Source organism: Micromys minutus, assembly GCF_963924665.1.
Source record: "Micromys minutus genome assembly, chromosome: 28".
Lineage (NCBI taxonomy): Eukaryota > Metazoa > Chordata > Mammalia > Rodentia > Muridae > Micromys > Micromys minutus.
This window is the reverse complement of record NC_137963.1, coordinates 23,387,146-23,675,503: the sequence shown is the minus strand read 5'-3', so window position 1 is coordinate 23,675,503 and position 288,358 is coordinate 23,387,146. Positions and strand designations below refer to the sequence as shown.

The 288,358-nt window shown below is 42.0% G+C and overlaps 5 protein-coding genes across 5 annotated transcripts; 3 read left to right on the top strand and 2 right to left on the bottom strand.

The window, feature by feature from the left end:
- Positions 1-1,963: 1,963 nt before the first annotated feature.
- OR13C9 (olfactory receptor family 13 subfamily C member 9) lies at positions 1,964-2,915 on the bottom strand (the record flags this gene model as incomplete). The annotated part of the gene is given in 2 exon segments (XM_080940186.1): positions 1,964-2,077; positions 2,079-2,915. Coding segments are annotated over 2 exon segments (951 nt in total).
- A 26,980-nt stretch (positions 2,916-29,895) lies between these two features.
- Positions 29,896-30,834, top strand: OR13D1 (olfactory receptor family 13 subfamily D member 1; the record flags this gene model as incomplete). The annotated part of the gene is made up of 1 exon (XM_080940187.1): positions 29,896-30,834. The coding sequence occupies one exon, from the start codon at positions 29,896-29,898 to the stop codon at positions 30,832-30,834; it is 939 nt and encodes a 312-aa protein (XP_080796313.1).
- Positions 30,835-50,116: 19,282 nt separating this feature from the next.
- LOC308438715 (protein NipSnap homolog 3A-like) lies at positions 50,117-62,808 on the top strand (the record flags this gene model as incomplete). The annotated part of the gene is made up of 6 exons (XM_080940178.1): positions 50,117-50,185; positions 55,161-55,371; positions 57,262-57,420; positions 60,654-60,803; positions 62,558-62,644; positions 62,732-62,808. The coding sequence occupies exons 1-6, from the start codon at positions 50,126-50,128 to the stop codon at positions 62,806-62,808; spliced, it is 744 nt and encodes a 247-aa protein (XP_080796304.1). The 5' UTR covers positions 50,117-50,125.
- A 10,940-nt stretch (positions 62,809-73,748) lies between these two features.
- Positions 73,749-83,721, top strand: LOC308438772 (protein NipSnap homolog 3B). The gene is made up of 6 exons (XM_080940262.1): positions 73,749-73,849; positions 76,915-77,125; positions 78,514-78,672; positions 81,867-82,016; positions 83,080-83,166; positions 83,253-83,721. Exons 1-6 carry the CDS (start codon positions 73,790-73,792, stop codon positions 83,327-83,329), a joined length of 744 nt encoding a protein of 247 aa, XP_080796388.1. The 5' UTR covers positions 73,749-73,789; the 3' UTR covers positions 83,330-83,721.
- A 9,219-nt stretch (positions 83,722-92,940) lies between these two features.
- On the bottom strand, positions 92,941-214,026 carry ABCA1 (ATP binding cassette subfamily A member 1). Its single transcript, XM_080940239.1, has 50 exons — positions 213,916-214,026; positions 198,656-198,821; positions 188,147-188,240; positions 184,652-184,793; positions 183,501-183,619; positions 164,972-165,093; positions 162,909-163,085; positions 152,324-152,416; positions 149,223-149,463; positions 146,945-147,084; positions 146,500-146,616; positions 142,843-143,040; positions 141,958-142,163; positions 141,274-141,450; positions 140,627-140,849; positions 138,739-138,960; positions 137,325-137,529; positions 136,163-136,276; positions 134,621-134,792; positions 133,510-133,641; positions 131,996-132,138; positions 131,715-131,852; positions 131,021-131,241; positions 129,737-129,809; positions 128,457-128,659; positions 126,727-126,775; positions 126,429-126,542; positions 125,295-125,443; positions 123,641-123,765; positions 122,467-122,565; positions 118,886-119,075; positions 117,960-118,054; positions 116,871-116,903; positions 115,796-115,901; positions 114,584-114,658; positions 113,936-114,105; positions 112,649-112,826; positions 108,830-108,945; positions 108,576-108,720; positions 106,971-107,094; positions 105,577-105,706; positions 105,223-105,343; positions 104,426-104,488; positions 103,607-103,713; positions 101,009-101,150; positions 100,560-100,694; positions 99,438-99,541; positions 98,827-98,919; positions 97,389-97,632; positions 92,941-96,231 (listed from the first exon to the last, which is right to left on the bottom strand). The coding sequence occupies exons 2-50, from the start codon at positions 198,719-198,721 to the stop codon at positions 96,091-96,093; spliced, it is 6,786 nt and encodes a 2,261-aa protein (XP_080796365.1). The 5' UTR covers positions 198,722-198,821; positions 213,916-214,026; the 3' UTR covers positions 92,941-96,090.
- Positions 214,027-288,358: the final 74,332 nt, after the last annotated feature.

Here is a 288,358-nt window from a genome sequence, read left to right as displayed (position 1 = left end):
ACAAAGAATACACACACACACACACACATACACACACACACACACACACACACACACACAAAATTTATCTTACTGGCTCAGATAAGAATATTTATATATTTCATTGGATGGAGAGTCACACTGGTTCCCATTTCTAAGAGACTCTTCTCAGCTCTGAGGAAACTGTAGTGCTTCCTCAAATGTTAAAAGACTGTCCAAGGTTAGTAATACAGTCTGTTTATTAATATGCTGTATTCTAAGATGTCTACTTCACAAAAGAACAGACATAAAATGCAGTCACTGATAATTGGATTCTAGCCCCCAGAAAGCTCTGAATACCCAAGAAACAACTCACAGACAATATGAAGCTCAAAAAGAAGGAAGGTCAAAAAGTGGAAGCCTCAGGCCTTCTTAGAAAAAAAAAAGTGTATAGCACCCTCTCAGAATGTGGTACACCTAGACCTTAAATGATTAATAATTAAAGAGCTAATAATGCAGTCTTGTGGCAATCCTTGGTATTTAAAATCATTATGTATAATCTTTACACATCAAGAAAACTCTATTTCCATGTTACATTTTGTTTTATATGTACTTTATGTTCATTGTAGCTAGTGAGTTTTTAATGTATACTATCAAATCTTTAAAAAAATCAATACTGACAAAAATATTTATATAGTTTTATGCAAAATGCTTTTTAAAATCTGTACATTTAATTCTGTTTTGTTTTAAATAAAGTTGTTTAATTAAAAAAAGATGTCTACTTGAGTGATTACATTATATTTTGATGGATCAGTAAATTCAAAAGATGCTGAGCTCAAACATTCTTTAAGAAGAACACAAGATAAATTTAGAATATTTGGGTGTACATATTCATTTAGTGTTCTAAAGTATATTTTTAATTTTAGAGGAAGGACTGTGAAGCACTAAATACCTATATTTAATTACTTCTAGATTCCATTATAATTATTCATAGATTAAATCTGCCAGCAAAGGCAGAGATCACCCAAGTCTCAACCTCAAAGCCTAATCCAACAGATTATATATAATAATGAGACCTCGTTCCCACACATCAGTTCATGATGTTCTACCCTTGACAATTCTTCAAATCATGCTGTTTCACCACTGGCAATCTTTGATACCCAGGCATTAAACCAACCACCACACGGCTTAAATCCAGGCACCCCATGATTATCTGCCTATAGGCATAATATGAGGCCACACCATGTATGTGGAGGTCAGGGGAGCAATAGTCTCTATTTCCACCTTTATGTTGGATGAAAATTGCAATCAGGTTGGTAAATTCGAATCTGTTGGGTCATCTCTTGGCCTTAGTAAGATAATGTTAAACCTGTATTTTAGTTTTGTACATTTGTTATGCTAAAGCTAACATATAGAGTGAAAAGAAGTTTTCTTAAAAATATATATTTGGTTGTATAGACTGTACCCATAAACCCTATTATCTGTTTCTTTTATGCTCTCAAGTCTCAGCATTCTTAGAGCACCACAGGAAAAAATTAAATACTTTGAAAAGATATAGAATTTGGTGACTTTTAGAAATGTGAAATTTATAAAATGTAACAGAAAAGTCTCCTGGGAAAAAACTTCTATAAACTACTTTCAGATTTTTCTGTTTTGCCTTTTTCCCATCATAGACTTATTTATATTGAAGAATTTGAAGAACATTTACTTGTAAAATAATATTTTTAAAAATACCACATTTGCCCAACTTTAACATCAAACAAAACACTCGAAACTATGAAGATGCTAACCAAATTGTCAAAATGTGGTTATGTCTAGTTGTTATGTAGGTTTGTTTTTCCCTTATTCTTTCTAGAACTTTTAACATTCTTTATAAGCATAAAGTAGTTTTGAAATACTGTATCTCATTAGTAAAGTGTGAAAATAATGCATAAAATGGCAAAGAAGAAAGGAACTAAAATCTCATCTAAGTTTGAGTTTCAATCATATCGAACACACTGAGCACTCATTTGCCTAAGAGTCTTTCCTTCAGATTTTTTATGGCCTCTTTTACATCTTTGTTTCTGAGGCTGTAGATCAAAGGATTCATCAAGGGAGTCATCACCCCATAGAACATGGGGTGATAGTTTGTCTGTAGCATCCAAGTCATCTGCATTGCGCTTGTCTTTAGACTTGGGTTTCATATACATAAAAAGGATGGTCCCATAGAAGATTATCACCACCGTCAAGTGAGCTGAGCAGGTAGAGAAGGCCTTGCTTCTCCCTTCCACGGAGCGAATGTTGAGAATACTGGAGAAGATTAATGAGTACGAGATGACAATGAGGAGCAGTGGCATTAGAGTGAACAACGCTGTGGCGACAAGCATGATGAATTCATTGCCTGAGATGTCAGTACAAGCCATCTTCATGACAGCCAGAATTTCACAGAGAAAATGATTGATGACGTTTCCACAGAAAGGCAGCCGCATCAGAAATGCAGTTTGCACTGCAGAATTGGCAACTCCGGAAAACCAGGACCCAGTTGCCATGGTCACATAGGAACTCTTGCTCATGATGAGAGGGTACCTCAAAGGGTTGCAGATAGCCACATAGCGGTCAAAGGCCATCATGCCCAGGAGCACACACTCTGTTGTTCCCATGGCCAAACCAAGAAACATCTGCACTGCACAGCCAAGGAAGGAAATGGTTTTTCTTTCTGAGAGAAATCTTACCAGGGTGAAGGGAATAGAAGAGGTGGTGAAGCAGATGTCCAAGAAAGACAGATTCCCCAGGAAAAAGTACATTGGGGTATGAAGGTGAGAGTCAAAAATGCTGATTATAATAAGGGTGCCATTGCCGACTAGGATAACTGCATACATCATTAAGATGAGCATAAAAAAGAGATGCTCAAGGCTTGGGTAACCAGAAAGCCCCTTCAGATAAAATTCCTCCAAATCAGTTCGGTTTTCCCATTCCATTGTATTGTTTCTCTTTACCTGTAAGAATTTTTTTAAAACTTAAGTAGCTTATTCAGTACTATAGGAGGTTTAAGTTTGTAAATGCAAAAGTATAAAAATGTGCATTAAACTTAATGAAATAAGGAAAGAAATGAAAAATAAGAGAGGGTAAAGGAGGGGGAAAGACAAAGAAATAAAAAAGTATAAGAAATGTAGGGATAAGAGATAAATTACATTGCTCATAAATTCTAAGCTAAGAGCTCTGTGACTTGTTTTAAATAGATTGTCATGTAAATAACACAACATTAACATTTTAAAGACGTTGGAGAGAAAGTGGTACATGTCAAATTCTAGGTTCAAACTCAAGCCTCTCATTCTGAGGCTCTTGCTTAACTGAGATATCTTTTCTGTGAGCATAGAAGTAATAGAAAATGTGTTATATCACAGACATGTTTTATTATTTTAAAAAGCAGATTGGCCTCCACCAGAACTCAACAGTAGCCCATAAGTACAAAAATATCAAAAGATGCATATGATTCTGGAGAGACAAAGCCAGAAATGAACATAACCACACAGAGCGTATTTACTCAAAAACCAGATTCAATGGTTTTTGAGCCTAACAGCAGGAAGTCTTCATGTCAAAATGTAACTGTCTCAGTGGGAGGCACTTCAGAATAGAAAACAGAGTCATTCTTTTCATTTTTAAATACATGAATGCAGTTCAGCATTGTGCAGAAAATTGAAGTTTAATTTCTTAATGTTCAATTAAGAAATTTAAAGCACGCATAGATGCACATAATTACCACCATAGCTAAGTCATAGGTCCATCATCTGTCCCTTCTGTGTTTGCCCACGTTTAATCACCTCTTCAGCCTGTTCTAAAACCTGCTAAACATGGAGATCTTTTTCTGTCCCTTAGGTTTCAGCTTTTCAGAATCTCATAAAATAAAATCATGTTGAGCTTCTTATATTTACTAAAGTTATCTAAGATTTCTTCAAGCTGTAAATGCCGAGTAGCATTTTATTGCATCAAGATACTAAAATTATCTACCCAGCTATCCTTGGAAGGGCATTTGAATTATCTCGATTTGGGGACAACTGCCAGAAATATTTGAACTTTGATATTTGTGTGACACTAAACTTCCAGGTTTCTAGGGTTAAGATCCTGTGGTGGAATAATAGTACATTCAAAGTACAGACTACAGTTTGCACTAAATTGACAGTGCAGACTTCAGAATGACTGTATTGTGTGCGCATTCCTAGCAACAGCAGTGCTTTGGTTTCCATCAACATTCAGTATTGCTAGCAGTGTCTTCTAATTCAGTTCAATAGGTATATAGAGACATCTCATGAAGTATTTTATTTATAATAATATCCACAATGAACACTTTCCTTATCCTTTTTTGCCCTGTACATATAATTTATATATGCAGATATTGTAAAAAGTTTGTATCTTTTTCCTATTCCATTTTTTACTGTTGAGTTTTCATTGTTCTTAACATACACTCACACACACATACACACACACACTCCACTGACATTTTTGTATATGAATAGGGAATCCATTGGCAGTACTCCAACTAATTCATGAAACAATTTCTGGAAACAAAAGGTACATAACAGATTGTTTCTCCTAGTCACAAAACTTGACACAAGGTTAAGGACCGAACTGAATCTTTAGAACCTACTTCTACCACGTTTTAACTACTTCGAATGACTTCTGGACATAATTGGGGTAATTTTTTTCTATTTTGTCCTTAGCTCAAATGACATCTTCCTTTCTACTTTGAGCCTCTTTTATAAGCTAAAAGTACCTGATTCTTTTCTGTCTGGATCCCAGATGCTTTTTAAGCTATGTTACAAGCAAAGTCTCATTCCCTCACATGTGATATTTGAAAGGTAATCTCACTGTGAGACTCAATCTTCTAACCACTGCCACCAGTTTGTTATAAAGTTAAATCAATTTTGTCTACATAAAAAATGCATTCAAATGTTATTTGGCAGTCTCTGAGCTCTGTGACTTTGGAAATTTTTCTTTACTTAGTTTTGATATCTTCATCTAAACATGGGAATTTTGACAGCCTTATTACCGGATTCTTGAGAAGATAAAATAATACACATTAGAAGCTTACAGCATATGGTGAGAATTATTTTGTTTTCTCTCATCTACAGTCAACTTTAATATCCTTTTGAATTATATTGCATTTTCTAGTATTTCCCTACTATAAAAGTATCTTCAAAGTTTATTAATCAGATGTCTTGTTCCCTCTTAATGAATTAAACCTATATAACATCTGTGAGTTGGGATGAATACATAGTCTAAAGGCCACTTAGTTTACAGTGAATAGTGTTATACCATTATTATAAAATTTTACACCATTTTCAAATAAGAAGCTCACACACTGACATTTTTAATGGAATCTACTTCAGTTTATTCATCTATAATCCAACTTAGGATGTGTCCAGAAATATCGCATCTCCATTTAACACAATTCCTTCAACACTCATGTAAACATCAGTTAAAATTTTTCTTGTTAATGAGTCAGGAAAACCTCTCTGGTTCTCTTCCTGCCCTTCCACATACACCACCAAATTCAAAGATGTATTGAGGAACGAAATGAGGCACCCTAAGTTGCTTTCTCAGGTAGGTAATCCAAACTAGGGACCAAGGCAAAATGTTCTCCATTCACGGTTGACACAACCACTTGTTTCAAATCTAAACCAAACAAAACTGAATTGCTACAGTGAAGTGATCACTATAAATATTGACCTTTAATACAAATATCCCACTTTACATTGGATCAAGAAAACAAATCCAATAACAAGAATTTCATTGGAACAAAAGGAGAGGGATCATTTAGATGCATAGACACTTAGAATAAAGTAAGAACCTAGTAAGTGTAGTTTGATCAATAGAATTTCTATTCCAGTTAGAAATTATAGTGCTAAATATCTATTTGATTTCAATGTTCAGTGTTCAATGTTCAAACAACAGGTTTTGAGAGATAATTTCTTTTTGCAGTTTTAACTACATTCAAGAAAGTTCTCCTGAAGTTTATCATTATTATTGTTCCTACTTAATAGACACACTTTCTGGTAAGAAATGCCCTTCCTTACAGCATAGGGTTTATTTCAACTCAGTTCATTAAGGCTCCCTCTTTTGTTAATTGGCAGGTTCTGAGGAAGGGTCAACATACCTCCAAGCTTGCAACAAGTAGCAAACTATCTTCCCATGATCATCTGCATCCAGTCTATTCTGGAATGTTTCCCCTGAGTCTGATATTCTCCTAAAGAAGCGTTACTACTGGGAAAGCTTTGATGTAACAAGACAATTTACCTGGAAAACACTGGCATGGATAATTTACAAAAAGACATTTCAGAAATACTTCAAACATTTCCAGGACTGAAAATATGCTTTGAAAGGAAATATGGTTTGCTGTTGTTACTTCAAGCTCAAATGGTGCACATTTTAATATTGGACAGCTCAGTTTGAGGACACAGCACATTTCACCCTGCTCACTGTAAGGCCCAGAAAAGTCTCCAAAGAATCTTCGTTTGACTCAGTAAAGTAATTTAAATTCTTCTTACTCTTGGGAAATGGCATAGCTTTTTTTCTTAAGCAAAAATTTTAAATTGCTTCAGGGTAAAGATGCACAAAAGTTTTGAAACTTCAAGAGCAATACCCTAAAGACTTTATTAGACTAAACCAATTATCTATACCTTTAACAACCAATCAAAAGATTTCAAGACCTAGTTTACCTCAACCTCTACTATAAGATACCAATTTCAACTATATTCTAATGACTTTACCAGGTCTTTGCTTGGCCTATGCAGCCTTATTAGTAAATAGAAAGAATTGAGTGGCTCTTGCTCTTTTGTCCTTTTGTTCTCTTCCCCTCTTTCCCCCTCTGTCTCTTCTCTTCCCATTCCCTTCCTGCCCCCTCTCCACTTGCTCATAGCCAGGCTCCACTCTTCCCCCTTTCTCCATCTCTACACACCCTCAGCTCCCTCCCTATGCTTGAAATAAACTCTATTCTATACTTAAAAAAATTTAAGTTGACTAATTCTTGGTTATTTGCAACAATAATATTGCATAGCTTTCCTGATATTATTGCAAAGTGTTATTTACATGTTACATTCACTTAATTTATAACTGTTGAATTAGTAACAGGAAAAAATTCATTTCACTGTATGACTAATCTAAAGACTACCTCTTCAACCTGGGATTTCTAGGCTATTGTAAATGTTGGTTGTATTTTGAAACTGGCAATAAATTTAGAAAATATTAATTTGTCAGAGATACTAAAAGATTAGTCTTTTTACTGATTTTACAAAAAAAAATTGTAATTCATCCTGTTTAATACTATCAGAATATCTCAAGAGTTCATCTGAGCAGGTGTCCATCACAGAGATTAGTGGGTCTCAAAGCTTCATCCCTTTGCACTCCCAGGAACAGCTACCTGTCTATGTGGTCCAGAAACTGCACACTTCCACCACCCAGTCACCACTGCTACAGTGTTTTCCTTCTACTGGAGCTGCTTCATCCAAAATAATGAGCATAATCTGATAACCTGAGTGCTGCAGAGAAAACCAGGCAAAACAGACATAACCAAAGTTTTGCAGAATGAAAGAAAAAGCATAGCTCTGAGGAGGAAATAAATCAAAACTGAGAATTCCTGACTCTCAGTGAAGATTACTGGCCATCTTTGATTACGAGAAATTAATTCTCAGGCACTATTCCAGCCAATGCATAGCTAAGCTTGCTTCTAAAAACCACAGTGTTAAAATGTTATGACCTGTTTTAAAAATAGAATTGGAAACAAAAACCTGTGGGGCAGGAGAAATGGCTTGGCTCGTAGTTAAGAACTGTTGCTGCTCTTTCAGAGTTCTGTTCCCAACACCCATGACAGCTGACTCACAACCCCATCTCCAGGGGTCTGTTCCCTTCAGCTGACCTCCACAGGCACCTGCGACACATGCACACAGGTAAATTCATAAGCAAATAATTAAATTAAACTAAATGGGTCTAAGAAAAAAAGTCTTTGTCAATCATTTCTCTTTCCTTATTTCTACCCAGACGCTCTTAAATAAATTCTCTGGAGCCATCACATTAGAGCAGTTCAAAAGTCATGAAATTGTCTCTATTTTCTCCAATTATCGCACATAAAACACAAGGGCTAATCATGTAAAACTGAATTATTCATCCATATGTGCCCCCCAAGTTTTATTTTAAAGTATATCTTACTATCTCTCATAAATAAGGTGTGGGAAATTCCTAGTGTATATATACTACAAACAAATGTCAATGTGTAATTGTTATAAACTCAATGGCATCACACAACCATTTAAAATAAGTTTTTAAACCATTGAAATGGCTCAGTGAAGTAATGTGCTACATACACACACAAGCCAAATAAACAGAAATAATTGTTTTTGCAGATTTAATATTTTTTATTTAGGAATCTGCCTCATTTTTCTCTTCTTTGATTTATGCTTTTGTTTTATTTGTATAAATTTATAGTTATATAAAAATTAGAAATTTCAGGAATGATGCTGTGGTTAATTTTTTAATACCTTTTTTGCAGAAGTTCTCTTAGTTTGTAAACAAAATGATTAATATTGTTTTCACTTTTTTTACTTATTTAATTAATTATAGAAACATAAATCTTAGAATATAAATGAAAATTCTTCAAAAGTACTACAATTTTAAATATGTATACTATGATGAATTTATACAAACCATTGAAACAGATAAGTATTAAAAAATACTGCTTCTACATGGGCTAGACCTAGGTCCTCCATATATATGTAATAAATGTGCAGTTTGGTCTTCATGTGGTTCCCGCAAAAACTAGAGCAGGAGATTGTCCCTGACTCTGCTGCCTGCCTATAGATCCTGTTCCTCTACCTGGGCTGCCCCAGCGAGAGACAAGAGCCTAGTCCTGCAGTGACTTGATATGCCAGGGTGGGTTGGTACCCAGAGGCCTCCCCCTTCTCAGAGAGCCCAGGTGGGGGTTGGGGGGAGACTTAGAGGAGAGAGAAGGTTGCGATCAGGTTGGAAAGTGAATAAGTAAATAAATTAATTGGAAACAAAAGGAAAACAATACTGCTAAAAGGATAATATGTAAATAATCCATAACACCAGATCTACAGGAAACGATTTGTTCTGCACCATCCATAGTCCAAAACTTTTTCTTTTGTTTACCAAGACCAGTAATGAGCCTTTGTCTTAGAAGGAAAAGCATGGATGCACGAAAACTTTTCTTTTTTTTTTTTTTATACGTTTATTTTTTTTAACTTTATTTTAAATAAACAATAATAAAAGAAAAAAATTTAAACATTTTTGCATAAATGTATACAAATACATTTCTGTCAGTGTTTGGCTTTTTTTTTTTTTTTTTTTTTTTTTTTTTTTTTTTTTAAGGTTTGATACTCTGCATTAAGGTCTTACTAGTTACAATGAGCAAAAAGTACATGTAAAACAGGGTGTAACCCAGAATTAGGCAAAGTTTTCTTGGTGTGTAAGGATTGAGCATGACTTTTTTTGTTTTGTTTTGTCTTGTTTTGTTTTGTTTTGTTTTTTTCTTGAACTTCACATAGTCTGTGAGTTGTTTCTGAAGCAGTCCGAGCCTCTGGGGTTAGCATCCCACAATCAGTGACTGCATATTATGTCTGTTCTTTTGTGACTGGGTTATCTCACTCAGGATGATATTCTCTAGATGCAGCCAGTTTGTTAAGAATTTGTTTAAGTCATTGTTTCTGATGGCTGAGTAGTACTCAATTGTGTAAATGTACCACGATTTTTGTATTCATGCATCTACTGAAGGACATCTGGGTTCTTTCCAGCTTCTGGCTACTATAAATAGAGCTGCTATGAACATTGTGGTGCATGTATCTTTGTTGTATACTGGAGTGTCTCTGGGGTATATGCCCAGAAGTGGAATAGCTGGATCTTCAGGTAGTACTATGTCCAATTTTCTGAGGAATTGCCAGACTGATTTCCAGAGTGGTTGTATCAGTTTACAACCCCACAAACAGTGGAGAAGTGTTCCTCTTTCTCCGAAACCTCGCCAGCATCTGCTGTCATCTGAGTTTTGGATCTTGGCCAATCTGACTGGTGTGAGGTGGAATCTCAGGGTTGTTTTGATTTGCATCTCCCTGATGGCTAAGGATGTTGAGCACTTCCTTAGATGTTTCTCACCCATTCGATATTCCTCAATTGAGAACGTTTTGTTTAGCTCTGTACCCCATTTTTTAATAAGGTTGTTTGATTGTCTGGTGTCTAGCTTTTTGAGTTCTTTGTATACCTTGGATATTAGGCCTCTATCTGATGTAGAGTTGGTAAAGATCTTTTCCCATTCTGTTGGCTGCTGTTTTGTTTTCTTGTCAATATCCTTAGCCTTACAGAAACTTTGCAATCTCATTAAGTCCCATTTGTCAATCTTTGACCTTAGAGCTTGAGCCATTGGTGTTTTGTTTAGAAAATTTTCTCCTGTGCCTATGTGTTCTAAGGTTTTCCCTACTTTCTCTTCTAATAGTTTCAGTGTATCTGTTTTAATGTGGAGATCTTTGATCCACTTACACTTGAGCTTTGTACAAGGAGATAAGAAAGGGTCTATTTTCATTCTTTTGCATGCTGAGTGCCAGTTGGACCAGTGCCATTTATTGAATAGGCTGTCCTTTTGCCATTGAATGTTTACTGCTCCTTTGTCAAAAATCAGGTTACCATATACATGAGGGCTCATTTCTGGATCTTCTATTCTATTCCATTGATCGATGTGCCTATCGATGTACCAGTACCATGCAGTTTTCAGGACAATTGCCTTGTAATATAGCTTGAGGTCGGGGATAGTGATTCCTGCAGATGTTTTCTTGTTGTTGAGGATGGATTTCACTACTATAGGTCTTTTGTTATTTCAGATGAAATTACACATTGATCTTTACAACTCAATGAAGAACTGGGTTGGAATTTTGATAGGGATTGCATTGAATCTGTAGATTGCTTTTGGTAAGATTGCCATTTTTAAAATGTTGATCCTTCCAATCCATGAGCATCGGAGATCTTTCCATTTTCTGAGATCTTCTTCAATTTCCTTCTTTAGAGGTTTGAAGTTCTTGTCATACAGGTCCTTCATTGCTTTGTTAGAGTCATACCAAGGTATTTCATAGTTTTTGTGACTATTGTGAAGGGTATCTTTTCCCTAATTTCTTTCTCCACATGTTTGTCCTTTGAGTATAGGAATGCTACTGATTTGTTTGAGTTAATATTGTATCCAGCCATTTTGCTGAACTTGTTTATCAGCTGTAGGAGGCCTCTGGTGGAAGTTGTGGGATCACTTAAGTACACTATCATGTCATCTGCAAAAAGTGATGTTTTTACCTCCTCCTTTCCGATTTGTATCTGCTTGATCTCCTTTTGCTGTCTAATTGCTCCAGCCAGGACTTCCAGTACTATGTTGAATAGGTAGGGGTAGAGTGGGCAGCATTGTTGAGTCCCTGATTTTAGTGGTATTGCTTCAAGTTTCCCACCATTAAGTTTGATGTTGGCTGTTGGTTTGTTGTATATTACTTTTATTATGTTTAGGTATTGACCTTGGATTCCTGTTCTTTCCAGGACTTTTAACATGAGGGGGTGTTGAATTTTGTCAAATGCTTTCTCAGCATCTAGTGAGATGACCATGTGATTTTGTTCTTTGAGTTTGTTTATATGGTGGATTACATGGATGGATTTCCTTATATTAAACCATCCCTTCATCCCCGAAATGAAGCCTACTTGGTCATGGTGAATGATCATTTTGATGTGTTCTTGGATTCGGTTTGCAAGGATTTTGTTGTGTATTTTTGCATCAATGTTCATAAGTGAGATTGGTCTGAAGTTCTCTTTTCTTGTAGGGTCTTCATGTGGTTTAAGAGCGAGGGTTATTGTAGCCTCAAAAAATGAGTTAGGTAGTATTCCATCTAATTCTATCTTGTGAAATAGTTTGGAGAGTATTGGTGTTATGTCCGCAATAAATGTCTGATAAAATTCTGCACTGAACCCGACTAGACCTGGGCTTTTTTTGGTTGGGAGGCTTTTGATGACTTCTTCTATTCCTTTACGTTTTATGGGATTATTTAGATGGTTTACTTAGTTCTGGTTTAACTTTAGGATCTTTTATCTGTCTAGGAATTCATCCATTTCCTCCAGATTTTCTAACTTTGTGGAGTATAGGTTTTTGTAGTAGGATCTGATGATTTCTTGAATTTCCTCAGTTTCAGTTGTTATGTCTCCACTTTCCTTTCTGATTTTGTTAATTTGTATACTCTCTCTTTGCCCTCAGTTAGTCTGGCTAGGGATTTATCAATCTTGTTGATTTTCTCAAAGAACCAACTCTTGCTTTTGTTGATTTTTTCAATGGTTCTTTTTGTTTCTATTTGGTCTATTTCTGCCCTAAGTTTGATTATTTCTTGCTGTCTACTCTTCTTGGGTGTATCTGCTTCCTTTTGTTCTAGGGCTTTTAGCTTTGCTTTCAAGTTGCTGATGAATGCTCTCTCCAGTTTCTTTTTTGAAGCACTTAGGGCTATGATTTTTCCTCTCAGTACTGCTTTTATTGCATCCAATAGGTTTGGGTATGTTGTGTTTTTGTTTTCATTGAATTCTAGAAAATCCTTAATTTCTTTCTTTATTTCTTCTTTGACCCTCCTATCTTTTAACATAGTGTTGCCTAGTTTCCATGTGTATGTGGGCTTTTTGTTGTCTTTGTTGTTGTTAAAGACCAGCCGTAGACCATGGTGATCTGAGAGAATGCATGGGAGTATTTCAATCTTCTTTTATCAATTGAGGCTCATTCTGTGTCCAATTATGTGGTCAATTTTCGAGAATGTGCCATGGGGTACTTTGAAGAAGGTGTATTTTTCTACTTTATGATAATATGTTCTGCATATATCTATTAATTCTAGTTGGTTCAAAGTCTCCACTAGTTTTGCAGTGTTCTTGTTCAGTTTCTGTTTCCATGATCTGTCCATTGGAGAGAGTGGGGTATTAAAGTCTCCCACTATTATTGTGTGGGGTGAAATGAATTTTCTGAGCTTTAGTAGGGTTTCTTTTATGAATGTGGGTGTTTTTTTATTTGGAGCATATATGTTAAGGATTGAGAGTTCCTCCTGACAGATTTCCCCGGTAATGAGTAAAAAGTGTCCTTCCTTATCTTTTTTGATAACTTTTGGTTGGAAATTTACTTTGTTCCATATTAGAATAGCCACTCCAGCTTGCTTCTTGGACTGTTTGCTTGGAAGTTTTTTTCCTACCCTTTTACTCTGAGATAGTGTCTGTCTTTGTCTCTGAGATGTGTTTCCTGTATGCAGCAAAATGCTGGATTTTGTTTATGTATCCAGTCTGATAGCCTATGTCTCTTTATTGGAGAGTTGTGTCCATTTATGTTATTAGATGTCAAGGAATAGTTGTTTCTGTTTCCTGCTATTATTGCTTTTGTAGGTTGAGTTGTGTCTGTGTCTTTTTCTTCTTTTGGTTTTCTTGTTTAGGAGTTTTCTTGTTTTTACTAGGATGTAGTTCCCCTCATTGTATTGGGTTTCCCACTTATAATTCGTTGTAGTGCTGGGTTTGTGGTCAGACATTGTGTAAGTTTAGATTTGTCTTGAAAAATCTTCATCTCTCCTTCTATGGTGATTGATAGTTTTGCTGGGTATAGCAGCTTGGGCTGGCACTTGTGCTCTCTTAGGGTGTGCATGATGTCTGTCCAGGCTCTTCTAGCTTTCATAGCCTCTGTTGAGAAATTGGGTGTGATTCTGATTGGTCTGCCTTTATATGTTACCTAACCTTTTTCCCTTACTGCTTTTAGTATTCTTTCTTTGCTTTGGGCACTTGGTGTTTTGACTATTATGTGTTGGGAGGTATTTCTTTTCTGGTCCAACCTATTTGGAGTTCTGAAGGCTCCTTTTATGCTCGTGGTCATCTCATTCTTAAGGGTGGGTAAGTTTTCTTCTACAATTTTGTTGAAGATATTTACTGTGTCTCTTAGTTGATATTCTTCTCCTTCTTCTATTCCTATTATCCTTAGGTTTGGTCTTCTCATTGTGTCCTGTATTTCCTGGACATTTTGGGTTAGGAACTTTTTTGGTTTTTGCATCTTCTCTGGCTGTTTTGTCTATGTTTACAATGTTGTCTTCTGCCCCCGAGATTCTCTCTTCCATCTCTTGTAGTCTATTGGAAATGCTTGCTTCTGTGACTCCTGATTTCTTTTTAAGGTGTTCTACCTCTAGGGTTATGTCTTTTAGTGTTTTCTTTATTATGTCAATTTCTGTTTTAAATTCCCTCTTCCATTCCTTCATCTCTTTGGTTCTGTTTTTCTCTAGTTCTTTGAGTTCTTTGAGGGTTTTTCTTGTTTCCTCTTTAAAAGCTTCTGATTCGTTTTGCTTTTCCTCCCGTTCTTTTTAAGTATCTCTATCAGCGTCTTGAGGTATGATTTCAGGTCTGTGTCTTCTTTTTCTGGAGTGTTTGGCATTCCAATATTTGCTGTTATGGGAGAGCTGGGTTCTGGTGTTGCCAGGTTGTCTTGGTTTCCTTGGGATATATTCTTTCGCTTTCCTCTTGCCATCTTGTTGTCAGTAATATGTTCTTTCCTTTCCCTTGTATCTGGTCTGTTTTCCTGGATCTCCACTGGTCCAGGTGGCATCTGGGTTGAGCCTTGTTCTGCGCTCCAAATTCGCAGGGTGGAAACAGAGGTTCCAATGCTGTGTTCCTGGTCCCTGGATCAGGCAGGGCGGGGGTGCGCTTTTCGTGCTCACTCCACAGAGATCTCTCTGCTCCCTGGCTGCCCAGATCTCCTATTCACCAGTCTTTAAAACTTTAGGAACTGCTGGTCCTGGTGTCAGATGGGCCGAGCCCTATTCTGTGTCCCCAAAATTTACTTTTCTTAATTAAATCATTTAAAAGGGAAAGATCCGCTTTTAATCTGTGTCTTCTGAAGTGGGGAAATATATCTTTAATTCAGATCTTTTAAGATGGAAAGATTCATTCATGGATCCACTGGAAGAGCATCCAATACCATTAACCACTGAGCCATCTCTCCAGTTCCGATAGTATGATATTTTTAAAGGAAGTATTGTTCACGTTTCCTCAGAGAATTATACACAGCACAGTTACACTCCTCACAGCACCTTCACATCTACGTTCCTCTACAGAAGAGGGGTTTAAGCACAACTGTCACCACTGCATGAAACAGAAAAACAAAGATTTCATTTGGGGCTTGTTCTTTGCAACAAAAGAGTCTTTACCCTCAAGTTTTATGGTCCTGAGAAGGAGGATTTCACAGAATACCATCTCCATCATCTGGTGGGCAGAGAAGGGAGAAAGCTTTTAGTCTTCCACCCTAGAAGATATTTCTAGGAATGAAAAATATTAAACAAATAGAGAGAAAAATGTATGATTTAGGGGGAGCCGGCTCGGTTGTTACCTTGCTTTCTATAAAAGTATGATAGTCTTTGTTCTTATCCCTAGTGTTAGGGGAAGGATGAGGAGAGTGGGGGGCATATGGCCCATGGAGGTGTGGTGAGGCCTGGGGGCAAAGGAGATGCCTCTGAGGGGCCCATGTTGGGAATCCCTTCCCCCTGAGGGACCAGTCACACAATGGTATAGTACAGAATAGAGTTTATTCAGGTCATGGGAGAGTTAAGAGGGTGGTAGAGGCAGAGGGAGGCAGAGAGAGAGAGAGAGAGAGAGAGAGAGAGAGAGAGAGAGAGAGGAATAGAGGAGTAGAGGCTGGCCATGAGCACAAGGATGGAGAGGGGGGAAGGGAAGGGGAATAGGAGGGGTAGGGTTGGGAGAGTAAGATAGCCAGAAGGCAAAAGAGAGAGGAGGGGGCAAGCAGCCCCTTTTATAGTATCAGATCACTGGGTTGGAGCATACCTGGCTATTGCCAGGTAATTGAGGGGTGGGGTTTACAGAATCCCAACATCTAGAATTCATAAAAGCTGTGCGGTGATGTAGCATGCTTGCAATCCCAGTACTGTGAAAAATAAGTAGATATTTGAGGCTCTGTCCAATCTAACCAAATTAGTGAATTTTAGACTCAGTGAAGAGACCCTCTCTCAAAAATAAATAAATAAATAAATAAAAATAAGATTCAGACCAAGAGAGGAGGACACCTTACATCAACTTTTGACTTCGACATCCCTACACATGCATGCACCTGCACATATGCATGCATGCATACACAAACACATATATGCACATATGCATGCATACAGGCACAAACATGCACACACACATATGCACATGCATCCACACAGTCCGATTAGGAAGAAACAAACTAATAAATATTAAGAGCAGAGGAAATTTTCTGACACTCTACATTTCACAAACACAATATATTGTGTAATATATTCTGAGGATAATTTATTCCTCACCAAAAGTAAATCTTGTCTAAAAGAAGTTTTTAACAAAATTGAAACTTTGTGTAATCCTACACCAGTGTAGAAGTAAGAAACTGTGTTCATGATAATAGGATATCTCAGAGGGTACAGATATCCACTAGTGCTCAAATGCCATCACACTTTCAAAGAAACACAAGTGGCTCTTAGCAAAGAAGAGAAACACTCACATTTCCCATCTAAATTAGAAAGGGGGGGTTCTTTTGTGCTAGAATCTTCTAAGAAACTAGAAAAAAGGTGTCAGTGTAGTAAATGCCTATAACTAAGTTATTGGGGTGGAGGAGTACATGGGAATATACAATCAAGTTGTATACATTGAAGGAAGTCCTATACATTGGCTTTATGCTCACCAGATACAAGCATAGAATCAAGATAAGGTAAATGGCTTCAGGCTCTGGGTGTCCAGAAAACCCCAGCAGGTCATAGTCTATCACAGATGGCTTTTCCTATGTGATGGCTTATATTGTCAACTTAATGGAATTCAGAATCACCTAGGAGACATATCTCAATTCCTATGAGTAGTTTCTAGGTTAACTAAAGAGGTAGGCCCACCCTACATGTAGGCAGCTTCACTCCATGAGCTACTACTGTATTGGGCTAAACAAAAACAAAAATTGAGCTGAAAATGAGTATTTGTCTTTCTGCTTCCCAACTCCACAGTGCGAAGAGCTGCCTCACTCCCTTGTCACTATGCCTTCCCCACTGTGATGGACTGAACCTTCTCACTATGAGCGAAATAAGCTCATTGATCTTGCTAGGTGTTCTGTTATGGCGAGAAAGAACATAGTTGAAACACTGTGTTAACATTTTCTTTCTGTAGCAGAAATTCTTCGGTGGTTATCATGCACATGTGTGGCAGTGTCTGTAAGAATCAGTTGTACTCTTAAGTGGCTTCCCTTAAGCCACTTTAAAAAGTCTATAGTTGTATACATAAATAACATGATACTATGTTCCAGCACTCTAAGTTAAGATTAGCTAGACTTCCTGATCTCAAAAAGGCTACTTTACCTGTTAAATATATGCCCTTGTTGGAGAATTGATTTACAATAGATGCTACTGGGTTAGAATTATGTATCTCATTTGCATTATGAATCTGAAATTATTTTACTGCAATGTTGTTATAATATTTCAAGCAAACAATATAGAATGAACATAAAGTATGTAAAATAATTTTGGCTAATAGGTATTTAATCATTTCAAGCATCATATGTATCATAGCCTAATTTCTCTCCTAAGCTAATATGCTATTCTTGACAAATATCACCAGTCTTCAGCTGCTAAAACAGAAAGTAACATGCATAAATTCTACAACAGTGGGAACTTAACCATGGTTTCAAAAGACTTCTATAAAGAATGAATAGAAAATGTACACTTTAAAATAAAAAGTGTGTTTGCTTCCAATATGGAGAGAAATGAACACAAATGCAGTTTTTTAAAAATATCAACTATACTACTAGTAGCATTTATAAAAGAAAAAAAGAATATTTTAGGTAGGAAATTTCTTTGCCTTTTTTTTAGTACAATTTAGGAAGTGTCTACTGTCCTTTCTGACACAGATAATGGATGAGAGAAACTAATGCCCAAGTAACTAAGAACAAGCAAACCACAAATATAGTTGTGAATCACAAAGTGTCAGCAACTGGACATTTGTATCAATTAAAAAATACATATCATCTTCCCTTGCACAGATGCCAGCAAGATTCCTTTGCTATGAGGTTGCTGGTCATTCTCAATAAATATTCTGAAATACCCATGAGAAGGCAAAATAAGTCACTCAAATTTCTTAAATGTAGCAGTTTGCAACAGCCAATTGTTGCAAATTATTTGCACTGAATACAAGGCATTTTGGTTAAGACACTAGAAGAAGATATTCTACTTTCTTAAGATATTGATTACTTCACAGATTTCATCTCTATAATTTCGTTGCGATAAGTAAAAGAAATACTCTTCTCAGTTCTCATAAAAATCAAATAGCTGTCTTTGCTGCCAGAGAAAAACAATTATCAATGACAAAATAAATATGACTTCCAGTTATTGTGAAGGCTGTGGTGTCTTTTTTAACTCCATCAATTTCTTGTAAGGAAATCTTTGTAAAAAAACAGCCAATAGATCACTAAATGAAATGCTTGTAGTACGTTGAGATTGGTGTAATCTCCAGAGTAATTTTAAGTTTACAATGTAAATTGAATACAATTTAGAATTATCTAATAATTGTAGGATAAATGCCCCAGAAGCAATTAAAACAAAATTTCTAATACAATTTAGGTATATAACTCACAAAACAGCCCAGACTTACACTCTAGGAAGAGCAAGTGTCAACAATATAGGCGTGGAAATAAAAACTATTTCCGATGGAGACCTATAGTAGAAATCTATGACTCTGTTCAAAATGATACTCTTAGTGTATTCTCTTAATGTATTAATTAAAAATCACATTTGCTGTGATGTTTAATCATGGAGTACTAGAGCCCACAAGCATCATTCTGGTCTCTTTTGGCCCCCTTCAAACCATAGAACCATGTGCACAAATAGTCAAGTCTGTTCATGCATGCCTGTGCTCTGCCTCAGCTAAAATGTCCTTCAGTTTTTGTTGGGTGCTTCCTAGAAGATATTAAAGAAATGTTTGCCTCCAAATTGGAATGACCGAAACCATGACACATACAAGTCCCATATGATGGCAACATGAGTTTAACAGGGTTTTCTTATAGACACTGCCTGTTATACTCAGCCAACTTCACCAAAGATGCTGACGCCTAACCTAAAATGCCTACCGTAAGTCTAAGCAGGAATCTGGACTTAGAGTGCCACCTACTATCACAATGTCAGTGGCTGCACAACATATGACAGCCAAAAACCATATGTATATGCCATCATCCCATTCTTAGGGGTTCTGCTGATCTCAGCAAACACTGACTGTTTGAGGAATGACTCTATTTTGCTGAAGCCTAACATCGAAATCATGTAAGCGGTAGCTTGCTGACAATGGGAGTCCTCTGGCTGGGCCCCAGAAGAGAGCAGTCACACACATACTAGCCCATCAGAAGTATCGTATAACACAACCATTCCTATGCCTGGGTAAACTAGGCTTTGCTTTTAGACAAAAAAAGCCAATTCTGACTTGAAGTAATTATTACAACATTTGTTGTGACAATCTGGTGAAGCAAGTATAAACTCTTAAAAAATCATTTTTTGAGATTGTAATATAATTACAACATTGTGCCCTTTTTTTCTTTCTTTTTTCCCCCAGATATTTCCTTTACTTACGTTTTAAGTGTTATCCCCTTTCCCTGTTTCCCCTCTGGAATCCCCCTATCCCATCCCCTCCCACTACCTCTATGAGAGTGTCCTCACCCACCCACACCCTCCCATCTTTCAATTCTTTAACATACATGTGATATAGCAATCTTCCAACTTGGAGACAAGCACATCAGTAGCTACACCATTCAAAACAGAAAAATAACAACTTGAGAGCAGAGCCCATTTTTCTCAGTGGACAGTATTTTTAAGTGTCTTTGAGCAGGAGAGGCAAAATAAGAAACCAAGGCATAAATGAAAGGTGGTATTATTTGTTTCAACAAATCGAGCTTGAAAAGCAGGCTTCAGCTCAGTTGTTAACTTCATGTGAGGACAGATAAGGTCTGTTATATCATGATATAAATGTTCAGTGGACAAAAGAATTAAGTAAGTTGGTGTGATCACTCTAGAAGCTACTTTTCACAATAAATGAGAGATAACAAACAAGAAGAATTTTATAAGTGGTTCTGTAAAAGAAAGACATACAAAGTAAAATGAAATAAATATGAAAGTAAGTTAATACAATATATTCGTCTAATTTATTTCAGACAAATTCAAAGTTATGAGTACTATCTAGAAATGTGAAATAAGTAGATTTAACTGAGTATATATGATATGTGCCTCAGTTGTTTTCCTATTGCTGTGCTAAGACAACTATAGAAGAAAGTGTTTGTTGAGGGCTTATGGTTTCAGAGGGTTAGAGTCCATAACCATCTTGGCCAAAAGCATCATGCAGGCGTGGTTCTGGAGCAGTATCAGAGAGCTTACATCCTGATCCACAAGCACAAAGCAGGGAGAGGAAACCCAGTGGCTCACAAACCACACAGCCTGCCCACAATGGCACATCTCCAGTACACCCCTCCCTCCTATATCTTACCAAACAGTTCCACAAATTGGGGACTGAGTATTCAAACAAATGAGCCTATGGGGACACTTCTTATTCAAGCTATCACATTGTGTTTTTGAGAAACTAGCAACCCTAATGTCATATTTGCTAAACCATAGCCCTAACCAAGACTCTCATGGCTTTCATTCCAAAGCTAAATTTGTCCCACCTAGCTTTAATAACAGTTCTTGCCACTTCTATAACTGGAAGGGGTCTAGGTCACTGGGTAGTACTACTTACAATAATAAAGCCAAACAGTACTTCTTCAGAAACTCCAAATGAGGAAGAGAAAATATTCACTCTCCAGTACACTTGGGCTGCTATGACAAAACACCGAGGAGGACATAAAAGGCAGAAATTACTTTGTCTAGATTCTGGAGGCTGGAAGGACCAACCTGAAAGGATTAGTAGATTCAACATCTAATAAAGATCCACTTCCTCACTGCTGCCTCACATGGAAGAAAAGGTGAGAGCTCTTCCTGGGATCTCTCTTATAAAGACACCAATCCCATTCAGAAGGGCTCCATCCACATGATCCAACCACTTCCTAAATCCCCTGCCTTGCATTTTCAATAAAAAGGGGAGAGGGGATGTTGTGCAACAATAGATCTCTCCTACACGTCCAGGTAAAAGCTGTTTACCTACAAAACAATCTTACTACATGTTCAAATACCATTGAAGATGTGAAAGCTCAATTTCTTGGATTTGTCACATTAAAAAAAAAAAAAAAAAAAAAAAAAAAAAAAAAAAAAGACCTGCCTCTTTCAGCCATCACTCTATAGTTAGGATTTCAAAGCACAAATTTTGAGTCTCTCTAACCATCACATAAATACCACCTACAGTTATCATTTTGCAATTATAATTTTCTACTTGAAAATGGCCAGAATAAAAAAACAGTTAAGATGACTTTGGCTCATGATCGAGTACAAGCCTTCAATGTTTCAAGCCCTAATCTACCAGCTCATCTTCTCTCTGGTTTCATTACCTGAGGCAACAATTTCTCCAGAAACTATTCCTGTTTCTCCCAAAGACCTCAAGATTTATTTTAGCCCCCTGTCAGGGGCTACATTGTACTGTGAAAATGGCAGATCAGTGCCTGAGGATTAAGTGTTTGTGACCAATTTTGCCAGTGTCAGCTGTCTGTACAATAGAGCTTACCCTGGCTTCTCTTTTTTTGTCACTCTACCTCAGGCTTAACTCGCACAAGTCAATCCGTGGTTTTTCCTTGAGAGAAGTACACATATTGCTCAGATTTCATAACTCCTAGGTCCTGCTCCCTCTCTTAAATAAATGTCATTCAAATACCATTTTTCTATCCTTCTACCAAAAGACTGGTGTTCCTGTCCATTTCGATCCTTTTAAAGATAAGCTAACAATATAGTTAAGTGCAAGGCACTTAACCTGCTTCAAGCCTCTTTCATTCCCTAAAATTATTTACTATATTAAAATGCAGCTACCTTTAATCCTAATTATTAGTTTTATGATAAACCTAGAAAATTCTGTTTTATCACCTTGAAATCAGATGTGGACTTCTTATACTCTCATTAAATAGAGATAACACTTGTCTGCTCAGGCTAAAACTTACCAACATGGTCTCTACAGTCACATACTACAGCTACACCATCAGCATGCCTGTCCATCCTGTTGTCTTATCTCCCAAAGTCTCATCAACATTCATTTTTCTGCCTAGAGCCTGTTTCTCCAACAGGCAGATTTGGTATGAATTAAAGAGAAAACAAGTAAGTGTGAAACCCATGGTATAATGATCAGAACAGACACATGAAACTGGTATCAGGTCAGTAATGTAGCTTCATTGATATCATGCCTAATGGCAAGAGTTCTATCCCCAAACCTCATGGGTTTAAAGGGATAGAACAAACTATTACAATCTGTTCAGGTGTTCCGTGGCATTTGCGAGGGCACAAATTCCTACAAAATAAATCAATAAAGATAAGAAATCTGGGACCAGACACCAGGGAAGTGAAAGTTTCCAGGGTCCAATGGGGATAAAGTACCCAAAATTGTGCAGCAAAGGGGAGATAGAGCCTGTTGAGACCACCTCCAGTAGATAGGCATGGCCCCCAGTCGACGTAATGAGATACCCACCCATTTCAAAATTTTTAACCCAGAAATGTTCAGGGACCAAAAAATGGCCAAGAGAATGATGGAAGGGCCATCTGGGGACCACCCCACCTGGGGATCCATCCTATCTACAGACACTAAATTTAGACACCGTTGCTGTTACCAAGAGGAGCTTGCTGACAGGAACGTGGTGTGCCTGTTCTTTGGGAGGTTCTGTCAGCAACTGACCATTGCAGATGTGGATACTTGGAACCAACCATCAGACTGAGATTGGGGACCGTGGTAGGGGTGCTGGTGGAAGGACTGGAGGAACAGAGGAGGATTGAAACCTCATAGGAAGAACAATGTCCACTAGCCAGACCACGTAGTGCTCCCAGGGACTAGACCACCAACCAAGGAGTGTACAGGTCAGGATCCATGGCTCCGGATACTTAGGTAGCAGAGGATGGTCTTGTCTGACATCAATGGGAGGGGAGGTCCTTGGTCATGTTTAGGTTTGGGACCCTCAGCGTAGAGGGATACTGTAGTGGTGGGGTGGGAGGGGGTGGTTGGGTGAGGGAGCACCCTCATTAAAACAAAGAGGACAGGCGAGAGGGTAGATATGGGATGAGAAGTTTGTGGAGAAGTAACAGGAAGTAGGATATCAGTTAAAATGTAAACAAATGAAATGGTTAATTAAAACAAGAAAAAGAAATCTGGGACCACATAATTAAAATCTAAGTAAAATATTTCTAAAGATACCCTGTATCTTTAGGGAAAAAAAAGAGAAACTGGGAACTGGGTTGATCATCAGTAACCAATTATTTAATCAAGTACTCTTACACAATAAATCCTCTGTAAAAATCAAAGGGATGGGTTTCAGAGAACTTGTAAGTGGGTAAACACATGGAGCATGGCTCACACAAAGTTCACCAAAGTCCCAAGGTGCCTCCCTCACACCCTTCCTCTACACTTCTGTCTCAAATTTCTGGATTACACCTTTTTTATGAATAAGTAAGTTTAAGAAAACTAACTTTCAGTGTCTGTAAGGCATTGATTCTAAAACACCAAGCTGATACCACAATCTGTTTGGATCACTTATGTAGAAATTGCATATAACCTATAAACATCCTCACATAAACATAAAATTACTCCTAAGTTACTTGTATGCTTAACACAGTGTAGATGCTATAGATGTTGTCACACTATATTGCTTAGGGAACAGTGACAAGACAGAAGTCTGTACACATTTAGGACCTATGCAATCTTTTAAATTAAAATTTATTTATTTTATGTATATGAGTATTTTGCCTGCATGTATGTAGATGCACCCTCCGCATGCCTCGTGCTCATAGGGCACAGAAGGCACTGTCTTTCCAGAAGCTGGAATTGTGGGTGGTTAGGAGCCACCATGGGCACTCTTACCCACTGAACCACCTCTACAGTCCAGGACCTATTTGGTTATAAAATGTCCCCAAGGTCTCCTGTGTTGACCTCCTAGTATCTAGCTGATAGGGTTACTGAGATGTGTTTGGCCAATGAGAGTGCTACCCTCATCAATATATTAGTGAGTTCTTAGCTGAATGGCCTATTTTTAAAACAAAGCCTAATTTGGAAACAATATGTCACCATGGCATGCCTTTGAGAAGTCTCTGAATCTCTCGTTCCTTCTCTCTGTGTGTCTCTTTCTGTGTGTGTCTCTCTCTGCCTGCTTCTGTGTCTCTGTCTCTCTGTGTCTGTCTGTCTGCCAATCTTCCTGCTTGCCTGTCTGTCTGTCTGTCTGTCCGTCTCAGCTACCATAAAGTGAGTATCTGTGTTCTGCTATTTGCTTCAGACCATGATGTTCAGCCTCACCTCAGGCCAGAAGTAATTGGGCCCAGAGCAAACCTTCGAAACAATGATCCCTAATATATTTTTCCACTTTTAAATTGATTTTCACCTTTATTTTGTCATACAATGGGAAGCCATTTACTATATCAAGTATGCACAGAAAAAAAAATCTATCAAAATATCAGCAGCTTCATCAGAAATTATAGAACACTTTTATATCTACCTTTGTCCTTTCCTGGATGTTGCAATATTTGTCAATAACATATATTATCTCTATAGTAAAGGAAAACATTAAAAGAAAAAAATGCTATTTACTGAGTTAGATAAATTAGGTCTTGGAGACATTGTCCTTAATATTCTAAAAATTGTTATCTGTGAGAAGATTTCAATGTTTAACTTTAAATTACTTGTGGGATTATAGGATCTCTTAGAAGAAAACAAAGTTGTTTTTAAATTGGCTGCTAGAGGCACCGTTAGGTCCCCTGGAAATACTTAGTGCCCAGAGGTTAAAGAGTGGAGAGGTGGCAGGTTGACATATTTGGCCCAGTCCCCGACACATGCATACATACACACATACACACACATACCACACCACACCATACCTTGCTGCCATCTGGGCTCTAGGTTACTCGTGTCAGGATTCTACCACCTAATCATAGCTCAGAGACATTGCTCTAGTTCCAGCTGTATGACTAGGAACAGTCACGGGTTTTCACACTTGTTTTTGTGCCTCGGTGTGCAGCCACACGCTAGTATTTCAGGTGTAAAGAGCATCTTAGTGATACACTAGAGAAAGTGAACGTAGGACAAAATGTATATGCTCATTTCTATGGTGTCTTCCTTGAGTGAAGGTTGTAGTAGAATTATGTAATCTATTAGATGTAGATAACATGAGAACCCAACATTAATACTTACATGAGGTAGATTAGAATGGAGGTGTAAACAGTTATTTTCAGAAAGTAAAGATCATAAAAGAAATCAGAATCCTGAATAATTTATTTTATTTAAAATGTTTGTTAATTAAATTAAAAAATTCCTGAAGAAAATATGTCGTTACTTGTGAATATAATTTTAAATTGGTTTCTGCTTACATTAGAATACAAAAGGAAAAAAGCCTAGGAATTAAACATATTATATGCTGTTCACGCTCTTTGGCCAAGATCTTTCAGCTGGAATGTAAATCTTTATGATAATCCAATGGTTTAGGCACTATTATCCTATCTTTGTGTTGCTTGGGTTAAGTGCTATGCAGGGTTTGAAGATTTAGCAGCATCTCTGAATAAAGTCTCCCGTCTCCAAAATAACTCTTCTAGAGCGACACAGTACTCTGTACAAAATACCTTATCAACAAAAAAACGGGAGATATGAATACTATCCCATGTTAGTGAGGTTACTATGGATACCACAGAAGAAGGCTGGCTCAGCTGCACCCTAGCAGTAATTGGAGGAACTGCTTGTTCTAATCAATCCTACAAGTAGGCCCCTGCACAGAGGAAGAGTCTATAAGGTAAGACAATCAATCTCTGTCTGTATTCTCAGCAATGAAAGAATGTACTCTGTATCCATTTGTCTAGACTGGTAGTGAGAAATTTAGAAAAGAAGAAAGAAGAAAGGAAAGGAAGGAAGGAAGAAAGAAAGAAAGAAAGAAAGAAAGAAAGAAAGAAAGAAAGAAAGAAAGAACAAAGAAAGAAACAAAGAAAGAAAGAAAGGAAGGAAGGAAGGAAGGAAGGAAGGAAGGAAGGAAGAAACAAAGAAAGAAAGAAGAAAGAAGGAAGAAAGAAAAAAAGAAAGAAAGAAGAAAGAAAGAAAAAAAGAAAGAAAGAAAGAAAGAAAGAAGAAAGAAACAAAGAAACAAAGAAAGGAAGGAAGGAAGAAACAAAGAAAGAAAGGAAGAAAATCTTCCTCTCCTATGCTTTTTGCATTACCTCCTCATGGACCTCCTGGGAATTCATCTGTTTAGACAAACATCTTTCATGTCAAGAACAAAGACACTCTCAACAACTGGCAAAACTTTAATAAAGAAGAATACAAAATGTCCCTGTTAGTGCAGAGTATGTTCTGAAGAAACCTTCCAGGGTGAATGAGTGCTAAACTGCTCAAATGATTCCTTAGGCTGCATCAGTCAGGATCTACCTAAACAATAACCCTTTACAAAGGATGCACTGGTCTTTTCTGTTGGTCAAAGGGGGAAGGGACATGGGGAGCCCTGCACATGCTTCATGACCCACATTTTGTTTCTTCCTTTGCTGATACACAATAATAAGCACCAATCTCAGACCAAGCCAATGGACACACATCAATACAGTGTGAAGGAGCAAGAACCAAAGTGTTATCTACCACAGAAAGAGCAAACACTGCCATGGGTGTCCCCCCTCCCCCCACTCCTTCCTACCCACAAGACTCTCCTCCTTTTCTCCTGTGTTTGACACTGCTGGATGGTTACAGTTTGACAAAACTCATCTTTAACATCTCAATGACTTTCTTCCTAGATCTAAATTACCAAAAGTTTACATCAAGAAAGGATTCTGTGGGCCATCACTCTTTGATATCTAGTTAGATAGCTGATAGAAATCTGTTGGGGTTTTCTTTAACCTATTTGTTTCACATATTATAATAAATTTTCAGGCATTAATTTAGAATTCTGTAAATTAATTAAAAATGAATGACATAATTTTTAACATATGGTTTAATGTCCCCTCTATTTGTTATCTACAAATTGAGTTTATTAGAATTTTATTGTCTTTGATATGACAGATTTAGGTAAAGGTCTGTTTTAGTTTAATAAACTATAAATGTTTTCATATGAATATACGGTATTAGCATATAGATTGCTTTTTAAAAGCATAAATACCTACCATAAACATGCTGAACCCTGTGTCTATTTTAAAGCAAAAAAATAAAAGAACACCAGCAATAGAACTTATTGTGAATGCTAGTGTGTATGGCACAGTTTCTGGTTTCAGACTTTCTCCTTTTAAGAGAGGTAGGAATGAACCCGGTTATTGCATGAGCTAAAGCCCACCTTGAAGTTGCACACTATAGCATATCCATTGTCTTTCCTTACATTTTACTTCTATCAGTGCTTTTGGAGCAACTGATGAAGGTCACCAGAGAGAAAAACCACTCGTGGAAGAGAAGTTCCTGGGTTCCATCGCAGTATAATGACATTGCAGAAATGGGAAGATGGTGGTGAGGAATCAAGACAGGCTTTGTGTGTACTGGGTGGTTTTTAAGGTGTGTGTGTGTTTACTGATTTCCATTTCTCTGCTTCATCCTCTATCTGCAAAAAGAGCCTACCTTGCCTGGATTCATTTTTAAACAGGGAAATGATGCCACGGTCCCTTCACTGCTATGTCATCCACAGCCCCACTGCCATTCTACATGGTTTCTGCCCACACGCTTTCTTTAAACTGTAAGTACTCATTCTTTAGTCTCCCTTTCGTTTTCTCTTTCTCCAGCGTCAGAAATTCAGCCTTAACCTGTTCCCTTGTGATAGTCAGCCCTTGTAGCCAGTGTAGCTAGACAGCAAAGTAAAGTGCAAGTATTTTCTGATGTGCTAAGATACAGTTGCCACCATTTCTGTTTTACCTTTGCCAGAACTACTGCCCAGTGATATTCTCTATGCGAAAAGAACTGAGTTAGAAAGGAAATGGAGAGAAAACATTTTCCCTGTTCTGTTCCACATAAGCAGATGAGAGTGCTCTGGCCTACAACCATCCGAGCAGTAAGCCCTTAAAGCTCTCTAGATACGAAGGAGCCAAGGAAATGTGTGATATGGGATAAGGATATAGTCAGAAGAGGAAAAAATTTCATTTTAGCACAACCTCAAAAACAGAAGCTATGATGGGGATGACAAGCCACAGTGTACAGTCCTTTATATAAGTAGTCTATCATCATGTTTAGACACCTTAAACAGTGAATATAGGGAAAATGAAGCAAGGTTGGGTCTTTAAGGTTGTAGGTCTTCAATTTTAAGAGGAAAAAGTAGAACAGAAAGATAAGCCAAGTGGAAATGAAAGAAAATGGGAGGACTAAACCACTTAAGTGTGTGTTGATTGGCAGATGAAAACCAAGGCTAGAAGAGTCCAGGCATGTGGTTAGTAGAAGCAAGTCAGAAGGAAAGGGTAATCATATCATTGTCCTTGATGATATTACTACCAATAACTATGAAATGATTACAGGAGGAGGCTATGATGTAGGTGTCGGAGTTTTCATCCTTGTCACGCGACTAAAAGTAAAGTAAGTAATGCTTGCTGTCAAGTTTGACACAGAAAGAAGAAACTTGCTCCTGATGGTCTGTTCTCTCAAGTGTTGTTGGAGTCTGTGAGACATGTGTCTACAGCCTGACTTAATGAGTTAAGCATTCAATCAGCTTGTGACAGTATGATTGGGTTACAAAAAAGGGTTCGGAAATCAGCCATCAGTATTGTCATTTAACAAAGGCTTCACAGCCCAAGCAAAACTACTGTAGAATATCTTGGAAAGCTACTTAAAGCACCAAATATAAAAACTGAAATTAAAATATATATCATCTGGTAAAACAAAATGTAAGTCTGAGAGACAAATGGAAGAGAAAGAATAGAGAGTTTAGGGAAACCAGGAAGTTGTAAAAAGAAGAAATGTAGTTCTTGGTGGTTTCAGTTAAGGAGAGTAGATTCCAGGCTGAACAAAACAGCTTATAGTAGTATCCAAGTATCCCCAGTGCTTGGAAGTTCCTGAGAACCAAATCCATGGTTCCCAGACACTTTAGCATTTAGATGCCCCATGAAAAATTCTCCTGTTATAACTTTAATCTCCTTACTCTAAAATAAGAAAAAAATTTTGAGACAGGGTCTCATTATATAACCCTGCCTGGTCTGGAAATTGCTTTGTAGTCCAGACTAGCTTCAAACTTACAGAGTCTTATGTTTCTGTCTATGCTTCAGCCTTGGCCAAGCAAGTGCTGAGATTAAATGTGTGCACCACCACATTCAGACCATGTGAAAATTTTCATTAAATCAACTTTTCAGCATATTGTAAATAAATATAATTTATTAAATATAAACATAAATTGTTGTTTTAGTATGTAATTTATTATATTATATATTCATCTAATAGTGACATATTGAACTACCTACTATATCCTCTAGTAGATTCCATCTAATTTAATTCACAAAACATTATTGCTCCATTTACTGCTCTAACACTAGCCTAGTAATAAAAAATACCTATATGCGCACGCTTGAAAGACGTTTGACCTGAGGTCATCTTCAATTAGAGACCTGCCATTTTCTAACACAATTCCAGTTCTCTGCTGCCGTTTGATGCTAAGCAATATATCCTGTCTCTGCATGTCTTTCATAATTAGTAAACATAACCCTGTCATTGCTGATTTTAGGAACTTTCCTAAGAACCAAAGATGATACTAGATGTGAAAGTTATTCTTTGACTCTCTATCAAGAAGCTAAGTTTCCATGAGTCACAGCCTTGCATGAAATCTGTGGGTAAGTTGAGCAGGTGAAGATGGGAAATTACTCTGCGGTGATGGAATTCTTCCTCATGGGACTTTCCCAGTATCCAGAACTCCAGCTTTTCCTATTTGTGCTCTGCCTCATCATGTACTTGATAGTTCTCCTAGGAAACAGTCTTCTAATTTTCATTAGTATCCTGGATTCTCGACTCCATACCCCCATGTACTTTTTCCTTGGGAATCTCTCTTTTTTGGACATCTGTTACACATCCTCATCCATTCCTCAGATGCTTATCATGTTTATGGCAGAGAAAAAATCCATCTCCTTCCTTGGTTGTGCTCTGCAAATGGTTATCTCCCTTGGTTTGGGCTCTACAGAGTGTGTCCTCCTGGCTGTCATGGCCTATGATAGGTATGTAGCCATTTGCAATCCTTTGAGGTATGCTGTAATCATGAACAAGGTATTATATGTTCACATGGCTATGTGGTCCTGGGCCATAGGCTTTCTTAACTCTATAGTGCAAACAGTCTGCACAATGGTGTTACCTTTCTGTGGTAGTCATGTCATTGAACACCTTACCTGTGAGATCCTGGCTCTTCTAAAACTTGTATGCTCAGATATCACCATGAATGTGCTTATCATGACAGTGGCCAGTATTGTATTGTTGATAATTCCTCTGCTGTTAATTTTTGTGTCCTATATTTTTATCCTTTCTTCCATCCTGAGAATTAATTCTGCTGAAGGGAGAAAAAAAGCCTTTTCTACCTGTTCAGCCCACCTAACTGTGGTCATCTTATTCTATGGTTCAGCCCTTTTTATGTATATGAAGCCCAAGTCGAAGTATACCAAAGCATCTGACGAAATCATTGTACTGTCTTATGGAGTTGTGACTCCAATGTTGAATCCCATCATCTACAGCTTGAGGAATAAGGAGGTAAAAGAAGCCGTGAAGAAAATTTTGAGCAAACATTTGTATTTTCAGAAAATCTGAAAGGCCTTGGGGCCTGTGAAACTCAGCCTGGGTTCAACGAACATGCTGGAAGACCAAGGAAGAAGCCAGCATTCTCTTCGAGACACACTGTGTAAACCTTCTGAGTAGTGCAGTGTCCGCAGACTTCCTGGCCATGTACAGTTCTTCTCATCTGTCCCTTAGGGTAAACTTCCGTCAAGTCAATCTTTCTCATTCCTTCTGTCTCCCTTCTCAGCTCTACTTCTTTTTTCCTCCTGTGTATCCTCCTCTTCTCTCCAACATTTTTTTCTTGTGTCTCCATTCATCAACTGGCTTTTTTTCTTTCTAATCTCTTTTTCATTCATTTTTAATTCAGCACCCATCAATTCCTAGAATCCCCTCTAAGAGTAAAGGAAAGCATCCTTTCTGTTTACCATGGGATAGCTCTAGCCTGGAGTCTGTGCAGTGCCTGGGAAAGCTAACCTCACCTCCTAGAAATTTCAGTAAGCAGTGAGCACACACTTAGCTGATTAAGTGACACTCTCTAACCTGGCAACCTACATTCTAAGTCAGCAAGGTCAGGTGAGCCACATTCAGTCCCCAATGCTGCTGCAGTTTGAGGAAAGCAGCAGTCTCTCTAGGCTTGGTGAAGAAGAACGATCTGAGGCCCAGTCTTTGCCAGAATCCAGAAAAGGTTCAGAGAAAGGCAAGTGGGAAGTTCAAGGAGAAGAGAGCATGCCTGCTGCTGCCGTGTTAACATCTTGTTCTAGCTGTGGCTAAAGCAAAATTTGCAAATATTCTTTTGGTTATAATTCAATAAGCAACCTTTCTACAATGCTCCCCCAACCTTCAGCTGAGTTCTTGCTGCTTAAAATTATATATCCCTAACTAAATATTTCCTTGCCAATTCCCTATTCCTATGTTTCCCCATTCTAATTTTTGAGGAAAAGGTTGAAAGATTTAACTGAGTTCCAAGTATCCAGGGGCCATGTTTTTACCATATGCATTTATCCATTCTGTGTGCATGTACATGCCACGGTGCAAGTGCAGAGGTCAGGTGAAAACTTGTATGAGTCAGTTCTCTCTATCTAGCTTTTAGGGATCAAACACAGGTTCTCAGGCTTGATAGAAAGAACATTTACCTGCTGATCCATCTCACCATACCTCCTTTCTTTTAATAACTAAAGTATAATCTCCTGATCTCCATTCACACATGCACACAAATAGTCTACTCACCTCCCAATATCTGCTGAGGGCTGTTCATTTTTGGCCACATCACCATCTTCCATATGAGTGTGCATTTTAAAATATTAAAATCCAGGCTACAAATACCTTGAGTTATGTGTTGTGTTTAATAATTACATCTAGCTATACACTTATAATTTGTGCTCAATACAAAGCCAAACAAGGAAATCCATAGTCTGCCCTTGTTATGAATATTGGAGTTGCCATCATAACACTGATAAAGCTAGCATTGACATGGCTCCTTCTAACCAAAGAAAGAACCATGATTAGAATCAACCCAAAGCACTTTTAACATCCCTACTTGAGTCTCTCTAAAACACTACATCACAGCAATACTGATAAAACACCACTGTGGTTTAGTTCCCAGCTGCCTGGAAACATCTTTTCCAACATTTCTTATTGCCCAATCATCCCACAGTATTCAACTTCTCCCCTGCTCCTTTCTTAGCCAGGATAATCTTTTCATGCAAAATAAGCTCTCTTGCTGAGGCAAGGAATTTAGAGAAAGATGGATTTTAAAGAAGTTGAGAAATTTGGGCCAGGAATGGGAGAAGAACTGTTAAATCTCTCAAGTTCAGCGTTTTTCTTTTCTCCTAAGAGATAGGGAGATGGTTCTGTGAGTAAGAGCACTTGCTGCAGAAACATAAGGGCCTGAGTTCAGGGGCCAGCACCACTTTAAAAGGATGGTCAACGTCTCACAGAAGCCTTTAACCCCAGTGCTATGGAAGCAGTGAGAAGAGAATTACTGGAGCTTGCTAATGTCCAGTCTCAATCTAGGTTCCACAAGATACCCAGTGAGTAAGATGGAGAGAGATGGAGCAAGACACCCGATGTTGCTCTATGGCCTCCATGTGTGCACAGGGGAATGCATTCACACACAGGTATACATGTACCACATATGCACATGCCTCACTCACATGCACAAGGAATTCTTGCACTCCAATAGTATTTGTCAAGGCAAATCTTAACTTTAAGGTCACCCTATACTACCTGACACAAAATAAGAAAAGCAAAAAGGAAAAGACTATTATCCACAGAGGGAGGAAATCGCTCGGGAAATGAGCCTTTGCATATGCTTGTGGAGAATAATCCTGAATGTGATACTGCCTTTCCCTGGGCTGCATGAAAGGAGAAAGTGAACTGAAAATGGGCATTCATCTTTCAGACTGCCTTAAGATCCCATGGCCAGGACTTCCATACCACGAACTATGAACCAAAATAAACTCTCTTAAAACAAAAATAAAGTGTATGCTGAACGAATGGATGAACTAATGTATGGTTGGCTTTCTTGTACGGAAGGAAAACAGAGTTTCTGCCCTGGCCTGAGCAATCTTTATGGTTGTTTAAGGCATGCAACGACTGCAGAAATATCTTGAATTAAAATGACATTCCCTTAGTTGTATATCTGATTTTCTTCTTTCTGGACATCGGAGAGTCTAACTGATAGACACAGTCTGCCCATCCCAGCCACACACAGCTGTAATTGCTGAACTAGTTTATTGAACCTGTAACTTGACAATAGCCAACATAAAAGATTAATATATAGAACAGTGACTTCTGGATGTACCACCAGCCCTGAGACCTACACTAATGGCTTCTCAAATACATGTCCAAAACAGAACCTTAAATTACCTATATTCAATGGACTTTCCTTTGAGGTTTTCCTATCTCAGGAAGTGAAACATCCACATCCAGCCCACCAGGAAATTCTATCTCTTCTACGTTCAAACACCACCTGTGTGTGAGGACTTTCTTTGTCTAGGCTATGTAATGGCATCCCACATCAAATCCTGGATCCTACCTATGTCCTCTTACACCCCATACTCTGAACACAGACAACATGTTCTATTTCAAATAGTGCATAGTGACGCTATAGAACACACAGAATTAAGTGATTGTGTTTTAAAAATCAGAACTATAAAAATTTATGCAACATATTCTGACATATAGCCTCCCAGATCCTCCCCACCTTCTTACCTATCCAATTACACATCAACTACACACACACACACACACACACACACACACACACAGACACACAATCAGAAACCAAATCATACAAATAAGGATATAGTAAGATTAAAAATATTCAAACAATACTAGACCAAAAAAAGCTTAAAGAAAAAGTTGAGTTTGTTTTGTGCTGGCCACATGCTGCTCTGTCCTTATGTGTTGCTTGTGAAGAAAAGCAAAGCTTGATTTTTCTTTGGAAATACTTGTCAATTGGAGATACCATCCTGATTTGGTTTGGGGTGGGAGCTCATGTTCACTTTCTGGAAATTTCTAATTGAAAGAAAAGCTAAAAATGTTTAACTAATGAATCACATGATGATGAACTATTTATGATATAATATAATATCTAGAGCTTCCTTTAAAATACATCCAAAACATGACTTGCACTTAAAGGAGGAACACAAAATAGACTCATTATAAATAAGTACATATAAATAAGTATAGTAAATAAATAAGTAAATATAGTAAAACTCTAAATAAATATAGTAAAAGCATGAAAGGCAAAAGCTGAATATATGATGTCAGCATTAGTTTTTCTCTATTCCTTTTTATTTGAAAGCTTTAGAATATACATGGCTTTAATGGATAAATATACAAAATTTGTGAAGTCAATGGTTCTTGGATAAATTTATCTGTGATTGAGTCAGTCAGAAATCTAATCATTATTTACTTTCTTTTCCTAGTATTGAAAATGGAGGGGTTTTTTCATACAATATATTTTGATTGCAGTTTTCCCTTTTCTACTCTTCCTCACTTCCTCTTCCATCCAGATCCACACCTTTTCTGTCTCCCCTTAGAAAACGAACAGGCATCTATGCAATAAAAATAAAAGAAAATAAAAACAAATTAGAATAGGACAAAATAACCAAAAAAGAAAAAGAGCCAAAGAAAAGGCACAAGACATGCATGTAGAAGCCAAGCCACACTTGTTCACATTCACAGGCATTCCATAGCAACACAAAACCAGAAGCCATGATATATATGCCAGTAAGACCTGTAAAGTCAAACAAACAAACAAACAAAGGCCTGACAAAGAACTTCCAAAGATGCCGTTGAGTTTGCTTTGTGTTGGCCAATATGAAGTTTTCATTTGCAAGTGGCTGTCAACTGGATACTGTTTCTGGGTTAGGGATCCTTTCAGCTCTAGAATCTGGTGCAGATCCCAGCAGGCACTGCACTCTGTGCTGCCATAGTGTGGGTTCATATGTGCTGATAGGTTAAGGAAGGCCTTGAGTCCTTGTTGTCCTCCATCCCTTCAAGCTATCACACTGTCTCTTCCATGGAGTTTCCTGAACCCTGAGGGGAGGGATTTGATGGAACAAATGCTTTTAAAGCTAAATGTCCAAGATCTCTTACTCTCTGAATATTGTCTGGCTGTGAGTTTGTTTCCATTTCCATAGGATGCAAAAGAGTGGGATTAGAATGGAAGGATCAAACAGGGAAGAAGGAGAAGAAAGGAGCTAGGGAGGGAAAGACAGCTGAAACTAAGGGCCATTTGAGAAGTTGCATAGAAACCTTACAGTTGAAGCTTCCTAAATATATATGTATATATATGGACACAATCTACATTAAATCACCAAGTAACAGGGGAGACAGAGCTGTACATCCCTTGACACCAAAAAGCAGCTTCCAGTACTGGGAATGGGGTACATTTAATCAAGTTCTTGAGCAAAGGAGTCCACGGGAACACCTAAACAGCAATGGTAAGAGTCCCATTGCAGAAAACAACACATACACAACTTTCTGAACACAGAGCACGTGAGCTGAAGTCTATATAGAGCCTCCACTCCTACTCACTAGTGTTCACTGTACAGGAAGTTACAGTGTACACTACCAAAGGAGAAAGGTGAACAGCGACTGCTACAAACCTTCACTCCACAATAGTGACATGCCTGCAAGATACCTTGGTGCAGTACAGGCTCAAGGTTTCTGGAAATAACCAACCAATAACTAACTTGAGTTAAGGTCTACTCCATGAGATAGAACCTGTATCCAGTGTTGTCTGGCCACCCAAGAACCTGAGACTAGATACACCCATGGACCTAGGGAAAAATTAAAAACCAAATACTTGCTAAAGAAACATAGCAGAGACTCCTAATAATATTAAGCTATACTCATAAACTGGTGTCTTGATCAGCTGTCAGCTGAGAAGCTTCATCCTAGAGCAAGTTACAAATGTTCTTAAACTTAACTTAGAAAGAAATCCAACTACTTTTCAACAGTCAAAACTTTTTAATTAGGCTATTTACATCCCTCGAAAGAGAAAAATCTTAAAATAAATTTAATAGTCCCTGTGAAAACTTTATTGAAAAGTCTCTCAGCTTAGAAAAAATTCTATTATTTTTAAAAGCAAAACTTCTTAATAGGTACTTATGACTCTTGCAAGTGAGAAATTAAAAATAAAGTTTAATGGTCCCTATGAAACTTAATTTACTATGTACAGCTTAGACAGTTTCAGTTGTTATTCCCAAGGGATGGGTACAAGAAAAAGAAAGCAAAAAAATATCAGGTTTATCAGAATCAAGTTGGCATAATGAATGTTTTCAATATTCTTTCAAATAGTTTTGGCTACTTCTAATGGAACTATTTTTTTCCCAGGCATGTCAGACTGTGAACTTTAGCAAAGGAAAGATGGTTTGTCTTACAGTTTTCAGTCAAAAACTAATACAATTAAAGCCAGGAAGTTCTTCAAAGCACCTATATATCTGCATGACAATTGCCTAATTATTGTATCTGCATGACAATTGCCTATTTATTGTGTAACACTGCTATTCTTAAAACAATGGAGTTTCATAATCAGACACATTTTTCTAGAACCTTTCCATATTGGAACAATAAAAAAATTCAGTTAAAGATTAATTCAATTGATTTATAAATTAGCAGAGTTGGTTATTTCCTGAGTCTTCCCACACCAGATGCGGGATGAAATAAATGTCAGTTACTGTTAGTTTAAGACAACATAACTAATTAGCAGTGATTCAGACCATTATAACTGTTCATCTGCAGACCTCATACCAATATATTTATAACATTATGAAATTTTACTTTATATAGTGAAACAGCTGTCCCTTCTCGGTTTAAATTTTATGTTTCTAAACAAAAGCTTTGAAATTTAAGGCATTCTGAAAGAGCAAAAAAATCCACCTCAGAAATGGTAACAAATAAAAAAATTACTTTAAGTCAGACAAGGTGATGAAAATAACTTTATATTAAAATAAATGTATGCTCAAAAAAGCAGAAAATGTCAGCAAGACTGTGAAGTCATAGGAAATGTTATGTTGGGGCCTACTTAGTGGATTAAATAGGCTCAAGTTCTTTGTCCATATTTAGTTGCTTACAGACTTCTGTTGCAGCTGCCTTATGAAATATTCTACTTTGTCCCTACATGTAATCATGGTTTATTACCTCTTATTTTACAGTTCCTTGAGAGCATTATGTAGTGAAACTCAGTGTTTATTTCTCAGTATATGTATTGGACCATAAGATTCCTTTATCTCACAATTTTTGATAGCAAATATCTTATCATTAAGTTCATGAATATTTATGCTTTCTCCATCAAGATATCTGTAACCTAAGAATTATTTAAAAATATATTTGTAAGACTCCATGGTTAAACTACATTTTGGGGTTTTTCTTTTTAATATGGGTTTGAAGATTGTGACATTATGACTCTACAAAATGATCTAAATTTTGTTAATTTGTTGACATTAAAAAACTTGCTTTCTGTAAAAGACTTACAGGAATAAGGTTGTAAGATGGAAGCTGGGTGGAGGACACCAGAAGAGCAAGGCTCTGAGTCAACTAAGCAAAGCAGACATTGTTGGAAGTTATGCCCAACCCCCATCTGCTAAGGGTTAGCTGAACTTGCAGCTTGCTAGCCTTGACTTTGGGGAAACAACATGCTTTTCTTTGTAATACTAAAGCCCAGTCACAAGCCTGCTCCACACCGGTTCCAGTTACTGCTTTTGGCTACCTCAGGAGATATACTTCACCCCAGGCGGTGAGGCCTCCACCCAGGAGCTAGGGAATTTGCTTACTGCCTTTGTAACTGCTTGGTAAGTATATATCTGTAGTTGGAGCCAGTTGGAGTTGGAGTTTGGAGTAAAGCATTTCTGGTAACAGGAATAATTGAGTTGTGTTCTTTATTTCAAACCCTCAGGCCTTTGCCCGATTCGGAGTAGCTGTTTGTGACATAAGCTCACTAAGACTGAAGCACCAAGCACAGGGCCTATATGGTTATACCCCAGGTCCTCTGTGTATGTATTAGAGCAATAAGCTTAGGATTTTTATGGAAATCCTGACCATGAGAATGAATGGGTCTCTGACTCTTGTGCCTTTTCTTGAGATCCTTTTCCTCATGTTGAATTGTCAGACCCCAATCTGATATGATAGTTTTGCTTTATTTTATTATATCTTATTTTGTCAGATTTGGGTATTATCTCTTGGAAGCCTGTTCTTTTCTAATGAGGGACAGAAAGGGAGTAGATCTAGAGGGAAGGGGAGATTGAAAAGAACTGGGAGTAGATGGTGAGAAATTCATAATCAGTATATATTGCATGAGAAAAAAATATTTTCAATTAAAAAGAACAGCATGCCTTTTTATTGTGACTCAAATAAATAATAATAATTTTGAAGGCTAGCTTCCTTTCCTAAAACTCAGAGACAGGTATTATAAACACCTTAGACTACAGAAAGCAGAAGTGGCCTGGGAGGTTTGTTAGTTCATGTTGGGATTCTGTAAACCTCACCCCTGTTACATAGCAACATCCAGGTATACCCCACCCCTCAATTACCCAGCAGTAGCTAGGTATGCTCCACCCCAGTGACCTGACACTATAAAAGGAGCTGCTTGACCCCTCCTCTCTCTCTTGCTCTTGTGCTCTTGCAGCCTTGCTCTCCTACCCTTACCCCTCCTCTTCCCTTCCCCCCCTCCCTCCACGTGCTCATAGCCGGCCTCTACTTCTCTACTCTCTCTCTCTCTCTCTCTCTCTCTCTCTCTCTCTCTCTCTCTCTCTCTCTCTCTCTCTCTCTCTCTCTTCCTCTACCACCCTGTTAACTCTCCCATGACCTGAATAAACTCTATTCTGTACTATACCATTGTGTGGCTGGTCCCTCAGTGGGAAGGGATTCATCTTTTCCTTACAGTTCATACATTAAGTGAAACAGTATTTAACCAAACATGACACTACAAACCAGCTAAAGGAAAATATACATAAATGCTCCAAGCACGGGAAAAAAAGTGTCCATTAAATAAGGTAAAGAGGACACAAAACATAAAAGACTAAGAATTTAACTTAAAAACATTTATGTGGCAAAACAAGACAGTTCAAAATATGACCCAAGTGGTAGTTATCACTTATGCATATAGTCCAAGATGAATCCAGGTTGCCTTTTCCCTATTTCTACACTAGAGATTGAGCAAATCCCCTCCCCACTTCAAACAGAACAGCATGACATGAATGATTCCACTAAGAGTGATGTGAGGAGCTTCCTGTCAAGTTCCTCTCCAAAGCATAACATATAACCTAAATGGATAGGAATATTGGAGATCAGAGGGGAAAGAATAAACCGCAACACAGGCACACACAGGTTACAGAAAATGATGAGAATTAACTAGCCTGCTCTAAATTTTCTCTTGTGTCCCCTTTGGTGAGATTTCTTTGAGACTCTTGTTTACTGCTTTGTTGTTATTATTTTAATTAGTAACATTTAAACATCAGCGTAACAAAAAAAGTCAATATGAGTAAGAATGACGTAACAAAAAAAGTCAATATGAGTAAGAATGACGGAACAAAAAAAGTCAATATGAGTAAGAATGACGTAACAAAAAAAGAACAAAAGAACAACAACAACAACAACAATAAAAACTTATTCACGACATTAAGTACCAAGTAGGCAAACAGAATGATGATACCCTGCATGAGGTAGTAGTAGTGACATTCCTGAGAGCAGGAGAAAGAAGGAGGAGTTACTGGTTAGGAATATGAGTTAGGCGCTGTTGAACTGTTTCTAAATATAAGGCTGTTAAACTCTTTTTAATTAGATGGAAAGCTACATGAATGTGAGGATTAGCCTACAGTAATAATAGAGAAGCTTCTAGCACCATGGGTTGGCAGATAAGCTTCTTCCTAAATGCAGATGCGGAGACAACTGATTCCAACAGAAAAGGGTATGGATGGTACTGGAATGTAGTCTCCAACGTTAGATAAATAAGGAAATACACACACACACACACACACACACACACACACACACACATATACAATCATCAGATGCCCCAAAGCACACACATTGCTATTAAGCACAAGAGTCTCATCTGTCTTTGCCAAGGGGCATGCCGTCCCTCCCTCTTTTTGTACAACACAGGAATCTCGTTTTTTTTTAAATGATGAGTTGTCTTTATAGGTTAAGAAAATAGTTTGGAAAGTGAAGCTTACTTCTCTCCAGGCCTGCGTCCCCTTCCATGACACCCAAAAAAATTTAACAATGTCTCCCATTTCCCAATATTTTAAGGTTGACACGTATTTACTTGTAATGAGGCTGATTACAAACACACAGGAGGTGGGTGGGAATGATGAAATTAAATCCAGCATTCCCACAGTGCTGAGTAGGAAAAGACAGGTGCTTTTAAAAGAACACTGACAGCCCCCGACCTGAATCCTTACAGCAAGAGCTGTTTAGGGTACCAGCTTCATAGCGGAATTTGCAGGTGTGCCTTGAATTTTGTTTATTATTTAACAATAATTTGCATAGTTAAATGCCCTTCATAGGCAACATTTATACACCTGATATAAATAAAGCATTTCCTACAGTTGTGTGATAATAAAGTCATGATATTGTTTTGAACAAACCCCTGATTTTAATGTACCTGTCACTTTAGTATCAATGTTATTCATTCTTTTGAATCTTTCGTGTTTTAACTGACTTTCACTTAGACTGTTGAAACTATATGTGTCATGTTAGCATATGAAAATTATACTGTTTATAATTAATATTCAAAGAAAGTTTGTTTGCTGCCAGATAGTGCACATTAATCTGACATGTTTCACATGCTTACTAACTGGCTCCGTCGGTATTACTCAAGGTCAGTATGATTTTAGTCTAGTCTCCATTTTACTATGTTAGGACTGTCACAGCTATAGAACAAACACAGCGGTGTCCACCCAAGGATCTTGGCAGTTCTTAATAATTGTCATAATATATATAAAAACACTCATCACATACAGAAAGAGCCAATTCTTCATTAACAGGTAGTAGAGTCTGTCAAATGGGCACCACCCCCCCCCCACTGAAAAGGGCTTTTTCCCTCACAAATATATATCTGATTACAATTGCCCCTCCCCCCATTCCTTTCAGCTCTTTCCCACCTCTGCTCTGGTCTGGATCCCACCCCCTTTGCCTCTCATTAGAAAAGAAAGAGCTTCCTAAGGAATGATGATTAGCTAAAACAAAATGTAGTACGATAAAATAAAAACTAACACATCAGAATTAGACAAAGGAAACAGAGAAAAGAGCCCAAGAGAAAGCACAAGAAAGAGACCCATTTGTTTGTACACGTGGGAATAGCAGAAAAACACTAAACTGGAAGACATATACACAAAGGACCTATGGAATTAAAAGAGAGAAGAAATACATATTATATAATTATATATTATATATAATTGTATATTTTATATTTTTAAATTATATAAATATAAATTTTATATTTATAAATTATATAAATATATATAATAAAAAAGAATAAGATAATTTTTTAAAAGGAAGAGCCCTGACACTACACTGAGACAACCTCCAAAGACTTTTTTGAGTTCATTTTCTATTGGCCACCTAGTGCTGGGCAGGCAGCCTATCCTTAAGAGCAGTTTGCTTCCTCCAGTAAGACACCCATGGAGGAAACTAACTTTTCCTTTGCAAATGGTTATCAATTGGATATTGCTTCTTGGCTAAGGATGGAGAAGCGTGTCCACTTCTCCTATCAGCTCTAGGACCCCAGCAGATGCAGCATTACCTCGGCCTCCGTCAGTGCCTATGTGTGTCAGTCCTGTTGGTTTAAAGGACCTTGTTTTCTTGATCTCCATCCCTCTGGCTCTTACACTATTTCTGCCTTTTATTCCATAGGGAAACCCTGATCTCTGAGATAAAGGGATTTTGATGGAGTCACTTTAAGGCTCAGTGTTCCAAGATCTCTCACTCTCTGCATTACATCTGGCTTGAGGTCTCTGAATCTGTTCCCATCTCTGTCTTTAGGTTTAGGTGTTTTCCTCTATGAATTTATTGAAAATAGTTCTCTGTGCCTTTCACCTGGGCTTCTTCTCCTTCCTCCATTCCTATTACTTTACATTTGCCTTTTTCATGGTGTCTAAGGTTTTCTAGGGATTTGGAGACATATTGTCCTGGCTGTGATTGTGTTTTTATGCTTGCGTCTAGGCATATGGGTTTGGGAAGAGTGTCTAGGTCTTGTCTTTGGTAGATATTTTGTTCCTGAGTTTCTGTTGTCCTCTCTGGTCCTGAGGACACTGTGGTGCCTGTGGGTTGCCTGGTAGGAAATGCTTCTGGTAGGTGTGGCCACTGGAAGTTCCAGGTTTGGGGAGCTGACACTTAGGAATGGGAATGGGAAGGGGAGAAGGGAATGCCGGAGCTGGAGAGAAGAAGGCTCGGCTGTTGAGAGCACTGACTGCTCTTCCAGAGGACCTGAGTTCAATCTCAGAAACCACAAAGGTGGACACATTTTGCAGAAGCAATATCCAATTGATAACCACTTGCATAACCACATCCCTGAGTTCAATCCATATAACGAAATGATAACCTTCTATAATGTGATCTAATGCTTTCTTATGGCATGCAGATAAAACACTCATATACATAATACAAATCTTAAAAAACAAACAAGGGGATGCTACCGGGATCCCCAGGGTGAAGAAAATCATGGCGTTCCACTATGATCTCCTTGGTGCCCTGAAATGAGTAGAGAGTAAGGGTCACAGCAGACGTCTGTTGCAGAGCGGGGGGGGGGGGGGGGGGGTGAGAATGGGAGGAAATGAAGACCTGATGCTCTAGGCCACAGAGAAAGCCTGCTGACTCTAGGGACTGGGAGAAAGTCCTGAGACCGGAAGAAAGGTGGGAGGGACATCCACAGGAGAGGGAGGCTGCAGCAGGGGGCCTGCTACGGACCTGAGGGAGCATTTGTAGGAGAAAATGGAGAGGTGAAAATCTACAGGAATCCCTGCTGGTGTTGGAGGCTGGAAGAACTGGATGAGCATGGGGTGGGGAGTGGGGAAGTGGGGGCGGAGGGGAAGGGGAGGATGAAGGGTTGGACTGGCAATTCCACACGATTCATTGGGGACTGGAGGGGGCAGAGGGTGTCAGAGAGGAAGAAAAGGCTGCGATAGATATTCTGCTACAGAACTTGGAGTGTGTTCCATGGGGGAGCTGGATTTGGAGGAGAGAACGGAGAGATGCACATCCGCGGATAGCTTACCTGCTTCCCTAACCTGACTCTGTCCAGCTCCTTTTAATATGGAGTCCAAATACAATGGTCAATAGGAAAGAATGGTAGAAACAGCAGAAGACCCCTTTAGAAATTCTGCTAAGGAGATGTCTTTTCTGTCATACCGTAAGTTGCTCATGCTCAAAGTAGCCGCCGGTTAAGATGAGCCCTTTAGGTTCTCCCCCTGTAACCCAGGCACCCCAACTATGACGGCTCACCTCAGGAAGACTCAGGGAGGGGCTGCTAGAGAATGTGCACACAAAAGGGGGGCGGTCAGTCTGTCCTCAGCGAAGGCCTGGCCAAGGGAATCCTGTGTCCTCCAGCGCCATTGGTCTGTCTTGGAGAGATACCTTGTCATGCTTCAGAAAGGAAGTTTTCATCCAAAGAGTTCTGATTTCCCCATAAATTCTTGGCCCAGTCTCACAAGGCACAGAAGGGCATTTGAACTTAGATCATGCAGAACGTTTGTAAGTATTCTAGGCAGAGTCCTAAAACATCTGACAAGGAGGTCGACAATATGGCCCTCTTGTTTGAACATAGCTGAAAATTCATGAGCAAATATTCCAGTTTTCAATACAATACCGACAATAAAATATAACAAATTGTAAAATAAATGCTTTAAAGTCAAGTGGAAGGATTCAAGTAAAATTAAAATAAGTTAAAAAGTCAATTTGTCAGGTAGGAGGTATCTGGAATCCCGGAGCACTGAACAGTGGATATACACAGATGTCAACTAATAACAGAACAACAAAAAAAATCTATGTTAAATAATAAAAACATCCAGAAATATTTTCTATGGAACATTTCTCTTGAATGACAGAGAAGTAATTTAACAAGTATCAAACCCATCTTCCTACATAAAGCCTAAGGGCAGCCAGCTCCTTTAGGATATCTACAAATGATGTTATGTACACCAATTTGTTTTATTAATACAATTATTAAATGAGCTATTGCTATTGTTAAATAGTTAAATATTGTTAAATTGCTCACATTTTTCTGCTACTTTCTGTAATAAAAATAGCAGCAAATAGTCTGGTACAGAAATGCCAAGATACATTAATAAGCTCATGAAATATGCAGTGATTTTATTTTAATCCCCCTTAGAGCATTTTAAATTCTTTATTCCACCCTAAAGCAATGTTCAACATAATGCACTCAGTATCTTAACAAGTATTCAGTGGCATAATTAAGGCTCTTTATAATAAGGTGGCATGAAACTTTTCATTTTTAATTCTTGTTTTTATTAATATTTTAATTCTTAATATTGTTGATAATAGCAGTAATAATGCAACCCATAAATGCTATAATTCACCTTTTCTCTACTATGTAATTCATCACCAAACACACACACGCAAAACAAATCCAAGGCAAAAGTACCCTGAAAGCTTAATCATTCAAAATACCTGTAGTTTATAGTAAACGAACTCAACATCACACCTCTTTTAGTCTCTCTGTCTCTGTCTCTCTCTGTCTGTCTGTCTGTCTGTCTGTCTGTCTGTCTCTCTCTCTCTCTCTCTCTCTCACACACACACACACACACACACACACACACACACACAAACTACAAAAGTTTATGTCACCATCTAGTGGCTTCATGAAATAACACACAGATACACAAAAGTGCTTACCCAGGGAAGTAACTGCAGAACACACTTGTCCAGAGGTATAGATCCAGAAGACATGCATCTAACACATAACTGTCCTCTTACCCAGAGAAGGTAGCATCGGATCAACCTTGCCTGCTTCTTTCTGCACAGTTTCATGAGTTTGAGAAAAATCAAACAAGAATAACATTAAATTGATTTTTAGACAGCCTCAATTTCTAACACCCTGTAACTGGTACCTATTTGTTATATGAGGTATTTACATCAGACCACAAAAAAATAAATAAATAAAAATAAAAAGATAATAGTCAGAAAACCCTCATATGCTGTATGAAGAGTATAAATTTATAAAACATTTTGGTACAGTGTAGTAAAGATGTTTAGGCATATAACGTACTAGCCAGCAACTCCACTCCCAGGTAAGAACTCTTGAGCAGTGGTTTGTTTTCGCTGGGACACAGCCTAAAGGGGTATATTGATGGTAATCAAAGGGCCAGTAAGATGGATTGGTAAAGGGTTTACTAAATAATATTAAACATTTCCTTTTTGTCACAACAGGAGGCAATAAACAGCATAAGGACTTGTGACACTCTAGACAATAAGTTCATAAATAGTACGTTCTCATTGCATTTGTTACGGACTTGGTAAAATTATCCATATCCTCATCGCCACTCAAAATGCTCTTAATCCACCAGCAAATTTTGTTATTTTGAAGCATTGGTTTTCTTTATTTCCATCACTTAAGTTCAATTCTTTCCTCGTCTTCAATTTCTTTATCATTTACTTGCTTTGCAACTCTGCATGTTACACCTTTAGAAACAAGGATTCTTGTCATACTAAGAACAATTAGAAATGCCTTAGAGAAAGGCCCTGGTGGAGCTATTACCAATCAGCTGTCAGGAATCATCTCAGCTCTGCCCAGAATCATGGGTAGACAGTAAAGGGAGCTGGTCTTTGGTTCTTTTATTTCTCCCTCTGGCAGCAGCTGGCAGTAACAAGGGCAAATGGTGACCTGCATGTGCCAATCCTCATGGAAGCTTTCAGAATCAGGATGCTGCGCCCTGCAAGTGTTACAGTACTGCAGCCTGAGTAGACCTAGAAAATGCAATTCCTAACCAGTTGGCTGTTGCTAAACTACAGTTCACTAACAGTAAGAGTTAGAAATTTGACAGATGTGAAGAGGTGGGTTCCCCTTATATGTACCAGGGCAAAGACATTTACAAAGAAACTCAAGCATCTTTGTCCATAATCATTGCACTGACAAAAATAATGCATCTTCCTGCATTACTGCACTTGTACTGGATGGTGGACAACAGAGGTGTGAGTGTGAGTGGATCTGGCACCTGTAAGAGGTCTGAAAACCTAAGTAAAGTCTAAGTGGGACTCACATGACAACAAAGTCCTACTTAGCTTAAAGAGCAATAGAGATTGGAAAAATAAAAGCAACATGTTGTTGAGAGTTACATACAACATTAGACTTTAAAGGAAATCAAAGTAATAACAAAATTAAAAGTTGGGGTGTGTGAGGTCAGAACTTGACAGAAAGGAGCAGGTGTTGTGCACACATCAGTGTCCTCGTTCTTAACCCTGGTGACCAGAGTGCAGCCACTCAAGGAATGACTCAGAGAGAAAAGATGCTGAATCCATAACCTAAACTAAGATAAAACTTTAAAAATCTGGGTAGGAAAAAATAGAAAAGACTCATTCCAGGAAAAGGAGAGAAAAGGGAACTTTTGAAATACCATACTATTCAAAATTGAAAATGTTCATGAGTAAGCTAAAAGATAAAAGAAAGGCACAATTCTAACCCGACTATAAACAATAAAGACTTCAGTTGTTTTGAGAATGCCACACGTGAATACAGTATTGACATAAGTTCCACCTCCATCTCTTACCCCTTAACTGCTTCCCTGTCCCTCCCTGCTGCTCTCTACTCCCTCTCAAGCTCATAACCTTTCCTTCTGTGATCACTGTTCCATATATACATGGACACACACACACAAAACCTACTCAGTCCATTTACTAGTTGCTCGAATGTACATGAGTTTAGAGCTGACCAGTAATGAAAAGAGATTGATGAAGACTGATTCTCCCTCTAGAAGCCACTGATTGCTAACAACTCTTGATACACTATGGGACATTATGAGATTTCCCCATCCACGGTGACATGCCAGCTGCTGTTACTATGTAGGTCTTGTCTTATATTGTTATTTCATGGGTACAGTAAGAAGAGGAAAAAGAAAGAGAGAGGACCAAGAGAATCCCACTGCTGAGCAACAGAAGCTCTTGAGACAAGAAAAGAAAGAAAAAGTCTAAGACACACAATGCTTTGGAAGTTAGGGTTTCCAGGAGCAAGGGATGAAATTCAGCAATTAGAGCATTTGCCTACCATTTAACCTCCAAGATGACAATTTGATTAACGAATACTATATTGAGAGACCTATGGGTAAAGAAGAAGAGGTGAAGGCCTATCCACATGGAATATCAATCATGAGGTTTCAGATAACAAAGAAGAGAAAAACATTAAAGGTTCTAGGGGAAAATAAAGCAAAACAAAACAAGCTCCACAGGAGTTAAGCAGAACACACGGGTCTGTCTTCCTGAGCTTGTCAATATAATAGTTTATCTCAGAAACAAATTAGTCCCTAACACAAAATTTTTAGTCTACACAAACTAAATTAAGGGAGATGATAAAAGATATTTTTTAAAGATATATGTCTGGAACATTTAAATTCCACACTCCATTTCCTTAAAGTAGAAGCTTGACAAAAACAAGCAAAAGCAGAAAAACTCTGTCTTGGAAAGTGTGTTCAGTGCAAAGTGAGTGTGATTTCCCTGGATGATGATGAAGAAAGCTTCCAGAACCACCTGCCATCTTGGTGAGTGCTTAGTCAACACGAGAGGAAAGGAACTAGGGTGTAGGTTCCAAGAGCATAACTTTTAAGAATGAAGCTGACAGAAGGACTACTTACTGGGTTTATACCTGTGGAATCTGGGGACTCTGGTCAGGAGTAATGTAACTGGTATAAATCAATGCAAAAAGGGAAAGATGGTCACTCTACCCAGATTAAGGCAAGGCTGAAACTAGTAGATGATCTCTCACATAAAAGGAGTCCCAGTGAAATGGAAGAGCAGGACTGGTGTGGTGTGCCACAGGCTCAGAAACCTGGGCTGATTCTCTTTCATCCCATCACGTTCAGTCTCTGCCTTCTAGCCCGACTAGGTCCTCAAGCCATTGCAGCCACTGGCTGTCAATCAGACTGGGGAAGAAATAAAAGAAACACGCTCACTTTCCTTCTTCCTTTAGATCACTTACATTACTGACAGTTCCGAGGGGTGACGACTATCTGTGACCACAGAGGGCTATGTTTTCTAGTACAGATGTTTTTTAAGGGCAAAAGAATGAATGGACACACACACCCTCTGTTATCTCCCTCCAGCACGTTTAATTCTTTGTGTTCTACTATATTGTTTTCATCCATATTGTTGACTAATTCCCTCAGAAAGAAAACATACGCGATCCAAGACCCAGTGAAGAAGATGCCAACATTCAAGTATGCTCAAGTCCCTTCCACAGCGTTTGCATATTACACTCAACTTCTTGTATCTTTAATTCATCTCTAGATATCTCATGTCATGCAAACACTTGTGATGCGCCGTTGTCTCGGTAATGAAAGAGGAAACGCTTGTACAATACAGAGCAGACCCTTTGCCCCCCCCACCATTTTCTTTTCTCTGGTTAAATCCACAGATGCTGGCCTCAGCCACATGGAATTGACTGTATTTTTCTCTTTGGTCATTTTTTTTCTACAAATCGTAAGCTCCAATAGGGAAAGAACTATACCTTTTATCCACCTCTAAGTGACAGATTTTAATCAAGTAGAGTACATAAGTGATGTTTCATTTACATTTACTGGTTTAAGAAATAACATCTTCAGAAAAGAAAGGCTAAATTCTTTCTGGATTACTAATTAAGAAAAAAATACTCTCACCTAATTCAAACCCCTTCCACAAGGAATCCCAATAAAACCATATCCGATAACCCAATAGTTCTTCCCAGTCTCCAAAGATATAAGGAATGTCGTTTCAATGTATGCAGTATTAGCAAGAAGTCATTAATTATAATGTAGTTTAATGCAGTAATTATTTTAAACGCTAAAGATAGATGCTTGAAGGCAAGTACTAGGAAGTGAGCTAAAGTCTCATCTTTCTAGTAAATGGACATTATTTGTAAATAGAAAACTACAAAACACCAGAGTGTACCTAACAGGGTATACATAACCATTGGAGGACAAAACAGCTTTAACATGTTAGATGACACCCTTCTGGGCACCACATGTCCAGCAAGGAGGACTTAAGAAGTCAGCCTTTTAAGTAGCATAGAGGAATTTACTTTTGATCTGTCCATATATGATTATAAAGGTCTCATTTCAGGCCTGTGATCCCACACTGTTCTTGGCACCAGGAACATAAAATTAACATATCTCTATTCTGAGCCGATCTCTATTCCCAAGCTATGCTGGGGGTCAACAGGGACGCAGAGTACTCCGTGATGAAGGTGAAGGCTCCTGGGCAGTATCACAAAATTACCTCCAAGCCGAGATTTTAAAGCACCCACATATATCCATGCCTCACCCAACATTTTGGAATGTTAGTGACCTGCAGGGGTGGGGGAGGGGGCACAGGGAAGCCTAAAGTGGTAACCCAAAATGTGGAACTGCACCAAGCTCAGGGTTCTACTCATTGCAACATCACCTCTGACGTCAGGGCAAGAACCTTATAGAACAAAAGGCAAGAAAGGGATCAGAGCCTACTCCACAGACCTCTGCTACCTGGAGAAGGGCAGAGCCGCTCTGTGGAGCCCCGCCCAGTCCACCACGAACCAAACCGAGCAGAAGCAGGCACCAGAAAGCAGGGACATCTCCTGTCTCAGCACGTGTCCCAGCACCTGACGCCTGTCTTTCTGCGCGCTCCAGGCTGTGCCATGCTCGCGCTCCGAAGCAGCCTGAGGAGGATGCTGGCCCCTCGGGCGCTGGCCCACCAGGTAGGGGCTACCAGGTTGAGCACAGAAAAGTGGGCGGAGTTGTGTGGCCTGCTAAAGTACTGCGCAGGCTGCCAGTGTTGTTGAGGCTGGCACAAGTAAGATGTCTCAGTTTTCAGGTACCAGCGGGTGATGGCATAGGAGGACCTTGTCAGTTAGGGCGGGACTGATGTTTCTGGAAACTGGACTAAGCTATGATGACACCTTCACCGAAGGGCACCTACAATTCAGCCCTAGCTGTCAGCACTGGCTTATCCAGGGAATAAACTCAGTATTTTGGTTTAGACTTTTACTCACCCTAGTGGAGGAAGAAGAATCAGGTTAAGCTAGTCTAGCACTAAGTAAACCCCGAAGAAGAGACTAAAGACTATACTTATCCAGTGCTGGCCACAAAATGTCACCAATTGTTTCCTTAGAATATTTCACTGACTTTATAATGTTTTTTATTTTTAAATCAACGGTCTCTTTCATGAGCCAGTGCGGGCAAGATCAAGTCTTAAATCATAATGAAGTGTCTTACTTTTCCTCCGCGTAATTCTAACTCTGCAACAGAAATCTGGAAAAACGCTTTTACCTTGTCACACACTTCCTCCTCTTTCTTCCTGTGCACCATGTCCAAGAAGTAATAAAAGGTTATGGCCTTCACAACAATAATTGCACACTGAATCAAACTATAAAGTATTGTGGACTGCACTGGCTCACTCCCTAATGTTTTATTCACTTTTAAACTATAATCAGCACTTGTTCTAATAATCTCATTAGTAGATTTTGGTTTGAAGCACACACACAAAAAAATGTCTATCAAGTGCAGAGATGGCTGCAGAATTTTATAGGAAGTTTACTGGTTTGAGCAGTGTAGTGATTTGGATAAGTATGGCCCCCATAGATCATGTGTTTGAAAGCTTGGTTCATAGGGAGTGAGTGGCCTTATTAGAGTAGGTGTGTCCTTGTTGAAAGAAGTGTGTCACTGTGAAGAAAGGCTTCGAAGTCTTAGTACTTAGTCTATACCCAGTGTGGCACACAGTTTCTCTCTGCTGCCTTATCACCATGTCTGTCTGGACACTGTCATGCCTCCTGCCATGACCTGGACTAAACCTCAGAAACTAAACCAGCCCCAATTAAATGCTTCCAGTAAAAAGTCTCCATGGCCATGGTGTCTTTTTACAACAATAAAACCCTACTAGTTGGTACCAGGAGTGGGATACTGCTCTGTTCTTGGGATATTTTAGCAAAGAATTTGGTAGCATTTTGCTCTTGTCCAAAAAGATTGCTTAAGGCTAGAGTGAAGAGCTTTGAATTAATTGCCTATATATATAAAAAAAAAATCTTTGTTTTGTCTGATCTAACTAAAACTAACTTTATTCTATTTCTCAGGACATTATCTCCAATGATTTTTATTATTTTCATTTTTCCTGGGTATTTTCTTTATTAACATTTCAAATGTTATCCCCTTTCCCCCAACTCCCACTCCCCCTCCCCCTCCACTTCCTTCCATGAAGATGCTCCCTCTCCCAATCACCTTCTCTACCTCAGTGCCTTGGCATTCCCTTACACTGGGAAAATGCACCTTCACTGGACCAAAGGCCTCTTCTCCCATTGATGCCAGACAATGCTATCCTTTGCTGCATATGCACCTGAATTGGTTGGAGTTTTAGTCCCTGTGAGTTCTGGAGGGTTTGGATGGCTCATAATGTTGTTCTTCCTATTGGAATTGCAGACCCTTTCAGCCCCTTCAGTCCTTTCTTTAGCTTTTTCTTTCATTGGCGTCCTTGTGTTTAGTCTGATGGTTAGCTGGAAACATACTCAACTGTATCTGTATGACTCTGGCAAAGTTGCTGAGGAGGCATTCATATCTGGCTTCTGCCAGTAAGCACTTCTTGGCATCAGCAATAGTGCTTGAATTTGGTGGCTGCATATGGGGTAAATCCCCACGTGAAGCAGTCTCTGAATGATCTTTTCTTCAATCCCTGCTCCTCTATTAAAGAAAATCTTAAAATAGCCTACTATAGACTCTGTCATATAGTTGCCAATGTTCATTCTTATAAAGAGCATTCTAATGAAGAAGAGCAGGCTGAACAAGAAAAAATACAAATTATATGATTCTAGAAGAAAGGGGGCACAGAAAGTAAAATAGAGCTAAATCCTATGTTCAATGAGATAAACATATTCAAGATATTAAATGAATAAAGAGACTAGTGACCTCATTGCAAAATCCCACACAGCTAAGTTTACATCTCGTAAGAAGGAATTAGAGAACAGTTTAGGTCCAGACCTGGTGGTATACGCCTTTAATCCCAGCACTCGGGAGACAAAGGTATGCAGATCTCTGAGTTCAAGGTCAGTCTAAGACATCCAAGCTTAGGCAGTGAAGAAAACCACAGAATACAGAAAATTTGTAAAAATGTAATTGCAAAAGGGGACCATGTCCCAATCCCAGGAAGCTGCAGAATTTGGCAGCTTTGGCCATGTGATTCTGGTTTCTGAGTCAAGAGCAAAAGAAAGAAGTTATGGAATCTTCCTCTTCAACTGAGGAAAGTTGTTGAGGCAAGGTGTATGGCAAAGGTTTCTCTTCATGGAGGCTTCATTGTTTGAAGCTAAAAGGATGGAGCCCCAAAATGTCATAGATCCCTGAGCCATGAGATACCCAGTGAGGTAAACAGCTGACAGGGAGTAGAATTAATTCAAGATAAAAATGTGTGTTGTAGTCAATAAAGCTAAAAGGTGTTGACAATCTGAACAGTACTTTGACATCAGACATAGAGATGCTGAGTTTGGAGTCTGGTCTTGCTTTAGTCTAGTATTTTCTCACTATGACCCCCTGCCTATGTTTTAAAACAGTAATGTATATATTGTGTCATTATATGTTGGAAGTATGTGATCTGGTATTTTTATTTATCTTCATTTTATAGGAATAACAGTTAAGATTGTGTGGATTTCAGAAGGGACTTTGAACTTTGAACCTTAAAACATTGTTGAGAAGGTGGTAGACTGTGGAGAAATGTATTTTACATTATGTTATGGCTACTATGGGGGCCAGAGAGTGGAATGTGGTGGTTTGAATAGGTATGTGTTTCAATACTTGGCTCACAAGGGAGTGGCACTGTTAAGAGGTGTGGCCTTTCTGGAGTAGGTATGGCCTTATTGGAAGAAGTTTGTCACTATGAGGGCAGGCTTTGAGATCTTTTATATGCTCAAGCTACCCCCATTGTGGCTTACAGTTTCCTTCTGCTGCCGTGGATCAAGATGTAGAACTCTCAGCTCCATGCCCAGCACCATGTCTGCCTGCATGCTGCCGTGCTTCCTGCCATGGTGACAATGGATTAAACCTCTGAAACTGTAACCCAGCCCCAGTTAAATGTTGTCTTTATAAGAGTTTCCAAAATCATGGTATCTCTTCACAGCAATAAAACACTAACTAAGACAAGAAGGAAGGATATAGTTTACAGTAGGAATCAATGGAGTGAACTAAAGGGAAAAAATATACTAAGGTTTAAAGTAGTGTTTTATAAGCAAAAACTTATCAAGAGGAAAAAGATTTCTTCTTCTACTCAGACTAAGTTGTCATGTATACAGTGATTTTTCTATATTTTTATATTCATTTGATCTGCTTTAGCAGATTGTTCTGGTATTAACTTCATGAAATGAGTACATGTTAATCCAACTTGAAAATAAGATGGGTTTTTATGGAATGATGTCATAGAGTATATGTGCACATATGTGTGTGCTATGTACAGACACATACTCAAGGTAAGTTCCAACAAAGTATTTCCTAGGGGAAAGTGCACTCAGAACAAAAAGTAAAAATGTACATAGTAATTTTAAAAAAAAAGGATACTTGAGAGTTTCTACCACACTGATATAACTGAATTATTAAATCCCATTTTCACTCTAGGTTTCTCATAAGAAACTTATAGAGATTCAGGCAATTTTGGAAATGATCTCTTAGCATCCATGTTCAGTAGTTCCCAACCTGTGGCTCATGACACCTTGAGATCACATTTCAGATAGCCTTCATATCAGATATTTAAATTACTATTCATAAAAGTAGCAAAATTGCAGTTAAGAAGTAGCAATAAAATAATTTTATGGTACAGGTTACCACAACATGATGAACTGTATTAAAGGGTCACAGTATTAGGAAAGTTGAGAACCACTGGTTTATTACCAAATTTGTGATGCAGTTAGAGCAATAGCATCCTAGTACATTATCTACATTTCAGTTCTATTTTTGCTGAATGTAGAAACAAATATTTGACCAAAACAGCAATTTCTCTTTTTAAGAAAAGTTTTCTTTAAGCCAAGCATGGTAACATATGCCTTTAATACCAGCAATCAGGAGGCAGAGGCAGACAGATCTCCATGAGTTTGAGGCCAGCCTGTTCCTCAGAGTTCCAGGGCAGACAGGACTGTTACACAGAGAAACTCTGCCTCAAAAAACAAAAAAACAATCTCTATTTTAGTAAACATTCTCATTGTATATGCCCAAAGATAAGCAGTCTAAAAAGTTCTTTCAGATACAAAACTCTACTCACATACACTATGGATTCAAAGAATATAAGGGAAAACAATTTATGTGAATCTCGACAGGCAGTAGTGGCACATACCTTTAATCCCAACATTTGGGTGGCAGAAGCAGGTGTATTTCTCTGAGTTCTAGGCCAGCCTCGACTACAGAGTGAGTTCCAGGACAACTAAGACTACACAGAGAGACACGTGTTGAAAAAAAAATTCTTAACTGATTCTCTGGCACAGGAGCATTTGTAAGATAGCACTGGCTTAGTTTGGGGAAACTTTCCATGAAAAGGTGGCTTAAGGAGAACTCCCATGTTTCACAGTAGATATCTTTGAGTCAACTAAAACACATCTATGGAGAGCTGAGAAAAGGAAACGGGGATTTTGATTCAGCCCTGGATTTGGTTGGAAAGACGTACAAGTCTGTCATCCCTCAAATTCTGAGATTTGGTTTGTCTTTCTTTAGGTGTGCTCATCTTTATCGACTGGCCACAGACAACGAGAAGGAACATTCTATGAGTTTTGTACTTATTATCTTAAACCCTCAAATGTGAAAGAATTCCTGTACAATTTTAAGGCAAATGTTCATCTTCGGACAGCTCACTCTGAACTGGTTGGATTCTGGACTGTAGGATTTGGAGGCAGAGTAAATACAGTATTCCATATTTGGAAGTATGGTATGAGTTATCCAGTTCAAGTATTCAATATAGATTTTTATTCTCATAGATGCTGTATAAGTCTTAGATGGATATACATTAGTGTAGATACAGATTAAGGAGAATTTTTTTTTTTACAACACAAAGTAAGTTCAAGACCATTCTTCTTGATCCATCTTGTATTACCCTTTTCCAAAAATCTGACATTATACATGGGAAATTATGAGTTATTTATCCAGTCATTAAATTTTAGACTACTATTCTCAAAAACTTAGTGATCTATTGGAACACTGATTTAATTCGACTTAAAACTATTCACAAAAACCCAATTAGGTTAAGATCACAGATTAAGGAAAGAATCTAATGCTAGACCTGGTTATCAACATCTGAGTGAAAACAGTTCACACATTCAGGATTTTGAGTAAGTAAAGGCTGAGAGAAGATGGCAGTCAACTTTGACCTTCCTTCAGCCCTGATTATTTTCAGTTCATTGCTTCATCCCAAAGAGTTACAAAATGCACTGCCATACTGTGAGGTTCGGATTGGACCTCTTTTAGGACTTCCTGAATGAGACTCATGGAGGGGTTGATCAATGCAAATGCAAAAGGAGCTTTCTTATTCCAACACATTAGGGTTTCACCAATTTGGGAGGAAGAGAGACAACCCTGAGCAGACTCTAATGGAAGGAAAATTCAAACAATTGGGGAAGAATTTGAACAATGGTAACTAGGCAGGGTACTAAGGACTATTTATTGGTGGAGTGAAGCAACCTTCAAACTAACTCAGTGTATCTTTCAGGACTTTCCAAGGGGGATCGGTTGGGAGTTGCAGGTGGCTTTGTTTGACAATTTGGCTATTCAGGAGCTAAACTAGCTCTGTTCTTCCTGGAAGGGAGGGGTCCTTGTGCTCAGAGGTTTGTAGTGAATTTCCCACTGGCCTTAGATTGACCCCAACTCTGGTTCTTTCAATACTACTTTAAGAATTTAAATAATTTTACTTTAGCATTACTAGGTCTCCTACTGAAGCAACACTGCCTTGTAAAAGGAGAACAAGTTACAAATTTATTCAAGAATGAAGGTTAACTTTAAAAATCTACTATTAATAGCATACATGGGGATTTGAGCATGTTTAGCAAACTCTTAATGATTAATTGCATTTAGTGTTTAGTCATCTTTGTTAAATTAATGTTCACACAATTCTTTAATGAGGAAAAGATTCATTCTGTGGATGATGTGGGTATACTTTGGGTTTGGTTAGATTTTGTTTTGCTTGGGAATATTTTTTCTGTTTTGAAAGAGAGAAAACACCAATAATACAGCTTATGCTTCAAACGTGGTTGGTGTTAAACCATGGCCCACTGGGGAAAGTAATCAAGTCCTGTGTGCCTCACTTTAGGTTGTAAGACAGATGTTATTTCATGTCCCTCAAATAAACTATGTAAGTATTTTACCTGAGTCCCATGAGGTCTTACAATAAATATAGTACTAGGCTCAAACAATGTTAAACATGTCTGGCTGTTTTAGTGATTTAGAAAGCAGAGGAATGAATGCTGGGGAGAAATGGTGGTTGACTGTAGTAAAAGAATTGGCACTAGGTCTTTGGAAGTTGTTTGTTCAAGGGAAACAATATCAAGTACATTCACGTTTCACGTATGTTAACATGTATTCAAGATATATCTTAATCACCTACCATCACTACCAAAGTATAATTTGTCTTTCAGCTGACACAGTAAATTGAATGCCCCAGTTTAATAAGAGTAGTACACATGGAAGTGTTAAACGCTGTTGTCACCTGCAAACCTGAAAGCTGACATATTATTTATCATGTCACAGACTGAGAAGCTTAGCTCCTGTCTACAACTTCCTTCAAAGAGCCTGTAAAAAATACTTTTCTCTGTGTTTTTCACCACAGATAATTATGCCCACCGTGCTGCAGTTTACAAAGCCTTGGCCAAGGATAAGGAATGGCAAGAAAAATTCCTCATTCCAAACCTGCCTTTCATTGACAAACAAGAGAGTGAAATTACCTACTTGGTGCCATGGTGCAAAATGGGAAAGCCTCCAAAGGAAGGTGAGTTTGTCTTAGGCGGTGTGAATTTTTATGACTGATATCATACATATTTTAAGTTCTAATGTGCTTTGGGACTGAGGGAAAGTCCCTTTTATCTGTGGACATAAGAGATTGTTGAGATAAAACAAAGTGCGCCTCTTTGTTTTATCCTTTATTTGTGTTTCCTGAAATAGGGTTTCTGGCTGTCCTGGAAACTTTCTCTCAAGACCAGGTTGGCCTCAAACTCTGAGATCCTCCTACCTCTGAGTGTTGGGATTAAATGTGTGAGCCATCACTCCCAGCTTCCTTTATCCTTAAAAAGTGAGGACTAATGAAAAATTCTTCCCACTTTTGGAGTTGTAAACCTTATCAATGTTATAGAAAATGTCATATGGTCAGTAAAGTTTGAAAACTACACAGAAAGAACCAGGGACTATGTATGGGATAATGATGGATCATATATGATATTCTGTCATCATTTTAAAACAATGCTAATATTTAAATACAAACTGTATTACATAGAAATGTATTATAATAAACACATTAAACATATATCTATAAATTACACTTTATTTAAAAGTTTTAAATCACTGTATATGTTTTTCCTACATAATTGACCATTTGGAGGAATTAAGTGGAATTGCCAAACTTGTTGGCATGGGTGCTGGGAACTGAACTCTGGTCCTCTTCTAGAGCAGAATGTGCTTTTAACTGTAAAAGCATTTCTCCAGCTCCCCTGGATCTTCACTTTTTGTCATCTGTGTAATTATTCTTAATATTACCAATATATTTAAACATGGACAAGAGATTTCTAAGCATAAAATTAATGAAAAATAGTAGAAATGTAATTACTGCATCTGTGTACATGTGTATACATGTGCAATCCTTCAAATATGAACATGCAGAGCAAGGCCTCTACGAAACAAGTGTATATAAGTATAAATAGAAATTCCTTAGCTATCATGTCTAAAAATTGGTTTTTTTCAGCAATATACAGCAAAGCAATAGCCAATATCAAACTTAACTGTGAGAAACTTGAAGCAATCCCACTAAAATCAGGGACTCGACAAGGCTGCCCACTCTCCCCCTACCTATTCAACATAGTACTGGAAGTCCTGGCCGGAGCAATTAGACAGCAAAAGGAAATCAAAGAAATACAAATTGGAAAAGAAAAAGTAAAATCATCACTGTTGGTAGATGACATGATAGTATACGTAAGTGACCCCAAAAATTCCACCAGAGAACTTCTACAGCTGATAAACAAGTTCAGCAAAGTGGCTGGATATAAAATAAACACAAACAAATCAATAGCCTTCCTCTACTCAAAGGACAAACATGCAGAGAAAGAAATTATGGAAAACATACCCTTCACAATAGTCACAAACAATATAAAATACCTTGGTGTGACTCTAACTACGCTAGTGAAGGACCTGTATGACAAGAACTTCAAACCTCTAAAGAAGGAAATCGAGGAAGATCTCAGAAAATGGAAAGATCTCCCATGCTTATGGATTGGAAGGATCAACATTATAAAAATGGCCATCTTACCAAAAGCAATCTATAGATTCAGTGCAATCCCCATCAAAATTTCAACCCAATTCTTCATAGAGTTGGAAAGAGCAATGTGCAGTTTCATCTGGAATAACAAAAGACCTAGAATAGCGAAATCCATCCTCAACAACAAGAAAACATCTGCAGAAATCACCATCCCTGACCTCAAGCTATAAATTACAAGGCAATTGTGTTAAAAACTACATAGTACTGGTACAGATATAGGCACGTGGATCAATGGAATAGAATAGAAGATCGAGAAATGAGCCCTCACATATATGGCCACTTGATTTTTGACAAAGGAGCTATAAACATTCAGTGGAAAAGAGAACAGCCTCTTCAACAAATGGTGTTGGTCCAACTGGCACTGAGCATGCAGAAGAATGAAAATAGACCCTTTCTTATCTCCTTGTAAAAAGCTCAAGTGCAAGTGGATCAAAGATCTCCACATTAAACCAGGTACACTAAAACTATTAGAAGTAGGGAAAACCTTAGAACACATAGGCACAGGAGAATATTTCCCGAACAAAACACCAATGGCTCATGCTCTAAGGTCAAATATCGACAATTAGGACATAATGAGATTGCAAAGTTTCTGTAAGGCCAAGGACACTCAAGAAAACAAAACCGCAGCCAACAGATTGGGAAAAGATTTTTACCAACCCCACATCTGATAGAGGCCTAATATCCAAGGTATACAAAGAACTCAAAAAGTTAGACACCAGAGAATCAAACAATCCTATTTTAAAAATGGGGTACAGAGCTAAACAAAAAGTTCTCAATTGAGGAATATAGAATGGCTGAGTAGCATCTAAGGAAGTGCTCAACATCCTTAGTCATTAGGGAAATGCAAATCAAAACAACCCTGAGATTCCACCTCACACCAACCAGAATGGCTAAGATCAAAAATTCAGATGACAGCAGATGCTGGCGAGAATGCAGAGAAAGAGGAACACTTCTCCACTGTTGGTTGGGTTGTAAACTGGTACATCCACTCTGGAAATCAGTCTGGCAGTTCCTCAGAAAATTGGACATAGTACTACCCGAAGACCCAGTTATTCCACTTCTGGGCATATACCCCAGAGACGCTCCAACATACAACAAAGACACATGCACCACAATGTTCATAGCAGCTCTATTTATAATAGCCAGAAGCTGGAAAGAACCCAGATGTCCTTCAGTAGATGAATGGATACAAAAATTGTGGTACATTTACACAATGGAGTACTACTCAGCTATCAGAAACAATGATTTTATGAAATTCCTAAGAAAATGGATGCATCTAGAGAATATCATCCTGAGTGAGCTAGCCCAGTCACAAAAGAACAGACATAATATTGCAGTCACTGATGATTGGATACTAACTCCAGAAAGCTCTAAACACTCCAGAAACAACTCAGACTATATGAAGTTGAAGAAAAACAAAGGCCAAAAAAAAAAAAGATGAAAAATCATTATGCTTAATCTTTACACACCAAGAAAACTTTGACTATTTCCAGGTTACATCTTGTTCTACATGTACTTTATGCTCATTGTAACTAGTAAGATTTTAATGTATATTATCAAACCTTTAAAAAAATTCAAGTACTGACAAAAATGTATTCATATACTTTTATGCCAAAATGCTTTTAAAATCTGTACATTTATCTTTGTTTTTTAAAATAAAGTTTTTCAATTAAAAAATTATTTTTCTCCAAATCTAGGTGTCTATGAACTGGCTACTTTTCTGATGAAGCCTGGTGGCCCAGCTCTATGGGGTGATGCATTTGAAAGGGCAGTAAATGCTCATGTCAATCAAGACTACATTAAACTAATTGGTGTGTTCCATGCAGAGTATGGATTACTCAACAGAGGTACAACTGTGTATTTCTTTTTAAATTTCTATATTTGTAACAGATAAGAGACCAATGTATTTTCCATGTATTTTCATGTTAAAAAATAAATAAATCTTGTTTTGAAGACAAAAAAAAAATTTCTATATATTTTGGTGACTTATTCATCTTCTAAGTTATATTGGTTAAAGTTTATATGTTATTGACAAGAACTTGTACATTTTAATTCTTAAGCATTGAGATATCACCTCTTATTTATAATTTAATACCCACTAAAACTATTTTGAATATTTTCTCTGACACAGCATAAAATGAAAAGATTTAACAACTACAAGAGTATCAAGAAATAGTTTATTCCTTTTATAATCTTTTTATTCTTCTAAATATATTATTGTCAGTACTAGGGATTGAACCTGGGACCTTCTGCATGGTAGGTAAGTGCTCTACTACTGAGCCATATTTTCTGTCCAAATAAGGTTTTTATTACTGAGATGAAATTCCAGGGCCAAAAGCAACTGGAGGACATGAGGGTTTATTTCAGCTTATACCCCCAGTTAATCGTCCACCATGAAGGAAACTTAGGACGGGAACTCAAGGCAGGAACTGAAGCAGGAGCCATGGAATAATGATGGTGACTGTCTTGTTCCCTGTAGCCTCCTGAATCTGCTTTCTTACCCTACTCAGGTTCATCTTTAAACCAGTAGTGACACTATTCTCCAATGGCCTCGTCTTTTCCACATGAGTCATTGATCAAGAAAAATGCTCCACATGCCTGCTGTGGGCTAATCTGATGGGGCACATTTCCTCCACCAAGGTTCTCTCTTCTCATATGTATCTCAAGCTTTGTATCAAGTTAACAACAACAACAAGAAAACCTAACAAAATTGACTCATCTGTCAACATAACACATAAATATACCATGATAATAAACTTTCCTTTCTTGTTTGTCCCCAAGATGTATTGTTAATACTTTCACAGTATAAAACATGGTATAACTTTAAAAGTCACACAGTCTTTAGAAGCTTAATCTCTTTAAAATATCCAAAGTCTCTTAGCTGTGGGCTCTTGGAAAATCAAAAAGAGGTTACTTTTGGACAAATCAGGACACAGTATCAATTAAATTTAAAGCAAACCCAACATTTAACAGGATAAAAATCGCAGGACCTACTTCCAGATCTTCTGGGCTTCAAGGGGCCTTGGATGTTCCACTCGTCTAGGTCTGCCAACTTCAGCTCACACAGCTTAACCCATGGCCCACTCCGAACCGCAGCTGCCACTGTCTTGGCAATCATCCCACTCCCCTGGCTTCTCCAGTATGCTAAGGACCTTGTCACAACAGAAGCTGCATCCTCACTGATGCCCTCCTCTGGATGCTCTTCAGGGACACCAGCCCAGCTACACAGTACTCTCCATGACCCTGAATGCCCTCCAAACCAGTACCACCCAGATGATTCTTATGCATCCATTACCAAGTTCAGCTGCCAGCATGAGATGGAAAAATAACATAAAACATAGCAGGAAGTCATACAGTTTGGGTCTTGAAGTTCTTTATCTATCTTACTTAGCTCTGAATTTCAAGCCTGCTTCATTTGTTCATCTATGAAACCAGTTTGACTAATTAACCTGTAACCTCCTCTGCCAATCTCTGACTCCTCTGAAATCTTGTCGCTGAAACATTTAGTTTCAGTCTCTTAACTTGAAATAATTGGACCTTTTAAGACTTAATTTCTCTGTGTTTATGGGCAAATGAAAGAGCTTTTGCTTTGCTTCTGCAGTTCATGTTCTGTGGTGGGCAGAGAATGCAGACATTCGGGCAGCTGGGAGACATCAGGCACATGAAGATCCCAAAGTCATGTCTGCTGGTGAGCTGTTTCATGAGGCTAGAATTATTTTCAGAACCAGTTTGATATATCTAATAACTTTACATGTTTTATGAAATGTCTTTTTAGTTCGGGAAAGCGTCAACTACCTAGATACTCAGCAGAATATGTTCCTGATTCCTTGGTCATTTTCCCCACTGAGATAGTTTCCTGCCAACTGTTCTAGTAGCTGATGTGAGATATGTCAGTGGCCAGTGCTTCAATGCTCTCTAGAGAATTATTTCAACTTCTATTTGAAGGAAATGGTAAGTTAATTTACTATGCATTTTTAAAGCCCATTGAGGTCCCTTTTATTAAACCTATTTCTACATGCAAAATAGTTCATTTTTTCATACATTAAAAGTAATTAATTTAAAAATAATGTTATTTTGTCCCAATGAAATATTTGAAGACTCTAAGGTTTATAAACTAAAATACCTTATTGTTTTTACTAGTATCTAGTTCAATAAGATCCTTTGTAACAAAGATAGTCCGTCACTAGATCAAGATTCTTGTTCTTCATTTGTTTCAGACTGCCTCTTCTGTAAGACAACCCTTTCTTCAGCTGAGATCACATTCCAAGTTAGTAACCAAATTATTAATAAATATATGAACCGCTTTAATCTTGTCTTTTTGCCTGAGACTGTTTTTGCTTTGGTAGCTAATTTCATAACATTGGGATTTATGAAAATGTTATTTAACTTCTTTCATATGAAAAACTATAATAATCTGTGTTGTCTGTGTTAATCATCAGTCACTCACTTAAAAAAACTGCAGATCAGCCTACAAAAGGTTGTAACAACTCAGTTTCATATGCTGAAATGTTATTAATAATTTAACTAATATTTATCTCAATTTTTTTCCTTTTTGATCAACATGCATGCAGTATCTATATGAAATGAGGTCATTTTAGATATGGAAACATTTGCCCTGATAAAAATTACCAGAAGCAACATGAAGGCAGACATAGATGTTTCTCTCTGCGCATCTCTATATGGATACAGGTTGTTATGAATATTTTATAAGCAATGGAGTAGTACTGAATGATCTGACTTATCTAGGTGGGCAAATTATATCATACTAACTGGATCAGAGTATTTTGGTGTGTTCTTTGAAGTGGCGATGTAACTGAGTTCAAAAGAGAGTGTAGTGGTGAGACACAAAAAGCCTGCTGTGGAGTTGGGATGTGTGTGTGTGTGTGTGTGTGTGTGTGTGTGTGCCAGGCAAAAACCCACCAAGAGAAAGTGAATGAAAACAGCACGCTGGGGCGGTCATGGACCAAATGCAGCCAGGGCGGGCAGAATGGACGGCATCATAGAGAAAGAGCCCAGGCTCAAGGCTCCATGTTGAGTCACGGGAGGTCTCAGGCAGCTGGAACCTTAAACAAAAGAAACACAGAGGCAGCCTCTACTGGCAGGCTTTAGGTCTCTTGCTGTGGAAGGTAGGCTACCCTGAACACAGAGAGTTAGAAATTAGAGGCTGCTTGCTTCTTCAGCAAAAGTTGTTTGGGAAATGAATTAATTTAAGCTTGGTTTAATTGCTTTAAAGATGGTATAAAGATTTAATGCTCAAGTCTTACAGAAACACCCTTACTCTGTCTAATGTGGGCCCCATTGTGAATTTTGGGTTTAAATCTTGGTTAGACAAGCTGCCTGCTTCTTAATGACAGGTATTAAAGAAAAATGTGATTAGGTTTTGTTTTTATAGTTAGAAGAGAATACAGAGTTTCTGAATCATTCGGAGATTTTCACCCGCAGTTCAGAACTAAGATAGGGAAAATTAGTCACTCCAAGTAGAGAGTGGTGATATTAAGGTTATTAAAAATAGAAGTCTATAGAGCACCAGGCAGAGTGCGTAACAAAAGTATCTTTCTTATAGAAGTGGTTAATGAATGAAGTCTGATGCTCCAGATTGAGAGCTTCACAGATCAATGTATTTTGGGCTAAAGTTCTAGTTTGACAAGTTGCTTATTTCTTATTGATACTGAAATTGATAGAAGGTGTTAGTTTGTTTTATGAATTACCCCACTAAGGCCATTCATGTGGCTTGTCGATGCCACCTAGCAAGGGTTTGTGATTATTTTTACAATTATCAGAACAGGGGGCTCACATTCTCTTAACGTGAGCTCCATGGAAATTTTGAGTTGATTTCCTGACATGACAGTTTATTAGAGGCCTAAAAACCAAATCATACAGTGTTTTAGCTTATTCATTTGTTTTATATTGTTTTAATTTTCAAAATGGGTATGGTGTTGAGTTTTGTGGTTATATTATTTCTCTGGGAGAGAATATGAGATACAAGATTTTCTAGTTGCTGACTAAAGAACACGCTATTTTGTGGTTTTAGAAGGCGTGATTAGGCTCTGGATACCTTCCAGAGTTTTATGGATCATATTTGATAAAGGGAAACTGCCTGAAAACTAGATTCAAGAGGATCAAACAAAAAAATCTTGATGCTTAAATATTGTTTTGAGATTTATATATTGTAGAATGTACAGCTTTGGTGAAGCTCGTCATCAGAATGCTAGACTTGCCTGCTTGGATTCCTGATCGCAGGGACTTTCAGCCAGATCCAGTCAAAATCAGCCAGACATCAGAGGTCATAACAATTGTTCTGTGACCTTCATAAGGCCATTAAACTTCCCCATTTTCCCTTCTCCCCCAAGGATATCTCAGCACCCACATTACAGCTTGAAGAAGCCAATGAAGCGTCACCACCCAATTCCTTGGACTTTGCAATACCGAAGGTGATTGTTCTAAGGTTGTTTTTATGAGGAATTTAGAAATGGTCATAATTTAATAGGGAGGAATTAGCTAGATTGATTTGTACAGCCATAATCTCATTTGGTAACTAAGCTAAAGTCATATCTTACATTGGTAGAAATCTTTTTTAATTGATACTAAGTTGAAGTTATAATCTTTATATTGGTATAGAATTTATTTGATACAAATTTACGGTTGTCATTGGTATAGTTTCTAATTGATTTAAAATTGATATTATTATTGTTGCTTTCATGTAGGCATTGTACCTATACAATACATTTGTGAATGCAAGACTTAGACCCAGTCTTATAACTGTTATTGTTTTTAATTGATTAAACAATATGAGTTAAGGGCTGAATAGCAAACTCATGGTTCTGAGTCAATTAAAATGGTGTTTTTAAGATATTTCAAAATGGCAAAGATATTTAGAAATAGCAAAGACAATCAAGGCCTAACAGTTCAAAAATGCTTTGTATAGATAGATAATCTTTAAAGGCGTCAGAAGTCCACAGAATATGACATTTATGAACATTTTTTAAACGATCATTTGACTAGAGACCTATCTGCTCCTGATAACACCCCTTCTTAGATTCCAGAAGAAATTGAGCATCAATGGAGTTACTCCAATTGTGACGAGACAACCACTAGGCAAGAATTGCCTCATCTACAGACAAATACTGTCCAGAAAAAGACACATTATGCAGAATAGTCGACTGTTAATTTTTGACAAGCCAGAATTATCAGCCTTTCAAAATTATACATTACAAAGGTCTGTCAGATGATCCTGGGCCAGAAGGCTGAAGACTGAAGCTCCAACATTTTGAGGAATGAGGGACTCCCCAGGGTATCAGCAGTCTCGAGAAATCATCTACGTTTTGGAAGCTATGTTTTGTGCTTCTCAAAATTTCAGATAATGTAGTTGCTCTCAGATTTCTGATGGAGTTAAAGATTATTTTAGTCTCATGGCCTACCCAAACTAAGTAACTTTGAGAAAACAGTAATTTAGATGATTTTCAAATGGTAATAATTGCACACAGCTTACATTTGAAAGAAAAGTTTGTTTGTTTGTTTGTTTGTTTTTTAAGTAAACAAAGGGTGATGTGTAGGTTGTTGTCAAGGCGATACATGACTGAACAGTAGAAACTGGGGGCAGGGACAAAGTCTGATTCTATAATAGTCTTTAAGCTATAGCATCATTTTATAAATTTTTAAAAATCACCTAAGGGGAAAACTCTTCTCAATCTAAACACAAGCACCATCTGACACACAAAAGATATTCATTGAACTATATGCCAGATACTACATACATATATGAAAGTCCACAGTTAACCAGACAACATGTCGGCTGTCATGAAGAAATCTTTATTCTTGAAGAAATAAAGATCATAGCCTTGGCTAAAAAGAGCAGAATAGGAGGATAGTGAGTGGAGGGCCAGCGCATAGTTTAGCTAGAAGTAATCTGAGATGGTTCTTTAACCAAACCCTAAACAATGAAAAAGGTCTAGCCAGGAAGACTTAGAGAGAAAGACCACTGAAGGTTTTCAAACTAAATGTCTCAGAAGAAATGAGTTTAAATGCCCAACAAGTATGCAGTAGGCAGGAATGTAGTAAGCTAAGGGAAAGACAAAACTGCAGGAAGAGAAGTAGGAGCCAGAGCACATAGTAAGTAGTTTGGATTTTCTGTTCAGCATGTTGAAAATTTTTGTATTGAGTAGCAAAAGAATACATTGTCTTATTTTTTTAAAGATTTAACTATTTAAATCTGTGTGTGCCAGCGGGGGTGGTGGTGTGTGTTTATCTGTGTACATGCACATGACTGCAAATATCAGTGGAAGCCGGAAGTGGGTGGTGGCGCTCTGTGATGTGCAAGTACAGGTGAGCACCTGCTATGGTGCTGAGAACTGAACTCAGGTCTGTAAGAACAGCTTCTGCTCTTACACCACAGAGCTATTTCTCTAGCCCTTTCTTAATTTTCTAAAGAAACAAGCATCTATAATGATTTTTTTTCCTGAGGATATTACATCCTCTAAATCTTTGCTTCTTCAGATTCTCACTGGGTTAATGTATTAGATTTTCCAAAATGAAGTGACTCCGAAGGCAAATAATGGTGATCAATGCAGTGGTAGAGATGTTAATCCAGGAACTTGAGAGTAAAAACTAATCCCATTAAACTGTCTTCTTAGCTTCTGAGTTATTAATGATTTACAGTCTAGGTGTACCCCACTCTGAGAGGGAGCTATACACTTATTTTTTGGGGGGAGTCTGGTTTACATTTTGATTTGTTTTGTTTTCTAAGAAGGGCTGAGGCTTCCCCTTTATGGCCTTTGTTTTCCTTTTTTTTTTCTTTTCTTTTCTTTTTTGAGCTTCATATGGTCTGTGAGTTTCTTTGTCTGTTTCTTGGGTATTCAGATCTTTCTGGGGCTAGTACCCAACTATCAGTGACTGCATATTATGTCTGTTCTTTTGTGACTGGGTTACCTCACTCAGGATGATATTCTCTAAACTATTTCCAAGTTACGTTTTGTTTTACATGTACTTTATGCTTATTGTAACTAGTAAGATTTCAATGCACAGTATCAAGCCTTTAAAAAAATCAAGTACTGACAAAAATATATTTATATAGTTTTATGCCAAAGTGCCTTTAAAAATCTGTACATGTGTCTCTGTTTTTTTGTTTTTTGTTTTTAAATAATGTTGTAAGGAAAAAAAAAACTAATCCCATGTCAACATGACTCAGAATGGTGGGTCCTGACAAGCTTTGCCTTTCAAACTAAGAAAGATCACACTAGGTCTAAACTCAGCTCAACACAGAGGAAAGCTGCGATCACAAGGCCTGAGCCAGAATTTGAATCTAGTCTACTCTGCTTCAGGTGGATCCATGTGACACCCGTTACCCCTTTAGCCTTGATTCTTGTATGTGTAATCTAATAATGAGAATCCTTCAGATCCCACACTCACAGAACCACCTTTCCAGCAAAGAGTACAAGCAAAAGCAAGAGCAACCATCATCTCCCAGGATCAAGTCAGAAAACATAATCACCTAAATCCTGTTTGAAATGCTGTCAACTTTCTACTTACCTCCTCTCAAAATAGTGACGTATACTTCCTTTCCAAGTAAACCATAGCTTTCTGTATGTTGATGGCAAATGTGTTTCCTAAACACTTGGATATTTAATTGATGCTAATTAGTTCTATTCTATAATATCATGTAGGAACTCATCAAATAAATACAGTCACACAGCTATAATGGTTTTGTTAATTATGGACTACGTGGAACACAGGAATCCCATAGACTAAATGATCTAATAAAATAGTGATATTAGCTTGTAAATATATTCTTTGATCATTAAAGTATAAAAATCTGAACAACACATTTCTTAGAATGACATCATTAAATGACGCATGGATGTAATTCTATAGGGAAATAAGGTAGTGAAAATTATCTCATTTTATTATCACTATCACCTTAAGTAAAAGTTTCATTTTTACCAACCAACAATCAAGACAACATGACCTGTAACTGACAAGGTCACAGAACTACTAAGTACCAGAATTCAAATCTAAGAATGCATGCCCTAAAACCACATGTCTTCCCATGATTCATACAACAGAGAAGACTCTGCATAGACTCTGTCTTTCTGCAATTTTTAGGGAAAAATAAAATTCTCCCTTCTACTCAAGTGAGTTAGCAAACAAAAAATTGAATTGTGGACAATAATACAATGAATCTACTCTGTTGGCCAATTGTTTTCTAATCTTTCTGACTACCTTAGCTTACCTGTTTGAGTTAAGCCTCAATTTAGGAAAAAAGCAATCAGCTTTCCAAAAAGTTCCTATGTCGAATACATCTGGCATAACATCTTTCATATTGTAAAAGTTTAAAAAGAAAACACAATTCAGTACCAGTCCCTACTATAAACATTTGTTTCTTTTTATCCTTGTAATAACCCTGTATCATAGAGAGCATAAAACAATACATCTCACAGCCACACAAACTATTTCTGTGTGTTTCTAGCCATTCACTCAACACAATCCTCTGCCCTTCTGAGCCACTGAACAAGACTGAAGGTTGTTATCCTATCTCTGTTGTCACTGTTTCTCCTTCCAGCATCTTCTCTGTCTTCAAATCAATAAGATAAACAATAACTGAAAACTGAACAAATGAAATAAACCAGGACCTTAAAAATGACGTAGCTGAAAGGACAGTCAATTCACAAGAAACCAGAGAGGGAGAGCTTAAATTGAGATGCTTCAATTTAATAAATTGAGAGAAATGGTAAAATTGTATAGTAGAAAAATCGATAGGAACACAAGAAAAAGAAAATTCAATCAATAGATTCATGCTGTTCCAAATCATAAATCATATTTTTTTGTCTCTGGACATTTTCTTAAGTTCCTCTTAATCATAAGTTTAGTAATCATTGATAAACAGCGACAGAACAGAGTTATCTTTTACAATCATTTTCCTTCATCAACCCCATAACCCAATAGTTAAGAAACTTGTGGTTTCAAGGGCACTAAGACAGAAAGAAAATCTCCAGGCCTGACTAGGTAGATTGCCATGTCCTGAGCAGCATATTAACTCTTAATGGTCAGAGTGCCCGTTAAGCCCAAGAAAAATCTTCAGTCTCAAGTTGCTGCTGTGATTATTCAACATCTGCCATAATACAACAACGTTTATAATCTTTTTTAAAATGTATTTTTATACCTAATTTAGGTATTCTTTTGTTCCTTGCTCATACACCACCACAGTGTCTCTGCATAAATTAACTTTTCTAAGAAAGGGAGGTCTTAATACTTTATTTTTAGATCATTTTTTCATACTATTCTTTGTCCATCAGTATAAGCCACTGTGTAGGGTAGAGATAACTCCAGCTAACCTAACTTTGCTGCTGTGGTTTTTCTCAAGGGGCATACCATATGCGGTCCCCAATCTTACATGTTCTATAATTCCTCTGGGCATATAGTAGGAACATGCTTTTAATCTGACCTGCTGCCAACTCCCATAGCCCACCAAATCTTATGTACCTTAAAGTAGGGCCATTTACTGCAACATAGTGTGTTTGGGGGTTTTCTAGGAAAGCTTAGAAGCAGTACTCCTGGGAGAGGGTATAAATGACTCATAAGAAATTTTCCATCATTCTAGGATCCCAAAGTTGTACAAACATCAAAAGCTCCCCAAAGCATGCAACACATGAAGATCAAGACCAAAAATGAAAGATGGCACAACAGCGATTGGATCGTTGTGGAGCAGCTGTGCTGGCTTTATGACTTTCACTGTTCCCACTGGATATGGCTGTGTCACTAACTTGTTAATATCTTTGGAGAATACTTTTTGAATGTCTTGGTGGCTTGACATGTAAAGAAGCCAGTCTGGACTATGAAGGCTACTCCCAGCAGGCACACAGGGCTACACCAGAACACTCACAGAGGCACTGTAGAGCCTCTCAAGCAAAACCATAGAACTACACTGAAACTAGAACTAGGAATGTTTTCCAACACCAATTTTAACCTTAATTGTTCTGATATTCCATAAACTGTGTCTACCTTCATAAAAGACACAGCGGAGTTTGAACTCAGAATGTGTGGAGAAATCCTAGGGCAGCATCCTGAAGCTTCTAAAAAACAGAAAAGATACAGTAAGCTCCTAACAGCAATGCTCCACTCTTCAAAGCAATATTGAAAATGAACTATAAGGAATTCATTCTAAAGATACTATAAAAGCAGTCAGTGAAAGCTAAGCCAATCTAAAATAGACCCAAAAAGAAAAGGCAATCTATTATATTTAACAATAATAACAGAAAATTACAAAAGGGCCAGAAATCTTCTTCAAAAGTCCACTTGTAGGAAACGGTGAAAGAGTAAACACGAGCTTCTAAGAAATCAGTGCATTCATGACTTTCCAGTCTTAAAAATGTCACTGCCACTATGATTCACTTTAATCCAAATCCCTAAGAAGCCCAAAGTGGTATTTTAAACATACATAAAAATACATAGTAAGTATACATCATTGTATGTTTGGGTGATAAAATATTTCAATAGAAATGAAAAGTTTATACTTTCATTAAATAATTAGGATACTCATAACTCCTACCACTGACACTAAAAAGATCAGCAAAACAGATACAGAAATATGAACAACTGTTGGCAGTTGGAAAAAAAAGAGCCTTAGTCTTTTTCCTTCCACACAGCATTTTATTTAATGTTCTACACACAAAAGATACTTTTGTGATATAAGGAAAATTGATTTTTATCTTTACTACAAGATCCTCAAAGGAGTTCACTTGTTAAAAGGACAGTGAATGAAAATTGACTTTTATCTCTATTACAAGCTCTTTTTAAATACAATAAAGCAACTCAGAAACATTGTAATACTAATTTACTAGCTTTACTGAAATTAAGCATCACACACACACACACACACACACACACACACACACACACACACACACAAATTGACTCCACTCTAAATACTCATAGTTTAACTTACAAGAACTCAAAAAAAAACTATAACTGGAAATATAATTCAGATGATAGTACACTTGCCTGGCATTCATTGAAATCCTGGGTTCAATCCCCAATTGTAGGGGTTTGGGGGTGTGCATTGGAGATAATGTCTAAAGAAATAAAAGTTAATCTATGTCACCATCTAGTGGCCTTAGTATATAGTTCTGAAAGGAGAAACTTCTCCAAGGAGTATGGATCCCGAAGGAAAGCATCCAGAGTACTACAAGTACCTGGCCTCCTCCTATATGGGTTATCAGCACACTCCTAGCTCAGAACCAGCACAAGACATCCGAGAACCAAGTTCTCAGCACAAAGATTTATTTGCTAAGGAGGGGAAAGGCAGGGAATAAGAGACAAAGACAGGAAATAGAGATGAAGGAGTAGGGAAAATAATCAGAGAGTGGGGGAGGGATGTTTATCCCAGAGACAAAGGACAGTCTCTGGATAGTGAGGGTACAACCTTGGCACACAGGAAAATGACAGTTTATAAAGAAAAAAGGGAACACCCTCCCCTCATGTTAGGATAGGATGTTTAATTTTGATTGGACATGCTAATTAGGTGGGCTAAAGGTGCTTTTTGATTGTGGGACTTCAATACTTTGATAGTTGAACCTTGGTAGTCAGCTACAGGAGGAGACAAAATAAAGTGGCTAGCTTTAGGAATGTAATCTAATGGTTTTTAGCAAGGCAGAGGGAATGTGTGAGAAGGACAAGGCCTGCCAGAGCCATGTTTGCCATGTTCTGCCAGCTACTGGTCTTTTTTTTTTTTTTTTTTTTTTTTTTTTTTTTTTTTTTTTTAAGTGTACAAACCTATTTTCACAAAAGCCAGACTAAATAAAAAAAATAACATGGTTAGAAAAGCCTTACGGGTGTTGAAGGTATCAATTAATAACCTATTTTGTTAGTATTTAGTGACAGTATTTAGTGTGGAATGTCTTACACACACCTTAAATTGCCATTTAAAACCTATCTAAAGAAGCATGCCTGTTTTCTTCAATAACTTACCTTTATATTTTGATGACATTTGTTCAATATAATTTGTTTATAGAACTATATATGTTTGCTAAGCATAAAATTCTTAGGAGTTTAAAGGGTAACAGAATTTCCAAGTTTATGACACTAAGGTTTTAATCCCTGCTGATCAGTAAATAATGTAGCTTAGTGTACATTAGTAAAGTAGCCAAGAGGCTATTTTTAGGGAAATCAAGATACTGCGGTTATTTAGCTATTTAATGTTTGTGAACAGTAGACCCAGTGAAAGCACTGTATTTAAAAATGATTTCTAAATCTTAGTCTTCCAAGTGAATATAGTTGGAAAATCATGAAACCTTAGACTATGCTTAACAAAGAATACAAAGTCACACTAGAAAAATATAAATTGTAGTTGTTTTTTTTCAGAGGGCCAAAAATCAGACATCAGAGGTCAGCTTTCACATCACACAAAATTATTTAATTTCAGTCTACACGTGTGACTTTCAGGCCCTCAGGACCACTCTTCTGGGTTCCAGGAAAATTAACCCATCTTTATTTGGAGCCTCCCAGGCCAGGCTGGGGATGGGGTTCGGGGTTGCAAAGGCTCAGCTCCCATCCACGCCATGCCCTACATATTGGAGCGTTGGCGCGGTACAGGAGATGAAGTGATGGCCCAAGATGGGGAACAGAACCCGGCTCAGCGTCCAGTTCTTCACAACTATCACACGGTCCTAGCAAAGAAACAGCCATCACCGGCCACAAGGGCTGCGCCGAGGAAGGGCGGAGCTGCGCCGCCAAGCCCCGCCCACTTCAGCACGGACCCAACCGAAGCCGGCGGGTGCACAAGGAAGCGGAAAGAACGCGTGTCCCCGTGCCCAGCGACGGTCTGAGCTCTCTAGTCCGCACCATGCTCGCGCTCCGAAGCGGCCTGAGGACGGCGCTGGCCCCGCGGGCTCTGGCGCCTCAGGTAGGGGCCGCGAGGTCGTGCGTAGGGAGGTCGACGTTGTCCTTAGGTTGTGCAGTAACGGGGTTCAGGGAGGTGGGTGCGGTCTGCGGGGGGAAACGAGCATAGCCTAGGGAGGAGGGCGGGGCGCGGGTCGGGCACGAGCGGTTTTGGAAGGTGGGCGGGGTCCGTGTTGCCTGTGGTGTTGACGCTACGAAGTGGGCGGGTGTGTAATGCGAGAATGAGCTGTGAGCGGGAGGGGCAGCGAGGTGGGCGGGGCCTGTCTCGTGAGTGGCGTACGGGAGGTGGGCGGAGCCCGTGTCCAGAGTGGAGACTCGGGTGGTGGGCGGAGCCAGTGCCGTGCGTGGGAGGCACAGGGAGGTGGGTGGGGTCTGGGACGCGAGTATACATCCTTTTACTGGCTGGCAAAGCCCTGGTCGGTCTAGTCAATGCCCGGTTCAATCAAAACCCAGTATTTCGTGAGCTCAAGGCACCCAACGCTTGAAGAGATACCGCTTGTCAGGTCACCTCCCTGGACAATGGATGGAGGCCTTTCTCTGGCATGGGGCGTCCCTGAAGCCCTGACCATTGTGTTCTTTTCGCTATCACCGTCGCGACTGCCACTCATTGATATTTTACAGCTCCTGCCTGGTTCAAGTGTTGGTGTTTTGTGGAGTTCAGGGTCGCCCTGGGCGCTTCTGCCTGGGATCTTAAGCAGAGCACAGCCCTGGGGCCTGCCTGTGATGGGACTTGAGTAAAAGGGAGGAAACTAACCAACCTCAGGCGTTGACCCTGGGCCATTTGTGACTTGAACCCAGAAGTTCTTGACCTCCTTTGTTTAGGGAGAGCTTTAAGCTGGTCTAGAGACAGACTTTATAGAGAAGAAGAGTGTACTATCCTTATGGCCTCTGTCCTGGCTGTCTTGCTAGTGTGGTTGACAAAAGCTCTAATTTGGAGATCAGGGAACGAGCACAGTTTAGCCTAGCGACAGAAAATTACCTCACCCCTTAACATACACCTTTACAATACTGATTTCTTTAATGTATACTTTCTGCGTGAAAGATTATAGTAAACGTATCTTTGATTGGTAATTTTTTTCAGTTCTACCAATACAAATTCCTCGAATCATTCTAAAAGATTGTTATAAGTCTCCTATGTATGTTTTTTTTTTATGATCTGGTATGTTTTTACAAGTTTAGGTTTATTTTTATGTGTTTGTGCACCTGAGTGCCAGAGGAGGTCAAAAGAAGACAATGGCTTCTTTGGGACTAGTGTTACAAACCATTGAGAGCCACCATTTGGGTGCTGGCAGTGGAACCTGGGTTCTCTGTAAGAGCAACAAGTGCTGTTAACCACTGAGCCAACCCTCCAGTGTTTGTTATAACAAGCTTAGTTAATTTGGAAAAATAGAAACATAACTCATAATAATCGTGAATAAAGTGAGATACTTGGGTGATTAAACACAGAATAAAACTCATATATTATTATGTCTGAAAAACAGAAGTAGAGTTAAGACTTGTTGCTTTTATTAGTCCTAAAGATGATCAAGGTAAGCACTAATTTTGTCATAGCTCTACTTTGGAATATTGTTCTGATTTAATCATTTTTAGAAAGTGGATACATGTTCATTCAACCCACTTAGGATGGTGCTATAAACTAGCATGCTCTCTCTCGCGCTCTCTCTCTCTGTGTGTGTGTGTGTTTGTGTGTGTGTATGTGTGTGTTTGTGTGTGCTTGTGTGTGTGTTTGTGTGTGTGTGTGTTTGTGTGTGTGTATGTGTGTGTTTGTGTGTGTGTATGTGTGTGTGTGTGTGTGTGTGTGTGTGTGTGTGTGTGTGTGTACCGTTCCACACTAAGCCAGGCACCAGCAGGCCACTTGGTCCTGGTAGGGTATTCTTTCTCATCTCTTCAGACTTTCTGACCCTTTGCTCTAAAATCTCTCCACCTGGCTCACTAAGTTCCTGTGGCGGGTCACTGCCACGCCAGCCCCACACATCCCAATTCTATAGTGGGCTTGGTGCGTCCAGCCACCAAACCTTTCTCTGGAGCTCAGCTGAGTCGTCCTATAAAGGAAAACACCACACTATCTTAGTTTAGAATCAACAAGTCGCTGGGTGCAACAACTAACATCCTGATTTGTAAGCCCCACTAAATCCTCTGGTGGTGGATCTTGGTGGATCTGCGATCCCACAATCCCTCCCTTCAAAAAAGGCTGCAAGTCTCTTTTCTCCCTCCCCCCCCAACCTGGAAATCCAGCCTACTCCTTGCCCAGTGATTGGTCCCCTAAAATCTTCATTTATTAGGGGAAGGTGCTGCCACACACTCCTAGCCTTCTGGGCAGGAAAACAGATAATCTCTCCATTGAGGAGAGACCCCTGCATGTTTAACATTCCTGGTTCCCTAATCTCTGTGGTTATGAGGCCTAAGAACCCAACATGAAACTAGTGTTTTGGAGCACTTCTTGAATTCTACCTTTTCAGCTTTTATACAGACATCCACTGTATTGCAGAGCAATGTTGATAATTTATAGCATCTTTTTTTCCTTCTTTCTTTTCTTTTCTTTCTTTCTTTCTTTTTTTTTTTTTACCAGTAATTTACTTCACTAGGTACTTGAGTACTTTAAAAATAGTTTAGATCTAAATAATACTCATTTCTTTTAGGAACCCAAAAAGTCTTCTGCTAATAACGATTTTCATTATATCTGTCAAAAAGATACTTATAGAATGTCAGTCTTCCTTTAAATGAGTCGTACCGTTAACTTCTGGTTTTGACGAAGAGAAAACTCCGAAGTTATAAGGCTCCCTGGAAAACATGATTACAACCTTGGTGTTTGCATATCAGCAATTTTCCATGAAAATGTGCTTAAAAGTGGCTGCCAGCTAGGGAAAGTGACTCTACTCAGCACACTTTAGAGCAGTTACCTATATTGGTTATCTCTACATAAACATGTCTGTCTATAAAGAGTTGACAGGAGAAATAGAAATATGAACTATGAGTCTACTTTGTGTCCTTTATTTCCAGGCTTAAATATAAGACTAACAGAGTGATAAATCTTTTTCAAATGTTTCAATGTTCCCTGTCTTTTCCCAGGTATGTTCACCTTTTGCTACAGGCCCCAGGCAAAGCGATGGGACATTATATGAATTCCGTACCTATTTTCTCAAGCCCTCAAAGACAAATGAGTTCCTGGAAAACTTTAAGGAATGTGCTCACCTCCGGACAGCTCACTCTGAAATGGTTGGATATTGGACTGTAGAATTTGGAGGCAGAACGAACAGAGTATTTCATATTTGGAAGTATGGTATGAGTCAGAGCTTCTGCTTCATGCAAATGCTCCTTGTTAAGTAGTCTGTGAAGCTAGGTTCTTCACTTTGTGTTACTATACATACACGTGGGCTACAGAAAACATTTTGAAAGCAATGTAATAAATTTGGCCATTACTTAATGACTACTTTGTATCAGCCACCTGCTTAGACTCTGAGATTGACATGTATGGAATGTATATCTCATAAATCTCTAATATGATGAACTAACTTTAATTCTCAGTTTTAGAATGATTTGTTAGGAAAAAGTATCTTTTGTAAAATTAAAATCTGTGCTTACAAAAGTCTAAGTTTGCAGAGAACACAAAATGAAAAGTATCCTATTAATAGAGCTAGAGCTGGGTGTTGATACTTTAGTTATTATTTTAATAATTCTCATATTTAGAGCCTTTGAGAAAACATCCGACCATCAGCTTTAAGTTTCTCAACTCTAAGATTTAATGATTTTGTTGTATTTAGCAATCACTTTTAAGTTCTTCCCAGTTTCAAAGAATTCACTGTCTTGTTCAGAGGCAGAGGCAGAGGAATTGGGGATGCTCTCATGCCACAGTACAAATGTCAGGAATCTGTGAACTTGCTTACTCCTCTGTCTGGTCTTTTACCTAAGGTCCTCTCAATCATTTCATCTTGGGCTTCTCTGCCAGTGTCCAAATTAATGTTCAGAAATGTTTCACCATGAAAATTACTCATCCCAACATAGCACAGTTCGGAACTTTTCCATGTTATAATAGATCAAGTCTCATTAAAATTAATGTAGGTGCCACATGCTATACAGGTTAAAACATGATGTCCTAAGAGAACTATCAAGAGTGTGAGAAGCCACACCATTTCTACTTACCATAAGAACACGCTTGATGGGTGCATTTTCCTTTCACTTACGTTGAAATTTGCTCTTGACCACATACTATCATTACCAAAGCATTTCTCTCTCAGCTGGCCCTGTCTGGTAGCTGCTTCAGTGGAATAAGAAGAATCCGCATATATTCAGTGCTAAGTGCTGAAGTCCCTTCTAAATCCTGTTCGTGGGCTCATTTAATCTTCACCAAACCTGGAGGTTGTTATCTTATTTCCCCGTATCACAGACTGAGAAACATACAGTAACTTAGTTCTCATACACCGCAGAGTGGTAGAACCTGTGAAGCCCGTTCAGTAAAATTGCAGTGGTTGTTTCTATTTGTTTTACCCTGCAGACTGTGATTTGATGCAGACACTATCACATCTTTGCATCTAGGTGTTCCCAAAGCCATAACATAAGTATCTTGTGTGCTGTGGATAAAATGTTTGCTCATTTGGGTGAAATCCAAGGAGTGGTAGACAATTTTAAATAAAACAATATAAACTTTTCTCCATTTTTTTTCTACCATAGATAATTTTGCTCATCGAACCGCAGTCCGCCAAGCCTTGGCCAAGGATAAGGAATGGCAAGAACGATTCCTCATTCCAAACTTGGCTCTCATTGACAAACAAGAGGTTGAGATCACCTACCTGGTACCATGGTGTAAACTCGGAAGGCCTCCCAGGGATGGTGAGTCTGTCTTAGGTCATGCGATTGTCGTGACTGAAATTGTTCAGATGTTTAAGAAAAAAAAAAGTGCCCCTGGAAAACAAAAAACAATGAATTGTTTGTTGGATGTAGGAAGGATGCTGTGCGTATTGAGCTAGACACCGATCATAGTTTATTCTTGAAAAAAAGATTAATGAAGTATTTTTCAAAGTAAGATATACACACACACATATATATACACATATATTTGCATGTATATGCTTTTTAATGCATATAGGTGTTTTGCCTATATGTTTGTCTGTACACGACTGGCATACCTGGCACCTGGGGAGGTTAGAAGAGGGCATCAGATCCCATGGAACTCAAATTACAGACAACTGTGAACTGCCATGTGGATACTGGGAGTTGAACCCAGCCTCTCTGCTCGAGCAGCTAGTACCCTTGACCACTGAGCCATCCCACCAGCCCTTCCAAGCAGTATGGATTAAAGTTTACTAACAATGTAGAAAAGAAATGAGTATAATAAGGTTTTAGGGTTGAGACAAGATCGAATGACGTAGCCCATGGTAAACTCTAATTCACAGTTTTCCTGCCTTAAACTCTCCAACGCAGAGATTATAGACATGTAATACCACGTCTGTTTAAATAATACAAACATTTAAAAACAAAAATACTTCTGACGGATTACAGTATTTTAGATTAAGTACATCTTTCCTTATAGAACAGACTGGAGGGAGGGAATTAATTGGCACTGCCAAGGTACACTGCAGCTCACCTTTCTGTCTTCCTTCTCTTTCCCACTTCGAGAGTCATTCCTTATGGTATGTCTTCCTGCTTATTTAAAGAAACTTATTACAATCCAGTTTCAAACAAAGGTCAGATTATAAAAGTATAACATTTTAACTTTTATTTCCCATTTTTCCTAACTGTATTTTAGAGTACAAGAAATTTGAAAAGTCTCGTTGAGACCTTCCCTGTAGGGAAGCCCTTAGTAAATGTGTATTCTAACATGAGCACCGCCTGTCCAGGATACACAAGGCCTCAGACCCATAGGACAATTGCCAATACCATTGCCCATATAAGCCAGGCTCAAGAGAAATGGCAAACCTTTTCTTAGGATTCATGTATGTGTGTTTATGAATGATTGGTCCTGTGTGCCAACAACTACAGCTACCCCCTGGATGTTACAGCCTGAGACTGCTCACCTACAGAGACGTCCTACAAGGCTAGCTATTGCTGCACCTAAAAAACAAGGGGAGGTTTCTGACACCCAACAGGTCCTCCCAGAGCCGGAGCAGGAATTGAAAGAAGAAAGACAAGTTAGTTAAAGTTGCAACATGACTTCAGCCAGACTTGAGGCCTAAGCCTCATGGCTGAAGTGAAGCTTGGTTTAATTTGTCTCTTTTTAAATCATTTTAATTACATGCAAAAAGGTAACCTGAGTTCTGAGACAGGAATCAAGCAGGACAACAACCAAAGACCCTGTAAACATCTTACTGGAGGGCAGGTGAAAAGGTCAGAGACAAAAAAAAAAAAAAAAAAAAAAAAACAGAGGCCTACATTCTGAAATCCACCCTGCCCTGAGCTGCATTTCTAAGGATACCGCCTGGAGCTACAAATACGAATGTACTTCCCTATGCCACATTCATAAAAGCCCTGCCCCAACTTCAAATGTAGATGTACTTCTTTATAGCCTCATTCTTGAGAGCTGGGCCTAGAACTTTCAGATGTAGATGTGCTTGATACTAGCCCTTACAGGGCTTCACACAGAAGCCAGATTCCTGCCTTGGCCAGCCCCAAGATGTCCTGGGATAATATTAATATTAATATTCCTCCACCATAACTGTTCAGATGTGCCAAAAATGCTCTCCACAGGTTTCAGGTAGTGATGGTAGTGGCAATGTCACCAAACCTCACTGTATGTGCTTCTGTCTGTCTGATCTTCATTGCCTTGCCCCCTAGCCTGCGTTCTGTTACCTAAGCCATAAGGTAAGCAGTGTTGACCTGCTTGGGCTGCCCTTTGCTTTCAGCACTGTCCAAAAATAGTTGCCATCTCTTGCAGTGTCAAATCTTGGTGAGTTTGGGGGTTTTGTTTTGTTTTTGTTTTTTGATTTTTTTTTTTGCACTATTCACATTTATTTACTTATATAATGTATACGCCTGTCATAGTGTGCACATGAAGGCCAGAGAACAACTTGGGGGAGTTAGTTCCTTCCTTATATTGTATGTGTTCCAAAGACTGAACTCTGGGAAGCTTGGCAACAAACATTTTTACACACTGAGCCCTCTCAGTAAATGTTATTTTCCTCTAAATTTTGCATAATCCTTTAGTGGCTTTGTTCTTTTCCATTTTCTATCAGATCTACTTACCCTCCAGTTTCTTATTTCTGCTTTATCTTTCTGACTAGAGGTTAAAAAAACCTACTTAGCTTAAAATCCCACTTAAAACGATTTAATGTAATTGTGAATATATAACTTCTATTTCTCCTCAGTTATTAAGATTAACCTTGAATATAAATAAGAACTTCTAAACATAAAAATGAGGAAAAATGATGCAAAGAATTAATAAATGCATCTCCAAAATTATTTATATGCCGATGACCTTATTTCATTAATTTCTTTATTCACTTTACATCCCAATCATAGCCCCTCCCTCCTCCCATCCCAGTACCACCCTCCTACTCTCTTCCATTCTGTCCTCCCACTCTGAAGAGAAGGGAAGCTCAACCCCGCCCCATACCAACCCACCCTGGCACATGAAGTCACATCAGAACCAAGTGCATCCTCTCCCACCCAGGCCAAACAAGGTAGCCCAGCTGGGGGACAGGGATTCAAAAGCAGGCAACAGAGTCTGAGTCAGAGACTGCTCCTGCTCCAGTTGTTTGGTGCCTAATGTTTGGCTGTGAGTCTCTGTATCTATTTCTATCAGCTGTTGCACGAAGCCTCTCTGGAGACAGTTATGTTAGGTTCCTGTCTGAAACCATAGCAGAGTATCACTGACAGTGTCAGGGGTAGGCTCTCTCCCATGGGGTGGCTCTCAAGTTGGGCCAGTCACTGGTTGACAATTCCCTCAATCTCTGCTCCAGGAGATTCCCTTTAAGCGTGTGTGTGTGTGTGTGTGTGTGTGTGTGTGTGTGTGTGTGTGTGTGTGTGTCAAACTGCCTGAATTGTGTCTGTTGAGTAATTACTTATTTGATTAATTCTGTCAATTCTAGGAGTCTATGAACTGGCCACCTTTCAGATGAAGCCTGGCGGCCCAGCTCTATGGGGTAACACATTCAAAAGGGCAATAAATGCCCATGTTGAGCTTGGATACTCTAAACTAATTGGTGTTTTCCACACTGAATATGGAGCCCTCAACAGAGGTACAGCTGTCTATTTCTGTGAGACTGTGATAAATGTTGGTGATTGCTTATGTTTCTTGGGGTTTTTAACATTGATTTTAATTTTGACATTGTTAGGTATCTTATTTTTTATTGTGATTGCTAATACCATTTGGAGCTTTTACACAGGTTAACAGTTGTTTAGAAATTAGAAGAGTCTTTAAGAAAATATTAATTCTTATTATTATTATTATAAAAGTCTTAATGATTTATTTCAAAATAATAATATTGGGGTAAAGATATTGTTTCTAAATGAAAATATAAATGTACAGTTTTATAAATGGAAAAATTATGGACAAACCCAAATAAAAAATTATCGACTTCTGATTATTGAAGTTAAAAAGAATGCAAAGACTAAAGAACTGTCGAATATAAAAAGGCTGGAAATAGCATATCACTGTTGCCTGGCAACAGTGATAACTTCCTAGCACTCCATTATGGATCGACAGATGAACTGCGTGCTGACCTGTGTTTGACCCCTATCGCCCACAGCAAAGCTGGCTACAGTGGCTCTGTCTACCATCCCAGCCCTGGGAAGGTGAAAGTAGGAGGCTTGCAAGCTAGTCTAGCCTGATTGTTAAGTTCCAAATTCAGTGAGAGACCGTGTATCCAAATAGGAAGAGAGCAATTGAAGAGGGCACCTGACATTGACCTCTGAGTTCCATATGTGCACATATATATGTGCACCCACAGCTCACAGAGGTACACATACACAATCATGGATAGAGAGCAGAGGTAGACTACTTACCCAGCATTCATTCCCGTTCTTTCAAAAGGCCCTACACTCCATACCCAGAGCCACACATGCTTTTAAAAATACCTGCTATAAGTTATATTTAGAATATAGTACACACATGCACATGTACTAGATATGCATACATGCAGAAAACAGTAAAAAGAGGACGAATTTAAAAGAGAGCAAGGAGGTTATATGGGAGGGTTTGGAGGGAAGGAAAGAAGGGACGGTGTATATAATTATAATCTCATCGATGAAAGAGGTGCCTGTTATGAAGAGAGTGACAGCTATCATGACTTACTTCTGCAGTTCATGTTCTCTGGTGGAACGAGAGTGCAGACAGCCGAGCAGCTGGGAGACATTGGTCTCACGAGGATCCTAGAGTGGTGTCTGCTGGTGAGCTGCTTGATTAGGCATGAATTATTTTTACAACAAATCTGATTCAGCTGATAACTTCATTGTCTTCTAAAATGTCTTTCCAGTTCGGGAAAGTGTCAGTTACCTAGAGTCTCAGCAGAATATGTTCCTGATTCCAACACCGTTTTCACCACTGAAGTAGTTTCCTACCTAGCCTTGAGCACCCGAGTCACAGAGGTGAGCTGTGTCTACAGCAGGGGCTTCATCTCTTCAAGGGAATTGCCTTTTGTTGTCTGAAGGTGCTGAGCTCCTACACTGTGCGCTCTGCCTTTTTAAGGCTGTGTGCGTCATTCACTACCAGTTGTTCAGGAAGTATTTCTATTCATTTTCATATCTGCCGGATGTTAGGAAGTGTGCTTACTCCGTCCTCTGGTACTTCATTGCTCCACAATATCTTGTCCTCTGTGATTTTTATGACTAAGTCTTGTACTCCAAAAATGATTTTGAAATTTTTCCCTCAAAATATTTGTAAATTAAATAAATACAATATCTGCCTTTTTATCGTGTTCGTTTTTCCTGAAATTTGAGTTCATTTTTACCAGTAATGTTTACTTTATGATATCAACTGGGATTGATATCAGTATTAAATATTAAATCTAGTATTTGTCTTTATACTTTAGAAAAGTATAATACCATACCATCTGTATTAATTATGATTTCACGTTCATTATTAAGTCAGAATTGAAAAATATATTCTTGAGACTTGATGCATAATATGGTTTTGATGTGTTTGTTTTTAATTGTATTTTACTACTTTTAACTTTACCTTGAATTACTCATAAATGAGACATTTATTTCAGTGAGATCTTTATAATTATGGAAATCTTTGACCTAATAAAAGCCTTCATATCCATTCTGATTTTTTCAAGTGTGCCTTCTATATTTATATTCTCTTTTCTGGAGTTTTTCCTGTGTTGCATAGATTAGTGACACCATAGGAGTGTGGCAGCTCCATAGCTGTTAAGTAGGTAACAGAACAGCCGGCTGGCTCTGAAGGGGAGCTTCTGTCACTGCACCTCAGCTGTTGGCACTCCAAGATGGTGCTCAGCAGGACAACTGCTTTACCTCCATCGCATCACTATTCAGGCAGCCGTGAGAACACTGTGACATTTGTGCAACATGGCGCGGGAGCTTGGGATGTGCTTCACAAACAGTCTCAGAAAGACAAATGTTGTCTCACAGATGTGGTTTCTAGGTTTTCTTTGTACATAAAATCATGTATGTCTTTATGAAATGAAAGTAAAATTAAAAATTGACTATTGTTGCAGTAAATGTTAAGAAATAAAGCTAGTTTATCTCTTTATTGGCCCTGAGGGCCCGACCCTAGAGCCACATGCACCTCTGGCGCCAGGTCTAAGCTGCCCATAGCCCAACCCTGTCCTCGAAACTCCCTTCCCTGGCGGTTTTCTACCGCCTGTTCTCTGCCTCTGTCCTGGGGTGTTTTTCTACCCCAAAATCCCACATAAATACAACTCTACAGCCAGATAACTACATTCAGGTTTATATATTCAACACTCAATCTACAAACCCTCTACACAACAAAATTATATCAAATAGACAAAGATACAAACTGCCCTTTTATATGAGATACTAGACCTACAAAATCCTTAATGTTCATAGTTATTTAACGCCAATCAATATCACCTGGGTCTAGCTGGTCCTTGGGAACCTCTCCATCTTGCCATGACCTTCACCTTCCATCAGACCTCCTCAGACCTCTGCACCCTCTTCACCTCCCTTGCTAATCACTGGCTTCCTTTATTTACTAATTAAAATGGGAAGGTTCTGTTGGAGTCACTTGAATAGGCAGCCCTTCTTGGGGAAGTAGAATTAACATTAAAATACAAACAGCTTCAGGACAATCTGTGGTAACAGAGGGGACTAACTGGAGCAGGCATGGGTGAAATGGGCAGAGGTTTGATGGAGAAAACATAACTGAGTGTACAATGTGTGCTTGTGTGAAATTTTCCTTAGTACACCATATGCGATGAGTGTACGCAATGAATTTTTAATTGTGAAAATTCCAAATGCATATAACTTAAATTGTAAAAGTTTAACATTTATAGTTCCTTCCAACATAATGTTTTTAGTGATTTGGGAATGTCACACAGTGCGTCCTGATCACATTCATTTCCCAGGCCTCCCAGGTTGACCCTCCCGAAGACAGGAGGAAAAGAAAACAAATGCACAAATCCCAGTGTGTGTTGTCCATATATTCACTAGAGCGTGGTCAAAGTAACAGTGGCCACCCCCGAACTGTGAAGAGCTACACTTCATCGTCCCAGTCACAAACTGCAAGGACTCTCTTAACGGCTTCCTGTCGATATTTTTTTCTTTTGAGGGGAGGGGGTGGTGTCCTGTTATAACACAGACCATGAACATCAGCACGGCCCTGGCAGCTGCCTGGACCACGGACATGGTTTCCAGTCTCCAGGGGCAGCACAGACCATGGAGGTCCTTTGAAGAGGACCAATCCAGAAAATGAACCATTCTCCACCTCAGACATGGTGTCACTGCCCAGAGCCAGGGCTGTCATGCACCCGGGCAGCTCATTGTGAGCAGAGTGTGCACAAGCTCGAAGCTGTTACACATCACTGTTGGCCGTGCTCCGAGATAGCATGTTCCCAGGTCTGCCACAGCTGTGCTTGTTACCACAGCCAGTGTCTCTAGCTCTGCCTCTTTCCACATCATCCCATCAGCATCAGCTCAGTCACCTTTCTCCCCTTCCCATGGCCCATTTAGTCACCAAAGTGACGACTGCATTCTGCAGTGTCACACAATTTTAATTAACCGAACAGCTTTATGTACAGAGTTACTGCAACAAGTCATCAGTCTTGAAGATTTCTGGTTTCTGAAGCACCATAAACCCTGGACTATAGCTGAGACTCCTCTCAGATATCCTGTTGTCCAGAGTCAGGGTGACCCTGCAGCAGAATCCATGAGAGATTCCAGGCCAGTGCACACAGCACCCTGCCCTTGGTGCTGGCAGCTCTACCTGCTCTCAGGCTCACCCTGTAAGGCTGCTGGCAACGCTACCTCTCTGCTCCCCCACCGCACCCAGCAAGCAGCAGAGACTGCAGCATCAGCAGCTCAGCCCTACTCAGCAGTGACATGTCCTATGTCTGTGATCTCATGCCTGCCCAGGTGCCATACTCCTCTGGGTAAGGCCCTGCTCCACCTTCTGATTTTGAAACCACATTTTAAAAGCATCTTCCCATTAAGATCTGCCTTTTTCAGAGTTGTTCTGGAGATGCTGCGGGCTCTGCAGACTCCCCTTCTGCCACTGTGTCCTCCGAGCTTCCATAAGTCTCGGGCTACTAGGTCCCTCAGGTGCCAGTGGCCACTGCCAAACTCAGCTCATTATAAAATGTTACCAAGAGCATTTTGCTTTGATAATTCTCTGAGCATCAATCTCCTTTGAACATTATGGTTGCAAAGTGAGAGAGGTTTGAAGAGCAAAGCTAATGCGCACTGGTTCGCTTGGTACCATTGATTTTGATTTTCTTCAGTTCCCTTAGATTGTCCTCAGGACTTGCTCCTCCCTTCATTCTCTATTGTTGAGCCTTCCAACTCACTGGAAACAAAAAGCAAATGAAAGCAATCATAAGAGCCTGAGCAGACAGCCACCTCCCTGTCACTGCCTGCAGGCAGGTCTCCATGCCCTGTTTTCTCTTACTGGGGAAGACCAGTCCTCTACTTGTACACTTAGCTGAAGGAAATAAGGAAGTGGCTATAGAACATTCTATATCCTGAAGCTAGTTTTTCCAGCCCTTAGTTCTCAGCATACAAATATGGCTTATTCCATCTTTAAAAAACAAAAATCATCCTGCCCTGTAGTAACACAAAAGAACTGTCCCACTTCTAGCCTCTAATTCTCTCATGGCCAAATTAGTTCTCACCAAACTCCCCTTTCAGGTCTCAGGTTAGTAGATTTCCTAGCAGGTGACCTGTTGAAGGTTTTGTTCTAGACTTTGTTCTAGATCTTGTTCTAGATTTTCTTCATTCCCACAAACACCACCGGCTTAGTCTTCTTTACTTATTAATGCTTTGGGTCTCTAACCTGTCCCCTTCATCTCCAATGATGTCACACTCCAGAGCTGAATCCTCAGACTTTTTATGTATCCTGCACCTGTATTCCAATAGTCCATTGAGTACATGTAAATTTTCTGGGATTCAGCTTTATTTAACTGCCAATCTTAGCTCCACCTGACTATATTAGAAACTTCACACCACACCTGTTGAAAGCTGGAAGTCCTGTCCTAGTGGGTGACAGTCACCTCCTTTCCTGTCCATTTGCTCGGGTCATCAGCTCCTTACTTACCTACCAGCAAATCCCAAAAGTCCAGAATGTGATTGTTCCACATTCCTGCAGCCACCATTCTGGTTCAAGCTCATCATTATTGGGGTTTAAGGTGAGAGCTCTTCACTGACCTGCCATCATCCTAGTCTATTTTCAACACAGCAACCAGAAGGATATAAAACACAATTCCCTCCTCTAATCCCTCATGACTCTGATAGCTTCCTGTATCCCTGGTCAGTGTGGCCTGCAAGCCCTTACCTGGTCTGTCCTTTAGTGCCTTTCAACTCCCTTGGTTCCAGGTGACTTAACAGATTTTCTTCTTTGACTCACTAAGCATTGTCTTGCCTTAAAGTCTGTTTCCCCTGCCTAGAATCTTCATCCTTAGGCGTGAATTTTCTTGAGTCATCTCCATATTTTATTGGGGTCTTTACCCCAAAGCCCGATGCAGCCCTCCCTGACAGCTCCATTTAAAATCAAAATTCCTGTTTGCTATGGAATAAATTTTCCCCCTACAAATTCACATATTGAAACCCCAATTCCTAATGTAATGCTGTTTAGAGGTGGCAGTGCTCTATTGCCGTGAAGAGAAACAATGACCACAGCATCCCTTCTAAAGGAGAACAGTTAAGTGGGCTTGCTTACACTTTCAGAGGTTTGGTCTATTGTCATCATGTGGGAAGCATGGTGGCACATAGGCAGGTAGACACGGTGCTGGGGAAGGAGCTGAGTTCTACATTATGATCTGCAGGTAACAGCAAGAGAGCTTGGAATGGGCCCTTGAAACATCAATGCCCACCTGTGACACACTTCCTCTAACAAGGACATACCTTCTAATCCTTTCAAATAGTGCCACTCCCTGGTGACCAAGCTTTCAAATCTATAAGCCTATGGGGGCCATTTCAGTACATGAGGTAACTGGGCTTATGTGAGGGGATGAGGCCTCTTGATAGAATGGGTGTTCTTACAAGTATCTTCTCCATATCTCTACCATGTGAGTTAACCAGTGAGGTGTACACTCAGACCTAATCATGGTTAGCATCTTCATCTCAGATTTCCCAACCTCTAGAACGGTAAGGAAGAAATCTTTTTAAGCTACACAACTGACATCATGTCACTTATTAGCATAACTAACATTATTCTATTTCAGTTATATGTGATTTTTATTGTATTCTTCCACTCGAAACTAAATTTCATGATATCATGGGGTTTTGTTTGAATCATTGTAGTATCATCAATCAGTGCCTGGCATATAGTAAGTCATCAGCAAGCAGTTATTGATTATATTTGCATATACAAGAAACAAGGAAGGAAGGGTTTATTTTAGTTCATGGTTTTAAGTTGTAGTCCATCACAGTGGGGAAGACATTACAATTTCTGGAGGTGTGAATACACAGCTAGAGTTCCTCATATCTGAGTAGATTATGAAACATAGACCTGGACCGAAATTGGAGCCTCGCTACAATCCTGAAAGGTTTAATGTTACCCCAAACAGTATTACCAACTAGAGACCATGTGTTCAAATAAGCGGATTGATGATAAAATGATATATTATTGGACAGTGGAGAGGTAGGCAGGGAAAGAGGCTGGAGGATTGGAAGAGGAGGGGGAGGTGGAGATGCACGGAGGAAAGGATGGAGGAAGACGTGTATGTTGCTCTCAGTGCATCTCCAGCTTGATGAGGTTGTCACGATTATTTCTAAGGGTTTCTTTGGGTCTAATTTATCTCACATAGATGGGCAGTTTATATCTTTTTCCATTGGTTGTAAGCTTATTGTGTAGAGGGTTTGTGGAATGAGAATTTAACGTATGAACCTGTTTGATATTAGTTTGATGGATGTGGAGTCATGTTTGTTCCAGGCAGTGAAGGAAAGAAACACACCGGAGTGGTTGTATCTACCTGGGACAGACAGCAGGGGCAGTGGATTCTTAGAGCTGGCATGGAGCACCAAGTAAGAAATCCCCGAGGGTGGCTTGTGGATCTTCTGATAGCGTCTGGGTGCCCGGCTCTGCACTAGGGCAGCTCCCGTGCCAATAACAGGAGAACCTCACCCATTTTAATATTTACCACAACACAAAGTATGTGAGGAACAGTTCACTACATTCAAATGTTAATAGTAAGTTGTTTATAACCCCTGGATCTCTGTATTTCTCTCTTTTGCTGTGTGACCTCTCCTTCTTGCACACACCACCACCACAGTGCTATCTTCCATGAGGCTTAGATGACACCACCTGCTCTTGGCTTTTCAACCTCCAAAATTGTAAAGTTGTGAGCTAAATATCTCTCCCTCTCTCTCTTCCTCTCCCTCTTGCTCCACAGTATTTTAACAACAGAAAATAGATGACTACAAGAATTTTTGCATTAAAAAATAGCACAGCATTGTTCCATGCTTCATCTTATCCACTATTGTCAATGAATTATTAAATTTTCCCTCACCATATCTATGAAGGACATTGTGAATGACAGAAGAGACATACAAAACAAAAACAAAAAAAAAAAAAATCACCACCACCAACAAAAAATCCCAACAGCAATTGTATTTCTAAGAAGAGAAACAGATACATGGCCAGTGGAGTCTAATTCCTCCTCCACTAAATAACTTCCAAAGGATAAGAACTTTGGTGCTTGCAGACTCATACCCTGGACTCCATTCTGAACATCAACTCCTAATCTACTGAGCAAAGCCTAGGCACTTAACTACTGTGAAAATAGAAGTTGTGGTACTTTCTCAGTCATTAAAGAAGTATGAACTTACATGTGGAAGACTCATTAAGAGAGACTTGATTCATAAACTCTTGTTACTTGGAACGATCTGTCTCAACTCATCTTCGTAAAAAGAAGCAAGTTGTTCCAGAAGAACTGGGTTTGATTTCTTTAGTTTCAACTAATTGGCCCAAGACACTGAAGTGAAGGAAGAATCGAGACCAAGTGTGGTAAGGGAGTTTGGTAGGGGAAAGGCTCCTGACAGCATACAAAGATAATGGATTAAAAACACTCAGAAAGGAAAAGAAGGATGCCAACTGTAGTTTACAGGCAAGAGGAATCCAAAAGAGAGCTTTGCAATCCAGCTCTATTCGCCTGTTTCCCTTCGGAACACAATGGCCAGGAGCATCACTTCCTACCACTCATCCCTCCTCCTCAGTCCTCCTCCTTACTGCTCATTCGTCCACCTCAGTCCACTAACGTGAGTTCCCCAGGAACCACCATCTTATGAAGTGCACTGGTTATTCAGCTATCCTGCTCACTGTGGCAGTTTTCAGACACAAGTAGAGTTCTGCCTCCCATGAGCACACCATCCTTTCCATCCCAGTATATGACACACCTCAGATATGTTTGTTCCTCTTCGCCTTCTTGCTAGCCATTCCCTCCCAGTTTCCTTTGGTAACTTCTAAATCTCAGGCTCAAACTTTCATTCTCTTCAGGTAAGGAAGTCCATCCAGTCCTGAGACTTAAAAAACAAAAACAAACAAACAAACAAAAAAAAATCCATTCCTTTCTCCCTACCCAACCCCCATGTGTGTGTGTGTGTGTGTGTGTGTGTGTGTGTGTGTGTATGTGTGTCTGTGTGTGTCTGTGTGTGTGTGTGTGTCTGTGTGTGTGTTGTGCATTGCTTCGATCTCTGGACTGAATATCAACTGCATGCTTCGACGATGTATCTAGATCACAAACCAGACACCATTTTTTATTGTTCTTCCCCTAGGCCCCTCCCTATGGCCTGTGAACAAGTACAACTGGCTCTGAATTAGGTTCTGTCATCCTTCCTCCCTGAATGTCACTATCACCAACCTGTCCTATTCACTGTCCTCTTCTACTGCCCTTTCTTCCCACCCAAGTCCACACTCTGAAATAGGGTTCCTCATTATCCGAACAATAAAAGACAAAAACCCAACAAGGCAGCAAGATTCAGAATCGGTCCTCCACTCCCCCTACCCCCCCAGACACTTTGGATTCTTCTTTCTCCTTGGCAGCCGAGATTTTTTCCCAATCATGTTTTTGTTGTTGTTGTTTTGTATTACATGTTTAAGATGTGTCCTTGAAGCCCACTTTCCGCTATTGCCCCTGCTCATTTTGTTCAAATCTGAGCTTAAGTGTCGCTCCTAAGACAGGCTGTTTCTGACGCCTCCCCACCGTGAACCCATCACCCTGTTTCCTACATTTCAAAGCACTTGCTGTGCCTGCAGTGTCTACTGTCATTTGCTGTTCACCAATAAAGGTTAAAGTTGATTTCCCTCAACATTGTGTCCCCAGAATCGGAATGGATGGCTGGCATGTAAAGCTCAGTAAATATTTGCCAAATTAAATAACAACGCTTAGGAGATTTACCAAGAATAGTTTAACTGACACCTAACTTCAAAGGGAGAATCATTTGTTGTTTAATTAGCTTTGTATCTTGGAACAAATTTTTCTGAGGTATCATTTATTCAACATGTGGTAGGTACCAGTATTTGGCAAGTTGAAAATAGTTGCTAACTTTTCTCCCATTGTTTTTTGTTGTTGTTGTCTTGAAACTTAATACATTTTCCTGTATTAAGTACATTTAGTACATTTCATTCCAGAGTGAGTTTCTAATCTGGAACTTTGGAGAGGGCTTTGGTCAAGATCTGTGGGTAGCTTGTATTTTCATCTATGTTAACTGCCCTTTCACAATACATTTTTTTTTACTCTTAATTATGAATTTTCACAGGCATGGTTTTATTTCATTAATGTCTTAAAGGATTCTAAAAGATACAGTTATGTGGCAGATACTGAACAGACTTCTAGGCCTACTCAAAAGCCAAGAAGGTGCATACAGAGTTCTGACCTACACCCTGGATAAGGACCACTTACTGCCTGTTGTCCTAGCCATTCTGAGTGGACACTATAGAACCAGGACCAATTGGGGTTTTTCAAGTCACAAGGCTAAGTATGTATCTTTTTCTCCGAGACTGACTCTTAATAAGCCATGATAAATGCATCCTCACTGTCTCAACAGAGCACTGCTTGTGAGTATACTACTTAGCACTAAAATCTGGAGGCAGGGAGAGTGTGGGAATCAAGCTCAGTGCCTCACCGCATCATTTCTTTTTCCAACTTTTTCCTCCTTGGGTGACCATTGCCATCTCCCCACTGACACATAGGATGCTGGGTCCTTGTGGCTTTGGCTGAATAAATACCCCAAGTTACCTTTTTGTACCTCCACAAAGCTAGTTCTGTTTTCATTAAGGAAGCCTACCTAAACTGTTTTCTCTTCAGCTTAATAATCAGTAACCATTACTCCATCTAGACTTCTAACAGTTATTCGGTGTCCAGTGAATTGAAGAGACACAACAGTCTTCTTCATCCTGAGTTCTCTCTTCAGAGCATTTGAACTTTTCCTGACACACCAGCCATTAAAACAGCTTCCCCTTGAGGCTTTGTAACACTTTAACAGCAGGTGGTGCTACGGATGCACAGAAGTCAAAGTGTGTAGACCAGCGAGACTGTCACAGTTTTATTTTGTGACCCATAACATAGAAACAAGCTTTTTAAAAACACTTTGTATAAAGTTATTCGCAATACAATTTTTTTCCATTTTTTTTCTTTTAATGAAAATGATTTAACTTAGAAACCTGCTCTGAAACTTTTGTCTAGTTTTGCAAATCTCAGATATTCCAGTGCAAAAATAGATCCATTACAGACAGCATAAAGTGCTTGGAATGAGGGGCAATGATAAAGAAAAAGCACAAAAACAGCTTCATCTTAGGGCACAAGGGAAAAGAACATACCGAGTTCTTATGGAAATATGAATGTTCTACAAAATGGGACGCAACAGTTTTTGAATCAGAACAGTATTACTGCGGCATTACACTATTACCAGTAAATAGTACAAATTAGTATTTCAGTATCAAAGTGGTTCCCCATTACACAACACATGGCTCTTTGGAACAATTTTACCTGATATATACAACCATGAGAAGACAACAGACAATCCCTTTAAGTCGATGCCTACTGTAGAGAGAGCAAATAGTGTATAACATTGTCATGAGGCATATGCTTGCAGTGCAGACACCTAAATACAGTAGTTTGAGGTTTGTTTGTTTGTTTGTTTCATAATGAATTGTGCTAGGTGTGTCTAGCGAGAGGACTCACTTTCTTCTGTCTTTCTCATATTCACAGTTAGTAAGTTTTCCAATATTAAAAAAAAAAAAAGTAAACCAGAAGTGTTTGCACTTGAGAATTTCTCAATTCACATAGCACATCTCCATAGGGAACCTAAGAAAATTTTATTTGAAGATAGGATTGATTTTTAAATCTCTACAATAATTACGTTTACACGGGTAAACTGAAGATTACTATCCAGAAAGTGTAAAAGGTAATGTAATACCTCAGATTGTCTCTAGCTTCAGGAAAGATTTTAAATCTACACTGAATTTTTTTTTTCAAAATGGTGCCTTACTTTTGTTGTTTGATTCTTTTTAATGTGGCCTTGAAGATCAGAGCAATTAAAAACGAGGATTTTTCTCAGGCTGTAGTATATTGAACTCAGTACAAGATGGTAATGGACTGAGAAAGCCAACCAAAGTTTGATTTTGAAAAATCAATATTTGTTTCTTTGAATTCTGTGTCTTTCATACCTAAAATACAGTGGTATGCCAGGAACTGCTGGAAACACACTTTCCTCGTCCTTTTGGAAACCCATGTTGACATTAGTATCAAAACCTTCATTTTTCCTCTCAAGCAGTGAGTTACATTACAACATTATATAAACATAATTTAAAATAGATCTGAAATCGTATTCTTCCAAAATTTTAAAAGATGTTGAAAAAAAAATATCAATAGGACAAGCTCCCTTGAACTTTGCCCATTACAGGAATTTCACTCATGTTTTTGTTTTGTATGAAGCTGGATAACACTGAGCATCTGTGAAATAACATTTGTTTTCACATTGCTTGCAGAAGAAAACAAATTAAGCTTGGGCTAAAAAGGTCTGAAAAACATTCCACGTGAAATAATTGCTTGATTGTTTTTCACTACTTGCTCATTCATGACTGAAGAGATGGACCATTTGAGATTGTCAGAGGTTTAAATGGGTGTCTCTCACATCCTGCGAAGCCCACTGTTTGCCCATATTTAGAGGTCCCAAAGATCACAAGCATAAATTGTACCCTAGAAAAGTCAAGCTAGTTGTTTTCCCTTGAAAGAGTTGACTGTTTAGTGACACTTTTTGGCTTTTATTTTGATGCTATCAAATAGGCAAGGGTATGGCCATATTCTTTCAGTAGATTTTAAAAAACAACCTATATCTGTAAATCAGTCAGCATAATAAATGGCACAGAAAATCTGCTAGCTTCCACTCACTTCTATCCACGAATTCACACAATAATTATACTCTAAAAATAATATGCAACTGGAAATCAATAGTGTTCTATAGAATCGTAAAATATGGCCTGAGATGTTGACTACAGCATTGCTTTCTGGTCACTGGGCTAGTCAGACCTTCCATCTGCAAATTCCCCCAAGGAAAATAAGGCATGAGACAGTGTGGCCACATTCCTCGGTGCGACTGACGTCACACATACGGTTCTAAGCTTCCAGAAGCATTGATACAACCTAAATTTCCAAATGATACAAACAATGCAAACATTTTTGTCAAAATGAAATGCCACCTTTTCATTTTCTAGGTTAATTCAAACAGTTAGAAAGAACTACATTTGTGTCAAATAATGAAGGATTTTGAGATGTAGTGTACCATCTTGTGTTATCAGACAGTCAAGACAACTAGAGCCAGACCTCTCATGTTAAATGCACCAGTTCTTTCATGCCACACCCTGAACTCAGCTGCTTGCAGCCTCAGTAGTTTGGTGTTGATCTTTGTTGCTTATCAAGATCTAATGTGTTTGAAAAAGTCCCAGAAAGATGCTCTGGCAACTCATGACATGGGTGTGGGCAACAGTGACCATCAGACCCAAGTACCTGGGCTAGAGAGATCTACATCTTGCACAAGACAGCTACAACAGCAGCTCATCAAAGAGAGAAGGAAAATGGGGATTTAGTCACACATGGCACCATTTCGTCACCTGATATTGAATGATGTCAACAGACAGCGGGATGGTCTTCACAAAAGTGTTTGTGACACACTCAGTGCTTCAGACTTTCTGAGCAACTTGGCACTAATAATTCTGGCACACTCATTGCCAGCAATGGATGTGTCACTGGGAAACCAGTTTTGTGGTTCAGCATGACATAATGGATGAGGATGTGCATGCCTTTGACTTTGATTATCACTGGCCATGACTGTTTGTTTGATGGACTGATGTTGCAATCCCAGTGAGAATACACAGGATCAAAAAGTATGAATCCAAACCCACAGTCTGCTTGGTTCCACACCAGAGTTTCACATCTGTATAAGGTAATGAACTAACTTCAAGTCATTTTCACTAGAGAGCCATACAAGACATAGGCTACAAAGGCACTGCCCCTGTAATGGAATTGTTTCTTGTTGCATTGAAGTGCATTGCATTGAATAGTGTCAGTACAGTATCCAGTTTGTTCCTCATCACGGAAATGCAGGACGCTTTCTTTGACACAGTGCGAAGGAAGACCTAGCTCTCCCTTCCTTTCATTCCCCCTGTGTTAACAGGATTCTTCATACGTAACTTTCTTTCACTTTCTCGTCCTGCAAAAAGGATGTGAGAACAGCCACATCCACAACTGTCTGGGTTTTGTGTAGTGATAGGTCCTTTAAGTGGTCATCGTCACTTTGGTCCTTGGCAAAGTTCACAAATACCTGTCAAAAGAAAGAGAGATGCTCATGTAGGCCTCTGGACTGGCTCTTTGTTATTACAGCTGCATTTTATTTATCATTGCATTTTCATTGTTTTGAAATTGGGAGGTCAGTTAGGAGAATGCAGAATTGAGTAAGTACTTGAAGCAGAAAAGCCCATGTGAAAGGAAGAATTCTCCAGAAGAACAGAAAGCATTAACATCCTTCTTTACACCACCCACATCACCAACACTACATCTACCCACTTATCAGTCATCCACTTTGGCATATCTAAAATTAATTAAGAAGAAATGAAAAAATACTTGTTGGATATCTAATGATTGACAAGCACTGTTTGGTAGATTGCTGGGGATTGGTTTTAATGCTTTGTCTTAATTTGGCCCCCCAAATCACGGGAATCTGTCTACAATTGGTTTTTGATTGGTCAATAAAGTTACTAGCAGCCAATGGCTAGGAAGGGAGATAGAGGCGGGACTTTTAGATTTCTGGGATAAGGGACTAAGGGAAGAAGGAGCAGAATCACCATGACAGGGAAGCAGAGAGACCAGACTTAAGAACTGCAAGAGAGAAGTCATCCAGCCATGTTAGAGTCAGAGAGCAGCCCCAGGGGCCACTCACCCAATTGGGTCTGGGGTAGCAGACATGAAATATAGATTTTAAAGGGTGATAATGCAAGACTATCAGAGAGAAAAGTGGATTAACCACATGAAGTTAGGGAAGCCCAGTCTTGGGCTGTTAAGGCATATCGAAGAGCATTTGTGTCTTTTATTTCAAGAATTCGGAGAACCCTGGCTGGGGGCTCGAAGAGCGATCACCGGCAGGGACCTCAGATTTGTTTCACAGATTATTGCAAAAATATTACTGCAAAAATATATCTTGCAATTTAGAACAGATAAAGTTCCTGGCAAAACGCCTGCCTGAATCATGACAGGCAATCAATGGTAGCTATTCTGACTACTGATGCAAGAGTTGCAGTAACCATATAGAGTAGAAAGCATTAACTTTTTGCATGTGCTCACAGAAATTTGTATAATGTAGCCAGTAATAGCAGAGAAGGAATCGAAGCACAGACAATCTGAACTTCTTTCAAGCTGATGGTGGGGAGAAAAGGCCAGGCATCCTAAGCCTGGAACTAAATGTACTTTTGACTGAAAGCTTACTTGGTCAAGTGTTGTCTGAGAGACAGAGTAGTCTTCTATGTGGAGTCGTTTTTTGCTCTGGGAGAGGATGCTGAATATCCTGGCCAGAGATGACAAGGAGGATGGAAGTTGGTACTGTAGCATGTTTCGATGTTTCTCTTTTAGAACACTTCCAGGAAAGGCAAGTCCAAAGAACTCCTGAACAGGCTTCAGGTCAGGGTTGGAGCCAGCAATCCTTACAACTATCGTATAACCGTCTCCAAACCTGAAAGAAGGAAACAAATTCACACAAATGGAGTATTCGTAAAGCACTACTCAAAAGGATACTCAACTCTGAAAACCCAACTTGTACCAAGAAAAATGGAGGTCTCTGGCAGGCCTACAGAGCCGTTTCTGAAAGAAGCAACCAGTTTTATCTACCAAATACCTAGTCATGTGTGCTCACAGCTGTGAATACAAGACTCCATTAAAAACCTCAGTGTGGACCTATGAAGTCTGACGCACAGACAAACAGAAGTCCAAGGGAATTAGTCACCTGCCCACATCCCTGAGTTAACTCCCAGTTATGGCAGGGTAAGGGTGTGAACCTCTTTGTGTTAACTCCACAGTGTCTTGTCTCCTCATTATCAGTAACATCACTAGGGAGTTACTAAATTTCACTTATATAACTAAATTCGGAAGAGTCTCAGAAACTGACTCTCAGAGACGTTGAGTAAACGCCTAAAAATCACACAGCCAGTACACTGGGAAACGCAGAATTGGAAAATTGCCTGTTTAGGTTTCAATGCCCATGTTCTTTTTTCTATACTCTTTTGTTTTTATTTTAAGTAACCATACATACACTCACCAAAACAAACAAATGCCTGTAGATTTATGTTAAGGGGTTACATGATTGGACAGGAAGAGGTAGGCGGAGAAAAGGAAGGAAATCAGGAGACGAAGAGAGAGAGAAGACGGAAGATCAAGATGGAGCTCGAGAAGAATGAGCTGGATCCAGGTGGACTTAATTGGCGATTGGTAGCTAAGAATACTTTAAGGATTTTATATGTCTTTTATCTTATGTGGAAAGGCAGTTTGTATGTTTGTCCATTGGATATGATCTTATTGTATAGAAAGGATTTATAGATTGACAACAGACTATATAAACCTGTATAAAAAGCTATCGGGCCTTAGAGTCATGTTTGTGTTGAGCGGTGGGGTAAAGAAACACTCCGGGGCAGAAGCACCAGGGCAGGTGGAGTGAATCGAGGGGGAAGGAAATCTCGTGGAGAGTGTAGCTTGTGGACCGAGTGACAGATTCCGTGAACTCAGCTCCACACTAGTGAGGTGTCCTCAGAGTGAGAACATGGGGCTGATAAAGAGATAAGCCAGATTCAATTAAATATTTACTACAACAAATAAATAAACTGAACACCAATGATTTCAATATGTACTAACCCAAAGAAATGGTCTTTGTTACCTGTTTTTCAGATGTTGGACACTGCCAAGGCACCTGAACCTCCCATTGACCATTATGGCCATTCTTGTACAAAGAGCTTCACATTCTTCCATACTGTGGGGAAAACAGAGTAAGGTTTTCCTTTCAGAGAGATGCTCCCATAAGCATCAGACCACAACCATGACACCTGGCATTTCAAAGAAACATCCCCATTATCCTAGGGCATCCCTTGTCGTGACACAGAAAGGATGTTCTCTTCTGTCATGTGTACACAATTGTGAAAAGGTAAAAATAACCTGACTGTTTGCCCAAAGAACAGCTGCAAAAATTAAAACAGATCTTCATAAATGACAATGCAGTTATGAGAAATGAAGGCACACCTCAACTATATGACTTGAAATTTTGTTCTTAATACATATGTTATAATTAAACTTTTTGTTTGTAAAATACCTAAGTGCTTATAGCTTTGCATAAGAAAAACTCTGGAACATATAGAGGCAAATGATAGTAGTTCTCTCTAACTATTCCAGGTGGGATAATTCTAGGTGAAAATTGTTTCAGTCTTTGTTAATTTTTATAAAATGTCCAGATATAATTAGACCCTGTAGAAGCTAAGACTATATAGTACAGACCTATGAGATGTAAGAACTACGGATCTCCCCTCCTTGACAATGCTTAGGGCACAATTCCATAAGAATCTCCGGGCTTTGGGGTCCATGCCTGTGGTTGGTTCATCCTATAATTAGAATAAAACAAGTTTAATTATTTGCTGGGAAAATATCAAAGACAATTTTTTTTAAAGGTAAGAGTACATTGTAGAAGAGGGTACCTGATCCCATTACAGATGGTTGTGAGCCACCATATGGTTTCTGGGAATTGAACTTAGGACCTCTAGAAGAGCAGTCAGTGCTCTTAACTTCTGAGCTACCTCTCCAGCCAAAGACAGTTTCTTGTTTGTTTGTTTGTTTGTTTTAAATGCTAAAGACCATGCTGGGTTTTCTAGCTTGGTCAGGATAGAGACATGTGGATTTCTGTGTGTTCAAGGTTGGCCTAGTCTACATAATAAGTTTTAGGCCACCCAGGGTTACATAGATTCCTACCACAAAACAACAACAATAACCCAAATTTTTGTCCAAAACCATTTTTGAAGTCAGAGTAGTGTTTGGGTTAAACTGATACTCATATTTTTCTCCTTGTTCTATCACACCTGCTAATGACAGAAAAAATCATATCCACATGGTCAATAAAAGTTAAAGTTTCAACCCAAGGCTTCATTCCATATCCCCAGTGTCCACAAAATGAGGATCAAGGACCACTGCCCAGTCTGATCTGTGTTTTGTTTATAAAGTTATGGGAGCAACTTTGATGCAGAGGCTACTATGGTCATCTAGAAGCCATATCTTCACTTCCACCTTTGGAGGATGAACATATAGTCATGGAGAATGTTCCAGAGAAAGATGAAATCACACATTCAGCTTCAGCTGTATTTGTAAGGATTATCTAAGCAAGGAAACAAGATACCTGGAGCTTGTCTACTTGGGAGCCTCTGAAGGTACAGCAGAGCCACCCAGTGTGCTCTGTGGGAGAAGCTTCCTCTTGCTTGTCCAAGCCTGCTCTGGAGTCACCGATAGACAGACTTGTGTCACCATGCCAAGTGCACAGTGGCCTACATGTGACCTCAGATAAACCATGCTGTCTTTTCAAGATGGAAGACAGTTTCCACCTCCTCTCACTTATACCCTCCTCACACTCACCAGAAACACCACAGGAGGTCCACCAATCAAAGCCATGGCTGTGGAAAGTTTCCGCTTGTTACCACCACTGTAGTTACTGGCATATTTTTCTCCATACTTTACAAGGCCCAGTTTTCGAATTGCCCATTCACCAACCTAGAGAGATAAAAAGCATTCATGTTTTTGTCTGGCTAAGTACTGTCACCATGCTTTCTTACACATAATGTAGGAAGGTTCTCTCATTGAATGGGACTCAAGTCTCAGCTATTTCTGAGGAACCAAAGGAGGGAGAAGGGACCTGCACTCTCTCCCTGCCCCCTAGCCTACACAAGCCTACCCTCCTCTGGAGTGGGTGCAGAGACTGCAGCATGAGCAAAGAAAAGCAGTCACAGGTTGCTGTCATGTATGAAGAAGGCATTCCATATAAGGGTGTCAAAAGAGATACTCCGGTTCTTTGGTTCCTACAATACCTTGCCAACTTCCTTTTCTGGGACTCCCCTCAAGAGGGCAAAAAACTCCACATGCTCTCTTCCAGTCAGCAGCTCTGTGATGGCATCGAACTGAGGACAGTAGCCCATGTTCTGATGTACTTCATGGATATTTGATAAGATGCTGTAAAGGGAGACAGAGCTAGTCAGGTTATGTGTTTAGCATATTCTGAGGAGAAAATCTGGCTTGACAGTTCTTTAACAAATATGCTTGTACAGAACAAATATATACCGGCTTCTGTTCAGAGAGACAGTCATTTCTGTCCCTTGGATGCCAACTCTTCCTATTAGTAAGGGTCCTGTCTCTGCTCTGCCTAGGTCATCTTGACTCACAACTTCAACCTGCAGGCTTGGTCCAGCATCAAAAGGAGTCTATAAAACTGCAAGGCAGTTTTTGCCTACAGACTCAGCCACACCAATCTGCAGCTTCAACACTAAGTCTCCAGTGCAAATTTGACTCTGAGCTGCTCATATGTAACAAGTCTTCTAGTCTTCTTCAAGACCAAGTAGTACCACTGAAGTCCCAGAAATGCTGGGAATGAGCTCTCGATGCCTTCTGCTTCGCATTCACTGATTTGGACATAATATTCATTTTCCAAACATTCTGATTCCACCAAATATATAATGCGGACTCCCAGTTTTTTATTCTATTTGTTTATTTAATTATAGACTTACTATGGTAACAGGAAAAAAATAAACATATAAATAATTTTAATTATACCTGTAGGGATGACCTCTATGTTCTATAAAGCCTGCAAGGCTAACAGTTGCTTTTATCTGAAAATTTTGACATTTGTATTCCAGTCTCATGGCTGCCTTTCTGTCACCTCCAGATAGCAATGAACTTGACATATAGGCACAGTCCTTTCTGCTTCTTTAGTATTCTTGGGTTAGCCTTCTGTTATGGTTTGGATATGCACAGCCCAGGGAGTGGCACTATTAGAAGGTGTTGACCTATTGGAGTAGGTATGGCCTTGTTGGAGTAGTTGTGTCACTGTGGGCATGGGATTTAAGACCCTCCTCCTAGCTGCCTGAGAGGCAGTATGCTGCTAGCAGCCTTCAGATGAAAATGTAGAACTCTCAGCTTTTCCTACACCATGCCTCCCTGCACACTGCCATGCTCCTGCCTTAAAGATAATGGACTGAATCTCTGAACCTGAAAGCTAGCCCCAATTAAATGTTGTCCTTATAAGAGTTGTCTTGGTTATGGTGTCTGTTCACAGTAGTAAAACCCTAACTGAGACACCTTTATTCTCAAGACTTAAAAATAAAGTGCCCATGAACATTGTGTCTGTCTCTCACAGCTACATTGCCCAAGTCAGTTATATAATCAGTAGCTAAGATAAACCTTAGGATGGGTCAGTTATTGTCTCTGCATATTCCAGGAGCTTGGTACTAGAATAAAACTTGGAAGTCATCAATACTCCCAGAATTTCTATTCTTTTAATGCTCCTTTAGATTGCTACTGAAAAATAAGTAAGAGACAGGAGGAGATGGATGAGTTCATTATGCTCCTGACTCTACAATGATATGGACTGTATCTCTAGCCAGTGTTGATGAACTGTGAACAATCTCCTGTTACTGGGTTGTGAAAGAAATTTGGTAGGTCACAGCCAGCAATGTTTAAATGGCATGGCGCAGAATAGATTATTATCTACTAGGGTACACTACAAGTGGTAACACTAGGTGGGTGCCATTTTTATTCATTAGGTGTACCTTTGCGTCTATTATGTGTATGGTACATTGAAATGTAAAATGCATTTTTTGTATGATTGTGAATAGAAAAGTTCAAAAGGTAAAACTTACATCTTTATTCACAGAAAAACCCAGGAGAAGCCCCACATCTTTAGAGTACTCAAGGAAAATACCACCTAACAGGTCTCTGATATGTAGCTTTATCCACAAAGATTAATAAATGACTTAACAGTGGCTTTATCAATTGGTACACACTTTAAAGAGGGCAATTAAACAAGTTTAATTTTATCTTCTAACATGTAGGGAATTTTCTGAGGAAATAACAGAAATTATCTACAAGGATATATTTATATAGTAAATAGTAGAAACTAATTAATGCCCAACATTTATGAATTGGTCAAATAAACATATTTACTTGGCAGAGTTTCCAGATTTTAGAATATATAACCCATTGCAAAAATCTTCATTATGAACCCACTAATAATACAAACTCAAAATCTCTATAGAGTTGTGATCTGTTATGACACATTTAGGTACATAACAGGTCTGAGCTGATAGAAAAGCTCTAGAACTCAGCTGTGATTGTGTAATTCAATGAATTTACTAAAATCACAGAACTATTCTCTCAGAAAAGGGAAATTATATGTATATAAATTATAGCAAAATAAGGTTTTAAGGAAGAAGGAAACCGAAAGAAAATGTAACAATAAGGCTGATTTTTAGGTAGTGAAACTGGAGGTGATTTTAAAAGCTTTTGAACTAAAGTCATTTCAATAGTTTTGCAAACTATAAAACTGGGGATAGACAGTCAGAAAACAGCTATATATTTCTTAGAGCCAGAGAAAGAAAATCCCTGCAGCAAACACAGGCTGCGTCTTTTCCCACCTGTTTTTGTTAAGGAGCGCATCCCCTCTGGTCACAGTGGTATCTCCAGTCAGCATCTTGAAAGTTGATGACTTCCCGGCTCCATTAACTCCCAGGAGTCCAAAGCACTGGAAAGCAGAGTAGGTGAGCTGTACAAACTCCTAAATCTCTGTCTGAACAGCCTGAGAAAAAACAGCTCCCTGGGCTTGGATTTGCTTCACCATTGATCACTCCTAAGTATATGTGCCTGTTTGAGTGTGTGTGTGAGTGTGAGTGTGTGTGTGTGTGTGTATGAGTGTGTGTGTGTGTGTGTATGTGTGTGTGTGTGTGTGTGTGTGTGTGTGTGTGTGTGCGTTTGTGCACTAGAGGGAGGAGAGGAGGGAGAGGTGGAAGGAGAGGAGGAAAGAGTTAATGTATGGACTATGTTCTATGTGGTCATTTTTATAAAGACTGAGTCATCAAGTTGAGACCAAGAGCAGTCAAAAAGCCAACTGGTCAAATCTCACACCTACCACCTACCCTGACTAAGAATATTAAAAAGTCCAAAAAATAAGCAAAAGGAGAATGTCTACTTTTGACCCTACTTGAATTTCATCCCTCAATGGATCCCCCAATGTGCGATCTGGAGGCGCATGTTTTCTCACACCGCCTCAGAGTGTCCAAACTTGTCCTGTTCTGACACAAGAAGTCCTTGTACTCTCCATGACTGACTGCTTCTCACAGGCACACATGAAGAAGCCTTGGGAAGCCATTTCCCATAGTTACAGACATTGCTGCTTGATTCAGCAGATATGGTCTGAATTAACAGAGACAAACACAATAGGGGCACAGTGGACTTACCTCTCCGGGAGGGATGCCAACGCAGATCCTGTCCACTGCAGGCTTCCGCTTCCTTCTGTAGATCTGCAACCAAGGAAATACAGAAATCATGCACCTCAGTTGCTCCGGGCTCTCCTAGTCAACTGTGGAAGAGGGGGCTCCAAAAGTCACACACATCACAGAACAGAACTCATCAGATGGCTGCACCACACACTGGGTGTGCCAAGAGACCTTCTCTGTCTCTGTAATGAGTGGCTTTTACTCTGAAACTCAAAATTGAATTTCTCTTTTATTCCTATTATGAGTCTTTTTTTTTTCTTAAAAAAAAAAAAAAAGACGGGGACATATTTTAAAATTAAACTATGTAAGGATGAAACCTAGAATAAAATGTTTTGATTACCATAAACTAAAGCTTGAGGGGAATGGTATTTAGAAAGGGCTGAAGTAGACTGTCTAAGCAATAGCTATAGAGTTGCTTTTTGAGCCATGAAAATTCAAAATCAACGATTTATTCTTTACACCTTGTCTAGACATTCAATGTTAGAATGTTTTAATAACTAACATAATGTAAAAGATGTACAATAAATATATCTAAAGAGTGGGAATTGCATTACAGAAATATTCCCAGTAGGATTCTTTAAAATTATGAAGTCTCCATGGTGTATTTTAAATAAAAGTGACAATGCTTAGTGTAGACGGGCATTTGGGGAAACACTGGGTTTTGTTCTGTCTTGAATGAAAGCATGTCAGCGAAACGCAAGTGAGCAGATAAAATGCAGAAATCAGAAGAGACTGTGGGGTCCACGGTCGCTGCCCACCTTGGTCAGTTCCTTGATCTCTAGGATGTCATTCTGCCCTCCGCCATCCAGAATCCTCTGTCTCTCCCGCCTCACATCCTCATCCTCATCGTTCAAAGGAGGAAGTTTCGCCTTTACAGGTCTTGAGAGAAATATTGTGTAAGGGAAAAAAAAATCAGTCTTTTCAGCAGCAAAATTCAAGTTTCTAAAGCACTTTTATCAAGCCCCCTCGCCATCATTCCTAGGGTGAATGGAGCCTGCTCATGGCTGGAAATCAGTTTACCTGGGTGAGTTCAGCTAAGTGCAGTCACCCAGGGCTCATGGGTGCCCTTTGTACCCGTTCAGTTCCTGAAAGAGCTCGGAGATAAAACTCACCTGGGCCTGATGAAAAATCGGTACTGGATCAGAACGGTAATGAGGAAGAACACCACCCCTTCCACGGCCATAGCAAAGAGGTTTCGTCCTACTAAGTCCCAGGAGAGTGGAGAGACGAAGCGGTTCTCCCCTATGAGACATGATGTAGACATCTGGTCAGGGGGAAAGCATCAGAAGTCATGGCCCTACTTCCTGTTTTTTGAGATGAAGATTCCCTTTGCATGCAGAGATGGCACTTGAGGTATGCATGGCTTTGTTGTTTGTGTGGGTTTTTTTTTTCATTTAAATTATTAATATTATGCTTAACCTTCAAGGCTAGCCTAATATACATTTCTAATTTTGGAGGTGTTTATTTTTCCACACTTGAAATACTGAAGGACTCTATATAAAAAAAGGAAGGTAGGGAGGAAGAAAGGAAGGAAGAAGGATTTGCTCATTTGGGAGGTCAGTTTCATACAATTTTTCTAGAAATACCACTCATAACAAGAAGTAAAAAGAGTAACACATGTGTCCACTGTTGAGGTTTCATGTGGAGAACTATACTTTAAGATATATAATATATAATCAGGTCAAAATTTCAGAGTTAATCAGCAGTAGATCTGTAAGTTCATTAGGATTGCTAAAATTTCCTTTTTATCAAGTCTAATAAGGCCAATAATTCTGGCTAATTTGGGGGAGGTCGGATCTTGTTTAATTCTAAGTTTTAAAAAGTAACAGGCATTAGATAATGCATTCAAAAGATGCCTCTTTCTGCAGCATTTAATGTAACCTAGTGACTGAAATTAGATGGTTTTAGAATAGTATCTCTTAGTTCTCCATGTCTACCTTTGTATCAGTGAACTGAAAACATCTCTCTTCTATGGTTTCCAAGTAGAATGGCCCATCTAACTCAATTAACTAGCAAATGAGTTAATAGTCACATAATGGCAGGAGATATTTTAACCATTATAAAAGTAGAAAAATGCTTCAATAAATTATCTCTTTAGAGACTACATAAAACACACATAGGAGCATACCTGCAGGTCTATGTTTTCTTAGTAGAATCAAAGGGGATGCCTTTCTTTTTGAATCTCTGGCCTTATCTATTTGCCAAAGATGTGGTTTGATTTTTTTCCAGTGATTTGGCAAGCTCACCCAGTGGCACCAGGAATTAATTTCAAACAATGCCAGCGTTTTCTTGCTTCCAAAAATTTCCCCCATTTATCTCAGTGCTGTCAGAGGCCCAGATAGATGCCTATGTGATGGGACTAATGGCACGCAGAGCAGCTGTGTTGGTATTGGCTCGTGACAGTTGCGAGGACAGACATCCTGTACCTTTCTAAAGCAGCACTCAGAGTGCTGAGGCCCAGGAAAACAAACACACCTCCACTGAAGCTTCCCATGGCCTTACTCACCAAACCTCTCCAGGGCATCAGCCATTGCCTGGTTTTTCACCATGTCAATGAGCCCTCGACCCAGGCAAAAATGTGGGAAGATAAGAAACACAGATTTCAGGATGTCGTTGATGTCATTAAGCTTCTGAAGATGAGAAGGAGAACAAAACATATCACTTATAGTCTAAGCTGGAATTCTATCAAAGTCTGAACTATGGACACAAAGAAAAGCATCTGCCTCTGTGACCTTTGAACGTAGATGCCCATGAAAAGCAGGGACATTTTCTTCAGCAGCTCTGGTGTCTAAGCGTGGTGACTTTTAATTAGTCACAAATCCACAATGAAACATTGTTTTTAAAGCAACCCACTCATATCTAGGTCAACACCTGAGTTTAGGATTTTGTTGGAATTTCAAAACCATCTTCTCAATTACATCAGAACTTATTATGACCCCTTAAGACAACGCTGGTTAAATATCAAGTCACAGTATCTAGAGATATTGTTCAATGGTTACTGAGGACCAGGGTTTGGTTCTCGGCACCCACTGGATGGCTCACAACTGGCTATGACTCCAGCTCCAGAGGATCCAACTCCTTGGTGTGGGCCCTGGAGACATTACAAACATATGGTGCACAGACAAACATGCAGGCAAAGCACCAATACCCATAAAATAAAAATAGAAAAAAATCCAGCAAAGTTGTTACTTGCTGGTTGTGTTGGGCCAGTACATGGAGGATGCTTACATTGTACTGAAGAAGAACTGAGGGTTCTGACAGTGCAGAGAAAAGAAAGCATATATCTTACTGGGTAAATGAGGAAAGCTTTACACTAGACTTAAATCTTAAAGGCTATGGTAGACACTTTCAGGCTCTGTGATAAAAGAAGGACATTTTAAGGCAGGATATGATGGTTTAAGGGAAAACTGAGCTGAAATTTCCAAGCATTGGGAAGGGATATGGTAGTGTATAGCCAACAAGGCACTGCGTACTGAGCAAGGGGCAACAGAGAGTCTTGTTTATGAGACTGGAACTGGAAGGAGTCAGATGAATAATGATGTAGTAAACAGCAACACATCTAGGATGGGTCCAAGAGAGGTATGAGAAACTGCAGAGATGTCAGTGAGTAGACAGAGAGGGCAAGAGAACTAACAGGTTCTAATGGGAAAGACTGTACCAGTGTGTCTAGTATGAGGTACCTATAAATGATTTAAACGGAATCATCCACTAGGCCGTGAGAACAGGAGAACAGAGTTCCAAGGGACAGTCAAAGCATCTTTGATAAAAATGAAAAGCGGCAATAGTGGTTGAAGTCCTGAAGATCGAATGGCATAGCCTGGAAATGCTGCCTAAACAGGAAAGCAAAGCCAGAAGAGAATGCAGTCTTTGCCAAAGCAACACTGAAGGAGAAAGAGGTATGGGAGAAAATAATCAAAGGGAACAGAAAGACTTGACTAGAGAAATACAAAGCACAGCAGGACTGAATAGAGTTGTATGTGTGACAGCATAGCTTGCAGAAGCAGAGGTCAGCGGTGTTGTTACGGGCAAGTGAAATAAAGCTAAGGAAAACCACCATCCTCTGGCACCTGGAGTGCAAGCCAATGGGACGTGCTCTGCTCATGACACTCACATTGTTTGTGAAGAGCTCCAGTACGAAAGTGGCCACACTGCCATTGATGCCGATGAAGAGGTTCACACTGGTGAGGACCACATAGGCGGTGCTGGGGATCTTGAACACAAAGGATGCTGGGTACATGAGAGGAGTGATTGACCACCTGGTGAGGCACAAACATGAGCATCCATTGGAGTCTTCCACCTTCCCGCTAGCACTGGGTACCATATGCCTCATCCCCTGGGAGAGAGCTCCACTCAGAATCACCTTACCCATACAACAAGAGCAGAAGGGCTAGCACAGGCAGGTTGGTGGAGGACACATAGGACTTCTGCTGGAAGCAGATGAAGATGATAATGACCAGCGTAGCAGGGACCACATAATTGCACTAAAAGAGAAAATAAAGTTGACCCCTAAGTCAAATATACAACATGCCCCGAGTCTTTACCACCATCCTACAAGAAAGAACAGATAGACATGTCAGAGAATAACTTTGACTTAATGAAGCCACATAAACTATTAATCAAAATTCCGGACAATACAGTTTGACAGGCATTTTACCCTTGGCTGATTTTATAAACTGCATGCCCTTTTTGTCTTTCCCAGAGCTCAGCCAAGGTGTCACGCTCAGTAAACTTACTGAAGAATGGATTCTCCGGGCAGAGTCCTTTCAATTTCACAGGAGGCAAATGAGTTTCCATTATTCTACCTAGAGATGATTGTGTCTGTGTCGTCATTAATGCTATATTATGGTCTGCCGGAGTTCAATCCCACATGTAATCTATTTGTGAGATAAGCACTCATAACACGAATGTCAGAACTGTTTCATCACACGGGGAATAATTTTACAGCCTGTCCTGACAGTGCTTCAAGCATTGAAATGAAGAAATAAAGACTTGACCCGGGGACAATTATGAAAATTCATAGCTGGCAGAGGGGGAGGGCACATGCATGGAATGGAGGTGATAGTGGATTGGCAGACAGTAAAAGAAAGGTGGCTTCAGACTGTCTCAGTCCCGCCCTGCCTAGTGTGCTTATCAGGGACTCCAACAGAGACCGGCTTGCAGCAGCCTCCATCTGGACTCTTAGGCGGGGAGGGTCAGAAAATAAATATAGAGTACAAGTAAGGTCCCTGAGGTCAAGGACTTGCTCTTCCACCTGAGTGACCTCTGCCTGGGTCAGCCAGACACCATCAGACAGGTAGAGAGCACTCCGTGGATTTTAAATGAATGAACTGCTACACCAAGATAAAAGAAAGAGAAATGCTGACAAGATCCAGTTTTAATAGCAGTAACAAAATGATCAGTTTCAAAAAAGTTGATTCTGCACATCAGCAAAGAATGAACAAGACCCTGATTAGCAATTCACACAAAACAGGTTTCACCTTCATTACCAAGTAGAAATAAGACAGGGCAATTTCTAAATGCTATAGCTCAAGCAGCAGTAAAAAGTATGAAATAAAGATTAGCTTTCTCTAGATTCTTAACCATGGCCTGAACACAAGGTTAATTCTGGGCTTTGCTTTTCAAAAGGAATATTAATAGATGGAACAATCAGATCAGAAGAATGGCAGGTCGTAGGGGCGTGACCTGATTAGCATATGCAATTTTGTTCTCTCTGTTGTCCTCCCTCAGGTCTGAGCAGGGTGCTCTCAGACTGTCTTCCATCTGAGCAGGGTCTTAGAGAACCTGGGTGCTCTCAGAAAAGTTTGTTTTTAAACGTCTGAGATGTTTATTGGGCAAAGAGTTAAATCTGCTTCAGGTAGCTGTGAATTAATGAAGGTCATAAGGGAATAGTTCAAGCTCATTTGCCAATAATTGGGACTTCAGGGTTCTGTGAAGTCGTTCATATTGATCAAAAAAAAAAAAACAAACAAAATGGGTAAACTCCAGTGGACAGGCAAGATGCTTACACAGTTTATGGAGTTTTCAGTGGCACATGGCTTCCTTTAGTAAAGCAAAAACAACAACAACAATAACAACAAAACCAGAACAACAACAAATAATACCCTGAGTCTAAGCTAAAATATATCAGATAAGTTAGAGGTCTGGCTTTTTTTTAAAGATTTATTTATTTATTATATATTTTATTTTTAAAAATATTTTTAATTCAATATAATTTTATATATAAAATATTTATATTTAAATATTACATATTAATATATTGCAAAATTATTCATATATTAATATTATAATATAGCACTGTATTTATATTATATTAATATTAATATATTGTGTAATATATTCATTATATATTAATAGTATCATATGTTGGGATTCTGTAAACCCCACCCCTCAGTTACCTAGCAACAGCCAGGTATACCCCACCCCTCAATTACCCAGCAGTGGCCAGGTATGCTCCGCCCCAGTGACCTGACACTATAAAAGGAGCTGCTTGACCCCTCCTCTCTCTCTTGGCCTCTCCTGCCCTTGTGCTCTTGCAGCCTTGCTCTCCCATTTCCCTTCCCCCCTCTCTCCCACGTGCTCATGGCCGGCCTCTACTCCTCTACTTCTCTCTCTCTGCCTCTACCACCCTCTTAACTCTCCCATGACCTGAATAAACTCTATTCCGTACTATACTGTTGTGTGGCTGGTCCCTCAGGGAAGGGATTCCCAACATGGACCCCTCAGAGGCATCTCCCTTGCCCTCAGGCCTCGCCGCACCTCCATGGGCCATATGCCCCCCACTCTCTTCATCCTTCCCCTAACATTGGTGCCGTGACTCGGATTGACTCGGATCGTTATCCTCTCACAACATTGGTGCCCTGTGACTCTTCCTTTCAGTGACTTTTCCTTTCATTGGTGCCCCGTCATCTTTTCCTTACATCATATATTATATATTTATTATTATAAGTACGCTGTAGCTGTCTTCAGACACACTAGAAGAGGGCATCTGATCTCATTACAGCTGGTTGTGAGCCACCATGTGGCTGCTGGGATTTGAACTCCAGGACCTCTGGAAGAGCAGTCAGTGCTTTTAACCACTGAGTCATCTCTCCAGCCCCTCACCCCCCACCTGGGTTTTTAATGAAGGTCTTTCTACTGTAGTCTAATTTTTAAAGGGAATGCTGGTTATACTTATGTCAACTTGACACAAGCTAGAGTAATTCAAAAGGAAAGAACTTAAATTGAGAAATGCATCTGTAAGATCTAGCTGTACGGCATTTTCTTAATAAGTGATTGACAGGAGAAAACCCTAGGCTGGTGGTCTTGGGCTCTATAGGAAGAAACTGAGCAAGCCATGGCTCCAGGTCTGACAAGGCCTTGATAGAAATAGAACAACAAGGTTCCTGTCCCTGGAACAGGGCCAGCTAACCAGGTCCCACCCAGCTTAACAGAGGAAGGCAAATCACTCAATTCTTTTGCAATGTTAAAAGGACCAGTGGGGTTGCATTGCTACTGATTCATAGGATAATCAAAAGGGAACCAGGAGCAAATGACTGGATCAGTGTGTAAAATAAAAGACTGGGCTTAAGATCTGCAAGAGATGCACAGGAGAACTTTTCAGAATAGTAAGAGAGAACTGCTTGGAGAGCTGTCTCAACAGAGAACAGCTAGAGATAGCTGTCCAGAGAGAGAGAGCTGCCTGGAGATCTCCACAGAGAGCAGATCAGAGAGACGGAGGGCAGAACAGAGAAAGCAGATGGAAAAGCCACCACCAGCAGAGCCTGGACCTTCAATTTGTGAGTCCTTTGACACTCCCAGACACTTCTTCCTGGAGCCAAGGCTGGTCCATGGCACCATTAGGAGCAAACCAGTAAGCAGCATGCCTTCATGGCCTCTGCAGTAGCTCCTGCCTTCAGGTTCCAGCCCGGCTTGACTTCCTGTCCTGACTTCCTTTGATAGGGGACTGTGATGTAGAGTGTAAGGTAATAGTTGGTAATAACTGTAGTCATGGTGGTCAGATGGTCACATGATGTGCAATTATTTTTAAGGCTAGCATTCTGTTTGGTGTCATGGAAGGCATTCAGCAGACTCTCCTTTTTCCTATTTTATACAGATTTAGATTAAAGAGGACACATCCCAGGGTCAGTGGCAGGCTGCGTCTGCATAGTCCCCATGGAGATTCATACAGAGATGATATGTCCTCACCATATCCCAGACAAAATTGGAGAGCCAGTAGATGACGGGCTTCACACCACTGATGAACTGAAGGTGTTTGGCTTTGCTCACACGCTCCTGGATCAGAAACACAACAAAGCTGGCTGGGACAAAGGACATCGCAAAGATGACACAGATAGACACGAGGACGTCGACAGAGGTGGTCATCCTAGAAGAGAAGAGACAGTAAAGATTAGAACCTCGGATGCAGCTGGGGACATGGTAAATAATTTGCTAGACAGAAGTACAGCCAAAGCACAACCGATACAATACCAGTCACCAAACGTTTTATCTCAGGGTCTAAGTATTTCCAGGTAACATTAACCACGTCATCACTGGATAATGTTAAAATGGGTCCACTCCCATAGTGAAACTACAGAACAAAGTGTGGGTGTGGTCTAACAGCATTCACTTCTCTCCAGTTTCTGACCTTAGAGTATCGAGTTGTAAATTCCTATCTACAAAGAAGGCATGGCTTGGGAACTATTTCAAGGAAGAATCCCATCTGGAAGCTAGTTATACAAGTAATACAAGTATACTCTAAGTAAGTGAAAATATGATACATATATCAGGCTAAGACATAAAAAAAAATCACACACACATGTGAATATGAGTGTAACAGTCTAATATCTAAAAAAAACCCATTATACAAAGTCTCTTAAAGATCCCGATATTCAACATTAATATTCTACAGTAGTTATATAGTAATGTGCCATTCCCCCCATATCCAAGAGGGGATCTAATATGCACTGTGCTGGGTGCTGGCTGTAGAAATGTATACAAATTACTTCATTTAATATTACATACCTAGGAAGCTTAGACACCAAGTTCAAGTCCTTTCATTCCAAGACTCTATTGACCTTAGACTTTTCAGACATGTACAGGAGAACACACATGCATGTGTGTGTGCACCACACACACATACAGGTTTCAAGAAAAAAAGCTATTAAATGCATGTTTCACTGAATTTAAAAACCTCATTTTCGAGCAAATGAAATATTAATGGTAATTTAATAAGCTTTGGATTTCACTAACAGTTTTAATTCCTTATATGTGAGTTTATCAGTGTAATGGTTTTCATATATACGGTCTTCATTCTTCGAGTCAAGAAAGCCTGCCAGCCAGTTTGTAAACTGATCATTTTCTGCCCAGAGTCTAGATCAACCCAGGCTTATATGATGAGCTCATCTCTAGCTCTTAAAACCAGCTTTGCAGTCTTTTCCCCTGGTGCACGGTCACCTTTAATGCCTTCACGCCCATCCATTCAGACACACTTACAGAGCCACCTCTGAGAGCTGCTGCTTGGTGAGGTTCAAGGGATGGTTGAAAGCAGTAATCCCATACTGGCTCGGGTTCTCTCCCTTCTGCAGGTTGGCCCGGAGGATGGCATTGTTGATGACGTTCAGGAAGGAACTGATAGCATGCCAGCCCTTGTTATTGAACCACACCTGAAGTAAAACAGACCAGCTTCAGGGTAATGCTGCCAAACCGCGTTCCCGGAAGTGACTGTATAACACAATGTATATACACAAAATGTGCATGGAAACTTCAGAAAGGAATCCCACTCAGTGACATACCAAACAAAGGCATTATGGAGGCAGGATCCATTGGTGTCTGGACTTTTACATTTTTAACTAGTTACCCACTTAGACTTAGAGGCAGCCATGGTTGCCACCTTCCTGCTGCACAGGAAATGGACATTTAAACAGCTTAGGTAGCTTAAGGCAAAGACCACACGGTTCACTTGCAAAATCTCACGGCAAACCAAATTCTCTTAGTCACTATGCTGTATCATCTATCTCACTGGTGAAAACAACAGTTTGCTCTTTTCTACCACAAAAGTCCCAAGCCACTTGACCATGAGATTTCAAAGAACATATGATTACTGTTTAGCAAGAGGCTGAAAGAACGTAGGCAAGGGTGTACCTTGACATTGTTTTTGGTATCCAGTCCGGTCATGAACCTTCCCAAGCTGCTGAGAAACCGATCTGCAGAGCTGTCCTGTAAACAACAGAGTCCTGCCTCAGTGGCGTTTGTTTGCACAGGTAAGAGGTGATCGTAAGCAATGAGACAGCCCTATGCCGACCAAAATGACTTCTACCATTCACTGAAATTAAATCTAAATCCATTACATATGTGGTTCCCAACCACTAGAATCCACAGCACTAATACTGCCATGATGTCACAAGTCATAGAAAATCAATTTCTCTCTCTCTCTCTCTCTCTCTCTCTCTCTCTCTCTCTCTCTCCCTCCCTCCCTCCCTCCCTCCCTCTCTCACTCACACACACACACACACACACACACACACACACACACACACACATGTATGTATAACCTAAATCCCCAACATTTTGGAGTTAGAGAAGGATCGGCAGAGAAGAGTGCAGTCTGCTCTTCCAGAGGACACAGATTCAATTCCTAAAACCCACATGGGGGCTCACAACCATCTGTCACCCCAGTCTCAAGGGAGCAAATACACTCTTGTGGTCTCTGTGGGCACCAAGCACACACATGGTATATAGACATGCATGCAGGCAAACCACACATACATATAAGTGAAAATAAAAAATTAAATTGTCAAGATTTTTTTTCTGAGTCTCTTTATTTTCCCAAGAACTAAAACCCACGAGACATGCAGACGCTTCCTCTGGCTTAAGTGCTCTTGGTCCAGTACTACTACTGCCCAAAACCACAGAGTCCATGTCACCTGACAATTTCAACATGGAAAACCTGAGATAGAGGGAAATAAATGTGGGCTTAGCCGCTCTTGAAGCCCACCCAGCCAACCAACCTGGAAAGTAAATTAACTCATTTTTTCCATTTCCTGTCTAGTCAATGGCTGTTTTAGGAAACTGTTTGAAATTCAATTTATTTCACCCACTGGCTAACTTATCAGTGACTGTTGTAAGAGTTTTCAATCTCTGAGTTCATTTTTGACTTACACTTTCAGAAATGTGCTAGCACACACACACAGTCACACACCTGTGTGCATGCATGTGCATGTGTATGTTGGGTGTGAGTAGTCTGGTTGATCTGAATTGTTTTGTATACAAACCTTTTCAGACCACTATCACTACTCTTGTGTCCCAGCAATTCCAGACCCATTATTCTGACATGTCTCGGGACTGATGATGTACCTTGGTCAGCTTCAGGAGTTTCTTCATTTGCTTGATAGCTTCATTAACTTCTTGGCTTGGAGGAAGTGCTTGAGAATTACTGACACCCAGGGAAAACCCACCATACCTAAAAAAAAAGGTTTGCTGTTAAAGCCAGACAGAGTACCCAAGCCATTACTCACAGCAGGAATCACAACAGTGCACCAGGTTCTCTGGGAGCCACTTATTATTCAAACTAGCTGCAACATTTGCCTAAGATAGTTGCCCCCTCGGTGAACTCTGGCCATTTTAATTCTCAAGTGCTGCCCAGCTGGGAAGGCCTGGAGCTAATGACTCAAAGCAAGGCATCCTTGTCATAGACAGGAAGACTGGAGGGTGGGCAGTCTTGAAGCTAGGTAGGGTTTAAAGACTGGTCCTGTTTTCCCTGGCATTAAGTGTGCCTATGACTGCTCTGCTCAGAGCTCCAGGGACCATGATCCCTGGAGAAAAGGCAGGGGGAAAACTGAAATTTGAGGTCTTTTGAACAGCTGCATGGACTACTCACGACTTCAAGATTTCCTTCCCTACTCTCACCTGCGCCTTCAAAATCCAGAAGGGAAAAAAAATCAGTGGAAATATGGTTGAAATCAATGCTTTTGATGACTTTCCTTTCCCTCAAGACCTCATGTCATATGAAAGGCCTGAAAGGTTTTCCTTGAGTCCCTAGGCACCCTTGGGAATCTGTCTGGGGAAAGAAAGTACAGCTAGGATAGGTTTTTTCCTTCGTGACATTTTACTTTCTTAAGTCTCTAGAGGCCCACAAGAGATTTCTGAAACTCCTCAAGGAAATCACTATATCAAATATTTCTGAGGGCTCCAGAGTAAAGAATGTGCTACACAAATCCCACAGTGAATCTAGTGTAACTCTTACTGTGCCCTTGTGTGTTCCACAGGTCTGCAGCACTTCAGTGCCCCTCATGGTGAGGTGACACCCAAGAGTGTGCACATAGCAGACAGTCCTCAAACCCATGACTGTCTTGACCCAAGATTTCTACATCAAAATCGTTCTTCCGAGACTGAGTGATTCAGGGGGAATGGGGAGAAGGGACTGACTTACCGAAACTCATTCACCCAGATCTTATTCTTTAAGCTGCAGAAAGAAAAGACAAACCAAACATCAGGGCTAGAAAGCACAGGTCATATTGATGATGCAACAGTAATCATCAACTTGAAGACAAAATACAGAGACAGGTGATCCTAAAACTAGGCTTATGACCAATGCTGTAGAGCTGCACCAAGAGTCACATAGTAAATTAAGCCAATTTAAAATCCACCTTACAAGCAGGCATGGCGGTGCATGCCATTAATCTCAGCACTGCACTGAAGAGGCAGAGGCAGAGGCAGATGGATCTCTATGAGTCTGAGGCCACCCTGATCTATATATAGAGAGTTCCAGGCCAGCCAGGACTAATGTAGTGAGACCCTGGCTTAAACAAATAAACAGACAAATAAATAAATAAATAAATGCCTTACAGACCCAGAGACCTTGTCTAAAACAAACAAACAAACAGACACACAAATAAATGTATTACTGACCCAGATGTTACTAATCTAAGAGCTGTTTGCTGTGCATCTCATGTGGAGAGCTGTGGCCTGATCTTAGTCTAGCATACCCTTGTCATTTAAAGTTAGTTCAAATGGGGACGTGACACCTGACCGTTCTCATGGGATGGAAACGGATTTTCTGAGCACTAACTAAACACTGGTCACTATTTGGTCATATCCCAAGAATTTACTAATCTCTTTAAAGGCTCCACATGGAAGAAAGGCATATGTCTACCCTGACCTCATTTTTGGAGCCATTCAGGAGAGAGGACCTACAAGTCCTTGATTGTGTCATCTCTCTTAGCCCTCGCCACAAACTTTGGAGTGCAACACTAATATCAAATGTAAAAAATTAAAATTCACATAAGATAAGATGTTATGAACATAGTGGGTCAGAATTTAAATCTGAGTTCAGATTTATTTTCACTCTAAAACAGGCAGCCTCACCCTCTAAGCTGAACTTTCAAGGCTCACAAGCCCTCATGTCATCTTGTTTAACTGACAAACATAATGTGCTAAATTTCCCACAGAACCATGAGTGTCCATTTCCCCACCACTCAAATCTACATGTGAAGAAAGCCAGGTTTCAACAGGAAGGTACCTTTTTGCTATGATCTGCACGTATGTCTTCACCAGATAATCTGAAATATTCCTTCCAGTCAGATTCTGAAGGATGTCTGCAGTTTTCTGTTTTCTCTGTCAACACACAGAAACCAAGCTCACATGACTTATGGGTAAGTATCAGGACAGAAAACAGACAAAAACAATAGGGGCCACAGGGCCCAGGCAAGACCCTCAGCCAGCCACCACCAAGACCATTGGCACTTGTCCCTCACTTATGCCAAGCCAAACTCACCCCCAGGAAAGTGTTCACTGTATATCTAGACGGGATTCTCCGTATCACCAAAATCCTTAGGGAACAGCATCATAAACTGCCCAGTGAATTATTTTGTACTTCGGAATTATGTTGGTAACTGGACCAGTTGATTTTAAGGTGGCAAGCATAACTAGACCAGTTGATTTTAAGGTGGCAAGCAGTACTTCTTTAAGGCTGCTCACCCACTACAAATTCCCTGACCCCCATCCTCCAACCTAGATTCTGATAAAAATGACAGACATCGCTATTGTTCTGAAATTTTCAGGGGAAACAAAACAAACAAACCAACAAAACCAAAACAAAAGAGAAACCAACTCAGATCTCCCTCCAAACCTCAGAGCCCAGAGAATATCAGAGTTGATGAGCTAGTTTGTGGCCCATTTATTCTAAAGTGAAAACACAAGGAGTTAACACAGCCAGCAGCTCCAGTGTGGCAGAACCAGGGTAGGAAGTTGTACCTACAAATGCTGTGTGTCAGGCACTGGCACAATGCAGCTCACACACCGCTCTCAAAACCCCCTTGCTTTTCTCAAGACAGGTCAAGGCAGAAATAATCCTGACATCACGTCTTGCTCATTCCTGTTGTCACAGAGGCTACAAGGCCCTACCCTGAGCCAACGTCTTGGTCACACTGACAGGGACTCACTCACCTGAGGAGGTGGCATCCCCCCTGCCCCTGGGGGACACACGGGCAGCATCTTCTTGATTTTATCACTGCTACACTGGCATGAAGGTGAGGGGTTCTTCATCGTCCAGTTTCCATTTTGGAAGAGATCAATGATGGTCTGGGGCACTGGGCCAATGGTCCAGCTCTCCTCCCCGGCCAAGCAAGGGGTGTCTCTGCAAAAGGAGATGTACAGAGCATTGTGGGCTCTCCTGAGAAAAGCCCGTCTGTCCTGGATGCTTCCAGGGCTCAGGTTTGCTCTTTAGTAAGGATCCACGCGCCTCATCCCACCATTTGGAAAACAGTTGGACTTCATTATGTTTGCTCTCATAGAAGCCTGTGGAAGCTGGGGAATCACAGACAACCCAGGAAAATGGACATGAACAGGCTCCAGATGCTCACGCTGAGCTCTGTCCAACCTAGCTAACCAGCGTTCGTTGAGAACACACAGGAAGAGTCTGCTATGTGCTGCACAGTGTTCTGTATCTTTGAGAGTCTGGGGAGCAATACAGACTCTCTGCCTTCATGGATTCCTCATGGCCAGAAGGTGTCGGACAACAAGTCAACAAGTCTAATTTTATACAACCCCAGATAAAGCAAACACAACTGGAGTGTATGGGGAGAAAGCAGATCATTGAATCTGCTTTAGCCAAAACATAAACAATAAGCTAGTTAAAGAATTTGTATAATAGTGGACTGGTGAAATGCCTCATAGCCAAACCTATCTCTAGATCTTGTTTTACTCTGACCTCTGTACATGTATCATCATACACACACACACACACACACACACACACACACTCAAATACATAAATTAATTTTAAAAGACTTGGGGAGAATGAACAAACATGCCAGACAGCAGCTGTGGGCAGTCAGATACAAAAATGCCCTGCAAAGAAATGAGTGTATATATTTGATGAAAAACAAGAAGGTCATGTGATGAGCCCTAAGACAGACTGATGAATGAGAAGATGGAAAGAAGAGGAGGAGCCATACAGCACAGTCATGGTTGGAAGCTTGTTGAAAATCTTGTGGAGAATGGCAAGATCCAATTGGTATAATGAGCAGAGAATTGGGGAGCTCAGCGGAGTGGGAACACTCACTGTATGAAGGGCAGGGTTGTCTCCAAGCATCCTCAGAGACAACACAAAGTGTTAATCTCTGTCTAGTCCCCTGAACTGTTTGGTGTGAATCACAAGTCCCTTGCAAACTCAGAATTCATTTATCCCTACTGATAAAATAAGAGCATAAAATGACATCCTTTCTAATCTCTCTTCCATATTTCCAATTTTCAAGATTCCACAATTTAAACTATAGACACAATCTTTATATCTCTCAATTGTAATATCTCACATGTGAGCACATGTGTGTGTTTATAAGTATGCACACAAGTGCGTTTTATGCAAATAACTTCTCATTTTCTCTTTAAAGACTCTTCCCTAAAATATTTGCCCTTGTGAAACTGATACCTAAGACCTTTAAAAGACAACATGCTGAGACCAACTAAAGACCACTTGAAAAAGTAACTTAGAATTCTCTGTCCTAATGGTCCCCAGGAACCTAATATCTGAATTTCAATCTGAGATGGCAGAATGAAGCTTTGCCTTTCAGACTGCTTCCAGCAGAGCACCCAATGGTGTGCAGATAGCACACACACCTTCTGATGTCATGGACGTTTATCTCTGCAGGCCAGCTGTCAGCTCAGTTCTCTTTCCTATTGATCTGGCCTTTGCTGGAATCAATCCATTAATCCATACAGTTCATCTTACCAGCAAAGGACCCAGAGACCCAGATTACCATCTTACCTCATCCATCTTTCCTACAAAATCTTCTCATGGAATCCCAGAAAATGTGAAGTCAAGATGAATCTATGTCCTTCTTCACCCCCAGAATCTTTTTAGTTGGAACCTATATTGGCTGCTGGGTTTACCACCTTGTAAGTACTAAAGATATTCAGTAACTATATGCTATGGTTTGAGTTTTCAATATTTTTCAAAGGCTCAAATGCTGAAGGCTTGATCCCCAAACTGTGGTGCTACTGGGTGCTGACAGAGTCTGGAAGTCACAGGACCTAAAAAAAGTCAGTTAGGTCACTGGGGACATGTGCTCAAAGAAAATCTTGGGACCCTAGGCCTCCTTTCTCTTCTTTTGCTCCCTGGCTTGGCTTCTACGATATAAGCAGCTACTATATTGTAAAGAAGCACACATTTCCTACTATGATGTTCTACCTAACTAGGGACCCCCAAAAGATCCCTAAACACATAGCCATCAACCATGGACCAAAAACTATGACACCACAAGTCGCCAGTAAAACTCTGTTCCTTGTAAGTTGGTTTTTCTCAGTGACAGGACATTGTCTAACACATCATCTGATACTGTGATGGTGTGAATGGTCCCACAGGCTGATGTTTGAATATTTGATCACCAGTTGGTAGAACTGTTTGGGAAGGATCAGGAAGTGTCGCTTTGTTGGAGGAGGTATGTCACTGGGAGCAGACTTTGAGATTTGCAAAGACTCATGCCATCAAAAGACTTCCTGTTTGTGGATCAGGATATGAGCTCTCAGCTGCTGCTCTAGCAAATCCCTCTACCTGTTACCATGTTCCTCACAATGATGGTCATGGGCTCCTATCCCTCTGGAACTGTAAGTACCCACCAACCCTTCCTCCTTTATGTTGCCTTGTCATGGTGTTTTATCACAGCAACAGAAAGGTAATTAAGCAGATACTAATTAAGAGCTGATCAATACACAAACTATTCATCTCCAAATCTTCTAGGTCTTACATAGACACAGCCATCATGTTCAGTGCTCTGACACAAGATCAGGCTCCTTCTCCTTTGCTGCTTGGAATTCAAAGTTTCTTTTCTGTATTTCTCTTATCACCTTGTCAACTCTCCACAGCTCCTCAGCTACCTACAACTCTGTGTGTGCTTGTGGACCTCAGGTGCAGGTTCTCTCTGGACTTGCAAACCCAAAGCTCCTTCTGCTAGGTCCAATTCCCTCCTCACCTCCCCCCATCTGTGGTTTTACCACAGTGTACCCATCCATGGCCTGTTTCTTTGGTACATGGAGAGTCAAGTGGGCATATTGCTGAGTTCATTTACCTACTATTTAAACTAGTCCTGAAGGTGTGATAAAAATATGCAACTGCATGAAAATAAAGTATCTATTGCTATAAAAATACAATCAGTATGTCATGTCTGTTGGTGAAAGTAAAGAAACTAATAAGCAAAGCTGCAAACTGAACACTCTGCCAGTCTACCATGGCATTCACATATGGATCTAGGTCAAGGAGAGAAGGGAAAAGCATTTGGTCAGTAAGTAGAAACTGTGATTTAAAATCAACATCACATCAGAGTAAACAAACATCAGTAATGATTTGCCATATAGGATGTTAGAAGAGTCTATTTGTACCTAAATTGATTTGGTTGTCCGCTGGCTTTTTTAAAATAAAAATTGACTGAAAGAAAAAACTGGCCATGGTCACAATGAAACAGGTAACACCAGCAGAAAGAAAACCAGGTGACCATCATGAGAAGGAAGCTCATGTCTGAAGTATAACTCACGGTATTGGGTTTCCTTCCATACAACGGGTTCCGAAGCCTGGATCTTTGGTTAGAGCATTCAGGAGTGCCTGGGTGCCCATGTCCTCTGGAGCATCATTACTGCAGAGAGATACATGAGAGACATCTAGATCAGTAGATCACCTAAACCAGGACTTGGAGGCAAAATAAGTCTTCTACAGAAAACAACTTTACTAAGTACTTTCTGAGGAACAAGCTTCTAAAGCTAAAATAAATAATGCACAGAAGCCACCTGCAAGGAGCTTCAAGCATTTGACATCAGGGTAACTTAAAATACCCCCAATGAATCATGTACAGAAATTACCTGTGAAGGCACACATGCACATGTGTGCACATACATACACGTGCATACACACTTCGTTTGAAATAAAGAAAATCATTAAGGATTAGTATTTCAAAACTACTTTGACAATGACCATTTGACACTGACAACTAGGACTTTCAAAGAACAGACAGGAAGATTTTTATTGATTATTTGTATGAACAATTAAAAAGTCCAAGCAATAATGAGCCTAGATCACAAACCAATGCCATGATCTATAGCTGTAGCTATGGGTTATCAACTGGAAATAGATCAAACAACTTTTCAACTATATTAAGATAAAAGTGAGCTTGAGCAAAAGAGGCTAATAAACTATATATGACATATATGTATCCTACACACACAGACACACACAGAGATTCTAAACCTTCCCTCTATAGCACTGATACTTTCTCCCATCTACAGACCTACCAGTGCATCAGACCTGAAGAAAACATGCACTCAACAAGGTCTAGAAAGTCCCCTATCTTTTGATTTTTTTAACAGGACTGGTATGTGACAGGAAGCATTCTTTCCTAACGACACCCACTTAGGTAACATTCTAACTTGAAAGGTTTAGTGGTTACTGAATTAAAGCACATTTGGTCATTCCTGACAAGAGCCCAACAAGACAAGAGGAAATAATTGCCCAGCAGAGGTTCACCTGTATTTTCAAGTATCATTTACTATTGCTCTTTGCTACAGAAGTGGCTTGTATAAGAGCCTGAACCATCCTGAGAAAACCCATTCCACTACAGAACTGTGGATTCTGACTCCTTGGCTCTCAGTCCACCAACACGCTAGTCTGTTTCAACCCTCTCGGCCCACCGTGAGGCACAGAGGACAGAAACATACCTGACAAATGTATACTGTTCGTTATACATCCAGGGCTGAAGTTCCAGGCTGGGGTACTTGCCAAAGGGTGGTACAATCAGGCTGAAGACCAGGGCAATACAAACAAAGACAGCTGGCAGGACAATCTGTAAACAGGCATTGGAGAGGGAAGAGAGAACAGAGCCACTTAAGTCTAACCATCCCCATAGACCAGCAACACAAGAATAAGGGATACAGGCATGGCCCAAGGCTGAGTTCAACCAATGGGAGGCAAAGGAGACTGGAAATTAAGCTTCCTTCTCCCAAGGTATGTCCTGAAGCTGACAGAACAAAGACAGAGGCTATGGTCACCCAACAGAGGCACAAGCCGGGAATGTCACAGAGTAAAGAGTCAGTGACTGGCTCTTTTAGACCTAATCCTTTTTCCCCCTCTAAAGACTGAGAAAAACCAGCCTGGATCAGACTCAGAAGGCTGAACAGCCTTGGATTGGGAGCCAGAAGACTGAATCCTGGTTCCGCCCCCACTGCAGGGCTCCTATATGACATCAGTAAATCTGAGGACCAAGAAAATGAACCCAACCCCCCCACCAGAAGCAGCAGCAGCCAGTGTCTCTCCTATGAGCACCGTGAAAAGCATAATTATCTAAATTCTTCCTCGAAATTCCCCCAAGCTTTATATATCCCTCCTATGAAAACAATGGAATGTATGGGTCAACTGCAGGATTCCTTTCTGAGAGATTTAGCCTTTAAAACTTCAGTGATCCCATGATAACCCTGCCTGTAGGTGTAACTCAGAAGTAGAGAGCTTGCCTAGAGAGCCTGTACCCTGAGGATCCCCAGTGCCATATAGATTCAAACGGTGACTCTGATTATAATATTCCTGGATTTTAATACAGAAAACTATCACTGGATGAATAATTCCACTGAAAGTGCTGTAGTGAGAATCAGCTCCTGTCATATTGTATTTCGTGGTTACTGGTGGCGTTAGTATCACTGTCGCCATTCACAAACTAGAGCCTTATGGATCAGAGGGAAGTCAGCCTGTGATTCACTGAACCAGATTCCAACTCCGGGTCTGCAGGCTTCACCCTCATGCCCTGCATTAGTGTTCCCCAGGTGGTCTGCAGGGAAGACCTGATGTTCTCTGTAATTCTCCATCTTGTCAAACGAAATGACTTTAACCCATCAAGTCAGCATGCCAACTGTGATGTGGGGAACCTATGTGACAGTTCCATTCCTAGCTCTCTCACTACTCTTTCCATCAGATAATCATCAATTAGAAAACAAACAAACTACCATGTTTCTAATAAGTGCACTGCCGAGCACAATTCGGCATGGCAACCCATATGTTATGAGAGCTGAATTTGCCCAAATGGTATTTCTAAACTGTGTCCCTTTCATGATCTCTAAATTACACCCTCCTCCCTGAGTGACATCAAACTCCATGCTTAATAAATTAATTTCATCCTCGTAACAACCCCATATCATGGCTCATTTTCAGATGAAGTAATTGAAGCTCATGGAAATCACTGCCCCCTCTCCCCCCCAAATGGTAAGAAGCAGACACAGAATGGACATACAGCTAGTAAGGTCTCAGGACATACACCTTGACTCCAGTCCTATCCTGCCTTCACTAGTTCCAAAGCCTGAAGTCCCTGACGGCAGCATATCTCACCTGAGCAAAGAAACCCTTCCTGCTCCGCCGGGCAATCAGCAGTCTTTTCCACAGAAGGGCCACAAACTGTTGTTGGGTAAGTTTCCAGCCCTTCAGCTGGTAGGAGCCTTTGCCATCCATACCACTGAGCAGGTCTGTCTCCCTGGATTCTGTAAGAAGCAAATATCGAGGTTCAGCTTTCATCGAAAGGACTCAACTCTTCTCCTCTGCTGTCTTCAGCAGCCATCTTAGAAACTGGGGCTTGAAGCCCTCAGTACCTCACAGAAGTAAACAGGTTTTGTTTTTTGGAAAAGCCACATTTAAGAAAAAACTCTAACTCCAAGTTATATTTCTCAGCATGTGAGCTTTCAGTCCTTGTCTGATGAGCACAGAAAATGAAGATGCCTTAGGACAAGCGAGGACGTGCTCACAGATATCAGATGTTCCCATGGAATAAGTTACCACCCGTTCTGACTTGGGTCATGTAGGCTGGCACACACTGCTTATTAGTTTATCTCTTATATTCATGGTAAAAAAAAAGTGGAGAAATTTAAAACATCCAAGTCCTGACAATGAAACATGAAGTAAGAATAAAAAAAAATCCAGAGTCATAATTTTCTGTCCTCACCAAAAGTTGTCTAGAAACTAATGACTCGGAACTGAGGTTCTTAGACAGTGTACAAATTTGTTTCATTTCATATTGCCCTTCTCCGTCTCAACCACATATGGACACAGTCATCAAAAATATGTATGTCAAAGAACACAACCCCCTCTTTTATTCCTTCAAAATCAAAACACCCATCCAATACATTTTCATTCAATGCTTAAGCATTCAATGCTCAAGTGTGTAAGAAACTGGAACCCTGCAGAGATGGCAATAAATAAATAAATAAGTAAATGGGTTCAAAGCACAGATGGGCCACCTTCCCATACCCATCTGAGAACACTGTCTATTAAATGAAGTGATAAGGGTGGGCTTCTTCAGGTTTGACCAGACATCCCACAATGGAAAAGGGGCTCTCATCTTCTTCACTTTTCTTTGGAACCTGTGAGGATCTGTGATCTTAGCCAAAGGCCACCAAAGAGATAACTAAGAAACACATAAAAGACAAACTCAAGTTCAAACAATAGAACAAAGACCGTGCCCATGCGAACCTGGGTCTATGTCAGAGTCGTTCGGATCAATGGCATCGTCTTCTGTAAAAGGGTGCAGACAGCTCTGCTTGTCCCCAAAGGCCCGTCTGTTTCGTCTTGCTGGCAAAGTACCATCTAAATGGAAACAGAAGGCATCCTGCTGTTTATTTTTCTGTAATACAACAAACTTTCCTGAGCAAACCCATACACTAAAAAAAAAAAAAAAAAAAAAGACTGCATTAGACCAAGGCACAACAGTGGTTAGCTCCAAGAGCCTACAGAAAGCCCACGAAAGCGCTGTGCAGCCCACTCAAGTTACCTGAGGTCTCGGCATCCACCCCACTCTCTTCAGCCACTTTGAGGAATATCTGAAAAATTAAGGGAAGATACAATATAAGTAAATACTTGCTTTATAAAAAAAAAGTTATCACTTCCCAGATTATGCTATAGATTCTCATGTTAGACTCTTAAGATAAAGATGGAGGCTGTATTTATAAACAATAGTTTTCTCAGAAGAGAAGCTGTTGGGGGCAGAAAGCATTTCTTCAGGTGTGACAGCTATCAGTCCAGACAACTCTTTCCAAAACAAAACAATACATTACCTATGTCTGTAAGACACGTTCATTCTGAACCTACAGAGGACGAGGCCAGTTGCTTTTATCAGGCCTGTGTTCCCAGACCTTTGAACAGGACAACATTGTGATCCAAGACAAAATGGCCACAAGGAAACGACCTTTCTTATTTCTTATTCATTAGAAATAACATTATAGTAGAGGGAAATCTGAAAGAAGTCACTAATTTCCAACCCTGTCTACAGACCACTCTGTAGGAAGCATGCGACAGAAGTTCAAAGTCATGTCTCCAAAAATCCCAACTCAAAGGGACAAGAGAGGAGCTTTAGAACCTCTATTGTCATCACAGATGACTCTCCTGCACAATCTACTCTGGGAACCAGCCAAGGCAGCCAATGTTTACACCCATCCCAGGCCTCAAGTCTTGTGATGATGTATTGCCACACGATAAAGATAATCTGGGCTTTGAAGCCCCAAACCTCTAATTCATAACCCTAGATCAACTTCATTATTAATTCTCATCCTGCTATGACCAGTAAATAAGCTTTTAGTGTTTAAAACAAAAGGCCACTAATGGAGTGACACCAGTACACTGACCACACTCAGGCCACACCCCATACACAAGAGTAGTCTGCCAACACAAATAGATCCCATGGGCTTATTTTGTCTTTAAGAGAGAGAATACAAAGTTGGGTAGGTAGAGAGGTGGGGATGAGGGATCTCGAAGGAACTGAAAGAGGATCATTAATATGTATAGAATATAGTCTCAAAGAATAAGTAAAAATATTATTTAAAAAATAAAATAACAGTGGCTAGAGATATGGCTCAGAGGTTAAGAGCACTGACAGAGCCTGAGTTCAAATCCCAGCAACCACATGGTAGTTCACAACCATCTGTAATGGGATCCGATGTCCTCTTCTGGTGTGTCTGAAGACAGCTACAGTGTCCTCATATAAATAAATAAATCTTAAACAAATAAAATACTACTACTACTACTACTACTACTACTACTACTACTACTACTACTATTACTAATAATAATAATAATAATAATAATAATAATAATAACAATAATAATAATAATATAAGAGGCCAAAATTTGAAGAAGAGCAAGGGAAAGGGAGGATTCGAAGGAATGAAAAGGGGAAAATTCTATAAGTAAAGTACCATCTCAAACAAAAACGAAAATACAAAAATTATCAAGTTCAACACCTGGCTCCAATTAACTATCCATAACTGTCAACCATTTACTATGTGTAAGCAGCATTGTCACCTGGCCACAACACTTTTCACACCAGGGAGCAATCCTAACACTTCTATACACTGCTGTCTCCCACTACTCTTATTTAGTGTTTTTCTGGGGCTACCATTACCCAGAGGCCAATGACTTAAACTCTCAGTAACCAACTCTCTGGCCATCTTGTTGCCAGGCGAGATGGTAGGGACTGTTGTCTGGCCTTGGGATTGTTGAGCTTACTTCTTCTAGGGTGGTCTCTGAGATGCCATAACTGGAGATGCCCAGGTCTGAGAGCCGGTCGTCAATCTCATGGAAGAGTTCCACAAAGGCTCCCTCCTTAGCAGCTTCATAGGGCAGCACGTAGGTGAGTTCATGCCCAATGTCCTCCACCAGACGGGCTTCAGACACATGCTTCCTGATGAGGTTGGAGATAGCAGAGACATCTGCAGGGACCAGAGGGTGAGGATGCTCAGTCATCAGAGTCCACAGAAAGTGCCAACTTGCTTCTTCCTTTCCCAACAGCTCAGAAGATCCCCTTAGACACCGTATGTCCTAAGATGCCAAAACCCATTGGCTTATTCACCTCTGGCATGGTTCCAGGAAAGCAAACACTGCCTCTAAGTCATTATTTTTTAAAGATGTATTATTTTATTTATATGAGTACACTGTTGCTGCCTTCAGACACATCAGAAGAGGGCATCGGATCCCATTACAGATGGTTGTGAGCTACCATGTGGTTGCTGGGATTTGAACTCAGGACCTCGGGAAGAGCAACCAGTGCTCCTAACCACTGAGCCATCTCTCCTGCCCCTCTAACTCATTCTTAAATCGAGACCTAGCCACACTCACAGGCACTAGGTGTCTGGTGAACAGGTGCCTATATCTAACGTGTATGTGCCAGGACTTTTCAACAGAATGACTTTAGAAATCATAAAAGACCCTGCCCTTCTGTCAACTTGTAGATAAGGCTATCCATGATTTACCCCAAGAGATGGATAATCAGTTTGTGGGAACAGAAACCTTCCTGGAAAAAGCCAGCTTTGGGGGCTGGATAGAAGCAGCCAGCTCGATATTTTTATTATACACACTAGTGGTGGCAGTGGCCTCTTGCAGGCACTGCTCTAGGAAAACCAAAATGCTATTCCTTTTCTCCTGGGTTCACACCTTTATTAGATACTGAATTCAGCTCCTTTCCTACTGGCTTGGCCCCCACATCTCATCCAGCATCTGGCTGAACCCATTCCCCCGCACCCACCAAGGGTATTCCCAACTCCCAGTCACATCTTTTCTCTGGAATACTGCCCTCCCAGCCCCAAGACCAAGCTCCATGCTCCCCAGCAAGTGTTAGCCCAAGCCACCACCAAGCTGCATTCAGTCCCAGGGCCACCCAGCCCAGCCCAGCCCAGCAGCAAACCTTGAGTCAGCGCCACCAGCCTCTGCACCTCTCCGCCTCTGCCTCCACTCTGCCCAGCTGCGGGGAGCTCAGGCACCACCTGAATAAGAAACCCCAGAGTCCTTACCGATGGTCAGCGTGTCACTTTCATGGTCGCTGCCCAGGCCAGCATCAGAACTGCTCTGAGAAACACTGTCCTCCTGATGACAAAGAAGGAGGTGAGAACGTGGTCAGGGGTCAAGCCGGGCATAGCCATCACCACCTCTGACGGACAGAGCCTCCAGGAAGTTCTACTGCATAAAACTAGAGCAAGAAGCTTTTCATGGGAAGTATGCAGCTGGTAGCCATGGCTTCAGAGGCCACTGATCCAATATGTGGATGGCCTCACTGATTCGGGTGAGAGAGAGCGGCAAACTGAGTGACTGTCAACAGAGCTGTGGCCACGGATCAATGTTGCCCTTGGTCATTCACCAACAGTCCCAGTGCAGGTTTACCTAACTGCTTAGCTGATTTAATGCTTCCTCGATGGGAACATGCACTCAGTCACATGAGCAACTTATTAACATGCAGATATGTATTCAGTGGGTCTGAATGGGGTCCAAGTCACCGTGTTTCTAACCAATTCCCAAATGAGCCTGATGTGCTAGACTTCAGACAACACTGCTCCAGTTAAAAGGAAAAAATAAATGGATACGAGTTCAAATCAGGTCAGGTCAGGGCAGGCAGGTGGTCTGGTGTGATCGACCACACAAACATTTCATACATGTCAAAAAGAAACAATCCAGATCCAGGACTCTGGTCCTAACTGTTAATGTACTTGCTGGGAGACCTTGAATATGATACAAATTCCTACAAACCTCATTTCTTCATCTGAGATTGTAAACATAGTACTGTCTTCCCTGAGTTGCTCTACACTTGAGAAATATAAAATATGTAACTAGAACAATGTAAAATTGAATTGAAAATGTAAAATATATAAGTGGAACAAAAATGTAGTGTGAAATCAGTACGTGGTAAATACCTGATGTTTCATAGTTTCAAAGTCAAGGTCAATGAGATTTAAGGCAATAAGCAGGAACGGCTGGGCAACTTGTAGCCAAGGCTCCTCTTACCTCTTGGCACGTTCTTTTTTCTTTGATAGAATAAAGCCCTTTGAGGACCTTTCTCCATAACTCAGGGCACTTCCAGAGGGGATCTAAAGGGGCTGCACCAGAACTAGTGTGGCAGGAGCAGAGGTCTCCTGGGCCTTCCACACAGGAACCATGATGCAGTGCAACAGGTCCACAAAGCAAGGGGAACGTTGCCACAATCCTAGCAGCATGGCGCATCGGTGGGCAAGCCAACCAGCCCAAGCCAGCAAGCCCTCGCTGCCTCATTCCCACACTAGCCCAGCCCCAAGGTAGCTGCTCACCTTCTTCAGACACGACACAGTGCTGCCACTGTTTCTGCAGGAACTGAGGGATGACTCCACATCTTTCTTGACCAGGGTCAGGTAGTAACCAGTGCCCAGCTGGTTTTTCAAAAACAAGGAGGAGCCCACACAACACAGCTTCCCATGGGAAATGATGGCAATTCTGTCCCCTAGGATGTCTGCTTCATCCATGTGGTGTGTAGACAAGATAATGGTGCGGCCTGCCAGGCACAAACACAAGAAGACGGAACAATAGGACTTGTCATTTCTTACTGATCATAATGGCACTTATGAGAAAAAATGAGGAGACCTTTATCCTCTGTAGATGTGACCCCAGAATGGCAAATCTTGGGGGATAGCAGTTGCAGTTGTCACAAAAAGGAGGGCAGTATTTATTTGGTATCATCTTGCTCCATCAAGTGTGCTAAGAAGTTGATAGGCATTCCCATTAGTCAGGCCCAAAATTAACAAGGACATGTATGTGTGTGCTTAATCCTTTCCTGCTCTTCTGGTAGGCCCTTCAATAACTAAGTATATGTTTTAGGAATCTTGCCAAGCAGGACTGAAACTGAGCTTTAAGGAGGCTCCAAACTTTTCTCGAGAAGCAATTCTGTTATCCTAACAAAACCAGCGACAATTCCCAAGAGACCTCCTCTATCCCAGGTCATGTCTAGAACTAAGTAACAGCATGTACCTTGTCGGTATTTCAGCAGGAGCTCCCAGATTCCCCTTCGAGAGTACGGGTCCACACCTGCTGTGGGCTCATCCAGAATGACAACCTTGGATCCACCCACGAAAGCCAAGGCCACAGACAGCTTTCTCTGCATCCCACCTACAAGACAGAGAAGACACTCTTCAGATGGTAACTGGAAGCAGAGGCAGTGAGAGATTCCTGGAGGTACCCATCTGGAGACACAAGGAGAGATACTCTTCTGTCACCAACCACCCAGGGGAAGGAAGGCGCCCAGTGCTCACCGGAGAGCTGACTTGTTTTGCTTTTAAGCTTGCTGGGGGGTAAGCCAACATCCAGGGCCATCTGCTCCATCTCTGCTTTCACATGCTTCTCTGAAAGCCCCTTTAGGCGGGCATAGAACCAAATGTGTTCTTCCACAGTCAGCCTAGGGGAGAGGGGGATCAGCTTGGGGACAGTCAGCCTGGGGGAGGGGGGGTCAGCTTGGGGACAGTCAGCCTGGGAGAGAGGGGGGGAGATCAGCTTGGGGCCCAGAAGGATGGATGTAACCTTGGCACAGTTTTCTTCTCTTCCACACCATTCCTGCCTTTTAAAAAAACACTCAGTTTCTTTAAAAAGGTAACCAGGAGGAAGAACTCTCAGGATACAAATAGTGAGCCATACAATGGAACATTTATATCCTATAGTCAGCAGGCCTGATCACAAGGCACCAGACCGTTAAAACTTTAAATTCCAGGTTCTCAATTCAGTTTTTTAGTGACCAGGTTGGCTCAGCATTCACTGGTGTGAATGAACCTCAATGGGTCTCAAGTTCTAAGTCTAAAATAAGGTCCCGGGAGGCCCAGAAGCCTAAGCCACTGAATTTAGATAAAAAGACCTTAAGAACTACAAAGTGGAAAAGGCTTTGTCTGTAGTCAGAGGGCTTAGGACATTCTTTGTATCTTCACCAAAGGGCTCAGGACTTTCTCTGTTCTACTACCAGGGCTCCTTGAGGACCCTACTTGCTGGTGGGAAAACCTGGGTAGAAGCAAATGATTTGAGCAGGAAACATAGGGCCATGGTGCCAGGTGTCTTTTGAGGTTCTTGTACCATGCCTTAAAGAATATGCTGGTTAGTCTAGACAGAAACTAGAGTCACTCAGGAAGAGGAACCCTCAACTGAGGAATTGTTTCTACCATATTGGCTTATCTGTGGAACATTTTTTTGATTAGAGGCTGATGTGGGAGGGCCTAGCCCACTGTGGGTGGTGTCATTCCTAGGCAGGTGGTTCTGGACTGTGTAAGAAAGTAAGTTAAGTTAGCCATGGAAGGCAAGGCTGTAAGCCCCAGTACTCTGTGGTCCCTGCTTCAGCTCCTGCCTCCAGGTTCCTGCCCGTGAGTTCCTTCAGTGAACGGACAGTTGAAAAATTAAATAAGCCTTTTCTTCCCCAAGTTGCTTTTGGTCACTGTTTTATCACAGAAACCGAAAACATACTAGAGCAAGGAAGAATGCATCACAAAGATGGCTGAGCTTAAAATCAAAACAAAGCCCTCTAATCCAGTAACAGAGAGCATGGCTTTCTAAATCCCATCAGCCACCTGTACTGATGATACAGCAACTTTACCTTCTCCCCCCACCCCACCCCCCGAAATCAAAAGGCAACTTGGTAAGACCTGCCACTCTATACCCAAAGAAAGAAATTCTTTAGTAATGCTCTCCTCCAAACACCAAGACTCCCAGGTCACAAACGGGGGGGGGGGCGCGCAGGGCACCCAGGTCACAAATGGGGTGCTCCTCTCTGTGTGCTTTGGCTACTCACATGTCAAACAACACATTATGCTGGGGACAGACTCCCAGGTTCTGCCGGATGGAGCTCATCTCAGATCGAATGTCCTTCCCAAGAATGTAGGCAGTGCCAGAAGTTGGGGGAAACAACCCAGTCAGTATTGACCTGAGGACAAGAGTAATAGATTGAAGAATAGAAAGACCCAGCCCCACCATCCAGAGCACAGAGAGCAGAGCACACCACGTGACACTATCCCTTCCTTTCCAATCTAATCCAATCAAATCCAACCCAATCCAACCCAATCCAATCCAATCCAATCCAATCCAACCCAATCCAATCCAATCCAACCCGATCCAATCCAATCTAAGCAATGTCCATGAAACAAAGAGGCCATTTGCTTTAGTGAGTAACTAAACGTGAGCTTATGTCTTAGAAATAAAAGTTTGCTAGGAGTGTCTGAAAAAAAAAAAAATGACACTCTTAATTTGCAACAGGATGTATTCCTTAAAACATATTTCATATGTCTAACATCTTGCACAAAAAAAAATGAACAAACAAGAACATACTGTTAAGAGATAGAAATATTTGTGTTGCATAATAGAATTTCTGAGCATCTTAGACATGTTCATAACATACTGGTTTTATGTTGAAGAAGAAAGCCTGTCACCCCCCCCCCCAAATCAACTTCTGGTATGGCAAAGGAGTCACACTACAAACTGTAAGCAAACTACAGTATTCTACAGCCTTTCTTCTGTCCTCACAGGTCCCAGAGAAGGCAGAGGGAGAGAGCTGTGCAGGCCTCTCATCTGCTTGGAGACAGAGTAGTCTAGGAATGTCCTTCTTCCTCTAGCTTGTTTGATCTTTCTTTGCAGTCTCACGCTTTAGAACCAACGAGTTCAGAAACAGACAACCTCAGATTCCAAGAAGGCCAAGGAATTCTGAGCACTGCAAAGAAAGGTCATCAAAAGGTCCCAGCAGTTTTAGAGTAAAGAAAAAAAACCTAGGAAGATCTAGGCCCCAGAAAGCATGCTCACGATTAAGAGACACATTTCTTCCCATCATGCTCCACTCTTAGCCTTATGGCTATGTGTCTAAGTGGGGATTTCCTGTGGCAGATCTTGGGAGAGCCACACCCTCTTCTTACATGGTGGTGGTCTTCCCTGCTCCATTGTGGCCCAGGAAGGAGGTGATCTGGCCCTCATAAAAATTTAGGGCCAGGCCGTCCACAGCAACCTTCATGCCGTCTCGGTAAACCTTCACCAGGTTCTGAATGGACACCCCCAGCCTCAGGTGAGTGGGCTCCTCTTCCATGCAGACTGTGACAAAGGAAAGGAGGCAGAGATGATCCCACAGGCAACACTAGACCAGTGGATGCTTAGACCTTTAGAACTAGTTTCTGTCCATGATTAACCTTTAATATTGCAGACAAACAAGATGAAATATTTTAAGCCCCTTGGGACACTCATACTGATGGTAGCAATGAACTTATTAAAAAAAAAAAAAACATTAGTCTGTGATGAAGAAAGGCTGCAAAAACTATTAAAATATAGGATGTCAACATACATTTAAAAAATATATCTAAAAGTGTCATGGATGCCCATACTATGCAATACTACTCATTAGGAAAAACAATGCACTAAATATTTCACAATTTAAGTGGATCTCAAAATAATTATACCAAGTGAGGAAAAAGATCACCCCCCCCCACACACACACACAAAATCAACTTGGCCTTCATGTGGTTTCCCAGGAACTGGAGCTATTCCAAAAGCTGTTGCCTGTGTGTGGTGGGATATGATCTACTAGCTGGGCTGCTCATCTGGCCTCAGTGGGAGAAGACACACCTAGCCTCACAGAGACATGAAGTGTCAGGGTCGGGGTGATACCCAGAGATGCTCCCATGTGCTCAGAGGAAAAGAGAGGGGAGGGGGTAGTGAATGGGATGTAAAATGAATAAATAAAAAAATAAAATAAAATTTTAAAAATTACCTGTTATCCTCACTAAGGAACACTAATAGCTAACCACTGGAGATCGGAGGAAGGGTACAGAAGAGAGACCCTGACAACATAGGGAGGAAGTAGGCCAGCTGACAGGGTAGAGAAGCAGACTTTGGACCATGTAAGAAGGAAGCCGGTCTGCTGACCTCACAGGAAGAAAGCAGACCACTGATAATGTAGAAAAAAATCACACTGAGCACAAACACACAGACAACGTGGGAAGAACTAGGGCACCTCTAACTGCAGTCAGGAGCTGGGAGGGGACTAGCACCCTGCGTGAGAAAGGATGGGACATTAGGAAGCACAGGCTGGGTCTACAGCAGCCACTTGGTATCCACCTACAGAGTCCGTGACATAGACCACCACAGGTCCACCATGACGACTAACTGTAGTTATTCCTCTTGGCTTCATGGAGTAGCACGATTATCCGGGACATGAGAGATAAGGGTATACTGATCAAAATATACTTTGATAGACAAGGGGAGACAAAGGAATGGCTCCTCGGGAGCCAGATGGAGTTTCCACTAAGTGCATGAGACGGTAATGGCATGGGTGCATTTGGGAAGGGTGTACTGCATGGAACTTTTCTGCCTCCACTGTGGCTTTGGGATGTTAAATGAGGAGGCATGCCATGCTCTGGCAGGGCAGCAGCACCAGATGTGGGGGCGTGCTGGTCAGTGGTACTTACTTTCTGACACTCCCTTCTGGCTGGAACCAGGGTGGCTCTTCTCATCAATTTCCTCCCCAAACCAGTAGGACTTGGTACAAGGAAAATACCAGGGCCTGGGAATTCCATACTGCCCTGAAAGCAAAGCACAGGTATGACCCAAGCTGATGCAACCTCAGTATTTCTGATGTTTTCTAGTCAGACCCTCTTTCTCCTTGACACACTCTATGGGGAAGGAGTAGACTGGGGGGAAATGGCTAACTGTTGCTGAAACCTGCTGTGCAGATCATACCTTCTGCATCTCTCCATGGCTTCCCAACAACTCCCCAGGTGGTAATAGCATCCTCATTTTAGAGAGGAGCAAAGTGAAGGACAAGGAGTCCCATCCAAGGTCACTTACCCAAAAAGAGAAGGATTTGAATCTCAATCTATACACGCAAGTTGCATGGTCAATGGAGGAAGTTCAGGTATGGATTTTAGAAACATTACAAATGGGCTTCCTCAGAGGAGAGTCAGAGGGTCAACATGAGCCTAACTTCAGCCTCTCCTAAAATCTGATCCCATACAGAAACATATCCTAAATAGACTTCCTGTTGTACTTGACAAAGGTTAAGAAAGCATCAAAACTAATTGTTGGTAAATACTAATTTGCCTTAAGCCACCGACAAGGGTTAAGATCCAGTATGTTATATTATTCATAAGTTATTATTCATAGCAAGATAGACATTCTCCTAGGTCTTCCTCTTCTGGAGACATAGAACTAAGAACCAAGTCAGTACTGAGAGATATCTGCAGACTCTAACCTAGTGTAGCCCAACTGACGCCATCTCTAAGCACAGACACTTAACAGCCACATGACCTTGGGCAAGTCACTTAAATTCTTAGATCTCTGTCTTTAGAAACTGTTTACCATAGCAAACAGCCCAGAGCAACATTCTGAACCCGAGTCTGGAAAGTACTTTGCTTAGCACCTGGTACTGGACTCAAGTGATTGGTAGCACAGTGGTAATAACACATGTGCTTTCAACACAGGGGCTTTCCCTGGACTATTTCTTTCTCACAAGCTTAAAGCCCAAGCCAATTCCCGGGGAGTTCCCACATCCTCCAGCAAATGCAACACACAGAAAGGAAGGACCTACAGACTGAAAGTTGCTTTTCAAAGCAGTGTGGAGGCTTGGGCTACCTGGAAAGACTGCTTCGATGTACCACGTCATCACACCGTAGAGAAAGGTGTCAAACAGCATCATGGACACTGCAGTGGTGAGATTGAAGCCATCCTCCTCCACCGGGCTCTCAAAGAGATTGTCCCATTGGACCCCGATGCCTTGCTCCTCAAAAAGGGCGAAATACTCACAGCCAAATCCAAAAGCCACAGGAGACAGCAGGCTCTGTGAGAAAGAGGCAAAAAAAAAAAAAAAAAAAAAAAAGAAAAAAAAATAAGCCTACATTCTCGCTGCTCTCATTTTTTTCTTCTGATGGAAATTCCACCTTGAGAAGTTTGACTTTGCAAATTACATCAATTATAAGGCACCTAAGTATTCTCCTAGAGTCTCTTTGGAGGAGCGGACTCCCTTGCAGCATATCAAATGATTTCAGTTATAAGCACTCATTATGCAGACACGTTTCGGAAATGTATTCACAAGAGCAGGTGAGACTTTAGAACTGTATGCTTCCCAAGATATTACAAGGCTCAACGATGCTGTCCCCCGACCAGCCTCATACTGACATTCATCAAGGACTTTTTTCACTGATCAGTCATTGAATATTCAGGATCAGAGAAGCCATTTTAAGGCTTCACGTCTAAGAGGAGCATGCTGAGAGCCTACTAATATCTTATCAGTGACCCAGTAGGGCAGGTAGTGAGCGGTTTTACTGGTACTCTCACGTGCTTAAAGATGACACCTACACTGCACAAAAGACAAAAATGTCACAGACAGGAATCTGTGGGATGGTAAGTCCTGTTTGGTTTTGTTCAAGTCTGGAAAATATTACCGAAGTCAAACAACACAGTGGACACAAGAAAGACAAGGGACAAAAATGAACCATTTGTGGCCTTGAGCTGTCCATGAACACAACTTTGCCATGAGTGTTTGATGACCAAAGAGCTAGGAGGTAAGGGGTAGACATGGTGTCTACTTCGTAAACTAGAGCCATTCACCAGTGTCATTTATTTCCAATCAGTTCAAGGCACAGAAATCATCAGATGTTGTAGGAATATTAAAAAGGATTAGCTTATCTCTATCGGCCCATGGTCTCACTCCACGGGCGCCACTTTAGTATGGAGCTGAATGCAGGGACTCTGTCACTCGGTTCAAGCCGCCCTCTCCACACGATTCCCTTCCTAGGTGATCCACTCTACCTGCCCTGCTGCTTCTGCCCCAGCGTGTTTCTTTACCCCACCGCCCAGCACAAACATGACTCTAGGGTCCGACAGCTTTCAGATCTCTGACAAAAATCAAATAAATGTCACCAGAATTTATTCTAAGGGCAAAGGAGAATCAATTTGGCAAGAGAGGAGGACAGAAGGATTATCTAACACCCTGGGGAGGTGAGGGCATCAGAGCTGTAACCTCTGCAAAGAGATCAGAGTTACTTACAGCAAAGATCTTGATGGAGAAGCCCACATAGTCCTGCCAGGCCACACACAGCACATAGGGCAGGTACAGCGTGAAGTAGATGATGCCCCCGCAGGCTGCTGCCAAGTTGGCCCGGGAGAAGAGCGTGCTGATGAGGAAGCACTGTAGGATGGTCACCATGGCAAACACAGAGAGGAAGACGAACACCACACTGGGGTCGCTATAGGGCAGCAGGTTTCCTAACTGGAAAGGAAGAGACTGGATAAATGTGTAGCCTTGGCAAGCCCGGTCACTCACTTCATGTGATCTTGATGCTGGTTTTTACACATCATTCCTACAGAGATAAGGCAGGGGGACCGTGCTGCTCCATTTTCTGATGAGGAAATAAAGTCCAAGAGAAATAACTTACTGAAGAGACGACGCATGAACAAAAATCACAGCAGAATTATGGTCAAGGACAAAGTTCAGGACTTTCTACTTGATCTTAGTGGGTAAGTTTCTTCTCTGTCTCTCATGGAGATAAAGGAATCTGGCTTTTCCTTGTCTAAGGATGACTATTGCCTCTAAGAAAAAAGTCATGTGAGACAACAGTCTTTTTTCTCCAGAGGTCGAGGAAAAAGGCCAGTCAACCTGAACTCTCCCCTGGCAGATACAGTCTTCGTTCATACTCTCATCTAAAGTTCTGTGATATTCTGAGCCCTGAGCTCACTGGAAGTCACTGTGAGCACTGAACCAGGCTCTGTCAGCACACAGCTGACTTAATCAGTTCCCACATACTGGCCACAGAACCCCTACCCTCATCACAAGGCTCAGGTCCTTGCCCTCGGATACCAGAGCATGAGAAAGGAATTTGTTTCAGAACAACATGCCAATAAATCTTGGCTCTGTCATCCTCGGGTGCTTTGGTGAGGCTGTGACTTTCCCTGAGCACTCAATGGGTTATTGTAGAGAAGATATGCTGGGGCAGCTTCCAGCATGTTCTGTGACCAGTGCTTGGCATCAGAGAGTGCTCATAAGTAATATATAGTAGCTGGTCTTAAGACGAGTGTCACATTCTCTTGCTTTGCTCTCTTCCTTTCTTAGAAAACACTAACTTTCATAAGAGGCATCTCAGTATGAAATAACCGGTACAGCAATAAAGCTTAAGAGTAGATTCGTATGTGAGATAAAACCTCATAGCCCAGACTCCACTTTAAGGGAGGACTTACTGGACTATAGGAAAAGACTGTTAGTACCTGTGTTGCCATGGCTAGGAGAGCCAACAGACCCTGGAACGTGCCCACTTTTCTGGTGAGTCCTACGAGCCCCCATCCAGTGACTGGCTAAATGGGGCAGAGAATGTCAAGCCCTGGGGATAAGAATCTTAACTTTTCAGCTCAATGAGAGAAGCTCTTGGACAAGCTGTATGCTCTCCAGAACACCCCACTGGGCTATTGAATCATAGCTCAGCTCCTCCCTCTACATGGCCCAGCATGTGCTCCATTCTTCCAGACACTGATCTTTTATAAATATCTGTATTCCAAAGTCTGCTTCAACCTCTTCCTCCAGAGAGCCAAACCTTTAATACCATACAACTTTCTGACTGTTGCGTTTACAAACTTGGAAATAACCCCCACCCAGTACCCCTACTCCCAAATACACAGTGTGGTACATGTAAATCTATGCTTCTCCAGAAGCATGAACTCTAGGTTCTATATACTTAGCTACTAACTAACCCAGTGGTTGATTGGGGCAAGTCATTACTCCTCTCTAGATTTTCCTCAATTCTGAATGGAGGGAAACAGACATGGCACAGAAATCCCTTTACCATCATCATCATCATCATCATCATCATCATCATCATCATCATCATCATTTTATTATTATGCTAGTCAAAAATTCCTTGTCAAAAAGAGTAAGTCCACCTCACCTTCAAGATGACCACCAACAGGCCAGCGCTCACAAGCAGAGGGATGAGACTGCTAATGAACCAGCTAAACCAGAGGATACCATTGTCCAGGCCCATGATCCTCATGGTCTCCTTCAACCGAGCCTCCTTCTCGTACACGATGCCCTTGATGATCACAGCCACAGAGTAGATCCAGGCCAGAGTCATGAAGAGGGGCATTGACCGGCTCATGACCCGCAGAAAACTGGAGACACAGAAAAGGCATGGGAAAAATGAAAGTGTAAGCCTGGCACAGATCTAAGGTCGTGCATACCGGAGGAAAACCCACATCAGGGTAGCTGAAGAAAGGCCCACTGAAGGCTCAAATGACCAAGTGTTTCATTAGTAGTACACAGAGAGGAGAACCTGGGATTCAAGAGTATAACCATGCACATTTCCTTAGAGGCTCACTTCAATAACTAGGATATGGTTAGGGTACTGGTAAGATAAAGGTAAGTACTAAACACAGAGGGTGGGGCAGAATCCAACCCAGTCTTTCTCTAAAGGTCAGTGCCTCTAGGATCTCTTATTGACTTGCTTTCACTCTCACATCATGAAGGACAGGCACATACACACTCTCTACAAGGATTTAGTTATATAATGAAGGTGTTACTTGTTGGGACACTCACATGTCATCAACATAACAGGGGTACGGCATCTGTTGTACATAGACACCCGTTTTCTTCTCTGTTCCCGTCAGCACTCTGATGATGGCCTGTTCCACCACATCCTGCAAGTAGGCAAAGCCGCCCCAGACATAGCGCATATCTTCAAAAGGGTCTGCCCGGGGACCAGGGTCCCAGTACCTGAAACCAAACATCAGGTGATGAAACACAGCATACCCTGAAAAATTCAATTCCCGCACACCTCCTTGGCCACTCTTCCCATTTTCCTATCTCCCATTCCTATCACGGTGGACAAGTACATAGATTCTTGGATAGAAATAATCACACTGGACACACTCCTTATTGCTATATTTTTCTTTTCCTTTTACTAGTGACTAACATTGCATTCGATGGACATACTGTAATTTTCTTATAGGTTGTCCACTCTTCTTTTTATAAAAATATGTATGGAGACCCCAATGGCTTTCCTTTCTGACTTTTAAGCCCTTTATGTTAGTCTTTTGAACAGGAATGTGGAAACAGAAAGACTGCTATTTTATAGCCATTGAATAACAGTCCTCAGCAATGGAGTTTTACCAAAGTCATGCCGCGGCTGATTTGTTGTTGACATTCCTCAATAAAGTACCACCAGTTTAAAAGTCAATCCAACTATGTTCTTGAACTCTGCGAGACGTCGTTGCATCTTACCCGTCCTTGATTTTATTTGTTCTCTCTACGTTGTCAATGTCCATCCGGATCTTGTACTTTACGTGACTGGGCAGCTCCACACTATCAGGAGAGATTCCAGTGAACACAATGCCGGCCCAGAACTTCCTCTCATCCAGCAGTTCCATGGACTTGTTGATGAGCCTGACTTCTGTCGGGATGGGCTCCAGCTTGTTCAGGTTGACACACTGACAGAAAGAAGGAAACCTCATTAGAACTTGCGACCAGAAAGACAGGGAGTAGCCAGAACTCGGCCTACTGTGAGAAGCAGGAACCAGCTGCCTGAATTCTTAATCCATATCACCTACCCATCTCTAAAGTAGTTTTCCAGGTTTCAGTCAAGCTTAGAACTGAGATTTGATTAAAATCCTAAAGTTACTTGTATTGCTTTGTGTGAGAGAATTGTTCTCTTGGCAATTTTTATTCTCTTAGCAACATGTCTTAGCAAAGCAGAGTCACAGCAACTAAGCAATTAAAAATCAGATAAGAAATCATTCTAGTCAGCCCTTTTCCTTGCCATCATTTTTAGGACTAAAGATTTAAAGTTTTATCAGTCCCAAATTAGATTAGATGAGTTTCATAGATAATGCCTTTATAATAATAGAGCAGTTTATTATCATTAGAATCTAGACTATCAAAACAGAAGGAAAGCTAGAAGATAATGGAGAGAAACACTGGGGTCAATCTGAGACAAAGCTAGAAGTAAGCTTATTCGGTGTGTATCTTGCTTGCCAGGCTTGGAAGGTAGAGCAGTGCGTGACAGTACACATTCCTTCTAAGCTCTCCTTCTGCCTATAACTTTACTGCAACAGCTCAAAGGGATAAAGACCCTAGCCTTTGCTGAAGGGTGTATACACAGACCCTCACCTCCATGAATCGAGATATCGTCTGGATTGCCTGGTTGGTCTCATTGAAAGCTTCTCTCCATGTATAGACAGAGCCATTTGGGGACTGAACATCCTCAGGGTTCTTGGCCAGAAATGCCATGATGTCTTGGGCAGTCCAATCTAATCCATCCAACTTCTCCTCCCAAAACTGGTCATTGCCTCTGCTGTCCAACAGAGTCTGTCAATCCAGGAAGAACATGTGCACAGTGGTCATCATGATCATGGTAACAAGCACATTTGACAAAGATTGAAATTTGACAGGATTATGTTGGCCGAGGCTAAGTGATAAGCTGAAACACAAAGACAGACCTCCGACTTTGAAGTTCACAGGCTTCCCACTGTATCAGACAGCTCAGGGATCTATAGGCATAAGAATTTACGCAACTCTATAAGGGTGGCTTTGGTACTGCCCATCTCATGAAGAGAAAAATAGAACTTTGGGGATGTAAGGTAGCTAAGGAGCAGGAAAGCCTGGCTGGAAAACAGGCACTGATTCCAGCATACCCACTGCATTGACCCACACTCTCTTTTGAGATATGGTCTGATGGTGCCAAATAAAAACCCTGTCTCTAGACTGAGCCCACTTTTAATGCTTAGTTCAGGGAAGTAATACTGCTGGTTAATCCAAATGAAAGGTGTTCTTTCCTAACTCCAGGACATGGGGATCATGATGAAGAAATGGAGGCCTGTTTTCCATCACCTGTCAATGTGAAAAGGATAAGCCATTCTGGTCCACAACCAGCCATCCAGGGTACTAGGGCAAAAGTCAACACAGATACACTACCAGGAAAATGAGGCCACTGCTGACAGGACAAAATGGAAACCCATCTGCCATGCTCATTTGCCAGTTTCCAGGGGGACGGGGAGGATCCAAAGCAAGGGCTCTACTGAGCAGGATCTCCCAAAACTTGAAACTGAATTCCTTAACCAGTCTTCTTTTCACTAAGCCTGCAAGCTTTCCCCTAGGTGGCTTCCTCTTTGTTGTTTTACTAGTAACATAATGATTTTACAGAGTGTATCTACTACAATTTCATTAACTACTCCTAGACTGCACAGCATTTAGTCTATTTCCAATTACTTACAACCACAATTATTTAAGTAACGTGTTCTCTCCCATGATGACTTCTTTAAAATTATTGCTGTAGGATGCATCCCTGGGGATGTGTATGAAATAAAGGTACAACAGATGACACATTCTAAATGGGTTCTGAAACTTGACCACTGTCACCAGTGAGGTACCAGAATTTTGTTTTTTTGTCAACAGATGCAAGATTGTACCTCACAAGAGTCCACAGAGGCATGGGCTACCAATTCCAAAACTACTTTATTTGGATCCTTGGAAGTAAAAGAACCAGTAAGATCAGAGGAGAGGGATGGTGACATTCGGCTGAGTCCTGTCCAGCGTGACTTCTAAGCACTATCTATGGGAAGACAACTGCCAGACCAAGAGAAAGTACCCAGTGAGACCACTGACTCTACAGCATCTCCAAGGAATGGAAGAGCTAACATTTCACATAAAATGCTGAAGCAAGCGGGGCCTGGAGATGAAGCACCATGTCCCGTTCAGAACAATTAAAAACAAAAATCAGGTTAGATCAGGGGGATCTTAGACACAATAGAAAAGTTTCTCCAGATCTGCAGAATGTACAGCAAGAACTGATAAAACAAGAAGCAATGGGAAAATGAGAGCATAAGGCAACAAAGCAGAAGCCCTGGATATTACCTATGTACCAGGCACCAAGATGCTGAGGACTGAGAAACCCAAGGTGGTGTGTTAAAGTCATACTCCGTAGGTCAGGGGAGAAAGGACTGGGATAAAGCCTCTCTGATTTCCACTGACAAGGTAGCAAGTCCGTACCATTGTCCCCAGGCCAACCATCCTTCTGACTGCAGACCCCAAGAACCATCATTCTGCTGGTCTCTCGATACCCTCTGCCTATCCAGGTAAAAGTCAAGACTCTCCTGTACCTTCCTCTTCTTGCCTTTCTTGCTGCCATGAGCCTGTTCTACACTCAGTCCTCGGCACTCAACCATTCAATCTCTGTTGAGGTCGGTCTCTGCCTTGCACCCATCTTTCTTCTGGAATGATGCATCTATATCCTCACTTGCTTAAAACCATCTGCTCCCCACCCTCGTCTGTAAACGTAAAGATCCTTATAGCTCCTGCCCCAGGCCTTTCATTCCTGTCTCTGTTGCTTCACTATGATTAAGTTCTCAGGTCCTACATAAATCCCTAGTGAACACCACCACGTGTTTATAAGGACTTGTTCCTTAAGATTCAATGGTTGATGAGCAATTTCAGCCTCCAAAGCAAACCCTTAATTTAAAAGCAAGAAAGGCCAGGCATAGTGGTTGGTGTCTGAGATTCCAGCCCTGGGGGAAGCTGAAGTAGGAGAATGGCCATGAGTTTGAGGTTATCTGGAGCATATAGTGAGTTGCAGACAAGTCCGTGCTATACTGTGAGAACCTGCTTTTTTGTTTCGTTTTTGTTGCTGTTTTTTAAAAAAGTAGGGAACTATCTACATACACCCAATTCAATTTAAATTCTCTTAAATCCCTTTACTGTCAGACACAGAACAATGTCAAAAAGTAGAAATATAGATGCCAAGGAAACAAGGCCTAGGGTACACGTATTGTCTCCTGTGGGAAGCTCCCACAAATCTCTCAGAAGATAGACTGGAGCTCAAGGGTTAACAATGTACCACTGGTGTCAACTTGGGCCATGACTGGCTGTGAATGCATAAGACTGTTGCTCTTGATTTTCTCACGCAAGTCCCATGTGTACAAAGGCTCCAAGTTAAGCATTCTGCAGGGTATAACAGCACTAATGTATCAAAAGAGGCTCTAGTTCCTTCATCTCCAGGGGTTCTTTGATCAGCAACCTATCCCCCAAAGGGACCCCTAAACTCCCAAAGGAGTACAGCCCCTAAAAATCCAGCAACCCTCAGGGAACCAAGGTTCAATTCCAGAAACCAGGCAAAAATCCTCCCTTGCTTCTCAATGGAGGAAGAAATAAAAGGAAGTGGCCTTCCTCAACCTGGCAAAATTGTCTAATGATCCTGACTGAGGCTGAGGCAGGGATGAGGTGGTTAAGCTCCTGCTGATGCAAAGAAGGCAACAAATTCGCAGGCTGCTCTCCCTTTGAGACTGGTTATGACTGAAGCATGCATCCCTTTCAAGTGGCCCCCACATGTTAAGGGTAATTCCTTCCACTCCACAGAGGTGCTGTATCCTCCCTGTGACTAAAGAACCAGTATCCCTGACCTGTCTACATGCCAGATCACGCTTCTGTTCCCATACTTCCTTCTGAGACATGGCAAGCTAAAGAAGGTACAGTGTCTACCTTAGTGACTAGAGCCCACATGAAGATACTCAAGTGTCCTGCAAGCACCAAACTCTACTTGCAATTTCTGATCTCCACTGGGTTTTGTACAAAGCTGCTACTGAACCATGAGTGACAGCAATCCAGGGCTATCGATCACTGCACCAAGGCCTTTGCTTCTACAGAAGCGGTGGCTGTGTGGCTTTAGCTACTCTTAACTGCTTTAACTTACAGAACTGTTATCTCAGGGATTTCTGGGACGATGACCTGAAACCATTTCTACATCAAGCAAGCAAAGCAAGTAGAGTCACTCACCCGGACAAGGTCCATCTCTTGGCTGCTCTCCATGAAGGTCCAAATTTGGGGGCTGAGTTCTTCCCACATGCCCTCCAGGTCATGGAACACAGCCAGCTCTTGAAAGGTCTTGTTCACCTAGAGTCGGGCAGGGAACCAGGATTCATTCAAATAGAAGAGAGGCAGAGGCAACAAACATTCCAAGGCTGCCTAAAAACCACCACCCATTACAGACTCTCTGCCCAGTCCTTTTCTTCCTCAGGCAACTTGCCCTGTGAAACACTCAGGCCTGGGGACATGGCTCCCAAAAGTACATGTGAATTTGGTTTGGTTCGTTTCTGATTACTTAAAATGTCTCATTACCGCCAAGAGTCTACTCAGCATGTTATATCTGAGGCTGCCTTCACTTCCTACTCCTAATTCTGGGAGGATTCTGGGGACAGAGTCCTGAGCCTGGACAGCTTACCTCAGCCATGACCTCCCTTGTAGCTGGTGTGTCAGGTGTATAGAGAATCTTCCCAACCAGCAGTGGCTTGAGCGCCTTCCAAATAATTCGAGACAGAGGACTAGACTCCAAGTTCTTCATCAAATCATTGCAATAAGGGGCTACAAAGAAGACAGACAGACAGACATTTACTTCTCTGTCATGGCCAGTTGCCAACAGAAACTTAGAAGTTTGGGGAGCTACACAGCTAGGCCAGGGAGCGAATTCCCCTCCCCCATCACCTAATAGTCATGCAGCGGATAACTTCCCTTATCTGAGCCTCAGTTTGCTCCTCTGTAAAATGAAAGTTCAAAAGTTCATAACGTCTGCTTGGCAGAGCCATGAGGCAGATTAGATGGGGCACTGCCAGTGAGGTCTTTACTTGGTGCTCAAAATAATCAGGTCCTCTCTCAGACCACATCTGCGCTGGTCTAAAGGAAAGTTTGGACAATGCGCATGCCATCCCAGCTCTAGCTCCACACCCCTATGCCAGCCCCCACCGAACACAAGATTCTTCCTGGGGAAGAAGGTAAGCATTTCCTTAGTAATTAATAGAGCCCATCACAAATGGTATTTATATCTAATAAAAATTCAAAACTGAAATACCCAAAGTTCAAACGGACAAAATGGGCCTTGCTCAGATACCCTGCATCTTCTACGAGCTACTTGATAAATAGATGATAAAGGTTGATAAGAAAGACAGTGAGTTGGGGGACATACTAGATATGAACTCATGGCTCACTCATGGTATTCAAGCTCTCTGTCGCTGTGTGGTATCTCCAAAGCTAGAATTGTTTTCTAAAGGAAGCTTGCCCCCAATTGTATCTGTTGTACAATCAAGAGATGCCTTTGGATGGATGTGCAGGCTGGGAAAGAAGAGAAGGCTTCATCAAACTGCCTACACTACCGTCTCTGTCAGGCTTACGAAGCAGCTTGTGGAGTTCTAGAGTGCTGTGCTCCAGAGAGCACAGGCTGTGTTACAGCCACACACAGGGCTGCCTCATTTCTCGCCTGCAGTCAGAAATCGGGAATGGCTCAGCTGCATGGTGTGTTCAAGGCAAAGATGCCATTATCAGAACTGTAACACCGGACCTCTGCTACACACGACCAGGCACAGGACACACCTCCACACAAAACTGCCCGAGTGTGGTGGAGACTGGATATAGTTACTGGTTTCTTTAACACCCAGAATACAAACAAACAGGCCACCAAATGTCTGAGTGTGATGGCGCATATGTGCCACCATTAACGACATAATTCACCTAAAAAGCCAGGACTTGGGCTTGCATCCCAGCTCTTGGGGATTACCTAAGAATGCAGCTTTAAGCAAGACAATTAACCTCTGGGCCTATTAAATTTAAGGTTCCAGAACCTTCCTTGCAGGGTTACTGTGAGGATCAAATAGGCAACTTAAACAGAATGCATTATGTATAGGAAATTTTGCCTTAATGTTAGGTTTTCTTGCAGTTGTTGTAATTGCTATTATTACCATCATCCACTTTTAGGCGCTTATTGTAAAGCGTACCTCACAGTATATAATAATAATTATAATTATAGTAATAATTATAATGATTATACTATTTTATTTATAATTATTCTATTTTATAGTATACCATTATATAATAATTATGATGATTAAAATATAATTAAAATAATATAAAATTAAAATATTAGAAAGCTTTCTGGCTTTACTCTGGTATTAATGAACAACAAAAATGATACATATTTAAAGTAGACAACCTGATGTTCCACTACACATATCCACTGTGACATGATTAACACAACCCAGTCAAGCTAGTTAATATCTCCATCACTTCACATAGATGCCCAGTGCATCTGTACAGTGACATTAAGAAGAACTCCCTTACCAAGTGTAAGACATAACACAGTGTTACCACACCCCTGCTACACTATCTCCTCTATTGCCCCCAGCATCCTCTTTGCTTGCCTGCTTTGTGTAGCATTCCTTTTCTTTTAGAGTCCACACATACAAAGCACTGGGGAGACTGGCTATCAATCACTCATTCATCTTTTTGGTATTGTTACCAAACACCTAGGAGAGAGCAGGCCTCTCCATCCAAAGAACTGAGTGTGATTCACTTATCAAGGGCTCTGTACTTGAGGCACAATGCCATGAGAGCAAACAGCACAGCCTTTGCTACTGCACAGAATAAAGGAAGGCCTGAGGACTGGGTAGCAAGGGCTGAGTCCAGACGTAAGCTGGGGATGAGACACAGCTTGGGTCTGCACACTCACTCACTTGTAGAATTGTCATAGAAGGTGTCCATGTCCTCGTCGGTACCATTCCCTCCAAAGAGGGCTTTGTAGTTGTTATCCTCGTACCAGTTGAGGGACTTGATCTTCAGGCCCCCGCCCTCTGGGTGGCCACAGACAATGCGGGACACAGCCTGGTATATCTGGGTGGAGGAGCTGGAGCTGTTCACGTTGGTCAGAAACATCACCTCCCGACGCATGTCGCTCCAGCTCCTTGTGCTGAACAGCTGGTGTTGGGGTGGGAAGAGAAGAGAGAGGTTATTTTCATAACCTAAAAGGCGTAGAATATACTGTGTCCAATGTCACCTTAAAGCCCTGTGGTGATTACCCAGGGCCGCCTTTCCTCCACTGTAGTTGATTTCTATATGCAGATAAGGGCAGGCACAAGATAAGGCAAGGTCTGTGACTGAGCAACGAAAAAAATAGGCAGAATTTTGGAAAGGCAGAAGAAATAGGAGAAGAGGGAGAAGAAGATGGAGGAGGAAGAATATGACCCACCTGTGTGGCTTTAAATAGCCACAGGTAGCTATGTATATCTAATAAGGGATGGGTTATTATAGGACTGTCTTATCTAGGTAGGCAGTTTGTATCCATATCAATTGGCTCTGAGTTTTATTGTGTGGATGTTTTGTGGAGTGAGAATTTACTGATATAAATCTGATTGATAAATTACAAGCTTCAAGAGTTTTGATTTTGCCGGGTTACTGGAAAGTGTGCCAGCGACCATAGTGGGCAGATGTTGGGAATATGAGCTCAGTTCAAAGCAGAGAGCAAGCCAAAAAGAGGGTGGCCATTGCATTCAGCTAGCCGTGAAGGCAGAAAGACCATTGGAGACACAGAGTAGCATGAAGTATCGTGAAGTGGTACATGGAACAAGTCCCCAGTTTTAGAATATTTACCGCTACACTCTACCTGTGGTGCCTGGACCTACAGTGTTTTATTATGGAATTATCCCCAATGGGTGGCTCACCCTAGCACCTGCCCGAGGAGAGAATTCCTGCGACTTCTCCTTCACCACAGCACACACTGTACACTTTCTCTGTAGCTTTGCACTTGGCTCACACGGGAGGGTAACCACTCATCTTCCAGGCCAAGGAAAGCGGTTGTACTTAAGGTCATCACAGTGAATAAATGGACCAGTACTGTGTGGTCTCCATCTACTACAATGGCCCCCACTCTCCCTCATTCTCAATTCAGGCTTTTCCTCAGCCCAACAGCAAGAGTGTAGACATGTGCGAACACAAAGCCACATTAAACACCCTCTTTCTAACTCCTCTGGCTTCCGTCGTGGACCTTAGGTGTATGTTATCAATCATGCCCCTTCCTGTGCAGAGTGCCCTAACTTCTCTCGGAACACAGCAACTCGCTCTTTGCAATCTACTCTCTTTAAAATGGCATCTCAGCCCTCTTTCTACCTTTCTTACATGGTTTAGTTTTTCTTCACTGCACAGATTCCCGTGGTCACATTATCAGCTGACCTGGTTATTTCTGACTTCCTCCCTTCCATGAGCTAAATGATGCGGTGAGGTGACTGTGCCCCCTGCAGAGTTGCGATGGCTGGCAAAGCCAAGCACCTGCCCTCTGTTGTCTGAGTGTCTGCCATACCACCTATGCTCTGCTTCCTGGTCTTGTATGCCTTCTCTCTCACCCACAGATGACATTAATGTCGGCTCTCACTCATAGCCCCACTGTCAGGTCAGCTAATGCACATGCTCTCTGGTTTACTGACTGCAGTCAGCACAGGAATTTGTGATGAATTCTTGGAAGGAGCCAACAAGAACATAAGCTTCAGAGTTTAGAGCCCCCACCCCCAAGTTCAAGATCCACTGCGATCAATTAACTCTGTAGAACACTGTGAGTAAAGTATCAGACTTTTCTGAGCCCCAGTGCCATCTGTGAAATGGGTACAAGAGGTGCCTTGCTGTATCATAAGGATGAGCCAGGCAAACAAAATCAGAGTCCCAATCCATCTGTGATACCTGCCTGTCTTTTCCTGTCAGCAGCTGAGCTTTGAACACAGCAACTAACTTCCTTTCTAAACACGGAACAAGCAAATGCATTTCTTATTTGTTACTAGGAAAGAGCAATGAGTGACACGTGACCAGAGTCACACTAAGAGTGAGCTGCTGGGAGAAGTGGGTGCTCGTTGCTGATGCTGGAGCGGGAATAAGCAGGTTCCCAGAGACAGTAAAAAAATTCCACAGTTCATCCGCTGGAGGATTTTCACCTACTGGGCCATAGGGCACAGCAAGTGATTTCAATTTTGTTTTAGCCCACAATAAAAGCAGGTACAATAACAGAAGAGAAACTTGGTGGAGCCAGCCCTGAATTTACAGGCACCACTCCTACTCTTTCGTTGTCAGGAAACAAGGTAACTTTTTGATAGTTAGAAGGGGAAAAAAGACATTACAAGTATGAAAAATGAGTTATAGAATCAGTTAAAAATAAGGCTGGGCCAAGTCTGAGAAACGTTCCCCCACAGATCACTGTACTCTAGTGTCCTGAACATTGTACCCCGCCTTGCATTCCACTTATAACGAATGGAACAGACAGTGGCGGGATTCACAGGCAAGGTGAACTGTGATGTCAGGGCAATGTCCACTCTGCCATGTGTGACAACAGGTCGACAAAGGCCAAATCAGCTCAGCACTCACTAGGAGCCACATTCCCAATGCTGAGCCTCAGAGGCCAGATTTTCCAAGGCAAAAAGCAGGGCGAGAGAAGTCACAGAACTCCCATGAAGCATGTGTATTCTCATGAAGAAGAAACATAAAGAAGCTGCTGTCAAACAAAGTCAGTGAAAAGGTTGAGGGGGAGGAGAAAGTTCTTATCACAAATGTGCAGAAGGAGCTCACAGAGAAAGGTCTAAACTAAACATTGGGTCCTGAGCCACTAATGATCTCTGCATTTTAGTTTCTTCTTCATTGGAGATTGAACCTGATAAATTTTTAAATTACTTGTGCTTCTAAAATTTAGTTTGACGCAGTAGGTGATATTCAAAGCACAAGAACCTTGTTGGCAGAATTCAGAACTAAAGAAAATAATAGTGGTTATTCTGTCTACTGTGGCTTAAAAAACACAACTTACCTCTTGGGCCAGTCCCCCTAAGCTGTCAAGTAATGCTGTGGTGGCTTCAGCCAGACCTTGGATCAGGAGAGGAGACGTGGAGTTTAGTCTTGTCTAGAAAGAGGGAAAAAAAATCCTTTGTCTCTGAGCTCAAATACAGGCTTGAAATATCTACATAGAAAATAAACAAATTAATCAAAACCATTCCACATAAATATTGAATTTAAGAAACAAGAAACCAACATCTAGCCAACATAAAGAGCATGGGACAATTACTCTCACTGCATGCCTGTGAGCTAATTTTCTTCACATAAGGATTTCCCTTTCATGGATTGTTGAAGGAGTACAAATTTAAGGCTAATGGATAGACAACATACAAAAATACCTTATGTAGTACACACAGGTGGGCACAGGCTTGTGTGTGTGTGTGTGTGTGTGTGTGTGTGTGTGTGTGTGTGTGTTTTCAATAAAATTCTGACCAGAAAGTCCCAACTCTATTTACAGTTCTACAAGACACATGTTTATAGACATGGCCTGAAAAGAGTGTGTGATGGTTCAAAATAAATAAATAAACTACACAAGAAAAGATAAAATTCAATGATAACCCAAGCAAGAGAAGAATTCTCCTTTGCTCTGTTGAGTCAGCAGATTTTCGCTATTTTAAACACTGGAGATATAACACAGAACACTGTTCTTGTGTCTAGTGTCAGCGAATACCTTGTATTTACTAGTTAACATATATAGTTGTTATGATACATAACCTAGTTGCACAGTAAACATGAGAAATAATTAGTTACACCCAATTATAATAGGAAGCCTAAGAGGAGTGGGATAAAACCAGAATTGCCTAGAAGGAATTTCAACTTCAGTTCCATGATCAGGAAGGATAAGGAAGAAAATCTCCAGGGGGAAAGGCAGCTTTTCCTGGTGTTTTCCTGGGTTTTGTTTTGTTTCATTCAATAGTGTATCGAACACCCTGAGACCCTTAGACTGTCAGCATTGATCATGTCAAAGACTGCTGAGAGATAGATAACAGATCGTGCTAAAAGTGGACAGGACCGACATAAGAAGCAGCCTCAGAGACATTCTTCTATTTGCATTTCTAAACGTCTTCTTTAAAGTGAATTCCAATTGCAGAATACCGAGTCATGAACACCATGATCCCAGTGTCTGGTACCGTCCTATGTGCACATTTCCAAGAACATCTTCCTGTGACGGAACTGGAGCTGCTGGAAACGTGGGTTCTACTGGGAAAGTCAGTGAGAAAGAGTCGGCTCCACTCAGGGACATTCTAACTCACAGATCATGGCAGAGGCTGTTGCTACCAGAGGGAACTCACAAGCAGAAACGGTGGGCTGCTCTGTCTCACTTTCTCTCTCCCACTTCACTTCATAACTGAAGATCTACTGGCACAGCAGAAGCTGAACCTGTGATTTCCCTCAGTCAGGGAAATGCTTACACATGGAGAGATCACAATCTGAAAGGCAGGAGGTGGACTGGTTTGTGTTTAGCATGGCCCACCACTATTAATTTTGAATTAAGTTATGATTCAAGATTATAAAGCAAAAATAAAAAAAGACAAAAACAATTTCCAGAGTCACCTCATATGCATTCATCTGAAATGTAGGTGGATACATTTCTCTTCTGAAGCCGACATAACCCAAGGCAGGATTCCCCCATGCCTCCATAACCTCAGCCATTCTGCTACAGGACATCAGAGCTCGGCACATCGCTGAGTTTCACTGGACTACAAGATGCCTACAAAGCTCTTTGAGCAGAGCCTGACACACAGCTTCAGGAGCAAAACTACTTTCATCTCCACTTCCTCCTCCCTTCCTTAAAAGTAGTATCCCAGTGCTCAGAGGACAACAGTCCTGCCTCTGTGCCTTGCCCTGTGCCAACTGGGTCTACAAGACACCAAATGCCTGAGACAGTCTACCCTTAACAGCTTAGTGAACAGTCAGTCCTATGCAGCTTCTCCAGCTGAATACATTTCCACCGTTGTAAGTAGTGACTGGCCCTTGATCTGGCTGTCTAATTTGGACAGTTTAGAGTAAGCTTATTCTCCTTGTTTTCCACATTTCAAAACTTGTTGGTATGAACCTTGTACGTGCCTGCTTAACCCTTGAGTGTAACCAGCCTAACATGTAAGCACAAGGACTTGGTGACCTCTCCCATGACTATTGGAGCTTTGATAAGCAATGCCTTATGAGATGATTTGACTGTCAATGGTCCAAAGTCTATGTCTACTGGCTTAACTGATGCATTGGGGTCTTAGCCCCTTATTGACTAAACCATCCATATGTGATATGGTACAGCAGTCAATGTCACCTTGCAGATCTTTTTTATGACATGTGTGCTAGAAAAAAACAAAAACCAAATCCAAATCAGGGTTGGTAGGATGAGGAAGGTGCCTCCTGCCAAGTGTGTGTGACTGGAATCTGACCACCAGGACCTCCATGGCGGAAGGAAAGAACTGGTGCCCACAAAGTGACCTCTGACCTCCACACATGTGCCACAGCATGGGAGTACCACACACAAACAAATAAGATATAATTTTAAAATAACGTGTAAGTAGATGTTCAGTGTGCCCTGGACACAAGCTGATATTCGAGGCACAGACTGACATAATAGTAATGATGCATGCACATAATTCAAATTCAGCATCAGTCTCCAGCCTACATTATTGAGATACTTTTTGCTCCAGGCTTCATTGCATTTGGGGGGGGGGGGGGGCTTGGGTCTTACAGGATACAGAGATGGTGCCGGTGGTATCAAAAGAATGAAATGCTTCAAGCTGACAGTCAAAAGATAAGCCATTCCAAACTTGTTCTGGCTCAGGTAGTCAGGTTTTCTGTCTCACCTCATTATTTACAAATAAATTCTTGGTAGATTAAAGAGCTGAATGAAATATGAAAGTTTAAAACAAACTGGAGAGAATATTAGAAAATATGTCTATGAACTTGAGCTCAAGAAGACTTTTAAACGAAATAGAAAAAAAATGGATTCAACCAAAAATAACAAAGTAGCTGTATATTTTAAACGTAAAAAACTGAGCATCAAATGAAACCTAACTGGCCTAAAACATTAAGTCAAAGACTAGAATACTGGAATTTTTATATTAGTATAAAATGGAATAAATACCAGCTAACACTTAGTACACATGCATCAACATTGATTAAGCTCCAAAAACATGGAACTTCCTGAGGAAGAACAAGGGCCACTCAGCACACACAAAATCACAATGTGAACTCATGCAAGCCCATAGCAAGCACTGCTGTTGGATGTATACAGTGTGATGTTTAAAACCATGCAACTCCAGAATAGGGGTTGCCTTTGGAGAATAGACAGGCCCACACAGGGGTAGCCACAGCATCTACGATGGTGAAATCTGTGAATACAGTCAGAAGTACAGGTGGCTGAAGGTTGGTAGTGGGCCACTGGTGCTGTTTCTGTCATTCTGCTTTTGTTTTATGTACATTTGAAAGTTTTCCAATTTTTTCTTTAATGCAGTACAACTACAATAAAGGGGGAAGGGTGGCTGGAGTGGGAGTGAGGAGGAGAGAACGCATATCAGGTCTCAAAAGGCAGCTCACACCTTTCAATACTGCTGGGATCTTAGAAGATACAGAGATGTTGCTGGTGGTGTCCTAGCTCAGGAATAACTTAGGCCGTGAAACTTGAACACAGAATGCCATCTGCACCTGAGGCTCACTGTGGCCTCCTGCTCATACGTCCTCAGCGAGGGCAGAGCTTGCCACAACACTCCAGCAATGCACGTAAAGTTGCTCAATAAGGCACATCTCAGAATTCCTGTTTTCCTCCGGACCAAAAGCATGGAAAAAAGTCACAGTCTCTTGACTATGAATTCAAATTAAGTCCCTATTGTCCAGAAGAAGGAAAGTATTTTCCTGCATGGAGTAAAGAAAGGCATATAGAAAAACATACTTAGTTAAGGACTGTACTTTCTGTATTTAGCTCAGCAGGAATCCGTGTATTGTTCGATATATTTAGATCATAACTAAGTACTGTAATATCATAGAATACAAATTCTTACCTTATTACACAGACTTCCGCCCATTTTCTGTAACATGTGTATATTATTTCAGTATAATAATTTCCTAAAAGTCCCCAAACAACAAAGGCTACTCTGCCCCCATCATCTCAGAATCTAGCAGATGACGTCATTTCTTCCTCACTGGCTTAACAGTGATTCTGTGAAAGGCTAAAACATTTTAAAGATTGACAACCTAGCTGCATCCACTTGGATTTCATTTCTGAGCCGGTATTTTACTCAGTATTGGGACTTACACATTTTCTGGCATAACTCGGTAGATGTTTCCTTAAAGGGAGGGAGATACATCTCAGAGGGAAGAAATGAGCCAGTGTAATCCTGCCTCAAGAGCTATGCAAGTCCCCGGAAGTGCTGTCTCACATGTCCCTCCTCAAGCCAGGAACCTCTGGAACCTGCCATGCTCTGATGTGAATTGCACAAGGGCTTGACGCTGGGTTTGGGTTCCAATACCTACATGGCAACTCAGAACCACGTATAACTTTAGTCCCGGGGAATCCATGCCTGGCCTCTATGGCACTTGGACATGTGAAGACATAAAGGCAAAACATCCATACACATAAAATGAAATAAAAAATAAAAATTGAAAAAAAAAAACAGCTTTAAACTGAAAACAAGTCAGCTGTGTACCATGGACAAGAATTATCACAACCAGTCAGTCTCTAATACTTCCATGACATTTACGGCCAGCCCACTCTGAATGTGCCCAACCCAACACAGTCTAATATTTCCATGACAACAAAGCTTTCCCTTTGAGAAACATTTTAGTGTTTTTATTGAAACAGGGAATGATTGGCCTCATATCTAAAGAAGGTATTAACATATTCAAAATTAAGTTAAATATTAAGTTTTATTTTAAATGTGTTTCATACATTAAAAAGTTTCATGTTTATGCTGCTTTTAAATACAGTTCATTACTTATTAGCATAATTTAGGAAAAAAAGCAAGCCTTTACTTTAAAAACCACAGCATTTCTCCAGAGCAAACAAACTTAGTATCATTAATGCACACATGTTTGAGCAAATGGAGCTGAGCAGTCATATTAGCAAAACACTAAATTCACCAATTTATCCCTCAGTTTGTAGAGATGAGCACAGTGTGAGAGTAAATTCCCACAGCATGTCGCTACACCCAGTACCAAAGGATGAAGGCCACAGTTGCTTAGAAACAAAGGCACAGCATGCCTACAGCTGGAGAGTAAAGCCAAGTGAAGTTCATGAAATCTAATACTTTCCACAAATGTTCCAGCCTTACAGGCAAAAGGAGAGGGAAAACAACAATTCTTTCCTACAAAAACCTACATAAAAGCCACCTACATAAATGCCATAAGCCAAGGTCGACACGTGACATGCTTAAGTATTGAGCCCTTAAAAATCATAAGCAGGGCTGAGGGGATGGTTCAGTGGTTAAAGTCTCATGACAGAAACATGAGAACTGGAATTCAGATCCCAGAACCACACAAATATCAGGTTGGCACAGCAGCCTGCCTGTAACCCCAGCCTTGGAAGGGAGGGACGAGGAGCCCCCGAAATCAAGATGTCTAATGAGATGAATCATACTTACAGACCCTTCCTCACTGAATAAAGTGCAAAAGAATGATTTCCAGCATCTTGATTTCTGACCTCCATGCACATATATGTATGCCTACATATATACACACATACCCACCTACATACACACACACACATACACACACACACACACACACACACACACACACACACACACACACTGTAAATGGAAAAATAGTCACTGAGCAGAAAAAAATATCAAGCCCCATCTGTCCTCTGAGTCTTTGTCTTCAGAAGCTAAGAACATGCCCAGATCTTCGAGATAAGGCAGCCCTACTGGCCCATTACTCATTTGCACCTTGGACAACAGTCTTTGGGAAACTACAGGCACCCTAATATAAGAACCAAGTTTTGCTCTGTTGGGACCATGTAGCATGAATCACAAGACATTGGAAGAGAGTTCTTCATTCCACAGAAACAGAATTTTCCCTTTTAGGCAGAAGGTATTCTTAGAGGTCAAGATGACCTAACCACAGTCATGTGAGCAATATCCAAGGTATGGATGACATGAGATAAATCTGTGGTCTTAACCTCCAACTTTAAGAATCAGACACCATTCTCACATTCCTGAGATGACAGTGAACCAGGACCAGAGCCCCAATCTATCTAGGGCAAGCCTCACTTCACTGCAGAACCCAGAAAGAATTCCTTAAATATACTGCCTCCACCTTTTCTTCCCTCAACTTATTTATTTATTGACTTTACATCCTGATCTGCCCCTCTTCCTCCCAGTCCTTCCCTCACGTAGCCTCCTCCTCCCATCTCCTCTGAGGGGGTGGAGGTCCCCCTAGGTATCCTCTGACTCCAGCACATCAGGTCCACCCTCTCCCACTGAGGCCAGGCAAGGTAGGGGAACAGAATCTACAGATGGCCTTTAAAGTTGGTCTTCAGAATCCACTATTATAAAAACTCCACAGGCATCTCATCTACCCTGCCCATGAGTGAACTTCAGCGCCTAAACCAAGTACAATGTAGAGAGCAGGCATGCAGTAAATAGTTGGATTTTGTAGAATGGATGTTTCAAAAAGAGATGTGCTGCTTCCCATGGTTTACTCTGTGCATGAGAACCCTAGATGGGTACCGTTTGCCATGCAACAGACTCACTCTCAGAGCGTGGATGAGAAAAAAAAAAAGCAGAGAACTAAAGAGGAATCGATTAAAGCCTAGGCACTTAGGGAACATTTCAAAGAAATAACAAAATATGCTCTCTAATATGAAGGTAGTTGTGGTGGGTGCATTCCTAATGATGGTCACGCACTCATCTCTGGGATCTATGAATACATTAAGAATGGGGCAAACATGCTTTGTAGGGTAATTTGATACATGGACCTCAAAACAAGGAGATCATCTTGAATTACCTGGAAGGACAGACCTAATGACCCCAGCCCTTAAAAGCACAGAACTTTTTCTACCTGCTGACAGAGGCAAAAGTCAGAGAATTAAACCAGCCCAGGAGCTCAACAGAGAGGAGAGACACAACACTGGGAAAGCAAAGACCCATGTCCCTGACTGAAGCCAGGACAAGGACTTTGGGCCTACAAATGGAAGGAAATGAATTCAGCCAAAATCTCAAATGAGCTCAAAGGCATGCACATATATGTACACGTGTACATATACGTATATGTATATGTATATGTCTTCAGAGTCTCAAAAAAAAAAAAAATCCTTCAAACACCTTGACTTCATCCTAGATGCATGCCTCCCAAGGTATCCAGACTCCTAAGCTTGAAGAATCTGAGTAGTTAATAACTGAATTTCATGTTAAACTCCTGAGTAGAAGCAAAAGAAAAGAACCAAAGCAAGACAACAGCAAGGACCCTGACAATTGAAAAGTTGCTCTGGCCAAGTCTTCTGCTCTGTTTTCAGGGCCCTCTCCTACAGTGCAAAGGGAAGTGGAGCCTACAGTGTGGAGGCAGCCAGACATCCCACATAGGCTTCTCTCCTGTCCCCTCTCTGGGAAAGATGTGGGAAGGACCCAAAGAATAGTTCTGAGAGGGTAAAAGCAAGTTTACCTGCTCCACCCAACCCACATGGACAGCCAAATCCACCCTGCAGAGCAGTGACATAACAAAGTTGTTGCCAGGTGTCCCTAAGCTTCCTTAAGGGTTATTATCTTAACTATGAACACTCAGAATCATCAGCACGTCCATGAGCTCTGTGACATTTACCCTAGAGGCGGGGTTCCATGAGTCAGTCTGCTCTTGTATTTGCTGGAAAACCACCTTTTTGAAAATCTCAACCAAGTAGGATTCCTAGAATAATTCTGTTGTACAGCACTGTTGAGCAAGCGAGTTATTCTGGAGGTTGGTTGGTGAGTTTTGTTTGGGGTTTATGGCTGTACCTGAACCAAAAAAATACCATCATGCATTGATATCTTCTGCAGGATTGCTTCGTATATTTTGCTTCTGATTCTTGACACTGAGCTACAGAAGGAAACATGTACCTTGCCAGCAACTGTTTTCAGCAGGCAGTTTATATTATTTACATCAATTAAAGATCAGCTTCCATTTGCTGAGCATCTAGTGTGCACCAACCTCTTGATATATCTATATAGAGATATTTAAACAAGTAATCATAACAAACAATATACTATATTATCTCCATATAAAATAAAAGGAAGTGGAGGCTTGAAGAGTCTAAGATATTTTTCCCAACGTCGATGGCATCTATAAAAGGCTGAACCAATATTTGAACCCTAATCTCATTGATCTCAAATCATGGTCTTCTATCTCTGCCATACTGCCCCATGTTATCCAAATGCCATTACTCTAACCACCTAGAGGAGACCCAGGAGAAAGGCAGAATATATTGGGCTGAAGAATGGGGAAATGTCCACACCAAAATAATGACAATAATATAAGGGTAAAATATTTCAAAACATCTCTTATGATGAGCCACTTGTGACATATTCACAGAACAGTCTTTTCCCATGATACTAGGTCATGCATCTGGCTGTTGTCCTCTAAGTACTTGTCACAATTAACTGTCCATCAGCATAATTAAGAGTACAGGTTGCACACACTGACCATCACAAATTAAATTTTCAGCAAAGTAGCAAGAGAAAAAAGTGTGCTTATTACAAACCAAGCATCAGTCCCAGTATTCCAATTAAAGCACTGCTTAATTCAGTAAGCAACATCACAGAATGTTTGATAGACATTCCATCCCAGAGGCAGCTTCTGAAATATTTTCACCTGCACAATTCTGATCACTCACTATCGTCTTCTTCAAGAGCCTCCGTGTTTTGAATTTATGAGAGGGTCCCTAGCAGAAGCAAAGGGGCAGAAGCAAAATCCATTCAGGAGATGTGCAGGGGGTACACTGAGGCCATCTTAATTAATACTTGTTCATGAACCTATTAATCTGCAAGGCTGTAACAGGACAGGGTATCACAAGGCTGACAGGTTTGAAGGTATATGTCCGTGGTGCCAGAAACTCTCCCAAAGGAGAGGAAATTCAAGTCAAAATCCGAGCTGTTAATGGATAGATGAGGAGGGACATGGTGGCATTCTATTTTGATAGTTCAAATACTCTTCTGAAGGAGACATTTATTGGGTTCTAAACAGGTATTCAACGAGTAAACAGAAACGAAGTCTAATAAATGGGCACCAGAATCAATTCCTTGTCTCTTCTTAAATAACTCATATTTTCTAATTTGAGGGACAAGTGTTTGCCTCTGTATCTTACAGTGAAGCAAAGCAGCCACCAAACATGATTTCACATCACACCTTTCATGCCATTTGTGATGACCTTGACCCTTTGTGTCTCATAAAATGTCAACTGTCTGCACAGATGAGCATCAGTACATTTATCCGACTACGCAGTTCTGTTGCTCAGAGAACTACAAACATTTCCAATAAAGAAACACATACATCTCACCTGAAACTACAGTGATAAAGGCAGTAACCAATGGACTCACAGACCACCAAATCAAGCACCCGGTAGTTTGAAAATCCTGAACCAGAATGAACTACTTTAGGAGCAAGCAAACATTAGGTTGGCCACAGAGGCTAGCATGCATGAACTCCACAGGAGCACCTAGAAGAAATTCGCCATTTTGCTGCCACCTACTCTTTACACAACAGCTGCAGAGTTGAGACACATGCAAGAACTTCTCCATGGTCAGTTCAGAGAGGCCACATGATCTAGGCTCAGGTTGCTGACGGGAACTGACCATCTTAGGACCCTGTTAGGAATGCATAGTTCCCTGTAATGAAAGCCAGCATCATCTCGGTATACTGAAGAACATGTCTCTTCAGAACCTAGTGACACAACAGCAATGCCTGGTACACAGGAAAGCGGAGAGCTGGGTACTGCAGATGCTGCTGAAGGTGTTGCAACAAGGACCTCAGAAAATTCACAGATCAATTTATTTTATGTATTTAGAGTTTCTATGACAGACCCTGATGATAAATACACCAAGACTCACTTGTGTTCCTCAGTTATGGTTTTTTTTGGGGGGGGAGGGGGTATTTCTTTCGAATACATTTTTGTTATTGTATGAGCTAATTATTATGTGATCTTACCCAATCCCAATGTTTTACTATCTAACACGATCTCCCTCTTCTATTGGTATTACAAATACTAATAAGTAGCCATCTCTCCATTAATCATTTCAAGACTTTTTCTTAAATCTGGCATGGGGAGAATTTTTCTTCATATAAACTCTTCCTCAGAAATATAATATTAAAAAAAAAACCATGAAAGATGGATCTTCTCTAGTTGAAACCTGCACCAGAAACCTTGGGCTCGGACTAAGCCACACCCAGGATATTCTTCTCCGACTAACCCTTGGGAATAGGCTGAAATTTAAAAGAACACCCGCAGTATGACTGGGCTAAATTATATCACCGAGTTCCAGCCAGCCCCAAGTTTCTACAAAAACAAGACATGTTGTCCCAGAAAAGAGTTCACATTCTAAGAGCAGCTGCACTTGAGTACTGCACAGCACGTGCCCACTCACCACGACTGGCTTCAGGATGTCCATGTTAAAGCGCAGCACTCTCTCTGCTGTATCCAGCATCTCCATGGGGAGCCCACAAAGGGCAGAAACCTCCGAATCTCTGAGCTGAATGATTTCTTCTAAGCTTGATCCATTACACAGACTGGCCAAATGTAACTGATAGCCATGCAGAAATGCCTGGAAGGGGTTGATGTAAACAGAGACAAGGAAAAAAAAGATCAGGATGCAAAGCTGGGTCCCAGATGCCTTTGAGGCATGTACAGCTTGGAAGACCTGAAGATAAACCACCACTGCAGTCACCCCATGAGAGAAAGAACCTTGGAATGAATCAGACACTGTCAGCCATGTTCCAAAACTGCATGCTGACTCAATACATCCCACTCTCTCATCCCTCTAGCCCAGGAAAATCCTTAAAGCAAGTCTTTTTCTCAACGTGACTGAAACACATGACTCAGCTAATAGAAGCCCAGAGTCTAAACCCCTGGAGCCATTGGAGGATGATCCTAACTATTCTGAAATGTACGACATTGGACACTGAAATTAGGCTGCTTCACGAAAACAATTATACTGTGAATTTGTAAGTACGGATACCTGACAAATGCATAAAGCTATGTTTAAGGAACATCAGAAACGGGGATGTTCTGTTTCACTTGTCCCCAAGAAGAATATGGAAAAGCAGGTCTCCATCAATTCATCCGTAAAGCACTTATAAGTCATCCTCACCCACTCTTCAGCGAACCCACCAGGAAACCTCTCTTTGGCCATACACTCCTACCTAGCTATCTTTTCTAGGTTTAAGTAAACAGTACTCATTCATATCTGAGTCTCACTGTCCAGCCAAGAGAAATCTCACTGTAATAATATGAGGCTGCCTTTGTTTATGAGGCCATAGCCCTAGAACAGTATCTGTTGAATGGATGGACTATTACAATACTACCCTTCTATAAGCTTAACTGAACACAGTCCATTCTGGTCACAGAGCAGTCCTATAGAGCCAAGTACAAACCCAAAGCCTCACAACACGCTTACAGTTTCATAAACAAGGAAGAGAATCTGCCCCGCCAGGTTATCCACTGGACTGTCACCAACTACCGGACAGTCAAATATGCTCCAAGCTTACGCCTGCCTTAAACCCTTGTTGCCATGCTGATGAAGAACCCTGAAAGTCTAATTATCATGCAAAGACCTTCCCAGGATGCCTCTTAGTTTAAACGAATAGCATGCAACAGATATGAAATTGGCAGAGGGCAATGGAAATTATGCTAAACACAACAATTACCAAAGTCTGCTGCCTCTGGCCCACCTCCCAACCACACAATTGGTAAACACAAGACATATTTTCCCAGTTTCATAAGAGCATGCAGTAAGCACATTTTTTTCGAACTTTAAAAACTTGCAGCCATGTGAAGCAAAGATCTCTTCAAGCATAAACCCACCCACTACTTCACTTGCTGTATAGAGCCAAACGGTGGTGTGTGGGGTTCAATTCTCTTTTCTGCCAGAGAGTAAAGTTAAGAAAAGCTTTAGGGGGAAAATGTATAGCCATGTACTTTGCGTAGGAGTGGTATAAGAATAAATGATGTCAGAGAAGTTCTCTAGGACCCTAAGATGCACTAACACTATGCTTAAAAGTTGAACAAAATACTCTTTAAGCAGCTTCCCCATCTTTAAAAAACAGTTAAGTGCTTCCTTTAATATTTTGTGTGATAAATCCCAGTTTGAGAATCCACACCTCTGGCTTTTTTTTTTTTTTTAAGAACTACATTTTCTTTAAAAAGGCTCTAAATTTGCCTTAATAGAAAATATAATCCCTTTAGGAGGAATTCATTACAATGCCAAAAGACAAACAGGTTCTCTCAGCATACTGGCCCTGATGCTGGCTGATACACCCCACTCGCTGTCTATGGCAACGAGAGTAAAGTGAGGTGGAACTATTCTCCTGAGATGAAACTAAACTTTTAAGCTTCACAACTTTTTAAAAGGCGGGGGTTTGTTTCTTTCCAGGACTTCCAACAGGGTAACACTGACAGGCCCTGCTGATTTAGATGAAGGCAGTAGCTTACCTTCTGGAGACTGACATCAGCCTGCAGCAGGCTGTCCACAGTAGGCCTTGGGAGGGACAAATTGTGCTGTAGAAATCCAGAGAACGTTTCATTGTCCACCAGAAAATCCTGGAGTTTCAGATCTATCGGAAAATTGTGTTTTGTTTACAGTTAATAACTCAAAAAGAAAGAAAGACTCAACCACTATGCGGCAGGTGGAGAGTAGAATATTGATTGCTTCATTTTAAGGGATTTGTGACCTCGGGCTTCTGGCTTACACTGAGAAGTGAGTTTCAGGAGCACTGTCTTACTGGGAAAGACATGAAAAGATTGCTTTCTGATGACATGTTGAGCCACAGTTAGTGTGTGCTCCCATGGTCCAACAGCACAGTGATCTAGTTACACCCATGGTCTTCCCTTGTTTCCAATTGAAAAAGCAACCCTTTAAAATGATCTCATCCATCCTACCTGAGGTTTGTGACATGAGCCCTGCTGCTCCTGGCTCCCCAGTGCTGCCTCATGTAGCTAGGACTGAAAATACGGAGAGTGGCCTTATTTTCACAAGCCACAGGGGCTAATCTCCCAGATCAGCAGGATCAGAACTGCTTAATGGGTTGCTTCAACTAGACGGATGGACAGCAGCCTCAGAGCATCTGCTGCTGGTGGCTTGTGCTAAGGCTGCAGCAGCTGCATGTCTAACAAGCTCCCAAATGATGCTGAGGCTGCCAGCTTGGGACCACACTTCCAAGAATCACAGGGGAGACCTGAGAGCATTTCCAGGTGCTTAGACAGACACAGTCTCTTCTTGATTTCAGAACAAAATATGGGAAAATATGTAAACGTATGTTTGAAAACCAATGCTTTATTAAATGCAGTGACTGCTAAAGGCTTTCCCACTGGCTCCCATTAAACAATAAGTTTGTCCCAAGTACATTCAGAAAAGGTTTCTGTCCAGTGTTATAAAATAGAAACAGTGCTGGCCACGAATTCAGAATGTTAGTCTCTGGCTGGAGGCTAGGTATGATGGCACCACTTAAATATTTCTTAGCACCTTTCAGAGCCTCGGCTTATCATCCATAAAGCAAGAGGATTCCAAGCAGATGCGGAGTGGAAACCTGCCACTCTGAAACACCATCCTTTCCCTGCCTTATTTTATGGACTATCATGTCTTTCTTCTCTGTTTCCACTTTAACCTTCTAACAAACCGAATTCGTTTTTTTTTTAATTAAAGCAAACAAACAGCCATAAAAATAACAACAACAAATAAACAAAAACCTAGCTCATCTGGGACCAAATGGCTGACCACTAGAGGGCAAACTTTACAAACCCAAATCGATTACATGAAGCGGGTTCCATCTGAAAACAATGCTACAGCTCATCTCGGGATCTAAAAGGGGCTCCCTTCGTGGAGACAAACAGCCCAAGCAGATTATCAGTAACACAAATGATCCAGGCATCTTCGTCACTGAGCACACTGTGGAAATGTGGAATGGGGCAGATAAAAGTGATTCTCCTCAATGTCCTGTTTGATCCTGGGGTTCCTCATGACATCCCAAAGCCTATCTGAGGCTTGTCAATGTCCCTCCTGGAAATCAGTCCTCAGCAAGTTGTCCATATCTGCCTGGTTTTTCCATCGTACAATGAGTAGTACATACCAGTACTACTCAATTCTTCAGTTGGAGTACCAAAGACTCACTCAGGAGGCACACAAAAACTAGTCTCTGGGTGTGTATCCCTTCAGATTAGAACCAGGGGTTCTAAGGTAGACCACCCACAAATCTTTATCTTAATAAAGAGCTTTCACATTTCCAATGTAGCAGGTCTGGGAGTCATGTATTTTGCAAAGATATTTTACTTAAATATAGCCTGCATTAAACTCTACTTATAAAAATACAGAATATGTCTTTTATTTTAGTGTTCCAAATATCTAGAACAAGACCTGACACAGAATTACTGCTCAGGTAATGATGTACCTAAATGCTAGATGAGATTACCAAAAAGATTGCAGAAGGATCTTTTAGACTACTGGGTCCAGGAAGAGGCGAAGGACATCAACACCATCTACCCCTAGGCCCACGAGTAAATAAGAACCCTAGCCACTAGAAGTGTCTTCCCAACATTCAGAACATCCCAGCATAGTGGGGGTGGGGAGAAGGAAGGCAGGCAGGCAAAGGGCTTCAGCTCAGGCTTGAGGTGAAAAGGCAGAAATGCTTATAAATAAGTTATGTATGTGCATGTGAATATATACACACATATATATGATATATATATTATATATCAAAAGGAGAGCTGGGGAATATAGATCATTCAATAGAGCACTTTTTCAGCATGTACAATGTGCATGTGTACGTACACACACACACACACACACACACACACACCATACTGGGAATCCAAATCCTGGCCTCTGTATCCATGTATATCCAAGTTTGTTTGACCTACTTAAACTTCCAAGGCCTTATCTATAAAATGAGGGTCAAAAGAGATCTCTGTGAACTCTTGATAGAATAGAATAAATCTATGACCTAACACTTGGATCAACCAGTTGAACACAAATTCCTCCTAAGCGAAGAAGCCACCACAGTACACAGCTTCCTACTTAGGAACTTCAAAACAGCTCCTTCCTTCGGGGCAGCAGAAGTGTGGGAGGTTGACCTAGGCTGCACTCTGAATGGACCTAGGACACCCAGCAACACTCTGGAGACCAGCAAATGTGCTTCGCATGTTTATACGATGCTTCTGTTATGTCAACAGACTCTGCAGATAGAAACAGCTGGATGGGATCAAACGCCAACTGCCTATCCCCTGGATGAGACACAGAAACCAAAGAGGTTGGTTAAATAGGCAACAGCCCTTGGCAGTGCGTGAGCATGGTGTGGCAGATGCTGGGTGTGGACGATGCAGGGAAGGCCAAAGATCCTTGGCCACGAACAACCTACAGTCTAGTCACATGGCCATGAACACATTATCTTCTGCTGTCCTATCATCACTGACAGCTGCAACGAGTATACACACACAGGAGGGCAACATTGTGTGGCAGGATGGTTCTCAACTTTGGAGTCTGCTAGGCCCACTTGGGAGTTTTTACAAAGTCCCAAAGCACAGGCCACACCCCAGAACAATGAACCAGAACTGCCAGGGACAGCATTAATTCCAACCAAGTTCAAAAAATAGGTGCATACCTATAATCTCAGTTATCAGGAGGCAGAGACACGAGACTACAAATTAGAGGCCAGCCTGGGCTACAGAGTAAGTTATCCATGCTTACACAGAGAGATCAAGCCTTAAGACAGAATTATATAGGCAAAAAGAAGTTTAGGACCATAAAACCCGGAATATAATACTGAATCTTGCTATAAACTAGTTGTGTGGCCATAAGATGCCACTATACCATAGAAAGGCCAAGCTGTTCCCATAAAGGGAGATAACAGTATTTACCTTTTGAAGTCCTGGAGATAAGAGATGAGTTCATAAACGTGAGCAATGAGCAACTGGCTAGGGATAAATGCTTATTAAATGGTAATATATTAATTGTCACTAAAATGGTCATTTCATTGCAGTATATATCAACGTGCAGGAAAAAAATTGGGAAGACAGATTCCCTCAAGGGGTTTTTTTAGTTATCATGAACAGGCAAACCAAGTACAGAAAGCAGAAGAATAAAAAAGCCAGAGGAAGACAGAAGCAGTTCAAAGAGAATGAAGTTGATCTGCAAGAACATCAACAGGGAAATCAAGGTACAGTTCTAAAAAAAGACACCACCACGCCTAGCATACGTAGTGGGGTGAAGACAATCCCTCTCATGATAAAAGGCACCTATAAATTCTGTACTCATAGGGCTATATATACAGTAAATTCTCAACATACATCATGAGCAAAGAGGGCAAACTCCACAAAACCCAAGATTTGAGGTGTAGGAGGGGAAAGAGGGAAAAGAAAAAAACAAGTGATGTGAAGACAGATTAAGTAGTTTTGTTCATTCTGGTCTCTGTCTTCAATGTGCAGCTAGCTGTGTAGGAGAGTGCAAACAATGAACCAAGCCAGATGACTGAAATAGCTATTAATCTTGGGTAACGACACTGGATAGATGAATGGATGGATGATGGGTGGGTGGGTGGGTGGGTGGAAGGATAGATGGAAGGATAGGTGGATGGATGGGTGGGTGGTGGGTAGACAGATGGACGGACGGATGAACAGACGGACTGACGGATGCATGATGGATGGATACAAACACTTGGGTGTAAAATAAGCTGATGTTATCTAGAACATGGCCAATTTTGTAGAGGTAAAATTATTTGGCAGTCAGGACATGAATGTGAAACAGACTGGGTCAAGATGGCTACAGTGTCTGACTTAGTCATGGTTTCTATTCCTGCACAAAACATTATGACCAAGAAGGAAAGGGTTTATTCAGCTTAAACTCCCACATCGCTTTTTATCACCAAAGGAAGTCAGGACTGAAACTCAAGCAGGTCAGAAAGCAGTAGCTGATGCAGAGGCCATGGAGGGATGTTGATTACTGGCTTCCCCTGGCTTGCTCAGTCTGCTTTGTTATAGAACCCAGGTGTGTCACAATGGGCTGGGTCCTCCCCTCTTGATCACTAGTAGAGAAAAATGCCTTACAACTGGATCTCACGGAGGGTTTTCCTCAACTGAGGCTCCTTTCTCTGTGATAACTCCAGCTTGTGTCAAGTTGACACAAAACCGGCCAGTCCAGTGTCCCTAAGCCCACTTGGTTTCATCAGCCCACATAAAAAGAAGCATCAGGCAAATGGCAGCTGGAAGCAAAGCAGGAATAAGATGGAGGGAAGCTGACACAGAGCTTGCTGCAGTGGTCACACTTGTAATCCCAGCTATTCAGGAGGATCACAAAGTCAAGTATAAATTCAAGGTAAGGCTGGGTAACCTTGTGAGAGAAAGGCTGCAGGTGTGTCTTAGTGATTCAAGCACATACCCAGCAGGCATGAAGCTCTGGTACGTTTCCAGTACCAGAAAGAATAAGTAAATAAATAAGTAAACACACAAACTAAACAGAAATGACAAGAGCATTCTGGACTGACACTGAGAAATGTACGCGTCAGCCAGGGGAATTCCTGTGCCGAGTTACACGCTCCATACAGAACTTCTAATCTGATCCTGTTTGGGGAACAGCTTCTCTCTTTAACTGAGCTACTGTGTTCAAAATAGACCAAAAGAGAGAGGTGACTTTGCCAAGAGCACTGAGATGACAATAAGGTGTGTCCATGTGTGCACATGTGTGGGCACACATATTTATGTGTGCATTATGAATTTGCCTGGGTGAGATAAAACTATTTTTGCTTTTATTTTCCCACCTGCTACAAGGTTAAAGAAAGAATAAGGTTCAATCAAGTACCTATTCAGAACCTCATGAAAAAAAATGAGTAAAAGCCATGCCTAATAGCACAGGCCTGTAATACTGCAGCTAAATGGGGCTCTGGGGCAGGAGGGTTAGAGCACAAAGCCACCTGCAGCAACTTAACAACTCTTTGACTCACCAAAAAAAAAAAAAAAAAGAAAGAAAGAGAGAGAGAGAGAGAGAGAGAGAGAGAGAGAGAGAGAGAGAGAGAAAGAAAGAAAGAAAAAGAAAAAAAAGAGAAAAGGAAAAAAAGAAAAAAGGAAAAAATGGGGGTGGGGAACAGGTGGGGATATAGCTCAAGGGTATTTTTCTAACATGTAGAAGCCCTGGGTTCAATCCCCCATACTGCAAAAAAAGAAAGGAGAGAGAGGAGAAAGGGATATGGAGACAGAGGGAGAAGAAAAAAATAAACAAACCTAACATTTTATAGAGAATCAACCAAAGGATTATATCTACGGGCAACTGTGAGAATAGACACAGGAAGGTGACCAGTAAGAGACGAGTCACTCTAGGTAACACAAAGAACGCTTGGTGAGAAAGACAGTCACACGGTCAACCATAATCAAACAAGTTGATGTGGACCTGGTTTTTATTATCTGTGGAATGTGTGGTTGAGAAAATGTTCTCTGAAAATTTCTTTTCCATGTTTCTGAGAGGAACGCAGAAAGGCTGGACTCAAGCACTTCCTATCTATGTGACTATGAACCTCACTAGGCCCCCTTCTTTGCTCTCTCTTGGCCTCAGTTTCTTAGAAATCAAATGGAGTTAGGGCCAACAACAAGAAGGCTTATCAAGGACAGCACCTGCTACCAAAGCTGGCACCCCAATCTCACCTCATACACATGCAAAATAAAGCGTCATGATGCTTTTAAAGGAAAATGGAGATAGTTACAATCAAGAGTTGATATAGAAAGCAATGATTAAAAATATGAAGGAGATAGTGTAGCTAGGAAGATGGCTTGCTAGCCAGTTGGTGTCTCCAAATCAGTGAGCTCCAGGTTCAGTGATAAACCCTAAGTTCAATACTGACGTCTGGCCTCTACACACACACACACACACACACACACACACACACACACACACACACACACACAGGCACACACACTGAAAATCAAGAGCTAATTAGCTGGGAGTATTTACATGAGAAGATATAACAGTTAGAATGTGAACATCAGGGAAGACAGAAAGCTGCATTCAACAAAAGGCTAAAGGAGGTCTGGCACTGCAATCCCTTCAGCATGAATCAATGTATCTGATCTGCAGAACCTAGCTTCCTGATTGGCCTGAGAGGCAATCAGCCGCCTGCCGGGTCCCAGGAGCTTTGGGTACAGTGAAGCAGGGCAAAGGGGAGGAGAAAGGGAAAACAAAATAAAAGGCTGGCATCTAAAAAGAGCAAAAAGATGAGAGGCATCAGTGGGCTGGACAGAATGAGACACAATCCTGGGTTTCTTGCCTTTCATCTGGGTCAAGTCTCCTACGCCCAAGCTAAGGAGACTCACCACAGGCAGACAGAGGTTAAAGAGAAGCCTTAACTCTGGGGGGAGGGGTGTCTTCCTGGCCAAGGAAGTGTTCCCTGCTTTCTCTCCCACCTGCCTGCTGGAACCTTAAAGAGGAAGAGGAGAAAAGGAGGGGGGTTTGGGAAACAACAGAGGAAGGCCAAGGAGGAAAGCCCTGGCAGCAGCCACTGGGGTTACTTTCGGTCAGTGCCCTCTCCAAGCCCCAGCTTAAGTTTCAAGTTCTCTGTAGTCTTGTGCTCTATACAAAAGGAACCACAGCCATCAGCAGCTAGAGAAGTGGGTGGAGGAGACAAATGGAAAAAAGGAGTAGAGAAAGATGTGCCAGCAGCCCTGGCCTGCACACCCTTCTCAAATGGACCCCTTGGGAGGCGGCAGGGTGGGGGAGAGGTAGATTAGAGGTCTCCTAGCCCTGGCTCATCCTGGGGGTGGGGGTAGGGGCTGGATGACAGTCTTGTGGTTTTATTTAGCCTGTTTGATTTTGTCTTATAAACAAGATTTTGGAATATTTCAGCTACAAAGGGTCTGGAAATAAGCACACCTGTTTATTGGTTGGTTGCTTGGTTTCTTTCTAAGTTTCAATGTAGCTAAGCCTGGCTTTGAACTCCTCATTCCCCAACTTCCCCTTCCCATATACTGCCATTATAAACATATCATTATGGCCAGCTTTCGGGCATCTGTTGCTTTGGTTCCGTTTGTGATGTACTTTCTTCAGAGGTATGATGTTTCCAGAAGACTTTGTGGGGTGCTCTGGGGAGAAGGAAGAGCGGCTGGTCACAGAGCCCTGGAGAAATTGCTCTCTCTACAGTGAAGGCGTTCTGAAGAATCCTAAAGGAACTTCAGAAGCTTGGCTTTGGAGTCTAATGAACCTGTGTCCCATTTCAATTCCGGAATTTTCTATTTCTGTGGACTTTGGAAGTCATTTTCCAGACCTTCTGAGCTTCTGGGGTAAGAAAGCAGTAATAACACCAAACATGACTCACACACAACTCACAAGAAAATAGAAATTGGAGACTAAATATGTTCAAAATACATGCTGATAAAATCGTCATGACGATTAGGTGAACGGTTCCCAAAAGACCTGACTATTCATGAAATACACCCTGAACCATTTGGGTCAAACAATATCACTGCCAAAACTTGTCTTTGGACCAACAAAGAGAGTACAACTTTAGACACATGTTGTTTACATTATTTGGTGCATTACTTTAATGTCTATTGTACCATAAGACCAGGGCTAAGAATGAAATGAAGAAACCTAGTCAGGGATTCCCAGTGTAAGAACAACAAAGGGGGTATGGTATGACATAATCCTAGCCCTTGTCATCCAAGAGGAGATGAGTGTCCAGTAAGAACGGAGCAGCCCTGTCTGCCATCTGAGAATCTGTCACAGTTGAGATCATAGCAAGAAGGAAACACCTTTCCCCAGATCCATGCTCAAAGGCAGTAACGGACTGACAGGCTAAGAATGCTGGGAAACTGGAGGCCTCCGAGGCAAACAATCATCAGAGCAGAGCTCTCCCAGATGGGCTTATGATTTTTACAGAAGCACTTTTTTAAAAGATTAAAGAGACACATGGTGCATATACATACATATAAGCAAACACTCATATACATAAAAATAAACAATATAAATCTTTTTTAAGACCTTGAGGGGTAGGCTCAATCTTCGGTCTCTTCTATCAGGTTAGAGTAAAAAGATCTTCCCCTCCAGGAGATATCAATGCTGCAACACTCTGGCCTGGGGCATCCAGGCTCCTTAGAAACAATTTCCATTGGGTAAAATTACTGAGTCTTGGGTATTTTCTTATGGATGCTAGAATGGATTAACAACCATGCCTTCCTAACAGGAAGGAAGTGGGAGAAGCTGCCAGACCCCCTGGGAAGACACTGGGGCCATCTGGTAAGAGTCTGAATGGTGAGGAGCCAGGGTGGCTCTCACTGGCCAGCAGGAGGGAACCCCAAGCAAGCTGGCTCCACACAGGGGAAGAAAATGAAAGAAATACTGAGGTGCTAACACTGGTTCAAACCTGGTTCTGAACCTAAGGAGAAACAAGAATCAAGAAGCCCAAATGAGGAAAAACAAGAAGACAGCAGCTAAACAAACAGACAAACGAACCCCCATACTTTGTAGAGAATCTCTTGTGAATTCCAGAGGGATGCTAAGCACAGACTGGAGGCTGGGAAAGTGGAAGGAGAAAATCTGGAAAGGACAAAAAAATAGGAAGAGACTACTTAGGGACAGGAAAAACTGGCTCTAACAGAATGTGGCAGAGGCAGGAGGCCTGGGGGAAGGCGAGAGTTTAAGCCACCCAGTTCTAAGCTATGACTTTGTCTCTAACTGATTGAGACCAGACATAACAGGATGATGGACTAGAATCAGTTCCTTCCATCTTGAAAAACCCAGGGAACAAGAACTGGGGAAGCAGCTCAGGGGGTACTGAGGGGGAGGGCAGACACAGGATCCTTAGAACATGTTGGGTTGTTAGCCAGTGAGTAGACCCCAGACATCAACTTCTGGCCTAGTGAGTGAGTGAGTGTGTGTGTGAGTGTGTGTGTGAGAGAGAGAGAGACAGACAGACAGAGACAGAGAGAGAGAAACAGAGAGACAGAGACAGGGACAGAGACAGAGAGAGGCAGAGAGATAGAAACAGAGAGAGACAGCGAGACAATCAGAAACAGAGAGACAGACAGACAGAGACAGACAACCAGGGAACAAGAGAAGGAAAGGAAGATGAACGCGCAAGTGAGGGACTGAGGAAGGTTTAGGAAGAATTCTCAGTATGCATCCTGCGCACATTGCCTTATTTCTTCTAATGTCTAAGATTAATAAACTTAGAAGGACGTGGTGGCACTTTGAGGCAGGAAACACTACTCATATTTAGCAAAGCCTCAGACACATTACACGGATCAATTTCCAGAATCTCTAACACCAGCTTCCGAGAAAGGGATGGTTGTTATCCTCATTTTTCCAAACCAGGAAAGAGACCAGAAGGGAGTAACTGGCTCAAGGTCACAAAACAAACCCGAAGCAAATGTAAACCCAACAACTTGAACCTCAAAACTCTAGTTCTTTCCACTCTATTAGCAACTAAGTGAATTGTGTTACTCTATAAATTCAAAAGCTGGTGATGTCACCCACGCTTTCCCACACTGATGTGAGGCAAGAGGGCTATACGGTGTGGTGGAAAGATATGGAACTTCGCGTCACACAGATCTGGACCCAAGTCAATCTCCTTAGCACTGACCAACAGATACAACATTCTCAGATTCAATTTTCTCATCAATAAAATGGGAACAATACTGATCTGCTAATGCAGCTTCAAAGAACCAAATTCAGTAGTCCACTAAAAATATAAAGTTCTACTCAAACACAAGCACATCCATCTTCATCCAGCTAAGTTGGAGAACCAACCTGGGTATCTGACAACAGAGAAAGAGGTAGAACATTTTCAGCCATAGAGAACAAAGCTATGGCTTTTTTGAGAAAATACAAAGATATTTTCAAGGAAAAAAAATCAAAGAAAAATCAAAGATTATCCTATTAATCAAATTAAGTTAGTCTCAGAAGGACAGCTATTCTGTGCTTTTCTCTCACTTGTGGGTTCTAGATTTTACATAAGTACATAGAACAGAAAGTAGAAGCAAATTTTCTAAGAAAATAGAAGGAATAATGCCAAAGAAGGTTTGAGCAAAAGGAGAGGGTGCGAGACAAGCATCCTCAACATATAGAACATACCTATGTAAGTATACCCTTATATGACACAGGACCAAACATACAATGCATACATGCCTATGCTTAGTATATCCTTTATGGCATGGGACAAAGCATACAATGCATAAATATGAATGTACCCTTATATAACATAAGGCCAAACATAAAATCTCTGTTTATGTGAATACACCCTTATAAGACAGGAGATCAAGTATAGAAAGCATACCTATGTGAACACATCCTTATATGACATGAAACAATGTACAATAAATATATACTATTGGGGAAAAATCTTTCACTGCAAAACGCCATCGCTCCCCTGTCCAACCTTGTCTGTAGACAGTCAGTTGAACCTGCCTTTTGATACTTCTGTGCAACCGAGGTGGGCAGGCTTGAAGCACAACACTTTCAGGGTGAACAAAACTCTATGCCCAAGCTGCTGTCTGCCACCCTCAGGGTAAAAGATTCTTACACAGGTAAAGCAGGAGGCGCGTGGTACTGTTGTCTGATGGTCACAAGTCAAGCTTTTTAAAGAGCAGCTTGATGTTACGGGGTAACATGGCTCTCTGTAATTGAATGCAAGTGTGTTTTCTATGCTTGTCTGGGTAAAGTTGACCTTTGGTTTGATTGAGCTCAAGCGACATTTTAACAGTGCACTGGAGCTCCAAGTCCCCTGACGACTGCTTAGCTGGAGCCAGGCCTCTGCCCTAGATGGCAACCAACAGCCCAGGCTCTGGGGCACAGCCTGGCTTTGACAGGTCTGGGGGAAATGTTCATGGAGGCAGAAAGGTTCCCAACTATGAAACTCTAAAGCAAACTTTTGACAAGCATGCACAGGACATGAATTACAATCACCAGAAGATTTTACAGGCTTTCAATTTTGATGACATGTGGACACGCGTCATCAGATCTCACAATAAGATGACACCTGGGTGTCAGATATGAGGACGAAGACCAGACGTTTGAGGCTGTAAACCCAACTTGAGCAACTGCCCTGATGAAACAAAAGGCAGAATTTCAGGCAAACAGAAAGGAGAAGTAGCCATGAGTCAGGAGATGGTCTTTAGAAATGGCCTAGGGAAAAGTCTGCTGGTGCCTGCTACATAAGAAGCTTGGAAGAAGTTCTTTTCCTTCCTCTTCCCGGCCTACCTGTATGTGTTCGGGGACCTCATAGGTGTCAGGGTATCGCTCTCTAGGATGTACAGCGACAAAGAATGAAAGACTGAAACTCTTATCTTGCCATTGGTGGCCAACTGTGGTTTCTCAGGCAAGGTACTTAGTCTCTCTGAATGTCGTGTATACAAAGAGTAATGGCCTACCTCCCACAACTGTGCAAACTCAGTGAACGAAACAAGAGGTCTGACACTTACTGTATATCAGGTCAGTATGAGAAGGCCTTGTTCCTATCGGCTCATTTCGTTGCTGTCCCATCCCCGAGGAGGTGCTAGTATTTTCCCATCTTAAACTGAAGCAGGCACAGGAGTGTTACACAGTTAGGCATGGGTACAATTGATCAGCCACAGAAGCAGGACTTGAACCTAGCTATTCTGACTATCCAGTTCAAGGGATATTTAAAAGTTGTTCATGGTTCATCAATGCCTGTCCTCAAATCCCTGCCTCAGCCAACTTCCTTGCCCTACCACCACAACCACCCTGGGAGCTCACATCTTTGTGACTTTCCAAGATTAATTAATGCAGAATCAAAGATCCTTATCAGGAGTTGTCAGTATCAACAGGCAGGCAAAACAGCATGGCTCTTTTCCCTAAGCGAAAACCAGCATGGCTTACGGGTGCAAATAGATACCTGGGTCCAAACCATAATGGAGAGGTCAAACCAGCTTTGTATTTTTAATACGAGAAAATGGCAGCCACGCCAGTGCCTTAACCTGACACCTAGCTAAGGAGACAGATGTAACTCAGCATAACAGCACACACAACACTACCCTGGATCTCCTCCAGTCTCAACCTCAACTACCTGGGGACACATCCAGTCCAGTGCCAAAATGCCCGAGACTCACTCTGTTTTCAGGAGCTTCAGGCGTTCTGCACTCTGGAGAGAAAGCATCTGAAAAGCCCCTGAACCAGAGATGGGGCAAGGGAAGAGGCTGTGAACGGTCACCAGAGTCTGCACTGGTGGAAGAGGACATGGAATGCAGCCGACAATCATGTGGGGTGACGGTGTGACGTGAAAAGAGCACTGCTCTCATGGAGTGTGTCACACCCATGGGCTATGAAGCACATGCACACATGGGTTCAGCTTTGAGGCCACTACTCACTGCCCCAACTGCCTTTCCTTAACCCAAACACAAAGGACCAGAAAAGACTCTTCTACAGACCCCACTGTACCTTCTGGACTTCCGTACTTAAAGTGTATCAGTGTGGCTGTCACTTGGGGCAGAGCCAGACACCTAGAGAGCTAAGAGCTAGGAGTTAGGATCTTGGCTGAGTCCCATGCATACAAGAGATCAGCTATCTGGCATCCAGCCATACCACAGAACCGACAGCCCCAGCCACACCCCTCCGGTCATGGCACAGCCGTAAAGAATGCAGAAGGTCTAGAAGGACTCATACAAACCAAACAGGGGGATTATCCCTAGATCAGCATAAGTACTGGTGACCCTAAAGGAACCCCTGGGGGGCTCATTGGACAAGGGTTTAGCTAATTTGTAAGATGAGGGGAAGGTAAGGAAGGAGGAAAGGAGGGAGGGAGGGAGCAATGGAGGAAGGGAGGGAGAGGAGAGAAAAGGAGATAGAGATGAAGAGAGGGAGAAAGAAAGGAAGGGGGATAGGGGGATAGGGGGAGAGGGAGAGAGAGAGAGAGAGAGAGAGAGAGAGAGAGAGAGAGAGAGAGTGTGTGTGTGTGTGTGTCTTAAGACTGTGAGGATTCTCTACCCTGGAAAAGCCAGAATCCTCAGCTCCCCAGCATAAATAAGTAGTTCCCAACCTTAGGCCCAGTAGGAAGCCCTGAAACACAGTAACTTGCATCCATGTAGGTGAGTCAAGGAGCCAGCACTGGGAGGAAGTGGATCCCTGAGCAGACCAGCTTAGCAGGAGGCAGCCAAGAGCAGGCTCACTGCGCATCACTAAGCAGAGCATCATAAGTAGCTCAAAGGAACAAGCGGTGTCCTCTGACTGTGGGTGACAAGCCACTAGGAGGCTCCTCCTCTCCCCATCCCTGGGGAAAAGGCCAGAGTCACCAAGACCTGAAGCAGATGTGCTAAGCAAAAGAACAGGGACAGAGAGGAGGCTACAGGGAGCTGGCCCTCCCTAGTGGGCAGGGGCATTCTCCCCATCTGTAGTGCCTGGAATTCATGCAGTGCCTGCTGTCTTTGAGAACATTAAAAAAAAAAAAGAAGAACCAAACCTTTTCAGATTTAAAAATATGTATCTGTGAGTAAACGCATCGCTAAGTCCCACTGGGGGTCCTCAAAGAGGCCATGAGGCCATGAGCTCCAATATCGACCTTTTGCAGGCCACGTGATACATCTGAACTCATTAGCATATCCAGTGAAACTGTGGGAGGTACATTTTGTGAAAGAGACTGAAGACTGACTTAGTGTGAGTTTGGAGCCTCTGGGGCCTGGTTTACACAGCGACGCGGTTCTGCTGCCGCCAGAACACTTTCACTCGACTTGGCGCTATCGCGGGAGGAGAAAGGACAAGCATTAGACTTGCTTACACTGAGTTCTCTGAAGATGCTCTGGGTTAGCACGCACTGCTACCACACTGCTGCCAGGAGCACAACCATCATGCCCTGAATAGGCTGCGGCCCGGTGGGTAGCACAAACCACCACCGTGTCCCCATCCAAGGATCTAGCCAGACTCTAAGATGAAGTATCAACATGTCATTTAACCAGATCTCAAAAGTTAGACAATGAAACTTAAGGCCCAGAAAAAGCAAGCAAACTGTCAAAAGCCAGACACCCACAAGCACGGGGGAGGGGGACTGATGTAGTACAGACTTACTGTGTGTCACCCATGTGCTCATGAACCTCAATTTGTTGCTAAATCAGTCTCTCCTACACCAGCTTGTGCCATCTACTCTCCAGAATTTCACCACAGCACATGAAACAACACTTCCCTTTACTTCATCTTTTCCTTCTCAATATCCATTTAAGCAATAAGGTCCATTTTGACGTGAGTCAGAATTAAAAGTTGTCATCTGTGTCCTGTCAGAAATCACCTCCTATGTCACACAAATCTCAAAGCACTGATCTTGAAAGTTTATATGTCATGGGGTCACAATCCAGACATGTCGCTTTTCCTGTGGGTTCGGAGGATTTAACCAATGCTTACATAGCCTTTGAGCTTCAAACATGGTATGAAAACTAACTTAGCCACCACTCAACCTTAGAGGAAAGAAATACAATAAAGTGACTCCAAAGTTTCAGTGACAAAATGAACTGGGTGAGGCACATATGTAAAGCTTTATCCTTGGTTGTCCCTTTAGGATGATTCGGTGATAAACAGAGGAGTTATCCATGACTTAGTCTCTGATGCTGGGCTATTACTGAAACAGTACAAGTTGGCTCTTTCTAGAAACTTGAATCAGGAAGCCAGGGTTAGTTGGCAGTGCTTCATTCCTCGGAGGTCACTCCCATGACCCTGTAAACTGAAAGTGGACATGATTCCACTTTGAGTATCTGATTCCCTCTAGAAGAACCCCCTCCCCCAGTCTCAACATCTGGGAGAGCATGGCTGGCACATGGCTGAATACCTCTAGCAGCCAGTGCATGAATCCACACACAGTTTCTGATCAAAGCAGTGGTGTAGCCTAGGAAGCCTAGAGACAAGACAAGAAGGTTTGAGTAGATGCCTTGTGTCTTCGAAGTTCCCGTGACAGTCCAATGGCATTAGCAGCGGTAATAAACAAGAGGAATTCTCCAAATGGATCTCAAAACAGGACCCAGTGGTTCCAGCCATGACCACATAGGCAAGTGGCTCTAAGAGCCTAAGAACTATTACACAAAGGAGTGAGTAGCCAATACCAGTCTTAAACTTTGTTCTCATAGTGATCAATATCAGGAATAGCAAGAGAGTCACTGAACCCCAGGATGACAGGAAGCAACATGTAGCAACTGTAGAATCATAGTAGAATCGGAATCTGAAGTGTCCGGAGGAGGATAAGGTGGTAGAGGAAAGTTAATGATGTAAATTAGAAGACATAGATAAATTCTGCTCTGCCCAAAAAGCCAGCAGTACAGTTAGGGAAAGAAGAAGTTGCTCACAGTTCTGTGTGTTCATGAGATCTGCAGTTTGACTTGTTATACATGAACTATGAGTCAACAGGATGACAAGAACGTCCAAAGCCTCACGCAATCTCAGATGCATGGACAGAAACGCAGCACTCACACAGGCAAAAGTTCCTTTCTCCTCTCTGCTGGAATACTTTCGTAATTTTGGGTAAACTTCTGGAATGACATAAACACCCCGAGAACTAGAAGTTGGGAGGGAAAGCATTGAGTAAGAGGAGCAGAGAAATAAAAGACTCCAAAAACAGACCCAAACTTAGTTCTTGGATTTTTGATGAACATGGAATTAGATTAATTCTCTAGAAGGTGGGGGCAAATATTACCTAAAAGTTTGGGCTATCAACACCCAACAATGAGCTACCTCATGAGAGGATGGTTTCAGGGATCAACAATGACACCCCCAGCCTCCAGTCAGACTTACAGGGTGGTGCTCCAAATCAGCAAAAGTTTACTACTTCCTAGAGAAGGAAGTAGCATTTTTTTCATGCTTCCTCTGCAACTTGGCCTGGCCCTCTGTTACAGGACAAACAAAGAAAACTGCTAGAAAGTCAAGGACCATCTGGGCCTGGAAATATAGTTCAGTGGTGAAGTACTTGTCTAGCCAGGACAGAAAAGCAAACAGGGGAAAGAAGGCACTGAAAACGGGAAGTGAGCGCCCCTCAGCAGAGCTGGGCATACCCGGCCATTTCTCTCCTCTATCTTCATGACTCCAGTTGCTCTGAAGAAAGCATCCTGCTCTCTAGGGCAGCCTCCACTAAGAACTGGAAATTCTGTCGGGTCATGTAGTCAGCCCCACAAATTAAGAGGCAGAAGAACAAGGTGGGATGGTCAGAAATGAAACAAAAGCACTGGCTTCTGTTAATAAAGCACCTACTATGTGCCAGACCTATGTCAGACTTTGCGCCTTAAAAATTATCATATTAATGATGCAATAATATCTCATTATACTATATGTAATAATAAAATATTATTATAATTAATTCAGGAAATTAGGCCTCAGAAACATTGAATGTTTTGTCTGAAATGTTCAGACTTGAAAATAATCATATCTGGGCTATGGACAACCCTAGGTGCTCTTAGAGAGGGCTCAGGTTGGTTGTATTTCCAACACCTACATGGTAGCTCCCCACTACCTGGAACTCAGCTCCAGGGGTTCTGATGCCCATTTCTGGCCTCATGCATACCAAACCTCACATAGTATATACACACATGTGCAGGCAAAATATTCTTACGTATAAAACAAAACAGATAAATAAAATCTTTTAGAAAAAAGTCATGGCTCAGGTGTCAAATACTGTTTCAACCCTGAACTGGTCCCCTTACTGTACCCACTTCCAATAATTAGAGATAAGCCCTATGGGACTGGGTAACTTATGCACAAAGTGACATGGTAATGCGGACCAGCACTTCTTGTCTGCACTACCCTGTCTCCTGGTGGTAGAAGAAATAAAAAACTCAGTTCCACTGCATAACAACCTAACAGAGGCCCTCCATGACAGAAAAGCCTGGCCTTGACCATAGACCTCCAGGGGAAGGATGCAGCCTACATGATGTGGCTGCACAGCCAGGAACAGCCCAGCCTCGAGCTCCTCACAGGTGACTCGGACCAGAGCACGCCCACACCTCCGTACTGAAGCCACACCTCATGTCAAGGAGGAATGGAGCCCACCACTGTATGCCTCTTACTAAGAACTCTGGGGGTGGAGGGCTTGTTCGAGTTAGTGTAATGCCCTTGAGGCCAGAAGAGGCCACCGGGCATTTCTCAGTTGTCCAGCCCCTGAGATGCCTCTTCTCCCACCCAAGCAAGGCAAACTCTCCCCAGCCCACGTAAACAGTAGCGCTTTAAACCATTGTTCCTCTCACAAGCTGGGAGAGAGGCCTTTCAGCAAAGGCCGGACCAGGCCAGTCCCTTAATAAAATGTCCGACTGGGTAGGAAGACGCTCCTGGAGCAGCGGCCACTGTTGGCCCATCACTGAGTGCTTCATCACTGGCATACTTTCAAACAGCAGCACTTTCTGAAGGCTTGCTGGTCGCTTCTCAAGCATCACTGTGCACAAAGGTCTTGCCAGTGAACATCAAACATGGCCCCTCCCCTTGCTGGCAGGCTACTGCCTAGGGGACTGCCACCATCTCTGCAGCCGAGGTCTTGGTCAGCAAACTGTATGTTCCCCGGTGGCATGCCAGGAGCTAACTGCCTAGCTACTTAGAAAATCTGAGGTAAATATTTCACCATTTCAAGTTCAGAAGTCAAATGCCTGCCGGGGTTATCCAAATGGCTGGTTCCGAGGAAGAAGAAAGGGTTTCCTTTTAGAAACAGGTGTCTGCCTAACTTTTATCTACCCATAACAAGTTTGTACTCTAACCACTCTCATATGCATAAAAATAGCTCATCTATAAATCTGTCTATTTAGAGAAATCCTATGGGTGGCTCAAAAATGCCCTTGGTCACAATTTGTGCTCCAGCTGGCCTTAATGGCCAGCCTGTGCCATTCTGGCTGGGGCCTACATCCCCAGCCACTGTCTGGGGCAACCATCTTCTCTAGCTAGGCTTCTATGCTTCCTTCAGAGAAGGCCAACCATTTAGCCACTGAGGAGGAAACACACTCAGGTACAAGCTAGAGAGCAAGCCCTCGGCCGCACAGGCAGGAAGATGTCCACTTCTGGACACATGGGTGGCAGGGTTTTGCTTACTTGAGTTGGAATGCTTGATCTGCCGTAATGTTTTCAGGACCTTGTGCATGTCCTTAATGCTGGTGTCTCTCTGGCTGTAGAGAAGAAGTCTCTGAGCATCTGAGAACAGGCGAGACACACTGTAAAGGGAACAAGAAGTAAATAAGGCCTGGGTTAGTCCAGCTGTTTCTCCCTAGCCTGGCCTCCCCTACACCCTAGCCATCCCTGCATCCCCCTGGGTGAGCTCTCACATGGATACACCAATGCATGCAAGTGAGCACTAGTGTACACACACACATACACACACACACACACACACACACACACACACACACACACACGTGATACTGGTCATAATAAGCCCAAAGCCTATAATCCCAAGACATGCTTAATGATTCATTTTCATTCATTAAAAACATGAACTAGAAACATATGTAAAAAGAATTAATATACAATAATGGATTTGCCCTTGATGATATGCATCTGTATACTAACAGTCTGATACGTTTTAATATTTTTGTTATGCCTAAAAGTGCAAACACAAACTTCAAAACCTATACATGAATGTGGCCCTCCCTGCCCCAACCATGGCACCATCTCCAGCCAGCAGCATATCTTACAGTCCCTGGTTCACGCTAACTCTGTGACTCTACACATCTGGGGGATCTTCAGCATCTCATGTGGAAGACGCACATCCCAGCGCTTGAGCCAGGAGCATAGACACTAAGAAACGACCATCATGCTCTCGGGCAGCTCCCACTCAGAGACAAAAAGATCTGTCAACAGCAGTGACACTGCAGTCACTCCAGGGGTCAGAGCACTGACCAGAGAACAGAGGACAGGACACTCCTGCCCTGGGCTCCGAGCTGCTAGAGAACCCACACCTTTCCTAAGCAGTGACCCTGGCTCCTAGAAGTGGCCACTGCAGACGGACAATAGACGGTCTGCGTGAGGAGGTAAGATGGAGCTTGCCGAGTCTCCCAGAGACCTTGACTCTAAGTAGACAGCTTTTGACCACATAATCATAGTGACTCTTAAATCCCACAGTCTTAAATTCTGGTGGTAATCCCCCCTTTATTCATTCTGCAGACTTCTCATGCAAACCTCTCCAAGAAAGAAAGGATAAGTATTAACTGGCAAGTTTGGGAAAGAAAACCTGATCTGGCACTTACATGGACTTGTTAAAGTTTCCAACAACACCGGGAGCCTCGCCTGGAGTTGGGTAACGGAAGCAAGGGTTATTGGCATTACAGATAATCCCCTGTACCCAGGGAAGGGTTCCTGCAGAAGGCATGGCTTTATTTGGAAAGTGACCTGTTGAAATCAAGAAGAAAACATGGAGAAAACATTAGACCTTTGAAATCATTTTAACACAGTCCTCTCATATCTGTGTGTCTCCTTCACCATGTCCTAGATTTATTAATGTTATTTATGAGTGTTTTGACTGATGCATGTATGACTGGTATCCATTACAGCTGTGAGCCACTCTGGATGCTGGGAACTGAACTCAGGTCTGCTGAAAGAGCATGCAGCCAGTGCTCTTAACTGCTGAGACATCACTCCAACCCCTCGCCATGTCCTAGAAGACCTGCTTCCTCTGAGACAAAAATCTGACATCAATAAAGAGGACAATCGTACTATTTGCCATCATCTGAAGGTTGGGATTCATGATACCACCTTGAGAGTGTAATAAACAGGTATATCAGACCATAGACACCAAGTACTTGGCAAGCAACATGTGCTTGGTCCCCATTTGCTCAATCCCTACCATGAACCTCATCTCTAATAGACACAGAAGGACCTGGGCAATGACCTCACACTGCAGCTGATGAAGAACTCAGAGATGCACATGGCTAGGGGTAAAATCTTCATCTCCACGATCCCAGCCCAAGCCTCTCTCTTCCAGCTGTAGCCTTCCCCGTCACCTCACTCTCCTCAGACTCCTCTTGGTCCTGCCTTCATCTGGCAAACGTTTTATCAGTTTCACTTCCTCCAACAGCCCAAAGGTTTACCAACAGAACCTCAAAAGCATGCTCACTTGAGATCAAAGTCAACTGCCGAACCATCTCGGTTTTCCTGCTCCTCTCTCATTCATAAGATGAGCCCCCCCCCCCCGCCCCCACCAAGCCACTTGTCACCCTCTTCCCTACAGTTAGTGGTTTCTTACAAACAATATTGGCATGTCTGGGTGAGGTCAGAGCCTTCATAAGCACGGTAGGTTTGTAGGAAGGATCTACAAATATTGCTTATGGGAATCAAGATAAATGTTGCACTGAGTTAGGGGTTGTTATTCCAAGGGCCTGTTCAGGTTGAGGCAAAAAGGTCTTGGCTGTGGCTTTGTTATCTGAAGATCTGGCAAGCATTAGGAACCATGGCTCCCGGGTAATGACTTATCAGTCACAGATTTTGGAGTCAAACCGATAGAGATTTACACCTCTGTCCCTGCCATGTGTGAAGCGCAGCCCAGCCAATCTCTTGTTTTCTCAGCTATAAAAACGCTAATCACAGTGCAAGTGGTGTTACATGGACTTATCATAAAGCACCCTGGGGTTCTATTTATATTCTTATGACACGAAGTTTCGCTCTGTAACCCAGGCTGGCTGAGAAGGTGGAAGGAACACTTTTACAGAGGGCCCAGCACAAGGTAAACGCTCATGAGTCATCCAATGAGAACTTCTGAGGCATCATGTGGTGCCATTGCGTAGTTCACTGTTGTATGGTGTGCCACCGTGTAGTGCAGCATTGTGTAGTGCACCATTGTATAGGTCGAGATTGTGTAGTGCACCACTGTGTAGTGTGCTCCCAGTGCTATTGTGCATAGGGAACAAAATGTTCTTTCCATCTCCCAACCCGAACACAGTTTCTTTTCAAGTTCAGTTTCTTCTTGTTCTCTAGAGACTCCCCCAAAGTAAACCAAAGACTGAGATGCACCGCACTTTATATATCAGTACTGGGAACCTTTCAGTCTTTGAAAACTTCTATCCCTATTCCAACCAGAGGCAACGAGGGAGGGTGTGACAAGATCTGGTCCCCACAGGCAGTGTCTGTAGGGACTCTGGCCTGCTGAATGTTTACTCAGCTAATCTCTTTATCTCCCTGTTAACAGTTCAAGGAAAACCAAACAGGCCCCTTGCCTAATGAGCTGCCGATCCTCATCAGTGGAGATTTATATAACCCAGCCAAGTACTCCAAGGGCCACAGGATTCTCCTCTTTCAAACTGCAGAGATACTAGCCCTAAGGACAGAAGAGTGTGGGTCAAAGGCAGAGATGGTGACTACATTTCAACCTTTCCTTCCACTGGGCAAGCAAAGACCCTTCCTTGTATGATGCACTCTGTCCTATGGACAAAGAGAAACAGTATGACAGACAGACGGTTAGACACTCGCTGTCCTGGGTACAGTCAAATAATGTAATGGACATCAAAGAGCCAGGGGACTCATGAAGGCCTTGGGGACTCTGACCTGAACCAAGATTTACAGAGAAGAATTTCACACTAGTCCTTTGCTCCCAGAGTAGAGGCACAGATAAGCAAGCTTGACCTCAGCTTTCTGCTCTGCTGTCCTTACTGATGAAATCAGAAAGTCATGGCCGATGGAATGTAGCTGAGGCATTTGGGTGTAACCTGAATGTATAGGATTGTCTATTAGCAAACTAGTGCCTGACAATACACGCTTTGTAAGCGTTTGGTCCAAGCTAAAACTCCTACACAAACGCTAATTCTTTGGGCCTTTCTGTAGCCAGAATGACCATTTTACAGTCTGGCTGTGCTTCATGCAAAAACAGTGAAAATTAGGTTCCCTCTGATAGAGAAGCTAAAATCACTTGCTCATCCATGAGCAGGTAGAGAATGCAGAAGCCATATAACTGTCTACTTCTAGTCACTACTGTAAGTCAGTGCTCACTGTTCAGGCTGCCTTCAAAATGCTTGAGAGCCAGGTGACCTAAACTTTAATTCACCTCTACTACATATGTAAGTTTGGGCAAGCCATTATAGGTGGATGAGCCCCAATTTAGCTACCAAGAAATTAAAACAAATGATAATAAAGTCCACGAGACAAGATTGTTGAGAACAAAATGAAATGTTGTGTTGGTCAAACTGAGATGTTCTACACAAACACCACCTATGCTCTAAGAGCTGAGAAGGTGGTTCCATGGTTAAACCCACAAAGTGCTCTTTGGGGTTCCCAGAACTCACATCAGATGGCTCACAACTGCCCGAAATTCCAGAACTCTGACTCTCCTCTGACCTTCTCGGGCACTGAATCATGTGCACATACCCTGACACAAATATATATGAATACTTTCTTTAGAAAGTATGTGCTCCAATACATGGTCCATGATTTTCCACCATGGGACTAAAAGACAATGCAAACACAATGACCACAAGAGGGAACCAACACTGGCTTTGAAACATTAACATAGGGTGACTCTGAGGCTATTTTGCTATCATGATTAAAAAATATGTAAGATAATTATCAGTACTGTCATTATAATTAAACTTGAGCTCATGCCCTAACCAAAAAACAAAACAAAACAAACAAAAAAGTAAAGGCCAGATTTTCTGTTCCAAGCCATTTGCGGTGTTTTCCAGAAGACAGCATCTTTGAAAAGGTTCCGTTGAGATGACATTCACTCTGAGTCGCAGGTGTGGTCCACAGATACTCACACTCATGTTGTTCATAGGGCGGGTAGCTCAGGCGGACAGAGATCAGGATCAGGAAGATGAAGAGAGGCCAGGCCACCTCCAGTAACAGCTGACACTGCAGGGAAAATAAGACACAATAGCATGAATTTTAAAAGAGAACATGGTAGCCGACTGCTACTGGACGCTGAGAAAGCCACGGAGAAATTCAGCAGTTGACTGACTCTGGAGCTTCTGACTTCTTCACTCTTGAAGCGTTAATAGCATTGAATTGTGTGTGACATCTCCAACGCCCCATTCCGCACTTGTGTCTTCCTTAAGGCGGGAGAAATGATTTCTGCCTCTTTCTTCAGGCTCCCTTCTATCCAGGCTCCAAGACTCAACCATGATACTTTCTGCCTGAGCCAGGAAGCCCTTCTCCTGTGCCCACACCCCCTCAAACCCGATGAGTTCCCCTATCCCATTTCCCCAAACCCTAGAGATAATCTGCTCAATCACTGGCTTCCACACAGCACTCTTAACATCTGCCTCAAAGGGCACACATTCCACTGTAGAATACTGGCTTACAAACTATGCTTTGTCATAATCTCTTGATATTCCCTTCTCTGAAGAGATAGGAAGATAAACCCTCTCTGGATAACTGGTACCTTGGAGTGTCAGGGGCATTTGGGTTTTTTGTTTTGTTTGTTTGTTTTTAGCCTTGTTTGGTTTTCCTAGTTTAAATAAGTAACTTGGAATTTTCTAAGAACTTTCGGTACAGCTTCACATCAAGCTCATTTTTGGATCTTCAGGAAGGAACTGAAACAAGATGGAAGCTGGAAATGTTTCAGAACAAAAACCTGAAGTTTCTATGTTACGCTTCCTTATGTGCTTTTAACTTTTCCATAACAAACCCCCGCTAGCACAAACTATAAGGAGCAGGTTATGCAAAGAGCACATGAAGATAGAAAATGGTGAGGCCTGTGGAAGAAAAGACGAATCTCACTAAAGTCTGTAAATAACCCCAAAGACACAGCAAAAACCTCTGTTTGCAAACCTTCAGCCATTTCCCTTTTCCTCCATAATGAATGGATTTACTACTCCTTGAGGAGTGGGTGGTGGAAAAGGATTGGAATTCATGACACCGTACAGCTTGTTGTCCAATACACCCCTGTAAACTGAGCATGGGTGAGGGCAGGGATGACTTTCCTCCGGAGAACACAGCCTGGAGTCCCTCAACACTGAGAGTAACCCGGCCAGAACCTTTCCTCCGAGATCCAGGTATGCTGTGCCTTTCTCAGCACGAGGTACAAGAGCTGTGTTTACAAACGAGCTTCTCCCCTGTTACTATGATCTCAGTAAGTTTGCAACATGGTAAGAGCTTAAACATGCTAAGCATCGATTGGGTAAGAAAGTGAACTGAAGTTTTCAAAATAAGAAAGATGGAGAGAAAAATCAGCTGATCCCTCTGGGGAAGAAGTTTGGCAGTATGCATTCAAAAGCCACGTTTATCCCTCTGCCCAAGTATAATCTTCCTGGGAATTCACCCGAAGGAGCAAAGTTTAAAAAACAAACAAACAAACAAAATCCCAAACCCCAAAATCTGTATGCATGATTTGAAATGCTATAATTGTAAAGTATTATAAACAAATAATCATACAGCAAAGGAGAAATGTTACATTAGCATATATCTAATGGGCAACAATGTATTACTTGGTCATTATAGCAGCATTTATGAAACACAGCTTTCACTAATCAAGATCATGGGACACAGAACCCATTACATTCTAAGCCTGCATCTTTATAAAACCACTCACACATATTACTAAGCAAATATAGAAATAAAGCTTTTTATAATAGCATGGCTGTGAATGAATTAAAGAATAACAAACCCTGAAAAATGTAAAATTAAACAGAGAATATACAAGAAGTCCTTTGTCCTGAAGCTCTGAAGCCACTCTTTCAACTAGCTGGAGCTACCAGTGGAGAGCCCAATATGTACTAGGCACATTCTACAGGGTTAGCATCCTTTAATCCTCAGAATATCATTGTGGGTGTGGCACTGTCATTCTTCCCATTGGACACTGAAAAGTCTGCTGCTTAAGGAAGAGCAAGTCACAGCAGTAGTCAGAAGCAGAGCCAAGACCAGCAGCCAGTTGTGCTTGATGCCAGAGGTCACATGAAACTCTATTTGACAATGACAGACATCTCCAGTAGGAAACAATAAAATCTCCCTATACAGCATGGACTAAAAATGTCTACAAGTTCCACAGACACAAGATGAATTAAACCCTGTAGATGGGTGATAGTTATTGCTAATACTGAACATCTACCATACACTTAGCTCTTGTCCCCAACAGCTCATGAAGGCTGCAATGATATTATTTTATAAGTGAATAATGCAGGTTCAGAAAAGTTATGAATCCAAATCTTTATGCCTAAATCTGTGAAGTACCCACCACAGTGCTACACTAGAGATGCATACCTTCTACCTCATCGCATATCCGACCAGTAAAGCAAACACTGAGTTCTGGGCACCTCTGCAGCCCCTCGCTTAGGACCTACAAAGTAGCACATGGCCAGATTATGTTCATCCACTGAAAAATGAATGGATTGCACCCACAGTTCTGGCAGCAAAGCAACAGAAGAAAATCTTATTTAGACATAATTTTCTGGAGGTAAAGGCAGAATTTGTAACCAGATCAGGGAAAGATATGAAGTAAACTGACAGTGACAATCATGATAGCCAACTCACACAACACACACACACACACACATTCACACATACACTCACACACACAAACTCTCACACACACACATCCACACACACTCACACACACAAACACATACCTGTCTTTTATGGTCACACATTCAAATTAGGCCTACTACTGTAATACTCACTTAACATACAAGAAAACTGGGGCTGATTAATAAATTGCTCAAGGATATTGGTATATGAAAGAACTTAAGATTCAAAGCCAACCTCACTTAGGGGCCTCTTTTCTTAGCCATTAAGCACATCAATTTCCCTTATCCCTTTTCCTCACTATGTAGTGCACATAGACTTCTGACCTTCCAAAGCTTCTACTGAGCTGAGCACTAATATGCATGAACAAATGAATGAATGAATGAATGAATGAATGAATGAATAAAGACTCTTCATACAACATCACCAAAATCACAGAGCTCATGAGAGATGCAATTTAGTTAAGTTTCTTGACCCTATGTCTCCAAAAGTATTTTGTCTCTAACCATCAAACCCACACCCAAGCTTGAACTTTCTATGTATTGTCACATTTCGTCTCTCCAGAAACTAAACTTGACATCTCCAGTAATGCTACTCCAGATCTACGAGTCAAAGTCAGGCTTCTTTTCATCTTTATCCTCACCATTTGTCCTAAGCACAAGGCATGAATAAAACAACTTAGAAACAAAGATGGTGTTTCTACTGAAAACTCTTGGAAATCCTTCAAGGCTACACCAACTCTTTATCACCCGCCACATAGTGACAACGGTAGGAAGTATTGTTTTCAAAAAGTGATTGTCATCAAAGTCACAGCTGCCCTAGGGATCCCCAGAGCACATGTGTATTCCCTTCTCCTAACTCTCCATCTCTAACCTGAGAACGGAACAAGCGCCCCTGCAGGAGGACTTCTCAGCAGGACAGTGTGGGCTCTGCAGGACAGCTGGTTGTTAGCAGTTCTACCACAGACTGTGGGTTTAGTAGCAACACCCTTGCTCTCTAGCTCTGGATCCTGGTAGCGCAGGCACACTCCAGAGTGAGACTCGCCAATGAAACGTCTCAGGATGGGGAAAGGGCCGTGCCCTCGGTTGAAAGCTGCAGAAGCAGAAGTTTGTTGCTTCTTGTAAACAATGTAGCGTATAACCAAGCGTAGCAACTCTGCTGTCTTCATGATCAGAGGCCATAAGCACCAAATCATTTTTGCATTTTCATTTAGAGCAGTGCCAAACCACACACACTACAGATGTTCACTGTCCATGTGAATATTCACATTTAACTTTTGTTCCTGGTTGCAGGAGCTAATACACTGCATCCCAGTCACTGTATGAGCACACTCAGCTACCTAGCCTAAGGATATGGCAGTGGTGATCTTACCTTCAAGATTTATCCTTACTAATTCAATTCAAGGTTGGGGTGGTTCAAGGGCTGTGTTTAAAGAACACAAAAAGGTCAATGGAATAAAATTTGGCCCTGGGAAAAGATCTTCTGAGTAACAGTAGTCAAAAAACAAAACATACAAAAACTAGTATATATTTCAAAAATGAAGTGATTGTTTCTTACATTGAGCTAGAGATGCTGGCGTTTGATGGAGCATAGACAAAGAATCAGTGAGGAAAGACACCAAGAACGAAGAGGGAAATACGCTTTGTGTCTGCAGCATGGTCACTAAGAAACACAGAACTAGCCAAACTGAATTGAAAATGTGGTAAATTAACCAGAGCCAACAGAAAGTCTTCTAATAGCAGTGTTGTACACATCTTTAATAATTAGCTAAGTTGATACAGTATGGGGCAAATAAAAAACATCAATGACAACAGGAAAACTCATTTAACAAGCAAACAAATAAAACCTTATATAATGGTTGAACATTTTCAAAAGCTAAGGGGGAAGTTGGACAGCCAGTTCCCCAGACATCACAGTGTTCACCAAAGGAAGACGTGTGTGCTCTAGTATCACCAGGTAACTAGGTCTGTGGTTACTACCCACTGTCAACTTGACTGGATTAAGAAATATGGAGGAGCTGTGTGGTGGCGGCCACACCTTTAAACCCTTGGGAGGCAGAGGCAGGTGAAACTCTAGGAGTTCAGAACACTATGTTGAAAGCCCACCAAAAAAGGGAAGAAGTTAATGAAGCATACCTGTGATTGTACCCGAGAGGATACTTCTGAAAGTCTTAACTGAGTAAGGAGGAGACCCACTCTAGACCATCACCCCATGGACTGGGGTTCCAAACTGAATTAAAAGGGGGAAAGACATCATTCATCCCTTGCAGCTCCCCGGTGCAGATGTTATGTCACCAGCTATCTCATGCACTCTACTTTCCTTGCTGTGACAGACTTCCCTTCAAACTGCAAGCCAAAATACACCACTCCTTCTGTAAGCCGCTTCTTGTCAGTGTTTGAGGAACTGCTCAGCAATGAGAAAAGGTGTACAGCAACTTGTCAAATCACCAAATGAAAGACTCCAGCAGATTTCTCTATATGGACAGGGTTTTATAAATGTCCCAAAAATAAGTGGGAAAGGAATTACTGTTTTACAAAGTGTACAGGCAAGGTGTGGCGTGAAAATACAGATGTAACTTGACCTAATGCTACAGACTTCATTGTATGTGCAAAACCAGAAGTGAAGTCTTAGAACCAGACTAAGGCAGAGGGAAGGATAATTTATAAGGGAATACTATCCCTTGGAACTCTGAAGCCTGATGCAAAACCACTCAGAACCCTCATAATGACTGTTAAAACTGGCCTATCTTTCGGAAGAACATCTGATCACACACTCCAAAGGCCGATCATTTTGGCCCAGGATTCCTACTCCCAAGTATCTGGACTAAAGAACCAACATAACAGTAAGGCATAGAACTCTCAGGAAGTTTTTATTTGAAACAGCAAACCTAGGTGCAAACCAAGTGCTGCCAGCGGGGTTTGAGCTTACAGACCTGCACCGTTGGCTTCAAATACAGCTCTTTGGGATGCCAATGGCATCATTCCATAATAGACTGACAGCCAGAAGATCCCGCGCCTCTTTTCCTAACTTACCAGTGATGTGTCCTTTATCTGTGAAACATTTCCACAGAATTACTGTGAAAATGAAGGCATGGTAGACATAAGAGTACCTTTGAAGCACTCAAATGCAGCCTCATATCAGAACTCGCCACTATAAAGATTACTGACAAATACGAGAACAGGCAAGCCAAGCAATGCTAAGGAGCACAGCACATCAGTTAGTGTGTGTATACAGAATGCCACATGCTTCCTGGCATTCCCACCACTCCAGCTACCTCAGTATCAAGACCCAGAGGATGGGGTCTCTTATGCTGTGGCTCCTTTCATGAACTCAACCGTTCATCCTTAAGTGAGGATCTATCTTCCAACTCATCTCCAGCCATTCTTTGTTCAGTGAGCCAGTGCCTCTGGCTTCTTTCTGTTCTCTCACCCCAAAATATAGCATCTCTGAGGTCTGAGCCCTCAATCTTCACATGCTAACACCACTGCTACCATTGTGGGGCTCCAGGCTTGAATGCTATGAGTGAAGTGCCTACTCAAGCCTGACTTCCACAGTTCGCTGCTTTACTCCTAACACTTCTGGATGTTGTAATGATATTTTTACTTGTGTGCTGATAACATTTCACATCCTCTTCCCTTGATAAGCTCTCCGATCCATTGGGGGTAGAAACAGAGCCTGTCTGGTTTGCCACTATAGGCCCGGCAGAATCTCCAACAAGTGATGGATGCTCAGCAAACATTTATCGAGGTAAACAACAAACAGGGGCTTGTTCTAGCATCCTTCATCTCTAGAAAAGGAAACCAAAGCTCTGGAGAATACGGAGGCACAGGACTGGCCAGGCTGGGGTGAGACCGTCAACCGAGTTTACTGAGCTGGAACTAAGGACAGGAAGAAATGTCCCCGGATTTGGGAACAGAAAAGGGAAGTGGAGTCCCCACACACTGTGACAGTCTCAAACTACTCGGGAAGCAGGAGTCCTAATTGTCGTCATGTTCATTCCAGACTGTCCTAACAGTAGTCTTCCAAGTTACCGAAGAGTTAGGGTTTGCTGTTTCTTTTAAAGGTAAAGACAAGAGAGCCCATTTGGCCACCTCCCACTGTCCCTGCTGTTTCGCAGAGACCTTGGCCTCTGGATCAAGCCCAAAGCCAGAGGAAGACCCTGATATCCTAAAGTCCACCCTCTTTCCTGTCCCAAGCACTGTTTGCATAGTGTAACTGCTGCCCACACACAAGCTGACTGGTACTTTGGACCCAAACTGAACTTTGGACCCTTTTGCAACTCCATTCAAGGTATTCTCTGCCCAAGAGAAACACTGGAAAACTAACTCTGAAAAGTGGACCCCATGAGTCTGCACAATAGAAGGACAGAAGGCCCATAGCATCATCTGCAAACAAGGACTCAGAGTAATACTGCCTTCAGCTGGGGTTCCTCAGTTCTGAGCTTTTGCATAGTCTTTTTAGTTCTCCTAATGCTCTAAGACTTTCAAACAACAGACCAGCAACACACTCACCACTCAGCAGGCAAACTCTTATTATACACGTCCAAACACTCTGAGTTAAGAAAATGCCAGCAAAGGCTCACACAAGTTTCCATCTCCCCCTACCCCCCCCCCAAAAAAATAGCTGGATGGTTGGATGGATTAGACAGATGGATTAGACCTTCTCAGCTGTTGCTGAAGATAAAGCAAAACTAACTTTTAAAGGCCCAACCCATAAGGATGCCAGGAGATAGGTTCTGACATTACTTCAGGAGTGAGCCTGTGTCCAATAGGTACTGACATTACCTCAGGAGTAAGTGAGCCTGTGCCTGTCAAAGCCCCATCTTCAACAACTGTAAAAGAGCCAGGCCAGATCTTGGCAACACCTGTTCTGCTCATGAAGTATCTATGCCTGGAAATCAACTATGTTTCTTTCTGATTTCCCAAAATGGATTTACTTTAGCAATCAGGAAGGGAGATGACTCAGACAAGCTGGGAAGCAGTGATGTACCCTACAAAGGCCACCTGTGTCCAAGGACTGTGTCCCTAATTTCCCACGTCAACAAGAACTCTTCGGTAAATTGTGTTGGGCTAAATCTGCCTATCTTTCTAATCCTCATAATTTCAAACTTGAGTAAGCCTAATGGAAATACAGCACTGAGCAAGAAGCAGCAAGATCAAGTCCAGTGAAGACTGGCTCCTGACTCCTCCTTGCTGGGCACAGGACCCCATACCCTAACTCTTCCTCCTTCCTCAAGCTTGGCGCTGCTATGTGGCTGCAAAAGACTGGAAAGGGAGTAGCCACTGAGAACTGGAGTGAGGAGGCCTCAGCTTCTGGTCCCAGATTAGCATTTCCTTGACTGAACTAGAGGATCTCATCTATACTTGGTGCCACAGTTTCCCCATCTGTAAATGTGATGTTTGGAGCATGCTCCTTCAAGACCTGCTTTTCACTGCTGAAGTGATGCTTCTTTCTGTAACTCATGAATGCACCCATCAAAGCAGAGACAATTTCCCATCAGGAAGAAAAGTAACATATGGAGGACAGGCAGGAAATATCAACCAAAGTACTAAGGCAAATGTAACAGACTTAGGAACATCAAGATCAAGAAATGGTTGTGAGGTTACAGGAGGTAGGTAAGAGAAAAGTCAGAACTGTCAAGATTTGTTGATAAAGAATTTTTTAAAAAAATTATACCATTAAAAGTGATGTAAGACTGGGTATGGTGGCACACACCTCTAATCCCAGCACTAGAAAGGAGAAGGCAGAAGGGCCAGTTCAAAGGCAGCCTTATCTGGTGAGTTCCAGGACAGCCTGGATACCTGAAACCTGGTCTCAAAAAGAGCAATAAATAAATGGCAGTCTCATATAGTAGCTATTTGTGTGACATAGTTTAACATACTACTGTTGGCATCAGACTATTGGCAGTCAGACGTTACCAGTGCAGACCTCTGGAAAACTCCTTAGCCTCTCTAGCCATCAAATCTGTTATCTGTACCATAAGGAGAAACACTACCATCATGGGGTTTAAGAACAACCTTTGTTAACTGTTTGGTTCAGTGGTAAAGCTCTGGTCTAGCATGTCCAAGGCCCTGTAGTCAACCTACAGCAATTATAAAATTATATATAAATAACACATTATGTGCCTAGCTCATAGAAGCACATTCTAATTATCCTCTTTTATTATAACGTAGCAATGTGCATTATATTATTGCTAACAACAATTGACATAGAGATTCTAGTCATTATTCTCTACTAGTGACCTTGAATTCAAGAATTCAAGTTCTTCATTTGTAATATTAAAAGCTCAAGTGAAACTGGAAATGTGTTCTCTCTCTCTCTCTCTCTCTCTCTCTCTCTCTCTCTCTCTCTCTCTGTGTGTGTGTGTGTGTGTGTGTGTGTGTGTGTGTGTGTTCGCATGCACATTCAAAGGATTATACCTGGGTTCTCCATGAAGATTCTAAACTTTCTGTGTTTCCACTTCAATGATCATCTGAACAAATTCTGGTACACCTATCTGAATTTACTCACTTTGGCATAAACTGCACCATGAATGGTCAAAGCTCAGGTTTATATTAGTGGATGCAGCCGTGTGACCAAGACAGTCTGCTGCTGGTACTGAACCAAAGGAAGACCAGACAGTATTAATGGATGTTGCCCACATAGAAACATGGATAAAGAACTAAATCACTCACACAGAGTAAAACAGACCAGTCAAATTTAAAATGGCCAGCACTGGACCATCTACCATCATTTGGATTTCAGCTAAACAAGGTCAGCTTTCTTACTTCACCTAAGGTGATCATTTGAATTGCAGTGTTTCTTCAGCTGTATTTGCTTTGACTTGTAAATCCGTATGGGACCTATGGTTTTATCATCAGGGTTCTAATCTTTCTACTTACCTATTTAAGTCATCTTATAATAAAGACCATCAGTGAGCAACAGGGTACCTCAGTATGCGTGTTCTCTTATAGAAGATCTCCAGGTACTCTTCTACTTCGAGAAAACACTAAATTAAACTCTCTTCAGAGCTCACTAGTCCTTTTTTGACCTTCCGAAGATTAGTTTGGTTACAGACGGGTTGAACTTCATTAAGATAACAAGTGAAGACACAGATTGTGATCCAAGAAAAAGTACAGGACAGGAAGCAAGTTTAGAAGGAAGCTTCAGAGACATGTAGCTAGACGCGAAGACTCAGAATGGTCAAAAATAAAGGCACCACACGGAGGGCTGCCCTAAACCTCAGGGAGCTCACCTTGCTCTAGAGCCTTCAGTCTTCCACAGAAAATGACGTTCGCCTATGAAGTGATGGTGGGCCCGTTGAGTACTCAAAGACTGACCCACATAGGAAGTGAATGGCTTAGACGCCTCCACAGAAATGACAAGTCTCAGTAACTATAATCTTCCAGGCTGAGTCTAAGCTGAAGAAGTCTCAATGCCAAGATGGCTAGGCACATCTCTAAGACCTGTTTTAATATTTCACTTTACAGAAACACTGGGGGCCTACAGAGAGTGCTTGTGGGTGGCTCCAAGTAGCTACCAGAAATTCAGTGAAAAGAGATAGTGAGATGATTGGGGGTCATTTTCTACCAGGTTGCCTAGGTCACAACCCATACCAGAAACCAGCACAAACCCAAGCTACGATTTCTACCAGACTGAACACCTTCCCCCCATGCTAAACCATGGGGTCACATCAGAGCCACAAGTGCCGGACTCATCCAGTAGCCACCATGTGAAAACCAAGAGCACACCCTTCCCTCCCTCTCCGAACCCCAGCCCGGCCCCATGGAGAGAGCAAGCAAGAACCCCGCAGAGAAACCCAGGCTTACTGTTTGTCTTCTTCGAAACGTCAGATTCTTCCACAACAGCAGCCTTAACTGAGGCCAACAAGCCATGTTACCTCTGCCAGCACCCACAGCGACCTGCGTGTGTGGTTTGAAAGCCCTGGAGGAAGCAGCTAGCGCACAAAGCTGTGACGCCGTGGCTGGTCATTAACTGAAAGACAAAACAAGAAGAGAGAGAGAGCTGTCAATCACAATTTTGAAGCCCTATGCCGAAGAGACTTGTGGCTCCAGCCCTCTCACCAGACACCTCTAACGGCCTGCTGGCTCCGCCAAAAGATCACGAGTCCTGGACTGACAACCCCCAGAATCTCCAGCAGACAGAGCTTCCAGGACACTTCCTGGCTATAGGCTGGCAGCTCGATGCAATCAATGGTCCTAGTCATGTGAGCACCAGTGAAGTGATCATTTAAGAATAAAAAATGTCTGTGACAACAAATTTGAGAGAGTAACTTTCCCTGGCCACAACAGCGGTCAGACATGGCATCCTAGAGTTCCAGAGGCATGCCTGCCTTCCCTACTAATATATGTATCCTACCAGAAACCGCCAGCAGCATTTATAAATTCTCCATGATCCCCAGAGTGTCTGGTGATATTCCTGAACATTCACTACAGACAATGTTTTCTTCTGGTCACAAAGCTAGGCCCTTTAAGTGATAGATGGCATCATTAGCCAGGCAGTTTCCCCAGGTAGAAAGCTGAGGATTGTCTTAGACAACTATGAGTAAGCACCAAAGCAGTTTCATGAACACCTGGCTTCCGTGTGACATGGACAAAGCTAGTGTTGTGTCTCTGTGGAAAGAAAACAGTGTCCCACAGGGAAGGGAGCCTGCCAAGGCCTGATCCCGGCAGGGCACCTGTAAGCATGGCAGGCTCCTACAGTTGGGACATACGGAGCACACTTCTGAACACACGGCTGCTTCTCCCTGGAGGACCGTTCGCCATCCTAGAGATTTGTGAGAAGACTCGGTGTGTCCTCCTTACCCAGGGTCCTTCTACCCACTACCCAGCTGCATTTTTCAATGCTGGAAAACTTCCAACAACTCTGCCTAAACAGAGCTAAGGAATAGGAAGAAACTGAAAACCGCCAGGAGGAAGGAGGGACATGTGGGTTATTAAAGCGGGTACCTGGCAATGGTTGCTGGTCACAAACCCTCAGCGGAGACCACTGCTATGAAATGACGCCTAGTGACTGTGGCTTCTAGTAGCCTTCTAAGAGACAAAACTAGAAAGTGCACTCAAAACCCATGATTTCAATCCATGTACGGGAGGTTTCTGATAGGATTTTAGGTCCCAGTGATACCCTTTTGTTCCCTAATACCAAAGGACTAAGATTAAAAATTTCCAGGAAAGAAGGAAAAAGAAAACAAAATCAACATGTTCAGAAAATTGGATGGCCTATAATAGCTAATTCTAGTTCATCTATTAATGATGTAATAAATCAGAAACTCTATGATAATTAAACCCTAAAGCCTTCTTTATTGCTGCTCAGCAAACCCAGAAAGGGCACAGACTGCCCACAGTTCCTTAGTGCATAAATAAGATGACGTAGTCCAACAGCAAGAGGAAGACCTAGCCAGTACCATTCGGCTTGCAGGTCCCTGTTAAGAGATGCCAACTGTACTCAGCACTGACAGGGAGGTGACCAAATAGTTCTTAAGTAGCACTTAAGATATTAAAGAATTATTAACCCGAATTTTCTCCAGTGAAATCCGCTTTCCAGGAACCACCAGGTTGATTTATAGGGTACAGAAATTTTCTCAGAGCTCTTTGTAAAATGGAAGAAATCCGAAATACAATAAACATACTGTAACAACAGGGAAACAAAGCATCAGAATGAACCGTGGTAGGAACTAGCCCCCAGATGCCCAATGGTGATCCTAGGACAAGGTCTCTGGGCTGCAAGTTCCTCATTCCGATAGGGGGCAGTGGTGTCTCCCCTGTGTGGTGTTCTACAGTATTAAATGAGGTGATGGAAATAAATTAGGAGCCCTAGGTTCCCATCTCCCACCACACCAGCTGCAGGATCGCCTGCTGGTACCCTCCAGCAGAGTAAAGGCTGACAGTCTCTAGTGTCAGGAAAGTGAGGAGTGAGGTGGGTAAAGTAGGAAAGACAAGCTCTGAATAGCTTAGGGTTGCTCTCTGGGGCCAAATTCATATCTGGTATTGTTTCCTGACTCCTGAGCAGAGACATTTGGTTAAGTGCAGAACCCCACACAGCGCTTATAAGATGAGAGAAGAGAATACAGCCCTGCAGAGGGCCCTTGGGTGAGAAGAAAAACTGAGTTCTCTTGGAGGACATTTTCCTAGAAGTTGATGAGTTTCTGAGTCTCTGAAACCAGTTTCAGACTCCAGGTTTCTCGGGGACATGGCACAGATGTCATGAGACTAGAGGAAAAGTTCTTCTCTGGCTCTGAGAAGGCAAATCGGTGACATTGCAGCCCATTCCTCCTGGATAATTCTCATCTGTATCTCCATCTCTGAATACAGAGCTCCATGCTGAGGGCAACTTTACCCAAAGTGAGGGGGAAATGCCCGAGTCCTTCCATCCAGGCAACAAAAGCCAACGGGACATTTCCACATCAGTTTTCCAAGGAAGTGAACAAACAAACCTCAAACAGCATGGGGGGAGGAGGGAGGCAGTCCTGTGCACTAGATTTCTCAATGTTTTGAAGCACTTGCTCCTGCCCCTACATGAATTTCCAGGCACTGGCTGGAAGGGCTCCCACTTTAGACTCTTCACCAATCAAGAGCCCGCTCTCGTCTGGATCTGCATGACTGGAGTAGCAACTGCAAATTAGCCTCCTTGGCTCTAGGCTCACCCATTCTCCTCCCTTTGACACAAGAGCACCCAGATTATTTGACTAAAACCAGATTATCTAAATAAGGTGCAAGCCAACCCTTCACTGCCTTCTTACCACTCTGGATGGAGTCCTCACCAAGGTTTACTCAACTTCCCTGGTGGGCCTCCAGCAACTATCATCTCCTCTCACCTACTTGGCCATTCCCTGGAAGACTCACATGCTAGGGACATGCTGCCCTCAGTTTCTCCTATGCCTAGGACTGCACTGTCCTGTTTCTTTGCCCAGAACAACACTTTCTACATAACCATGAGCCTGCCTAATTCCTCCATAATTCTGGGCCTCCACCGAGCTGCTACTAGCTCTCTGTCTGTCCCCTTCTGAGTTGGGACAACAGTATTCCTGATCCTCCATCTCTTTTGTCTCTAGCAAACAAATAAATCAGTACCGGCTTGTTGGAAGCACTTAGGGGATATGGCCTCAATTAAGGTTTTAAAATATAGCCATGAAAAGCAGGGTCTCAAAATTCAAGGGTGATGATATCCTTGGGCCTATAGTAACTGATTTCTCAAGCTTGATTAACTGTTTGGCAATTTGTCCCCAGGGAGGGTGCCCTGTGTTCAGTTGCTTCAACAGCAAGCTCAAAAGAATCACAAAGGACTCCAAAGCTTCCCTAGTGACTCTTCAGGCATCCTGGGATGCTTAAGTGAATCTAAGTCTACTCTGTATACGCCTTGGGTTTAGCCAAGGACCACACAGACCTCCCAAAACCACTGGGGTCATGGAATTGGCTCTCTGCCAAGATTCATGTTCAAGGCCTTGGAGCAATCTCTCCAATTCTCCAAATTAGTCTCACTTATCAATCTGATCATTTCTACATCCCAACCTTGATTTGTACAAGACGGATCCGGATGAAGTGACTGCTCTAATCTTCCACCAATTTGTTTAGCAATTTTTACTTCAAATGCCACAGGCAGTTGGAAGGCTTTAGAGTCTACAGAAGACAAAAGTCTGCTAAAAACATAACCATCCTGAATATGCAAAGGTGCTTATGTCAGTACTTATAGGGAAATGCAAATTAAAAACACACACTAAACCTAACTTTAGAAGCATTAGCAAGTGTGTGGAGTAATCAAACTCAATACACTGACTTGAGGAACATAAGTTACAAGAACCGCTTTGGAAAAATGTAGCAGTTTCTTATAAAGTTATATATTCAGTCATGAAATGATCTGATTGCCCCACCCCATTTTACCCAAAAGAAGTGAGAGCAAAAGGCCACACAACGGCATATGAAAATATTTATAGAGACTTTATATAGAAAAGCCAGTTGAAAACAACCAAATGTCCATCAACAAGCAAATAAACAAAAATGGAGTATTGCTGAGCAATAAAAATGTACCCATAATTGACACATACAAGACACACAAATATCAGCAGCTGTGTGCTCAGAGAACTGACAGAGGAGACAACTATACAGTATCTGAGTTACGCTAAGCAGTATGAAAAAAATGAAGACTGGTTGTCAAAGGTTATAGGTGAAGAGGAGACAAGTCCACAAAGGAACACGCATAACTCAATAATGGGAAAGTGCTTGGAGTCACACCATTTATACCATTGTGTACATCTGGGAAAAGCCTAACTATATACTTTAGAAGGGTAAATTTTTCTGAATGTAAATCATACACCAATAAGCCCAACACCAAAGAGCCTCTTTCTATTATAATATCTAACATACCCCAAGAGTCCAACTATGCCTTAGACCCAAGGATCGTATAATATAAGGCCTGATTATAGTAAGATTCCCTGAGAGGGGGTATAGTAGGTAAACACAAAATCATTACTTGGTAATTCAGCCAAACAACTTCATCCTCAACTCTGCCAGGTTCCCATTAACCACAACAAATATCTAGTGGGTGCCTGTCACTAGCAATGTGCTGAAGGCCCTTAAGACTTAGTGGAGAATAAAAAAGGCATAGATCCTATTCTCAGGCTTCCTCATCATAGGAGAGAGAGAGAGGGAAACGGCAACGTGCGAGGAGGCTCCCTCTCATAAAACGTCTCTAGAAGCCAGGCAGACTCTGAAACAAGCAAAAGAAAACACACACACACACACACACACACACACACACACTCAAACATGCACACACATGCATAGAGAGTGAGAGGGAGACAGAAAGAGTGAAAGAGAGAGGAGGCAGAAAAGTTCATAGGAAACATGGTGGGAAGGAAAAATGACAGCCCTAGTCACTTACTGCTGGGCTTACCACCCCCTTCTGGACCAGGTCATTTTGACCTTTTGAACTTGACAAATGTATCTCAAAGAGAGAGGAGACAAGAGACCTACTGAAAACAGAAAGAAGAAACACAGTAAAGGTAAAGTCAAAAAATGTATCCCCCTCAGTTCAGTCGGCATAGTAGAAAAAAACAAAACAAAGTAAAACAAGACCTTCTTCCCCAGACTACATCTACCCTGAAGCATTTCGTCTGCTGACAGGAATGTAGGACAGGGCCTGGCATGGTGGCACCACCTTTGTTCCCAGCACTCAGGAGGCAGAGGCAGCCAGCCTGGTCTACAGTACAAATTCCAGGACAACCAAGGATACATAGAGAGACTGTGTGTGTGTGTGTGTGTGTGTGTGTGTGTGTGTATGTGTGTGTGTGTGTGTGTGAGAGAGAGAGAGAGAGAGAGAGAGAGAGAGAGAGAGAGAGAGAGAGAGAGAGAGAGAGAGAGAGAGAGAGAGAGAGAGAGAGAGAGAGAGGTGGGGGGGGAGAGAGAGAGAAATGCAGGAAATAAATGCATGCCCACACTGTTACTAGAAACCACTTCTGTATAGGACCAAAAGGTTGGGCCTGTCTTGTCATGTTTCGTCCTGAAAGAATACAACCAGAGTTCCTGTGTTAGGCTCCATGATAGAGTCACTCAACCCATGACTAGCAATATCTGAGACAGTGTCTGTTTCCCAACAACGAAAGTCCCCACCCAAGCAGTGACCACCTAGTGTTATGTCTCACTGGAACTGAGAAGCTGATCCCAGTCTGTGTTCCATATGACAGCTGTACTTCTAGACTGAGTGCCTTGGGGTTTAGGAAATATCCCCCATCTTGACCATAGTCTCCTACGGTCTTACAGCCTGAGATGTTGGAGACCTCTAAAGCCAAATCACTTACCTACACTTAGGAGCTGGCACTCAGGTGGCTCTTAAATGACTTCTTTGAGTAAAGTCACATGCCTCTTCCTAGCAAGCTATTTCTCTTATGACTCTGTTTATTCTTCTGGATGCTTTTCTCTTTCCAGCTCCATCTATGTAGGTCAGAAACTTATCATGCAAACACAGCAACTAATTTTCATTTTCAAACAGTAATGGCTATATGACATCTATTCTCAAAAACTTTCAATAAATAAATATATGTGTTTCTCTATGCATCTGGGCCCTGCTTTGTTAAGACAACAGATTTCCTGTTAGCAGAAACCAGATACAAGGTAAAATTTCTGACCATAGCTTCAAGCCTGTCTTAATACAACTGTCTGTAGATTTCCTTTTCTTAGGGGAGGTAAAAATGGGCAAATAAAAACTGTAGCTGTGGTGTTTCATGGTGAGGCCATAAACTACAAAGCAGGGAAATTGGTCCAACTGTGGCAGATCTGCAAAGGCACTGAGATCAACTGATTGCACATCCATGAGATACTAATACAAAAACAAGAAACACAGATGAGGCTCCTGCCTCATTCCCAAAGGATTGTGCAAGGTCCCAAAATATCAGGGATGAAACCTGTAAGCCCAACAGAGTATGCTTGCAATAGAAAAGCCCTGTTCTCTAACAGCCTCTCAGAGCCTGTGTCTCTGGATCAGTAGCCATGTTCAGGGAGAAACCTAATGGAGTTTACCAAAGGCCAGGAGACCTGGCTGGCACAGGCTCACTGTACCCATGATTTCAGACCAGATGGGGTGCTGTGGGGTGGGAAGGATTGTGAGACATCCTATAATTTCTCCAAGGCTGGCCCACTAGCTTAATACATGCCTGATGCTAAGCTGATTGCCTTGATGTAGCTTCCCTGGCCTCCTGTCACAGGCTCACTACTCAGAAGCCACCCGTGTTACTGAATCCTTACTCAAACCAACAGGCACTCAGATATCCATCCCAGAAATGATGTCCCTACCTAAAAGTAACAGTCTGAGCAATGGATTTTATAAACACTTAACACTGAAATTAATAAAAATCAAAGAAGGCAAGAGGTCCTCAAGACAAAAATCAACCTCAAATAAATTAATTGATCCTGTCACTCCAGAAGAGTGTCACTATCTCAGAAGACACTGTAGACTACAGAAGCTTTGGGGGCCATCAATCCCAAAAATTAGAACTAGGGAGGCAGCAGGGTTCAAGATGCCAAATGCACTGATCGCACACCCTTATTCATAACAGTAAGGGTATAAACAGCTGCATGCATTTTCCCCCAACCTGGAACACACAGTCAGCTTCCAAGACAAAATTCTTGGCACATAGCTTCTTTTCTCTAAACAAGAGCTATAAAATAAAAAATAAAATGGAAAAACAAAAGCAGAAGTAAGGAAGGCATATTGTGCTCATCTGTAACTAGCCTTTGGGAAGCAATTGCTCCGTTGACAGTTCTATTCTACAAGAGATCCTAAAAGTCAAAAGCTGCCCCCATCGAGTCACTGATGGTTAGACAGTCAGTGACCCTACTTACCAACCTCAGACCCCCAGTGTTGCTATCAGCTAAACAAAGGGCCTTGGGACTTTTTAAAAAAATGATTAAAAGCCAGGCTTTTCCGAAAGCAGACCAACACAGAGCCCAAATCCTTGTCCCTCTGTAGTAAAATTAGGGGAAAGTTCTAACAAAATATTAGAAATCACCTCTCACCTCTCACTGATTTGCACTAAACATTCTTCAAAGGACGAATTTAGCAAACAATACAAACATTTGCTCTCTCCCTGGTCAAGGGGATACAGCACAGACGGAAATGAACCTTCTTACTGTAGAAACCAATCTGCCCTCATGACTGACTTGTCATAAAGAGAAAGGTAAAGAATCTTCAACTGTGGTCAAAATGCTAGAGTAAGAGGTATTTTGGCAAGGGCCTAGTGCATTCCTTTACCCTGAAAACAGGCTACCTGCAAGCCCCCCATTTGCAGACAAATTTGACTGGATAATATTTCCCATTGCCCTGTTGTTCTCTGGTGGTTTGCCAAGAACATCTTGGGAGCCGTGGTTCAGTGGCATATTATTTAGTAACAGTCATCCTATCTACCTCACATCACTGAAGGATGCTCTGGTACAGCACAGAAAAGGGTGTTGGAGTCAGAGAATATTCACTGGCTGTGGAACCCTAAAGATTCCGACGTCCTGCCTCCTCTGCACAAATCAGAGCTAACTGTATATAAAACATTTATCTAGTTCCTGGAACAAAGTAAGCACAGTATATACTGCTATTGTACTGAGTGCTACCCACTTCACAGAGTGCAGCTTTCATCCAGGGTGGGGCTGAGAGTGGGCAGACAATTAAAGAAATCTCTCCCCTCTCCATCCACAGAGAGAATACCATTTCCTCCCATGGCCCTTCCAGAGAATGGAGCTCTCTCCAATGCCCAGACCACTGAGAAAAGTGAAGCTTACCTGGGCATCCTTGGTAGCAAGCACTTAAGGATATCAAGGTTTTGCCATAAAATCCTCTTCTGGGTTCTCACACTGTCTGTCATCTAGCCGTTTTCTGTAGCCCACGGCCACTTACCAACAAGTCCTGCCTAAGGTTTCCTCTGTCCCATGTCATCCAACTTCTAAATCTTATTTTACAAGCCTGGGCTTCAGTCCTGCACCTCTTTTCAGATGTACCTATTCTCTTCCCCAGTTGCTGGCTTAGCAAGTGCACCCTGCTGAACAAGTTGTTTAAATGACCCAAAGCCAAGGCACCATTTCCAGCTGTGTTAAAAAGCAAACAACAGAACTCCTGTGAATATACCAGCTGAAAAGGAGACCTTCCCTGGGGAGCTCATCCCAAAATACAAAACTCCTGCTCAAGAGACCCAGCTCTAAACCCACAGGTTCAAGTCAAAGGCTTAAGGACTAAACACAGCTTTTCTACCTCAACTTTACTGCCTTCCTTTTTACCAAAGGCCAAACAGAACTCTCATCCAGGGCCAGCTTAGAGATCAGGTGACTGGCACTAGGACCCTTTTCCAGACTGACCTTTCACCAGCCAGCTCCTGAAGCAAGGCAAGCAGATGCCATGTCCCAACCAAGTCAGCTTTGCAGGGCAGCGAGTGCCAACTAACTAGATAACTGAGAATTTCCCTAGGCTGAGGCACAGAGGCGGAGTCCTTCCCTGCAGTCTGACACCTCCACAAAAAGACCAACAAGCCACTTTACCTAGACAAAGGGGAGGAGAGAGAGAGAGAGAGAGAGAGAGAGAGAGAGAGAGAGAGAGAGAGAGAGAGAGAGAGAGAGAGAGAGAGAGAGGAGTAAGACCACAATTGGTTCTGAAAAACAAAACCGGAAGGGTGTGTCCGCTTTTTGTTTTTCAGTATTGACGATTTGAACACTATTATTTGAGGTTTGGGAGGATCCTGCAAAAAAGAAAAATCATCTCAGATATGTCCAGTATTATCAAAATTCTAAGTGTTCCTTTCTTTAAAAGCGGCTCTGTTATTAAGATTCCACAAATCAAATATTCAGAGTAGAAAAGGAAAAGTATTCTGGGGAAAATGGAACTCAACTACTGGGTGGGATTTTGGCAGACTCATTTAAAAAATAAAAAAGACAAATTTTATGGTGCCATTTTAAAAGTCACACACTCCAGCCTCCAAACAGCAATGTACTAAGTGACTACATCAGGTGAGACCCAGGGGGAGCTCCATCTGAGGACAGTGTTGGTCTCTAATTTCCACTCGTTCTCCTTAAGGAAAGCCACCAAAAACCAAACAAACAAAGCCATGGCTCCTCAGCAGGGGAGAGCCCTCTGATCACATGAAGTGTGGCCTGCACTGCAGAAGGGGAAAGGCAGGACTGCCATTAAATTTGCAGATCCCCATGGTACTAATAACTCAATAAACACAACCTGACCAAAGGCTGGCTTTATGTTAAATTCAAGGTCCCACTACGACTAATACCATTGCTAACTAGTGTATAAAATACACCTGCCTCAGATCACAATTAACACCAACCAAACTTGTATCAGGATTTTACACTTTTGCATAAAGAAAACATCACCTCGAAGACCCTCAGCATCCAGCAGTTCTGTAAAAATTTCCTTATCATTTGAACTTAAAGCTAAAGGACACTTTGTCTTTGGGAGAGCAAGAAGAATCCCAGTTGAAAAACCCCTTATGATTCAAACTGGTCCAACAGAGGTAAATAAATGAGATCAGGCCAACATTTGAGAATTCAGTGTCTGCTTAAGCCTTTTGTGTATACAATTTCTCCTTATTCTTCTAAAGGGCATTTTTACTCTGAATTCTGGAAGAAAAGCCATCCAGGATCAAGGAAGCAAAAGAGTAAAAATTTAATTTCCAATTAATGACTGCTTAGAGAGTGGATTTAGGCAAGGAACCCTACTGTTCTGGAACACAAAACAAAGGAACGGTCTTTCTTATGACAAGTCTAGAATAAATGATGTTAAAAACAAAAAAACTGGAGAGATGGCTCAGTGGGTAAGAGCACAGATTGCTCTTGCAGAGACCTGGGTTTGATTCTCAGCAATCACATGATGGCTCATAGCCATCCCTAACCCCAAATCGACAGAATCCAAGGTCCTCTTCTGATTCTAAAGGGACCAAGTAGGTACATGGTGCACAGACACACATGCAGGCAAAACACACAAAAATGAATAAATCTAATATTTAAAAATTTAATAAATATTTTTTAAAAACCCTGCCAGGGCCTAACTTAATGTACCCAAAAGCCAAAGAAATACAACCCAGTAGGCAAAAGAAAGGCCTGCCCCTGCTCCCAACATACAAAACTGTTCATCCACTTCCTCATACACGGATGGAAAGGGGTACAGCCTTCACTCTGGGAACCAGTATCTACCTGCTTACAGGAGCACAGAGGAGTGAATTTTCCTAACACTTTTAAAAAGTGTCCTAGAGGAGGTGGCTAAATTAAACTCTGAATGTCTTTTCAAGGCCCGTGTGCTAGAGGTATGGTCAGAGTTTTGTAATTGGGAGGTAGTAAAACCTTCAGTGGAGCCCGGCATCCTTTATCATCTACTTACCCACGGACAGACACTGAGGCTAAACCATTCCTTACTCCTGTGTGGCCTCAGTTCTTGGCAATGACACACAAAACACTGTACATTTTAAAACACATACCTAAATAGTATGAAAACCAGAAAGAATGCACGCGAGGCTATTGTACTTTTGAAGGTGTTTAAACCTCTAAATTACCTACTGAGTTTTCTCATGCTTATCCATAGGAACATAGTAATGAATAACTCAAAACAGTTAAACGGAGCAGCATAGGGTATTGTCTCGGATCCCAGCTGCCTCACAGAGGGAAGTGGAAGTAGGTAAGTAGATCTGTTTGTTCTCCCTGAGTCATCAAACCTAAATAATCCAAACACCACTGAGATCCATCAATGTACCATGGTGACGTCCACGGCCACATCGTTTTCTAACACTTCTCTGAAAATGTCTCATTTGCTGGAGTCGTTTTGAAGCACAGAAGTGAGTGGCACCCAGCCCCTCAGCTGACAGGTTCACGTTAGTATTCGTCAGTCCCCACATTAGAGAGACATATTACGTGCAAGGGGAAAACAGGGTCAAAGACCTCTCTTTAGAGAAGCATGCATGCCCCAGAAAGACAAATGGTGGCTATAACTTTGGAACCTAAGCATGAGCTTGGGGGTCAGCTCCTATGAAGTGCAGAATCGGGGGGAGTCGTGAGTCCTGGAGGATAACATTCTTTCTGTCTGGTCTTCAAGTTTGCAGTCTCCTTGTTTTAGAAAACAGATGTGATGTCCCCACCGTCAACAATAAACAGACATGTTGCTTTTGTATGGCTCATGTCCAACAGAGTATGGGGTAGTTTAAGATCTGCCTGCAGAAACCATTTCATGTTTGAGGCTGTGGCTCCAATGTCTCGTATGATTAAAGTACACTGCTTGGCCCCACTACTGTCAGAAAGTACTCTGAGGCCACACATTATACACAATTAATTCCGAGGCAAGAGTATCACATTCATTTAAAACCAAGTTTTGGTCTTGTTTTTAGATGAGAACTGAACGACTGTTACTGCCCAAGGTTGTTGGTTGCTGCAACCAAATTCTCTTCCAGAAAAAAAACTTGACTGACCACCCCAGAACGAAAATGGAAATATGATATGGGCCCAAGTTTCCAACAAGAATGATAGCAAGTGAATACACAGAAAATTCCCTTTCACACCATCTGAAACCGTACCAGTGTCTCAATGTCACAGTTAAAGACTTCTGGAATTAAATTCAAATTTCAAACCAGTCACTTGGAAAATGGAGAGCCAAAGACCAGTTAGCCTCCAGCTTCTTAATCCGTAAAATACAAACGAGGTCTGGAGATTGTCTGAGAAACACTGGGAACAGCGTCGGGTGAGGACCGTCTACGAAGACACAAACACGTCTGTAACTCGTATGCAAGGAATTTTCACTCCCAAGAGTAAAGGCTGTCTCCAATTTTTTTCATGCAAGTGCTCTCCCAGTACAAGTAAATCAAACAAGTATTAACACTGATCTTTTAAAATTCTGATGTCAGAATAACTGACCATAAGTACTTTATAAGTCCATTATTTAACATCTAGACCATCTATGAAAATGTATTCATACTTGAATGTTTAAGAAATGCCAGAGAATGTGCTTATGTAGTATTTTCTAAAAATCCACAAAGTTCCTAATTTAAGAGTTTAAAGGAATGTCCGTTTAACTATCTTAGAAACTAAAAATAATCTTAAAAAAAAAAAGCAAAGATCTAACCATTTTTCAGTCACTACACTAGTTTATGAGGTGAAAAACAATGCCTAAGGAGAAAAAAAAAAACATAAACGCACAAACGTTCCAGCTCCTCTCACATATGTAAGGTAGCAACACATAGCTGAGTGGCTAAGTTTCATTCATTTTTAATAGTGTTTGTATTGGGGCTTCCATGAGCAGAGGTGCAAAACCAACAGGCCCCAGTCACCCTTTCCAATTTCAGACCAACTCACAGTCTCCCGTGAACCAAGAGCACATTCCCAATCAAGATGCACCCGAGGTCTGTAACAGGCCTGCCTTTAAGTGCTAATAGATTAATTCATCTTCAGACAGATAACCAAGTTACCACCAGGGAGTCGTCCCGAACACCAGTGACTTTTACAATGGGACACTTATTCTACGATAGCAATGTTTGCTCCAAGAAGGTACTGTGAGCATTGTGCTGCTGAAATGCTCTTCTCTCATGACAGATTCACCTTGTTCTCACACAGATAATGATCAACTCTGTGCATTACATGGTTTCAAAAAGAAATCCATTTTAATGACTTGTGACAGTGCTAAGGGAACGACAAGCTTACAGCAGGAACCATAATTTATCATTATTATTTTATATAGTATTGAACTACCCACGGGAATATTCCCTATGCTGTCTATACCTCCTCTGATGTGGGGCAAGTTTTTTGCAAATAATCGAACAGCAATACACTGTCCTTCTGTCTGCATTAGTAATTTTTTTTAAAGAAATAAGCTGAAAGAAAAGGAGAGATGATAAACAAGTGCTTTTTAATTGGCATTTATGTCTGGGAGAGCATCAGTACTTAGGTCTGGGTTCCGGGCTATGACTAAGCGGTAAGTAAGATGTGCCTTCTAGCTGCAGGCATGTGTCAGGTGTGCGTTGTGGGAGGATCGAACCACAGAAAGAAAGTGGTGTACCCCGTCTCTTCAAGGAAGTTTCCTGTTGTTTTGCTTTGCTTTGCTTCTGCGGTTGATGGTGCTAGAACCCAAGATCTCATACAAGGAGACACTCTCCCGTTGACCAGCATCTTAAATCAGGAACGGTTCCTTTTGTTTAAATATCTGTCTTTTATTATACCTTTATTCTGCACACTTCCTTAGAGGGATGTCACAGTAAACTCTCGTTTTCTGTTTAATGGAGATGCAGCAAAGGAGACAGACCAATTATTTCTAGTGACAAATACTTAGTTTTCCCACACAAATAAACACACAAAACAAACAACCAAAAAAGAAAAAAGAAAAAAACCCAAAAACTCTTTAATAAGTATTTCCTTTCCAGAGGTTAAGTGCAGAAAAAAAAAGAAAAAAACAGGCACCTACCCACAAGCCTGTCATCAGTGAACACCCCCAAGAACCGTGCCTCGTTTATCAACGGCTTTGGAGTCAAAAAGCAAAAAAGAAAAAAACAACAACAACGTAGACTGGCTTTCCCGGACCTCGCGGTTCCTCCCAGTTTGGAAACACCAGTTTTGACCAGATTCACCATGAAGCCAAGGACTACAGACTCTCACACTGCACCGGGCCATACCTAGACTACCCTGCCAGGAGGCGCTGCGGGCCAGTCTCCAGGGGCCACCCGCAGGCCTCCCAGCCCCCACCCCCTGGCGGCGGAGCCGGGCCCAGCACCCGATCTGCGAGTTCTGCGCTGCCCGCTGGGGTTACTTGCGGTCATTCGCCTGCACAATCTAGCCCCAGCTTCTCTGTCGGTGCTCGGCCCCGTAGTCTCCCAAAGGGACAACTAGCAAACGGTAGGAAGATGAACCAGGGGATAAGGGTGAATTGGGCACCCCAGTTTCGGGTTTTTGCAGACTCTCTTAAGTTTTCTGTCTTCAGAGGGAATAAAAGTGGTCTCCGACTTTGCACCAGGGGATGCAGCGCTCCAGAGTGCAGGAAGCCTGTGGGCAGGACCCCCGAGTCGAACAAAGCCCGAGAACTCAAGCACGCAATAACACAAAAGATCCCGTTTAGGACGCTTCCTACCACAGTTCTTTGGAAACAAGGACACGCCGCCCCAGTCCCAGGGAGAGGACTTCCAAGCCAGAGGCTAACACAAAACAGTTAAATAATGGAGTGGGAACTCAGATGTGACACTTGTGGGCGAGGGCCTACCCGGTGCCAGACAAAGGGAGACTCTTTGTAAAGGGTCCTCATCTTCCTACCCCAGTGGTTGTGCCTCTAAGACGCCCAGGAACTTTGGCTCTCCCTGCGCTCAGAGGCGAGCCTCCAACGCCAGAGATGCTCTCCCTGGTCTTCGATTTGGGAAGACCCGTGTGCTACAGTTCTGCGTTCCAGGGTCGCCACGACTCGTCCCAGAGCATTCTTGCCCCATTTATGCCTCTCCTGTCCTATTTGCATCCCCAGAAATGGGGGATGTGAGAGTTCGAGTCCCCCCACCCCAAATCCCCAAAACGGAAAGGTTCCCAAAGCTTCCTGGGTCCCCGAAACAAAATGCCCAAGTCACTGGAGAACCTCTTACCTGTTTTCCACTTTGCTGTTTGCGTCTGTTTACCCCACCCCTTCACAAACCCTTCCAGAAATGGGAAGAAAAAGTGGGGAGGGGGGGACAGGGAGCAGAGCAGCTCCCCTAGCCGGCTGTGGCTGCGCGGGTCCCGCGGCGCACCCTGCCCAGCTTTGCGCTGCGCCGGAGAAAGAGAAGGGGTGCCGGTGCCGGCCCGCTCGCTCGCCCTCGGAATTACTGGTTTTTGCCGCGACTAGTTCCTTTTATAGATTCGGCTGTGCCGAGCGCCGGGGTTACTACCGGTCAAACGCTGTTCTCTCCCTTTTCCCCCGCCCCCTTCCCGGCCTCTGTTTATGTAGTTCAGTCACTCAGCAGAAAGCACGTGGAGCCATGGCCCGCCCCTTAAACCGGCGACAGTTCGCCGCGGCCAGCACCGGGGGCGCACGGTGCAGGCTTCGTGGGGTCCGCTTTCAGCTTTCACCGCTCCGGCCCTGACCTGCTAGCCTCGGAGGAACGGGAAACTCCAAGGGTTGAGCTGAGCCACAGACTCCGCATTCCCGGCAGAAGAGGGAAAGGACAAACGCTTCCTCTAAACTCTTCTTTCTGCAGTTGTTTGGGCTTTTGTGAGTGTTGCATTTTGAGTTTGTGTGTTTTGTTTTGTTTTGTTTGTGTATGTGTGTGTGTTTTGTCCTCCGTCTCTCCTCTTCCTCCCTCCCTCCCTCTCCCCCTTACTCCCTTTCTACTTTTGTTAGTTTACTTAGGCTCCAGGTTGGGAAGGAAAGCTGACCGCCCCCCACCCCCACCCCCGCCCCCCCATGCCAATCATTTTCTCTCTTCCTTCTCTTCCTTAAAAGTCCTGATTGAGGGGAGGGATGTGGAATGGACAACGTGAATATCAGCCTATTTTGGTTTCGGCCTCAAACCTTTGGTTTCCAAAAGATCTGCACCCTTCCAGAATCCTGGACTGCGCCGCCTGCTCCCCCCCCCCCCACACACACACACACACTCCACTAGTAATAGGTACCTGTAAGCCACAAGGGGCAGCTGTGGTCACAGGAGTGGGTTTTGATGATGCCAAATGACCAAGGTTAGATGAAGTTTTTCTGCCTCAATTTTATTTGTTTTATTTGAAACACAGTCTCGTGCAGCCTGCTCACAAACTCTGTAACCTGGAATTCCTGATCCTAACATTACAGGAACAGAGTACCACACCCAAACTTGTACAGTGCGGAGAGATGGAACCCAGCCTCTTGGGCAGTAGGCAAGCATCCTTAGCCCGGGCTTCCTTCCTGTCTTTCAAAGAGAGAACATTCTCTTTGTCTCTGAGTTTTCTGAAAATGAATTTCGTTGGAACTTTTGAAGTCCTCGGAAGAAAAGCACCATAACCAGAATCCTCCTGACTGGACATTAGTGCCAAGGTTTCAGTGACATCCAATACTGTAAACTATTTCCTGTGGCAGCCCTTAAAGGTCCAGTAGGAGCAAAGAATTTAAAATAATGTGTGACCATCTGTGCACAAAGGAAAATGCCTAAGGGAAAAGGGTCGTTCACATGATTTTAGGAGATTATGCTTTTATACAGTTTCCCTCATTTCCTCCATATCTCACAGCAATTCACACACACATTGTTTTTGTAGTTTGAAGGGCATGGCTCCCAAGAGTATTCCTATGAAATTCCGTTCCCAGCATCCACTTGCTGGCTTACAACCATGTGTAACACCAGTCACAGAAGACCTGACGCCATCTCTGTCCTTCATCGGCACCAGGCCGGTATATGGCGCACACACATGCATACAGGCAAAACACTCATGTACATAAATAAATCTTTTTATTTTTTAAGTCTTAAAAATAAAAGCTAACTTTTTGGGTGTCTCTAACAAGGGAGTCAGTGACATCGGTGACAACATGGAGTAGGCTACACAAATCAGGTAGTTAGCAGGCAGAGAAAGAAGACTAGGAAGAAAGAAACCCCAGGCAGAGCATCCTGGGGTTCCCACTATATGAAAACAAAGTCCTTAAAACCCAACTTGATCTGTTTAACTAAAAGCCCCCATAGGGTTAGGAGTCAGCCCCTATTCAACTCTTGCACAGACGTAATAAATGAACAAATGCAATGCAGTGGTGGCAGTATGTATATGCACTTTGTAAATCTCTACCCTCCAACCCTTGAGCCTCTGCCGAGGTCAGATGCTTGAGGTTACAGCAAGCTTGAGTCTGCTGACACTGAGTGACAGCAGGACAGCATCTTATGACACAGCTGCCAGAGTCCCATTAGAATTCAGATGAGATCACACTTAAGGAAGAAAAGAGTTTTGAAGCGGGGACCCTTCTTCCTTCCAGGGCCCCTGGTTAGTTTGTTCCTGAGCATGTTTTGAAGAGCTTTTCCTACCCCACCTTCTGATTTATAACACCTTCCCCCAAACCCCTAACCTTGTCCTAGGGAAGCCCTTTCTACACAAGTGGGAAGGCCTTTCTTCCTTACTGTTGCCCTGAAGTGCTGGACTCCGTAAGTGTGCCCTGGCTGGTTGAGGTTCTATTCTGAGATGACCCTGGGATCTTCTAATTACTCACTTGACCTTCAGGCAGCTGTGGCTGTACTGACCTTGCTAGAGAGGTTGCAGAGATACAAGATGCTTGATTTTATCATCCCACAAAGGCTTTTAAATCAAGGCTCACTGAAAGGCGGTGCTTGGAGGATAGTTTTAATACCTATCTGGCAGCCAGTCTACAAACAGCTTATTTAAAATATAGAAGATTTTTTTTTTAATAAAGATTTTCACTACATGTGTGCTTCTTGCCTGAGATACCTACTATTTGGCCCCTGATAGCTGAAACAAAATAGGACACTGCAGAAAGTTTAGAAACTTTTAGAAAAGTTTCTAAAGGGCTGGAGAGATGGCTCAGTGGTTAAGAGCACTGACTGCTCTTCCAGAGGTCCTAAGTTCAAATCCCAGCAACCACATGGTGGTTACAACCACCTGTAATGGGATCTGATGCTATCTTCTGGTGTGTCTAAAGACAGCTACAGTGTACTTATACATAAAATAAATACATCTTTAAAAAAAAAAAAAAGAAAAGTTTCTAAAAACATAAAATGATTTTTCAAAGTGAATTTGTAGTGATTAAGAAAACCTACTGGGGACAGGAAAGATGGCTCAGCCATTAAAGGCTAGGCTCATAACCAAAAATATAAGAAAGCCTACTGTCAGAACATTAGAGAATAAAATATAACTCAAAAATTTAAAAAGAAGACTAGAGAGCTATCTCAACCAGTGATGTAGTTGCTATGCAATCGTGAGAGCCTGCATTCTCATCCCCAGACACCATGTGAAAAGCCAGATGTGGTAGACCAGTAATCCCAGCACTGGAAAGGTGGAGACAGGAGATGAATGGACGCAGCTGCCTAGCCAGTCTAGCAAAATCATTAACAGACTTTGCCTCAATAAATAAGTAAATAATAAGTAAACAAATGAAGTGAAGAGAAATTGAAGACATCTGATGCTGATCTCTAAGTTCAAAAGATAGCGAGCACACACACACACTTATACACATACATGCATGGGCATACCACAGGCACACATGATTTAAATGATTGGCAACTCATCTTTTGTAAAAAGAGATGAAAAGACTTACAGTTCAAATTTGAGGCAATTTGATTCCAATACATCTTTGGATATGGGAAACGAAAACTTCAAGCCATCAGTGATCAAATCAGGAAATCCAAGGTGCCACCTTTATAGGTGGAACAGGCTTGACACCACCTAGACTCCAAATACAGTGTGATTTCTTCTTAGTAGACCAATGTGGTCCCTTCTGTATTAATGTAAATTCTATTAATATCCAAGCAAGATACAACACTGCTTCTATTCTGGCCTTGAGAAACATACAATTTCAGGGTTTTGTTACAACTGGTAACATTGAAGAACTCTTTTAGGTTCTTAGGCTACTTGATTTCTGATGTTTGACACTGAAACTTCTAAGTTTCATGAATCTGGTTCTCTTCTGGATATTCTGCCTTTTTTTCTTTAATTAATTAATTTATTTATTTTACTTACTCACTTTGCATCCCACTCACTGCTACCTCCTGGTCATCCCCTTCCACATCCTTTTCCCATCTTCCCTCTGCCCCTCTGCTTCTCCTCCGAGTCCCCCTGGTTATCCCCCTACCCTGGTACTTCAAGTCTCGGAAGCTAGATGCTTCTTCTCCCATTGAGTTATCTAACTTCCTCTCTCTGTCTCTGTCTCTCTCTCTCTGTCACACAAACACACACACACACACACACACACACACACACACACACACACACACACACACACACACTCCAGCAACTCAGCAATTGGCATTCATAGGGCTAGCTTGAAATTGTCAGTGTTAAGATTTAAACCATGAGAAATAACAAATCAGGTTTGCTTGCTTGCTTTTCTTTTTCATTCTTCGTTGCTTTGACTTTGTCTTACTTAAGAAAGCCACCTGTTAACACTTATCAGCGCAAAATGATGAAGACAGTCTGTTACATTCTCTCTCAAAAAAAAAAAAACCCCAAATGCATCATCTTCTCCTCAGTGTTCCTCTTTTGCCTTCTTACCAACATGATCATCTAGTCTTCTACTCTGGGAAATCTGTCTTGCTCAACACTTTTATCTCTGTCTTCATCTTTCTCTTCTCATTTGAAAGAACATCATGGCCAGACCAGGGGTAACGCCTACAAACCTTTTAAAGGTTTTGGTCCTTCTCCATCCCCACTATCTATTTCAAGGCTGAAATGTGGCCTTCTGGATTGAAAGGCTGCTCCTTCCTCTTCCTATTTACCCTCTCTAGAGGAGGAGGGGCAGTGGGAGGTGACTAAATCACATACAACAACAACAATAATCACCCTGTCCAGTGCCCCCACCACACCCCAGACACACACTTTCATGTGTCCTCAGCTTGAAAACAAAAAACAAACAAAACAAAACAAACAAAAAAAATTACACTCCATGTCCCTTAGGACAACCTAGGAAGCGTGTGGGGTTTGTGTGTGTATATATGTCTCTGTGTGTGTGTGCACACGTGCGTGTGTGTGCAATTTGGTTTGGTTGTTGTTGTTGTTTGAGCCCATAACAACTGAAGATCTTTGAAAGTGATTATACGTCCTGCCTCCTGCCTCATCCTTGCCTGCTCCATCCTCACCTACTCCATCCTTGCCTGCTTCTTTTTCCCTTGCTGATCTTATGGCTGCCTGCTGCTGTCTCACACACTAAATCATCTGCTTCCCAAAGTTTTAAAACCCCTTCTGTCATCTCCACCTCAGCTGGCCTATTTACACTGTTACCCTGGAATAAAGAAGAGGTTTTCAGTCACAGCATTTGCGTAGATAAGAAGACGACCTTTAAAATATCCAAATTATAAGTAAAATGTACCCCAAACTCAAACCTATCAACATGCTTCCCAACAGATTTACAAATGGCACTTACACACAAGCACCCATATGTGTGAAGAAAATAATTGTGGATTAAAGAAAGCCCAACCTTTATTATAGAAGAAGCTATGAATTTATATTTTCTCTTATTTGGAGTCCTTTCCTGACACTGAGGAATCTACATTCCTGGCAGTGATCTTGGAGATAAATGGGTGGTTTTATGACTTTGCCGAGAGAGAGAGAGAGAGAGAGAGAGAGAGAGAGAGAGAGAGAGAGAGAGAGAGAGAGAGAGAGAGAGAAATAGTTATTAAAAGACAAATCCTAAGAAAACTTCCAGATCCTATCTCATAGTTTCTGAAGAAATGAGTCTTTCCCCTTTGTCTTTGTGGATGGACCCTAGGGACCACTCCTTCCAGAGGCTGGCATTTGGTGTACTCATGGTTATTTTGGATGCTTTCTTATGGACCCTACATAGATTCTCAACTGTTTGGACAGAACAAATATTCATCCTATTTGAAGACCAACTCTCTGTCCAACTGCACTGTGTCCTCTCCCGTTTCTCCCTCTACGGCCATGGTTCTGGTGGATTGGGTTGTCCAGTAAAATCTGAGTCTTGTTTTTAGCTGGTCCCAGATTTTGTATCAGAAAGCAGTGTACTCTGTTCTTCTGGGCCTGCCCCTGAGCACATGCTAACGCTGATCTCACATGACCAATGTTTGGCTGGTTACCCACCTCAATTCAGCAAGAAGTCTGCTTGCTTAATGCTGGGGTTAGACAGCCTTGACATGGTGTCTAAATGAGAAAAGAAAGCAAAATGGAGGAGTCTAGACTTAAGATATCTAAGAAAAGTAGGTCAAAGGAGAGAGGAAAGTGGGTGTGATAAAGCCACTATATAAGGCGATCATCTATCTAACATCCTAGACTCGGACTTACTCATTTACTGGAAGAAATTTGTCCTAAGAAAACATAAAACGTCCAGTGAAGAGGCTGGAGAGATGGGTCAAGTACTTGCTGCTCGATCATGAGAAACTGAGTGTACATCCCAGCACCCACATAAAAAGCTAGGAGTGGCTGGGGTTAGGTGGGGTAGAAAGTGGAGGATCAGGGGAGCTTATCTCCACGTTCAGTGGGAGACCTTATCTTTTAAAAAAAGGTAGAGCTTGACAGAGCAAGACACCCAACATTCCCCTCTGCCTTCTACACTCGTGCGCATCCAGAAAACCAATCAATGAATTAAAAAATAGGTGTGACTCAGAACGTGCTCAATAATGTTTTCTTTGTTGCTTGTAAGAGTGAACATTTCAAAACCACTTAATCATCTAACTGCATAAAGATTCTAAATACCCTCTGCTAAATTCACATGACAGAAGGTTGCACAGCCATAAGACATTAAAATTATGTTTTTTAAAGATTACTCAAACAGGGAATCGCTCATGGTAAACATTAATTGAAAAGATAGAGCTATAGTTCTTTGCATATGTGATTCATATTTAGGAGATTTTTAATATATTTATAGGAACTTTTTGTTGAACATATTTGCATAAAAAAACACCATAAAGAGCCCCACCTAGATGTTACCAGCAGTTTTCTGTGGCTGGTAAGACGGTGTAAGATTCTCACACATATCTGCAGTTTTCAGTCTTTGTGGGATAAGCAAATAAAATTTGTAGCTAAGAAAAGTCACTATGAAAAGCCGTTTGTCGGTAGGTAGTGGGAAGAGTGAGTTTACAACTGCATAAAGAAAAACCACAGCTTACCAAATGGAAACAGTTATCCTAGCATATTTTATAGTCATGCATGTGCATTGACAAGGAGCATGAGAATCTGAAGAGACAAAGATAGTTAAAACAGGTAGCCATCTTTGGTGAGTGGGTTTATGGGTTTTCACGGTACATAGAAATGTTGAGATAATCCTAGGCCTTTGGCAGCTAAATGAAAATCCTAGGGGCTAGCAAGATGATTCCAGGGTTAAGAGCACTAGCTGCTCTTTCAGAAGAGCCAAGTTCAATTCCTAGAACCTACGTGGCAGCTTACAACTGTCAGTAACTCCAGTTCCACAGAATCCAACACCCTCACACAGACACACATGCAGGCAAACACGCCCACACACATTAAGCAAATGAGTAAATAACTCATTTTTTTAAAAAAAAAGAAAGCCCAGTATATTTAAGCCCTTTTTTTCATAACCTGGCCTTCTGATTTTTTCCCCTTCATATTTGTAGAACATACCTTCCTCATCCACTCTGGGTATTTATGTGTTGGTCATGTAAGTTGTTCCGACCACTTGGAATACATCCTGTTCCAAACATGGCAGCTGTCATCATTTCCACTGAGCTCAGCTCCCTTAACATCATTATAATCTTAAAATACATATGAGTATTCCTCAGTATCCCTAAGGATGTGTTAAGTGTGGCTCCTTCTAACATTTCTATGTACAGATTATTTTTAGTGCTGTTTACAATGAAATGGGTCAGTATGAAGTGTCCTGTTCATCAACCTCAGGAGCTAGTGTGATTGCTATGATTTTGTTAGCCACTCATATACTTATTTGTTAGCGGGAAGTCCACCATCTCTCTGTTTGAGATGCCCCCCACCCCTTACTGTCAACACTGCTTGTATAAAGCTTTGGAGGTTTAGGGAGGTTAATGGTTGGCCATATTTCTAGTGACTTGTTGTCTTATAACTTTTACAAAGCAATATGGCTAAAGACTGGCCCCACCAAACCCCACATACGTTTGTCACTCTTAGGAACAACTTCTGCACTGACCCTGATGGCAAGACACCTAACTTGAGTCACAAGGCAGCAAAAGGCGTGTCTTCAAGAGTCTTTACCTTCACCAGCAGGGAGGAGTCAGTCAGAAGCAACCTTCTTTTCAGGGGACTAAAAATGAGACCAAAGAAGACACCCAAACCCGTAAGAGCTCAAAGTTTGATCTAAGTCACTTTGTTTACTGGCCTGAACCCGGAAAATAAACAGAAGGTGCAAGATGAAACACAGCACTACGCTGGGTGGAGGTGGGTGAAGGTGGAGGGGCAATAACCAGGAAAGCCTGGGGCAGCTGGGGAAGCAAAGCATCCCTGAGTGACCTCCGTGTAACACAGGGAGAGCATTTGCAGGGCCTGGAGAATCCAGACTATGTGTTAATCATTGTTCTGAGAGCATTTGTCATCTGGTGTTCTCAGAAATGACCAGTGTGCCATTAAAAATCCAGTCACTCCAGAGTCACAGTAACTTAATTTTTTAAATAGATGCTTAAAAAGAAGCTGTTTTTAAGTCGACCATCAATTTATCCAGGTATAATTTCTACACTGGGTAAGAAATAGGCTTGTCACTTGATTCAGTCACCCTATGCAGAAAATTCTACTTTGTACTTAACAAGGGTACAATATTTGATTTGCTACTACATAAGCATTCTGCAGCTATTTTTCCCCAACCTAAGAATTTGCATCTTGTATGTCAAAAATAAATACTTAAACATATGCTTATAGCAGATTTATAACCTTCACATATTAAAAGGCACAAAGTTAGTTAAACAGAAACAACCAACTGTGGCTCAGTAGTACTGGAGTGTGTAGCTAAAACGATGTTTTGCAGTCTTCAGGCCTAACATTTTTAGAGTGGCGTGACATTTAAATAAATCTCTTTAGACTGGGGGAAATTTTTAACACAGACTTCAAAGTACGTGAGTCTCGTAACTCTGAAAGTAAAACTTTGTAGCTTTCTTTGCTCATTTCTTTCTTTGTTTGCATAGGCATGCACATGCAGTGTGTGCGTGCGTGCGTTCGTGCGTGCAGGTCAGAGCACAATTCTGGAAGTTAGTTCTCTCCTTCCACTGTATGGATTCCGTGGCTCAAACTCAGACCATCAGGCTTGGCAGCCAGAAGGAACACTTAAATATGTGTAGTACTAGTGCTCAGAGGCAAATGTTCGGACTATAACAAAGGTGTGAAATAAAAGGATTAATAGAAGAGGAGGAGGAGCTAAGCATCATTTCTAGGCCGCTATCCAGAGAGGACTTCTGTTTGTCTCTGGTGTTCCTTTCTTCAGAGTTTTTCCTGGAATAAAATGTACATTCTTGGAAACATTCTCATTTTAAAATCCATGCTACACTCTTAGCAAACTAACTTTTTCTGTATAATATCTCATGGATTCTTTTTTCTATGCAAACAAATGCAAATGTCTCTCTTTTAAATACACATCACACCATGAGGGCACACCCTGCAGTTTGTGTCTCTTTTTATACATTCACAAAAATGCAAACATGGTCTAATCTTGGCACACATACTCAAAAGATTAAAATATTTTTGAAAAAATAGGATTGCTAAGCAGTTCAATAGACAAAGGTAACATTTTTTCCTATTCTAGTACTCTTACCTTTATTTTTTTTTTATTGACTATAAATTTTCTTTTCATACATAGTTTAATTGTGGCTTTTCTACACCCTATTCCTTCTAGATCTTCTCTACCTCCGGTCCAGACAGCTAAGGAAGGAAGGAGGGAAGGAAGAAAGGAAGGAGGGAAGGAAGGAAGGAGAAAGATGGAGATAAAATAAAAGGAAACACACCCAAATAGGACATAACAAACAGAAGGAAAAAGGCCCAAGAAACAAATATAGACACAGAGACCCACTTGTAATTCTATAAAAAACGCCAAACTGGATGTTGTAATATATACCCAGGGGTATATATTATGTGTAAGGTAAAAAGAGAGAAAAGAATGAAAATAAAGATTAAAAATGAGAAAAACCCTGACATTATGAGGCAATAAACCTCCAACAATGCCACTGTGTTTGTGTTCTGTTGGCCATCCCCTGCTGGGCATGCAGCCTACCCACAAGAGTAGTTTGCTTCCACATTGCTTCCGGGCTAGGGAGAGTTACTTCTGGGTTACTCTCTGCGTATTATCTGACTGGCTCTCGGTATCTGTTCCCATCTGCTGCAGAGGGAACCTTCTCTGGTGATAACTGAGCAAGACACTGATCTATGAGAACAGGAAAATGTCATTGAAAGTTTTTTATTGCTGTGGTTTATTGTTACTGTTGTTTTTAGAACTGTAGTATTTGGTTTTACCATAGGTCCCTGGACTATCCAGTTTCAGGTTCTTGATTGCTCAAGTAATGTAGGTATGGATGAGTTCCATCCAAGAGACCCACAGAGACCCACAGCCAGACAACTGAGAGACCTTGGGAGAAAGAGCATAAGAGCCAGAGGGGATGGAAGACACCAAGAAAACAAGGATCTGTAATTTAAAACAATTAATACACCTTAGGTCGAAGCAGATATCGGTTGGTCACCCCCACAAGCTTTGTGCCACCATTGAACTGGCCATCTTGCCGGCAAGACACCATTTTAGTTCATCAGGACTGTTGTTTACACTTCTCCTTTGGTAGCTTGCAGAGTGCCTTCCTTTACTAAAGGCTACTGAAACTTTAATTTTTTTGTGCCTACCGCTAAATTACCCTCCACAAAAGTTAGCATTAGAGAATCTTCTCATGCAGAGTGTGAGAATGGCTGCACTTAAAGTGGGGCACGTATCGGATGGTTTCAGTTGTCCTAGAATAAACACACTTCTCTTGTGGCACACAGTTCTGTGCATGTTAACACGTACATTTGTGCTGTCATCACCCAAATCAAGATACAGACCCTCACCGTCCAGGAGAGGGATCACTGGGTCATGTAGGAGCTGCATGTCTAAGCAACTACCAGGCTATTGCACCGTTGTGTAATCTCGCTGCCTGTGACAGAGATGTCAAATGCTGTCCCCTCTGCCTTCATGTTTTCATTGTTTTCCTGTTTGGTCATTCTAGTAGATATACAGATGTATGACTTGCTTCTCTTCCCTCTACTATGTGCAACATAATTATCATCATTTTGGTCTATTTTTCTTCCATTGCTGGTAGGATGGAACCTCTTCTTGCATGTGCTGCTTTTCACCCAGTGTTCATCCTTTTGTTGTTCAAAGCTCTTGTCAAGTGAAGCGTTTTAATTCCTGACTTTTACATATGGTGCAAATAATTTGTCCAGATTGTCATTTTTCTATTAATCTTAAAACCCCTTCCTTCAGGGTTATTGGCTTTGATGTTAACAGATTCCATCCACACTTCAAGATTATAGAAATATTCGAGCAAGTATTCAACAGCTTACAAAGATGACTCAACATTCTATGTTATTGTCACCAGTTGTCTGCCCTTGTTGGGGCTAGCCCTGGGGTACTTGGCTGCGTTCACTGCTGCTGCAAACCTTTTCAAACCATGTTTCCCTACAGTGGGTACTGCTTCGTGTGTTACAACAAAACAGCATCCAAAATGAGCTCCAGAGATGTGAAGGAAACTAAGATACATTATGGGTAGGGAGATAGTTCCTGTACATGATGGGAAGGATTGGGGGTAGTGGTAAGAAATACTATCCCCACCCCAAGGAAAAAGAAAATGGTCCTTCCAATAAACAAATGACATCATAGATCCCAAAATCAATTTCAGTGTGTATATGGTAAATATGCAGAGCTAAGCAGAGAGTCTGGACCCAAAGTGACCTCGGGACAAAGGGGTAGACAGAGATGCTCCACACAGGAGTCAGTGTTCGGAAGAAGCAAGGAAATCAATGACAAATCAAAAGGAAAATACTAAGATGCAAGGTGGGGAAAACGCAAAAGGAAAAGAGCCCAGGAAAGAGATACTGGGAGCTGGGGAAGTAGCTCAGTTGGCATCATATGTGCTGAGCAAGCATAAAGACCAGAGTTCATCCCTAGGTAAAAATCCATAATGGTAGCTGGTGTTGACAGACAGTTCCCTATGGATTCCTAAGACTTGTGGGCTTAATCAGGTAAGTTCTGAGCCAATAAGACAGTGTCTTGAATGACAATATGGAAGGCTCTGGAGGAACCCCATCCAAAGTTGACCTCTTGCCTTAATACCTACATTCACATGTGTACATGCACACCAACACACACACACACACACACCACATTTTTACAAAAGCACTGGAGCATAACACAACAAGAGTAAGAATGTCTCTAAAGAAAATGCCTAGATGTTAATTCACTGCAGTAGAAGAGGAACCCACAAGAAGAAGGAGGAAAGAAAAGAAGTTGCTGCTTTCATGAGATCAGGGAGATTAGGCTGTAGCAAGTGTGCTTCCTAATTGTAACTCTTTAGTAAAGTCAGCCAGTTGACTTTCTGTATGTTATAAATCAATGTTTCTAAACCCTTTCCAATGTTAAAGACTCTAAGAGCTTCAGCCAAGAGTATTTCTTAACTCCTGCCATAACCCTGACAGGACTGAGAGCCACCCCTGTCACAGGCTTCTGCACCCAGTGTGGACGGATGTGACAGGAAGGAGCCTATGACCATTCCTGAAAATAAAAGTTTGGCCTGGAACTTATCAGCATGTTTATTGTCACAATGGTTGCTTAACTCATATGTGATTGCTGTTGTTGTCAATGAAAATATTTATTAAATACTGACGAGTTTTGAAATAGTCAAGATAAGCAAAAGGATTAAGAAAAATTATCAGGATATTTACAGCCCAAAGTCAGATTATTTATGTAAATTCAAAGCTTGAATTTATGAATGTTTATAATTTTCTAATGGATATTTCTTTTTCAAGAAAACATTTTTAGTACCCCACTAACAGGCTGAAAATAGTAGTAAATCTATTATTTGATGTTAGGTAGCTCACAGCTTGGATGTGGAAGACAAGGTAGACTTACCAGAGCTATGCTAGTATGTAGCTTTCACATGTATCCAGGAAGCAACAACTTAATCTGAAAGGTCTGAGAACATTTCCAAGAAGAAGCTGACAAGAAGCTCAGTCTAGGTAGCCGAGCATGTCTCCAGACTTGGAAGGACTTTCCAGGAAGTGTAAAGGCAGAGAAGCAAAGGGTTGAGTAGGACAGGGTAGACACAGAGCAGGCTGTTTACTGAGGCTGTAGCTCAGGAGGGTCCCTCAGTGGGAAGTGGAGGCAGATGAGGTCCAGCTCAGGAATGCTGCAAAGGGTGGTGGGGAGCTGAGGTTAAACAGTCCACTTCCCTCTTAGCTGCAGCATGCCTGAACTCCAAGAGCCCTGGTTTTTGTTGTTGTTGTTGTTGTTGTTTTCCTCACATGAGTAGAAATATTTGTTTATGAGGCAGTAGTGTAGCTAAGCGTGAGCATTCTGAATCGCCGTGGTCTTGTTTCTTATCCCATCCTCAGTTTTTAAACTGAGGGACTCTAGACAATCTACTCACTATCTCTCTGCCTCAGTTTTCCCATTCATAAAGCAAAGATAATAATAGCGCCTGCCCCATAGCTTCTATTATCAAGCTAATCTATGTAGAAAGACTTAGCACACGGCTGCCAAGTACTTGGTAACCAATTAAGTATAGATATAATTATAAAGTACTCAGATATTCCAAAATTAATTATATAAATTCTAAAGTTTCCATATAAGACAGGTGAGTTGGCTCAGTAGACAAAGCTGATGACCTGAGTTCAATACCCAGGACCAGGAGATAGAAGGAAAGAAATGGCTCCTATAAGTTATATACTGACCTCCATACTTGGGACCCACATAGTGATAGAAAGAGAGAACCAAGACCTTGAAGTTGTTCTCTGACCTTCCAATGTTGGCCATAACGTGTGTGTGTGTGTGTGTGTGTGTGTGTGTGTGTGTGTGTGTGTACATACATACACTTCAAAATGTAATAATTTGATTTTTAATAGTTTCTTTTTCACCATGTGTAACTTTAATTTCTTCAAACTATTTAACTTTCAACCTTTTTAACTTTCCTTGTAGCCCACCGCCCACCAGAGGTAGCAGAAAAGAAAGGATATGGGGAAGTGGACATGTTTAGAAAGGTTCTTTGGGGAAACTCCTGTCTGTTGTCTGGAAATCAGCAGTTCAGTTCACGGGTTAACTGCGGCAGTTTGATCCACTCACAAACACCTCGTGGACACACCAGTTCAGTAGAATCAGGTTAGCAACAGCGGAGACACGGTCTAGCAGAGACAGCCAGGCCCCAGCCTCAGCTCAAGTCAGCAGGAGGGACCAACAGGAGCACCAGAAGTTCTCAGTTGTGCCTCTCTCAGGGAAACAAAGATCAGTGAAGACGTGAGACCCACAAGCCAAGCTCTGTCTCCATCACTCAGTGAAAGTTTCTTTATATCCTACAAACATCACATATCCTCCATGTGCCCTGCCTTAGCACAGGTCTTACCTCAGCACATGCATTCAATCAGCCTGAGTCCTTAGAAGCAGCAAAAAAAAAAAAAAAAAAAAAAAAAAACCTGAAGCACACCACCAAAAGTTTTTTTTTTTTTTTTTTTTTTGTTTCTTTCTAGGGTGTTCCAACAAATGTAGCTCAACTACATAATGTAAGTTGAACCAATACATGTGTGTCATTAACAAAGAATCCTCCGTCACGTGTCCTTTCACGTGTTTGCTTTAGCAGAACATCCTCTTTCCTGTGTCTGCTTCAGCAAAATGTTCCTTAGCCTTTCACACCTGTGTCCACTTTAACAAAATGTTCCTTCACGTGTTTGCCCAGGAAAACACCATACAACCAACTTTCCAAAAGACCCTTACATTTCCTCTTCAACCATGTTCTTTTCTCACTGGCTCTCTGATTTGGTCACATGAGATTTTTATTTTTCCTTCTCAGTTCTGCCATCCTTAGGAACTATTTCTAAACTAGAGCCGCATTGTCTGATTGGTCCAGAGTGATCTGCATCCAGGCTGGCTGGTAATCAGAAACAAGTGGAGAGATTATGATCTGGGCCACCAAGTTCAGCTGGGCCACCCCAGCATGGCCTGCACCGTCTAGGGCTCCCAGATAACGCCAGCACAAAAGTAGCCGATCCGACTCTAGAAAGCTGGGCATTCTAATATCACACCCGCCCTGGGGGCATTCTGTTAAATGTTCCGATGCAGCAACCAGCCAACTCGTGTGGAGTAAAAATAATAAAAAGATGCCAGTCATAAATCCTGGGAGAGAAATCAGAGACCGGGCAGGGAGTAAGCAGATAGCTGTAAGGGGCACGTTGAAGTTCCTTCCAAACTAACCACAGATGGTTAGCTGCCAGTTTGGCAAACTGTTACATAGTCAAATGTGTGACTTAGGGTGAGCTGGTTCTAGGACAATGGAACACATTCAGAACTGTCATGTGCATATTTAAGGTAAAGTCTCCATGCTGACATTCATGCAGAAACAATCTCTAATGCTTCTCTCAGAATTCCAGTGTCTAGCCATCATGAACATTTTACCCTAGAGCACAGTTTTTAAAAATGATTTTAAAGATGACCTCTGGCCCACAGGATGACAGTGAGAGCATTCCCTGGCTCAGTGGTCCCATAAAGTACATTCTGGCAGAATGACTCTGATAACCTTGGCATTGAAAAGCCTTGACTGTCACTTTGCACAATGAGCACATGTGAAGGTGAAGGAAACTGAGGCACTGAGGAGCCACGTGATAGGTCCAAGATTATGGAGAGCCACAAGTAGAGCCCAGAACACTTGGCTGCCAAGCCTTCTGCACAACAGAATTATCAAGTTATGCGAATGCCTATAAGCTCATAGCAAACAGCCCCCTGCAAAGCAGTCTGGGCTCAAAGGCTCAAGGCTACATAGATTATGAAAAGTCAGCTGTGTCTCTACCTCCTCAGGAAATTCCATTACTAAGGAATTTCTCCCCTCCTAAAGACTTCCTTCCTTGTGGCCTCCTATTTTTTCCTATTCAGAGACATCTGCGGCCAATGTCTGTACATACAAGCAGGTATGTATAGACTGCTTCAGCAAAGGTGCCCTTCGTGCCCGGCAGACAGTGCAGTCCTGCTGGGGCTCCCCGTGTATCTGCATGTCCCTGCCCCGGGCTCAGGGCTGGACAAGCACTCTGGCCTATGGATCAGGGTGAAGGCTGGGATAAGGGCGGAGAGCACTTGCCAGTCGCTGAGTGTTACCTTTGATCATGTTGCTCTTGACGCAGGACTTTCTAACATGCCCCAGTTTCCCCGACTGCCACACCTCTGCCACCTGCCTGAAACCTTTCCATAGAGATTCACAACCAGACCCTGAGCCGTGGAACTGCAGCGAGGCTGAAATTGAGAAATTTGTAGCGACTCTCTGGGTGAGCCATTCCTACCTGTCCTCCCATAATCTTTATTCCTTCTATATCACACCAGATGTACACACACACACACACACACACACACACACACACACACACACACACGTAACACTTCATATCTTATTCCTTGGTTAACTCCTGCCCCCCAAAATCCAAATATAAGTATGAACTTGTAAAAAAACATGTGTTGGTGTATTTTTGGTCTCTTTTATTGTGTTTTATCACCTACCTCCTTTCCAGCCTTCATTCCTCCATAATCCCCTCCAAACCCCCAACACTAGGTAGGAAAGAAGGTTAGAGGGGATAATGAGACATAGACCTCTAGAGGCTCCTGCCTGCTGACTATGGACATAGAGTTACTTGGAACAAGTCCAGTCTTTGTTGTCAGAATATCTAACAGTCCAGCAAACCAGCAAACCAACAATCCAGCAACAGCAAATGCAACAGCAAACACAGCGGCAGGACGAATCGGCAGCAAGGGGAGGGAGCAACAGCTGCCTTCCTCTTCTTCACAGCACCTGCAGCCCGTCCAGAGCTCTGCCATTTATTCCTTCTCCAGAGTCCCCAGACTCAAACTGTCTGCATCTGGCAAGGATCATGCTGCTAGTAGAGCAGGAGACAGTCATAGGGAGTGGCCGTGGACAAACTGAAGCAGCCACACATCCCACACCTGGGATTAAAACAAAAACCATATTCACATAACATAACTGGATTTTTTTAAGAAACCAAAATTCTCATTACAGATGTCTTTGAAAGTATAATTAATTAATTAATCAATTAATTAAAACAAAAATGCATAAACCCGAGCACCAGGGGCTTCGAAGCTCAAGTCTTTGCCACTATTTAAACCATGGCAAGAGTATGACAGGCTTACATAAATCACTGTCGCGTGCACTAGGGCTGGGGCCAAGTAATCTTGAAGCAGTTCCTGCCTTTCTTTGGAGCCTCCCAGAAGCAGAGCTGAGAAGGAACAGGCATGAAGACTATAATGAAATGCCTCTGGGAAGCAGGTGGGAAGAGGGAAAGGCCAGTAAAAGCCATCATTGTACTCAGACTATGTCCCTCGAAACACATGTGTTGGAAACTTAATCCATAGTGTGACAAAGCTGTGAGGTCAGGACTCCTGGGGGTGTGGAAGTAATGAAGGCTCTGCCATCATGCATGGGTTCACACCAGTATGAAAGTCCCTTGCATTCTTTATGTTCCTTTGACACAGGAGGACAGAAAGAACAAGAGTCACTGTTACCTGAATCGAGCTCCTATGGAGCCTGCACCCACCTCCGTCTGGAAGCACAAATGAACTACAATGTAGCCTGAAAGGTCTGAGAACATTTCCAAGAAGAAGCTGACAAGAAGCTCAGTCTAGGTAGCCGAGCATTTCTCCAGACTTGGAAGGACTTTCCAGGAAGTGTAAAGGCAGAGAAGCAAAGGGTTGAGTAGGACAGGGTAGACACAGAGCAGGCTGTTTACTGAGGCTGTAGCTCAGGAGGGTCCCTCAGTGGGGAAGTGGACAGATGAGGTCCAGCTCAGGAATGCTGCAGAGGGTGGTGGGGAGCTGAGATTAAACAGTCCACTTCCCTCTTAGCTGCAGCATGCCTGAACTCCAAGAGTTTTGTCTTCCTTTCTCCACATGAATGGGGTGGAGGCGGGGAAACCCTTTTTTTTTGGAAGTGGGAGCTTTTGAGGTTGTGGGAGCAGAGAAGTCCCTTATCCAGTTACTTTGCTGTTGAGACCTCCTTCTTGCTCCCAAGATGATGCCTTGCTATTGCATCCTCCGGTGGGATGAACAGCATCTGAATCACGTGACATTCATGGGAGAGGAGATATATGCCCACTGTTTGTATGATGGAGAGGTTTTCTCCGTGTACTTATCTATGTTGCCCACCATGGAAATAATCACAGACTTGCCTTTGAACCTGTGGTGTTAGCATGAACAGACCTGCCTCTGAGAACCACTTTGTAATGTTTTCCTTTTACAATCTACCCTAGCTGAAGGGGGAGTGCTCCTTAAGGAGTACAAAAGCTAATAACAACAATTTGCTAATCAAAAGCAACATTCCTAATTTTTCTGACAGCTTTCTGGACCCTTGCTTTGCTTGAGTTAACTTATAATTTTCTCTTGCCAACTTCCTTCCAAGAATATTACCAATCACCTGCTGTGGTGTATGAAATATTGGCTTCCCTTCCTTACCAAAGGCTGTTTCTCATGATTATGTCAGGGGTTATTTGTGTATGTTTGCAGGTGGAATATTTACAAGGTAATGCTTTCAGGAAGACTAGAAATCATACCCTTTGGTGCAGTATATATTTCTTTTGTCTTCATCACACAAACAAAAACATCTCTAGGGAGAATCACGATGTCTGGTTTTCAGTGGGGTCAAACCCAATCCAGACAGCTGTGCATTGGATACTGAAGGATGCTGGGGTGGGCATGGGAGTGTCTGTGCTTCCTTCCATACCTAGAAATGGCAAGCAGAGGAATCCTAGAGCTAGAGCTTTGTCAGAGAGAATAAGAAGCAAAAACAAACAAACAAACAAAAAACAAAATAAAAAACCCAACCACAACAACAACTAAACAAAACAACAACACAGAAAACAAAAATATTGCTAATTTGAATTTATTTGGGTAGTTGTTGGGTGAGTCAGCTCATAGCAGGAAGAGGGGAGTTGTGTACATGTCCACTGAGAAATATCTTTGGCAGGATTCTGTCATCATTTATGACTCAGATTCCAGGATCCACTGAGGAGGGATGGGGGACTCGAGTGAAGGTGCATGAAAGAAATAACACACCATCAAAACAAAGTGTTCAGCTCTTCAGCAGTAATCAATATATTCTTTGATTACTACTGTTAGCACCAGTGCCTGCAACGAGCAGTTCCCACTTAGAGGGAGGTAAACAGCATCGCACAAGGCATTACTTATAAGTTTGTGGTGATGATGTCATATCTACTGTGCTACCAGTGATACAGAATCACAGCTCACAACCACGTATAGGGCATAAGATTTGATGAAGATTAAAAAATGACTGTCCATCAGGGAAATGCAAATCAAAACAACCCTAAGATTCCACCTCACACCAGTCAGATTGGCCAAGATCCAAAACTCAGATGACAGCAGATGCTGGCGAGGCTGTGGAGAAAGAGGAACACTTCTCCACTGTTGGTGGGGTTGCAAGCTAATACAACCACTCTGGAAATCTGTCTGGCGATACCTCAGAAAATTGGATATAGTACTACCTGAAGACCCAGCTATTCCACTTCTGGGCATATACCCCAGAGACACTTTAATACACAACAAAGATATATGCACCACAACGTTCATAGCGGCTCTATTTATAATAGCCAGAAGCTGGAAGGATCCCAGATGTCCTTCAGAAGACGAATGGATACAAAAATTGTGGTACATATACACAATGGAATACTACTCAGCCACCAGAAACAATGACTTAACCAAATTCTTAAGAAAATGGCTGCATCTAGAGAAAATCATCCTGAGTGAGATAACCCAGTCACAAAAGAACAGACATAATATGCAGTCACTGATAGTGGGATGCTAACCCCAGAGGCTTGCACTCCCCCAGAAACAACTCACAGACTGTATGAAGTCCAAGAAATAAAGAAAACAAAAAATATACATATATTCACAAAACAAGAAGACTTTGACTATTTCCATGTTGCGTTTTGTTTTACATGTACTTTACGCTTATTGTAACTAGTAGGTTTTCAATGCATACTGTCAAGCCCTTGAAAAAAATCAAGTACTGACTAAAAAATATATTCACATGGTTTTATGTAAAATTTATTTTAATGTCTGAAAAAACAGTACTGACAAAAATGTATAATTTTAAGCAAAAAATGTTTAAAATCTGTACATTTATCTTTGTTTTGCAAAATAAAATCGTTAAAAAAAATGACTGTCATTGGCTAATTCATTTGCTATGCTTTCTTTTGTTTTATGAATGGCCCCATAGATCCATATGTTTGAATGCTTCCTCACCAGTTAGTAGAACTATTTGGCTATTTGGGAAAGGTTAGAAGGTATGGTCTTGTCGAAGAAGGTCTGACACTGGGGATTGATTGGCTTTGAGGTTTCAAAAGCCCATTCCAGGCCTAGGCCCTCTCTGCCTGCAGATCAAGATGTGAGCTCTCAGCTACTTCTTCAGCAGCATATGCCTGCCTGTCTGCCTGTTTCCTGTCTGACCCTGTCTGCCTGCCTGTCTGCCTGTTTCCTGTCTGTCCCTGTCTGCCTGCCTGTCTGCCTGTTTCCTTCCTGTCCCTGTCTGCCTGCCTGCCTGCCTGCCTGTTTCCTGTCTGTCCCTGTCTGCCTGCTTGTCTGCCTGTCTGCCCCTATCTGCCTGCCTGTCTGCCTGTCTGCCTGTCTACCTGTCTGCCTGCCTGCCTGTTTCCTGTCTGTCCCTGTCTGCCTGCCTGTCTCCCTGTCTGTCCCTGTCTGCCTGCCTGTCTCCCTGTCTGTCCCTGTCTGCTTGCCTGTTTGCCTGTCTACCTGTCTGCCTGCCTGTCTGCCTGTTTCCTGTCTGCCTGCCTGTCTGCCTGTTTCCTGTCTGTCCCTGTCTGTCTGCCTGTCTACTTGTGTGTCTACTTGTGTGTCCCTGTCTGCCTGCCTGCCTGCCTGCCTGTCTACCTGTCTGTCCCTGTCTGCCTGCCTACCTGTCTTCCTGTCTGTCCCTGTCTGCCTGCCTGCCTGCCTGCCTGTCTACCTGTCTGTCCCTGTCTGCCTGCCTGCCTACCTGTCTTCCTGTCTCTCCCTGTCTGCCTGCCTGTCTGCCTGTCTTTCTGTCTGTCCCTGTCTGCCTGCCTGTCTGCCTGTCTTTCTGTCTGTCCCTGTCTGCCTGCCTGTCTGCCTGTCTTCTTGTCTGTCCCTGTCTGCCTGCCTGCCTGCCTGCCACACAATCTATTTGATGATAGTCATGGGCTAACACTCTGAAACTACAAGCAAGCCCTCAACTAAATGCTTTCTTCTAAAAGTTGCCTTGGTCATGGTGGCTCATCACAGCAATAGAACAGTAACTAAGACAACTGAACTATACATGACATTATTATTTAAGAGTTTTTTTACTGGCTAGTTTAATGTAAACTTGATATAAGATAGAGTCATCAGAGAGGAGGGAGTCTCAGTTGAAAAGATGCCTCTGTAAGGTATTTCCTAATTAGTTTTTGATGGGGGAGGGTACCCAGCCAATTTTGGGTGTTGCCATCCCTGGGCTGGTGGTCCAGGGCTCTGTAAGAAATCAAGATGAATGAGCCATGAGGAACAAGACAATAAGCAGCACTTCCATGGTTTTTACATCAGCCTCTGCCTTTAGGTTCCTGTCTTCTTTGAGTTCCTGTCTGGACTTTTTTTTACAACACCGTGGGCATGTAAGTTTAATGAACACTTTCATCCTCAACTTGCTTTGGTCATGGTGTTTCGTTTCAGCAAAGTGACCCTAACTAAGGCAGAGTTATCTCCTACTTTAAGTTGGTATGCCAAATTCTGTATTCCAGGTGAAGCCAACAGCATCCTTACACATTTTTATATTTAACATAGCTCTCAGTTCCTTCAGGAGGCCATTTCTAGTGACTGACCTATAACACCCAGGTACCCTCTATGATATTCACACAAGGTCCAAATTGCCCAATGAGGCAGGTTTTAAAATGCATCCTCATCAGTAAGTAGCACACAGTGGTACATTGTATCAGCTTCCAGGGTTAGTAAGGTTATTTGGTTTTCCATAATCAATCGGGTCCTGGGTCTATGGATTTTGCTTCTCCTTCCTTCTTCACATACTCTGCAAACATTTGAGATGCTGTTCTGTACTAGCTCAAAGCTGAACTCCCGAAAAACAAAAAAGATCAGGGCAAGTTCTCTTCCTCAGGAAACTTGAAAATGTTAGCTATTTGAAGGAACGTCTTAGAATGAAATGGGGAGAGATCACATGAGATTTTTTTTTATTGATGTTTTAATAAATCTCAAAAGGAATGAGTTTCATAGTCTTTAATGCGGACACTGAAGGAACACAATGCAATAGTATTTCTTTAGTCAAGTTAGGCAAAGCACAGTATTTATTAAACACTATTCAGTCTCCTCCACAACACCCACGATCATGACTCAGTGCTAAGCAGTAGCAGGACATCACCTTCAAGCTAATTTTCATAATTTTAGCTATAAGGAACAAGTCAGACAGGGAGAGGCAAAGCTCCTTTTCTTGGGGCATGAGTAGAAAAGGACTCCAGATGCCTTTTGGTTTGATCTGCTCCATAAGCCACACAGCACTCCCTAAGGAAGCTTTGCAAATACCCTGAGTTTGCACGAGGTACTATTTGAAAGCCATATGTTGAACAGCCTCTAAATTTGGCACAGGAGGGCATGGGAGAGGAGGGAATTCGAGGAGGGATAACGACTTGTTGCTCACATAGCGCTGGGAAGTGCCATTCAGGATACCAGAGAATAAAAGTCACCATCAGTCTTACCCAGCAGTGACCTCTGAGATCTGCAGCAATGACCTGCCTGGAAGTTTTCTTCACTTGGTGCAATAGTGGCAAAAAATGTCATGGGAATAACCAACAACTTTCTGCTTCAGTTTAAGGCCTTCTCCATAAGATAAAATCTATATGGGGCATGGTAACTGGTCCAAAAATCTGCGGCTATACAGGTCATAGGCCTTCAGAGAGACCCTGTAATTGTTATTCAGAAAAATAGATATAGTATTAAAAACTTCTAATGAGTTATAGTTATTTTCAGAGGTTAATGCATCTCTCAAATCCCATCTGAGGAACTTTTTGATGATAAGCACAGAATCCTACAACTGGTCAATGTACAAACTGTGGAATGTTCAGCCAAAAACAAGATGTCTGTTTTATATCCCTTTTCCCCAAAGCTTAGGGGTCATTGTGGAAGAGGGAGAAGAAATATTCTAAGAGCAAAAGGTGGTGGATGGCAAGAAGAGTTCTTTTCAGATATAATAAGGCATCTGCACATTGAACTCAGAGCAGTTTTGTAGCATGCAAAAAACCTGCACAAGGTCAAGCCAGACAAAATCCCTGCTTGGAACCTGGATATGGGCATGAAGTTCCACCCTTAGCTGAAGAGTTATTGGCAATTGATTGCAATTGTAAAAGAGTTGGAGTCTGTTTTCTTCCATAATGCGGCCCCTGTTAGGTCAACCATGGTCTAGTAAAAGGTCACACATCCAAGAGCACATAAACAGCACAAATTCAAGTTGGTAGGCTAGGAAAAAAGAAAGAAGAAGAGGAACAGGACATAAAATTAGGTGGGTAAGGAAGGTGATATAATCTTGGAGAAATTGTGGGAGGAGTAAAAATGATCAAAAACATTTTATGAAATTCTTAAGGAACTAATAAAATGCAAACAAACAAATTAATCTCTGAAAATGTAATTCCCTCCTGCTCTAAGAGTAGACAATGTAGACATCTCACTTCACTGATGTTGGAATAACTTCGAAGCTCAGGTTCTCAAAGAGCTAACCTGTACTACAATTTCTGTTTACCTTCTCTAGACTGTGAGCTGTTTTTGAGCATAGTTTAGGTCTATTCAACATTGTGCCTTCAATTCTAGTCACAAAGACTGGTCCAAAGCAGGTGACAAGAGTAGATATGAAAACATAGATTTCCCTCTTCTTTAGAAGAAGCTACTCTGATTAGTGGGGCAGAAACATGCCCTGTGAGCAGCTTCTCACTACATTCTATTCTGAACATGCGTATAAGTGGGTGTGCATTAAAGTGTGTATACATATACACTACACACATGTACATACAGCACACACACCTTACCCTTATCTGGGCAAGAGCCATGGCTATAATGTAGACTATTGTACCCTTCATATCTTGAGTTTTCAGGCTTCTAGTTACACTTGTTTATACCCCTGGGAAGCTGTTTATCTTATCTTCCCTCCTATTCCCAGCCTTTTCTCCTCTCTCATGCTCAAGGTGGACATGAGCCTGTCTTAGTCAGCGTTCTATTGCTGTAAAGAGCCATGTAAAGATCATGGCATGAGAGCTCATAGAAAACATTTACTTGAGGCTTACTTACGGTTTCGGAGGTTTAGGATATTGTCATGGCAGGGAGTAGTATGGTACTCAGGAATAAATGGTGCCAGAGTAGCTGAGGATTTTACATCTGTATCTGCGGGCAGCAGGAGAAGTGAGGGAGACACTGACTGGCTTGGGCTTTTGAAACCCAAAGCCTCAGTGACACACTTCTTCCAACACGACCACACCTTCTAGTCCCCCTCAAGTAGTGCCACTTCCTGACAACCAACCATTCATGCTCAAAGTCGTGAGCCTAGACCACCACATACCTATAGCTGCCTTTCTCATATTCTAAACTTTTTATGCCTTCACTAAATTGATCTGCTCCAGTGTACTGATGTCTCTCCTACAGTCAGACCTGTGGTGCTAAAAATAGGACCTACTGAGGGTGTGACTACAGAAAGAGCACTGGTGAGGACAGTGACCTAGCATTTCCATCTGATAAAGATAATATTCCACCGTCCAGCAGCTGTGTTAACATAGGTGGTTCACATTACAGATGGAGCTGATCAAAATGCCTTCATCTTCTGTGAACAAAAGGAAATAAATTTTCTCTCACATTAGACTTGCACATTAAAAAAAAAAGACATGTAGGCTTAGTGTTGTACAATCATCATCATCACCAAAAATCAATGGTGCTCTAGCTTGGTACACATTTTCTTCTTTAGAAAAATGTTGCCTTGGGGTTGGTGAGATGGCTCAGCAGGTTAAGGCACTTGCCACCAAGCCTGACAACCTGAGTTCGAGCCCCAGATCGCACATTGTGGAAAGAAAGAACTGACTCCAGCAAGTTGTCTTCTGACCTGCACATGTGAGCCATGATATTCATACCAAACACACACACACACACACACACACACACATTAACTTAGGGAACTGGAGTAACATGCTTGCTGCACAAATCTGAGGACCTTCATGTTAATTCTAAACACCACCACAATAAAAAGGACATTGTGGTGTACCTGTGACCCCAGCACTGGAGAGTTGGAGACAGGAGGATCCCTGGAGCTTGCTGGCCAGCCTAACCAAATTAGCAAACTCCAGATACAAAGAGAGCCTCCATCTCAAAATATAAGGTGGAAGACTGGCTGAGGAGGACCTCAACGCCAACCTTTGGCCTTCGTATGCCTGCACGCATTAACCACTTGTTGAAACAGCAGAATATCTGTTATTCCGTTGTGTTTTCTCTCATCTTGTCCCCAAGGAAACACTTTACACAGACTGAAATTAAGACACAACGATTTTAAGAAATCCCTTCCCTGTCTGTGTCAACCCTGTCAGGAAACAAGGTTAGCTCACCATGGCTTGCTGTCAGCAAACCTGCCCTGTTTTCCTTGTGAGGTGTTTGCAAGCTATCTGTTCATCTTCTGACACCAAAGCTAAAAGAACATTCTCACTGGGTTTGAGAATTTACTTTTTACCTTTGAACAGGTCAGTTTTATTTCATGGGGAAAGTGAGTTTTTTCTTTATTTTTGTTAGTAATGCATGACAGACTTGGCAAATATTTGCATATGGATACTCTATCATGGAAAGGCAAGGTGGTAGCAATCCCAGCACTTGGCAAATAGAGGCAAGAGAATCGGGAGTTCAAGTTCATCCTCGAATACATAAATACCAAGCTTTAGCCCAGCTACATAAAACCCTGTCTACAACAAAAACAACAAATGTATAAGCACTAGCCATGGCTCTGATTGTATCACAACTTGAGAAGAAAATATGAGGATGTTACCCAGAGCCATTATGCCATGTGTCCATTACTGTATTTGATTCCATTTCCCATGAACCCTTACTGATAACACTGGTGATGAGTGCAAACCATCAGCCACGCTCAGTGGTTTGATGCAAGTGAGTTATGCATTGAGAGGAACAGCTAGATGAATGATACCGTTTGAATATTGCTTGAGGCATCCCTAAATCTGTGTGTGGAGCCCTTAATCCCCAGTGCAAAAAAAATGTCTGCGAAGTGGGAAGTACTAAGAGCTGATTAGGTAATGAAGACTCTGCTTTCATGAATAGGTTGATGCCATCATCTGGTCCTGATAAAATGATAACTTTGCACAACTTCCTCCCTCTGTGGTTCTATGCACTCATTAGCCCTTCTGCCGCCTTAAGACATTACACCAAGGGCCTTGCTGGGTTCTAGTACCACCCTCTTGTGGCTTCTAGCCTCCAGACTCACACAAAAGATCCCTCATAAATTATTCAATCTGTGGTGTTATATGGGAACAACAAAACAACAGCAACAAATACAAGCTGAGATGGTGACATTCCAGAATGAAAGTTCATCAAGACAGACCACAGCCAGACAGCAGCCATCCCAGCCTGGCATGGATGGGTAATGACCACCTGGAGGAAGATGTTGAGAGCCAGGTGCAGCCTATATTCCAGCCCACACATCTGTAAGCCCAGCTATGGGGGGTGGAGGCAGGAGGGGTCAGGAATGTGCTTCATGTCTTAAAGACAAAAACAAAAAGCAAGCTGCAAAATGCAGTGACTCACTCGCCTTTTTCGCAGGACATGTTTGTCTGCCTCGCAGAAACAGCACATGAGTCTGTGGATCACAATATTTCCTCAGCTTCCGTTTTTCTCTTGTGTACCTTATGATTTTGTGTTTCAGAAACTTAGGATTCCTGTCTTCAGGAAGTTGACCTTCTAATGTGAGATCCTTTTAGTTTCGTGGTTTATATGCTATCTTCGGGCAAATCCTAATTGAACCCCAGGGAATACTTTTTTCCCTCTTTGGTTCGGATTATGTTTGCAAAAGTTGCTAGAAAAACATCAGTATGTCTCTGTACAGATGGCATAGCACAAAGCAATATCCTCAGCGCAGACTTGCTTGGAGGCCACACAGGAAGCAGCTGCAATGGCAGTCAGGGTCTTAGGCAATCTGGGGTGAGCCCCAGCAAAAGCAAAGTCAAAGACACCTTGGTCAGGAAACAGAAGCGCTAGGAAGCTGTGAAGTATCTGACATGGGGAATTTCACTTCTCTAGAATTTTAGGAAATCGAGCTCTGTCTTTTGTTTCCCTTCGCTTGCTTTTGTTTTGAACTCCTTAACTAAAGAGTTCCTGTGTTGGCCAAGCTGGAGAGACAGACAGTCACCATGTTCAAGGGCTAAGGGCAAAACGCAGAGTTTACTACAAAGTGTCAGGTTTTTCTTTGTTTGGTTTTTGGTTGGTAGAACAACTGAATTTTTGGTGAACTGAATTTTTCAGTGGAACTTTACATTTAAAAGAGTAATTTTCCTATAGTAGATTTTAAATAAGTGAGTTACAGTTTTATATCTAAGGATGGTGTTCTGGTGACCCGACTTACCTTTTCTGCCTACTCTATTTTCCTTTCTAACATGACTGGTAAGCATTATTTTTGCTTTTATCTCCATTATTAGACATATTTTATAAATGACTTTTACATGTCTGCCTTAAAAGCTAGAATGTGTATGAGGGAGCAAATGCCTGGTGTTTACATATCCTTGAGATCTCAAAAGAAAATTCTAGAACTCAGAACTATCAGACAGTCAAATTCTTTTTTTTTTTTAGCTTGCCCTGCTAATTTGCTCATATTCAAAATACTGTATTTTTACAGATTTAATAGATATTACTAAAGTCTTAGTGCATCTACTTATTCATGTTTCATGATAAAGAAATTTAACAATTGTGTTCTCAGATACACTTAATAAATGCAATAATCAAGATCTTGAGGAAGCAGCAGACGATTCTACAATGGGATTCTGTAGCACAGAGCTGTCTATGGTGAGTTGTACAGACCACCTCCAGCTCTCCACTCGACCTATAAACAGCCTATGTGAAGGAATAGGTGTTTCCAGAAGAGCATCCTCATCATATACCAGATGCTTAGGGTATAAAACTTCAATTTTGTGTTGGTTAGTTTTTGTCAGCTTGACACTATTAGAGTCACCTGGAAAGAGGGCTCTTCAGTGGAGGAATTGCCTCTATCAGACTGAGATCTTTGATCAAGCCTCTGAAGCATTTTCTTAATTAATAATTGAGATGGAAGGGGCCAATCCTCTGGGGCCTCACTCTGAGCAGGTGATCTTAGATGTACAAGAAAGCAAACTTTGCAAACCACAGGAACCAGGCTAAGATGCAGAATTCCTGTTTCTGTTCCTGCCCCTAGGTTCCTGCTTGAAGTTCCTGTCCTGACTTCTCTCAGTGATGGAGTGAGACCAGTAACATGAAATAAACATTTTCCTCCCCGTGGTTTTGGCCAGTGTTTTATTGCAACAGGGGAGAAACATAATTAGTATATTTTGCTTTTCACTCACAATTTAACCTCTGCTGTCATAACTGATTAAACGCTGAGTGTTTCCATACACACTGTCCTAACTCCTATTCTCCTTCATCCCTGATTTCCCCTGGACTCACGGGAAGTCTTTGTGGAGTGTCTGATTCTTCTTATGTTTCCTGTGTAATTTTGGGTTCAAGTGCACTAAACTATTGTAGGCTTCCTAAGATTGATTATGAAAACTGGCAACTATTACTGGATGGCGGCCTTTGACTAACTACAATTATCCAGTGAAAGCTCCTAGGAAGAGCCTGGCAGTGACATGTCAGAACATTTCTCCTTGTTTTAGTGGAACTCGAGTTTCAAAGTTTGTGGAAAAACTGTACACTTCTACAAGCTCGAGACAAAAAGGGTTTGGCTTAGAAAGTGGGCATAGCTGCTCTGTCTCGACACATCACCCACTGATGTCATCACCTCCTGAACGCAGACGCTTTCTCTGTGCTTGTGTCTAATCTCACCCTTGACTTCTCTGTGGACCTATGTTTACCCTCATGTTCTGCTCCTGTTTTGTGTTAGTTATCAAGGCAGTTCTTCACAGGTGAGTCCAAAGGCTAATCTAACCTTGACAATCCCTTAATTGAGATCCCCTAGGTGACTCTTGGTTGTGTCAAGTTTAAAATAAAACTAACCAGGATACCTCTTCACTTCTGGACTACAGTCAGCAGTCCTAAGAATTTGGCCATGAAAACTAATAAACAAACAAACAAAACCAAAAGAAAACTGCTCAGTAAATATTGAGTGGATGGGTAGATGGAAAGGAAGCTGGAAAAAAAGAAAGAAGAGAATGAAAATAAGAATGAAAAGAAACAATGGTGTAGTTATTTTTAGTAACACATGTGGGACAGTGGACCATGCCAGGAAACTTGGTAATGTAGAGTGTGTCTGAGACCCTGGCACTTGGGTATCCACCTGAGATGGTTGGTACCCATCGTCCCACAACTCTGTTCTCACCTCTTTGCTACCCAGAAGTGCAGGAGTTTGGGAGCACCAGGTTATGGACTCTTCATGGGCCTGTGGTGCCCCATCCTTCATTCCCAAGCCCTCTGTGCAGCACCCCAGCAGGGACTGGATTTCTGGGAGTCACGGAACCCTAGCTTAGAACTGTGCACACACACCCATCTTAGACTGTGTTTTCCCATGCCCTGGGCAGTGCTTAGCACTCCCCTAAAGTACCAGAAGGCAGTGGCATGGGAAAAACAGTCAAGCACTCCAGGAGTTTATCCCTGCACTTCAGCGGTGGGGCTGAACATGAATCCACAAACACAAGGGCAGAGCATTTACAAATCAGAAATGCCATGTTCTGAAGCATTTAAATATGGATGCTTTGGGTAGGAGAGTGAAGCTGAGCACTGAACTCCCCGGACCAACACCACCCCCATTCAGCATTCCACTATCAATAAGGATAGTCAATATTTGATGATTAATAGTATTCAATGTCTCTCTGGGTTGGAACAATGGCTCAGCAGTTAAGAGGACTTACTTCTTTGGCAAAGGACCGGAGTTTGGTTCCCAGCAGACCCATGTCACCTCACCACCATCTGTAACTCCAGTTTTGGGGGATCTGACAACCTCTTTTGACCTTCATGAGCATCAGGTATGCACATGATATACATACATGTGTGCAGATAAAAATATTATATATACATAAACTAACAGATAAATAAGACTAAAAACAAAAATATCCTTCAAAGGTAGAGAAACAAATTGAACTCTCCCATGGCCCTCAGTACAATGGAGAGACACCAGGTGCCTTTTACTGAGAAACACATCTCATTCCTCACATGTAAGCCTTTCTAACAATCACTATGACCCTCAGGAACAGGAACACAACTTCCAGATCTTTCAAATTAGAAATTCTCTCAGATCATTTCTTCCAGAGCCTAAGTGTTCACTTGCCTAGTGTCTGAAGCCCTTAAAAGTCACGCCACCAAGAGAGATGCAGCCTGGCTTATAAATGGCCACATAAACTAAAACGCCAAGGTTCAAGGGAGATAAACACAATTGTGAAATCGCTGCTTTTCCTAGACATAAAACTGTATTTTATTCCCTTCACGTTAGCCTTTGTGGATCATAGCTCTTTTGACAAGTAATTTTTTCTCACCTGCTACTGTTTCTTGCCATCAGTGTGATATAGAGCTTTATCATGTTTATACAGGTGAGTGTTTTGGACTTTACTAATGGGAGTAGGTCCCATAAAACAGATTCCAGCATGCGTGTGTGTGGGGGGGGTGTGCGAGTGTGTTATTAACTGCTGACACTGCTTTGGTGAGTTTGCTTGTAGGAGCTATACACCGTGGTCTAAGCTTAGCCTACTCAGCCTTCCCTAGGGCAGCCAAGTGAAACATGCTCTATCTGTGTTTGCCTTGTGGGAAACTACACATCACAGCTAGGTAAGACACCACTTCCCCATTGCAACAGCTTCATAGATACTCTGTAGGGACAGAGAACCCCTTTCCCACTGTCTTCTGCCAAAGCATGTAGTGAACACTCACAGCACAGAGGACAACTGTCCTGCCCCACAACAGTGCTCCTGTCCTCTGAGGTCTACAAGAACTGATGCTGGTGCAGCCACAGGCCGAATGTCACACGGCAGGTATCAATACGCTATTGACCGAGGATGGTGTTAGACAATCAGGGTGCCATCATGGTTGACCAAACTAATCAACTCTGCAGATAAACACAGAAACATTCCAAGGCCATAACATCACCGGGAAATCCAGCAGGACCTGTGAGTCAAGGAATAAAGTCTACAGTGGTAAAGGGTAAATAACCCTATGTGTCTTCGTTACAAACAAACAAAACATTTTTTTTCAATAGCCAGCTATAATAGTGATGGTGTGCTACAAAATTATAGTGAAACAAAGGTAAAGATTTTTTTTTAGCAAAATGTGTGTATTTTCACAACTATTGTACTTGGTTTTTTTCTTGGAGATGGTTTCTCTGCTTGTAACCCAGCTGACTTAAAATTACCAATGCCCCTACCACAGATTCTCTTGCGGGACAATGACAAGCTTGTACCAGCATGCTGGGCTACAATTAAGTATCATTGATAAAGCAAACTATGTTCCGTGCAGGTGAATTTCTCACTGTGAGATCCTTAAATAAAATGTGTTTTCTGACACAAATCTGCACAAACAACAAAAGACTAACAAATTCAAGAATTTGTAGCAACTGCCAACCTACTGGTATATGGTACTCTGATTTGACAACTAAGTGTATCTTCAGTTCCATGGTCAGCCAATCATTCCTTGGTTTTTCTTTCTCTTTTTTCATATACTCCCCCTTCCCTTATGCTTCTTCCCTCCCCTTCCTCTTTCCTTCCCTTCTTCCCTCTTTCCTCTTTCCCTCCCCCACCCTACCCTTCCCTTCTCCTCTGCCCTCTTTCCTCTCCCATCTCCCTGTCGCCATTCTCTGAGACTAGTCCTCACTTTGTAGCTACCGATGGCCCGGAAGCTACCATCCAGCTCAGTCTCCACACACTCACCTCTTTCTCTCTCATGCCTGAGTTAGCAGCACCAGCACACGCTCCACAATGCACACTTGCAAGAAATTAAATTCAATGTTACTTTCCCCCATTTATTCTCACTGAATTTGGTATTTATTGGTGCCGTGTGTGTTCTGAATGTTTTCTTTACATAGGAAAGTCAGTAACAGTGTGGGTTTATAGACTTCAAACTTTAGGCAGAACTTTACTGGCATTGAAATGTCAGTTTGTAGCTCAAACTTGTTATACATGCTGTTTTTGAGATCTGTACAAGTAACTGCCTCGTTTACTGTTACTGTTTTGTAGTGTCCTACTGAATGTCAGTCACTTACCTAAACTTTTAAGGGACCTCGTCATTCTTTTCCATTTTCATCTAGTATGGTTTCTGTCACATGGGCTTTGGCATGTCCCTGTACACATACACGTGAGAGGTTCTGCAGACTGAGTGTCCAGGGTGGATTTGCTCCATAATCTGCGCTTTCATCAGGCTTGTCCAGCTGATGGCTTTCACTGACATCAACAGGATACGAGAATTTCTGCTGCTTAGTACCACCGACTGGTATGGGCCCTTTAAGAATGCTCTGAAATCAGGTAAGTGAGCAGCAGTGTCTCTTTGTTGTTTTAACTGGCATTTCCCTGGTTATCCACAAGACTGAAGCTTTTCTTATTAACGCAGTTTTCATCTTCTGGGAGTTACTGTGTTATATCTGGTGCATTTTATACTGTGTTACTATATTACATCATTCCTTATTGTCTTACTGGTTAGGAGCACTTACGTGTGCTGAGAAATAAATGCCAATCCTTTGTCTCTGTGCATTGTACGTACCTTCCCAGGAGCCTTGAATTTGACTCCTGTTTTTTGTATCCTATGGTATTTGTTTAAGTGCTTGCTCCTGATCAGGGTGGTCAGGTTCATTTCTCTTTTCCTTCGGAATTTGAACTTTATATGGCTTTTTCACAAATGCTTTCAGGGCTAGAAGAATTGTTCAGCGGTAAACAACCGCAGCAACAACAACAAGAACGAACCCCACGGGCCAGGCATGGTGTGTGCCTGTGATCCCAGGGCTCCTGAGGCTGAAGCTGGATGAGTGTTGAGTTCCAGGACAGCCCGGATGCAGCAAATTCAAAGAGTGTCTTGACTATAAAGAAAGAACCATCTCAAAAAGAGAAGAAAAAATAAGGACATGACCAAGGAAAGCTTCCCAAAGATCAAGCTCAAAGAGATCCACAAACCCACCTTTAAGTTCTGCTTTTCATATTTTTTTCATTTAACTCAATTTTTTATTAGATACTCTGTATTTACATTTGAGACGTCATCTTTCCCCAGCCCACCTCACCCCCTTCTCCCTCCCCCTCCATTTGTCTTCAGGAAGGTGCAATCCTTCCTAATCACCCTCTCCACCCCAGTGCCTTGGCATTCCCCTACATTGGGAAAACACACCCTCCCTGGACCAAAGGCCTCTTCTCACACTGATGCCAGACACTTCTATCTTCAGCTACACGTGCAACTGGATCAACAGGTCTCTCAATATGTGCTCAATGGCTGGTGTTTTAGTCCATGGAAGTTGTGGAGGATTTGGTTGGTTGATAATGTTGTTCTTCCCATGAGATTGCAACATTTTTCGGCTCCTTCAGTCCTTTCTTTAGCACCTTCATTAGCGTCCCCATGTTTAGTCTGATGGTTAGCTGCAAGCCTATTCATCCGTATCTGTGTGACTCTGGTAAAGCCCCTGAGGAGACATCTCTATCTGGTTCCTGCCAGTAAGTACTTCTTAACATCAGCTATAGTGCTTGGGTCTGGTGGCTGCATATGGGGTGGATCCCTGGGTGAAGCAGCCTCTGAATGATCTTTTCTTCAATCCCTGTTCCTGCTTTTCATATAATGGCCTAATTTAAATAGTTTTTTTTATATAAACTTACTCATTTTATGTGACATTTTAAAGTGTTTAACCAACTGTTCTCACACCCTTGATTGAACAATCTACCTCTTCCAAAGGGCCTACTCCCAAGTAAGTTCCCATAGTGCACAGCTCTGCCCCCTCCTTCCTCTTCAAGAACAATACCATATTGTCTTACTACAAGCTATCTCAGAGGACTCCTGGCTCACACTTTTAAAAATGTGCTTCTTGAGGCATTGATCTACAAGTTGCAAGATTGGCCTTATGTGGACACACACAAGTGCCACTGTTGCCATGTAATGGACAGGGTTGCAGAGAATGGACAGATGTCACATTATAAAGCCCTGTAAAATGTAGCCACTTCATCTAGGAACATAATGCATTCTTCAATTTGTTTAAATGCTTTCTTAATGATTTTCAATAAAGCTTTATTGCACCTTCCAAAAAGATTTTTTTACAAGATTTATTCTGTATTCCTATGACTTTTTTGTTCTACTATAAGTTGTACATCTTGTCCAGCTAAAGTATGTCTTTAGCTGTTGGCGATAAAAGGAAAAATTAAGTGTTGCACTTTTAGCTTCCCTCTTTGGAGTGTACCTGGTATAAGTTTCTTTGCAACTTTCGCCATCCACACCTACATTCTCTTTTATCTCACATTCTTCTTTAGCTGTGGCAGCTGGGATTGGATAAAATGAATGTTTAATAAAAAAGTTGATGACCAGAAAACTGGCTTTGTCTGTCACTATAAAGGGAATATTTAAGATTTTGTGAAAGTCTAAGTGTTTCCAGGTATCATGAGTCTTGCTGTCTCCTGATTCAGAATGTATGGAGGATTTGTTTTGAGCACAATGGCCATTCTAGTTATTGCCAAAAATCACTATACATCAACTATTATTTTCATTTTCCAGAGTGCCTATTGCTGGGCTGCTACACAAAAGGCATAAATAATAAATTATACGTCTTATTAATTTTAGGCAGAGTTGGTCAAATTCATATTATTCACAAAGGTCACACTGAACAGAACAAATGCACACAAAGTCATCAAGCAGAGAAATCCAGAAGCAAAGGGGGAAAACCCAATTCTAAAACTATTCTGCATCCTTGGAGATCCTTAACATCCTATTTGTTTGCAGAATTTAAATAAGAGAAAGTCAGCAGCATGGAGAGGTTTCCATTGGTAGCAATAAGAACTCAGGGGTGGAAAGAGTTGGAGATATCTTCACTTTTAGTGCCTTGAGCCAATAAAATGCTCAGAAGACTCTGATGATAGTAACCACCCAGCCTAAGGAAACCACTATCATTGCTAGAACCAATGGCACCTTCTACCACAGTGGTTTCCAACCTTGTGAATGCTGCATTCCTTTAATATAATAATGGTGGCCCCCAACCATAAAATTTTGTTGCTACGTCATAACTGTAATGTTGCTACTGTTGGGAATAGTATTGTAAATATGCAGGATATCTGATATGTGACCTCTGTGACAGGGTAGGGGGGCTTGTGACCACCAAGATGAAAACCAATGTTCTAAACTATGCTACCAGAGAACATTATTATTGTTGTTCTATAATAAAAGGCAAAGGAGTAGTTTAGTGCATTCTATTTGAAGAGTATGTCACAAGTTAAATCATTTTTTAAAATATGAACTTTAAAGGCAGTCTCAAGTATGCACTGTTTTAAAACCACTCCGTTAAAATAAGTAGAAAACTAAAGTAGGCAGGAAATAACCAAACTCAGGGCTGAAATCAACCAAGTAAAAACAAACAAACAAAAAAAAAAAAGCATAAAAAGAATCAACAAAACCAGGAGTTGGTTCTTTGAGAAAATAAACAAGATAGATAACCCCTTAGAAAGACTAACCAAAGGATACAGAGAAAGTATCAAATCAACAAAACCAGAAATGAAAGAGGAAACATAACAACAGAAACTGAAGGAAATTCAAGAAATCATCAGATCCTACTACAAAAACTCATACTCAACAAAACTGAAAAATCTGGATGAAATGGACAATTTCCTAAATAGATACCAGGTACCAAAGTTAAATCAGGATCAGATAAACCATCTAAATAGTCCCACAACACCTGAAGAAATAGAAGTCATTAAAAGTATCCCTTGAAAAATGCAAATCCACCCTTTCTTATGTCCTTGTACAAAGCTCAAGTTCAAGTGGATAAAAGACCTCCACATAAAACCAGGTACACTGAAACTAATAGAAGAGAAAGTGGGTAAGATCTTAGAACACATGGGCACAGGGAAAATTTTCCTGAGCAGAACACCAATGGCTTATGTTCTAAGATCAAGAATCGACAAGTGGGACCTCGTTAAATTGCAAAGTTTCTGTAAGGCAAAGGACACTGTCAATAGGACAAAACAGCAGCCTACAGATTGGGAAAAGATCTTTACCAACCCTACATCTGATAGAGGGCTAGTATCTAATATATACAAAGAACTCAAGTTAGACTCCAGAGAACCAAATAACATTATTTTAAGATGGAGGACAGAGCTAAACAAAGAATTCTCAACTCAGGAATATCGAATAGCCAAGAAGCACCTGAAGAAATGCTCAACATCCTTAGACACCAGGGAAAACAACCCTGAGAATCCACCTCACACCAGTCAGAATGGCTAAGATCAAAAACTCAGGTGACAGCAGATGCTGGCAAGGATGTGGAGAAAGAGGAACACTCCTCCATTTTTGATGCGATTGCAAACTGGTACAACCACTCTGGAAGTCAGTCTGGTGGTTCCTCAGAAAATAAGACATGGTACTATCTGAGGACTCAGCTATACCCTGAGCATATACCCAAAAGATGCTCTTACATACAATAAGGATACATGCTGCATATGTTCATAGCAGTCTTACTTATAATCATTCTGAGTGAGGTAACCCAGTAACAAAAGAACACACATGGTACACAGTCACTGAGAAGTGGAAATTAGCCCAAAAGCTTGCAATACCCAATATACAATTCATAAACCACATGAAGCACAAGAAGACCAAAAGTGTGGATGCTTCATTCCTTCTTAGAAGGGGAGAAATATGGAGACAAAGTGTGAAGCAATGATTAAAGGAAAATTCATCCACAGACTACCTTACCTGGGGATCCATCCCATCCATATACAGACACCAAACTCAGACACTATTGTGGATGCCAAAAAGTGCATGCTGACAGGAGCCTGATATAACTGTCCCCTGAGAGGTTCTGCCAGAGCCTAACAAATACTGAGGCAGATGCTCACAAGGCAACCATTGGACTGAGCATGGGGTCCCCAGTGAATGAATTAGAGAAAGGACTGAAGGAGCTGATGTGATTTGCAACCCATAGGAAGAACAACATCAACCAACCAGACTCCCCAGAGCTCCCAGGGACTAAAACACCATCCAAGGAGTACACCACCACGGCTTCAGCTGCATATGTAGCAGAGGATATCATTGTTGGGCAGTGGGAGGAGAAGCCCTTGATGCTGTGAAGGCTCCATGCCCCAGGGAAAAGAGGCTGAGGTGTTGGTGGGTGGGGGAGCACCCTCATAGAAGCGGGGGGGGTTGGGGGAGATAGGGAGTTCCCGGAGGGGAAACTGGGAAAGAGGATAACATTTGAAATGTAAGTAAATAAAATATCCAATTTATTTTTTTTAAAAGAAAGAAAACTAAAGCAAATTTTTAAATCAAGTTTTTTTCTTTATCTGCTGGGTCTCTTTAAAGAACTAATTGTGTGTCACGCTAAGTACTGCCTAGGGACACCAGTAACAGAAAAACAATTGTTTTGACACAATAGGTTTTACAGATAGTATTTTCTAGGTTTTGATTTGTTGAATGAACACGTTAGGATTGGTGGAGCTAGAGAAGAGGGACGTGATGAACTTCAAAACCGGCCTAGGATGCTTAAATGTTGTCCTTTCTAAAAGCGCTGATTGCTAATTCATTGACAATAGCACATCTAGAAGGATTCTGCTCACAGGCCTCCTGTGGCTGGAATACAGGCAAGCTAGCTGCCAAAATCGGCTGAGATCTCGCCGCTTTAAGCTTCCTAGACCTTGGCCCCACCCACCAGAAAGCCAAACCGCGCGGTGACTGCTGGAAGTTGTAGTTCAGGGCCCTAGCACTTCTTAACCTGTCCTCCTTTTTTTCTTTCCTTTCTTTACCGCCCAGCTGACTACAGATTCTGAAAACATTTCAGATTGAGCATTGATCACTTAAAGGTATAAAATAAGAATTTCCTCTAACCACTGTATCTGGGCGCTGCTGATGATGCTTAGAAAGTGTTTGTAAGGCGCGCAACAGATGCGCGTGCGCGGGATGGTTAACTCGCACAGCCTCAGACTCTCCTAGAGCTGAGGAGAAAGGAGACTTAGGCCCTGTATGTAGTACAAGTTTGTAATAGTATGGCTTTCAGGTTGTGATGGAAACCGAGGAAGACAGACATTGATTAGGGATTTTGCTCACACCCCATCCTGACTTCTAGAATACTTCTACCGTCTAGTTGTTCCCAATTTGCAGAATTGCAGTTTTTCCCATACCCCACCCCTTCATCTCTTTATGGGAAGGCATTCCTTGCAGTGTTGTGAAATCCTCTAGATCTCCTCAGCCAAGGCCTTTTACCCCGCCTGGAATTCAAACTGTCCCTCCTTGCCAGCACCAGGTCATTCCAGGCAGTAAAAGGCTCAAGGCACAGGCTGTACAGGAGGGCCTGCTGCTGATCTCCCTCCTCTTGCAAAGCTGGAACAGGCCAGATAGAAGCTTGGATACCCGACGCTTAGCAAGTGTTTGGAAGGCTCGAACGCGATGCGCATACATGGTAGATAAGTAGATGCGTAGATTAGATGTCTCTGATTCTTAAAGGGCCTTCCTTAGCTTCTTGTACTCTTTGAGGTGGCATCATTATAAAAAGAACGGGTGAGAATCTATGACTATAGTCAGGAGCAAAATCCCCAGGTTGAACGTTGTAGAAGTTATAAACCTGCGTTTCCATCATGTTAGTAGACAGAGCTAAACCTGCCTTTCTGAATTGCCAGTCCAGACCACAGCCACCCTTAAAGTAGTGAGCCACTGCCTTTCAGTGAGTGAATCTCCTAGCAAACACAGGATGTTGCTTGGAGACATGCTTAAGATTGAGCAAACACATTGTGCTGGACTCTGGAAAGATAAGCATTGTATTTTAGCTAAGGGAGTGACCAGGTTTTGCTTTAAAGCACTCTTCATTTCTCAAAGGGAAGGGTGAGCCACTTTGTGCTGTGTTTTCACGATCTCTCGTTCTTCAGCAGCTGCATGCTGTTCTTCCTTGTATCGGGCGATGCTGACATAAATGTCAGATGGACTTGTAAGTGATGACCCCCTGTTGTTGCCCATGTCTTTCACCTCAGCGCTGGGAAGGCAGAGAGATCTCCATGAATTCTAAGTTAGACTGCTCTGTATAGTGAGTTTCAGGTCAGCCAGGACTACCTAGCAAGACTCTGTCTGCAACAACAGCAAAACAAGTGCAGGAATCTTCTGTGTGCTCTTTAGGTTTTGCCTGGTGTGGGTCACGGAAAGGAGAGCTGACGAGCTTTGAAATTGTGTCTCCTTTAGTCAACTAATTTGAAGTTGTCACCCCAAAGCTCCCACTTGAGTTCTGCCTAAGAGGAAAGGGGGTTGGTTGCTTAGCCAACTAGCACAAAATACCCCTATCTCCCTGCCGCTCACCTGCTGAAGCTGCAGTATGTAGAGCCCCTGGCTCTCCTGAAATGTCTGTGGAAAGGTCTCTGTGGAAATGCCCTTTGAGTGCACTGCATACTCTTTTGAACCTCTGCTACACTGGAACATCTTGTTCTCTTGGGAATTTGATATTTGGGAACAGCCCAATGGATGCATCTTTGGAAGGCAAGGAAAAGTAGTGAGCTACAGAAAGGCAGCTCATAAAATCTGGGAGATAGTTTTGGTATGAACCAAAGGCAAGGTTTCTCACCTTGAAACATGGAAATTTTGAGTACAACCTTTTTAGGGTGGGTATAATGTTTTAAGCTGATATTACGGCCTCCCAATTAATCTAAATGATTCAAACAAGTAAGTGATCATACAGTCACTTCTCTGTGGTTTGTGGAGAGAAGTCATGTGTCAGGAGAGCAGAGGGCTGCTTACAGCTTCCCCTGTAATTTGATCTGTGGTCTTAGTAGTTTCCAGAACTCCCACCATCACATGGGATGAGTTGTGCCTATAGTGCTAAGTTGCTCTGTTAGGGTTTCTAGTGCTGTCATGAAACACCATGACCAATAATCAAGTTGGGGAGGAAAGGGCTTATACTTCCACACTGGAATCCATCACCGAGGGAAGCCAGAACAGGAACTCAAGCAGGAGAGAAACCTGCAGGCAGGAGCTGACGAAGAGGCCATTGAGGGAAACTGCTTGCTCATCCCAATTCTTACAGAGCCCAGGACCACCAGCCCACAGTTGGCACCACACACCATGGGCTGAGCTCTCCCCCATTTATCACTAATTAAGAAAACGCCCTACAGGTTCACCTAAAGCCTGATCTTATGAAAACATTTTCCTAATTGAGGTTCCCTCCTCTCAGATGACTTTAGCTTGTGTTGAGCTGACATAAAGCCATCTAGCATACTCTGTAATTCCATAAAATCCAAGTAGAGAAATTTCAAGAAAAACAACAAAACAAGCAAACAAAAGTCCCCTTGATTTTGAAAATCAAACATCCCTTGTCCAAGCGTCAGCCTTCTCAAATAATTTGCTCAAAAGTCAGTCTTCACTTGGATGATTTAAGGCTAACGTGCCTGACCACAGACATCAGCATCAGATATCAGATCTGAGAATCTAGAGACCTCACACAGGCCTAATCAGAGAGGGAAGGCAGAGGATTTATCCAGAATTGTTCCTTGTACTCGCAGATAAGCCTTAGGAAAACCCAAAATGTTAGCACATAGGGTTGTTCCCTCAAGGCCAGGAATGCAATGCGGTCATCTGCCCAGAAGGCTGGGAGCAGACGTGCGTGTTCTAGCCTGGTGACCTTTGCACTGTTTGTGTGGCTACCCCATGCCCGCTCCCAGACCCTTATCATGACCTTCCTTTTCTCAGTCAATCTGGGTAACCTACACTGATGGAAGTGTCATATGTAGTCAATCTGTAAAACCTACTTTATGGAAGATGACACGTGTACTTCACAAAGAGTTTCCATGTGGTCCTCTTTGATCTTTATTTTGCTTATTTTGTTCCTCAAAGAGATCTAGGTATGCTTTATTGTGTGCATGGGATTGAGTGAATTATCACTAGGAAAGTTTTCACTGAATTACGCTGTGCTTGCACATGCCTAAAATAAATTACCTGGCAGTCAGAATCCTGAAGTTTGAATCAATGACATGATATTTAGCAATGCTGAACCAAGCTGCCTTCTTGCCTTCCAGGGACTGGGAGCTCTTCAGACTCTGCAGGGCACAAGGTTGTGAAGACACCCCCTCAGTGCCCATGAATACCTTGATACAAAGGGGTAGGGAATAAGAGGAAACCTGAAAGGGGCACAGAATGCTGCTGGGGTCAGGAAGCACCAGCTGAGGCAGGTAGCAGAGGCCTTGTCTTGAGGGAAATTTTGAGAATGGGGATGTAGCTTAACCCTCAAGCACTTAGCAAAGGGAGAGGATTTGGCCACCAGGGGTTAATCCAGGGAAGAGTATGGTGTCAGAATTCAGGCAAGAGAACATTTGTGTGGGTGGGGCTGAGCCCCACATAGCAGGATGTCAGTGCAGGGACTGGAGTACAGGGTAACTTGAGACTAGCCCAGAAGCCATGCCTTCAGGATTAGTTCCAGAGCCTGTACTAGAGACTGCCTCTAGCCATAGAGGAAGGGAGGCTGGTAGCCTTCTGAAGTCAGAGAGTAGCTTAGGAGCTACCCAGTAGCTGTGGGTTTGCTCCTACTCTCTTCTCCTTAAAGGTTAAACAATTTTTCAAAGATAAATGTTTGTTGGTATAGATGGACCATGGATAAATATGAGTTTTTTAGAATGATATTTTAGCATGCGACTTTTTTTAATACAATGATTTAGAATATATGGTCCCATGGGTAATTCATTATAGCTAACAGGTAGTTGCTGGGTGCTGGTGCCCACCATGACCAGTGTAGGCTGTGACTATTAGAAGAGATCTGGGCATCGTGGGACACACCTACAATCCTAGCACTTGGGAGTCTGAGGAAGAAAGGTTGGCATGAATTCAAGGTCACCCTGGGCTCTATAGGAAGTTCCATGCCAGCCTGGACTACAGACTATGACAGGTGTCTACAAGATAAATTTCAAAGAGAAGCTTATGAAAATTTGTGTCATTAAAAAATGGCAAATGTGTGGGGAAATATGTTTAATCTGATTAAAGCATTAAAGTATGCAGGGCATATGCGTCTCTTGCAGAGGTACCAGTCTGCATCACAACGTGGTTTGCAATTGTCTTTAACTCTGGTTTCTGGGATCCAATGCCCTTTTCTGGCTTCTGAGGGCACAAGGTACACACATGGTGCACATAAATTCACATAAAATAAATTATAAAGTAGTGTGTAAACATTAGGCAGTTTTATGTCTTTAATGTAATTAAAACCCATGCTTTTGTTCTCATTTAGATTCCTGTCTATATAAATTCTCTTTAGTTGGTAATTGTCCTAAAAATAGAATGAAAAAAAACTTCTCAGCTCTTTTTTATTATCAACCATTGTGTTTGGAGGCATAAAAGCATTCATATTAGGACACAATTTCTCTCTCTCTCTCTCTCTCTCTCTCTCTCTCTCTCTCTTTCTTGTGTGTGTGTGTGTGTGTGTGTGTGTGTGTGTGTTTTAATCTGTGTAAAATAGTGGACACCACCCAATCCTGGGCTCTGTTTCCCTGTCCAAGTCTGCCGAACTGGCCTAAATGAACTGTAAAGTTTCAGTGTTCGAGGCCTGCTCAGGTGAGATGAACACCCGTACTCTTCGTCCCTCCCTTCTTCACTCCCCCTCCCTCCTCTTTCCTTATTTTTCCATTCCTAGACTGGGAAAGGTGAGACAGAAGGAAAAAAGAAAACAGAATGATGCTCTTCCATCTGAAGGCAAGTACAAACTTAAGATAAAGGTTTTTCACATAGGGAAGTAAATGGCTGAATGCTTAGTCAAGTGCTAAAAATAAAAACTAGCAAGGCAAAGCAGGGGTGGGGTGGGACGTTAGGCCACAGAGAAAGGGGATCTCTATTCTCTTGAAGGGCAAAAGCATGAAGCTTCTCCCACTGCAGCAGAAGCCAGACTAGAGAGCTCAGCCTGCCCTTCTTTACTATGTCACTTAAGGGGCCACCTGGCCATAGGTCCCTTGGCATTGTTTAGCATAGGGAAGCCAGAGGTTTTGCAGGGTAATCAAAGATTGAGAAAGCCTCTCAGAAAATCTCTCTGGCTCCAGATCAAGCCACAGTGTCTGGGTCAGCCTCATCAATAAGTAATACTGAGAGATTGAATCTTCTTCTGGCTTTCCTTCTCAGCAAACTTGAAACTCTGAAAGAGAAATCAGGATGGCTTGGGGGTTTGTTTCAGTTTGGTTTTTGCCTCTCAACTCCACCCCATACCAGGGAAGAAAGTCTTGAGTCGGGTCAGTCTAGAAGAAGCAGTTAGGCCTGGGGTCACCAATAAATGGAAGCCGGTACTGATTAGGGTTTTTGTCAACTTGACACAAGCTGAGATGATCTGGGAAGAGGAAACCTCAACTGAGAAAAATACCCCATCAGATTGGTAGGTGCCGAAGTCAATGGTTACTTTCTTGATTGACACTGATGGAGGAGGGCCCTGCCCACTGTGGGTGGTGCTACCCCTGGACACAGGTGGTCCTGCACTGTGTAAGAAAGCAGGCTGAATAAGCCAGAGGAGCAAGTAAGTAAGAAATATTCCTCTAAGGTCTCTGCTTTAGTTCCTGCTTCTAAGTTCCTTACTTCCCTACCCCTAATCCTTAACACTGTGGCCTGAGATGTGAAAACCAAATAAACCTTTTCTCTCCCAAGGTAATTTCATCCTGGTGTTTATCGCAGCAATAGAAAGCAAAGTAAAACAGAGCCCCCAGGATGTTTCTGTACCAGGACCCAAAGCAACTACTACTGCTTTAGAGGAATACTTGCAGTCTCCCAGACCCCAAAAGGTCTGGATGCCCTAGAGCCAGCCTGGAAGAGGAGAAAGAACTGTCTGGAAGCACCTCTCTTACCCAGTCCAGTGGCTGGAGTTGGCCCAGGTAGATGACCTTTCAGAACTAACTCCTGACTGGCTGGGTGTGAACTGGCTGCCTCTGACTCAAGCTGTTTTCTCTTCCTGGAATTACTTCTGCCCATTGTTTTCATTTGCTGGGTGCCTGAAAAGGGTCATTGTCCCTGAGGAATGCTGTTGCTTCTGAGCTAACGGCTTTCTATCTTCTTGATAATTCCTATCCATCGCTCCAAACTGTTAGACACCTGCTCCACTGGGGGCCTCGGCTTGCCTGCCTCTGCATCGAGGTATGTTGGGATGTTCTTGTGCCTGCTCTGTGGCCTCGGCATCTTTACAAACTGTGTTGTCCTCCAGCACAAATCTTTAACCTCTTCGTGTTGTATAAGAAGCTCCTACATCTTGTTGTGTCCCCTTCAGAAGCCTCACTGACCTTAGAAGGTGTTGGTGGTCCCTTTACCTCCGCCTTGTGACCCTGAAAAGGTAACATTTACCCACCTTGACATCTATTGAAAGGTTTATTTATTGGTCCCTTGAACTTGAGGTTCCTTTACAATGTGTTTTTCTCCCTCCTTTTTTAAATACTCTTTAACTTGGAACTTAATTGATACCAAGAAACGCTGAATGAATGGATCACATTGTTTGTTTACACATAATGCCCCTTCTTGCTTCTTCAGTAAGTAAGTCTTTGAGGTTAGGTGTGTGGCTCATTTGTCCCTCATTCCTAACTGCTGGTGCAGTCCCTGATAAAGAAATGCGCATTCGTGCCCTCTGCCATGTTTCCAATCTGCCGTATCATTTATGACTTTGAAACACCAAGCACTTCCTCATTGTCCTCCTGTCCTATCTCCAGCTTGTACTTACCTCACTGACAGACCCTCAGACCTGACAAGAGGCTCCCTGAGGGCAGGGGCAGGGCTTCGGTGTCCCTTTGTGAGCCCTATGGTCTCCTACAGTGGCCAGCTTGCAGGGAGGATTCCAAGGTTAAACTTCTCTTAGATAAAGTATTCCTCATCCAGATCCCTCCCACCTTCCGTCATGGGACTTTCACTCCCATGAACTCCATGTGCACCGTGTCCTAGCACCAGGAGCTGCTTCGTGCTTAATGTCACCAGCTTCCAGACTTGGAAGCATCTTGTTGGCTCATATTTGTGTTAGCTGTGGCGCTGCACTCGTAGATGCCCAGTAAACAATTTCAAACTAATAGAGTTGATTCAACCCACAGAGGGCAATGAGCCTAAAGACAGTGCAGAGAGCTGAGAACCCGCAGCAGCCCAGGAGGGGAGGAGAAAGGTAGCTCCAGTCCCTCCCTCCAGGCACTGAGAAACAGTCACTGTCAGAATGTGATGGTCCTCTCCTTCTGCTCTTCACTTCCTGGTCTCCAACAGCTGTTCTGTTTGATTTGTTCCACGAAAAGTCTTAACTCCTCTTTTTTTCCTCTCTGCACTTTTTTTCTCCTTTCTCTTCCCCCTTCTTACCCTCTGCCTTCCATTCCTCACATCTTCACTGAGCACTGTGTGCTCAGAACATTCTTCTAAGCTATCCCTCAGTTCTAACTCTTGGAACAACTGTGAGACGAAGATATTGCACTTTTACTTAATATGCTGCAACCCCGTATTTGGAGGCCGAGGCAAGAGGAACATAAGTTCAAAGCTAATCTCGGCCATATAATGAGACCCTCATCTCAAAGAGTAGAAAAATAATAAACCAACCAGTGGGATTTCAATGCATGCTATCAAACCTCTAAAAGAATCAAGTGTTGGGATTCTGTAAACCCCACCTCTCAGTTACCTAGCAACAGCCAGGTATACCCCACCCCTCAATTACCCAGCAGTGGCCAGGTATGCTCCGCCCCAGTGACCTGACACTATAAAAGGAGCTGCTTGACCCCTCCTCTCTCTCTTGGCCTCTCCTGCCCTTGTGCTCTTGCAGCTTCCCTCTTCCCTTCCCTTCCCCCCTCTCTCCCACGTGCTCATGGCCGGCCTCTACTCCTCTACTTCTCTCTCTCTCTCTGCCTCTACCACCCTCTTAACTCTCCCATGACCTGAATAAACTCTATTCCGTACTATACTGTTGTGTGGCTGGTCCCTCAGGGAAGGGATCCCCAACATGGACCCCTCAGAGGCATCTCCCCTGCCCTCAGGCCTCGCCGTACCTCTATGGGCCATATGCCCCCCACTCTCTTCATCCTTCCCCTAACATTGGTGCCGTGACTCGGATCGTTATCCTTTCACAACATTGGTGCCCTGTGACTTTTCCTTTCATTGGTGCCCCGTCATCTTTTCCTTACATTGGTGCCCCGTGTGAGGATGTTAGATTTCCTCACGACCAGATCTCTCTTTCCTTTCATTCTGTGACTTTTAACAACCTTGGATTGGTGCCAGCGCCTCAAGAAAATGCAGGTTCGAATCCCGACGCTCACTAGCTCAAGACCCGGTAAGCTCCCTCCCCACATCGGTCAGAATAAGCATCCAAGAGGTCCCAGGGAAGTGTTCCTGAACTCCCCCTGAGGATAGATGCTTTTACTGACCCTCATTCTAGGACTTTTTCCCTTGGGACCCCCCTCCTCTCTTTACTAGACCCAGGCCAGGCCTGGATCTCATTCTGGAGCACCACCTCCGAGGAGCGCTGCCTCCGCTTTAACTCCATTTTTGACTCTCACCCATGGGCCACCTCCTTGGAGCACAGCCTCCGAGTTTTGTGCCCCCATGGCAGCTATACCTACCCTCAGCCATGGGATTGTTTTCGCCGCTTTTGTTCCTATTTCCTGGGATGCTTTAGCTTAATTTACAGTGATCAGAAACCAATAAACTGCACTCCCTTCCTAGCTATCTGTTCTGTGTGAAGGTCTGTCCCTGCTCCTAGCCTCTGCTTGAGACTGTTTGCTAGACCTAGTTGTTCCCATCCCATGTGTGCTTTCTCCGTCCTGGTCTCTGTCCCAGACTCTTTGTCCGCTGGGACCCAGTGAGCAGGTATCCTGTCCTGCGGAAGGCTCAGCCTTGGTTGCTTGGGCCTGCGGCAGGAATCCAGAGCTAGTAGAGCCTGCCAGTAGGTGGGCTTCCTGAAAGGAGCACCAGCCAGCAACACCGCTCTGCCACTCCAGCAGGAGCTTCAGAGCAGGCTGATGTGCTGTAGGCCTAGTGCCCCAGGCTCCGGCCTCTCCCTAGGGGCAGTGAACAGAAGGGTGGCGATTGGGTTTCTGCAGGGACCCTGGCCCTGCTGGCAGTCCCTAGGGAAACCATGAAAGCAGGCCTCCTAGTAAGCAGTCGCCTGCCTAGCAGATCACACACGTGGTCCCAAGACCTGCCATGGCGGCAGCACAGGTACTCCCCGCCCACTGAGGGGCGGGATGGCCCGCCCCCTGGCTGGAACACCTAGCCTTTTGCCCTGCTGCCACAGCACCAAACCCCCTCCCTGTATGTGAGTGCCTCCAGTGCCCCAACTGCACTTCTCACCTGTGTGCAATAGTGCCTGTCTCGTGCATGTTTTGTTTCCCTTTATTTCAATCTTATTCTGCCTGCTAGATTAAAGCTTTATTTATTCTAAGCCAGATTTCTGACTGCATTGACAGCTAAGGTAACTGCAGTTTAACTAAAAAAAAAAAACAGATTTCTATTTTCTAACAAGTAGCTCAGCTATATGGTTACTTTCTTATGGAAGCTCTGGTTCCATTAATGCTTCATGTTTCCTATTGTTAAACTTCCTTTTCCAGTACATATAATTCTTGCTCCTTCTTCTCCATAAAGGCTCATCTTAAAAATGTTTATGTTGTTAACTCATGTTGTTATCTCTTATAAGCTACAATCAGATCTACCTCCAATAGACCAAATAAGACTCCACCCAGATAAGTACATCTGCCTAAAGCTCACTACCTATTCTAAAAGGTGGGATTCCTCTAGATTTCAAATGTGGGTTTCAAAAGTACATCTAAAAATTTTTTTTTTTACTGAGATAGTTAAGCCAAACCCGCATAGGGACCTAGATTTTCTTGCGACCAGTCCTTGCCGGCCACCCTGGCCCACCCCATCGGGCTCGGCATAACCTTGGCTGCATGGCTGGTGCTGCGGTTGCCTATTCTCTTAACGGACGCCACTGCCTCGAGTTCCCGTACTGTCTCTTGTTATGCTGACTGCCGCAGTGACCGTCTCCCGCCGCCATCTCCCTGCCGCCGCTGCTGCTACCGCTGCCGCCGCCATGTGCCACAACTGCCTCCCCGTCTGCCACCATGGCTGATCTGCCAACAGCTGCCCGACTCACAGACTTCCAACACGTGAGTTGTAGCCATTACTGAAGCTGTAGACACTTGCTGGCCACTGCTCCACCATGTGTGCCAGTAGCTCTCGCCACATGGGCTGCTGAGATAGATCAGCCACACACCACATGGTTTCACTTTTCCTGATACCAGATCATGGCTAAGATTCCCGCACAAACATCGGCAAATTGGTAGGGATTGTCACTCCAGTTGGCGGAGAGAATCCCCGATTTCCCAAAAAGGCCTGGCCAGCCTTTGCGGGCAAAGAGGGTTACTTCTCTATAGCCACAGTTTTGAGACATTGACCATTGAGAAGCTCGTCGGGAGTGCCCTTCACTCTTTTTCCCTTCCCCCAGGGCTCTAGCAGCCGGTTCACTCAGCCGAAGTCCAGGCCTGGCGAGGGCACTCTGCCAGATCCGGGATCTGGCGAAGCCACCAGGAGTCCGAGTGACGACTCGCGACCCCTGCGCATAGGCGAAACTTTTCTACCGAGTTTCATCCACTGGGACGCTGGATTGGATGGCTCCGTAGCCCCTCCCTGTACCTTCCCAATGGACAACTCAATGTCTCAAAACGGGTCACCAGGCTCCCCACTGGGATGTCTCCTGGAAAATTCCAAATCTCTAACACTGACACCTCAGCTAAAGTCATCTAAATTGATACACCTCTACAACAATGTTTGGACTCAGTATCCACTAGATAATGACTCAAAATGGCACCCTAGACTCATTAATTTTATGAGACCTTCACTCATACTGCCAAAGATCTGGTAAATGGAAAGAGGTTCCCTGTGTAAAGGCATTTATCTATCTCCGCTCTAATCCTTCTCTGTGTTCTTATAACCCCACCCACCTCCTTTTAGCAATGAGGCAATACGGCAGATGACACCACAGCTCTCGATCCAGCCAACGAGCCATCGCCGCAAAATCCAAACCTCTACCTCAGCTTCTACTCATGTTATTCTAAGCTTTTCAAACTCCCCTCCACAGCCAGACTCACATGTGGACGTGGACACACCACCCGGCCTCCAGCACCACTGCCGGTGCTCCTTACCTCCCTTTTTGTCCTCTTCTGCGCCGCAATCTTATAGTCTGATGTTCCATGCATTACTGTAAGTCTCACTAATAATTTACTTTTTGAGGAAAGCCAGCGAGTTTGGGAGCAGAAAAAATGCATGCAGACGAGATCCATCAAACAGATAGACACTAACTTAGATCCTAAAAACCCAAAAGGTAAACAACTTCTAATGACCTATTTCTTTTCCCAGAACTACCCCGACATAAGAGACTAGCTTAAAAGCTTGAGAGGGGACCCCTAACTCCACAGGCAGAAGTCTTGGTGCTGGCCTTTAAAGTGTACCATGGGAAAGGTAAAAAGGCTCACAAATACCATATGCTGGCAAAGGCTTCCCGACCAGCCCCAGCCACTGCTACACCACCGGGCCCCTGCTACAGATGTGGTCAATAGGTAATTGGGTAAAAGCTTGCTCCAGCCCTCACAAGCCAAGAGGCCGTGTCCTAAGTATGATCCAGAGGAACATTGGGCTGTTGATTGCCCTGTGTCACGCAAGACAGAGGGACATCACGCCCAAATAGCCCTCCAGCCTTCTAGGCTTGGCTATGGACAACTGAAGAGGCCCAGGCTCCCTTGACCTGACCACTGCCATCACGAACAGGGAGCCACGGGTAGCTCTCATGGTATGTGAGCAGCCCATCTCCTTCCTCTTGGGCACTGGAGCCACTTACTCGGTCCTGACGGAGTTTTGGGGACCTACTTCTCCCTCTCATTTTCCTATTGTCGGGTAAGAAGACACCTTACCTTCCTCACCAGATTCCAGCACTTACTTACATTTTTAGGAGTGCACCTCTCAGTCATTCCTTTTGGTAGTGCCAACATGTCCTGTCCCTTTATTAGAGAAGAGATCTAGCTAAGTTGGGAGCCTCTATTTCCTTTGCTCCCCCCATTTGCCTGAACCCAAGCTTGCTAGCAACCCCTCTGCTTCTATCCAGTCAACCTACTAACACAAACATGTTTCCTTTACCAGCTTATCAGGTAGACCCCCGAGTCTGTTGCTAAACACTCTTCTATTGTCATCCAATTACTAGACCCTACCAGGACCCTTTTAAGGTGATTCTTGAGACACCTGCAGCTCTTTTACCACATACAAGATCCATGAGATCCCAGGTGGGAGACAGAAGTTGTTGGTAAGCTCTACTGTAAAAAACCAGCCAGAGTTCCCCCTGTAAGTACTATCAACATTCAGCTGTCCTGACTCTGATGTTGCCATGACTCCACACCTTTCCCCTATCCCTCTTCATGGCATGGCAAGTCATTTTAAAATATCCGGGACACATTATAGTAATTTGCTCCAAACCTTATCAATCTTCTGTCTACTTCAACGACAGACAAAAAATTTCTAATCAAACTATTAATTAGTTCCTGTTACAGGACTACCAGCCACTGTCCATAGAGGAGCCTGATGTGAACATCTGCCAGGTGGATCCCGATGGTGAAAGCCAGCTGCACCCCCTTACGACGCCCCAAGACAGCAGGAAGTAGCCAATGAGACTCGACGCCCCTATTCCCCTTTCACCATCGGCCTCCCCCTCCCTTTTTTCTCCTTTTTATAATAAGAAAAGGGGAGGAATGGCAGCATTAGGACTGCTCCTAAAATTTCTTTCTTTCTTCCAAACCAAATGTACTTAATCTCTACTTATAATGTATACACATGTGTGTTCCAGCATCTTGTCAAGTCCAGGTGTTTATTACATCTAGAACAGCTCCAGAGAAGCAACCTACAGATGCTTCAGCCTTCTCTCACAGACACAGATGCTTCCACTGGACCTGTTACTTCTGGCCTATCCTCAGATGGTTCCACAGACCCTGGACAACAAGAAAACAGCCAACTCTTAAGACTGGACAAACAGCGCTACCCCCCACTTTTCTGGACTCTAAAAACATCGCCCCAAAACAAGCATGAAGCAGTCAAGAGATCACAACGACCCTATTCCTGGTCCACCATCGCCTCTAATTTTTCTTTTTAATTAAACAAAAATGGGGGAATGTTGGGATTCTGTAAACCCCACCTCTCAATTACCCAGCAGTGGCCAGGTATGCTCCGCCCCAGTGACCTGACACTATAAAAGGAGCTGCTTGACCCCTCCTCTCTCTCTTGGCCTCTCCTGCCCTTGTGCTCTTGCAGCCTCCCTCTTCCCTTCCCTTCCCCCCTCTCTCCCACGTGCTCATGGCCGGCCTCTACTCCTACTTCTCTCTCTCTCTCTGCCTCTACCACCCTCTTAACTCTCCCATGACCTGAATAAACTCTATTCCGTACTATACTGTTGTGTGGCTGGTCCCTCAGGGAAGGGATCCCCAACATGGACCCCTCAGAGGCATCTCCCCTGCCCTCAGGCCTCGCCGCACCTCTATGGGCCATATGCCCCCCACTCTCTTCATCCTTCCCCTAACATTGGTGCCCTGTGACTTTTCCTTTCATTGGTGCCCCGTCATCTTTTCCTTACATCAAGTACTGACAAAAATATATTCATATAGTGTTATGCCAAAATGCCTTTAAAAAATCTGTACATGTATCCCTGTTTTTTAAAAATAAAGTAATAAGAGAGAAAAAAAAACTTAAGTTTGTAAGATCCATCTTGGTTGCATGTAGATAATTTATTTCTTTTCACTTATGTAGGATTCTCTTGTGGGAAGATTCCATCATTTAAATAAATATTTGGGGCATTAAAAAAAAGCAAAAAGAAAGAAAAAGAACAAACCATAGACTCGAGAACTTGCCCAAGGCCACAGAACTAACCACTGGAGTCACCCTTGAGCCTGGGTCTCACACATGGCAAAGCTCACGCCTCACTATAAAGATCAATGGTTTTTCTCTGACACAGTCTGTACACGGATCCACAAAGCAAATAATGACACAGCAATGTCCTCTGTGTCACTAAGGGCCTGAGCATCAGTCACAGCTCCTCAGGGAAAGAGACTCTGGGATTAAGATCGGAAGGATAGATGGGAGTTTGCCCCATCCGGACTGGGATGCAGGAAGTACAAAGGACCAGAAACCATGTCCCCTTCAGGAGCACACCACCAAGCATGTAACTTCTACTTGGCCCCCACCCCCTAAATGCTCCTTCACTTCCCAGGAAACACCTTTTTGGGCTTATAAGGGACATTTAAGACCTAACTTCATTTTGCTTTCAAAGTATTTATTTATTCATTTTTATAGCTCACTGAATAATTGTCTTTGCTTTTGTCCAAAAGGACTAATGTACAAAGGAAATGTTTTTTAAATGAGTTCTTATGTTCTCATTGGTTTGAGAGGAGCAGTCATTCTGACAGACAAATATCACAGTGGAGTGGCCAACACTGCATGTCTGATACTCCACTGAACCCGGAGAGCTGTGGAGGTATACTCAGATCCTTCAAAGACCTTGAAATCCAAAGGGTTTTGTCTCATAGAATGCTGTTTTTTTTTTTTTTTTTTTTTTTTTTTTTTTTTTTTTTGAAAGTTCGATTGTTATGAGTTATTCTGTGGTATCGGCCAAATGCAAATTATTTTATTACAATATCAGTGACAAAATCCAGAGCCAATTTAAAAACATGATTCCATGAGCTACTCCAAATCCCCCAATTACATTATAATCCCAGGTGGTGGGTCCACAGAGATCTATATTTCCGTTAATTCTGATTAAGCTCTGAATTTTACATAGTCATATTTTAAAATTACTACCCCATTTTATGTTTCAAGCAGCTTTAGGTTCCTAGAAAAATCGAACAGAAACTACAGAGGCTTTTGTAAGTAGCCCCCACACCCCGGCACATTCATGTCCCCCATCCCTCACCATCAACATCCAATACCAGGATAGGTTTCTTTTTTGAACTAGGCCTCAAATAAGGTGTAGGCTACATGTGTTTGTCCATTTGGCAAATATACATTACTTCACAACGGTTCTGGGTCTTAGGGCTGTACCACTCATCAAACTGGACATTAAATGGCTCCTTCCTTTGCTGGGAACTGTAATGACCGAGTGTAGAAGGGTTCACAGTAGGGTACTCAATGCAGTCCTGCAGTATGAGTGCCCAAGAGGGTTTCCCAGAGAAAATCAACAGGTAAACAGGTTTGAATTAAGATTTGATTGGTTAAGTAGGAATTAGCAGGTGACGATGTCAGGAGACAGGTAGGCAAACGAAAGGGTGCTTGCCTGGACTCAGGTTGGGAAGGAACCTGCCATGGCTTAGGAGCTCTGCAACAGAGGCTGAGACTCAGGTAGAGACAGAACCTATGTGTAGTGTATGTTAGAGAGTTCTTTTTGTCTTACCTAGAGTGATGTGTCACGATGGGTGGATTTCCCACAGGAAGTGACGTAAATAAATTTGGTTTTGAACCACGAGCGTGATGCACGGTGGCGGCTACATGGGAGCTGGAAACGGCGAGACCAGGTAGAAATGTACAGGGACAAAGAGGTGGTAACAGTGTGGCAAAGTGGTGGCACCCAGAGAAGTGGGAAATGAGGTGCCATCAGTACTCGAGAGATACAATCACAAGATGCAAGTGTTGGCCTCAAAAGGAGGAGAGCGTGCTGAGTTTCAGGGCTTGCAAAGTCGGATGGAGTAGAGCCTATTCATTGAGATAGGGTAGGGATGGTAGACATAGATTATAAGGGCTTAAGAGCTAATGTTTTTCCACTTCAAGTGGAGTTGGGTAGCATTTTGTATTGTTCACATCTGTATCAGAGGAGCACTCCTGTGATGCACCAGATGTTGGCAGCAGTTCAGCCTGCCCAACCAAACTCAATGAACTTCAAATCATGGCACGTTCTGCTGGGAATATGGGACCATGGCAGAAGGCTCGCCTAGCATGCAAGAAGCTCAAGGTTCTTTCCCTGAGACTGGAGAGATCACAAAAAAACAAAAAAACAAAAAAACAAAAAAAAACATTGCGCTTTCTGTCTCCTGATATGATTTCATGTGTTCATTATTCTTATGTAGGGCACAATACCTTGGCATCTGAACAACCAAGATTCTAAGCCTTGTTTCTTGTTATTTTTATTTTAATGACTCACTGGCAATTACCACGACAAGTTTCTTTTTTCTGTTCTCTACTTACTCCTTAATAGCAGGTTGAGCAGATTTTTCTGAGCATCTTCCCCTCCATCTTCTCCGGGAATTTCTAGTGTTTGTGATTAGGTCAGTATCTCATTAGACAAATGTGTCCTCCAGTAATTGATGGTAGACATCCACATTTCTAATCCATTAAGCCAGATTCGTCATGTCCTTGAATGTGGTATTTGTTTTCTCCCTGCCTTCACTTACTTTCCTAAGGGGCTGCAATAATAATTTATAGACATCAATCTCCAAGTTCCTATGATCCACTTTATGACCCACATCAAAGACATACTTCTGTTGCCCCTCACCATAGCTGCCTCTTTTGTTTCTCCAAGGCCTGTCCATCACTGGTTCTCTCCGATAGGAACCACCAGGTAACTGTTGCATGTGAGTGCCAACTCTATCTTTACTTGCTTTCCTTTTGCCTTTTATATATAACCATCCCAAGTTCATGAGTGGGCAGGAAAGCAAAGGCTAGCAACGGATACTTTGATTTAAGAGAGCTAAAGCACTAATTTTTATTTTGGCCAGATGGGTGATACATTTCTTTTAAGTTTTCATACTAAAAATGATTATGAATAATTGGGAAATGGGCTGTTAAGTCTACTAGAATAGTTGGTTCTTTGTGGGAGGCTATACTATTACACATGAACCTAACATTCAAGCGAATACTTGCTTCAGTATAAACAACATTATACCAAACCTCTTGAAAACGTAACATTGAAAGATGAAATAGAATTGTTGACTGTGTCATACTGTTGCCTCTGAAACAGATCCAGAGCTTTAGCCATGGCTGCCCATAAACGTTAGCTGACTGTTTTCTGTACCCCAGCTCCTCCTCTGGAGTTGCAGAGGATGTCATTGTTTAAGCCTCCGAGGTTCCATCTTACCATTGCACAGGACATTTTGGTAGTACTTCAGATTTGCAAAACGCATGGCTGTCACACTCATTCGTATATCTGCAAAGCACTCCTATAAGGCGGTTCAGCATTATTGAAGCCAAGCTTAAAAATAAATCTGCACTTATCAGGAAGATGCGGATAGGACCCAAATGAACTGCCAATGAGCAGTAATGCACACTGTTCAGAATGCTAGTTTCTCCAGATGCACCGCAGCAGAACTGTCAAAACCCCCTTTCATCTCATTTCAATCATCAGCCCCAGAAAATGATTATTTTATGAGTTCTTACTTACAAAGTTAGGGTTTGTGCTGATATTTGAAACGTGTGTATACAGGTGCTTTAAGTTTATGAAGACAACGTTTCAAACTCAAATAATTTAAAGCTTAAGTGAATCATTTGTGTCCCCTTATGGCAAGGGGATGACCTCAAATTGTCCAGTTCTTGCTTGTCTGTCTGTCTGTCTGTCTGTCTATCTTTCTTATTTATTCATTCATTCATTCATTCATTCATTCATTCATTCATTCATTGTTCTGCTTTTTTTTTCCTGAGACAGGGCATCACTGTGTAGCTCATACTGTCCTGGAACTCACTCCGTAGACCAGGCTGGCCCTGAACTCACAGAGACCCACCTGTGCAAGGATTAAAGGCATTTGCCAATCAGTTCAGCTAGAACTTGTTTTTTTAAGACTATATTTTACTTAGCCCGAGTCATACAGCTATCATCAACAGTAGATAGACCAGTTCAGTTGAATACTTCCTCTTAACAAGGGAGGGAACTCCAGTCTGCTCACGATTGTGAAGAGGTAAACAAGAACAGCTGAAGTGAGATGCTATATAACAGCTAAGGTACGGCTGCCTGCATCGATGCGAAGCGGTGCCCCGGGGCCAAAGGGCTGTTTCGTAGACCTTTCTTCTAAATCCATGTTTCTAAATTCATATCAGAGCCACATTTGCTAGTAGTTAAGAAGGTGTTCGTATTGGAGGACTGCCTTTTAAAGTGGTAATTAAGGGTACTGGGTGTGTAGCTCTCTGGTAGAGCGTTCCCCTAGCATATGCAAGGTCCTTTGTCTGATCCTTTGGAAATCAAAAAAATAAAAGTGAAAAGATAATGTAGTTAAAATGGGTCTATTAGGGTCCCTAAGTCATCCTTAATTGGTACCCTTCTGAGCAAAAGAAATGTTGACTCCCAAGAGGCATCAGGGAGACAAACACATTAAGTGGAAAGTGTTTGTGTAGACACAGGAAGAAGGTGACTGTTTGCAAGCCAGGAGAGAAGACTCGCATCCCGTGACACTGCCATCTTGCATCTTGGACCTCCCAAACTTTGAGGAAGTGGATTCTGTTGTTTATGTTTCCACACCAAGGTGGTTTCTTGTTTTGTTTTGTTTTTTTGTGTTTTTTTTTTTTGTTTTGTTTTATTTTATTTTTTTGACAACCCTCACAAGAAAATGCTCCAAAGTTTTGCCCCAACAGATTGTTTCTCTTGCTGCCTCAATCTTATGCTAAGGCAATCCTACCAGCCTTCATACCTGCTACAAGCAAAGAAAAGAAGAAAATGGTAAGGAAAAGGTAAGCGCTCGGGTTATGAAGAAATAAAACATCAGCTCCTCTCCCATAGAGTTCCATGTAGCTATACCAGCAGATCTGGGTTACAGAGTTCCCTCACTGCATTAGGGGGTCTCTAGAGCAGTGGTTCTCAGCCTGTGGTCATGATATCCTTGGAGGTTGAACGTCCCTTTCATAGGGGTCATATATCAGATATCCTGCATATCAGACATTTATATTACAATTTATAAAGTAGCAAAATTACAGTCATGAAGTCACAACAAAAATAATTTTATGGTTAGGGATAATGAAGAACTGAATTAAAGGGTTGCAGCAATCAGACGGTTGAGAACCACAGCTATAAAAGAACAACCCTATAGAATACATGTTTATTAAAAGAGGATTTGTTGGGTTACACAACGCCATCTAGGTAGTCCAACACGGCCGTCTGCACGCTGAAGAGGTTCAGAATCCATAACTTCTGAGTCCACAGGCTGAAGATCTCAGTGGCCCCAGGTCAAAAAAGTCAGGTTCCGATACGAAGAAAGTATGTCAGCAGCAACAGGATCCATGAATTTCTAGATGGTAGATAATTTCACCTGTGAAACACTAAGTCAGGCAAATAGCTTCCCCCTTGAATCTCCTTATATCTAGGCTGCCACAAGGTACCACCCATAGAGTGGACCACCCCCTTGAAAAGACTTAACCAAGAAAATTTTCACAGCGGGGCTCAGATACTTTGGCAACCTATATTAGGCATTATATCAGAGGGGAGATTGCATCTCCAAAAAGGTGAAGAATAATGTTTCTTTTGCTTCTTTTCTTCTTGAGATTCTATCTTAATTCCAATATCTGTCCCTTTCTTTTCCTCCCGTTAAATCCCATTTACCCGTCTTCACCATTCTTCGAATTCACAGCCCATTTTTCATCAGTTATTATGGAATGCATATGTGTATTCATATGTTCACATAGCCTATTGAGTTCATATATTGTTACGTGTATAAATGTCTTCAGGACTGACCATTTAGCACCAGAGAAATAGCTGTGCTCCTCCGTGGGGAGGACTTCTTCTGCTCCCAGCTTTCCTTCCTTAGCTGCCTGCAGTTCTTTGTGTAGGGTGGAGGCTCGGGCTTTTCCTCATCCAGTCTGTCACATTTGTTGGTGCCATCCTTGTTGAGCTCCCATTAGAGAAGTCATACTAGTGAAACTTTACTGGTACAGCTTCTGATGCTCTTTCCTTCCCCCACCATCCCTACTGAGCATGTTGTCATGTCAAACAAGTTAAAAGTTCTGGAAATAAAGAAGACAGAGCAAATGAAGATTATGTATGCCTCTGCCACATATATACTGTCGAGAGATGATTTAAGTGAGAATTATGGAGACACATGAAGATGTCTCCAAGCCATGGCAGTTGATGAATACACCAACGAACCAAAGACTTGGTGGTAGGAGTTTGTGTGGAGGCTGCCACCCTCCATTAGGTTTCCACCCTTCATGCAATGTGGCCTGTTAGGAAAACAAACTCAAGACCCCACATTCTCCTCTTTGGATAGCCCATTTCACAGTTTTCAAGCTGTGTTTACTTCCCTAGAAAACAGGGATAATCACGTCTGGAGATGTAGTTCGGTCGGTAGGACGAGGGTCTAGTGTCCAGGACACCCCTGTGTCTGACTGTGAGCACAGCACAAAACTAAGCCTAGTGGCACATGTCTGTAATCCCAGCACTTGGAGAGGGAAGCAGGAGGATCAGAAGTTCAAGGTTATCTTAGGATACATACTGGAGGCCAGCCTGGGCTACATGAGTCCCTGTCATAAAAGAATTGTATGAGGAGAATCAGAGGAAGAAAAACAAAATAGACTTAAGTAATAATGATAACCATGGTGCAATTTGTGATGAATGTACTTAGAATTCTCCCAGATACACACAAGAAATTATATTAAAGAATGTTCATCACATTTAATCTACAGAATTAAAACTTTTGGCTGTGGAGACAGCTTGGTAGGTTAGGAAGCATGCATGCATAGCATCCTGCAAGCATGAGGAGCTAAGTTCGAATCCCCCGCGTCCACCTAAGAATCTAGGCATGACTAAACTTATGGAACCAAGTCCCATTCTTTCCTTTCTTTGCCATGCCTGTGACCTCAGTATTGAGAATACAAAGGCAAAAAGATCCTGATAACTAAAAGAAACAGAACCCCAAAATCTTAGTCAAGTTTTACATGTTCCCTTCCCATGACTTAAGTTTGGAGATGGGTGCTAGGGGTTTGATGTCTCCGCCAAAACTCACAAAATGTAATCTCAGTGAGAGGTAGTAAGAGAGTGAACGTTTAATTTAACTATGTATTTAGAGATGGGACCTGTGGGAGGTACTTGAGGTTAAACAAGGTAACAAGGATAGGGCCCTAATCCTATGGGACGGTGGCCTTGTCAAAAAGAGAGGTAAGATTTGAGAACTGAGCAAGGGTGCTGCTTTGCCATGAGATGCTCTGCTCCACTTTGGGATTAAGCTGTAGCACAACTACCTTAAGAAAAATTTTAGGCTGGAGAGATGGCTCAGTGGTTGAGAGCACTGACTGCTCTTCCAAAGGTCCTAAGTTCAATTCCCAGCAACCACATAGTGGCTCACAACCATCTGTAATGGCATCCAATGCCCTTTTTTGGTGTGTCTGAAGAGAATGACAGTGAACTCACATATGGGAAATAAATAATAAAATAAATCTTTTTTTTTTTTTTAAGAAAAGATGTCTCAGGCATTGCTACATAATTTTGTCCTGTCTTTTGAACCATAAGCTGGTTAAACCTGATTTTGTGTGTGTGTGTGTGTGTGTGTGTGTGTGTGTGTGTGTGAGTGTGTGTGTGTGTGTGTATGTGTGTTGGTCCGTATTATTAAGTTATAGCAACAAAAGAAGTTCTGTGAAGATGGTCTTGTTCTACAAGGCTGCCACATACACTGTGTGACCTAAAATGTCTGTGGACCATCAAGTACCATGATTCCTTGGCAAACAAAAGAAGGAAGGAGAGGGAATAAGGGCCTGTCCTGCCTTAGGCAGAATGCTTCCTGAAAGGACCACAAACCATTTGTTCTTCCATCTGAAACTATCACAGTGTCTTAGCTAGTATCTTAGGATTTCTGTTGCTGTGACAAGACACCATGACCAAGGCAATTCTCATATAGGAACACATTTCATTGGGGCTGGCTTATGGTTTCAGAGTGTCAGTCTGTTAGCATCATGGTGGGAAGCATGGCAGTGTGCAGGAAGACATGGTGCTGGAGAAACCAAGAGTTCTACTTCTTGATCTGAAGGCAGTGGAAGTGGACCGTCTTCCACACTGGGCAGAGCTTGAACCTAGGAGACCTCAAAGCCTGCTTCTACTGTGACTCACTTCCTCTAATAAGGTCACACCTACTCCAATAAGGTCAGTCCTCCTGATGGTGCCACTCCTTATAGGCTAAGTTCAAACAACCACAGCTAGCTAGTGGAGAGCTGAGAAAAATAAATCAGTTTCTGTAGCAGAGAGATGCCTTCCCAGGAAAGAACTGAAGAACTGTTTCTATTACCACAGAAAAAGAGATAGACTTCAGCAGCAGACACTGGTTTGAATCATTTGGACCTGCAGAAAGGATCTAGGGTCTTGTGTTAAGACAGGGTTGCAGTGGTACTTCCTGTGTAGCACAGAAGTTAAGGCTGTCATGTGTCAGTCTCCAAGTGTGGCCCATGAATGCTGGTTAGAGATTTAAGTCGGCCCTACATTCCAGCCCTCTGACTCAGAGCTGCATTTGAACCAGAATATCTGGTACAGGCTAGATTGATGATCCCACAAAGAGAAAGTTGGAATTGTAGGGTAAATGGGAGATGTGGCAGCATTAGGAGGGCAGGGTGAGCCCCGTGACATTGGAACAGAAGTGGCGCCCAAGTGCACCAGACAGATGAGTGTCCCATTCCCACTTGACTCGAGGATGAGAAGATGAGAAGGTGGGTAGAGGGAAGAGGCACTTGAAGACCTTAGAAACTTTAAGTGAGTAACCGAGAAATTCAGAAGCAACCACCCAGTATTAAGAACCAAGCTGCTATAACCCTCACAATACCCTTGAGTCATAGCTAAGATTCATCCTCAGGGTGCTAAAACTGAACTTCGGGAGTGTTGACTTGTCGAGATCACAGGGTAAGTGCTGACACAGCTCAATATTTTGCTCTGCTGATTCCTCAAACTCTCTTTTGTTCCTTTTCTCAGTCCTCACAGCTGCAAAGTACACAGAGTGCTGTTATTTTAATCTTGCAAGTTAGAGGTCCAAAGGCTAGACTACAACACACTGATTGTTTTTCATCTTCCTTCCACTTTTGGTCCCTATTTCCCTGACACAGGATGAAGAAGAAAATGTAGGATTGGCCAGGATAGCAATTTAACTGTGTGAGAAGCCCGCCCAGGGAGAGGCGCATATAGGATGGAGCTTCCAATGGCAACTGATATTTTTATCATTACAAAGTGCTGGGTTTGTTCAGGAAACTAATATGTGTAGAAGTAATGGTTAGAGTAAGGGATACAGAAGCTGAATGAGGAGAGAACACTTGAAGACGTTGTCAGAAACGGGGAAGGAACTCCTCAGACAGGGACTATAGGTCAGGTCACTGGCTCCGCTTGCCTCATAGAATGACAGCGCTAGAGAGTCATTACCATTGGCTTGCCCCACGTTAGCCTCGAGAACCATGCGCCAGTGAGTACCATTACAAGAGCTAGAGGAGAGAAGGTATAAGTCTAGTTCTCAGAACAGAACACACTTCCAGTAGTTTTGCCTCTTATTAGACCTAATTGAAGATGGAAAAGTGCATCTGGCGAAGGGCTAAGCATCAAGCACAGGAAGGCATTCGCCTACACAGACAGTTGAGTCCTTGCCAGAGGACAGACTTGAGCAACGCCATCTTTGAGAAAGCCCCCTGACTAAAATTAACATGGCTTCTAATGATGCTTTCTTCCTTAGTGATGTGTTCAAGTTGCAGATTTCTAAATTTTTCTGTTTCTCATAAATGTACTTAGTAACTCTGGCTCTAGCACATGAATGCAAAGCAAATAGTCATCACTCTTACATTTACTGCTTATGGAGGAGAATGAGATCAAAGGCAAGACTCCATTTATGAGAGGCTTTGGCACAATCTATGAAGGTGACAAATGTTCTACTTCCCAGAACCTTCTTGTTTCCCCCCAGAAAAAAATCTATATTTTCCTTTAGTATATTGATTTCTTGTTACAGAACAAGAATGGCTATTAAATATCTTTATTTGGTAGCTTGGGGGTTACCAGTAGTGAGGAAAAAAAAAAATCAGTACTTAAAGGAAAGTTGATGCAGTTGAATGAAAGGGGACCAGGAGAAGGAAATCTGTATCAGTGAATGATTTACAGCTGATGGAAGGACCCAGAGACTCACCAGAGCAAGAAGAAGGAGCAAATGAGAAAAGCGTCCAATCCTGGGAAACCCTTTAATGGATGAGCAAGATTCTCTAAGAAATGAGAAAGCACTTTCCCCAGGAGCTGACTCCTCTCGGCTCTCTTTTTGGCTTGGAATGCAGTGGAAATATCCAGTATGAGAACTTAGAGGATATACGCACCAGCTGACGCATGCTGATAATAAACTAAAGTGTTCTGGTTTTGTGCTTTGTTTTGATAAGAAGACATTGATTTCTCTTTAGGGATGGGGTTGGATCTTCATTATCAAAATGAAGTTGAAGATTGTGTGGATTGATGAAGAATGTTCTAAATGCTGTTTCCCCCTCAGCAATGCAAATCACATTTGTATAATGTATTTCTGCTTTCAAAGTGTGCTCACCCAAATTGTCTCATTTCATCTTATAAATAACCCAGCGAGACAGGTGTCATTATCTACATTTTTATGCCTGAGAAAACCAAGGCTCCTGGAACATTTACAGCAGCAGCACTGAAGTGCTTTACTATGCTGTCTTCGTTGGCACTTCTAATTAATGTCACTCTGCGGTCACAATTCCCACACGGGGTTTGACAGTACAAAATAACACCAATTCCAGTTAGAGAAACTGTAAGAGCCACTAGTTCAAATGCGTGTTTGCTGATATACCACTTGCTACCTGTGGTGTTTTCGTTGCACTTGCATCTTTAAAATGGGCTAATGTATAGAATGCATAATATAATGGCAATTTAAAATTCTGGGGGTTTAAGGGCTCAGGATATGGCTCTGCTGGCAAAGCGCTTGCTCAAGCGTGAGAACCTGAACTCAGATTCCCAGCATCCATGTAAAACTAATGGCAGCACAAGTCTTTGAGCCTCAGGGCTTGAAGAACGTGTACAGGCATACTCACGAAAGTATATATTCCATACACTATACATTCTCTATATTGAACAACTTGAACACCCTTGGAATAGTTTTTATTTGAAAGATTTATATAAGAATTGGATAAATTAATTTTAAAGTACTTGTTCTGTTTTAGGTTCTTTACCTTTGAACTCAAGGTTTTAGCTGGAATTATCTTGATCCCTCAGATGGGTACAATAAATGATTCCCTTCCATGGAGTACAGAAAATGTAGTATCTCCCCAAGGAAGTCTTTGACTCCCAAAGAGGGCCTTCTATTTCTTAATCAGTTCACGATCCAAACGTCACCTCCTTCAGATCTATCTTGTTTTCAGACTCTTCTGTTGTTCTTTATAGTATCTCACAGATGTTTAAATGAAATGAGTATTTACACAAATTATACCAAGACATTTGCATGGAGGCAGGGCTGGCAGAGTATTTGTCTAGCATGCATGAATCTCTGAGGTTAATCCTCATCACCACATAAAACTGAACATAAAGACTGATGCCTGTAATGCATTTGGGAGGTGGAGGTAGAGAATCAACAATTCAAGATCATCCTCAATTATACAGGCAGGAGTTATATGAGTCTTTCCCTCTCTCAGCAACAATTAAGTCGCAACAGACCTTCTGCGAGGGGACTTCATGTTCATCCATTATTCTATGCTGGGATTTGTCACGCTTCATGTTATGTGGATCTCATGTGTGCTGTTCGAATCTCAGTGAGTTCATTTGTGCAACTGACCTGTTGTATCTGGAAAACAGTGTTTCCTTGAAATCATCCACCATCTCTGGCTCTTGGAATCTTCCTGCTCCCTCTTCTCTATAGCTCCCCAAGTCTCCAGGGGAGAGATATGGTACATTTATCCCATTGATGGCTAAGCATTCTGAAATCTTTTATTCTCTGCACACTGACCATTTGTAGGTCTCTGTGTCAATTCCCATCTACTGTAAGAAGAACCTTCTTTAAAGAGAGGTGAGAAATTCACTAATCTGTAGGTATAGCAATAAGTTATTAGAAGGAATTTTACTGTTACATCCATTTAGCAGAATAGTAGTAGGTCTACCTACTACTACATAGAGATCATTGTAGTAGTAGTAGTAATAGGTATAGCTGCTGCTGCTACTACTTACTACTACTACTACTACTACTACAACTTACTTCTACTTACCGCTACTACTATTTACCACTACTACTACTACTTACTACTACTACTTACCACTACTACCACTACTACTTACTACTACTAATTACTACTACTTACCACTACTACCACTACTACTTACTACTACTACTTACTACTACTGATACTACTTACTACTACTACTTACTACTACTACTACTACTTACCACTACTACTACTTACTACTACTACTTACTACTACGACTACTTACCACTACTACTTACTACTACTGCTACTTACTACTACTGCTACTACTTACCACTACTACTTACTACTACTACTACTATTTACCTACTACTACTTACTACTACTACTTACCACTACTACTACTTACTACTACTACTTACTACTATGACTACTTACCACTACTACTTACTACTACTACTACTTACTACTACTGCTACTACTTACCACTACTACTTACTACTACTACTACTACTATTTACCACTACTACTACTTACCACTACTACTACTTATCACTACTACTACTTACTACTACTACTACTACTACTACTACTACTACTACTACTACATAAAGAGCATGATCTACCTAGCTACAGGTTCTTAGCCACATTGATAGTGTAAGGTATGGGTCCTATCATATGGAGAAATCAAAAAGTGATTGGTGACTTCCATAACATTTGCATCAGTTTTGCAGAGGGTATATCTTGCTAAGCAGATCATTATTGTAGCTTGAAACATTTCATCTTATGTTTTTATTAATATATATTCATTATACATTGCAATGGGTTTCATGAAGACAGATTAAAATAAATATATCATGTCCTTTGAACATACCTCTTATTAGCATTTCCATCACCTTATATGTAGTTCCATCATTCTGTTCCACAAATGAAGAGAGAAAGAGAGAGAGAGAAAGAGAGAGAGAGAGAGAGAGAGAGAGAGAGAGAGAGAGAGAGAGAGAGAGAGATTACAGAAAACATGATATTTGTCTTTATATGCCTATTTACTTTGGTTTAAAAGTCATTCCCCCTCCATGTTTGCATCTGAGTAAGGACCTAGTGGTTACTAAACATAGGTTATCTTTGTTCTGTCTCACTTTCTAACCAGGAAAGTTTGGGTCCCGAAAAGTTAAAGTATACCCAAGACATCTAGCGTGGAACTGATGAGGAGTTTTCGATGAAAGACACAGTGATACTTAACTTTGGCAGGTTGTTAGAATTCAGTGAATGCAAGCAAGACACCAACTTAACATCTGGAACACTGCTGAAGAAATAACTGTAGTAATACTAACAATGCCCAGTCTCCCCATCACCTTCAGACAAAGCTCATCTCCCTCAAGCCCTATCCTAAACCCCGCTGCTCCCACATGCTTTATAGAAAAGCACTCTCTTAAAGCAGAAAGCCTAGCATTTGAAATCCTGAAAGCAGGGCTATAGAGGTAGTGTAGTGCTCTTAAGCACTTGCTGTTCTTGAACCCGGGTTCAGTTCCCAGCATCCACGTGGTGACCTATAACCATCCATAATTCCATTTCTAAGAGATGTTACCCTCTTTGAAGCCGTATAGATGCAGGGCACACATGTGAGGCATATACATACATGTAAGCCAAACACTCAGATACATAAAATAAAACAAAAATATTTCCAGAAATCAGTCCTCTCATGTTAGCTGTATCACCTTTGACAAGTGCCACCTTGCCTTAGCCACAGCGTGCTCATCATGAAACAGAAATCAGAAATTCGAATTGAATTGGCTCACAACATTATCATGATTATGTAATGCAGAAATGTAAAGAAGCTCTATCCTTGTTGATACCTGTGACAACTCCCGTTTTCAACTTGGCATAATTTATGATCGCCTGGGAGATGGAACCCTGAGCGTGGGACTGTGAAAGGTGCCTTGGCTCCTGGTTGAGGAGGCTAGAAACGCTGGTGACCCTAAAAAGGACGATAGGTACTTTGCCTAACTCCCGAGAAACCTAGCCCCCTACCACCAAGCCCACACCACAGTCAACAGCCCTCCTGTAGGTTCAAGACAGATCTTCATTTTAATGAGGTACCTAAAAGCCTGGAGGCTTAGCCAAGTAACTTTTATTCTCAGACACTCCTCCCTGCAGAAGGTTTTTAATCTCAGGCCACCCTGAGAAGTGAGGTTCTACACATCCACTTTCCACCATGACTTTAATGCCTTAAAACCACGGACTGTATTTTTCATCAGGATCTGCTGTGGAGACCTTAGAGAAGCCCTTCGCCTACCGAGCAGCCTTCTAATCTTCCCTAGAAGGCCTCTCTGCTCTCCGGACACCATGAAGCCCTAGTCTGCAGCCAACTGCAGACAAGACAAGGACTCTCCACCACAGGACCGGTCAGAGTTCCCCTCTTCCCTTCAGCCCCAGGCTATATTCAGTCCATGGACCCCGTTCTCAGCTCTTCTGAAGCATCTAGTAGCGCCTGGGTGTCCAAGAACCTGAGAACCAGATGACCCCTGCCTCATCGCAGGCCCAGGGACCCCAGAACAAGCTCCAGCTGTCTGGCTGTCTGTACCCAGCTCCTCAGACTGCACTTCCCCAACCCCAGAGTGGTGTCCCACGGCTTCTCTATGGCCTGACACCTGCCCAGAGACAGCGTTGGGCAAGCCTGGTCAAACTTCCTGTGTACTGCCTCCCCCAGCTGTGCCCTGAGGCACAGTGGAGGTGAGGACTGACCCCCCACATTAACTGTACACCTGGGTATGCATGTGAGGGATTATATTGATTCCATTAAATGGAGTGGAAAGACCTATCCACTGTGGGTGGCACCATCCCTTGGCTCCTAGACGTATGCTTACTTAACTTTGGAAGCAGTGTGACCAGGTGCCTCATATTGCGGCTGCTGTAACTGTCCTGTCCTAACCTGGTGTACTGCCGGCCGAACTGGAGCCAGAACAAACCCTTGTCCCCTTGAGTTGCTTCTGACAGAGTGCTTTATCACAAAACCAAGAAAAGACACTAACAGAGTACCTTATTTCCAACCCCATATTAGAATAGTTAGTGGATTCTTTTTCTTTCTTTCTTTTTTTTTAAGTGCATTTCCTTGACTATTGTGTCAACTTTTTTTCTTTTTAACTTTTTATTGAATATTCTCTGTATTTACATTTCAAATGTGACTCCTCTTTCCCCTCTGTCCCCCTCCCCCTCCCCTGGCTTCCTGGAAGGTGCTGGGTTTTGTTTTTTTGATATAGGAGGTTTGCTAATCTGCATTAAAAACAAATGGACTCTCCTTTGGGGGACAGTAATGCCAGGATGCCAGTGTTCCCATTAGGTTATTTGTGTTCAGACGTCTGTCGGTCTTGTTTCTCATGTGACACCCACTTCAAGAGTTTCTTTAAAATGTATTCTTATCACAAAGAAAGTATAAGACCCTTATCCCCACCAGTGACAAATTTTCTTTTATTATGTGAGAGTGAGTGCTGTTCGGAGGCAACGGCAGAGTAAGAAAGTAAAAGGCGTGTGTCCGTGTGTCTGTCATTCTTTGAGGGGAATGAACTACTCAATGTAATGTCCCGGAAGAGTTAAGTAATCTTTCAAGGAAACCGAGCAGACCTCAAAATGTCTATTCACAAGACACATACCTCACTTTGAAGGTAATTAATTCAGCTTAGCACTGCTTCCTCGAGGCCTTGTCTGACAGAGAGGCAATGTGACAGAGAGGCAATGTGACAGAAGTGGTCACCTTCAATGCTGAAAAGCCCAGGGACCATCAGACGAACTCCCATGCTCTACTGTTAAGGATGTTTATCCCAGAGGTATAAGAGCGAGGCATGTTCCCTTCACCTCACCTAGTGACAAAGCCTGGCCAAACCTAGGTATCCTGTTTGCACCCTTTGGGGACCATTGTCTAACTTAAGAGACAAGAGGTAGGTACGGGTTTGAACTCTGGCAGAAAAGAGTATTTTTTGGCAATCAGTTTCTCCTTGACCCTCCCCAGATTCTTGGGACACCAGGAAAGCGGGCACGCTCTAAAACTGAAAGACCACCACAGACTATCATCGAGGCTTGTGTGGTAAGAGCCTCAAACCTCTCCAGATGGCTGTGAGTGTTTCCACAACGGCGTTCCTGAGACTGAGGACTTGCCCCTCCTTGCACTCGCCCCGCCCGCGCGATGCCCGGCAGTAACCCCGAGGCGCGCGGCAGCCCAGACGCCTTCTACCAGCGCGATTCCTCTGGTTTGCAACCTAGTTGTTAGATCCGGCTCCTCCCGGGCAAAAACTGGAGTGTTAAGTTTGCACTCAACGTAGCTTCTAGCTCGAAAGTGCTCCTCTCTAGCTCCGGAGTCAGCCTTGCTCTTTTCCGGGGGCAGTAATCAGGGCGGAGATGGGGGAGGACATGGGAAGCCCCCAGCTGTGGGAGAGTGGGGAGCTGGGGGCAGGGGGGGGGCAGGAAGTCCAGCAATGGGGGAAGGGAAAGATGGGAAACCTGAAATGTCAGTGGTGGGTGACTACTTTGGGGAAACGTCCAGGTTGCTTCATCCTGCCTGCGACGGTACCCATACAGAAATCAGAGCACGTCCGCAAGGCCCACAGCCTTCATTTCCGAGAGGAACAGAAACCACCAAAAAAAAACAAAACAAAACAAAAAACCACCTCGGGATGCTTAGCTACAGCAGGCAGCCAGCTCTGCGCAGGCGCACAAGAGCCGCGTCTGACCTGGAGTTACCCCGCTAGGCGGTCGCTGCTGAAGTAGGTGAAAGGTAACTAGAAGGCATGGCTGGTCCAAGGCCCAGGACAGGCCTGCGCAGGACCTGTCCCGTGCCTTTCCAGCCTCGGCAAGTTTCTCTAAGCAAGCCCTTCCTTCTGTGGATGGTGCCTGAGCCCGAATGGAGGAGATTTGGAGATCTTGGCAGCTGGTGCTCTGTAAACAAATGAGGACCTGGAATTGTGCAAGGGATGGAGAAAACCAGTTATGGTACACCATTTATGTGGCTACCATGATGTGGAAAGTATCATTTGGGTCTTTTAAACTTAGCGCTCTATTGGAAAGAAATAATGTGACAGCTCATTTATGAGCAAGAAAAGGAGGCCCAGGGAGTTCCAGTAACCTGCCTAAGGTTCCAACCATAAAGGTAGTTTCTAAGTTTATTTAGTGAGCTCATAAAAGAACAGCTAGATTTCTTTTTTTCAACCCCGGGCTTCTTCAAGAGAAGCTGCTGCTGTGTCTGGCGGGCTGAAGTGACTGCTTGTTTGTGACGTCCTCAACACACGAGGGCTTTTATATCCGTTCAGCGGCAGTAACTGCCACCCAGTCTGGAATGTGTCCATAGCCGAAAACAGGTGGCAAGCTCTGAAGGCAGAGAATGCCTCATTTCTGGACTGAGGCACTGTCTGCCAAAACTGCTGTGCCGCAATCTTCTTTTCCCACCGAGCTGGAGCCTGGAAAGCCAAGATCAAAGGACTGGCTGGCACCTCACCTTCTGCTCAGAGAGTAATGAGAGGGGGCGGGGACAGGATTCTAACAGTGGTTTTTCTTGTAAGCTCAGAGCAGTCTTAGACATCTGGAGTCGCCCCGTTTTCACACTGGGTGGAAGCCATTAGCATCCTTCCCATTAGAGTTGTCTGTGTAGCTAGAAGCATACAGAGAGGGAGGGAGGGCAGGGTCCCTACTCCACTCTTCTCTCTACCCCCTGGTGCTGGGCTATTCCTGAGAACTGCAAAGAGTTGGAGAGAGAAGCAGGTGTCCTCCCCTCCTGAAGGGGCCTTGGAGACAGAGGAAAGGGAATAGAAGGCAAAGAGAAGTGGGCCAGCCTCCGCCCACTCCCATCTCTTTCCAAGAATCTGCTCCCTTGAGTGTCTCAGGGAATTGGAATGTCACTGCCTCATGGCCCCTCCACTGAGTTGCTGCTCTGGCTGATTAAAACCAAGACTGCAATTGGGCTACCCTTGCCCGAAAGTAACCCCGTCTCCAAGCCTTGCTGAGGTGACCTGGGAGAAGTGGAGGCTGTTGGCTGCCTCTGTTGCCATTGGCAGAAGATGGCAGCTTGGAACTTAAATCATTACCCTGTTGAGAGTCTCACATGCTGAGCGCTTGGAACATACTTGAGCCCTGAGCTGGACCGTTATAATTGAATTCTCCTGTGAACCCGCTCAAGTGTTGGTGTGATTGCTAGTTTTCCGAGGATAAAACTGAGGCTCTAAGAATGTGATTCCCAACATCCTACAGCCACACGGCCGAGACTCAGCTCAACACACGGCTCTGGGTCTTCAGGTCCAACACATATTGGGGGTTGGTAGAGCTGGATGGACTGTGGATTTTCTCCTTTGTTATCACAGGAAGTTTTAAATGACAAGGTGAAGCAAGTGATTCCCTCTGCCTCCAGATGAGTGACTTTGTACAGGGGCGCCTGCAGAAGACGGCGGAGAGGGAACCTGGTTGTGTGGCACATAGTATGTGTTCATAAAAACATTTCCTAAGTGATTGACTAACGGAAGAGGAATAGATAGAAGTAGGGGTGGAGGCATTTCCGTCTGATACACCGGTGTTATTTGTTAGTGAAAGGTTATTACCTTAGACGACCATAGGTGAATATACTGAAAGTGGAAAGCAAAGCCCTGGTCTACATCTCTTTCTGGTTCAGTTCATCTCACTGGGCCCCTTGTGATTTTTGCTGCTGCTTTCTCACTGGGGGAGACCGTTCACTCCATTCTTTCAGAAGCTACTACTTTTTGAAGAAGAAGAAGGTGGAGGAGGAAGAGATGATGAGGAGAAGGAAGAGGAAGCAGAGGAAGAAAAAGAGGAGGAGGAGGATGGAGAAGAGGAAGAGATTCATATATACCAGCTTGGCCTTGAACTCCTGATTCTCCTATCTCCACTAAGATCTCAGGTCCAGCCTGTGCCACCATACACAGCTAGAAGCTAATACACAACGTCTCTATGAGGTTTTAGACAAGGCCATTGTTCCAAAGAGGAGAAAACGAGATCTGGAGTCAAAGGTCTGAGATGGAGTCTCTTCTCTTCAGTGTACACAACTGAATCTCTGTCATCCTGTTTCCTCATATATAAAATGGGTAAAAATAATTTACTTTGTAAGGGCAGTTTTAAGGCTGCCAGGGGAACTGTGGAGAGGGGCATTTCCAGGCAGTGTGATGGGTAGTGTAGAGAGGTGCACAGGCTAGGAGCAGGATGCATACTCTACAAGCACCTCCTGAATATGGCTCTGGGCTTTGAGCTTGTCTGCCTCTTCCATACCAAGATGTAGAAGTGCCTTTGGATGCTGGTGGCCATGGGAGGGAGAAAGGTCTCTGAGTGCAGCTGGACTCTCACGTCTGCCTGTGCACACTCTGTGCCCGCCTAGCTGAGTGCTGGATTCAGAACACTCAGCACTTACTAAGTGTTTATTGGATGCCAGATCCTAAAATTTCAGAGTGGGCATGATAGAGACTTTTAAAACAGAACAGCTTCAGGGTAGAGAAACACATCACACTGGGAAGGAGAAATTCCCTGGAGAGATTCAAATGCTCAGTTGATACAACACTTGCCTGGCACAAATGAAGCTGTGGGTCTGCTCCCCAGCACAACATAAGCCAGGCATGGAGGTGCGTTTTTATAATGCTAACACTCCGGAGATACAGTCAGCAGGATTCGAAACTCAAGGCTCCAGGACATACATATAGTATGTTTGAAGCCAGTGTCTGCTAGAAGTACTAAAGGGGAGAGGGAGGGAAAGAGGGATGGAAGGTGAGAGAGAGAAATCCACAGGCACCATCAGACAGACAGACAGACAGACAGAGGAAGGGGGAAGGGGAGCTTACGTGAGCACACCTAAGTTTTTTGGGACTAAACAAACAACCATGGGTTTGGAGTTTTTACCTTTTGGCAAACAAACAAACTGAGTAGAATCCCTCTTTGGCCAAACCAAACATTTTCCTTGTTTACCCAGACACTTGGGGAAAGGATAATAACTAGGAGTATCTCTAGGTCATTTTAAAGCAAAGTGTGAGGCAAGGCCCGGGGCTTGATTGGTTACCAGCTATGTGTGTGTGCTCACCAACTCCTTGTTGTCAGAAAATAAGGACTGTTTACTTTCCTCCAGCATTTTGAGGGGGCCAAACCAGACAAGGATAAAGACACCACCACAGCTCCGGGAAAACAGCAGCTTCTTCCCTATTCCCAATTGTGCCATTTCGAAGTCAGAGGGCAAAGTTCAACTGGGCTGGTTCATTCATTTCCAGCTAGCCCCACAGCCTGTTAGAAAATTATAGCCCTAAAGAAAACGGCCTTTGGGCCTCCTACTTTTGGAAATGTCTGCATTGCATTCTCCCTTTATATCTACAGAAAGACTTGCACAAGTGTTAGCCCCTTGAGGAATGGGGAGGGGATGTGGGGGGTGACTCTGTTAATTAAGCCTAACCCTATTCTGTCTGAAGGCTATAATTACCCTCCCAGGTCGATGTCTTCTTGCCTTGAGACTTCCCTTGGTCCTGGGGGGACAGCCTGTGGGAGCTCAACCTCCTGAGGGTAAAGGTGCAGAAAGGCTGAGATCTTAAAACCTGCTCAGGGAGGAAGACCTGGGTCCCCAGGAAAGTTGCTGTAAATAATTAGCGTGAGTTGTAGAGTGTCTTTGAGCCAGGTGACAATGCCAAGGACAATTCCACAGAGAAAAGCCAGGCCTCTGAGGCATTTCCCCAACCATGCAAAATGCAGATGTGTCAAGGAAGCCTGGAGTCTAACCCTAATTGCTTTCTGTCACTCACTCCCCATCCCCCACCTCACCCACACACCACGTTCCAAATTGCCAGAGAGCTGTTTTCTATTGCCAAGTCAATTGTCCCGGGAACCTTTGTTGGGGTTTTTAAAAAGAAAATAATAAATGGGAATCTAAACTAAGCCCATATTAGTAGTTTGATGTTCCTCTGGGAGACAGAGGAGAGTGTGGGAAGAGGCTAAATCATGTCACATCTGTCATCCTCTGGCTTTCTACCTCAGATAGAGTATCTGTCCCTGAAAGGGGTTTTTAAAACCAGAAACCAATATTTAGGAAACTTCCAGAAAGACTTGTAAAACACTGACTTGCATTAAAATCCCAACCCAAGGATCCACAAAGGGCAATCAAAGTCAATAGCCCAGTGGATTAAGGAAAATCTGTACTTGACAACAGTGAAACTATCCCTAAGGTCTTTCCGACAGAAACAAATTTGCATTAGTTAACAGAGGTGACAAATGTCTTGGTTTACCTTGCTTTTCGAGAATGAATAATGAGGATTTTTAAATCAAAGGCCGAGAAGAACAATGAATACAGTTCCATACTTTTCTACTTTGACACGAGAAGGAAGTGGTTGGGTTGTTACTGTGGATGTCTTTGGTGCCCCGCCCAGATTTTCTGTGGTCTAGGATCCTGTCTGTCCTTCAGCTGCTTTAGATTTTCTCTACTAATGACAGCATGGCTTCCTCTTCCAGGAATTGTACCATAGGACTTTGTGCTCTGCATACCTGCACGCAAAGTTAGACAGGAAGTTAAAAATTCATGGCACCTTTTCTTGAGCATGGGTCCAGCCTGTAGATTAAGTCGATATGTGATTGGACAGTGAAGAGGTAGGCAGAAAAAAGGTAAAAAGAAAAAAGAGGAATAGGGATTAGGAGAAGAAAAATCAAGATGGAGCTGGAGAAAGCAGACCTAGATCCTGGTGGCCATAATTGGTGTCAGGTAGAACTGAATGAATATTTTTAAGAGATTTTATATGTCTTTTATCTCTTATAGAAGGATAGTTTGTATCTTTGTCCATTGGATGTAATCTTATTGTGT

What these genes read in the sequence shown, in the direction of transcription:
- ABCA1 (XM_080940239.1), bottom strand. Translation starts at nt 198,721, where the DNA reads ATGGCTTGTTGGCCTCAGTTAAGGCTGCTGTTGTGGAAGAATCTGACG. An exon ending in CTGATGTCAGTCTCCAGAAG is followed by an intron (nt 163,086 to 164,971) that starts GTAAGCTACTGC and finishes AACCCCTTCCAG; the next exon opens with GCATTTCTGCATGGCTATCA. An exon ending in GTGCAGATCATAGCAAAAAG is followed by an intron (nt 116,904 to 117,959) that starts GTACCTTCCTGT and finishes TTCTTTCTGCAG; the next exon opens with CTTAAAGAATAAGATCTGGG.
- LOC308438772 (XM_080940262.1), top strand. Translation starts at nt 73,790, where the DNA reads ATGCTCGCGCTCCGAAGCGGCCTGAGGACGGCGCTGGCCCCGCGGGCT. An exon ending in CGCGGGCTCTGGCGCCTCAG is followed by an intron (nt 73,850 to 76,914) that starts GTAGGGGCCGCG and finishes GTCTTTTCCCAG; the next exon opens with GTATGTTCACCTTTTGCTAC. An exon ending in ATATGGAGCCCTCAACAGAG is followed by an intron (nt 82,017 to 83,079) that starts GTACAGCTGTCT and finishes TTACTTCTGCAG; the next exon opens with TTCATGTTCTCTGGTGGAAC.